Raw genomic sequence first — 288,358 nt, 5'->3', positions numbered from 1 at the left:
TCTCTCCCTAGGGCCCATTAATAGGCCCATACCTGTACCATATAGTCCGTCTAGGCCCATATTCGTTTTGATCAGAACCCATCACCACGTAACATGCTTAGTATAGATTCATGATTCATGATCATACACATCATATATATGCCTGATATGAGAAGTGATTGATCATAGCATATGCCTTTGGGTAGATCGTTTATGGGCTCTCGGATAGGCGGAGGCGCCCCACATGAGCGCTTGGTACGCGCAGGATTGTTGCATGTTTGGTAGGGTGATTCATACACTTGTATTTGTGTGATCATGATCATTGTATGCCCTAGTAACATTAGGGCCATAGCCTCCACAGACACATCGTGGGTGGCTGGGTTGGATACTGAAAATGTTTGGTTCTAGCATACGGGCACCATAGATGTCCCTGGGTAAAAATTTCTAAACCCGATGGTACCAGAGGATGACTCCAGCGTCGAGACCGAGTGGATATATGAGCGCACGAGGGCCGAATACCAGGAGGCCGCGTCTCTCACTGTGTTGTGGTCGGTTGGAAAGGAGTGTGGCCTTACTCGCCCGAGGGTAGAGGGCAATACTAGGCTGAGTTTGACCTGCTCGTGAATGGGTCCGCTATCGACGTGCCGGATAGGTATTGGCAGACTATTGGCCTCACTTGGACTGTGCGGCTAGGAGAGCGACAGTGCCATTTGGAGTGTATTGAGCCCCGGTGATTATCCAGAATGAGAGCTGTACTGATATATGATGAGGTTTGGCATGCTTGAGTTGCATCTCGCATTGCATGGTCGTGTTATGGCCGATAGCATTCATATCTTGCACTGCATAACCTTGGTACGGCTGATTGCATTCATGTGCTCATCACCATGATTCCGCATTACGCTGACCTTGCATTTTGAGCACGCTTATATTACGCACATACTTACACCACCCTCTAAGCTTTCTATAAGCTTATGCACGATTGATGCGTGCAGGTGACGCTAGATCGTGGCTGAGCAGGAGAAGGAGTGTGCAGCCGAGCTTCTGTAGTCTTGCTTCTTTCGTTACCTTGTATTTTCCCTTTCTGTCGCATAGTACAAAAATTTTTTTGATCATAGTGGATTTTGTGGTGGTGTTCTTGTGATTATTGTTTGTGGGTTATGCTTTTGGTTATGCTCATTATGAATCAGACTGATGATTATAAATCCTCCTTGTAGTATCCGAGGATCGGAACCTGGTGAATGGGTGTCGGGAGCCGAGAATGGGGTTCTACGGAGGCTGTCGGCGCCGGATTCGGCGATCGGGAATTTTGTGAGCCCGGTTTTCGAGTTCGGGGCGTGACATCAACTTTCCAACATTCTCCCCATAACGGGGGTCACCTTTAAGGCCAATTTTCCACAGTCGAGAATCCTTTCCAGCAACCTCTCATTAATGAGAATCACTACCAAAATCAACCTCTGGTAACTAGGAATCCCAACCAATTCCAACATCCTTTTCCTAGTAGGAGATCCGGTCAATTTCAAGGGGCAAAACCCCTGTCATATGGTCCCTCTGAAATAAAAGAGCTCCGAAAGCAATTGTGAGAGATGCAGAGGAAGATACAGAAGTAGCAGGGGTGGATCTCCCATCCACTAAGTTCAGGGATCTTTGTCCCTTCCTTGATGTAAAGGTACCTCAAGACTTTGTTGTACCAAAATTCAAAAGATATGATGGTACAGTGTGTCTTATAGACCACTTAAGAGTATTCTGTGCAAAGCTTAATACCATGGCAGCTAATGATGGAGCGTTGATCCATCTATTTTAGAAGTCCTTAAAAGGCGATGCGTTAAATTGGTACATGTCGTTAGACTACAATCTAATTAAAACTCAGGAATAACTTTCACAAACATTCATCAATCGTTTCGTGTACAATCTTAGTGTAATGCCTAGAAGGATGGATCTTGCTATCTTAAGTCATTATCAACATATGTTGCACGGTGGTGGGCCACGACCGCCAGAATGAAAACACCTATCAACGACGAGGAGTAAATCTCCATGATCGTCCACTCGGCAAACCCAAGTATCTCTGGATACCTCTTCTCGTATCCATGTGCCAACTTTACCCAATTCATTCGAGTTGAGGAACAAGTCGAAGCCAGAATAAGGGCTGGGACGATCTCCTCTTGGTGGCCTCATAAGGCCTCCCCAATACAACAGATAGTGGAAGGAATGCCTACAAGATATGAGAAGGCTGACGGAACTATTCCTATCCTCCATCCAATTGAAGAAGATAATCTTGTAGCCTCTACTCAATGTGCACCATTTACCCCTCAATAGGGATAACAACCACAACAAACAAGATGCAATGCAAAATACCCCAATCATGTTCGGTAGATGGGGATTTTCCGAGAACCTAAGCAATTCACACAGTTATCCCAAACTTATAGCGAGATACTAACCACGCTAATCCAAAGGAAACTACTTATCCCTTTACTGTCTAGGCCCCCACCAAACCCTCTACCGCCAAACTATAATGAGAATGAGTATTGTGCAAAACACCAATCTTGAGGCCACACAATGGTCCGTTGTTTCACCTTAAACCGTGCGGTCCAAGATTTAATTGACAGCTAAAGGATTGTGGTTACTTCTCTTATTGTTGCCGCCATCAACTACTGAAATTGTGGTAGAACTGCTAATTGAAGTATGGAATTATGTTCAAATATCCTAAAGGGGGTGAATAGGACTTTTAAAAATTATTTACATGTTAAAACTGACAATGCCTATTTTATATTAATTTATCAATTAAGTTAAGTAAGACAAAGTAACTCTAATGGCTTCCAAGCTAATAGAGGGTCCAATCAATAGGCTATGATAAATATACGTGATGAGTAATTTTCCTATAGATAGTACTCATGTGTGTGTGGGATATGTTATCTATCAATTCTAACATTCATCTAGTTATACAAGCATATAATTGATCATTTAGAAAACAAGCATAATCAAGCAGATGCGCAAATCACAATCCCAAACATAGGCATGCATAGTGGTTCGACTACTTACCTACTCTACTTTTGGCTGATGTAGTCTCTCCTAGAGCGTACCAGATTTCACTATCCAATGGTTTTAAATCAGGTTAACCATGAACCTTCACAACCTACACAAGGTTAACTAAGGAGCCTATATAAGACATCCTTAGGTGCCTACACAAGGGAACTCAATATGCCTACACAAGGCAAAATATCCTACACAAGGACATAGAATGTATTCTCCTATCGGAGGCCTACAAAAGGACTTTGCATGTTTGTTAACTCAAACTCTGAAACCCTATCCTACATGAGGAATGGGGTTCAGACTTAATGGACTCTTTATACTTACAAATAAGTGAGTGAGCCCCTTTTTAGCAAATGCTGAAGTTGATCTTTCTTGTTGATAAAGTGTCTGTAGAGGTTGTTGGATTTAAGGTTTTAGTTTGATCTTCTCTAATGAATGATAAACATGAAAACTTTAGAGAAGACGCCTATGAGCTTAGTATTCAAGGATCCTAGCACAATGATTTACATATAAGTAGTGTTGCTAGAAGATCAATGAATGTTAGAGTTCATAGTTCAATCCAAGCTATTGAATAGATCAATAAATATTTGAGGAATGGATTGAATGATGAACTCCAATGGGAAAGAGAGTTTGAGGATGATGGTATTAACTATATCGATTAGTCTCTCAAAGCTCTCTTCAGTTTAAGCTCAAAAGTCTAAGAAGCAATTTAAGTGTTTATATAGAGTCAAATCCTAACAGTAAAAAAATGGGTAGAAATCTATCGTTGTCGATGCTATTGAGCGGTCTTCGATGAAATCGAAGTTTCCTTCTATGTCCTAGAACCTTTCTTCGATTGCATCAACTCTCTGCACTATGATTTTTAAATAAGTGTAGGACAGATTCTGTCTGATGCCATTGATTATCCTTCGATGCCATCAAAGGGTCTTCGATGTCATCAAGAGATAGCTCGATGCCATGGGGATTTTCCTTTGAAAAATGACACTTGGTTGCTGGACTAAATGAGCCTGATTTCGATGTCATCGATCATTGTTTCGATCCCATTGAAGATGTCATCAATTGTAGATCAGTTTTATCAAAAATAAAATGATTTTCCTATAAGGCTCTCTGGGCAGTTTGTCCCCTATTTTGATGCCATCGATCAAATTTTCGATGCCATCAGAATTTGCATTTCGATGCCATCGAACGTTCATTGTTGCAATTGAAAATATATGATTTACCTAGAAAGCTTGCTAGACAAACTAGTCCTTTTATCGATGCAATCGAATGATCTTCGATGCCATCGATAACTTACTTCAATGCTATTGAATGATCTTCGATGTCATCGATAAACACTTAAAGTATTTCAAGTAGTGGTAGGAAGAGTCCAAGGTCGATGCTATCGAAGTGGGCTCGATGTCATTGAAACTTATGTTTCGATGCCATCGAACATCACTTGATGTAATCAACAATTTCCAACATATATTAAGTTTGTTGCTGAAGTATTTGGCCTTTTTTTTTATGGCATTGAACGATGTAATCGAAGTGGGTTCGATGCCATTAAAACTGTCCTTGATTGCAATTCGATGCAATCGACAAGACATAAAATTTACTTGTATAGTTCATAATTCCTCCCATACTTAAAATATCTTAAACTAAGCTTACCAAGTATTTTTAAAAAACATTTGTGGGTAAGATTAGGTTCTTATGAGTGGGGTCATATACCTCTAGGGTTCGGTTAGGAAAGTGAGGCTTTGTTTACCTATGTGGAGAGCTCAAACTTCTTCAGTTGATAAGTCTTGATCTTTGTGGTCTTCAATTTGGGGCTCACTTGATAGACTGACTCAACACTCACATATATTGACAAATCAGGGCACTTTCAACTACATCCTCCAGAATACCCTACCACCATATCAAGTAGGCCCCAACTCATCGAGCACCCCTGACACTAATATCATCCAGGGGGAATCTCCTTGCCATCTAGTTTAATTCATTCTTGTAATCACTGCCATCCTAACACCAATACTCCCAATTCTGCAAGGGCCACACCCATCCAGTCCAATTTCCGCGCCCTTAAATATGCAATGGCTATCTCTAGCTAGTCTAATCTTCATGCCCCCAAATCTACAAGGGCCACCCCCAATCAGTCTAATCCACGCATCCCCTATCTTGCAAGGGGTCACCACCTGCCTATCCAACCCCTACTACAACCACATGCTCTAAGTAAATTCCCCTTCCCCGATCAATATGCCACATACCCTGACAAAATCAGGGCCCAGCTTCAATCATGTGGTGACTCTTTAGGAAGGATATTTTGCTACTTAAAGGGAATTGCGTAGCTCTACCCAGTCTTCGATCCTTAGAGAGAAGAGTTTAGGATGGGTGGTTCCCGCCTTTAGTAGACAAGACGAGGGAGAGATTGAAGTCGAGATTCTGATTAATCCCCAAACATCAACCATCACTTTTTAGGTCTCCGACATCACATCTTCATTTTATTTCCTCCCTGATCAATCTTAGATCTATAGAGTTGAGGCTATCTCTTTAACTCTTCACTAAAAGGCTAAGAAATATTCAAAGACAATGCGCTGACCATTCTAGATGATCTCGAACAAATCTTCCTGATAAAAGTAGCCAACCATCAAGAGCTAGATATCTTGGTAATAGACGTACAATGCTCCAGTGAAGACATTCCATACCATAGTCTTGATTTTGAGATTGTGAATTACATTCATCTTGCATGTGCCATCGGATCAAACTATGTCTTCCCTCCAGTCGAGCGCCAACTTTTTTATCAGCTCAAATATCAAGAGAATGTAGGCACGGGAAGATTGGGATATCATCCTCTTATGGGTGAGATACTAAAGCACAAATACATCGAAGGAGGGCAAAGTCGGCAAGAGGAGGATGATCCGTTCATCCACACATCAAACATATCCATCAAAGAAGGGATCATCTATCCGGTTGGCAGGCCGGGATCCACCATAGAAATCAAATGAGCGGAATGAGCCTAACCGAGTAGTTTGAAGAGGACTCGGGTAAGGGGCAAGGATTACCCCCATTTAACAGAACCACAGTTTGGGTTTCACCTAAGCTAGAAAAATCTAAAGACTCGTAATGCATTAGGGACGAGTTGAGAGAAATGACATCCAACACCAACTCAAAGTCCAACCTGAATTCATCATGATGTTTGGGCACGACGTTGAGGGCCCGCCTACTGATCTCTCTGGCCCTGTCTCTTGAGAGGAAGGAGTGCAGGGTAGTAGGTGGTTCGCAGCCCCCATGATAGCATAATAAAAGCAAATAGTACTTGGCTCCCTAAGTCGAATCAGGCAATCCCTAGTTCACATATCATCTTGCTTAGGTCCCTTAAAAAACACCAAAAATCAAAAATCAAAAATCAAAAGATCCAAAATCCAAAAACACTAGATAGTTCCAACATACCAAAAAATCTAGATATTTCCAAAATACCAAAAAATATTGATATTTCAAAAATGCCAAAAATCTAGATATTTGCCAAAAATTCAAAAACACCAAAATTTTCTTAAAACACTAGAAAAATTTTTAAAAATCAAAAGTAATAATGTACCAAGTATGTCCGTTAAAACACTTGAGTTTGAAGTCAACTCATATGACTTTTAATCTAGAATTGGACTTTGCACCCATGTGTTTGAACAAAGCCCATGATGGGGAAGATGATGATCCGACTCTCGAACTAGAGTATTTCCTTAAAAACTTTGAAACAAAGGCCAATGTCATTGTAGATGATTTCGAAATTTTGAACTTGGGATCCCTTGAGCTCACTAGAAAAGTATGCATTTAGAGATCCTCGCCTCTTGAATACAAGCAGATGATGACAGAATTCTTGAGGCCAAGGCTATCCAACCTTGCATTCTTCTATGAAGCCTTACCCAGATCCAATGAAGAGACAATCATACACCATCTGTTATGAAGCCCGATGTCAAACCCATAAAGCAGAAGCTGTTAAGATCATATCTGAAGTCCATAATGTAGTAGGCGTCTTGTGCATTGTTCAAGAAGAACTTGCGAGTAAGATGCTACTGATGAACGATGGAGACAGACTATTGCAACATGTTATGAAGTGCTTAAAGTATCTAAAGCTTGCATAATGAATCCATGTGCATGCTTTGAGTCTTTATAACCTAGCAACACCCTAGCCCTTTTTCATTGTGGGGTGTTGACATCATCAATATAGTGAACCTAAAAGCATCTGATGGTCATGAGTGCATTCTCGTGACAGAAAAAAGTGGGTGGCGACAACATCCTACATCATGGGTACGATTGAAAAGAGAAGTCAAAGAAAGTGAGTGGTGGTAAGCTCAATACGACAATTGCATCTCGTAGACATAAAGTGCATTCACACGCTAAGCCACTCACAACTCTATCAAAAGAGGATCGTTAGGACTAAGGCAAGCAGGTCCAAAGAGGAAGGTCGGCAATATGGTAATAATGTGCATTTTATTATTGTACCTACCAGATCCTAGGGGCAAGTCCAAGCTATCCTAGGATGGTTCGTTGATCGTTTATGAAGTTCTTTCGAGAGGTGTCGTTCGTCTCACCAATATGAGGGGAAAGAATCTTTCAGAGCCCATTAATGCCGGAAATGTAAAAATCTATTATGGTTAATCCTACCTGATTAGGTCAACAACTATATTCATAAAGCTAAAACCAAACGACAAGAGGTTAACATCATGAGGTATATTCAACCATCATTCCTTCCCTCCAGTAAGTGTTCTAAAAAACTAAAGGGTTTAAAAAAGAAGAAGAAAAAAGATAAAGAAGAAAAATTGATGAACAAAAGTGCATAATCCAAAAAAGAAGAAGAAAAGAAAAAGAAGAGTCGAACCCATTGGGTGAGAACACAAGTCACCAACCGGTTCCCCCTTAAGATAGTTTAACCCAATGTCAACAACTCTATGATTGTGATTGAAGATAAAGTCACATAACTCATTAGTTGGCCAGTAATGAAGGAATTTAGCCTCATGCTATTACTATACAAAATGAAGAAAAAAAAAAGAAGAAGAAAAGTAACGTGCCCAAGCAAAATGGGCAGGTGAAAACTTCAAAGGGCACCTTGAGTAAAAGTACCATGCACGTGGTGGACTTGACGAAAACTCAAAAGGGTGCCAAGGGTAAGAAGGCACCATTGCTAAGGGGCAGGCAGCAACAAAAACCCTAGATATGGTAAAAATCCGAAAAGGCGCCATGGGCGAAAATGATGAGAAAGCTAGTCATGGTGAAAACCATAAAGGGCTCTATGTGCAATAATGGTTAGAAAAGAAAAAAAAAGGCAGGTATAGAGGAAGCCGGGGCAATAAGAAAAATAAAGAAGCACAAAGAAAAGATAAGTCCTAGATCGAATCCTGTCAAACTCTACCTAAATCTAAGGGGCATTATTCTTGTTTGCGCTACTCTTAGGGAATCGGGATCCTTAGTAAACAACTTAAAATATCAGATTCTATGTGGGCTGAGTCCAATGTTCTGATTCCACCATCCAGGCACAAGTTCAGACACAATCACACATATAGACATGGTGAAAAAAATTTCATTTCATTTTCATTTTTCGTATATAATCTCATCCATTTGAAAAAACAAAGATAAAAAAAGATTTTAAAAAAATAAAAGTAAGCTTTCCCTTTTTGGCCATTCATGTATAAAAGGCAAAGGTATGTATGGTTCACTATAAATAAAACTCCTAAATTCCCTGATCCTCTCTAGGTGGCTTTTTATAAGCAACGATCTCTCGAGTATCCTCATTCAAGAGGTAAATATCTCTCCTGATTCTCTTAACTCCCCGATTTCTTGGTTAATTCTCTCATTTTTGTATCGCTGGTACCAGAGTTCTTCTTAGAAATCACAAACCACGAAGCAAAAAAAAGGTCTAACATTTCTAATGTTATGATGGATTTGATCTTTAAAAAGGACAAGGCCCCCATTGATCCGGACCATTGACACCTTCATCTCGACATCCAGATCCACCAAAGCATCATTCACCTCAAGAATCACCATATCTGGACCATCCAAGGAGATCACACTGTCCATATCACCCATTATAACTATCTCTCCACTGCCAACAAAATCCAAGCCATCCATTGGCATCACCCTCACATCCAAGTTGTGGAAAAGCCATCCAAAGACCCGACCGGCCCACCCATACCAACATCACTCAAAATCATCTCCCCAAATCCCAAAGCCCTCCATCAAGTGGCCCATTGAACATGGACCCACCCAAACCGTCAACCACCCTCCTCCCCAAATCCGTCACCTAATGCTCCTTCAATACTCATCTCCCCTTCATTAATGGTGGTTAGAGCTCTCCCATTAATGATATTCACCTCCCCAAAAGCCTCCACCAAACCCCCATTAATGACCTCATCCAAGAGACCTACGAATGTGCTTTCCTCCCTCCAAGCTCACCACAAGAAGAACTACATGATGTACCATTTCCTTCCCCAAAGGAGAATCCCCAAAGCCCAACATTTGGGGCCTCACTTGAGCTTTCTTCATCATTAGCCATGGAAGAAATGAAAAGGAAGAAGACAAGAGAAGGAAAAGACAAAGCAAAGTGGGAAGAATGATGGAAAAAGAGGGGCAAAAAGAATTTTCGTATGGGGCAGTGACACATCGACGAGACGGAGGAATTTCGACTTCTGGGGAAGAAAACCCCAGTTATTAGAACAAAAGCCAATTAGTAGCAGTAATCTGATTACCACATCCTTTCGAAAAATGTGTCCCCTCTCTCTGCACTTGAAAACGTTGTCAAAAAGTCAATGGACAATCAGATGACGTGGCAAGTGGTAATCCAATTACCACTCTGGCACTAATTTAAGCCAAAATTCGCCACAATCCTCCCTTGACCATTAAAGGATGAAAAAAACTATTTGTGTGAAAAGAAAGATCCGTGTTGTGGTACGATCATCATGGGCTCAGCAAAAGGCCCATTAGCAAAAACTAAACACGAGCAATACAAGCAAATGAAGATTTCATGAAAAATATTTCGGTACATAATATGTCATAAAAAGAAGGGACGAAAGAAAGCAAGATTATCCCTACTATGGTATTTACTCGTCTATATTCTTCGGATACTCTTGGTGGTCTGATGGAAGAGGAATGACCAGCGGGTAATGGGAAAAAAAAGGAGAAGAAAGGTGAGATTTTCATGAGATGGAAAAATCTCACGAGAAATTGGGAATCTATGAAAATTTGGAGTGAAAGTGGGAAAAAGATATTAAAAAAATGAGGAAACGAGAGGAAATTCAAGAAAAAAGGAAAAAAAAAAGAGAGAAAATTCAAGAAAAAAAAGAGAGATTTCAAGGAAAATGGAGAAAAAGTACAAAATATTTCAATAAAAACTCATCTTGATTGCAATCGTTGGATCACAAAACAATAACCGGATCATCTTGAAAAAGCAAAAATATGTATCCCTAGCAGAGCCAATCTTTATCGCAATCATTAGAGTGCGAAATGATGGATTGGATCCTTTTCTAAAAATCACAAAAATATATTTTTCAATAAAATTGATCTTTCTACAATTCCAATAAAAACCAGATCAGTCAGAAAACCCATGGGACCCCCGATGGAGGCAACAGATCCATCTAGACGTATTCCAATATATATATATATATATATATATATATATATATATATATATATATATATATATATATATGCAATAAAAACCCTACGGACCATTGGTCTACACAGGGACCTTTTAAAAAATTTTGAAAAAATCATTCCCAATAAAAATTGGCCTCACTATCCCCAGTGGAGGACCTGACTTATCCAAAAATCCAATAAATTGAAGGCCAAAATAAAAACTAGACGAATACACCCACCCGCAAAATTGGACACATCTCTTTGAAAGCCAAGAAACTTTTCAAAAAACTATTGCAATAAATTCCCCAAGGAAAGTAGCCCCTCATATGGGATAGTTTTCAAAACAAAAATTTCAAAAATAACGCTCGGTATCTGATGCAATAGGAGGTCTTTTATACCTCTTAGTGGCTTCCAGTGCAATAGTAAAATAAGATTCAACCTCTTCCAGTTTTCCCAGGAGTTGTCGGATCCGTATACGATATAAGCATGATTGCCTAAATTTCAATGTCAGGACGATCACTCAATGATGAAGTGCAATGCAAGTGATGGTGAACTCAATCCAACCCTACTTAGAGTAACCATTACAAAACAGTAGGAAAGATCAGTTGTAACCAATGTGTAAGTGCTATAATGTTTAAAGCACACTTTGTTTATCAAATTTCATTTAGTCAAAACATCGTATCAAGTGATCTTCAAGTATGGTTCAAGATTAAGGTTCCAAGTCTAAGATCTAGTAGAAGATTAAGCTCAAGATCAAGTAGAAGATCAACTTCGAAAGACAAGATGAAGTCAAGATCAACTGATGTTCTAGTAGAAGATCAAGCTCCACGGAGAAGTTTAAGTCTCTAATCAAGTTAAAGACAAAGAAGTTCAGTCATTTCAGGTATTATAAACCCTAGAAAGGCCTTAGGTTTGGGTGCTTTCAAAAACTATTTAAAATTGAGTTTTTATGCTTGTGGTTGCTTGTATTTCGACCAGGTTAAGGTTTGGTTTGACAAGCCTAAGTTTTACTTGGCTAGTCCTAGTACAAACCAAAGTGAAACTAAAAATTTATTGCAAATTCAACCCGTCGAGTGGTTTGCTCGACCAGTCGAATGAGGATCTTCGACTGGCCTTAGGTTTCTTGACTTGAAGTCCAGCAACTGAATTAGTTCAGATTTTGGCATCTTTATCCAGTCAAAGACCACCTTCAACCAGTTGAACTGGGCCTTCGACCAATCGAAGATTTGTTAAATCTTATCCTGCTCAAATTTGAAATCCATTGGAACTGAATTCGGTGCTTGGGCCAGTCGAAAAACCAACTTCTTTGCCTATAAATTGAGGTTCTCTCTCAATATGAAATATTAATTTATCATTATCAAAATCCTTCTGCAAGAGAGAGAGAGAGAGAGAGAGAGAGAGAGAGAGAGAGAGAGAGAGGCTCTAGTTATAATCAAGCTATTAAATAGTATTTATAAATTATTTTATAGCTTTTGTTTAATTCTTTTAATCTCAGACTCTGTCATTCTGATTCTAAAAGAAAATGAGTTCTACTCTTCTTTTTCTTAAGATTTAAGAGAATTGACCTAAGTAGCCATTGGTTTAATCTTAATTAAAATCAATAGAACCCTAGACCTTCTCTATCAAACCGAATATTGAACATTCGACATTCAAGAAATGCAGTTCTTCAAATACAGCTTCTTCAACGGTGAAGATAAGTATATATTTAGTTATTTTCTGTATTTGATTTTTCTAAGATAGCCAAAAAATCTCAGTGTTGGTTTTTCTGAGATAGCCAGAAAATCTCAGTGAGGATTTTTGTTTGTGATAGCCTGGTAAAATCACAACTGTATCAGGTTTTAAGGTGACCTTGAGAAAAACTTATTCATAGTGAAAGCCAAGATTACGTGGAGAGTAAGTTTGGGAGTGGAGTACGTGTGACTGTTTTAGAACAGTTGTTGACACACCGAACCACTATAATTCTCTGTATTATGTGGTGAATGTTTTTATCTTTATGTGGTGAATTGCTGTAATTTCATTTCAGTACAAGAAATCAAAAGTTCAAATCCTCCCTATCAGATTTGAGGAAATTCGTATGGAAGAAAATGAGACTTTCATTGACTTTTATATGAAACTAAATGACATAGTAAATTCTATGTAGGGTTTAGAAGAAAGAAGCCCTGGAAGCAAGGTTTGTGCAAAAATAGCGCGATCTCTTCCTGATAGATTCAATTATAAAGTTACTACTACTCAGGATTTAAGGGATATTGATCATATGAAGGTTGAGGAGTTAGTTGGTTCTCTTCAAACATATGAGTTGAATTTTAAGGCTCCTAAAGCTAAGTCTATTGCTCTTAAATATTTTAAATCTATTTTAAAAGAAAATAGTAGTAATTCTGATTTTGAAGAAAATGAAGATGATATGGCAATGTTAGCTAAGAAATTTTATCGAATTTTCAAAAACAATAAAAGAACAGATTTTCAAAAATCAATTGATAAAAGAAAAGGAAAATCTAATTCTTGAAAATTTAAAACAAAGGATAGTTAATGTTTCAACTGTCATGAATATGGGCACTTGACTAATAAATGTCCTAAAAAGGATAAGTCTAAAAGAAAGGGCATGATAACTACTTGGGATGAATCATCTGAGGTTGAAAGTTCTTCTGAGTCTGATGAATCAGAATAAGAAAATGCAAATGCAAATGATGTGAAAGCCCTTATGAGTATAGCCAGAGTCACTTCCTCAGATAGTTGTAATATATCTGACTATGAAAATATGAAGAGTGAACCTGGAAATGAAAATGAAGCAAACATTCAAGATGCCTATAATGCCCTATACAGAGAAAGTTGTAAAATTGCTGTCAAGCTAAAAATTCAAAAAGAGAAATATGCTAAGCTAAATGAAGAACTTGCAAACATATTTTTAGAAAAATCTCATTTTTCAGATTGTCTTGAAAAAACAAAATTAGATTTAAGTTTTAAATCTTCTAAATTGTAAAATCTCAAAACTGAAAATGAGAAACTAAAACTTGAAGTTTCTTCCCTTCTGAGTTATAAGGACACTTGGAAATATGCCCATGGAGACCAAAAGCTTGAAAAATTATTAACTCATCTAGAAAATGTAGTGACAAGTCTGGTCGGGATTATATTAAATGTAGTTCTTTGAAATCCTAGGATTCTGCTCCTATCTTTGTAAGAGGAGAATCCTCGAACTGTAAAGGTAAAACTTTAAGAGATTTCAATCATAATGATTTCAAAAACTCAAAACCCTTTCAAGTTCCTAAAATTAATAATAATGCAATCAGCTATAAATATCAAAGGAATAATAAATCACCCTTAGCTGAAAAAAATTGTGGACTTGCTTAAAGAGCTTTTGAAATCCAAGTCAGATGAAAATGAAGTTTATAAAAAAAAGAGAAATCCCAACTCTCAAATGCAGCAAAAATCAAGAGATACTCCTAAACCTAGAACCGTAATAAAATGGGTTCCAAAGGTTAAGTGTCTTATTGCCTACACATCTTTCAAAGCCATTAGCTACTAAGATGGTACATGGATAGTGGATGTTTAAGACATATGACAGGGGACAAGGCAATATTCACGAATATCAAAGAAGTAAATGGCGGCTCAGTTACTTTCGGAGTGGAAGCAACTGCAAAATAATAGACTAAGGTAATGTACAACTTCCTAACTTACCTTTCTTTGAAAATGTGCTTTATGTTGAAGGATTAAAACATAACCTCTTAAACATATCTCAGATATGTGATAATAAACACAGTGTGAAATTTTCAGATCATGGATGTGAGATTACAAATGAGAAGGGTAGTGTAATATTAAATGGTCGCAGGACCTCTGAAAATTGCTATATAATTGATAACTCTTGCTCATCAAATGATTCATGTTACATGGTCCACACAGACGAGACTGAGCTATGACATAAACATATTGGACATGTTAACTATAGAGATCTGTATAAATTGAGTAAAAGAGATCACTTACGTGGCTTACCCAAGCTGAAAAAGATATAAAAAGTCTGTGGCGCATGACAAGTCTAGTCATTGTTGATAATTACACCAGATATACATGGGTAGCCTTTTTAAGATAGAAATTAGATACTCTCGATGAAGTCAGAAAAATTTTAAAGCGTACACAGACTGAAAAGAGATATCTGTGGTCAAAATTAAAAGTGATGATGACATCGAATTTGAGAATAACAATTTTGAGAAGTACTGTAATGATAATGGTATATCGCATGAATTTTATGCTCCTAAAACACCTCAACAAAATAGAATTGTTGAAAAAAAAAATAAAGTTTTACAAGAAATGGCTAGTGTAATGCTAAACAGCATGAAACAACTAAAAAATTTATGGGCTGAAGCTATTAGTATTGCATGCTATATCATAAATTGTGTTTATATTAGAAAAGCTAAAAATAAAATAGCTTATGAATTATGGTTTAATAAAAAGCCCACTGTTAAAATATTTTTAGACTTTTGGAAGTAAATGTTTTATTTTACGCGACCGAGAAGATTTGAAAAAATTCAAAGTTAAGAGCGATGAGGGAATATTTCTAGGCTATGCCCTAAATAGCCATGCATACTGGGTTCTTAATAAAAGAACTGGGGTGATTTAGGAATCTATAAATGTAGTGATTAATGATCAACAAATCACACCCACTTCTAATCAAGATGATGATGAAGTTAAAGTAATTGATATACCTAACTCTTCATCTAAATTTGTCAATACTGAGACAAGATTAGTCAAAGACCATCCGACTAATCAAATTCTTGTTAACCCTTGTACTGGTGTACAGACAAGAAGACAACTAGAAAATATTTGTAATTATGTCTGCTTTACTTCCCGAATTGAACTGTCAAATGTAAATGAAGCACTTGTTAATAAAAGTTGGATTATATTCATGCAAGAAGAATTAAATCAATTTGTTAGAAATGATGTATGGTACTTGGTTTCTAGACATACCGATGAACATGTAATTGGAACCAAATGGATCTTTAAGAATAAAACTGATGAACTGGGTAATATTATTAGAAATAAGGCTCGACCGGTTGTACAATGGTACACTCAAATAAAAGGTATTGATTATGATGAAACTTTGCACTAGTTATGCGCATTGAATTCATAAGATTATTTATTTTAATTACATGTCATAAAAAGTTTAAAATTTATCAAATAGATGTCAAAAAGGCATTTTTGAATAGTAATTTATATGAGGAAGTATATGTTGAACAACCAAAGAGTTTTGAAGATCCCAAATCTCCTAATCATGTATACCGTATTAAAAAGACACTTTATGGTTTGAAACAAACTCCTAGGGCATGGTACGAAAAATTGACTAAAATTTTACCAAGTCACAACTTTATTATAGGCAGTATTGATAAAACTTTATTCGTCAAGAAATATAACGATCATATACTGATAGTTCAGATTTATGTTGACAATATCATTTATGGATCTACATGCACTAACTTATCTATTGAGTTTGCAGATATGATGAGATCCAAGTTTGAAATGAGTATGGTTGGTGAATTAAACTATTTTTTTAGATTACAAGTTAAAAAATTTGAAGATGGTATATTCATCTCACAAACCAAATACACCATAAACCTTGTAAAAAGGTTTTGGGTTTGAGAATGGTAAGAATTTTGAAACTCTAATGAGTACAACTCTTAAACTCTTAAAGGATGAATCAGGTAAAAGTGTAGATGTTACGACCCAGACTCGGTAACCAAACTCACAAGGAACCCGATGGTCGGTTCTGGCCGCAACAGCCCCCATAGTATCTCATTCTCGGCTCCTGAGGCAGGTTCCGATCCTGGGATCCTACAAGGAGGATTTCCATAACAGTGTAATCATTTCCAATATGAGCATACCCAAGATCACAATAAGTATATCCAAGAATAACAAGGCACACATCATAAAATCCACTGAGAATTTAAACTTTTACAACTTCTAGAAGGTCCAAAAGGACATACATAAAATGATAGGAGAAGGAAAATCAGCGACACTGGGTCCTGAAGTTCAACTCAACTCCACGCTCTGCAGCTACAACGCCTGCCTAGAGTCTCCTACACGCATCAATCGTGCATAAGCTTATGAAAGCTTAGAGGGTGGTGTAAGTGTGTGATAATAGTGCACAGAAGAATATCAGGAGAGATACTGGGAAAGAAACATGCTCAATGAGAATATCATTAGCCTTGCCAATGCTTATCATGAATACGATGCAATGAGTACTGGACGCCATACTAAGGTAATGCGTGAAGGACTTATACGACCAATGCTAATACGATGCAAATAATGCCAGTGCTCATATCCAAACCACATGTCAAGTACATTTCTAATAATAAAGAAATCACCGGGGTCCATTACACTACTGAATGACTATCGCTCTATAGACCCCGCACAGTCAAACGAGCATAAGAGACCTCACTACCCGCCTGTGGATAGCCAATCACCAACAAGGCCTGAAGGCAGCGGACCCATTTACGAGCTGGTCAAACTCAGCCTAGCAATGCCTCCTCACACCAGGCAGGTAAGGCCACACCCCTATCCAACAGACTATACGACAGTGGGAATCGCGGCTTAATGGTGTAAGGCCCTTGTGCGCTCATAGTTTCCATTCGGTCACGGCGTTGGAGCAGATCCTTCGTACCATAAAAGTTTTGAAAATTTCACCCATGGGCATCCTATACACCTGGTAGGCTCAAGTAATATTTTTGGTGCCCAAACATGGCCATCCATGATGTATCTGTGGAGGCTACAGCCCTGATAAAGCAAGGGTGATAATGTTCAGATGTTATGCAATGCCAGATGCATGAATCATACAATCAACCATGCATCAATTCCAAGCATCCAACGTGCTCAAGAGGGAATACTACGTCCCTCATAGAAGGTAACATGCAATGCCCAATGACACAATATGACCACACAAATACAGTGTCAACCAAGCATACAATGATGTACATGGTTATGAGGATGAATTTAATTATACTATAAGGCGATATACAATGTATATTACATTCCTCCTATTTAAGAAGGAACCAAGACTAGGTACTTAGATAAATACTAAGGAGAAGTAAAGTCCTCTAGTGGGGGCCCAATACTTTAAGATAACTCACAAGCTAGGAGAATCATAAAGCCTCAAGGAGGAGACAGGCCTAACAAGGCCCATGGTGGGCCTTCAACCACCCATAAGGGCCTTATGGGCCTACCTTAGGGCCACCAAGGAGGACATCTAACCTCAACTGGGTCTCAAAAGGTGGCCTGCTACGTATGTAAAGAAAGGTCCAAGGTACAATCAATGTATGGCCTAGTGGGCCATACACTAAGTCCAATACATAGGCAACCTGGTGGGCCCTTAAGCAAGATTAGGGCCCAACTATAAGGGTCATGGGTTCACTCATTGTGGTGGGCCTAATGGGTAGCCCATTATCCCAATCATATGAAAATCCTTATTTTTAACACAAGTAAGTTGGGCCTCACATCTCGGCCCAAGCATGGATTTATTATAACGGGCAAACAAGGGCCCAACTACTTGAGCATTTGGCCCATAAGACCCATTGCGATGGCATGGTAAATATAAGACCCAAGAGTTCAACGGGCCTAACAAAAGTTCCAGCCCAACCAAGGCTATAAGGCCCGTACTTAACTAAGAGACTAGCCCAAGAAGAATCTAATTGGGATGGGCCTTTAATCATGCACTAATTAAGTCCAAAAAAAATAATAATAAACTTTAAATGGTAAGATAACTGTCTTAAATCCTCCTCAAATCTAGTGGGCCATATTGCCCCAAAAGAACATCTATAGGCAACAATTATTGGGCTTAATGCCAAATTCCCGCCCACCCAAATTTCTGGGTTGGTTGGAGTCTAACAATAGAAGTATTTCTTAGTATAATTAATCCCTGATGGCCCACACACATCACTGTAGGCCCCACCAGATGAGAGAGGATATGCAACACATATATCAAGTAGGCCAGGAGGCCGTTGAAATGCAGGCCCAGCAGAAGCCTAAGGCAGGGATGTCCCATGTGTTGGCAGCCCTATGGGCCCGGGGTATTTGACCCAAAAATCTACCCAATGGGCCCCAATTGAATATCAAACAAAAGGGAGAATGATCAATCCCCTAAGGATCCCACGTGGATGGGTGGTGGGATATATAACACATCAAGGTGGGCCCACGAAGCAGGCTAGACACCCCGGCCTGGGTGTCCCTGCCTAGCTGGCTACTCCCGGACGCACCACGGCCAACTCAAATGTCCTTTGGGTCTAAAGTTTTTTATGTTGATACGTCCATAGGTGGGACACATCTTCACAAAATTTCATAATTTTTGAACACTTATAAATATTTTAATTAATTTAAATGAAACAGACTGTCCAGAAAATCGGAATGACCTGGACGTCCCAACGTGGTGGGCCAGTCCGGCCCTTGCCACGGTGTGCACAGGGGTCCATTGACCCTAAAATTTGGTATGTGCTTCTTACCATGAGTGGACTACACTTCTACAAAATTTCAGAATTTTTAGACATCTAAAAATTTTTTAATTCATTTAAAGAAATCAATCTGTCCTGAAAATCGGATTGATCTGGACACCATATTATAGTAGGCCGGTCCAGCCACCACCATGGTGTGTACAGACGTCCATTGGCCCCCAAATTTTGTAGGTGGGTCCTACCATGAGTGGTCCACTTTTCTGTAAATTTTTATAATTTTTACACACCAAAAAGTATTTAAATAAATTTCGGAATTCCAACCTGTCCAAGTTGGATTGTTACCGGAATTGTATCTCTCTATGTTTGGGACCACATGGGGTGGGCCTGGACCCACCCAAACCCTTGGAAAATTGGGAAAAAGGTGGCCCTACATCTGGACAACGAGTGGGGTCCACTGGGGTGACCCACTTAGTCCAGAAACTCAGGTAAAAATGTTCATTTCTAACTTGCAGTGTTGCTGAACTGTCCAGAAATTTCTGGACAGTTAGCCCACTTTGGCCCATCACATGGGTCTCATTCATGGGAGAGATGGTGTGGGCCTCATTCCACATCAAAGTGGGGTCCATGCACTATATAATCCCTAAATAAATTTGAGAGAAAAAGGCATGCAACCAGATCCAAACATTTGCTCAAAAGTCATGCTCAAACTGGGCCTAAAATCTGGACAGCAACATATGCTGTCCATATTTCAGCCCATATAAGTTAATCAAAGGGTTTATGGCCCTGATTCAACATGTGGGGTCCACCTTGATGGGTTAAAAAAATTTCAGACCCATGAGCTCACTCAAACCTCCATGAAAAGGCCATTTTCGAGGCCACCCAAACCATGCATGCATGGTGGGCTTGGACATCTAGTCAAAGTGGGCTTGGGCTTCCCATTTAGCTAAGGGTCTGAGATGTTGCTGACCTCTCCTTGATGGGCCACAGATTATCAAAATACACAGGAGAAAAATAGAGAGAAAGGGAGAAGGAAGAAGTAATCGGCCATTGGTGGAAGGTCCCGCCACTAATGGACCTTCCACTCCACAATCCACACTATCCACTATGTATACACTTACATGCAAGCTAATATGCATCAAGATAATTTGCTGGAGGGTAGGGACACCCTCCCTCCATGCATGTAAAGGCCTAGGTGGCCTATGAGATGCAAGAATAAAGGAGAAGGTATCATGGTGGGTCCATGGAGAATGGCTCACCATGGAAGGGAATGAGTAGGATCTAGGCCCATGGCCTTCATCCTAGGAACCATGTAGGACCTCCACCATGGATTGGTGGGTCCTACATGCTTCCATGCATGCAAGGAAAAGAAAGAAAAGAGAAGAAAAAGAGAAGAAGCTAAGGAGAGCAATCACTTGTAGAGATGGTCACAAAAGTCCACCACTAAGATCTAGCCTTGAAGGAGAAGAGGTTTGAAGGTGAGAGATGGATTTCTAGTGGTTGGATTGTGGAGGGAAGAAGGAAGCAATGTGGCTAGAATTTTTAGCAAGGTAGGATGTTTTGGAGGTTCTAGCAATGGGAGAAGAGAAAATGAAAAGAAAAAGAGAGAAGGGAGAGAGATGTAGCATGAGAGTAATGATGAATTTCTATAAAAATGGAGGCATGCTTGCCTTGGCAAGAGGAACTCATGATGAGTTTGGGAGGAGATTCCTATGTGCTAGGGGTCTAGGAGCTAGAGCCTAGGCTAGCTATAGGGGTTAGGTTCTCTAGGTAATGATGTCATTGATTTGCATGGGAATTTGTGCAAACCAAGTGGGTCCCACCAAAAAAATGCAATCAATGGTCCAAAAATGCGCGGCCTACAACTTTTGATGGATATGTCGGATTTACACATGAAACACGACATTGGAACAGCAGCGACGATGCGGTCGCAATGACATAGTTTTTGGGTCGATACAAGTCGGGTCTACGTGACCGAACTCAAGGATGACCGCAAACACTAGCCGAAGGTCACGGGTCACCGAAATTTGACCAGTAGGACCGCGGGACCAAAATGAACGAAATGCATACTCACACACACACACATACACACATGCGAACTCGGGTCGGGTCTCACAGTAGACTCCTGTGTATATCAAGGTATGATTGGTAGTCTCTTATACTTAACTGCTGGTAGACCTGATATTGCTTTTAGTGTTGGAATATTACTAGATATCAATCTAGTATTATGGAATTACATCCAATTGCTATTAAATGAATAATCAGATATGTCCCAATCTCTGTTAACTTAGGACTTTGGTATCTGAATGGTACATCCGTACAAATTGCCAGATATACTGATGCAGACTGGGTAGGAAATATTAACGATAGAAAATCTACCGGTGGTGGATGTTTCTACGTAGGGAATTGTTTAGTTTCGTAGCTCAATAAGAAATAAAATTTTGTATCTCTCTCAACAGCTAAAGCTGAATATATCGCAGCTGGTAATGCTTGCACTTAGTCTATTTGGATAAAAATAATGTTAGTTGATTATGGTATTGCGCAAGATACAATGACACAACTGTGATCATGTAAGGCCCGTCTCCACAGCATGTGATATTGTCCGCTTTGCCGAAGCTCACAGATTTAAAATGCGTTACATCTATTAAGGAAAGAACCCAACTTATAGCCACTACAACTTTAGATGATTCTTTCGATGTGGGATAAAGTTCTACCTTCACTGTGTACACAGTAGCCTGCCAACCACTAGTAGCTCGTCCAGGCCCTTAGGCCCCGCCCACATCAGCGTCCGCCCGGGTGTGCCTGCCCACATGTGACTACAATGACGGGGCGTCACAATATCCCCCACCGAGGGCAGAGCCATCCTCAGTTCGATATCATTTATAAGGCCCGTCCCCACAACATGTGATATTGTCCACTTTGCCGAAGCTCACGGATTTAAAACGCATCACATCTGTTAAGGAAAGAACCAAACTTATAGCCATCACAACTTTAGATGATTCTTCCGATGTGGGACAAAGTTCTGCCTTCACTGTGTGTACAGTAGCCTGCCAACTACTGGTAGCTCGCCCAGGCCCACATCAGCGTCTGCTCACATCAGCGTCCGCCCACGTGTGCTCGCCCACATGTGACCACAGTGACGGGGTGTCACAGATCATTCGAGGGCAATTAATATTTCAAAAAATCCAATCCAACATTTTGGTACAAAACATATCGATATTCGATTCCATTATATTTGAGAATTAGTTGAAGATAAGAGTTTCGTGCTTGAGTACATTCAAACTAAGAAGTAGCTTGTAGACATACTAGCGAAACCGCTTGACAGGAATAGATTTTCTAATTTAAAGCATGATATTGGTTTGTGTATTATTAATTAATCATCTTATTTATGCATTTATTTTTGTTATTTTATGTTTATATTGATCAAATGCATAACTTGGTAATAAAAGTTTTATATATATATATATATATATATATATATATATATATATATATATATATATATATATATATATAAAACAAAAAAATTGATTTTTTGCATCTTCAACTAGTTGTGTACACACTCGACCGGCTGAACCTTCGACCAGTCGAGTGCATACTCAACCGACGGAGGACTATGCGATTTCACTCTAAAAAGGGGAAAACCACTTTTTCATTTCATTTTCCATCATCTTCCTCGACTAGCCGGTGCCTCACTCGACTAACCTAACACCTAATCTTGGTTGTAAGTCTTTATTTTTCAATTTCCTTCAAGTATTGGGTATATCTTTGCTAGTTAATCTCATTTTTGGGTTGTATTTTTTATTTCAAACCCTCTTTGTAGTGGGTTTTGTTTTAAATTTGATCTAGCTTTAATCCATTCATTCTCTTTGATTTCTTTCTTGTGCTTATCATTATGGAGTATTGTTCAAAGAGAACGGGTACACGAAAAAACTGTGGTAGCACATCATCTCGATCGACTCCATCTAGTGTGAGAACCCTTTGGGCCATTGAAGAAGATTCAAAGCACGTCAAAGATTTTCGCACAATAGATATAATCATTGAGAGAACTGTTAATATTGATCACATTGCGCCCTTCGGTCTTATTCCAATTCTGACCGAAATCGGTTGGGAATGCATCCTTGGTTGGGTTAGAACGGCTTACCGTTCCATTGCACAAGGAATGTAAGCTTCCATTTGTGATGTGTCTCTTGAAGAACTCACATTCACGATTAAATTCATAAAAGGGACCTTCATTGTCACTCGCGATATTATTTCGGCATTGACTGAGATTACTGTTGCGGAAGATGCAATTCCAATTGCTAATCTGACTGATAAAATTACTAATACTGAGCGACAAGTGATTACACATAAATTGTGTCACTTTAATGTCGTATGGAAGTCAGGTGATGCCCTCCCAGCTAACTAAATACTTCCTAAATGTCGAGTTCTTCATACGATTTTCAAATCCAATGTCTATCCTAGATCAAGGAATAAATCTGAACTTACTCCCTTTATAACTCGAGTTCTTCATTCTGTCATGTCGGGTATTCAAGTTTGTCTTCCTTCTTTAATATGTTACATCATTATTTAGTTTTATTTAAATCTTGGACATGGATTGATTCTGTTTGCTTGCCTCATGACTTGCATTGCTTTACACAGTAATGTCACCATTCCTTTGTATGAGGCACCGGAATCGGAACTACAATTTAATAATAACAACTTGAATAAGATGAACCTGAAACCTCTTCCTAGACAAACTGAAGAAGAGGAGGAAGCACATGCACCTGAAGACACCACTATGAAAGATATTTTTGCTGAACTGGATGAATCTGATGCTCCAGAAGATCCCGATTATCAAGTTTCTTAGGTAGATGATAGTCTCAAATCTTTGGAGGAGAAGGTCAGTGCATTGCAGGTCTCATAGGACAACTTGGTTCAAACCCAAAAATCTACAATGAAGTACATGAAGAAGTACTTCAATAACATGAGCCGGAGTTTGAATTAGCTTGACCCTTCTATGCCTGCTCTTTCATCATCTGGATCTGATTGAGATCATTTCTCTTTTTATAAAAACTTATGTTTCGATGATGTAAACTTAAATTTACTTGTTTGCTTGGATGATTTCTTAACACTCTCTCTTAACGTCTTTAATATTATTTCCCTAACATTTAAACTTTGATATGCTGCTTTCTATTATCTTCTTGCTACATATGCTTACTTCTTCTTCTATCAAGTTTCATTCCTGAATATTTAATTTCCTATCTATCTTACTTGATAGTTTTCTACTTTTTCATTTGTCAACTTGTGACAAAAATGGGGAGAGTTAGTTATTATTTGAAGAATGCATATTATGTGTATATGGAGAATGATGGCGAATGCATGAATGTTTAATTGGAAGGCTATATATGCTATGGAATGTGTTTTTTTTATTATGAATGATATAGGGAAAGTACTAATTGAGGAGTAGTAGTAAATATTTTTAAATCTTCAACAATCTTCTACAACATGAGTACAAGAGTACAAGGCTTCATTCTGATAATTGAAATATTATGTGTTTTGTCATAAAATTGACAAAGGGGGAGATTGTAAGTACTATAATGTTTAAAGCACACTTTGTTTGTTAAATTTTGTTTAATGAAAATATCTTATCAAGTGATCTTCATGTATGGTTCAAGATCAAAGTTTAAGCCAAGTCCAACATTTAGTAGAAGATCAAGCTCAAGATCAAGTAGAAGATCAAGCTCGAAAGACAAGATGACGTCAAGATCAACTAATGTTCTAATAGAAGACCAAGCTCCATAGAGAAGTTCAAGTCTCTAATCAAGTTAAAGATAAAGAAGTTCAGTCATTTCAAGTTTATAAACCCTAAAAAGACCTTAGGTTTAGGTGCTTTCAAAAAACTATTTAAAATTGAGTTTTTATGTGTGTGATTGCTTGTATTTCGACCGACCTAATGTTTGGTTCGACTAGCCTATGTTTTATTTGGCCAGTCCTAGTACAAACTGAAGTGAAACTAAAAATCTATTGCAAATTCGACCAGTTGAGTGGTTTGCTCGACTAGTAAACGGAGGATCTTCGACCGCCCATAGGTTTCTCGGCTTGAAGTCCAACAACTGAATCAGTTCAGATTTTGGAATCTTCAGCTAGTTGAAGACCATCTTCGACGAGTCAAACTGGGCCTTTGACTGGTCAAAAATTTGTTAAATCTTATCCCGCTCAAATCTGAAATCCGTTGGAATTGAATCCGGTGCTTGGGCCAGTCGAAGAACTAACTTCTTTTCCTATAAATTGAGGTTCTCTCTCAATACGAAATATCAATTTATCATTATCAAAATCCTTCTGCAAGAGAGAGAGAGAGAGAGAGAGAGAGAGAGAGAAGCTTCGGTTATAATCAAGCTATTGAACTGTATTTATAAATTATTTTCTAGCTTTTGTTTAATTCCCTTAATCTCAAACTCTGTCATTCTGATTCTAAAAGAGAGTGAGTTCTACTCTTCTTTTTCTTGAGATTTAAGAGAATTAACCTAAGTAGCCATTGGTTTAATCTTAATTAAAATCAATAGAACCTTGGACCTTTTCTATCGAATTGAACATTGAACATTAGACATTTAAGAAAGGCAGTTCTTTGGCTACAGCTTCTTCTACAGTGAAGATAAGTATACATTTGTTTATTTCTGTATTTGATTTTTTTGAGATAGCCAGAAAATCTCAGTGTTGGTTTTTCTAAGATAGCCAGAAAATCTCAGTTAGGGTTTTTGTTTGTGATAGCCCGGTAAAATCACTACTATATCAGGTTTTAAGGTGACCTTAAGAAAACCTTATTCATAGTGAAAGCTAAGATTACGTGGAAAGTAATTTTGAGAGTGGAGTAGGTGTGGATGTTTTAAAAAAGTTGTTGACACACCGAACCACCATAATTCTTTATCTTGTGTGGTGAAGGTTTTTTATCTTTATGTGGTGAATGGTTGTAATTTCATTTCAATACAAGTGGTGAATGATTGTAATATTTATTTTATTTAGTCTTACAAAATTTGTGATTTTGATTTTAAAAGTATTTGTGAAATAAGGTTGTCCTGCCTAAACTTTTTAGGTGAAGGTTGTCCTACGAATCACTTAAAATCAATGTTTCAATACTTAGGCAATTGAGATCTCTGATTTATATATTATTCAACACTTTATTAGATTATTCGGCATAGTCTTATTCACCCCTCCCCCCCTCTAGGACTTTTTAAACTCTCCTTTTCACAATGTATCGAATTTAGAAGACTGCATGGAAAAAAGGTCACCCGCACATACTTAGTCAGGATGCTTGAAAAGTATGATCGAGTCTAAGTTGGCGTAGTGAGTTTCTCGTAAGGCTGCAGAAAGCACAAGACAACTAACCACTTTGACGATCAAATGGAACAAGTATTCCTAGGGTGATCACATAGAGAAGGAACATCAGAAATCTAGACAGTAGGGGGATCCCCGTAAGGTCGTAAAGTGTTGGGGCACTACTTTTCAATTTACCCTCCGATGTAAAAGGGTTATGATTCGTGGCTCATAATGCCATAAAAAGTGCAAGGATAATTATAACATTGTCCTCAAACCCTCATAATATGTGTAAGTTATCTATGTTCCAAACTGTGAGCTGACAATGATACCATGGCAGGCAACGAGTCTAGAGCATAATCTTTTATGATAAGAGGGGTTGCGTGTCCACTCACTTTGGCATTCGTTTGCATGCAACTTTGGCCAAAAAGGGCCATTTGTAGAGATCCTACCCAGGCTAGAAACTTGATAAAGCATAGATGATCCTTAAGAACAAAACCGAGACCCTAAGCCACACTGAAACCTTAGCCATTTCCAAGCCTAACCCAAACCTTAGCTGAACCCCAACCACTACCTAAGTTGAACCATACCAAAGCCAAAGCCTTAAACCAAAGCCTTAAGACACTCTCCACACACAAACAAGCTAGCTAGCTAAATTACAACAATGAACAGTAAATGGCGGTAATCAGATTATTGTCATCGATAATATGATTACCACCTCCTCTTCAAAAATGTGCCCCAAGCTACAGCTGTTGATTTCCTAAAAGTCAACTATGCTAGGACCTACTTAACCACATAATTCTTACTATTTATCATTTTACCAAGCCCTTTAATCCATAAGAAAGAGTCGTGTGGCATCTCCCTTCCCTCTACCATTCTTAGGCTACCATATCATCATTTACCCTTCATAATCCTTAGAATTGCCAAAAAACCATTGCAATGAGCTATAAATACCCCCTCCTTTCTTCATTTCACCAACTAAGCAACTCTCACCAAGAGGGGAGAGAGGGAGAGAGAGAGAGAGAGAGAGAGAGAGAGAGAGAGAGAGAGTTGATGAGTGAGAGTAAGAGGGAGTGCTTGAGGCTTCAAGCTTCCATCTTCTTCAGCCCCCTCTTTAGCCTCTTCCAACCCTCTCTTAGCCTCTTACACCCACTTAGGTCAACCCATAAAACCATGGTGCACCCAAGCATCCAAGCTATTTCGAGTGCAAGCCAAAAATTGTGCCATCATCACTAGATTCATACTTTGTCAATCGCATCATTACTTCCCTTCTTAACCTCACTGCTCCTCTAGGTTTCCATTGAACATATGCTTTCTGACTTGCCAGAACTCCGGATCCTGTCATATCAAAAACCAATGGCAGACTAGTCCTCTCACATAACATTCTAGCATCATCACTCTTCTTAAATCCCATTTCTAGACATTCTCTGAATGTACGGTGTGGTTTGCCAGAATTTCAGACTCTGCCACATCACAAACCCAAGTATACTTAATCCCATTTTAATACTTTACATCCTATCATTTTATCCCCTAATATCAGTTTATCACACGTAGTAGAAATTGTATACCCGTACGGGCAAAAAGGGTGCTTAACACCTTCCTTTTCTGTAACTGAGGTCCCTTAATCGGAATCTCAAGTCACAGATTAAGAGTCAACTTAAAGCAAGAGAGTCGTTGAATTCTCTGACTTTTACAGATTTTACAAGTTTTATCTGACGACGGGATCTCAAGCTAATTGGCTAGTGGCGACTCCAAGTCTACAATATCATTAATCAAAATCAGCCTATACAGCCTTAAACCAAAGATAAAAGCGTGGATGCCGATTTTTAGCCTTCACACCTTGTTGGTGGAGGGGTTGTTTGTAATGATAGCTTGGCCCTTGCCCGGGCAAGAAGAAAAATAATACCAACCTCGAGAGCCTGGGTTGCTCTTGGCCTACTAGAGATAAAGGAGCTCATTGACGGAGAGCTCGGAGTTTTCGACCTGCTGCCACAAGATGTAACAGCCGAAGACAACCCTTCATACATTAGGATTGAGCTGTCCCAAGGCGACAGTTAAGCGGTGGAGCATCTCTCTCACCACTGGATGAAAAGGTAGTCACAAGTTGCATGAAAAGAAAATGGGGAATAAGGCCACCTCCCCAGTAGGGGGTGGCCTAGGAGCTCTCCTGCCTGTGGAAACCAAATCCCCATCGATCTCGGGATCGCGAACTCTAATCGGAGGGACTGTAAGTCCTCCCTCCTCAACCTAGAGATGAAAATGTTAGCCGAAAGGGCCACATCCCGGGAAGATGGGGAAACTGGCTTCGCCTGAGGCAAAGGGGCCACCCCGGTTCCAGGTGCCATTGTTGTTGATGGTTCCCCCAAAGATGGAGTAAACTGGGAGTCTATGATATCATTCACAGACTCCCCATGGTAGGACTTGTAGTTCTCACCGGAAGACATAGAAAAATGGGGAGAAGACGCGAAGAAAAAGGAAGAAGAAGAGGGATTCAAGAAAGGGCCATGCATACCAGAAGCATAGATCTTCAGCTATTATGGCTGATGGAGAAGGAATGCACAAGACGAAGACTACCAGATAATAAGGTTCAGGCTTCACAGAATCTAGTAGGCAAAGAACAAGAGGGAAAGCCTCTACTTATACAAATTTTGTGGTTGTGCATTTAATGTTGACTAGAGCCACATAAGTTCAAGGAGACACTTCGACTGATATACTCTTCCACATGGCGACACGGGGTTAACACGGGCGAAGCCATGATGACTCGGGCGACAAGTGTTCATTTGTGAGTCATGAAAAGGATAGCTTAAGAAGTCTTAGAAGGGTGGTAAATAGGACTATGCCAAATAATCGAATAAAGTGCTAAATAATAAATAAATCAGATATCTCAATTGCATAAGTATTAAAATGTTGATTTTAAGTTATTCGTAGGACAGCTTTCACCTAAAAAGTTAGGCAGGACAACCTTATTTCACAAATAGTTTTGAAATCAAAATTCCAAACTTTTCAAGAGTAAATAAAATAAATATTACAATAATTCACCACTTGTACTGAAATGAAAATACAACCATTCACCATATAAAAGATAAAGACATTCACCACATAAGACAGAGAATTATAGTGGTTTGGTGTGTTAACAAGTATTCTAAAACAACCACACCTACTCCACTCCCAAAATTACTCTCCAAGTAATCTTGGCTTTCACTATGAATAAGGTTTTCTCAAAGTCACCTTAAAACCTAATACGGTTGTGATTTTATCGTGCTATCACAAACAAAAACCATCATTGAGATTTTCTAGCTATCTTAGAAAAACCAACACTAAGATTTTCTATCTATTTAAAAAAATCAAATAAAGAAATAAATGCATACTTATATTCACCGTAGAAGAAGTTGTAGTCGAAGAACCGCTTTTCTTGAATGTCGAATATTCAATGTTCAGTCCGATAGAAAAGGACTAGGGTTCTATTGTTTTGAATTAAGTTTAAACCAATGGCAATTTAAGCTAATTCTCTTAAATCTCAAAAAGAAAGAGTATAATTCACTCTCTTTTAGAATCAGAATGATAGAGTCCAAGATTAAGGGAATTAAACAAAAAACTATAAAATAATTTATAAATACCATTCAATAGCTTGATTATAATTGGAGCTTCTCTCTCTTGCAGAAGGATTTTGATGATGACAATTGATATTTCGTATTGAGAGAGAATCTCAATTTATAGGCAAAAAAGGTTGAATCTTTGACTGGCCAAGACAGTCTTCAATTAACCCGAGCACCATATTCTGTTCAATGGATATTTCAGATTCGAGCGGGATAAGATTTAACAAACCTTTGACTAGTCGGAGGCCCAGTTCGACTAGTCGAAAGTGGTCTTCGACCAGTCGAAGAGCTCTGTTCAACTAGTCGAAAGTGGTCTTCGACTTGTTGAAGATGCCAAAATCTGAATCGATTTAGTTGTTGAACTTCGAGCTAAAAATCCTAGGGCTGGTCGAAAATTAGCCTTTGACTAGTCGAACGAAAAATTCGACTGGTCGAATTTGCAACAAAATTTCAATTTTAATTCGATTTGAACTAGGACTAGCCGAGAAACTTTAGGCTAGTCGAACCAAACCTTAGGCTGGTCGAATTTCAAGCAACCATAAGTATAAAAACTCAATTTAAATAATTTTTGAAAGCACCTAAACCTAAGGTCTTTCTAGGGTTTATAATACATGAAATGACTGAATTTCTTTGACTTGAACTTGATTAGAGACTTCAACTTTTCTATGGAGCTTGATCTTCTACTAGAACATCAGTTGATCTTGACTTCATCTTGTCTTTCGAGCTTGATCTTCTACTTGAACTTGGACCAAGCTTGAACTTGATGTTGAACCAAACTTGAAGATCACTTCGCAAGTTGTTTTGACTAAACAAAGTTTGACAACTAAAGTGTGCTTTAAACATTATAGCACTTACAGTCTCCCCCTTCATCAATTTCATGACAAAACACATAATATTACAAATATCAGAATAATGAAGCCTTGTACTCTTGTTGTAGAAGATTGAAGAATTCAAAATATTACTACTCCCCCTCAATTAGTACTTCCCCTATATCATTCATGATATGAAACATTCCATAGCATAGCATTCCAATTAAGAATATGCATTCATGCATTCTCCAAGCAACTTCACGCATTCTTCATATAAGAATATGCATTCTGCAAAAAAACAACTAACTCTCCCCCCTTTTGCCATAAGTTGACTATCATGAAAATTAGATAGGAAATGAAACAATCAGCATATGATAAAAGAAGAATTAAGTATATGAAGAAGAAGTATATAGCAAGGAGATAATAGAAATTAGCATATGAAGGTATAAATGTTAGGGAAATAACATTAAAGAGTTTGAGAGAGTCGAAGAAATCATCCAAGCACAAAAGTAAAGATTAATTTTACATCACTTAAACACTAGTTCTATAAAAAGATCAATGATCTCAATCAGATCTAGATGATGAAGAAGCAGGCATAAATGGGTCAAGTTGATTCAAACTCCGACTAATGTGATGGAAGTACTTCTTCATGTACTTCATTGCAGATTTTTGAGTTTGAACCAAGTTATCTTGTGAGACTTGCAATACCTCGACCTTCTCCTCCAAAGATTTGAGACAATCATCTACCTAATAAGGCTGATAATTGGGATCTTTTGGTTCATCAAATTCATCCAGTTCAGTAAAACTATCATCCATAGAAGTGTCTTCAGGTGCATGTTCTTCCTCCTTTTCTTCAATTTGGCCAGGAAGAGGTTTTAGGTTAGTATTATTAAAGGCAGTTCAGATTCTGATGCCTCAGATGATGGAATTGTGACATTACAATGCAAAGCGAGGTGAGTCATAAAATATGCAAAAGGAATTGAACCATGTTTAGGATGTAAACGAAACTAAATAATGATGTAACAAATTAAGGAATGAAGACAAACATTCATGCCTGATACAACTGAATGAAGAACTCAAGTCATGAAGGGGGTAAGTTTGGACTTGTTCCCCAATCTAGGATAAACATTGGATGTAAAAATCCTATGCAGAAGTCGATATTTAGGAAGCATTTAGTTAGCAGGGAGGGCATTACATGACTTCCATTCAGCATTAAAATGATACAATTTACATGTAATCATTTGTCTCTCAGAATTGGTCATTTTATCAGTAAGACTGGCAATAGGAATGTCATCATCTGAAACTATAATTTCAGTCAAAGCTGAAACAATGTAGCGATCAACCGTGAATGTCCCTCTACAAATTTAATCGTGAAAGTGATATTTTCAAGGGACACATCACAAATAGAAGCATACATAACTTGATTAATAGAGCATTAAGTTGTTCCGCCCCAACCAAAAATGTCTGCCCAACCTATATTGGTACGAATTGGAAGAAAACTGAAGGGTGCAATGTGATCAAGATTAACTGTCCTCTCTATAATTATATCCCTTGTGCGGAAATCCCTAACTTGCTCTGAATCTTCTTCGGGGCCCCTTAGGGTTCTCACACTAATTGGAGTCGACCTAGAGGATGAGCTACCGCGGAATTTCCATGTTGTCGTTTTCTTAATACGATACTCCATTTATTGTTTGCAAAAGATACAAATTAAAGAGAGTGAGTGGAATGATGTTAGATCAGATTTTGACCAAAACCCACCTCAAATAAGGTTTCAAAACAAAAATACAACTCAAAAATGAGATTTACTAGCAAAGATATACCCAATACTTGAAGAAAATTGAAAAATAAACACTTATAAGGAGGATTGGGTGATGGATTAGTCAACTGACGCACTAGCTAATCGAGGAAGATGATGAAAAATCTAGTTGAGGAAGATGATGAAAAATGAAAAAGAAAAAGTGTTTTCCCCCTTTTGAAGTGAAATCGCGCGATCTTCAGCCGGTCGAGGATGTACTCGACTGGTTGAAGGTTCGGTCGGTCGAGTGTGTACACTGACTGGTCGATGATACACAAAATCTGATTTTTGATATTTTTTTTTGATTTATTTTTATTACCAAGTTATGCATTTAATCAATATAAATATAAAATAATGAAAAAAATGCATAAACAAGATAATTAATTAATAATACACAAACCAATATCAAGCTTTAAATTGAAAAATCTATTTCTGTTAAGCGGTTTGGTTAGTATATCTGCAAACTGCTTCTCAGTTTGAATGTATTCAAGCACGATACTCTTATCTTCAACTTATTCTCGAATATAATGGTATCAAATATCGATATGTTTTGTATGAGAATGTTGGATTGGATTTTTTAAAATGTTAATTGCGCCCAAATTATTGAAGTATAATGCCATTGTATCTTGTGTAATTCCATAATCAGCTATCATTTTTTTCATCCAAATTAGCTGCGTGTAAGCATTACCAGCTGCAATGTATTCAACTTTAGCTGTCGAGAGAGATACTAAATTTTATTTCTTATTGAGCCAAGAAACTAAACGGTTCCCTACGTAAAAACATCCACCACTAGTAGATTTTCTATCGTTAATATTTTGTGCCTAGTTTACATTAGTATATCTGACAATTTGTACAGATGTATCATGCGGATAGCAAAGTCCTAAGTTAGCAGAACTTGCGACATATCTAATTATCCGTTTAATAATAATTAAATGTGATTCCTTAGGATTAGATTGATATCTAGCACATATTCCAACACTAAAAGCAATATCAGGTCTACTAGCAGTTAAGTATGGAAGACTACCAATCATACTTCAATATTTATGGGAGTCTACACTTTTAACTGATTCATCCTTTGAGAGTTTAAGAGTTGTACTAATTAGAGTATCAAACTTTTTTTTTATTCTCAAACCCAAATCTTTTTACAAGATTCATAGTATATTTGATTTGTGAGATGAATATTCCATCTTTAAGTTGTTTAACTTGTAATCTAAGAAAATAGTTTAGTTCACCAACCATACTCATTTCAACTTGCATTTCATCAGATCTGTAAACTTAATTGATAAGTTAATACATATAGATCCATAAATGATATCGTCAACGTAGATCTGAACTATCAATATATGATCATTATATTTTTTAACGAATAAGATTTTATCAACACTGCCTATAATAAAATTATGACTAAGTAGAAATTTAGTTAGTTTTTCGTACCATATCCTGAGAGCTTGTTTCAAACCATAAAGTGCTTTCTTAAGACGGTATACATGATTAGGAGATTTGGGGTCTTCAAAACCCTTTGGTTGTTCAACATATACTTCCTCATGTAAATCACCATTCAAAATGCACTTTTGACATCCGTTTGATAAATTTTGAACTTTTTATGACATGCAATTGGAATAAATAATCTTATGGATTCATGGCGCGCAACTGATGTAAAAGTTTCATCATAATCAATACCTTTTATTTGAGTGTACCCTTATACAACCAGTCGAGCCTTATTTATGATAATAGTACCTATTTCATCAGTTTTATTCTTAAAGATTCATTTGGTTCCAATTACATGTTTATCGGTAGGTCTATAAACCAAGTACCATATATCATTTCTAACAAATTGATTTAATTCTTCTTGCATGAATATAATCAAACTTTCATCAGCAAGTGCTCCATTTACATTTGCCGGTTCAATTTGGAAAGTGAAGCAGACATAATTACAATATTTTCTAATTTTCTTCTTATCTGTACACCAGTACGAGGGTTAACAAAAATTTGATCAGTCGGATGGTCTTTTACTAATCTTGTCTGAGTATTGACTGATTTAGATAAAGAGTTAGGTATATCAATTACTTGGACTTCATCATCATCTTGAATAGAAGTGGGTGGGATTTGTTGATCATTAATCACTACATTTATAGATTCCTGAATCACCCAAGTTCTTTTTTTAAGAACCCGGTATGCACGACTATTTAAAAGCATAACTTAAAAATATTCCCTCATCGCTCATAGCTTCAGATTTTCCTAAATTTTCTCAGTCATGTAAAATAAAACATTTACTTCAAAAAGTCTAAAAATATTTAACAGTGGGCTTTTTATTAAACATAATTCATAAGCTGTTTTGTTTTTAGCTTTTCTTATGTAAACATGATTTATAATATAGCATGCAGTACTAACAGCTTCAATCCATAATTTTTTTAGTAGATTCATGCTATTTAACATTACACCAACCATTTCGTGTAGAACTTTATTTTTCTTTCAACAATTCCATTTTATTGAGGTGTTTTAGGAGCAGAAAATTCATGCGATATGCCATGATCATTGTAGTACTTCTCAAATTTGCTATTCTCAAATTCGGTGTCATGATCACTTCTAATTTTGACCATAGACATCTCCTTTTCAATCTGTATATGTTTTAAAAAATTTCAAAATTCATTGAGAACATCTGATTTTTCTCATAAAAAGGCTAGACATGTATATCTGGTGTAATCATCAATAATGACTAGAAATACTTCCTTCCACCTCTACTCTCCATTTTAGTTGGTCCTATTAATTCCATGTGGAGTAGTTCCAGAGGTTTGGCCATGGCTAAGGAGTTCACTTTCTTATGACTACTCCTGATCTGTTTGCCAATTTAACATGCGCCATAGACTCTTTCTATCTTTTTCAGCTTAGGTAGGCTAAATAAGTGATCTCTTTTGCTCAATTTATATAGATCTCTAAAGTTAACATATCCAAGACGTTTATGCCATAGCTCAGTCTCGTCTATTTGGACTATGTAACATGAATGGTTTATTGAGCAAGAGTTATCAATTATATAGTAATTTTCAGATGGCTTGCAACCATTTAACATTACACTACCCTTCTCATTCATAATCTCACATCCATGATTAGAAAATCTCACACTGTGTTTATTATCACAGATCTGAGATATGCTTAAGAGGTTATGTTTTAATCCTTCAAAATAAAGAACATTTTCAAAGAGAGGTAGGTTAAGAAGTTGTATATTACCATGGCATATTATTTTGTAGTTGCTTCCATTTTCGAAAGTAATTGAGCTGCCATTTACTTCTTTGATATTTGTGAACATCACCTTGGCACCTGTCATATATCTTGAACATCCACTATTCAGACACCATCTTGAGTCACTACTGGCTTTGAAAGTTGTATGAGCAACAAGACACTTAACCTTTGGAACCCATTACATTATGCTTCTAGGTTTAGGAGTATCTCTTGATTTTCACTGCATTTGGGAGATAGGATTTTTACTTTTTCTATTAACTCCATTTCCATTTGAGTTGGATTTCAGAAGCTTTTTAAACAAGTCCACAATTTTTTTAACTAAGGATGATTTATTATTTCTTTAATATTTATAACTAATAGCATTATTAATAATTTTAGGAACTTGAAAGGGTTTTGAGTTTTTGAAATCATTATGATTGAAATCTCTTAAAGTCTTACCTTTAGAGTTGAAGGATTCTCCTCTTACAAAGATAGGAGCAGAATCCTTATATTTTAAAGAATTACTTTTAATATAACCTAGACCAGACTTGTTACCACATTGTCTCGAGGAGGTTAATAATTTTTCAAGCTTTTGGTCACCACAGGCATATTTCCAAGTGTCCTTCAAACTCGGAAGAGAAGGAACTTAAAGTTTTAGTTTCTCATTTTCAGTTTTTATATTTTGCAATTCAGAAGATTTAAAACTTAAATATAATTTTGTTTTTCAAAATAATCTAAAAAGTGAGATTTTTCTAAAACTGCCTTTTCAAGTTATCTTCTTTTAGTTTAGCATATTTCTCTTTTTGAATTTTCAACTAGACTGTAATTTTACAACTTTCTCTATATAGGGCATTCTAAGCATCTTGAAGATCGTCTTCATTTTCATTTTGAGGGTCACTCCTAGGATTTTCATAGTCAGATATATTACAGCTATCTGAGGAAGTGACTTTGTCTATAGTCATAAGGGCTTTTACATCATTTGTATTTGTATTTTCTTGGTCTAATTCATTAGACTCAAAAGTACTTTCAGAGTTAGATGATTCATCCTAAGTAGTTATCAAGCCCTTTATGTTACACCTATCCTTTTTAAGACATTTATTAGCCAAGTGCTCATATTCATGATAGTTAAAACATTGATTGTCCTTTGTTTTAGATTTCCAAGAATTAGAAATTTCTTTTCTTTTATCAATTGATTTTTGAAAATCTATTCTTTTCTTATTTTAAAAAATTCTATAAAATTTCTTAGCTAACATTGCCATATCATCCTCATTTTCATCATAATCAGAATTAATATTATTTTCTTTTGGAACAGATCTAGAAGATTTAACGGTAATAGACTTAGCTTTAGGAGCTTTAAAATTCAACTCATATGTTTGAAGAGAACCAACTCCTCAACCTTCATAAGATCAGTATCATTTAATTCCTGAATAACAGTAACTTTAGAATTGAACCTATCAGGAAGAGATCGCAATATTTTTGCGCAAACCTTGCTTTCAGGGATTCCATCTCCTAGACCCTACATGGAATTTACTATATCATTTAGTTTCGTATAGAAGTCCATGAAAGTTTCATTTTCTTCCATACAGATTTTCTTAAATCTAGTAGTGAGGATTTGAACTTTTGATTTCTTGACCATAGTAGTTCCTTTATGTGTTATTTTGAAAATATCCCATGCTTGCTTAGTTGTATCGTATGAAATAATTCTTTTGAATTCATCATGTGATAGAGTGAAAGTTATGACATTTAAGGCTTTAGCATTAGTACTGCTTTCACTTTTCTGACCTACAATCCATAAATAGAATGCAGTTTCTCTCATAGTTTTAGTTTCATCCTCGGCTATTACTTCAATCATAGGAGGTTTCCATTTAGTCACAGTGGCTTGCCATACACTTTCATCTAAGGATTTTAGAAAAATCCTCATTCTGGCTTTCCAGTATAAATAATTAGAGCCATCAAAAAGAGGTGGCCTGGTGATAGATAAACTGTCAAAATTTGACATAATAAAGCTCTGGATCTAAACTAAAGGAAGTTAATCCAAAATAAAATAGAGTAACCCACTCTAATACCACTTGAAACAGAGAGCTTAAGAAGTCCTAGAGGGGGGTGAAGAGGACTATGCCAAATAATTGAATAAAGTACTGAATAATAAATAAATCAAATATCTCAATTGCCTAATTATTGAAACGTTGATTTCAAATGATTCGTAGGACAACCTTCACTTAAAAAGTTTAGGCAGGTCAACCTCATTCCACGAATACTCTTGAAATCAAAATTCCAAACTTTTCAAGAGTAAATAAAATAAATATTACAATCATTCACCACTTGTATTGAAATGAAAATACAACCATTCACCATATAAAAGATAAAACATTCACCACATAAGCTAGAGAATTATAGTGGTTCGATGTGTCAACAACTGTTGTAGAATAGTCACACCTACTCCACTCCCAAAATTACCCTCCGCGTAATCTTGACTTTCACTATGAATAAGATTTTATCGGGCTATCACAAATTAAAACCATCACTGAGATTTTTTGATTATCTTAGAAAAACCAATACTGAGATTTTTTGGCTATCTCAGAAAAAATAAATAAAGAAATAAATATATACTTATCTTCACAGTAGAAGAAGCTGTAGCCGAAGAACCGCTTTTCTTGAATGTCGAATGTTCAATGTTTAGTCCAATAGAAAAGGTCCTTGATTCTATTAATTTTAATTAAGTTTAAACCAATGACTAGTTAAGTTAATTCTCTTAAATCTCAAAAAGGAAGAGTAGAATTTACTCTCTTTTAGAATCAGAATGACAGAGTCCGAGATTAAGGGAATTAAACAAAAAGCTATAAAACAATTCATAAATACCATTCATAGCTTGATTATAACTGGGGATTCTCTCTCTCTCTCTCTCTCTCTCTCTCTCTCTCTTGCAGAAGGATTTTAACAATGACAATTGATATTTCGTATTGAGAGAGAACCTTAATTTATAGGTAAAAAGGTTGAATCTTTGACTGGCCTGAGACAGTCTTCGACTAGCCCGAGCACTGGATTCTGTTCAACAGATATTTCAAATTTGAGCAGGATAAGATTTAACAAACCTTCGACTGGTCGAACGCCTAGTTTGACTACTCGAAAGGGGTCTTCGACTGGTCGAAGATGCCAAAATCTGAACCAATTTAGTTACCGGCCTTCGAGTCGAAAATCTTAGGGTTGGTCGAAGATCAGCCTTCAACTAGTCGAACAAAAAATTCGACTGGTCGAATTTGCAACAAAATTTCAGTTTTGCTTTGATTTAAACTAGGACTGGCTGAGAAACTTTAGGGTAGTCGAACCAAACCTTAGGCTGGTCGAATTTCAAGTAACCATAAGTAAAAAAAAACTCAATTTAAATAATTTTTGAAAGCACCTAAACATAAGGTCTTTCTAAGGTTTATAATACTTGAAATGACTGAATTTCTTTGACTTGAACTTGATTAGAGACTTCGACTTCTCTATGGAGTTTGATCTTCTACTAGAACATCAGTTGATCTTAACTTCATCTTGAGCTTGATCTTCTACTAGAACATCAGTTGATCTTGACTTCATCTTGTCTTTTGAGCGTGAACTTGATGTTGAACCAAACTTGAAGATCACTTAACAAGTTATTTTGACTAAACGAAATTTGACAACTAAAGTGTGCTTTAAACATTATAGCACTTACAAGTCACATAGAGGTCAAACGGCGCTTGTGAATTAATAAGCGTCCCCTCACACCATGCAATCACCATCATATATTTTTCAATTTCCATGTCAAGCGCCACCTTTTCGATTCCCGCCCTCATCATTAGATGACAAATTTGAGGAAAAAAGACTGGGCTAATCACTATTAAATTTTCCGCTTTTCTCAACTAGTTTAGGCTCTTCCTTCCCAAGCTCACACACGTCGAGCTCAGAAGTTTTTTTTTTTGGGGGGGGGGGGGCGGGGGGTGTACTATTATGGGTAAAACCAAACTGGTCCACTTTAACAGATATGTAACTAATCATATAAGGGGCATCTTAGTGCTATGCCAACTAAGAATACCTGAACGAACTCCTGACCTACCAAAGCATCAACTGTGAGGTGAGCCTTGGGCTGACCTCGAGAGCCTACATTGAGTTGAACTGTTTGAGGTCAAAGCTTAGTAACATGACTCAGCTCCCACGGTTTTTCTCCACTCCTCAAACCCTAGAAGATGCCTAGGAATGTCCTCGGGATTCCTATTTATAGTTTTGCATCACCTCCTTTCGCACTGACTTGGAAAAATTCGAAAACCGCCTCAAATTTACACAGTTCATGCACAATCTACGTAACCTTAAACTGGTCGATGTCAACCTTCGACTGGTCGAGGATGACGGGAATTTAGAGGATTTTGTCGCTGGAGTTCAAGTCGAGGAATCTTCGACTAGTCGAGCAGGAGCCTTCAACTAGTCAAAGATGGGCTTAGACGAGTCGAAGGATGCAGATTTTTAGGGTTCTTTTTCTTCACTTCAAGTCTTCAATGCTCTTCATTCCTCACTTGATTTTCACGGATCTTTGGCATGTGAATTCTTCATTCTTGGTCTCATAAGATCTATCCTTGGCTTTGGTGATTCTTAAGTGTTAAATCCATATTTTTAACATCCTTTTCAATCTAAGCTATTAAATTCACCTTGCAAGCACAAACATGATTAAAATAGAATATTAAGTATTATCATGTTCATAAAACCAAGTAATAAATGGGGGATAATATGCAATATTTGACCCTCAACACAATCCCCAACCAGCATTTTGCTAATCCCGAGCAAAGTATGTGAAAAATGAACTTTAATGCGCAATGTTCAAACCTTTTTTAGAAAACAATCTTTTGTGTAATCAAGTATGAATGAGTAGATTCAAGATGAGAAAGTGAGATTTTGAAAACCTAGATCCGAATCACATAAGTAATCAATCAAATAAGTTCTTTATCTATTAAGTCAAAGCATAGTTCGCATATCAAGTTTTTCAATGTGCTCAATGGAAATCAACTTACTTCTCATACAAATACTATCTTTTCATAATGTTAGCCATGCTCATCACTTCAAGATTGGTTGAAAACTCAAGTACTGATTCCAAACTTATCCCATTTTCCTTCTTTTTCCAGTTTTTGATTTTATATCGACGGTTATTTGTATTCATTAAGTCTTTTCTCTTTACTTTCAGATTTTTCATTCATTTTCAAACTTTTTCAATCTTTTCACCATACATGACCTTTTTGTCGATCTCCTATTTTTTTAACTAGTCATTTTCTTCTTTTAAGGTAGATAAAATTCTCCAGACTCAATTCTCAATATCTTTCAATGATCATCATACTAAAAATCAGAAGATCTAGTACTATTTATAGAAAGTAAATTGATCGTGTCTTGTAATTTAGATTAACATGCTATTTAAACTTCCTCTTAATTAATAGAGCGCAAGAACTGTAATTGATATATTACTTAGATTATCAAACTCCAACAATTTAAAATTCAATCTTTATCTTATCATCATACTCAAAACATTCTTAAATACACAATTCATCATTTCTAAATAGATAAACATTAAAAAATTTTCAAAAATTTTGTAAATTTTGCTCAAAAATGAGAAAACACTAATTAGTTTACCTAATCTCCCATCCCCAACCTAAAATCTACATTATCCTCAATGTAAAAGAAATAAGCATGATTTGCAAAAGAGACAACATAATTGAAGGAGAAGTGATGGAAAGATAGTACTTGATGAAGGAATTTTGAGGCTTTTTCCAAAGGATCTCGGCGTGAAGGTGGGTTAGCACAAGAATTAAACAATCAAAAAGTAAACTATCCTAAACAAACAGAAAGTAAATTACCTTAAAACAGTTGAAGCAAACTATTCTAGTCCTAAATATGATGAAAGCAATAAACCTAACTATACCTCCGTCAGACTAGGAGGTTAATCCTGGTAAATAAGATCAATCAGAGGTATGAATATATCCTCTGAATCAAATTTCTCAATAAATGGCTTTAACCGATGTCCATTTACTTTAAAAGCATTGTCATTGTTCAGATTCTTTATCTTAATAGCCCCATGAGGATACAGTGAAAGGACCGGTCCAACAAGATCGGAGTTTACCCGAAAAAGATGTAACCGAGAATTATATAAAAAGAATTTTTGACCAACTAAGAATGATTTCCGAAGGATGTTCCTATCATGGAACACTTTCATCATGTCCTTGTAAATTCTCGAGTTCTCGTATGCGTCATTCTGGATCTCCTCGAGTTCATTCAATTGTAATTTGCGTAGCGAGCCATCGTTGTCTAAATTGAAGTTTTGATTTTTAATCGCTTAGTAAGCCATATGTTCTAACTCCACAGGTAAGTGACAAGCTATCCCATAGACAAGTCTAAAGGAAGATATTCCAATAGGGGTTTTAAATGCAGTACGGTAAGCCCATAAAGCGCCGGTCAATTGGATTGACCACTTCTTTCGATCAGGGTTAACCATTTTCTCCAAAATGTATTTAATCTCCCTATTATAAATCTCATCTTGTCCACTTGTTTGTGGGTGGTATGCAATGCTCACCTTGTGAGACATGCCACATTTTTTCATTAAGTTCTCAAATGACCTATTACAAAAATGTACTAATGATGGCTTGAGGCATTCTGAACCGGGAAAGAATGTTTTCTTTTAAGAATTTAATGATTGTTTGACAGTCATTGTTCCGACATGGAATTGCTTCGACCCATTTACTGACATAGTCTACTGCTAGCAGAATGTATAAATTCTCAAAGAATTAGGGGAATGGTCCCATGAAATTGATGCCCCGACAATCGAATGCTTCTATGATAAGAATGAGGTTTAAGGGCATCATATTTCAACGGGACAATGCTCCCAATTTCTGACAATGCTCACAAGCTTCGCAGAACTCATAAGTGTCCCTGAACATAGTAGGCTGGTAAAAGACACACTGTAGAATCTTAGCCATGGTCTTTTTAGTAAAAAAGTGACCACCATAGGCCTGAGAGTGACAGAAAGAGATGATACTTTGGTGTTTATTGTCTAGCACACATCTCCTTAAGATTTGGTCTAGACAATATTTAAACAAATACGAATCATCCCAAAAGAACTTATGAACCTTGACGAATAATTTTTCCTTATCTTACGTAGTCCATTATGTCGGCGTGAAACCTGTGGCAAGATAATTAGCAATATTAGCAAACCAAGGTGACTGGGAGACTTTGAACAATTGTTTGTCAATGAACATGTTATTTATATGTGTCATTTTAAGGAAATCAGAGAGATCAAAGGGGGAAAGATAGTCAACCACTACGTTCTCTACTCCCTTTTTATCTTTTATTTCTAAATCAAATTCTTAGAGTAGGAGGATCTATCTTATCAGGTGAGGCTTAACATCATTCTTAGGAAGAAGATACTTAAGCACCGTATGATCTGTGTAAATGACGATCTTGGATCCGATCAAGTAGAACTTAAATTTGTCCAAAGCGAATACTACGACTAAGAGTTCATTCTCCGTGGTTGAGTAATTCACTTGGGCAGGATTTAGAGTTCAACTTGCATAATGAATAACATAGGGCTTCTTTTCTTTTCTCCGGCCTAAAACTATCCCAAGAGCATAGTCAGACGCCTCACACATAAATTTAAAAGGAAGGCTCCAGTTGGGTGGCAGCATGATAGGTGCAGTGGTTAACATGCCCTTAAGTTTAGTAAAAGCTTCCTGGCATTGCTCAATCCACTCGTATGGTACATCCTTTTGAAGTATATTACATAGAGGACGAGAGAGGTGACTAAAGTCTTTTATGAATCTTTTGTAAAACCCGGTGTGTCCTAGGAAGGATCGTACGTCTCGTATGTTCTTAGGTGGAGGTAGGTTAGAGATAAGATCAATTTTAGATTTATCTACCTTAATTCTCCTAGACAAGATGATGTATCCAAGGACAATTCCCTTATGAACCATGAAGTGGCACTTTTCCCAATTCAGTACCAAGTTCTTTTCCTCACATCGCTTCAGCACATTTTTCAAATTTTCTAAACATTCGCTAAAGGATGGACTAAAGATCGAGAAGTCGTCCATGAAGAACTCTAAATATTGCCCCACCATGTCAGAAAAAATACTCAACATGTATCGTTGAAAAGTGGCAGAGGCATTACATAGCCCTAATGACATCCTTCAGTAAGCAAAGGTGTCGTAAGGACATGTAAATGTGTAAGTGCTATGATGTATTAAACACCCTTTGTTGTCAAATTTTGGTGAGACAAAACAATTTAGAGTGTGACTTGTTAGCATGATGGAAAGTCCACCTTCAAGTGAAGCATGATGGAAAGTTCACCTTAAAGATCATCATCATATGAAGATTTGAAATACAAGACATGAAGATAGCTACTAATGCAAGTCTACTACAAGATCAAGCTTCTAATGCGAATCTACTTCTAGTAGAAGATCTAAAGGTACTAAAGATCTGAGTTCAATGTCCAATGATTAAAGTATAAGTGACCCTAGAAAGACCCGAAGTTTAGGACATTTCTTATGCATATTATCTTCGGGTTATTATACTTTGTTTAGGCTTAAATTTGACTAGTCCTAGCCTATGTTCAACTAGTCCAGACTCTAGTTCAACCAATCCAGGAATTGCTTCGACCAGTCCTAGTTTCAAACTCAAATTTCGAGTTTTTCTGGTAGATCCTCGAGCAGTCGAGCACCTTGCTTGACCAGTCATGGAGATCTGCTCGACCAGTCCTAGGGAGCTTGACTCAAACTCCAGCAACATATTTTTGTATCCTACAACCAATCGAGGGTTGTGCTCGACCAGTTGACCAGGCCACTTGACCAGTCGTAGGTCAGTTTTATCCGATCGCGCCAGAAATTTAAAATTTTGTTGAATCTAAGACTAGTCGAAGGAGGCCTAAGACCAGTCGAATGAACAGTTTTTCAGCCTATAAATAAAGGTCTTTTCTCATTCTAAATCATTCAATTTAGCCATAGAAAGCTCCCACTTTGAGAGAAAGGTCCCCGTCATTATCAAGCTATAGTCCGGTAATTTTAGATCATTTTCACAGCTTATTTATTTTTGTAATTCCTTGATCTCTGAATTGTTAATTTGATTTTTTTAAAGGGAGTTTTCACTCTACCTTTGAGATCTAAGGAATTCAATCAAGTAGCCTAAGGTTTCAGTTAATTTAAGATCTATTTAGAATGTAGAACCTAGAACCCTTGATTATATTTGTTGGACATTGAACATCTAAATCAAGCGAAGCGATTCTACAGGCTACATCAAGCAACGTCTTCAAGAAGAAGATAAGTACTTTTGCTATTTATTTTTTAGTTTTGTTTAAGATTAGCTAGAAAAATCTTTGTATTGGTTTTGACTGAGATCAACCAGAAAATCTCAGTGCGGGGTTTGATTGTGTAAGGCCAATTGAAAACACAACTGTATAGGTTTTAAAGTGAACCTGAGAAAACCTTGTTTCATAGTGAACGCCAATATCACTTGGGCTGTGATTATTGGGAGTGGAGTAGATGTGGTTGTTTGAGAACAGTTAGGGTACACACCGAACCATTATAACTCTTTGTGTTTGTTCACAACCCCAAGTGTAGGGTCGCTATGTAGTAATAATCTCAGTGAGACCGAGGTCGAATCCACAGGGACTAATCTTATGTATTTATTCTGAGAGTAATTAGAATCAAAACTAGGAAAAGATCTAACCTAAATCAGGAAAGTAGGGAGTAATTGTGAGATGATGAATTTAGAAGCTTGAGAATTTAAAGGTGGGAAACTAGGGTTTTCAGGGATCACTTTCCTCACATTCTCAATTTCAGTACTCTTCACAAATGAGTTAGGATCACTTTCCTCACATTGTGTTTCTGGATCGGGTTGAAGCTGATATGAACTAGCCCCTTCCTCCTCATTAAGATGTGACGGATGTTCTTGAATGGTGGGTTCAATCGCCTCTAATGATCTCATAATACTTGCGATTGCTTGTACGATATGTTTGTTAAATTGTTCTTGAGCATATATGTGTTTCTGAATTGACTCCTCTTGGATTATTTCCGATTGAATCCCATAAGTAGGGAATCCAAGGGAGTAGTCATTAAAATCAGTTGGCGGTGCATCTCTCCAATGTTGGGAATGAAGAATTAGATTAGGTTGAGGCTAGGGTGAACTAGCCTTCATTAGCTTTTTGAGATGCGATTCAAGCACTTCTATCGTTCTTCTGATGCCAACAAAATTGTTTGTGTAACCCTGAAGTGACTCCTCTTGGATTGTTTCTGGTTGGATTTCAAAGGTAGATGACCCAAGAGAATTGTCACTATAATCTATTGCTGGTTCATCTTCCCAACATTAATGTTTCCACTGATTATAGTTATACGGGTCATAGGTGGGAGAATCTGATGGTTGTTGATACATGTTATCACCTATAATATAATCTCTCATTATTTTCTTCTTGTCTGATCGGTGATAATAATTCTTACTTCCATAGTTATGATAACCCCAACACTCACGTACTATTTTCATAATCCATGGGGTGTAATTATTCTCCCACATATGATCGCGTAAGGACTTCTTAACCGGTGGAACATTGTATTTCGATTGGTTCTCAATGATGTTTCTAGAAAAATTTTGAGACTGTGTTGTTTTCTAACACAATCATCTGACATCCCTTCCCAATGTCTCTTAGCTATCTCAGTGTACTGATGTTCCCACTCTTGCATAGTGAAACCCTAACTCTGAATCTAATCCTAAAAAGAAAGAATAAAAGAAAAACCCTACAGCAATATGGAACGTAAATAGAGGAGAAGTTAGAAGGAGGTTACCAGATTGGAAGGTTCTATGTTAGGATCCTGCAGAACAAAATAAAACAAGTCAGTTTCTAAAAACAAAAATAGAAAGATGAGTTAGTTTCTTTTATTAAAAAAAAAAAGGAAAGTAAACTAGTTTCTAAAAAGGAAAGTTTCTAAAAAAGTAACCTAGTTTCTAAAATAATTTAGAAAAACCCTAATCTAAACCTAATTCCAAAACTAGCTATTCTCAGAAAAACGAAACCGTTAGTCCCCGGCAACGGCGCCAAAAACTTGTTCACAACCCCAAGTGTAGGGTCGCGATGTAGTAATAATCTCAGTGAGACTGCTATCGAATCCACAGGGACTAATCTTATGTATTTATTCTGAGAGTAATTAGAATCAAAACTAGGAAAAGATCTAACCTAAATCAGGAAAGTAGAGAGTAATTATGAGATGATGAATTTAGAAACTTAAGAATTTAAAGGTGGGAAACTAGGGTTTCCAGGGATCTGCTTGCAGCTATTAAGATGTTTCCATATTCGATTCAAGGCACTCAATTAGAATTAGAGTCCTATCCTATCCAATTGGAAAATATTTAATAAGATAAGATCTGAACTTCCATTGACCTAATTCTCAACGGATGGAAGTTGTGAAGATTAGAAGTGATTCCATCACCTAACCATGCCCAGGAGACTATGGTAGATAACATGATATAGAAATCCAACAACCAACATAGGAGAATTGTGAAGAATAGAAGGGATTCCATCACTCAGCCATGCACAAGGGACGATAGAGAACAACATGATTTCCTATTTTCACAAACTCCAAACAGAAAAAGAAGATACTTCAAGCTATTGCCGATCCATTGTAATTTCAGTCACAACAAACCATTAAACACTAAAAGTATTCCTTAAATATCAAACTAGAATCAAAGGAGTTCAACAATAACATAAAATCAAACAAAAAAAACATTCCAACCACGCTACAAGCTTCACCCCTTAGCCCTAGCTAAGGGATCTAGCCAACCATAGACATGATTGTATTAAAAACCCTAGAAGAAAGCATGAAAAACTAAGGAGAAGAGAAGAAGAACTCCTGGGAAGCGGATCCGCCCTTTTGCTCTGCTCCTCCAAACCCTAGATATCCTAGAAAGACTTAGGAAACCCCTATTTATAGACAAAGTTTTGTAAAATCGCAAAACCGGATTTAATTTATGCAAACTGCATAATGCCTTCGATGTCATCGAAGGGGTTTGAATCTGAAAGTCAGGCCTTTTCTTCTTTCGCGCTGCATAAGTCTCTATGTCATCGAACCATCCTTCGATGCCATCGAACGAAGCTTCGATCCATTGAATGGATCTTCAAGTCATCAAAATTGTGTCTAAAATAGTCCAGCGAGTTGCTTCAATTTCATAAATAAATTCGATGTCATCGAACACCTTCCTTCGAGTCATCAAACTTGTCTTCGATTGATCGAGAAAAGCGCCCAATATGTCCAGTAACCAACTTGATTTTCCCTCATAAATTCGATGTCATCGATCAGTGTTCGATATTATTGAACTGAACCTCGATGTCATCGAACGATTCTCGATGACACAGTCATTGTGATTTCTATGCTTGTTCTTTCGACTTCCTTCCTTCTCCACTTGGTTTTCTTAGATCTTAAGGTCTTGAAATCTTCAATCTTAGTCTCCACAGGTCCATTCTTTGCCTCGGTGACTTTCGATTACTAAATCCATGCTTTTAGCATTCTATTCATTCCAAGCTCTTAAATTCACCTTGAGCCATAATATATTTGTAAAACCAAGAAATAGATGGGGGATAATATGCAATATTTGACCCTCAACAGTGTTTGAGGTGGATAATAATGTATGTGATGGATGTGTGCTGAATGTTTGTAATCCTTTCTTCCATGTACATGCGTGAATGCTTGTAATAGATAGCTTCCATTATTTGTCACTTATTTTTGTTCGTGACCTTGATCCTTACTGAGTTCAAGAAATCAGGTTGTCCTACCATAAACATTTGTTTTTTGTGTAAGGTTGTCCTTTGAACAAAGTTTGAATCAATTTCTCAATACTATTACGATTGAGATCTGCGTTTGATTCAGTTATTTATTATTTTTGTTTAGCATTTTTTTATTTTGACATAGTCCTATTCCTCCACCCCCTCAAGGATTGAGAGCTCACCCTTTTCAAAATGTGGTCTTTTCTTGATCTTTAAGGGCTATCTTGATCTTATTGTAGCTCGAATAACCATCAAGGAAGCAATAGTAAGAGTGACCAGCTAGCCTTTTCAAAATTTGATTGATAAAGGGCAAAGGAAAGTGGTCATTCCTCGTGACGGTATTCAACTTTCTATAGTCAATGCACATTCTCCACCCGGTAGTGATCCTATTTGGCATGAGTTCATTATTGACATTGGCTACGATGGTGATTCCAGACTTCTTGGGAACTACCTGAGTTGGACTCACCCATTGGCTATCGGATATTGGGTATATGATACCTACATCCAATAGCTTAAGAACCTTAGCCTTAACCACTTCTTTCATGCTTGGATTTAGTGTACATTGTGGTTGTTATGAGGTCTTCGCATTATCCTTAAGATGAATGCGGTGAGTACAAATCAAAGGGTTAATTCCCTTGCGGTCCACAATCGACCATCTAAGGGATCCTTTGTGCTCAATGAAAGTAAAGATGAGCATACTTTCCTGTTATTTCTCAAGGTGGGAAGAAATCACCGCCAAGTATGTCTCATATTGACCTAAATAGACATATTTTAAATTAGAGGGCAAAGGTTTTAGGTCAAGCTTCGGTGCCTTGAGGTTAGACAGTAGAGGCACTACATCAGTTTAGGGAAATTCTTCAAATTGTGACCTCTACCGGTTAACTTCAAGTACCGGCATGGTATCCAGCATGGTCCCCATCTCCCTAATCATGTCATTATCAAAATAATGGAAGTGGGCCAGGCACGTCTCTAGAGGGTCAGAGGATAATGTTAAAAGTGCTCTATCTTCCATGAAAGAATCAATCAGGTTAATATCGTGGGAATCATCTTCATCCTCTAACTGTTTGCCTATGTTGAAAAAGATATTCAACTCCAATGTCATATTCTCGAAAGACATACTCATGACTCCATTCCTGCAATTAATGATTGCATTTAAAGTGGCAAGGAATGGGTAACCAAGAATGATGGAAATTTGAGTGCTCATGTCCACGATGGGTTAAGTATCCCAGACGATAAAATCTACCGAGTAATAGAATTTTTCAACCTGGACCAACACATCCTCGATTATCACTCTTGGTACATGAACTGAGTGATCGGTAAGTTATAATGTAGTAGGAGTAGATTTCAATTCACCCAAACCTAGTTGTTCGTAGACTGAGTACGGAATCAGATTTACGCTTGCTCCTAAGTCAAGAAGTGCATGATCAATCTGGTAGTTCACAATTACGCAAGTAATGGTTGGGCTACTGGGATCTTTGTACTTTTGTGGCACATCTTGCTTTAGGATGACACTTACTTTATCAGTTACTTTGCCACCTCTTAGTTGTGCATAGGTCTTTTAGAAATTTGGCATATGAAGGAATTTGTTTAACAACATCTAGTAGAGAAATATTTACCTTCACTTGCTTATGCACCTTTAGAATGTCCTGAGAGTTAGAGAGAGGTTTTGGTGCTATCAACCGTTGGAAAATGAGGCAATCGGCTTGCCTTGAAGTTCCGGTTCTAATTCTTGTTAAGAAGTGATAAGTCTATCATCATTGTCCTCTTCCGAGTTCTTAAGCTTTTCAGCCCTAGTCGGAATAGTTTTGTCAATGATCTTCTCACTCTTAAGAATGGTGATAGATTTAGCTTACTCCATCTGATTCGAAGAGATTGGATCACTTATCTCATATTGCGGTTTGGGATTGGGGAGAGGTTGAGTAGGAAGTATCCCCTTTCCCCTAATTGCTAAGTGCAACTCTATCCTTTGAATAGATGATGCAAGTGTTCCCAATGCTGATCTGATATCCTGGCTGAGTAGCTCTTAGTCTCGAATATGTTTTTGAACTAGATCCTCTTGAGGTTTCCCTTGAATTGGAATTTGATTAGGGAATCCTTGAGGAGTAGTCGTTTGTCCAACTGAAGTTTAGATGATTTCCCCAACTCGGATTGTATGTATTGGAGGTGAGTCCATTGAAAGGTCTTTGGTAATTATTCACGGCATTAGATTGTTCATTCAGTACCTCTTGAAAAGCAGGTATTATTAGACAATTTTCGGTTGTGTGAATATTGCAAGCACAAATACCGCAAACAGTTTCCTTAGCTTTATCCTTCTTGAGTTCCATGGCCTCGAATGTCCTTATGAGATTAGCCACTTTAGCATTGATATCATCATCCTCTTTTAGAAGGTATATTTCGCCCCTCTCCTTTGATTGAGTGGGCCTAGAGGTGGTGCTCAATTTTGGGGAGATGGACCATGATTGTGCGGTGCCCATGATTGTGCGGTTTCAGCGAATTTATCAAAGTAATCCCACACTTCATCAACATTTTTATTCATGAATTCCCCATTGCACATCGTCTCAACGAATTAGCGCATGGAAGATGTCAGTCCGTCATGAAAGAAACTTGTTATGCGCCACGTTTCAAAACTGTGTTGTGGGCATGAACTGATAAGATCCTTGAACTGCTCCCAACATTGGAACAATGTTTCATCTTCCTTTTGGGAGAAGTTCATGATCGATTTCCTGATATTGTTCATCTTATGGTATGGAAAGAATTTTTTATGAACTCCTTCATCATGTCATTTCATGTGCCAATAGATCATGGACGTAATGAGTGCAACCATGTCTTAGCTTTTTCTTTTTAAGGAGAAAGGAAAGAGTTTCAGCCTGACTGTGTCCTCAAACACGTTAGGAAAATATAAAGTGGTTATAATCTCATCAAACTCTTTCAAGTGTAGGTATGGACTTTCAGATTCAAGTCCAAGAAACTTAGGAAGGAGTTGGATCACACCTGGCTTGATATCCATGTTTCCTGTGTTTTTTGGAAAAACCATACAGAAAGGTGTGCTCACCCCCGCCGGTTGTAAATAATCTCGTAGAGTATGAGGCGGAGGTGCTTGATGCACCTCATTCTCATCCTGGACTTCCTCAACCCGAGGTTGAGGTTGTCTTCTCGGTTGATTGACCGGTTGATTGGCAGCCATCACTTCAATTGACTCTGAGGATCTTAGGTGGTGTCTAATCCTGTGATGGATAGATAACCCTTCAACTAATCCTCCTTTACTTAAGAGACGTCGAATGTTGTCACAGACCCACTTAGGCATGAAATACTCTCAGCCCTCAATTTTAGAATCTAACGTAAACCTAAAAAGGAAAGAGGGAATAAGAATTCTGGAAAAAGAAAGGAAAAGAATTAGAAAGAAGTTACCAAAATGGAAGTTCCTAATTTAAGACCCTGTGAAACAAAATAAAAGAAATTAGTTTCTAAAAATAGAAATTCTAAAACTAGAAAGTTCTTAAAAACAGATATAGAAAGATGAGTTATTTTCTATATAAAAAAATAAAAATTTTAGAATTAGAAAGTTTCTAAAAACAGAAAGCAAACCTTAATCTAGAAATAGAAAGAAAGATAAATTAAAAAGAGATTACAAGATTAAAAGTTTCTATATTAGGATCGTACAAAACAGAAAAGTTAAGTTAGTTTTTTTAAAAAAATCTAGAGAAACCCTAATTCTAAAAATAAAAAGTAAATAAATCCTAATCTTAACCTATTTCTAAAACTAATCAATCTCAGAAAAACACAACCGTTAATCCCCGACAACGACTCCAAAAACTTGTTCACAACCCCAAGTGTAGGGTTACGATGTAGTAATAATCTCAGTGAGACCGAGGTCGAATCCACAGGGACTAATCTCGTGTGTATTCTGAAAGTAACTAGAACTGGAACTAGAAGAAGATGTGAATCTAAATATGAATTAATTGAGAGAGTAATTGTGATTAAAGTGATTAAAACTAACAAATTCAAAGGTAGTAACTAGGGTTTCCAAGGATCCACTTCTAACAATCAGGGTAATACTATGCTTGATTTAACGACACAACTGGAATTAGAGTCTTATCTTATCCAGTTGGAAGAAGAGACGGTCAGATCTCTGAACTTCTCATGAATCTAGTCATCAAAGAAGGAGAATTGGGAAGATTGAAAGGGATTCCGTCACCTAACCATGCCCATGGGACAATGGCAAATAACAGGATTTACCAATCCATCAATCTCAAAATAGGAAAGGACGATATTCAAAGTTATCACAGATCTATTGTAATTTCTTACAACAAACCATTAAAAACTGAAAATATTCCTTATAATCAAACTAGAATCAAAGAGAGTTCAACATAAATATGAATCAAAGCAATAAAAACATCACATCATGCTACAAGCTTCACCTCTTAGCCCTAGCTAAGAGGTTTAGCCAACCATAGACATGGTTGAACTAAAATCTTGTAAGAAAAGCATAAAAACAACTAAGAAAAATAAAGAAAAACTCTTGGCGTTAGCTTCTCCACATTTTGGTTCCACTCCTCAATCCCTAGAAGATGCCTAGGAACATCCTAGGCACTCCTATTTATAGTTTTGCATCACCTGCTTTCGCACCGACTTGGAAAAATTCAGAAACTGCCTTAAATTTACGCAGTTCGCGTAAAATCCGCATAACCTTATACTGGTCAAGGACAACCTTCGACTGGTTGAGGGTCTCCTTCAATTGGTCGATGATGACATGAATTTAAAGGATTTTGTCACTAGAGTTCAAGTCGAGGAATCTTCAACTAGTCGAGCAAGAGGCTTCGATTGGTTAAAGATGGGCTTAGAGTAGTCGAAGGATGCAGATTTTTATTGTTCATTTTCTTCACTTCAAGTCTTTAATGCTCTTCATTCCTCACTTGGTTTTCTTTGATCTTTGGCATATGAGTTTTTCATTCTAGGTCTCATAAGATCCATCCTTGGCTTTGGTGATTCTTAAGCATTAAATCCATGCTTTTAGCATCCTTTTCAATCTAAGCTCTTAAATTCACCTTACAACACAAACATGATTAAAATAGAACATTAAGCATTATCATGTTCATAAAATCAAGTAATAAATAGGGGATAATATGCAATATTTGACCCTCAACATATAGTATGTTCTGCACAAGTTCACCTCATAACATCTTTCCTTTATAGTGTAGGATTGCTTGCAACAAGCTAATTTAATGAAATGGCCCATCATTAAAAAACCATACTAATATGACCATCCTAACCATCCATTCTTACCTTTCCCTTTAATAGGAACCATTAACTCTTTCTGACTCTTACTATCAATTTGAATTTACCAATCAAAGGTTTGAAAACCTTGTTTCTGTTGAAGTTTAACCAATGGACCATGGTGTTAGTGGTTTTTTTTTGTGAGTACTTATTCGTCGAATCATCCACTTTGATAGGGTCGGCGAGGTCTCGGCTGTCTCCAGTTGATTGACAACTTGTTAATCAATGTGTCAGTGTGTCAGTAAGTTGGTTGAGCCCTTAAAAGATGAAGACCAAAGATATATGAAGACTTATAGCATTAATGAGTGAAGAAACAGGTGAATTGAGGTGCCTTGGTGACCCTAACCTTAGACCCCTTTAGGTACAAAACAATCTTAGCCTTTAGATGATCTATTCCCTAATAGGTAAACTTTTTATCATGCCCCAAACCCGGAAATTGGATTCACAGAAATCCCGATCACCGAATCCGGTGCCAACAGCCTCCGTAATACCCCATTCTCAGCTCCTAGCGTCCATACACCAGATTTCCAATCCTGGGATCCTACAAGGAGGTTTTTTTTACATTTAACTCGTAATAAGCATAACTACAAGATTACCAGATTCACAAAGGCAACATCAACAACACATATCCACTAATATAATCATTTGAGTTCAATGCTGAAAGGAGAATACATAAATCAAAAATCAAGCTCCAGAAGACGGCACGCTCCAAGCTCAACACTGCTGCAACCTAACATCACCTGCACGTATCTATTGTGCATAAGCTTATAGAAAGCTTAGAGGGTGGTGTAAGTGTGTGCACAAGGTAAGTGTCAAGTATTCAATACAATGTCATCATCATACAATACCGGAAATACTAGTAATCTATAAATCGCACAATATCGAAATAAACAGAAATGTTGACAAGATCATGAATTATTAGATTAAGTAGAAATACTGATAAGAGCAGGAATTATCAGAGTAAATAGAAATACTGACAAGATCGTAAATCATACGATAACAGAGTAAGCGAAAATACGGACAAGTCCATGAGTCAATCAGTATCAAAATACGCAATATAGGACAGTTATGCAAATGAGGAGTCATAAAGAGCCAAATACCATATGTCGAGGATGCGATGCAATATGCAATTCCTAATGAGTACATGAATAGCGTCAGCCGTATCTAGACCATATAAATGCAAAGACACAATAACCCAAAATGTCATATGCCGCGGATGTAATGCAATATTGGGTGTGAATGAAATGACCATGCTGGAGTGTGAAGTCAGGATGATAATACGTAGTATCGTAGGCTATGGGGTCCATCACAAGGGACCTCTATCCAAACCAGTCTCATACCTAAATTTAGATAGTCAGACTCGATGTGGTAAACTCCTGATCTCAACTCAGTCACGCACCCCAACCGAAATCCTGGCCATTGCGAAGGTACACGTAACAACTGGTTGCGCACCACCAGCCTGAGTGTATAGTGAATGAATGAATGAATGAGTATGCAACTCCTAATCAACAAGTCCACATATCAATATGGTTCTTCTCTAGGATCATCACCGGGGTCTAGTACACTCCACACCACCTGCCACCCCATCAAGCGCACAACTGGGTAAGTGGAAGAGACCTCACTATCCGCCTAGCCAGTAGTCTGCCAATACCTATCCGGCTCGTCGATAGCGGACCCATTCCTCGAACTGGTCAAACTCAGCCTAACTATGCCTACTCCCTCGGGCGGGTAAGGTCACACCCCCTCCCAACCGACCATGACACAGTGGGAGACACGGCCTCCTAGTATTCGAAACTCGGGCGCTCATGTATCCACTCGGTCTCTACGTTGGGGCGTAATCTGGTACCAAGAGGGTTTTAGAGATTTTCACCCAGGGCCATCTATGGCAGCCCGATGCTCGAACCAAACATTTTTGGTGTCCCATCTGGTCATCCACGATATGCCTATGGAGGCTACGGCCCTGATGTCGCTAGGGCGTACAGTAATCACAACACATAATGCAAGTTGCATGAGTCATACAATCCAGTCATGCATCAATCCTGCGCATACCGTGCGCTCATGTGGAATAACTCCACCTATCAGGGAGTCTCATAAACCATCTGTACTATGACACATGCAATGGACAATCACATCTCATAACAAACATGCAGATGATATGTATGGACATATATCATGATGCTATGCTGTCACATACTCATAATCGGTATCAATAACCGGCATCGACAATCGACCTCGATAATGTGGATATTTAACCAACATTACCCTAAAGGAATGGCCCACATAGAGCCTAACATATAGTGGACTCATGGCCTCACACATGGGCCAAATATACAACACCATGGGCCTCACTCAAGAACTTAACATATCACGATAGGCCTTTCACATGGGCCTAACATTCATTACAATAGGCTACATCACCTGGCCCTCAAATGCATCATAATGGGCCTCATCATATAGGCCTCACACACATCATATTGGACCTTAAACATGGGCTGAATACACATCATAACGGGCCTTAAATATGGGCTGCATATGCAAAACATGAGCCTAATATACATCACAATGGGCCTCAAATATGGGCCGCATATACATCTCATTGAGTCTCGCCAATCGGCATTAATATCTAGCCTCGACAATCGGGATCAGCCTCGATAATTGACCTCGATAATTGGAATCGAAATTGATAATCGGAATCATCAGAATTGGCCTCGATATCGGAGTCGGCAAATCGGTCACGATAATCGAAATCGATCAATAATCAGAATCGGTAATCAGTCACATCAATCGGAATCAATCGATAATCAGAATAGGCAAATCGATCACGACAATCAGAATCGATCGATAATCAAAATCGGCAAATCGGACATGATAATCGGTCTCAATCGCTAATCGGCAATCGGCAAATCGGTCACGTCAGTTGAAATCGACAATCGGTCATGACAATCGGAATTGATCAATAATCAGCCTCAATGATCGGAATCGGCAATCGGCCACAACAATAGGTGAGATGGGCCTAAAAAGGCCTAAGGGAAGGTCACAATGAGGACATCTAACCATCATTGCCCATCAATGTGGACATCTAACCAACATTGCTCCCAAGGAGTGGCCCACATAAGGAATTCATACACAACGTAACGGCCACTCATACATCACATCGGGCCTCGCCCATGGGCCTCGAATACATCACAATGGGCCACAACCCATGGGCCTTGCATACACAATAGGTGGGTCTTACACATGGGTCTCGTAAGCATTAAATGGGCCACGTATCTGGGTCTCAAATACATCAAATGGGCCACGCGTCATAGGCCTAATACATGTCACAATGGGCCGCATGATAAGGGCCTAATACACATCATAATGGGCCTCGTGTACGTCAAGTCGGGCCTCAACATATAGGCTTTAAATACAAACAGGTGGGCCCCGCACAAGGGCCAAAATACATCATGATGGGCCTCTTGGATGGGCCGCACTAATGAGCCTCATATACATCAAATGGGCCTCATATAAGTCGCATTAGGCCTCATACCGGGCCGCATCATATGACCCTATTGACTGCATATCTGGGCCTGGCTGTTGAGGCCCAGGCCTTAAAATGATCTGGAACCGGTGGACAGTGTGTATACAACACCTACATCATGGTGTGGTCCTCGGATGGCGTAGATAAAACACTTACATCATGGTGGTTTCCACCGTCCTATAGATAGTGAGGGTAAAACCCATACATCAGGGCCCACGTCCTCAGATGGACGATGCGGCTACAATACATACATCCTAGGTGGGCCCCATGCCTATCTGAATGAAGGACGGCTAGGATATACATCACATTCATCAACGGTGGGCTACAGAACTTGCTGACATCAACTGCAATGGTAACAAAAACTGCTGGCTGTCCCGCAGATGGACGGCCCAAAAAAAATACTTACATTAGGATGGGCCCCACCTGTTGCCAGGTGGGTGGTTAGATAAACACATACTGCATGATTGGGCCCAGAGAATTTGCTAATGTCCAAATAGATGGACGGTGTGCAGAGACAACCCATACGTCTAGTGGGGTCCATAGATAAACAGTGCAGATGAAGCACTACATCATAGTGGGGTCCACGTCCCTTTACTGGACAGACTGAGTGGATATAAAACACTTACATCAAGGTGGGTCCCACCCCCACACGTGTCACACGTGTGGGATGGGCACCACGTGTCCAGAAATAAACGGACGGAGTGTATATATATAACACATACACCGAGCTGGCCCCACAGCACCGTCTGAATCCATGGACGGTGCAGATATAATTCAAACATCAAGGTGGGCCCCACCTCATTAGTGACGTCACTGGGTGGGATGGCCCACCGTCCAGATGATGGATGATGTAGATAAGACAAATACATCACGATGGCCCTGCACAGCATCGTCCAAATGGACGGTGCAAAGAATTACATCATGGTGGGCTCCTACTGATGTCACTACCTCAGCATATAGCTGGTGCGTGAGGTATCCCAGCCAATCCACTCCCACCGTCCAAAGATTGGACGGTAGGGATAAACAAACATCAAGGTGGTTTCCCACCGTCCTCAGATGGATGGTGAGATTAGAGCACCCATCAGGTGGGGTCCAGCCCACGTGGCCCACAAATATAGTAAAATGGACAGACGGCTTGAATGCACATATACAGGAGGGTGGCTCTCACCAATTACCGTCCAGCAATGGACGGTGAAATATTCAACGAATACATCTAGCGGCCCCACCTCCACACATGCAACACGTGTGGAGTGGGTCCCACAACGGACGGGCAGTGTCGGTTAAAATCCATACACTGTGGTGCCACGTGGATGGGCCACAACGATTGGAACAAGCTGCCATTTGTATTTCCTCACGTCCAGGGACCCGCTGGACAGCTTGGATATAACTCATATCATGGTGGTCCCATGATTTGGATGGTGTGGATTACCATAAAATTACAGCAGGCCCCACACGTCCTATGTTGTTTTGGACGGTGGGGATAAACACATGCATCAAGGTGGCACCACGTGGGTGGGCCACTAGGAATTGTCGACGTCCACTACAGTTGCTGGTGTGAGATACTCCAGCCAATCCGATTCCCACATCAGGTGGGTCCCACGTGGGGCCCACCACATATATAATATAACCACACATATCAAGGTGGGGTCCATCTCGTGGACGGCATGGATAAAGTGGGCCATACAATCATCATCATCATCAAGAACGAAAAGAGAGAGAGAGAGAGACGTCGGATGGTGGAGGGACCCCGCCACTATGGGCCCCTCTATACAATGCATACATCAAGGTGGGTCCCACCTCATGTGGGCCCTCAAATCACAAAATCAATGGTAGAAAATCATAAAAATCACCTACCTTGGATCTTCTTAGACCTCTTCTTCCATAAACGTATCCTAGAGCTCCGAGGGATACATTTCAACGGTGGAGATGATCATTGGATGGTGGAGATCGGAGGTAGGAAGGTGGACCACACATGGCTTCTCTCATGGAGATTTGGGAGAGTTGGACGTGTGGTATTTTGGTGTTTTGGGTTGCTTGGAAAAGGAGGGAGAAATAAGAGAGAGAGGAGATAGGATGGAGTGATGGATGGGAGAGAGGGATGGGTGTGTAAGGACTTTGTTGACTTCTGAGGAAATTTGTGTAAGAAGGGTATGGGTTATGTAAGGGTTTATTGACTTATGAGGTTGCTTAGGGATGAGTGTGAGGTGATGTCTACTTGACATATACTTGACCCTTAATGGGATTGATTGATTGATTGATTGATTGAGGTGACATGATGTAGAGATTCTCTTAGGTTTTGCAACGCGCAGCGTTTTTCTTAAACTGAACGCGGGCCCACATCTCCTGGCTTAGGTATCGCCTCAGCACGCGAGACGTGGCATCGGAACCGCGGCGACAGTGCGGTCGCTAGGGTACAAGTTTCGGGTCGCACCGACTCTGATATACAGAACATGACTAAGGATCGTGCATAAATGCCGGTAATAGATCGCGGGTCACCGAAATTCGACCGAAAGGATCGCGGAAGCCAACGGAATGGTAAGGTCTAGGATATGAGCCTTACACTTTTGTTTGATCATCCTGTAGCCTTAGGAACCTTTATTTGATTATGGCTAGTTAAGCTTTAGAGGTGAAAAGCTGTTGATAAACAAACCGACCAAATCAGTGGTTTTGATTGGATCTCGATTCTATCGACAGTCCATCGATAGGACTGGATTGAATCGAAGACTCAGCTCAATTCGAATGAAGAAGCGGAAAACAATCTAGCGACTAAACTGCATATATCTGGATTTTCTCGATTGGATCGAATGCCATTTCGATCCTATTGAAGAACCTTCGATCGAATTGAAGGCTCAATCGATTGAATCGACGGTGTTGTTATTTATCTATTTTATAGCCGTTGTAACTCAACTTATTATAAAAGGGCATTCGATCTTTAAGCATTTTGACGAGTTTTTGGATAATTAGAGCTTAGGTGATTCCCCACTCATTATCCCTCTCTTAGACTTTAAACCAAAGAGATTAATGACACCCTTCTTATGATTAATCACTCTAATGAGTATTCCAGCTCCATTATGAAGGTGTTCATATTCTCTTCCATTTTCAAGAAGTTAGATACAAATTTATAGGTAAATCATTGTCTAAATTCTCTATGATACCCTTATAGGTGAATCCCCTTGTTGGAACCAAGTATCCATTAGTCGTAGAAAATTTCACCATCCTCCCATTAACTTGGCATCTCAAAGGAAGATCATTCCAGGTAGCCAATTCAAAAAAGCAGAAGAAAATCGACTTCAAAGATCAGGGGAGCACAATAGAAATAGATTCAAGAAGTTAAGACGCATCTCAAGTAATGTGCATTATTGGAGCTAAATCCGATAAGTAAGATTGTTAATTTAGAGTCCATATACTTTTTCTTTGTGTAGGATTGAATATAGAGTTTGAGAACCAAACTTGAATAAATCCTTATGTAGGTTTCGGACATGAGTATAGTGTGTTAAGTTCTTGTGTAAGCCTCTGACGAGAGTGTACATTTGTTAAGTCATTATGTAGGCCTCTGATGGGAGTATACGTGTGTAAGTCTCCATGGGAGCTTCCGAGGAGAGTATACATTTGTAAATGTTAAAGATGAACGTTTTGGAAACTTTTGAGATAGTGAAATCTGGAACACTTAAAGAGAGTGTGTCCACCGGGAGTAGAGTAGGCAAGTAGTCGAACTGCTATATATTCTTGTGTTTGCAATTGAAATTTGTGCACATTTCTATTCATGCTTATAAGTTTAATTGGTTGAATTATATGAATGCTTAAATATATTATATGCTAGGTATCCAATTAATTGCACATGCACACATAAGATATCTATCTCACACATACATTAATGACTCAACTTATTGCATCATTTGTAATATATGCAATTGGACCCACTTGGTATGAAAGCCTAAGTATTAATTGTTTTTAATTGGCTTAAATTTTTAATTGCTCCTATTTAGCCCCTCAAGAACTTTGTCGTAATTTTAAGCTACATAAGCTTCCGCATAGCGTGTTGTCATGCTAGACAACAAATGCAATTTCACATAAATCATTGTATCAATAAAGTTGAGGATTTTTTTTAATAATAATCTAAAATAATAATTTTAATGGCCACCACCCATATTTTTTTAGCTTGATTTTATTTTACAGCTTTACTAAATTTTCACTCACCTACGTCACCTACTTAAAAATGCGGAAACTACCCATGACAGTTTGTAACCGTTCAATTTTTCCCCAATAATATCCAGCCCACCTTAATGGTGGACAAGAGACAAGATATAAGATCTTATCATTGTGGAGATTGGCCACTTGATTGACGGTTCAAATCCGTCGAAAGTAGCTTTTCATCTGATTTTTGACTCCTCTGCCCTCTTCATTTTAAAGATAATGGAACAGTTTAGATTTCAACAAACAAATGCCCACAAAAACAGAAGGCTAGGATTGTTCCATCACTACAAGAAAAGGAGGCTTTAGCCTCTGTTCAAAACTGTGGCTAAAAATGTTAAAAACTAAGGCTAAAGCCTTTAGCCTCAGTTTTGCCTCAATTATCCAAACCGAGTTGAAACCCCCGTGGCTAAAGGCTTTAACCTCAGTTTTGGCAACCAAGGCTTAAATGACTTTTATAGCCTCGGTTCTTCAAGTGAGGCTAAAAGAACCTTTTTAGCTTCAGTTTTCTCGAAATGAGGCTAAATCAAAATTTTAGCCTCCATTGTTTCCAACCGAGACTAAATCCAAATTTTAGCCTCAATTGCCTCCAACCGAAGCTAAATTTATTTTTAACCTCGGTTCTTAACAACCGAGGCTAAAGCCTTTAGCCACGAGAATTTCAGCCTTGGTTCTCAACAACCGAGGCTAAAGCTAAGCCTCGGTTACAAATTGAGGATAAAAATGTTTAATTTTTTTAAATATTTATTTAAACTACTAAACCATTCATTCAATCCACTCATGAAACAATCAATCATGAAAGCCACAATACCAACAAAACAGTTAATAACAGTCTATTTAAAGTTTTCAAAACAAACTCAATCAAACTATTACACAACATTAGGTTCCACAAATAATACAAAGTCACAATGCAAGATTTGGGTATGACTTTTGCTTGGCTGATGAACAACTACAGCTTGTTCGGTTGTCTGAAAGCATCTGCAAAGAAGAACTTTCCATTAGCAATAATTCATAGTGGAGTCCATCACATCGACAGTTCATTTGGATCTGGATTATCTGTGGGCTGATTTACTAAAATAAGCTACTAAAATGGATGGATGGCATGGATGTGATAAGAGAACATCGCTAGCATGTATACAGAGGATCTCACTTTCGGACGCAGATTTCCTGCGAAAGCCCTTCGCAGGAAATTCCTGCGCTAGGATGGCAAGTGGGGCCACTATGATGTTTTTTGAGAAATTCACGCCGTCTAGCTGTTTTGAGAGATCATTTTATAATATGCCAGGTGAATCAAGTGAAACACACAGATGGTAAACAATGAGGATTCAGCGACCACTGTTGAAACATTTTGGTCACAAAAGCTTTCCATCAGATAAATTTTTGTAGTTTCTACAATCAATCCCAGTGAGAATGACTTACATATAAAAATTAAGTTGGAGCACATTTCTTTTCTTGAATTTCCGTCCCTAGAGATTGCACAAAAAGAAATCAAACAAATAGTCTGCGATGAATTTAAAGGAGCAAATAAAAAAGAAAATCAAATGAAAGAATCTAAAGAAAATAGAGCATGAGATTGGATGATCACTGTTTTGGTATCCCTGTTTTGTTGCTGCCTTTGTTTCCTTTTTGTTTCTTAATAAAATCATTGTCAAAAATAAAAAAATTCATAGTTCGCAGCACAGTTAGTTGGTGTAGGCTCATTTAGTTCGTTTTCTAATTTCCCCAATTTGTAGTTTGAGTTCACCTAATTCGGTAGATTAGAAAATAGTTCAATCTGCTGTTCACATATAGTCCAAGCGCAACAAACATGCACATTAACAGGAGTTTAGGGTCATCCAATCAGCCCGTTAGTTCTCGATATAGAGCATGAAATTGGATGATCTCTACACAATAGAGTGATTAGATTCCATTTACCCTAAGTGAGATATACACCTGAAAGTTGGCTTGAAACCGACTACACCACATAGAGCAGCAGGCATTCTCACAGAACCTAAAGAAAATAGTAAACTTTATTGATGTGAGAGTTCTTGTACTTTCTTGTGATGGTTTAGGAGGCAATTACACATTCACTCAAACTGTCTATGACTCCTCTAAAGGATATAATTCATAAAACTACTTCATTTCACATATCATGAAACTTATCGTGGCCTGCATAACATTGAGGGGTTGTCATCTTTGGTTAGGTGACTTTTATGTTTATATAATTTCTGAATTAATGACTAGTAATGAAACTAACATTTTTTCCTTGAGTATAAAAAACTTTCATGTTGTAGCAAAAGTTACTTGGGATTCAATTTCTCATTCCAAATCTGTCTCATATTGCATGCATTGGCAAAAAAGAAATTTATGATCCTTCCAAATTCTCTGATCTTGTGCAACCACTTGGTACCACCTACAAGAACCATTGCATTGAATATCAAAATGATCAAGCTTTAAAACTCGAAAAACTCGACTCAAAAGTGTGGCCGGTCAATTAAAGATCAAGCTTTTTGACTCTTGAATGAATAACAAAACATGGTAATATTTATGACCTAAAAGTTATAAATATGGTAAATCTAGGCAATTTGTTTTTTGAGTTTTGTTGAGTTGAATTGACTTGACCAAGATTAGTCAACCAAAGATGAACTGATCGAATCGACTAGAGATTTTTCAGGTTTCCAAATAGAGGTACAAAAAGACAATGATTAGTCAACCAAAGATTTTTTTTAAAATGGCTGCTAAAATCAGAGCAAAAAGGAGATCACCTGTAGTTGGATAGGGCATGCAATCTATCTCATCCTTGACAGCAATTGGCCTTTTTGCAGGAACTGAAGGGTGAATCATGAGTAATCCAGAAGTGAGAATACCCACCTTCATGGAAACTATATTAAGGAATTAAAAGTAGAGTGGTCTATTTCACAGGTTGAAACCAAAAGACATTTACAAACCTGGGAACCATGCTGATCACAAATTACCAATATGGGGATAGGGAAACGATCTGTTATAATAATTTCAGCATAATCATGAGGAGCTTGCAATAGTTGAGCAAAGGCCTGTAAAATAATCAATATAAGAGATTTTTTTTTTAAAGGGTAGTACGAGTCCTCTCTCCTGATAATCATTGAAAGCTTAAATTGCAACCTACAGAGTATCAAGATTGATTATGCGCCCTAACTCAACAGGGATCCACCCTTTGAAATTGTTCGATGAGAAGTTTCTGCAGTTTAAAAGAAAATATAGATTGGTAAAAATATAAATATACTAATGAAAGCATGTGCACTTAATAACTGCAAGCCTCTGTACAGAGTTGTCATTGTAAATTAGAATATGTTCACAAATGACTGGCCCATCTCTAATATCTTTTGGTTAAGACTTACAAATATGTTACTCTCTAGCTTCAGGAATTCAGATGGAATGGAACCATTCGATCTTTGCCATGCACAATTCAAACAACTCCAGCTGTCCAAGCTCGGCCGGAATGCTACCAACCAGTTCATTGTTGTTCAATTGACTGTAGAAGGAAACTATCAGAAATAGTTTACACACAAATATCCCCGAAATGGAAATTTTATTTTAAAGTAAGAACCCTCATAGATAGCTTAGCTTGGACATGTTCCCCAATTCAGGTGGAATTGGCCCAGTGAGCTTGTACTGTGTAGGTACCTGGGAAGAATAAACAGCCATGACCAATGATGAAGAAAATCCCTGTTGCATGAATACTGAAGCTATGAAATAAATATCATGAAATCTAACAATTATTGCTGACATTTTTCTGAAAACATAGAAAACAGAAAAAAATAATAATAATAATAAATAAAATAGGGTTTTAGATCGCATGACCAAAAACCAAAAAACCACATTTTCCTTACTGGTATGGAAAGAAAATGCAGCAAAATGAAATGAAACTAAATCTCAGAAAAGAACATCAAAGCATCTGATTTACTAGACAAAATGCTTGTTGAATTTCCACTACTATGAAAATTCACCAGATGGAGCATTGCTTAAAAAAAGGCCAAAACCCTAATTTCCAAACAAATCACATCAGAGTCGAAGAGAGATCTCCGAAAGGGGCCAATCTCAGAAACTCCAAAGCAAATTCCTACAAATCAAACCACAACTCATACACAATACGCAAAAAATAAAACCTTTGGGATTTCTCCCACATCTACCGCATCCAAAACCTAACTCTCCCCGACGAAATCAAAAGCGATTTTCAGAAACTCAGCAATTCCGGCAAAAACACACAAAATGCAAGAGTCTCTCGCTCTCTCACTTTTAGCCTCGGTTCTAGGCAAGTGAGGCTAAAAAGTAGGGCGTGGATCAGGTACTACCCCCTCCTGTTCTGAGCTCGGTACAGGCGGAGGCCCCACGGGCCACTAAGGGGGCGTGTTACTTTTATCCACACCGTCCATCCATTTTTCTATATCATTTTAAAATACTGGATCAAAAATAAGGCAGATGAAAGGCTTAAGCGGACCACACCATAAGAACAAGCGGTGCTAAGGACGCCCACCATTGAAACCTTCTTAGGGTCTACCGTGCCATTTATTTTCCATCCAACCTGTTGATATGGTTATATATACTTCATGAAGTGAAAAAATAAATATCATACTGATCTATAACTTCCGTGGCCCTGAGAATTTTTCAATGTTAGGAATTTAATCCCCACCATGTGATCCATTTAAGACTTGATTCTGTCTTATTTTTTGTCCAGTATTCTAAAATGATATGAAAAAAAATGGATGAACGGCGTGGGTAGAAGTCATACATCACGGTGGCCGCTCGCTAGCCCATGGAGCCTTTGCCTGTCTCGATAAGTAGACTTTTGGCGTCGGTTCTATGCAAATGAGGTAAAATAGTAGACTTTTGGCCTCAGTTCCTATGCAATTGAGGCTAGAAGGTAGACTTTTGGCCTCGGTTCCTATGCAATTGAGGCTAAAAGGTAGACTTTTCGCCTCAGTTCATATGCAACTGAGGCTAAAAGGTAGACTTTTCGCCTCGGTTCCTATGCAACTGAGGCTAAAAGATAGACTTTTCGCCTTGGTTCCTATGCAGCTGAGGCTAAAAGATAGACTTTTCACCTCGGTTCCCATGCAACTAAGACTAAAAGGTAGACTTTTTGCCTCAGTTCCTGTGCAACTGAGGCTAAAAGGTAGACTTTTTGCCTCAGTTCCTGTGCAACTGAGGCTAAAAGGTAGACTTTTAGCCTCAGTTCTTATGCAACTGAGGCTAAAAAGTAGACTTTTCGCCTCGATTGCTAAGGAACTAAGGCTAAAAGTTCATTTTTTGCCTCAGTTCCTATGCAACTGAGGCTAAAAGGTAGACTTTTCGCCTCGGTTCCTATGCAACTGAGGCTAAAAATGAACTTTTAGCCTCAGTTCCTTAGCAACCAAGGGTAAAAAACACATTCAGCCTCCATTTTTTCAACTGAGGCTAAAATATTGTGGCTAGAGGCCTATTTTCTTGTAGTGCATCGACCAGATTATTGGACTGTAACTCAGCCTCGGCTTGTTCCATGAGTGAGTGAGTTTAACTTGAGTCGGATATTAAATTAGGCAGAATCTACGTACCTGCATACGAAGCTTCATACACTGATAGAGTATTATATCTAAGGTCCCTATCATACAAGTTCAACGATTCCTTCTTCCTTTTAGCCTAAAAATCAAATTGACTTAAACTCAAGCGGCCACCCAAAATAATTATAATTCACGTTGTATGGCTGGCCTGCCTAGTCGAGTTTTGAAATACCGTGATTTTGCATAATTCTTTCATATTATGAGGCACATCAGATGAATAGATTGGATGAAATATAAATACTCGGTGAGCCCCAAACCAAACCAATCACGGGTAGTGTATCCCAACTATATCTTGTGGCCTCCTTTATTTCTCTACTCTCTTGATTTTTGAACTCAATGATTAAAAAATAGGCAACATCCCTGGTAGACTGGATACAACATCCCTGGTGGACTGGATAGATATCATGAAAGTTCCACCCCATGGCTTTAGGTCGGTAAAAGGACTGGATAGATATCATGAAAGTTTCACCCCATGGCCCTAGGTCTGTAAATGTAACCTGGTAGGGGCCGAGGCATGCTCGCATGGTTGGACCCGAAGGTTTGCTCTAGTACATTCCAACATATAGCAATAGGATACTTAGAAACTTTTACTTTGAATCTAGGTCATCTTACATGGAATAAACCATTTATATGACAAGCCTCACTGTAAATGATTATGGCTAATCTCCCACGTTTCCAATAGTTGAATGGGGAATCTTGCGGTAGTTACATCACCTACTTCAAAAGAGCGAAAAGATGGTGTAAGGTCGTCACGACTGAGGTTGAATTTGTGCAACTTGCGGAAGATGGTCAAAAATACAAACTCCAAAAGAAATTCATTGGAATGGAGTTTGCAGATTTGTATGATTTATCCAGAAAAGTTTTCAAATATGAGGAGTTCCTCCAAGAAGGATCTAGGCAAAAGTACTCGACAATCAAGACGTATTACCATGACCCTAACTACGAAGCTACGATTGCCAAGGTAGTGGCAAAAAAATCACTCATTTGCTTAGTGTCGGTTAAGGCGGAAACAACTAAACCAACCACGCAAAAGGTTCTGACACCTTTGATATTACTTGGGCCGATGAGATATTCGAGATACTACTAGCAGGGAAGTTTACTAAAGTCCCTAATAATCACAAAATTCCAACGGCCAATGAATTAGAAAAGGTTAAATATTGTAAATGGCATTAAACGCATTCTCACTCCACTAACAAGTGTGTAGTGTTCAGGAACATCGTCCAAGATAACATCGATCACAGACTGTTGATATTCTCAGAAAGAGGTGAAAAAGAAATGCTGATAGATACTAACCCATTTCCGCTTAATCTGGATGTCAACATGACTACGATGTAACTGTAAAAATTGGATCGATCAAGCCAAAGGGTTGCTCTTGGTCCTGGTCATTATCACGATACGCCACGACGATCAAGATCAGAACAATACCAGTCCTACATAGCAGCTGCAAGATCAGCAGAACGGTCGAGAGCAACGTAACGTGGTAGTTGAGTTTCACCACTATGCAACTAATGTGCCAAGATGGCCCAAGACTTGGAAGCTCCACCTTGGCTAGCGTGGCAGGTCGGATATGCAATTCCAAAGATGGCTGACAGGAGAGAGACCTATCGGCCGCGGAAGGTGTTCCCACCCCTTGACTGTCAGCCTCAACAAAAAACTCTGAATCAGAGGATGGCCAAGCCTCCACTTACTCCGAAGGGAGTCTGGAAAAGGGTCATGCATCCAAAATTCACGGCCTCCCCTAAAGTAATGACTTAAACTCGTAAACACCATTAACATCGGCATCAAGCAACCATGAGAAGAGAATTGGCAGAGGCTAAGAATGCATCTCAACTAGGAGTTAGGCAATCACGACCATTCTAGAGAATTCCTCAATCAAAGGAACAACTAACCATAAACACGGTTGAAGTAATTCTGATTCCTGTCATGCACGATCAAGTCACATAAGATGGTACCCAATCTAATAATACCACAGAATTGAGCAATATGGGCAATCATGATGTCTTATCCGATTATCTTATCAATGAGTAGTTTTCAGGGGACAAACTACTGATTGAGGAACTAATGGCGACAACCGAAGCATTGGAAGTATCGTTGCCCATTTTCAAGTAGGTAGAGGCAACTTTAATTGCCAATGAGGCTGCCAAACGTTTTGGTGTAGGTTCTAATGAGCATCACAGATTGAAAACACTTAGGAGCAATGTATGGGTTCAAAAATTATTTTCAGATCATTGCCACCTATGGTGTTCAATTGCAACATGGTACTCTCTTCCATCTACTTTTCAAGTTAAACTATCCTAGCCTAGTCAAATGATGGGCGATGTGGAAGAACTCGGTCCTCATATAGTAATATAACATGCTTCCTTTCCCTCGAGAGATGCGATTGAGGGAGAGCTAAGAACGAGTGAGATACCACAAGTAAATATTGTTAACATGGAGTTAGGGACATCATCCGAAAGAGTAGTCATAGAAAGGCCTACTTATGATATGACTCAACATCTTAAACTATTGCACATTTCCACCCACTTCAAGAGCTGCCTAGTCACCAGAATCCTGGTCGATAATGGAGTTGTTGCTAATATGCTCCCTGCAAGAATGATGTTAAAATTAGGAAAAAACTACGACCAATTTGATCCTGTCTGATGTAACGGTTAGTAACTTCGATGAACATATCATTTATGTTCTGTACTTCAAATTACACAAATAATTTAATGTTTGATTTATTTTCCTATATACCTGGCCACATGTAATGTGCTAGTTAAAAATCAAAATAGGAAGTAATTTCTTTTCCTTTTTTTAAGTATCATACTCTACTAAGAGTTTCCTAATGTGCTTGGATTTTCATTTTGCACACTTAGGGCCTATTTTTGAAGGACACATGGTTGTTATGATGGATCCTACCGTTGGTGGCAAATCCTCACTTTGGCCCCTTGCTAGAAGATACTAGGCATTGGATTTCTTGACCTTCTCTTTATTAAATGTGACTTGTTTGGTTAGTGGATCCGGCAAGACTACAATTTAGGGCTGTTAGTAGGTTTGGTCCTCCAGTACCTATATCCAAGCTAATTAGGTTTGGATCCAATCTGTTTCCGATCAAAGTCATTGGATCGTGACAAATAAGAGTATTTAAATGGTTGGGACCACCCAATGTATGGGTTAGATCTCACACATGCCACTTTGAGATGCTTATGGTGTGTAAATGAGTTCTCTTATGTGTGTGGCTTAAAGAAACCTCAAATTCTTTTGCCAGAATAATCCATATGTGTGTGTGTGTTAAATATATATAATTTTACTATTAAAGCTAACTAGACCCAAGTTGACCTGACTTTGTTTTGTATGTCTTAAATCTTATTAGAAACTGGGCTTGGCGATGCCATTGACAAATTGTTTGATGCTACCTTCGATGACATCGAAGGAAATGTTCAATGCCATTGCTCACAACCCCAAGTGTAGGGTCAAGTGTAGTAATAATCTCGGTGAGACCGAAGTCTAATCCACAAGGAATGGGTGTTGAGGGACAAATATTGCATATTGGACCCCATTTATATCTTAGTTTTATGAATATGATAATGCTTAATGTTCTATTTTACTCATGTTTGTGTTGCAAGGTGAATTTAAGAGCTTAGATTGAAACAATGCTAAAAGTATGATTTGATGCTCAAGAATCACCAAGGTAAGGGATGGATCTTAGGAGACCAAAATTGAAGAATTCACATGCCAAAGATCCAAGGAAATCAAGTGATGAAGGAAGACAATCGAAAAATTGAAGTGAAGAAAAGGAAGCCTGAAAATTGTCATGAAAACAGATTCCGAGGCTAGAAAAGTCTAGTTTTGGAAAACCGCCAGAATGGCCTTAAATATATCAAAGACTTGTAGATAGTATTGAAGGACATATCGAAGACCCTTCGATATATCGAGAAATTCAGGATTTTAGGCCAAACTCGCTGGACAGTTCTGGACCGATCTTCGATATATCGAAGACTGTTCGATAATATCGAAGGACATGTCGAAGACCCTTCGATATATCGAGAAATTCAAGATTTCAAGCCAAACTTGCTAGACAGTTCTAGATCGATCTTCAATATATCGAAGACTGTTCAATAATATCAAAGGACATATCGAAGACACTTAGATAATATCGAAACTGCATAAATTTGAGGTGGTTTCTAGATTTTTCCAAGTCGGTGTGAAAGGAGGTACTGTAAAACTATAAATAGGAGTCTCCAGGTCACTCCTAGGCATCATCTAGGTTTTAAGGAGTGGAGAAAATGCATGGAGAAGCCATCGACAAGAGTTTTTCTTCCTTTTCCTTAGTTGTTTTTATGCTTTTCTTAAGAGATTTTAGTTCAACCATGTTTATGGTTAGCTAAACCTCTTAGATAGGGCTAAGAGGTGAAGCTTGTAGCGTGATGGGATGATTTTTTTTACTTTGATTCATGTTTATGATGAACGTTCTTTGATTCTAGTTTGATTTTAAAAGAGTACTTTCAGTTCTTAATGGTTTATTGTGACTTAAATTATAGTAGATCTACAAGAGCTTTGAGTATCTTCTTTTCCTGATTTTGAGATTGTGGGATTGGTAAATCCTGTTGTTATCCATCGTCTCATGGGCATGGTTTGGTGATGGAATCTCTTCCAACCATCACAACTCTCCTCCATTGAGAATTAGGTCAAGGAAAGTTTAGATTGATCTTAATTGTATATCTTCCAATTGGATAAGATAGGAATCCAATTCCAATTGTGTGACTTGAATCAAGTAAGAGGGTTCCCCGATCTCTATAAGTGGATCCTTGGAAACCCTAGTTACTACTTTTGAATTTGTTAGTTTTAATTACTTTAATTACAATTACTCTCTCAATCACTTCTGAATTAGTTTTACATCTTTTTCTAGTTCTACTTCTAGTTGCTTTCAGAATACTCATGAGATTAATCCCTGTGGATTCGACCTCAATCTTACCAAGATTATTATTATATCGTGACCCTACACTTGGGGTTGTGAACAAGTTTTTGGCACCGTTTCCGGGGACTAACGATTACAGTTTTTTTTTAGATTGACTAGTTTTGGAATTAGGTGAAGATTAGGATTTTTCCACTTTCTATTTTTAGGTTAGGGTTTTTCTGAATTATTTTAGAAACTAACTTAGCTTTCTAATTCTAAGTTTAAAAACTTTCTAATTTCATAATTTTTGTTTTAGAAACTGACTTGTTTTATTTTGTTTTGCAAGATCTTAAATTAGAAACTTCCAATTTGGTAACTTCTTTCTAATTATCTTCCTTTCCTTTTTTTATTTCTTTCTTTTCTTTTTAGGTTTAGGTTAGAATCTGAAATTGAGGGCCGAGAGTGTTTCATGCCCAAGTGAGTCCGTGATAACACTTGATGTCTTTTAAGTAAAGGAGGATTGGTTGAGGGGTTACCCATCCATCATAGGATTAGACACCACTCGAGATCCTCAAAGTTAAGTGAAGTGATGGTTGCCAATCAACCGGTTAATCAACCGGGAAGAAAACCTCAACCTCGGGTTGAGGAAGTCTAAGATGAGAATAAGGTGCATCAAGCACCGCCGCCTTGTACTTTACAAGACTATTTACAATAGGCGAGGGTGAGTACACCTTCATGTATGGTTTTTCAAGAAAATAGGGGACACATGGATATCAAGCCAGGAGTGATCCAACTCCTTCCAAAATTTCATGGGCACAAATCTGAAAATTCGTATCTACACTTGAAAGAGATTGATGAAATCATAGCCACTCACTATTTTCCTAATGTATCTGACAACACGGTTAGGCTGAAACTCTTTCCTTTTTCTTTGAAAGAGAAAGTTAAGATGTAGTTGCATTTACTACGTCCTCGATCTATTAGTAGATGGAATAACATAACAAGGGAGTTCATAAAGAAATTTTTCCCATACCATGAGACGAACACCCTTAGAAAGTCAATCATGAACTTCGCCCAAAAGGAAGATGAAACATTCTTCCAATGTTGGAAACGGTTCAAGGATCTTGTCAGTTCATGCCCACAACATGGTTTTGAAACGTGGTGCATCACGAATTTCTTCTATAATGGACTGACGTCTTCCATGTGCCAATTGGTCGAGATAATGTGTAATAGGGAATTCATGAATAAAAGTGTCGATAATGTGTGGGATTATTTTGACAAGCTTGCTGAAAATACACAATCAGGGGACATCTTCCCAAAATCAAGCACAACATCTAGGCCGACTCAATCCAAGGAAAGGGGCGGTTGTATCTCCTAGAAGAGGATGATGATATTAATGCTAAAGTGGCTAATCTCACCAGAAAACTCGAGGCCATGGAACTAAAGAAGGATAAGGGTAAGGAAATTGTTTGCGGTATTTATGCTTGTAACATTCACACAACTGAAAATTGCCCAACAATATCTATTTTTCAAGAGGTACTGAATGAGCAATCTAATGTCGTGAATACTTACCAAAGACCTTTCAGTGGGCCCACCTCTAATACATACAATCCCAACTGGAGAAATCATCCAAACTTCAATTGGACAAACGGACAAACTGCTACACCTCAAGGATTCCCTAATCAAATTCTAATTCAAGGGAAACCTCAGGAGGATCCGGTTTTAAAGCATCTTTAAAATCAAGATGTTTTCAATCAGGGTATGCTACAAGTCTTTCGAGACCTCACAAAGGCCATAGAAGGACTTGAAACTAAAAGTGCAATTGGGAACAAGGGGAGCCTTCTAGCTCAACATCTTCCCAATTCATAACCACAATATGAAGTTAGCGACCTGAGCCCTTAAAATTAGATGGAGCAAGATAAATCTATCACCACTCTTAAGAATAGGAAGACCATTGACAAAACCATTCTGGTTAGGGCTGAAAAGCCTAAGGACCCAGAAGAGGACAACAATGATAGATTTAGCCATACCCCACACGAATTAGAACCAGAGCCTCAAGGGAAGCCGATTGTTCCATTTCCCCAACGGTTGATTGCACCAAAACTTTTCTCTAACTCTCAGAACATTCTAGAGGTGTTGAAACAAGTGAAGGTCATTATTCCTCTACTTGATGCCGTAAAACAAATACCTTCATATGCCAAATTTCTAAAAGACTTATGTACGACCAAAAGACAGTAAAAGATTCAAAAGAAAATCTTTTTAATTGAAAAGGTGAGTGTCATTCTAAAGCAAGATGTGCCACAAAAATATAAAGATCCCAGTAGCCCAACCATCCCTTGTATAATTGAGAACTACGGAATTGAGCATGCACTTCTTGACTTAGGAGCGAGTGTAAATTGAATTCCTTACTCGGTCTACAAATAACTAGGTTTGGGTGAATTAAAACCCACCATAACCACATTACAACTTGTTAATCGCTCAGTTCATGTACCAAGAGGGATAATTGAGGATGTGTTGGTCCAGGTTGACAAATTCTAGTACCCGATAACTTTATCGTCCTAGATACGCAACTCATCAGTAACATGAACACTTAAATCCCAGTCATTCTTGGTCGCCCATTCCTTGCCACATCAATTGTAATCATTAATTGTAGGAATGAAGTCATAAGATTATCTTTTGTAAATATGACATTGGAGTTGAATATCTTTTTCAACACACGTAAACAGTTAGAGGATAATGACGATTTCCACGACTAACTTGATTGATTCTTTCATAGAAGATAGAGCACTTCTAACATTATCCTCTGACCCTCTAGACACGTGCGTAGCCCACTCCCATGATTTTGATGATGACATGATTGGGAGATGGAGACCATGTTGGATACCGTGCCGGTACTTGAAGTTAATCGATGGAAGCCACAATTCGAAGAATTCCCCCAAACTGATGTAATGTCTCTACCATCTAACCTCAAGGCGCCGAAGCTTGACCTAAAACCTTTGCCCTCTGATTTAAAATATTTATATCTAGGTCAAGATGAGACATACCCGGTGGTGATTTCTTCCCATCTTGAGCAAGAATAGGAGAGTATGCTCATCTTTACTCCTATTGAGCACAAAGGAGCCCTTGGATGGTCGATTGCGGACCTCAAGGGAATTAACCCTTTAATTTATATTCATCACATTCATCTTAAGGATAATGCAAAGACCTCACGACAACCACAACGTAGACTAAATTGAAACATGAAGGAAGTGGTTAGGGCTGATGTTCTTAAGCTATTGGATGTAGGTATCATATAACCAATATCCAATGCCAATGGGTGAGTCCAACTCAGGTGGTTCCCAAGAAGTCTGGAATCACCATTGTAGCCAATGTCAATAATGAACTCGTGCCAACTAGGATCACTATTGGTTAGAGAATGTGCATTGACTATATGAAGTTGAATATCGTCACGAGGAATGACCACTTTCCTTTGCCCTTTATCGATCAAATTTTGGAAAGGCTAACTGGTCACTCTTACTATTGCTTCCCTGACTGTTATTCGGGCTATAATCAAATCGAGATAATCCTTGAAGAGCAGGAAAAGACCACATTTACATATCCTTACGGCAACTTTGCTTACCGAAGGATGTCATTTGGGCTATGTAATGCCCCCGCCACTTTTCAGCGATGCATGTTGCATATTTTTTCTAACATGGTGAGATAATATTTAGAGGTCTTCATAGATGATTCTCAGTCTTTGGTCCATCTATGAGTGAATATTTAAAAAATTTTAAAAATGTGTTGAAGCGATGCAAGGAAAAGAACTTGGTACTAAATTCGGAAAAGTGTCACTTCATGGTTCGTAAGAGGTCCTTAGACACATCATCTCATCAAGGGAAATTGAGGTAGATAAGGTTAAAATTGATCTTATATCTAACCTACTTCCACCCAAGAACATACGAGACGTTCGATCGTTCCTAGGACACGCCGGGTTTTATAGAAGATTCATAAAAAAATTTAGTCACCTCTCTCATCCTCTATGTAATCTACTTCAAAAGGATGCACCATACAAGTGGACTGAGCAATGCCAAGAATCTTTTACTAAGCTCAAGGGCATGTTAACAACTGCACCTATTATGCAGCCACCGACTGGAGCCTTCCTTTTGAACTTATGTGTGAAGCGTCTGACTATGCTCTTGGAGCGGTTTTACACCAGAGAAAAGAAAAGAAGCCCTACGTTATTCATTAAGCAAGTAGAACCCTAAATCATGCCCAAGTGAATTACTCAACTACGGAGAAAGAATTCTTAGCCGTAGTATTCGCTTTGGACAAATTTAGGTCCTACTTGATCGGATCCAAGATCATCATCTACACAGATCATGCAGTGCTTAAGTATCTTCTTTCTAAGAATGATGCTAAGCCACGCTTGATAAGACGGATCCTCCTACTCCAAGAATTTAATTTGGAAATAAAAAAATAAAAAGGCAGTAGAGAACATAGTGGGTGACCATCTTTCCCTTGATCTCTCTGATTTTCTTAAGATGACATATATAAATGACATATTTCCTGACGAACAATTGTTCAAAGTCTCCCATTCACCTTGGTTTGCTGATATTGTTAATTATCTTACCACAGGTTTCATGCCAACACATTGGACTATGCAAGATAAGAAAAAATTCTTTGCCGAGGTTCGTAAGTTCTTCTAAGATGATCCATATCTGTTTAAATATTGCTCAGACCAAATCTTAAGGAGATGTGTGTCAGACAATGAACATCAAAGTGTCATCTCCTTCTGACACTCTCAGTCCTGTAGTGGTCATTTTTCTGCCAAAAAGATCAAGGCCAAGATTCTGCCGTATGGCTTTTACTGGCCCACTATGTTCAAGGATACTCATGAGTTTTGCAAAGCTTATGAGCGTTGTCAAAAGTTGGGAGCATTGTCCCGTCGAAATATGATGCCTCTGAACCCCATTTTAATTATTGAAGAATTTAATTGTTGGGGCATTGATTTCATGGGACCATTCCCCCAATCCTTTGGGAATCTATACATTTTGCTAGTAGTAGATTATCTCACTAAATGGGTCGAAGCAATTTCATGCCGAAATAATGACCATTAAACAGTTATTAAATTCTCAAAAGAAAACATCCTTTTCCAGTTCAGAACGCCTCGAGCCATCATTAGTGATGGGGGCTCACATTTTTATAACAGGCCATTCGCGAACTTAATGAAGAAATATGACATTTCTCACAATGTGAGCACTCCATACCACCCACAAACAAGTGGACAAGGTGAGATTTTCAATAGGGAGATCAAATACATTTTGGAGAAAATGATTAACCTTGATCGAAAGGATTGGTCAATCCGATTGACCGATGCTTTATACGCTTACCGTACTGCATTTAAAACCCCTATTGGAATATCTCCCTTTAGACTTGTATATGGGAACGCTTGCCACTTGCCTGTGAAGTTGGAACATAAAGCCTAATAGGCTATCAAAAATCTGAACTTCAATTTAAACAACGCTGACTCGCTACGCAAACTTCAGTTGAATTAACTTGAAGAAATTCGGAATGATGCGTACGAGAACTCGAGAATTTACAAGCACAGGATGAAGGTATTTCGTGATCAATACATTCTTCAGAAATCATTTACACCAGGTCAGAAAGTCCTCTTATATAATTCTCGGTTACATCGCTTTCCAGGTAAGCACTGATCTCGTTGGACCAGCCCTTTCACTATTACTAATATTTATCCTCATGGGGCTATCGAGATAAAGAATTCAAACAATGGCAATGAATTTAAAGTGAATAAACATCATTTAGAGCCATTTGTTGAAAAATTTAATTCAGAGGACATGTTCATACCTCTAAATGATCCTATTTACCAAGATTGACCTCCTAATCTGACGAAGGCGTAGTTAGGTTGCTGCTTTCCATTTGTTCTAGGATAGTTTACTTTCTGTCGTTCTACGATAGTCTACTTTATGCTGTTTAGGATAGTTTTCTTTCCATTTATTCTAGGATAGTTTGCTTTTTGTTGGTTAAACTCTTGTGCTATCCCACCTTTACGCTATGATCCTTTGGGAAAAAGCCTCAAAATTCCTTCATCAAGTACTATCGTTCCATCACTTCTCCTTCAATTATGTTATCTCTTTTGCAAATCATGCTTATTTCTTTTACATTGAGGACAATGTAGATTTTAGGTTGGGGATGGGAGATTAGGTAAACTAACCAATGTTTTCTCAGTTTTGAGCAAAATTTACAAATTTTTTGAAAAATTTTCGATGTTTATCTGTTTAAAAGCAATGAATTGTGTACTTAAGAGTGCTTTGAGTATGATAAGATAGAGATTGAATTTTAAATTACTAAAGTTTAATCATCTAAGTAATTTATCACCTAAGTACTTACGCTCAATTGATTAAGAGGAAGTTTGAATATCATGTTAAATCACAAAATACATTCAATTTGTCTTCTGTATGATATACTAGAAGTTTTGATTGTTAGTATGTGAATTATTGATAGATGGTGAGAATCAGGTCTGGAGAATTTTATCCACCTTAAAAGAAGAAAAGGACCAGTAAAAAAGAAAAAAGAAAAAAAAAAGGAGATTGATAGAAAGGTCATGTATGGTGAAAAGACTGAAAATTTTTGAAAAAGAATGAAAATTTTAAAAATAAAGAGAAAAGATGAAAAGACAGAATGAATACAAATGACCATCGATATAAAATCAAAAACTAGAAAAAGAAGGAAAATGGGATAAGTTCAGAATCAGTACTTAAGTTTTCAACCAATCTTAAAGTGATGAGCATGGCAAACATTATGAAAAGATAATATTTTCACTGAGCACGTTGAAAAACTTGTTATGCGAACTATGCTCTGACTTAATGGATAAAAGATTTGATTACTTATGTGATTCGTGATTCAGCTGTAGGTTTTTAAAATATCACTTTCTCATCATTAAGTCTACTCATTCATGCTTGATTACACAAAAGATTGTTATCTGAAAAAGGTTTGAACATTGCGCATTAAAGTTCATTTTTCACATACTTTGCTCAAGACTAGTAAAATGCTGGTTGGGGATTATGTTGAGGGTCAAATATTGCATATTAGACCCCATTTTTATCTTGGTTTTATGAATATGATAATGCTTAATGTTCTATTTTACTCGTGTTTGTGTTGCAAGGTGAATTTAAGAGTTTGGATTGAAAAGGGTACTAAAAGCATGGATTTGATACTCAAGAATCACCAAGGCAAGGGATGAATCTTAGGAGACCAAAATTGAAGAATTCACATGCCAAAGATCCAAGTAAACCAAGTGATGAAGGAAGATAATCGAAGAATTGAAGTGAAGAAAAGGAAGCCTGAAAATTGTCCTGAAAACAGATTATGGAGCCAGAAAAGTCTAGTTTTGAAAAACTACCAGAATGGCCTTTAATATATCGAATACCTGTAGATAGTAGCGAAGGTCATATCGAAGACCCTTTGATATATTGAGAAATTCAGGATTTCAGGCCAAACTCGCTGGACAGCTCTGGACCGATCTTCGATATATCGAAGACAGTTCAATAATATCGAAGGACATATCGAAGACCCTTCGATATATCGAAAAATTCAGGATTTCAGGCCAAACTAGCTAGACAATTCTAGACCGATCTTCGATATATCGAAGGACATATCGAAGACACTTAGATATTATTGAAACTGCGTAAATTTGAGGCAGTTTCTAGATTTTTCCAAGTCAGTGCGAAAGGAGGTGCTACAAAATTATAAATAGGAGTCTCCAGGGCACTCCTAGGCATCATCTAGGGTTTAAGGAGTGGAACAAAAGCATGAAGAGGCCATCGCCAAAAGTTTTTTTTTCCTTTTTCTTAGTTGTTTTTATGCTTTTCTTAAAAGATTTTAGTTCAATCATGTCTATGGTTGGCCAAACCTCTTAGCTAGGGCTAAGAGGTGAAGCTTGTAGCATAATGAGATGTTTATTTTACTTTGATTCATGTTTATGATGAACCTTCTTTGATTCTAGTTTGATTTTAAAAGAATACTTTCAGTTCTTAATGATTTATTATGACTTAAATTACAGTAGATTTGCAATAGCTTTGAGTATCTTCTTTTCCTGATTTTGAGATTGTAGGATTGGTAAATCCTGTTGTTATCCATCGTCTCATGGCCATGGTTTGGTGATGGAATCTCTTCCAACCATCACAACTCTCCTCCATTGAGAATTAGGTCAAGGAAAGTTCAGATTGATCTTAATTGTATATCTTCCAATTGGATAGGATAGGACTCCAATTCCAATTGTGTGACTTGAATCAAGTAAGAGGGCTCCCCAATCTCTATAAGTGGATCCTTGGAAACCCTAGTTACTACCTTTGAATTTGTTAGTTTTAATCACAATTACTCTCTCAATCACTTCTGAATTAGTTTTACATCTTTTTCTAGTTCTACTTCTAGTTGCTTTCAGAATACTCACGAGATTAGTCCCTGTGGATTCAACCTCAGTCTTACCGAGATTATTACTACATCGCGACCCTACACTTGGGGTTGTGAACAAGTTTTTGGCACCGTTGCCGGGGACTAACGATTACAGTTTTTTTTTTTAGATTGACTAGTTTTGGAATTAGGTGAAGATTAGGGTTTTTCCACTTTCTATTTTTAGGTTAGGATTTTTAACTTTCTAATTCTAGGTTTAGAAACTTTCTATTTTCTGTTTTTATAAACTTTCTAATTTCATAATTTTTGTTTAAAAACTGACTTATTTTGTTTTGTTCTTCAAGATCTTAAGAACTTCTAATTTGGTAACTTCTTTCTAATTCTCTTCCTTTCCTTTTCTTATTTCCTTATTTCTTTTTTAGGTTTAGGTTAGAATCTGAAATTGAGGTATGAGAGTATTTCATGCCCCAATGGCTCCGTAACAACACTCGACGTCTTTTGAGTGAAGGAGGATTAGTTGAGGGCTTATCCATCCATCATAGGATTAGACACCACTGGAGATCCTCAAAGTTAAGTGAAGTGATGGTTGCCAATCAACTAGGAAAACAACCTCAATCTCGGGTTGACGAAGTCTAGGATAAGAATGAGGTACATCAAGCACCCCCGCCTCGTACTTTACGAGACTATTTAAAACTGACGGGGGTGAGTACACATTCATGCATGATTTTTCAAGAAAATACGGGACACATGGATATCAATCCAGAGGTGATCCAACTCCTTCCAAAATTTCATGGACTTAAATCTAAAAATTCGTATCTACACTTGAAAGAGTTTGATGAAATCATAGCCACTCTATATTTTTCTAATGTATCTGACAACACGGTTAGGCTGAAACTCTTTCCTTTTTCTTTGAAAGAGAAAGTTAAGATGTAGTTGCATTTACTACGTCCTCGATCTATTAGTAGATGGAATAACATAACAAGGGAGTTCATAAAGAAAATTTTCCCATACCATGAGACGAACACCCTTATTTTGACAAGCTTGCTGAAAATACACAATCATGGGATATTTCCCCAAAATCAAGCACAACGTCTAGGCCGACTCAATCCAAGGAAAGGGGTGGAATGTATCTCCTGAAAGAGGACGATGATATCAATGCTAAAGTGGCTAATCTCACCATAAAACTCGAGGCCATATAATTAAAGAAGGATAAGGGTAAGGAAATTGTTTGCAGTATTTGTGCTTGCAACATTCACACAACTGAAAATTGCCCAACAATATCTGTCTTTCAAGAAGTACTGAATGAGCAATCTAATGCTGTGAATACTTACCAAAGACCTTTTAGTGGGCCCACCTCTAATATGTACAATCCCAACTAGAGAAATCATCCAAACTTTAGTTGGAGAAACGAACAAACTACTACACCTCAAGGATTCCCGAATCAAATTCCCATTCAAGGGAAACCTCAGGAGGATCTGGTTTTAAAGCATCTTCAAAATCAAGAGCTTTTCAATCAAGGTATGCTATAAGTCTTTCAAGACCTCACAAAGGCCATACAAGGACTTGAAACTAAAAGTCCAATTGGGAACAAGGGGAGCCTTCCAGCGCAACATCTTCCCAATCCAAAACCACAATATGAAGTTAGCAACCCGAGCTCTTCAAATCAGATGGAGCAAGCTAAATCTATCACCACTCTTAGGAGTGGGAAGACCATTAACAAAACCATTCCGGTTAAGGCTGAAAAGCCTAAGGATCCGGAAGAGGGCAACAATGATAGATCTAGCCATGCCCCACAAGAATTAGAACCGGAGCCTCAAGGGAAGCTAATTGCTCTATTTTCCCAACGGTTGATTGCACCAAAACATCTCGTTAACTCTCAGGATATTCTGGAGGTGTTGAAACAAGTGAAGGTCAATATCCATCTACTTGATGCCGTAAAATAAATAGCTTTATATGCTAAATTTCTAAAAGACTTATGTATGACCAAAAGACGGCAAAATATTCAAAAGAAAATCTTTTTAACTGAAAAAGTGAGTGTGCCACAAAAATATAAAGATCTCGGTAGCCTAGCCATCCCTTGCGTAATTGGGAACTGATGAATTAAGCACGCACTTCTTGACTTGGAGCGAGCGTAAATCCGATTCCTTACGTAATCTACAAACAGCTAGGTTTAGGTGAATTAAAATCCACCCTAACCACATTACAACTTATTAATCACTCAGTTTGTGTACCGAGAGGGATAATTGAGGATGTGTGGTCCATGTTGACAAATTCTACTGCCCGGTAGATTTTATCATCCTGAATACGCAACTCATCAGTAACATGAGTTCTCAAATCTCAGTCATTCTTGGTCGCCCATTCCTTGCCACATCAAATGCAATCATTAATTGTAGGAATGGAGTCATGAGTTTGTCTTTTGTAAATATAACATTGGAGTTGAATATCTTTTTTAACACAGGCAAACAGTTAGAGGATGATGACGATTTTCACGACATTAACTTGATTGATTCTTTCGTGAAAGATAGAGCACTTCTAACGTTATCTTCTGATCCTCTAGAGTCGTGCCTAACCCACTTCCATGATTTTGATGATAACATGATGAGGGAGATGGGGACCATGTTAGATGTCATGCCGGTACTTAAAGTTAACCGGTGGAGGCCACCATTCGAAGAATTACCCCAAACTAATGTAGTGCATCTACCATCTAACCTCAGGGCACCGAAGCTTGACCTAAAACATTTGCTCTCTTATTTGAAATATGTCTATCTAGGTCAAGATGAGACATACCCGGTGGTGATTTCTTTCCACCTTGAGCAAGAACAAGAGAGTATGCTCATATTTACTTCATTAAGCACAAAGGAGCCCTTGGATGATCGATTGTGGACCTCAAGGGAATTGACCCTTTGATTTGTACTCATCACATTCATCTTGAGGATAATGTGAAGACCTCACGATAACCACAACGTAGACTAAACTGAAACATGAAGAAATTGGTTAAGGCTGAGGTTCTTAAGCTATTGGATGTAGGTATCATATACCCAATATCCGATAGCTAATGGGTGAGTCCAACATAGGTAGTTTCCAAGAAGTCTAGAATCACCATTATAGCCAATGTTAATAATGAACTCGTGTCAACTAGGATCACTACTGGTTGGAGAATGTGCATTGACTATAGGAAGTTGAATACCATCACGAGGTTATCCGAATCGGGTGAGCCCTCTTCCTTTGTAATTTTTGCTTTCATAGTGATCATTTGTCACTTTATGCCGTGGTTTTTTCCCGCAAGAGTTTTTTCACATTAAATCATTGTGTACTCTTTGTGTTTGCTTAGTGATTGAATTACTTCTTTTGATTATACTCGGTATGCTTCCGCAGTCCCCTAACAGACTGGACCTGATTTTTATTTAGCCAAACAGTCTCACCCAAACTCAACCTGATTTCTAAATGATTCCAATAAATAAACCCAAGCGATTACAATTGGGTCAGCTCCCCGCAATTGACAACCTGATTGGATTTGGCTTAATTATCAATTTTGGAAGGTCTCCCACTCGCTACTTCGATTTTTGTTAGTGTGCTTTATTCAATTAATATTAAATTTTAACGTTTTTACTCTTTTCCTAAAACTTCTAAATTGTGATTACGCAGGAGAAAGATCAGTTTTGGTGACACAAATTTGATGTGGAGGGTATGGGATTGCCTTAATCTTGATGTAAAGCGAGGGTGAAATAGATTTAGGGCTGGCAATGGGTCAGGTCAACCCACGGGTCAACTAGCCTGACCTGCTTTTGAGGTGGGTTCAAGCCAACTTTAACAGGAAGTTGGTCTGGCTTGGGCTAGAAATGTGACACTTTTAAGTAAATGGATTGGATTGGGTTAATTCTACCCGACCTAAACTGACCCACCAATATAATTATCAATGGATTGGTCCAATGATCCAACACAACCCAACCTAAAATCCTAGACAAAATACAAAAGAAAAGGCAAAATATATTTTTTTAATGCATGTACATATCCGTTGTCTAGGCTAGGTTGTTCACAGCCTTAGTATTGTATTCCTTTCTTAAACCCAAGTTGGGTTTTGGCAGGTTGAGTTTGGCCAATCAAGCTTGACCTAATTATAATTAAATGAGTCAGGTTGGGTTGGGTTGGGCTTAGTGGAATTTTATGTGGGTCAGGCCAGGTTAGAGGGTTGTGGGTTGTGGATTGGGTTTATGTAAGGATTCTTGGCCTGTTCGCTAAAATGGGTCAGGCTTGGGATGACCCCAACCCTCTTCGAACTGGACCCATTGCCACCCCAAGAAAGTTTACAAATTCAAATTGCATACATTCTACATTTTGGAGGAAATGAGAAGGAGCTTAAAAATTGGTTTGCATTAGAAACTTTCCTACAAGTTTACAGCCTTTATTGGGTCCCAAACACCCAATTATGTAAACTCTGCACTTCTACTTTGGTCCTATAATCGAATTAGTGGTTTCCAAGTGGGATCTTTAGTTCTAGTACATACTTTTTGTGCACTTCCCTTTCCTACATTTCTTTCATTTCTTATATATCTTTCAACTTTATACATTGGGAGTAACAATCACCACCAGCATTCCTTCATAGTGCAAGCATTTAGCTGTGTAGAAAACTACTAGAATATAGTGAGCACCTATCCACTCTTGTAATCTATCCACTCTTATAATCGAGAAGGTTTCTCAAAAGTACCACCTAAGCATGTACCAAAGCTCGGTCTATTTAATCCAGGAGGTATATCACTTAGGGAACCTTTTTAAAGTTAGGAACCTTAGTTGTATGTACACACTCATGTACTCTTACTATTTTCCATTTAAAGCAAAATATTCAAAAGAAATTATAATATAAGAAAAATCCAAAATGTATAATATAACAAAAGGTGAAAAAAGAGCATAGGCATCAATCAGAAATAGAGCTAGGCATCGAGTCGAGGTGGACCGAGCTAGGGCTAACTCGACTCGATCCGGTTTTGAAATAGGCCTGACCCAAACTTGATCCAATTCAATACCGATTACAGCATGCCTGACTCCATCCGAGTTTGGTCTAGCCTAGATTGATCCGGACCAAGTCCAATCCAGTTAGAAGTACCGAGTCGGGTCAAGTTGGCACCAAGTCGGATTGAGAGATGAGGGAGGGAGTGGAGATGAGAGAGAGGAGGAGGAGGAGGAGGAGGGTGATGGTGGTGGGTGGTTGGCGGGCTTGGAAGAGGAAGAGGAGAAGGATGAGGGAGGGAGGGAGGGGAGAGGAGGAGGAGGGTGATGGTGGTGGGTGGTTGTCGGGCTTGGAAGAGGAGGATGGGGGAAGGAGAGAGAGAGGTTGGGATTGGGTCGGGGTAGGGTTAAAGAGTCAGGTTGAGTCAGGTTTCAGATCGAGTTGAGTCTAACTAGATCGAGTTACTGGGTAACTCGAACTCGACTCGATTTTAGTTCAGATTGGATGAAGCTTACTTAGTTCGGACTGTCTCACCCATTCGGTTCTGGTCAAGTCGAGTCGGATTGGACCAAGTCGGAGGAGTTGAGTTAGCCGAATTGGGTCGCTCCATACCCACCTTTAATCACAAACCATTGGGCCTAAAAGTGGCCTTCCACCCTACACTAACAAAAATCCACAATCATCATCGCCCACAATCCAAAACCTACTACCTTTGTGATCATCATATGGGTTGCACCTACACAAACTACAAAACGAATGACTGGTGAAGAGATACTGAACAGTCACTCAAATCCTATTTACATGCCTGATGTAAATGCACTGAATCTACGTAATGAAGATTGTTACGAGAGAATTTGAGCCAACCTTGATTGAGGAAAGCTTGGCTCAGAAAGTTGATCGGCCGTGCCGAGGAAGGGGGGATGGCAGAGCAAAATAAGACGACCCGCAGTTCAGAGTTAGCTTCGCTACTTTGACTAAGCCCAAACTATCGGGATCGCGCTTCTAAGTTCTTTTGTAGAGCTTTCACATCAGCCTAGAACCCAGAAGAAGCCATTACACACCCCATCCATTGGCTCCGACCAGATCCTCGTTGGTAAACGGCTCGGCTTGATCCACTTATGAACTCAGACTGTCGTAAGCAAGACTCAGACTATAAGGTTAACCCAGACAAGGATGAAGCCTACAATCACGCTCAAGGATCAACTTCAGTAACGCATGTATGGAGCAACATCCGGCGCACGATCTCTGGGTAATTGCCAACATCAGCGCACGCGCCATTCACTCTTAATGGTAGAGATCATGCCGAGAATGACGGACATGTTCACTTCAGTTGGAATGTATAAATAAGAGACATGTCTACAGGAACAGGTACGCAAAATCTCTCACCCAAAACAACTCTACACTACTTAGACCTAGATTCCTAGCCTGACTTTGACATCGGAGGGTCCCCTGCACTAGTCAAAGTCTCCTTTGTCTTCACTCTATGTAGGCTTAAGGGGCTCGATACGAGAGCTCGAAGCTTGGCGAGGGTGAGCAAGATTTCTGCATCAACATTTTGGCGCCTTCTGTGGAAAATTGAATAAAAATAGCTCTTACTTTACTAAGGAGAGATAGCAAAAGGAATGAAGAAAGTGCATACACCACCTGTTGCAAATCCTGAGCCGTTCAGAGCTCGAAATTTGACATCTAGATTGCAAATAGAGTCTGCGCCAATGGAGCCTACTCAATGGTCTAGAAATCGATGAGGCAAGTACCAAGCATTGCAGAACCAAATAGAAATGTTGGTCAACGAAGTCAGCCAAATGAGGCAGTAGATGAACAGACAACATCCACCTATTGATCAGGAGGTGAACACTCCAACGGTCACAGAACGTCCAGCCCCTTCAGCGTCACGATGCCTCTCGCGAGGCGCATCTTGTTGGATCCCGATACGAGCATGGGAACCATTGAACCGAGCCCCCATGTATGTCTCTGAGACCTTACACTAGCACCAACAAATCTTCGCCACGAACTGGAACGGAGGAGACACAGAAGGACTCCTAAGCCTGATCGTGCTCGGGAAGCAGTGGCCGAGAATAAAGACCCTTAGGAAACTCAGCTCAAAGAACTATGAGGTCAAATCGACGTAATGCACCGGACGTACCAAACATGGACCCCAGCCACCATAAAGGCAATAATGGAAGAAACGGAACCCCCTTTCACGAGAAACATAATGAGTGTAGTGATGCCTCCCAGGTTCCGAATGCCTCCCATTACGCCCTACTCAGGTTCTGGAGATCCTACAGAACACATGGAGTCCTACCGTTCCTGGATGGAGCTTCAGTCAACCTCCGGACCAATTACGTGCAGAGCATTTTCGATAACACTTACTGGAGCAGCATGGGGCTGGTATCGACAACTGAAGCCAAAGTCGATTGACTCGTTTGCCGAGCTCAGTAAAGCATTCCTCACATAGCTTATTGTGGGAAAGCAGCATAGGAAACCCTCTGCACATCTGCTCACTATCAAACAGAAGGATAGGGAGGCGTTGAAGGACAATTCAATGGGGAGGCAATGCAAGTCGACGACTACTCGGATAAGATGGCTTTGGCTATCATAATCTCTGGGCTCAAGGAGGGTAAGTTCCTATTCTCCATAGGGAAAAACCCTCCAACCACATTGGGAGAATTCATGAATCGGGCATAAAAATATTCGAGCGTCAAGGACTCTTCAGTTCTTGGAAGGGGACTCATCATGCAAGAAACTCCTCCGGAGATAAAAAGTGCAAAGATGCCCCATTCCAGCCAAGCACGAACAAGAAGAGGTCAGACAAGGAGGGATCCCTCAACCAAAGGCAAAGTATAAAGTCCAAAAGCCGATTCAACTCATATACACCTCTGAACACATCTCCAGAGCAGATTCTCTTGGAAATTCGGAATAAGGGGTTACTGATGTGGCCGAGTTGCATGAAGACAGATGCGGGCCAATGAGACAAATGTAAATATTATCGCTTTCATCATGATCATGGGCACAATACCAGCGATTGTGTTGACCCAAAAGAAGAGATCGAGACTCTCATTCGCAAGGGACACTTGCGTCAATATATAAAGGAAGAAAAACAAGCTCGACAATATGAACAGCTGAGTAGAGTAGCAGACGACGGCACCAAAATTTGGACTATATGCAGGGGACCGTTCGGAGGTTGGGATTCAAACCGAGCCCGGAAAGCTCATGCTCTGAGTACAAACCCCGAATACTACATTCACTTAGCTGATCAGCCGATCAAGGGACCTCAGATGTCTCCGTGCAGTTTGACGTTTACTAAGGATGACACACACGGAATCCATCATCCTCATGACGACGCCTTGGTAGTCATCATGATAATAGCTAATCGGAAGGTGTACCACATCCTAGTCGACACAGGAAGCTTAATCGACATCTTGTACTCCGAGGCATTCGACAAGATGGGAATTGACAGGTCACGCCTTCGACCCGTTCGTACCCCACTACATGGCTTCACGGGAGACAAAGTCATCTCAGAAGAGGCGATTTCTCTCCCAGTCATGGTAGGCGAGGGACAAAACCAGGTAACCTTGTTAGTGGACTTTCTGGTGGTGAACACCCCATCAACATATAACGTCATCCTTGGATGAGCATCATTTAATTCCATGAGACCAGTGGTATCCACCTACCATCTGATGATGAAGTTTCCCGCTGTTGGAAGGATCGGCTACCTTCGTGAAGATCAAAGGGAGGCTTGACGTTGTTACATTATAGCAGTTAGGAAGGGCTTGGCAAGACAGGCCCTTACAGTCAATGCGTTCGATCCCAAAGAAGACGCGTCAGAGGGGAGCTCCCCTATAGAGGACCTCTTGACCATTCTGCTCAATGATACTGACTCAACTAGAACAGTCCAGCTCGGATCATCGTTGACCACCGGTCAGTGGACATAAATGTTGGAGTTTCTACGCCAGCATAGAGCATTTTTGCATAGTCCCACCAAGATATGCCAGGTAACGCTCCCAAAGTAATGGTTCACATATTAAATGTGGACCTGGATCACAGATCGGTCAAGCAGAAAAGAAGAGCCTTCGAGCTCGAGAAGTATGCTGCAATCGCCGAGGAGGTCACCAAATTGCTCGACGCAAGTTTCATCGAGGAAGTCCATTACCTGGACTGGATTGCGAATGTCGTGCTCGTCAAGAAAGCTAATGGAAAATGGCGGGTTCGTGTTGACTACTCGGACTTGAACATAGCCTGTCCCAAAGATAGCTTCCCCCTCCCCAGGATTGACTAGCTAGTCGACAGCACAGCTGGGCATGAACTCCTTACATTCAAGGATGCATACTCTGGCTACAACCAGATAGTGATGCACCCCCTAGACAAGCAGAAGAAGACGTTTGTCAAGGATAAAGGGCTCCACAATTACCAAGTCATGCCCTTCGGCTTGAAGAACGATGGGGTCATATATCAATGAATGGTAAATAAGATGTTTGCTCAACAAATCGGTCGAACCATGGAGGTCTACATCGATGACATGCTCGTAAAAAGCATTAGAGCAGCCGACCATATATCAGACCTCAAGAAACCTTCTCTATCCTACAGAAGCATCAAATGAGGTTGAACCCAAACAAATGCGCGTTTGGTGTCGGCTCAGGAAAATTCTTTAGTTTTAAAGTCAGTCAAAGGGGTATCGAGGCAAATTCAGATAAGATAAAGGCCATCCTTGACATTAGCTCAGCTCAGACAACGAAGGAGATCCAATGTCTCACCGGAAGAGTAGTTGCGCTCAGCTGGTTTGTCTCTATAGCAATAGACAAGCGCCTCCCTTTTTTCCAGCAACTGAAAGGTAATAAGAAAGTAGAATGGACCTCGGATTGTGAGCAAGCGTTTCAGCAGCTGAAGTAATACCGAGGGTCACCCCTGTTATTGTCTAAGCCAAAGAAAGGGGAACCACTATTCCTCTACTTGGCGATCTCAGCATCGGCCATTAGCTCAGCTCTATTTAAAGAGTTCAAAGGAAAATAGCACCCAATATATTATGTTCGCAAGGCGATGGTCCCAGCGGAAACAAGGTATCCCAGCCTAGAGAGGCTTGCCTTGGCCTTGGTAGTATCAGCTTGACGACTTCGTCCATACTTTCAAGTGCATCTAATAGTCGTCCTCACCGACCAACCCCTTCGTCAGGTGCTCCAGAAACTCAAAGTGTTCGGGCGTTTGACCAAGTGGGTAATTGAACTCAACGAGTTCGATATCGAATATTGTCTGAGGATTGCCATCAAGGACCAAGCAGTAGCTGACTTCATAGTGGAACTCACCGCTCACGATAGTAAAGCTGAAACGTCTAACCGGGGTATACAAGAAGGTCAGACCGGAAACCTCGTAATCTTTCAAACCTCTCTGCCTGATAAGGGCATCAAAACGGCAACAGATGTTATGGAAAAATGGATGTTGTTCATGGATGGCTCTTCAAACTCAAAGTGAGGAGCAGGGATCGTGCTTGTGGCACCAGATTTGACAAATGTCCAGCATGTTATTAGGCTCAGATTCTTAGCCTCGAATAATGAAGCAGAGTACGAGGCTTTACTGGCCGGTCTCAGGTTGGTGTATGCTCTAGGAGTCCGAGCCCTCGACGTCCGAAGCGATTCCCAGCTCATTGTAAATCAAATTTCAAAAGAATATGAGGCTAAGGAATCTAGGATGATAGCCTATCTCAACAAAGCTCGGGAACTCATGGGCGAGTTCCAGATATGCGAGGTTAATCAGATACCAAGGGTCGAGAACTCTTGGGCCGATGCTCTGGTGAGGTTAGCCTCAGCAACTGAAGGGAGCATTCCGAGGGTCGTCCCAGTGGAATTCCTCAACGAGCCATGCATTGATCGCTTCGTCCACGAGGTTGCTTACCCAGTACAAATGACAACGAGTTCTATGGATCCAATAATTGAATACCTCAGGGATGGCAAGACCCCTGAGGATAAGATGGAGGCTCTACGTCTGAGGCTCAGGGTAGCACGATATGCAATCATAGGAGATACATTGTACAAGAAAGGCTTTTCTTTGCCATATATGAGGTGTCTCAGACCAGACGAGGCAAAGTACGTGATCCGAGAGGCCCATGAAGGGATCTGCGAAAACCACTCTGGTAGCCGAGCTCTGGACCAAAAGATTATCCCCCAAGGATACTTCTGGCCAACAATTTGAGAAGACTCAAGAAGTTTTAACTAAAAATGCAACAAATGTCAAAGGTTCGTAGTCATCCATAAGCAACCAATAGAGGAGCTGGCTCCCATGAGTGGGCCATGGCCATTTGCCCAGTGGGGGATTGATATCATCGGACACTGCCTCAGGGTAAAGGACATACTAAGTATGCAATCATGGCCATTGATTACTTTACCAAGTGGGCTGAAGCCGAGCCTATTGCCAGGATCACCGAGCAAAAGCTAACAGACTTCGTCTAAAAGAATATCATCTGCTGGTTCGGCATTCCTCACACAATTGTGTCAAACAACGGAAAGCAGTTCGACAACGATAGGTTCAAGGGTATGTGTCAAGGGCTTGACATCAAGAATGCACACTCTTCACCTCAACATCCTCAATCCAACAGTTAAGTGGAGGCAGTGAACAAGATCATAAAGAATCATCTCAAGACCAAGTTTGAGAGAGCGAAAGGCACCTGGGCCGAGGAAGTTCCGTTTGTACTGTGGACATACCGAACTAAGACTCGGTCGGTAACGGGAGAAACCGCTTTCTCCCTTTCTTATGCCGCCAAGGCAGTTGTCCTCGTTGAAATAGGACTCCCCACCGCTCGGGTGCAGTCTTATCGAGATGGAGACAACACTGACCAATTGATGACGAGCCTCAATACTCGAGGAATTGAGAAATATGGCTGAGTTACGGATTATGGCCCGGCACCAATAGGTCACACTTTTTTACAATTTTCGGGTTAAGACGAGGCGATTCTGGAAAGACGAGGCGATTCTGGAAGGGAGACCTCACCCTTCGTCGGGTATTCCAGAACACTGCGGAACTTGGGATAGGATCCCTAGGACCAAATTAAGAGGGACCCTACCTAGTAGTCAGCTCAGCGGTTCATACCGTCTCGAGGACTTGGAAAGACGTCCGCTGCCACATCCGTGGAATGCCAAGCACCTGAAAATTTACTATTCCTAAGGGAAATGATGTAAGGGTCAGCCCTATTTGTAGTAAATTTACGACTTGAATAAAAAGAGCATTTTTCTACCACGATCTACATATTCTCCATAAAATCCCAAGCACAAATGGAACGGCCCCATGGGCGAGCCAACCACATAAAGAAGTAGTCAACCCGCCACTAGGCATGTTACAAAGGACTGTCTCTCACATGCAGAAATGGAACCCTTTGATGAGCCGACTCTAAAAGAAGAGGTCGGCTCGTCATTCGACACGCATCATAAACAACATGAATCAACAAAAAAATATATAAATCAAAATGATGCCGAAGCGTCATAATATTCAGTATACAAAAAAGAGGGGAATGATATAATGTTCGCAAGAGTTAGTCAGATCAGGATGGAGGAATGTCTGCAGCAGGGCACTGATCAGGCGAAGGAATAACGATACTGGGGGGCTGGTCGGCAGGAGCATCCTCCGTCCTCGGTAGCCAGGGTGTCAAGATTAAGGTCTGGATAGAGTTCCTTAACATCATCTAGACAGGTGTTATTGCTGTAAAAGTATACCCTGTTAATCTCCATGGACCTCTCTGTTGAAGACTTGAATTCCTCAACAGTAGTGGTGGTTGCGGCTGCGGCTGCTATAGCGACTCTCGAAGCAACTGAGGCCTCGAGCTTAGTACATCGCGCAACCAAAGCATCCTCCACGGCTGCCTTCAATTCAGCAGTAGTGTCGATCTTAGCTTGCCCCAGCTTAGCTGCCAGTCACGTGTTGTCATCCTTCACCTATCCGAGAAGGGCCTTCGTTTCTACCAACTCGAGTTCAACCAAGTCCAAGCGGGACTAGAGCCCGTTGACCTCTTCTCAGATCACCAGTGCCCTCATTTGGGCGTCTGCCACCATGGCCTTTAGCTTCTCCTGTTCCTCAGACAAGGCCTTCAAAAGCGTCTCCAACTCGGCCTTCTCCGCCTTCATTCAAGTTATTGTTTGTAGCCTATCCCGAACTGATATGAACATCGGCAGCACTTAAAGTATAAATAAAAGTTAGAAATAATGTGAAACCAAAATGATATCGGATAAAGCTACGAGCCTGCCGTATAGCAGACTAAGGCGAAATCATTGATGAACGATTCATGGCGGTGGGATAGGGTGTTGGTGATTGTCACCTCGGGCACGTGTTTTGCCGCCTAATCGACCAAGAGAGGCATGCGATAGTTAGGCAGATGTTCCTCTGATTCCACATGAGGAACTGGTTCAGCGGCTCCCCCAATGCTACTAGCAGCCGAGGCCTAAGGCTCGGCTTCGGATGCAACATCGCCTCAGGTGAGGGTGTTGGTCTTGCCAACCAGGTAATCAACCTCAGCAGGCATAAGCTCAACTCCCTCGGCCTCCAACATGATTTCCCTCCTGAGCCTAGAGCGGGAGGGACTTATGGCAGCAGTTTCTCTGACCACTTTCATCCCTAGCGGGTGGGATGGGATAGCTGGAGGGGCGTCCTTTGGAATAGAGGCTGGAGGGGCCTCCGGAGTGGAGCCTGGAGGGGCTTTTAGAATGGAAGCCAAAACCACGGTGGGTTTGACCATGGCAGAAAGAGTTTTCTTCTTCTTCGATGTGATCTTCTTGCGCGGTTCAACGCTCATCATCACGCTGAGAGGGGGATGATGCTTTCTCTTCTTCTTGAGTCCTGAAGTCTCGGCCATGCCTGTACAAAATAGTTCAGCACGAGGAAGCATTCACAAGAAATAAACTACATTCAAAACTACATCTCACCTAGAAAAGTGAAAGGCTTGAGCCTGCAGATGCCGGACCGAAGGAGGTTGTCCGAAGTGATTATGATGTGCTAGACGCACAGCTCCTCCTTGAGTACCCTGGCCCTAGCAACTTGGACTCAATGGGAGGAAGAGAGTTCAAGGGGACCTTTTGGGTACCCTACAAAAAGAAACAACAAAGGTCAGAACCAAAGAGAGCATATTAGAATTCGAAAGCAGAACGTATGTCTCAAAGGGATCGACCTGAATTGGAAAACTTAGTGGGTACTCTGACCCACAGGCTGCCGAGCTCGGACGCAGGAGCTTCCCACTCTCCCTAGGCCCAGAACCACTTGTTCTTACAATCTTTGTTTGAAGATGGTAGCCTGGCAACGAGGCCTGAACCGTATTGAGTCCTCATTGAGAAATAATACTAGCATGGCTCAAAGGAGTCATGCTTGGCCTGATACATTGACATGAACTCGTCTGGCGTTAGCTCTAGATTTTCGAGCTGACAACAGATGATGTAGGAGTTGTCAAGGTCCTCCAGGCGTTAGGGACGAGCAGACCGGGTGCCAGCTTTAAATGTGCAGTCATCGCGCGCACAAAAGGGATGAATCGGGAACCGGAGCCTGCATTAAAGGGCATAGATGAAGATTGCAATATCCCCATCAGATGGGTCTCCTGGAGCATCAAGAGGGGCAGGAGCTCGGATTTGGACGGAGTCGGGGATTTGGTAATCCTTTCGAATTTGAGCCATCTGAGACTCAACCACGACCGAGTCTCCAGGGACAATCTCGGTGGAACGACCACCAAAAGGCCAGCTAGGTCTCAAGGTTTTCTCTTCGTCCCTTTAGGGCAAGCCCTGGCCTTCGGACCCACAGTCTTCTTCGCACGAGGTCGGAGGGGCATTGTGTAACGCCCCGTGTTTTCAGCACCCAAGTATACGACCTGTTTCCCAACTACCCAAGTGTTAACTTATAGAGAGCCGAATTCCAACCATATATTTTTTCTTTCATTCATTCAGAGTTAGCAGTTAGCATAGTGTGGACAATCAAACGTCAAAGAAAATTTCATTATCATTCAAATATACAGGAAGCTACCCATAATGACTTATACAAACCAATGCCTCAACATTAACTGTTTTATGAGTTACATACATGAAGAATAACAGAAAATAGGTAAATGTAAGCCGCAAGACTGTACAGCTCCTCTTAGCAAAACAGTCATACATCCCTGGCACTTGTACGCTGCTCCACATTAAGTCCGAACATATATATTATCTAGGCCACCTGTTTTACCTATAAGGTTATATATTTGATAGATGAGTGATCAACTCAGTGTTAATTCCCCTCAAGATTACACACCATCGAATTAGGTAAGCATACTTATGAAAACATACAAGGTATACAAAACAATATATAATGCAGTCTTATTAAATGCATGGATGTATGAGTGCACATCAACTGGGGATGCTCATTCAGTTGGCTTTTGGGTAAAACTCATGCAATATGATCGATTACCAGCGAAAGTACATAGTACATACGTAGTGTCAAACTCACCAATGTGGCTGGTCACCAGCGAAAGTACATAGTACATGCGTAGTGCCAAACTTACCAATGTGGCCAGTCACCAGCGAAAGTACATAGTACATGCATAGTGTCAAACTCACCGAAGGTGGGTCGATAGTCAATGGTCTAGGAGCTAGTGAAACAATATCCCAACTAAATCCTACTGGGCACATGCTACAGCATCTAGAATTAGCCACCCATCATCGCCCGAATGCTATGAATGTATGATTAACCAATCTGTTAATATTCCATTTACAACTAGCCAGCTTAATAAGCTTAAAGGTCACTACGGGGGGTTCATCACTCAGCGTATGCCGACAGCTCAGGCATAAGTCTCATACCACCATCCCCGGCTCATAAGACTATCATCTTAGGATGTTTAATGAAAACCCGTTGATTAGTGGCCAATCATATTTTAGTATATGAGGCTTACCATCGCATGATTGCATAATATAAAACATCGAACCCATATAAGGCAAATATCAAAGCAAAACCACGTAGGGAAAATATCAAAACTAAGCCACATAGGGTCAATATTAAAACCATGCGATAAAAGACCATCCTTAAAAACCACTTAGGCACAGCAACCCCTGGATAGTAGGCCCACATCAAAATTCAATTCAAGCCACCATTCAATAACCCCCAACTCGTAGGTCCATTACAATCACATTCAATTAAGTTACATCCCAAGTATGGGTATACATTTATTAGTGGGGGTTTCCAACTGATGTACCAGTTTTAGTTCCATAAGTAATCCACAAATAATCCACAAGCATGAGATATTATACAAGATAAATACTAAGCATGAAACCTATCAATTTGATTCCAACAATTACACATGTGATTATAAGATGAAGATATCAATTATCAATTAAAATTAAAATAAAATTATACTTAAGCTAACGGGAAAATAGAAAGCTCAAGAGGAAGAAATCATCACCTTATACTTTGAATCGTCAACTGATGTTGTTAGGAAGCGCATGCATCCTTAAAATTGAATCATACCATAGATTGGGAAGTTGTACGTGAGTACAGCTGTATATGAGTCGAGTCGAGCCGAGTATTGCCCTGCTCATGCTCGACTTGCCCTGGTCGAGTCCTGCTCGTACTCGGCTCTACTCGGGTGTCGAGCATGGATTCCCTGCTTGTGCTCTACTCGTCTGAGTACGTGTCAAGTACGAGTAGAAATCGAGTTCGAGTTTTCGAGTCAAGTTCAAGTTTGAGTCCAAATTTGAGCCCATTTCGAGCAGGGTTTTCAAGCAACGAGTTCGAGCTTTGAGCCAAGTTCGAGTTATAAAATGAGATTCATTTGAATTTCAATTCAATTGTCAAATGGAATTCAAAGTTGAACAAAGCAATAAAATATATAAAATGAACATAATTTATTATTTAAAAACTTCAATAATTACATATTTACATTATATTGTTCAAAATGACAATTTATAACTAATAACCTCCATAAGAGAAGTGCCTTCCTGTATTGTCATCCGATCCATCGAAACTGCTATCTATTTGTTCATATACATATTGGTTCACTTCCTCTAAGTCAAAAGGCAAAGAGATATTTTCTTCATACTCTTTTATACTTTGAACTAGATTTTTAAACTTTCTTTAGTAAAGAATTGTATGTAGTACTTAACGCCTTATGAAATTCACCGAGACGGGTCAGAAATTTGAATTTGTTACTCTTTTTTTTTCTTGTTTGTCGTACTCAATCCTTCTTCAACATCGTGTTGTCTTTTACTTGAATATCGCTGACGTTTAGAAACTTCTTCCATATTGCATTTTAAGGCGAGTTGGAATTGTTCTTTCTCTAAAGCTTTTAATCTGGCTTCCTCCTCTGCATCTTTTGTGGATGTTATTCGTGTACTAGATCCAGAAGCAGAAGGTTTGGATGGAGTAGAAGGTTTTCTATTCAAATCTATCAGGGCTTGAAATTGACATTCATCATCTATCTAACTAATAACAAAATGTAAAATGAAAAACCAAATGCATCTTAAAGTGGTAGCATTTAACACTAACAAAGTAACAAGTAAACTGTCATTTATAAAATAAATTAAGAAATATGGAAAACATAACTATTATAGCATGGTACTTGGATAGTAGAGGACAATAATTAACATATTAACAATTTCTATATTAACATATTTCTATATTAACATATATTAACAATATCTATATTAACATATATTAGCTATATTAACATATATTAACAATTTTAACATATATTAGCTATATTAACATATATTAACAATTTTAACAAATATTAGCTATATTAACATATTTCTATATTAACATATTAACATATATTAACAATTTTAACATATATTAGCTAATAGTTATATTAACATATATTAACATATTAACATATATTAGCTAATAGCTATTGTAACGACCTTGGAATTTTTCTGTGCTAATCTTTCCTTAAGTAGTTGTTTTGGGGTAATTAGCGCTTTACTCGATTGTTTGTGAAATTCGCATCAATCACTTTAAATTGCATCTGCATGGCTCTAAACGTGTAGATTAGTGAGCGCTACGTTACTCTGAAATCTGCTAGTTGTTTTGGGAAATTTTTGGAAGATCTGGATCGGACTAAAGTCCGATGGCGATGATCTTACTTGATCTTCACCTCGAAAATCAAGTCGATCCGATGTTCGGTCGAAGCTCGGAATGAAGAGTGTGAGAACGGTTGGAACTTATTAAGCTTTTATTGAAATTTGAGTCGTGTAGCATGCGCGATTCTGACCCAATTTCACCCTCCGATATGCTTGTGGACCTGATCGAGATTCAGTGACCGTTGAATTGAGTGTGGTCCGCTACGGCTGATCTGAAGAGCCGGTCGGTACGAAAACTTAGCCTTACCTAGATCCATGGTCAATGAGCTTAAGTCCGACCTTTCGTGGTTATAGGCCCACCAAGTGCTTTGTTGGATCGAGAAAGGCGTGCTTTGGTTATAACCTAAGTATACCTTGACCGGTTTATTTCCATCATTTTAAGGCCTATATATAGTCCTTAAACCCTAGCTCTCATTTCCATACGAATTTTCTCTAACCCTAGCTTGGAAAGAGAGTGGAAAAGAGAGAGTTAGTGAGAGAGATTGGTCGGTGAATCATCTTGATTCTTCCTTGTTCTTCTTCACCTTTGAACCTTCACTTTGGATCGTTCCTCTGACGATTCTGAGTTCTTTTGGGGTAAGTTAACCTAACCCTAACCTGTGTTAGAGCTTAGATTAGACTTGGTGTTGTTGTATCTCATTTCTATCCTTATTTTAGGGTATTCTAGCGCCGTTGACAAAGACAACTCGTCTAAATCAGCTCGGCGGTTCTTTCTTCGCTTAAGGTGCGGTTTTCAAGGCTTTCAATCCCAGTTAGTGATTTATTCTTGTTATGGATGAGATTTCACATGTCAAATGTTGTGTTTACATACATGCATGTGCTATATTGAGATTTGTGTATTCTAAGTGTATTTATAAAGTACCGTATACGTATAAAATACGCACTTGTGTTTGCCATGATTATTTGTCATGTATGTGTGCTAGATGCATGTATGACAACTCCTTGGTAAAAGGGAATTGCCTAAGTGCATGTATTCCAACATACGTCATGTATGTTGTTCCTTGTATGCTAAGTGTTTGTAGAAATGCATGAATGATCTAAGTGTAACTGATTACACTAATTGTGGGCGTTGAGAAGTGATTCTCAATACTCCTCTTGATGCGCATGTTTTCCTTTATGCAGTTACCTTTCAAGTTATTTAAATTCAAGCATCTCCTATGCTTACATTTATGTTAAGTTGATATTCTTCAGATGAGTGTGTAATTTTACATTCCATATGAATATCTGTCGTAGTGTAGGATGTTTGGGACTATGCCTTAGTCCAGAAAATCGGTAATTGACCCTATGAATCGTGGTTGAGATTGCTTTCGCCACGTAGGACGTATCAGACGAACCCGAGCCGTATTAGAGTTGGCGGCAGTGGTTTGCCGCACTCTATGTCGCTCAACTCAACATGCGCTCGTGCTAGTCGAGTTCGTCAAATAACCCGATTGTCCGATGTATGTTAACCATGTATGGACGCCACTGCTTGAATCTAGGGTACCGAACTTACCGGTGAAATCCTAATAACCATGGTAGATCCGCTGGACATGGTGGTATGGGACACTGTGGTCGAGCTGTCGGCCTACGCTGGGGTGACGAGCCTCCCGTAGTGACCAATGAGCAACTAAACTCGTGAGCCGATTATGGTGGTATGGGATACATTGATTGGTGACGAGCCCTTTGTAGTGACCTCGAGCATACCCGGATACCGCAAGGAGGTGACGAGCCGATCTGTGGTAGTAAAGGCATGAAAGGCGTGCATTGATTGGTGACGAGCCCTCTATAGGATCGTATGAGATGTCTAGGATTGACGACCCTAGTATGGATCACTGTTTGGATGGTGATATGAGGAAGGTATCTTAGCTTCCCAATCCTGTTATGTGAAACGGACTAATAACAACTTGGTAATCATATCCATGCACCGCATTTGCATGTGCTTTGTAGATGTGGCGCACTTTGAGGCGATGTCATGCGTAACGTAAGATGAAGACGCCGAGGGTGTACGCGTGAGGGCACGCATCATATTGCATTCATACTTGCATTAACAAGAGTACTTAGGATTTAATTACTTATCTTGCTTTATCATTACTGTTTGATTGAACGATAACATGTTAACCTAAGTGCCTTATTGTTCCACCGAGTTGATCACTCACTCCCACGTTTCGGGGCGGTGTTTCACACCCACCAGACTCGGTCTTAAATGCAAATGATGATGCGACGCCCGAGGCAGAGCAGGAGTATGATGATGACGAGGTTTCAGACGGGTTCTAGCGAGCTTGTTCATGCGCAGGATCTCTGGGATTATATTTTGGGAACTGAAATGATGTATTTGATACTTAAATTTTGTTAAATAACACTTTCACACGATCCGGCTTGTATATGAAATTCAGGGTTTTACACTTGTACACATTTTACTATAAGTCTTCCGCTTGCTTTATTCACTTATCGTTTGGCCTAATCTATTCCATGTTTTATGCACTAATACAGTCAACATACATTCATCATTAAATATGTTGCATAAGTGATGTTTTGGAACTCGGGAGCTGAGTTATGCTCGACCCCCGAATTTCAGGGCGTTACAGCTATATTAACATATATTAACATATTAACATATTTCTATATTAACAATTTCTGACATATATTAACATATTAACAATTTTTAAATTCTATATTAACATATATTAGCTATATTAACATATATTAACAATTTGTGACATATATTAGCTATATTAATATATGATATTGATATAAATTTCTGATATATATTAACAATTTATATAAAATAATAATAAATCAACACCACACAATATTCTCAAAAAAATAATAAATCAATTTCTGACATACATTAACAATTTATAAAAATAAAAAAATAAAAAATCTAGAAAGGTGGTTTCGAACGGGCGCTGCTTGAAAACGACTGGAGAGCGACTGAGCGAGTAGGGTTTTTTTTTTGCAGGTTATATATACGGGTACACGAGTCGAGTACAAGTCGAGTACACAAGTCGCGTATGAGTCGAGTATCGAGTCGAGTGCTGCCTAGTTCGTACTCTACACGAAATCAAAACGAGTCTTAAAAACCTACTCGTACTCGGCTCAAACTCATGCCGAGTCGAGTCAAGTCGAGTAATTCCGAGTCAAGTAAGTAATCGAGCATACTCTCCTCGTGTACAGTGCTATACGTGAGATCAGGTCTCTACAAAGTGTTTGTGACTAAGATTAGTATAACATAGAGTTTTGATTACTTGTTTTTAGGGTTTTAATGTAACATTAGGATTTTCTTTCTTGGGTTTAGTCTTGAACTTTGATTATATGATTCGATTATGGAATTTGAACTCTATTTTGTGTGGCTATTAATGATATTATTAATGAGAATAATAAATGAATAAAATTAATCAAATAAGTTGGTTACTAATTAATTTTAGGAATGTTAACAATGTCTACTATTATATCAAATTATCTAACTACCCACAAATAATGATACTAATAGTGTCTTATAATAGTAATAACAACAGTAGAAGGAACCTATAGTGATATCATAGAGAATAAGCTCATCGATGTATACGATTAGGATCATAACTTATGGTTTAGGTCACTTAGACTCAGGGTTTTATCCACTAATTTAATTTTAGGCTTTTGGCTTAGAGTTTGAAATCAAATTCCTATAATTTATTTAAAATAATATTATCAGTGGAGTAATGATAGATAATAATTATTGGTTAATACTAACAAGACTAATTTAAAATAAATAATCTACTAATGACAACATAATGCTAATAGTTAATATCAAGTATCTATAATCACTAATACTAGCAAAAAAATTAATCTACTAATGGTTAACCACAACTAGATGGGTTTATAGGGATTTACCCAACCTGTGAACTTGGGCCCAAACTGAGGCTGGGCCTAGTACAGGCCCACCATGCGGTTTTGGCCCAATTTTTTTCCTAGACTTGGCTGATTTCAGCCCATCACATGGCCTAAATTAGTGGTTGCACTCAGCCCCCCTTTTGGACTGATTTCAGCCCAGAACGTGGGCTGGTTTCGGCCGACTTCTTTGGCCCAGGTCAGTAGCTGGGCTCGGCCCAAACCATGAGGAGTTTCCCATTCCCAGGATAAAAGATGTAAGTTCCAACAAGTCTGAAAGGGCTAAGCTTGATAAAGCTGGGTAATGCCTCCAACAATTTATTTGTGCAGTTCATGGATAAACAGGCTCTGTGGCTTATGACCAGAGATGTATTTCTCATAACAATGCTAGCAAGTGACACTGCTTGCGGTGATCTACAAAGAGCCTCAACATTAGAATAAAGCAATTTTCGATCCAAGAAAGGAGAATGGTCTGAAGTTGTTTTTCAATGGAATTAATAGGGGTGAGTAAAAGATGAGGAACAATGTCATATCTCAAGATGAAATGGGGGAAGTGAGAAGACCAGGCCTTACCCAACTCGCTCCCAGACTCGACAGTGAGTCAGTTTTCAAACTGCCAGCCTGACCCGACACACGCACTTGGAGGGCGGCTGCTGTTTGGCCTCCTATTCTCCCCTCACCTTCAACCCCTTTCTCCTCTTCTTCCGTTGCAACGACCAGCAAGTTCAGGACTCGAGCTGGCTGAGCCCAACCGAGTCCATGACTCAGTTGGAGTCAAGCTGGTGCGGGAGTCCTTGCATTTCAACGAGAGTGCAACACCACCCCACACCGAATCTCAAAATCTCTTCCTTCATCTCACTCTCTTCTCCCTTCTTCTCATCCTTTGTCTACTACAGACCTGACAGTGGCAATGGGCCCTGCCTGACTCGGCCTGGACGAGCAGGCCATGGTGGTGCAGTGCAACAGCCGCACCACCCCATCTCTTCTTCTTTCTAGTTCTTCCTATCTCCCTCCTTTCTTCACTCTTCCCCTCCGTAGACGGATGAAATGATCCTGGACTCGGTGCAGTGGCACCAGCAGCACCGTTGAATGAAGAAAACCGTCGGGGAAGACGACAGCCATCAATGGCGTTTTTGAAAATGGAGCTTCTTCCTCCAAGCCGTTTCTTCCAGACGGTCCATATGGACCCTATAAGGCTTGTAGATAAGCTTAATTGAAGCTTTGAGGAGGTTGGGTCGGTGGGTTGGAAGGGAGGAAGAAACGGCTAGGTTTTTGGGTCTTATGCTTTCCCTTTGCAAAGCCTCAATGACAAACGGCTGGGTTTTCTTGATAGAGGAGGGTTGGGATGATAAGGGAGAGGTTTCACACGGATTGCCCTCGTGGCAAGGAGGACAGTTTCCATTTTTGGAAAGTGACGTTTTTGTATTACCTATTTGCACCAAGGATTATTATATCTTTTGTCTTCATCTCCAAATAAACGAGATTTACGGTTCAGATCATCAATATGGGTCCCGCTGGTGGGCCACCATTGAAGCAAACGGACGAACGTACGTTCGTTGGAAAAAAAAATGGAAAAGGAGTTCTTTCCATACGCGGGAGAACACGGGTCATACCCGTTTGACTGAGCTGGGTCGTCCAGCGCACCGCAGGTACTTTAGCACCGGTGTACATTCAAACCAATTTGGGGCACTTGGAGATGTTTTTGGATAATCCACTCCGTCCATGATGTTCCATGGATCAAATAGGACATCTTGACCAAATAAGTGGCAGATCCAATGCTCAGGTGGTCCATACCAACCAAATCAAGATCTTTAGGTATGGGTTACGTCGATCCGACGGTCAGATGGCCCTGAAATTTAACTTCAACGGTTGAAAGGCCCTAATGGGACATTTTTAATGATTTTATCATATATTACTCACCGATACTAATATTAACATAGATTTCATTACTTTTGTATATTACTTATAATTAAAATAGTTAAAATTTCATACACCTATATAAATATAATTTTTAATATTAACATACTACTATATACATATGCTATTGATCACATATTTATTAATATATAATTCTTAATATATAAAATCATTTTATACACATATATATATATATTGAAAATTGTACACTATCATATTTAAAATCATATGTTAAATAATATGCCATTTATTAAAATATCTAATAATTTTTGTATACATATTTATAAAAAATATTTAATACTATGTTAATATTTATAATTCAATTATATTTCATAAAATTATTATTCATCATTATTATTATTACTATTGTTATTAATAATAATAATAATATTATTATTATTATTATAATTCTGATTAAATTGTAGGGCCTACTTCCAGGCATAATTGTCCTCATGGTGGACCAACCGCTATGATTCATGTACATAATCCCTAACTAACTGTAATTGTTAAGTGGGACGCACTGCATGGATATCAAATTGCTAATATTCGACATTCTAATTATTCAACTAGTCTTAACAGTGGGATTGATTCATAACTAGTTATAAGTAACCTTGGGGGTCCTAGGGGTTGCTTAGTTGAAAATCAATGGTCGAGTTAGGGAACAGGTGACCTAACATGCTTTTAGAATGTGGGATATTATTATTACAATATTAGTATTATCATTTATATACACTTCTATTATTTTATTTTCCTCTAACTTGTTGTTGTGGGTTATGCCTATTCATTTATCCACTCAGCACTCATAGAGCTTGGATAAAATAAATAAATAGATAAATTTATTTAGTTTGTAAGCGGGTCACATTTTAAATTAACTGTTAGACTTGGGGACCTAATGGATGGTTTGATCCATCTATCGAAGTGATCGAGATCCTAAAATATAAGTCTCTGGATTATTTTGAAAATCAATTGGGGGGATGGCTTGATATACGAATGAATGTTGTACTAGACAGTTGAGATTGATGACCTGGAGATCACTGGACGTAGATGTGTAAGGAAAGCTACGTGTTTCCACATATGTGTAGTTAAATCGGATTTCTATGGTGACACCCGAGCACTGAAAGTACAAGGCGTTACATATTGCCTCCAATGAACCCTCTGAGCCCTCGTGCCTGGAGTCGGTACTCTCCGGCTCAAAGTCATCCTCAAATGCATGAATCTCACGAACCTTGTCCGATCCGTTCGACATAGGGAGATTAAAGGAAAATGAAAGAAAATAAGAAGGAGAGGAGACTCACAGAGAATCGCTAACTTCGAGAGTCGATTTGCAACGCAAGGCTTTCTAGAAATATGAAAGAGGAGGATTCAAATGAGTGAAGAAACCGTATTTTATAGCTACAGTCGGCCGCCTACAATCATGACAAACAGCTATCTCCGAAGTCGAAGCGCATCAGAGCCGACCTCTGCAATATGCGTGGCAGCCTTCTATTAACCTGAGCTCGAATCCTCCGATCCACGCGCTGCTCGCATTAGATGGAAATTAATGCAAAGACGCCTCTTCACCTTTCGAAGTCCACGTGGCTGCGCCCTGTCCATCCCAACGATTCGGATCCGTAACCGCCACCACATGGTGGCCTATCATAGACACTTTCTCAAAAAGTTGTTGCTGTAGTACGACACCTTGATAGTAAGGAATCATGATTGTGTTGATGCACTCCGATTGTGTCGTCTCATCATTATCTACGGTGTGATGGATCATCTCCCCAAGTATTAACTCCCTAAGTCCGAGATCGAACTCAGATTGTAGGGGCTTCTATTATGGGAGAATTTGAGCTGACCTTGATTGAGGTAAGCTCAGCTTGGAAGGTTGAGCCGTTGTGCCAAGGAAGGGGGGATGACAGAGCAAAACAAGATGACCCGCAGTCCAGAGTTAGCTCTGCTACTTTGACTAAGCCCAGACTATCGGGATCACGCTTCCAAGTTCTTTTGTAAAACTTTCACATCATCTTGGAACTTAGAAGAAGCCATTACACACCCCATCCATTGGCTCCGACCAGATCCTCGTCGGCAAATGGCTCGGCTTGATCCACTTATGGACTCGGATTGTCGTAAGCAAGACTCAAACTATAAGGTCAACTTGGACAAGGATGAAGCCTACAATCACACTCAAGGATCAACTCCAGTAACGCATGTATGGAGCAACATTCGGCGCAAGATCTCCGAGTAACTGCCAACATCAACGCACTTGCCATTCACTCTGAATGGCAGAGATCATGCCGAGAATGACAGACACGTTCACTTCAGTCATAATATATAAATAGGAGACATATCTACAAGAACAGGTACATAAAATCTCTCACCCAAAACACCTCTACGCTACTTAGACCCAAATTCCTAGCCTGACTTTGACATCGGAGGGCCCCCTATTCTAGTCAGGGTCTCCTTTGTCTTCACTCTGTGCAGGCTCATAGGGCTCGGCGTGAGAGCTCAAAACTCGACAAGGGTAAGCCAGATTTCTGCATCAACAAAGATCACCTTATTTCCGCATAACATTCATTTATTGACGAGAGAACTAGTCCAAAAGTCATCCTGTTTCAATTATGGGTGTTTCCATCCCCTTTGTTTCCATTGCTGCACCCAAATTGGATCTCCAATCTGTCTCTCTTTTGAGCTTCATCTTAACACGAGCTAATAAAACCGATGAATTGAGTTGATTTTACATGGATATCAAGGTGGGGACCCACGACTTCATGTCGCAGAAGTTGCAGGAATCCAGGTCTCTCATTTTTCACCTAATACAGTAAGACTATGCAAATCAGTTCATCTGACAACTTATAAGTTTGAAATACAAGCCATGCATCATGTGGATCGTACCTGAGGATCCCCTGATAAAAAAATCAAGGCTAGTACGGCTCATCAGGTGGATGATAATGTTGGAAATAGGTGGACAGATTATAAAAACTTGCCCAAAGTTGGTTTACCTTTTCGTTTATACTGCAAATAGGGCTCACTTGATAACCTGACCAGCCTAGTTTCTATGCAATAGAACTAAAATCGCTATAGCCATCTGAAGATATACTTGTCTGAATTTAGATTCATAGAATCCGCACAAGGTGAGTCATCGGATGAGCTGGTCTGATCTTACACATGTAGGACTCAGTTTTCATGTATGAGGCGAGTTCACTGCTCTGGAAGGCCATGCCTTCCTTGTTCATTTCTTAACCCTGTGATAGAGAGAAATAGAGGTCACAGTTGTCAGTGGAGCAGTGGACCCCACCCACCCATGTTTCCTACCGGGCCGGCTTTGGTGGATCTCCAGACTCACCGAGGTGAGTGGGATCCCTGACAGTGGGCCCATTGTGACGTATGTGTCCTATATCCATGCCATCCATTAGTTTAGAAAAATCATTTTATGACATGATCCAATAAATAAAGCGGATCCAAATCCATAGTACAAGAAACAGTGATAATCAACCATTAAAAACTTTTCATGGGCCACAAAAGTTTTAGATCAAGCTGATATTTGTTTAGTCTCTTCATCCACTATTCCTGTGGTATGGTCCACCTAAGATTTGGATCTAATGGCCTGAAATGGGCTTTTAAAAATGGATGGATGGTGTGAATATAAGGAAAACACATCGCAATGAGCATGGATCCCGAAATCGCACTCATTTCCTATTTCCACAATGAAAGCACATGACTGGTGCATTTGTGCACTTTTCAAACCGGAGGCCAGCTTGGCTACTAGTTCTTATGGAATATGTTTATTAGTTGTTGGCCTTCAATGCGAGCATGTGGGACGCATGAGTGGTTTATGGGCCTGCCAAAACTGATTGCTTCCGATTCTAACCGTGACCACTGACCCTTTACGTTGAGATAAAGCAATGCTCAGTTGTGATTCAACTGTCAGTCTATTTAATCAACTATCGAGTATGTGCATGAGTGGTTTATGGGCCTGCCAAAACTGATTGCTTCTAATTCTAACCGTGACCACTGACCCTTGACGTTGAGATAAAGCAATGCTCAGTTGTGATTCAACTGTTAGTCTATTCAATCAACTATCGAGTATGTGCAGTATCAGACAATTGACAGAGTTGGGGCTCTTCCTTCAATGATCTTCTTTTCACCTTGAAAATCAAGGACTTTAGAATGTGCAACAAATGTTTAATTGTATGAATGAAAAATAGATGGAAGTTGGATGCGGAAGTGAGCGATATTGTATGAATGGAAAATAAATGGAAGATGGCTAGAGAGTGGTAGGGCATTTCGTGGAGCGGCGTGCTAGTGAGCGAGATGAAAATAATATTGAAAATTATAGCTACAATCAACCCAACGTATGAACGTAGGCAGACGATCACTATAGCTAAGGTCTTCCTTTAAATTCGGCACAAGGGTGCAGGTGGAAGGGAATTATAACTGCTGGTTATGAGTATAAGTCGGTCCAACATGATCGCAGGGATGAACTTGAACTGAACTATTGTTAGAGACTAAGCATCACGATTGAAGAGTGGTGGAAATGATAACCTAAACTAAGATAAACAATGTTATGTTGGTTAATTAATTGAGTTTGATTGTGTGTTTATTTGTTTTTTTGTGATCATTTTTCTTCATATTTGCATTTGCTAATATATAGCTTTCCTTAAGAGAAGTGCAAGAATAATCGCTTGTCCATGTGATACCTTCGCGTGTAATTAGTTTAGAAAGATTGGTCACCTCTTCTTGATCATGGTTTGCTTTTATTGAATGTCCAGAACATGTTCCAATGCTAACATGACCTTAACGATTATTTATTCTTATCCAGAGATAGCTTAAGCGCTGAAGATTCTTAAATATAAGTTGTCTTCTATATATTTAGGGCATATCCTAAAGTATCAAATATGTCACGTGGCTCAAATTGTGCCACTAATATGATTTACCATTGATTGCTTGTGTGGGGCCACAATTACAAGTGGACGAAAAGGAGGACATGGATTTCTACGATACCTTGTCGTGAGAAGTTCCCGCACTCAAAGGTTAGGTGGAGCCTACCATGATATTTGTGAGAATTTCACCTAGTTCATCCATTTTTTACATCATATGTTAGGGTATAAGCTAAAAAAATGAGTTAGATCCAAAACTCCATTGAACTATATGAGAGGAAAAAGTGGGTAAGGAGAGGCCTATTGTGAAAATCTACTTGGGTTTGTTGTGATATCTCCATGCCATCCAAACCATTCATAAGGTCATTCTCATTGGGATGAGCCGAAAACACAAAAATATTAGCCCGGTCCAAAACTATGGCCTCACTTCTGTACTACATAGGGAGGATTGAATGCTCCTCATTAAAAGCGTTTTGGGAGCCACAAAAGTTTTAATCAGGCTGATATTTGTGTTTTGCCTTTATCGTGGTCTATATAACCTAATGAACAGGTTGGATGACAAATAAACATTATGGTTGGCCCTATGAAGGTTTCAACATGGTCCACTTAGCCTTTGGATCTAGGGCTGAAAGTCTAGTAGGTTGGTGCTCAACCTTAGCCCAACCTAAGGTTGCTATACCTCAACCCTAACCCAACCCAACCTCAGGTTGGGAATTCTCAACCCATGCAGGATCGGTCGGAGGATACATGCTAATATTTTCGTTACTATATTACTCTATTACATTTTTAGTACGTGTTTTATTTTTTGTACTTATGATTTTATTAATTATATATGTAGTTATTTATCATATAAAATTTCTTTTTTTCTAAACAAATAAGCTAAAATATATGATAACTACTCATTTAAAAGCTGTGTTGTATAGCACACAATTTATTTGGGAGAGAAAAATCCGATGTATCCCGTTAGCTTTGAGTCATCAGAAATGATGTGGAGCAATAAAATCCGATGGCACGGAAATTACCTGTGCCTTCAACATAGATGATCCGCACTCAATTATAATTTATAATTTATATATCGATCTGGTTCAGGTTGGGTCGGACAACTAGACCCCGACCCAAGTTTTATCATGTTGCCGTTTGTACAGCCCCAGCCTGAGACCGAACCCAATACACCCGACCCAAGTTTTATCATGTTGCCGCTTGTACAGCCCCAGCCTGAGACCGAACCCAATACATCCTGCCCAATACGAACTCAATGTCGGTTCGGTCACGAGTTGGTCGGGTTGAACCCGCCCAAACTTTCAGCCATAGATGGATCTGCTTATTTTATTGCTCCAACCCTTCCATGGGAAATCCCACTGAATTGCTATCGGGCAACACCTAATCCGCTCTCCTCGAGCGAGCGCGGGGCGCGTCTTCGCAAGAGGGCAGTTATGTCATTTTCACGTCGATAGGGAAGCTGCAAAGAGTGAAACTATAGTTCTAAACCCTCAAAACTCCGGGGCAGCGCGTTGCCGGAGAGAGATGGAAGGATATGCGCAGGATATGGAAACCACGATATCGTGCGCCATGCGCGCACGCATCAGAGATTTCAATGACCAGGGCCAGTAAGTGCACCGACTTCCCTCATCTCATCTCTCTTCTTCATCTCGCTCTTTTCCTCTCGCATAAAGATCGAAAAACGCCGTAAAAAGATCATATCCTAAAGGGTTTCTTCGTAAATTTCTCTTGCAATTAGGGTTAGGTTTTCATATTCTACAGATCGCGCCTTCATGTTTTCTGTTGTCGTTGCAGTTCATTGACTCTTGCAAAGGTTAGAAGGTCATTAGAAAAGGACATGGGATTGAAGAAATTTACATTGGATGCCCATAAGAGATTCATCAAGCAATGCTTGCATGAGGTAACCCTAAGAATCCCGCAACTCCTTAGTTTATATTACTCTGCTAGAAACTTCGTTTTTTTTTTTTTTTCCTCAAGTTTTCGGACAGGGCTTCTACACGGTTGGGCCCACGTAACAGGCGGCGTGGATGTTTTCACGGCCAACATGTGCGCCCGTGTGCAGATGGGTTTTACTGAACATTTCCAAGCATTGTTGTAGTCAAGTGTTTGTATAAGCTGGGTTTGAGCTACAAGAAAAGAGCTTGATACTCTGGCAGTGTATGAGCGTCCATACACAGATACACAACACTACAGGTAGGCTATGTGTTCCCAATCGAAGATGTTCAAATTGTGGCTCCCACTGTAGATGGGTCATAACCCAAAATTGACACTAGAGAATAATACAACTGTTTGATTGAGGTCTGGCACTCACATTGTTAAAATGAGAGAGTCAACTGTCTAAAATCAACAGAAGAATATCCACTTGCAAGAGGTTTCGGTTGTCTGATCAATCTGAATTTAGGGATATGGCCCATCTCCTTGGGGCCCCTTGATTTGGACGGATTGGATTGTGGCACATGCATACCATGTTTACAGTGACAGCGGGCATGTGCATGAGCTGTCCTACTCTGCCAGCTAGCTCATCAAGTAATTCCTCCATGAATTGGACATGTTTACATGAAAAGAGTTATGGTTGGGTCTTTTAGCTACCTAGTCAGGTGTAGTTATGTCCTTAAATTTTATTTTTATTGTTTGAATGATACTGCAATTTTATTAAAAGCCACCAGCACAACAAGAAACGAAAGAAACAACAGGGCAACATAAAAGAGAAAAAGGAAAAATTACGAGGCACCCTTTTAGGGTCCCAATCTCTGATCTACAGCTGAACCTGATAAACAACCCCATAGATTGAGCCTCTACTATTATCAAGACAACAGATATTTGTTTCACCCCAAATTGCCCAGAGAATAGCAAGCAGAGCAAGCTTCCAAAGTGGCACTTTCCTAGCAGCATGCCAAGAACGGAAGAGGCTTTCTATTGAGCCAGGCATCACCTAGGACATATTGAAACCGGAGAGGACCTGATTCCAGACACTGGAAGTGAAAGATTAGTAGATAAACCACCATTTCCTCATTCCCAAGGCACATAATGCAAAGCGTTCGGAAGAATCAAGGCCTATTTATGCAAATTTTCAACAGTGAGGATGCGATACCTACCCACGAGCCAGGCGAAAGCAACCACTTTCGCAGGAGCACCATGTGACCAAATCGGTCCTGCATGGGGACTGGCAGCCAGGAAGGCAAGTTGCATCAAAAGGCTGAATAATGATTTCACCAAAAGAGCCCAGACTTATCAAACAGCCACACTTTGGAATCAGCTGAACTCAGGGAAGGAGAGAGGCCCTGCAAATGGGAGAGGAGCAGGAGTGATTCATCAAACTCAGACTGACAGATTGTGATGATAAGGAGGAATCCAGATCCCCCCTAATCCTTAGAACTTACTGCATTCAAAATCCAAATATACGTGCAGATTTATTTTTTAAAGAAATTTTAGCGATTGGGGTGCCATGCCATGCTGAGGTGCTTGGCTCAAAATCCCAATCATGTAACATTGAAGTTGGACTTGAAGAGCATCTTGCTTTCGTTAACTGAAAATGATGAGAAAGAGAGAGGAGGAAGCGTCGAGAGAGGAAGAGGAGATGTGAACTCAATGCTATCATCCGTAAAGAAACCGCTACAAGAAATAGGACCAGATTGCAAAGCTAGGTTTCTAGAAGGAAGCTGCTGAATGATTACTATGAAATTTGGGATTTCCGATCACCGACGCTGCAACTTTGGCTGTCTCTAGGGGGGTTTTTTTTTTTGTTTAATTTCTGCCAAATTCGCTTCAAGGAGCTGTAGATGGGAGATCTGTGCTGAAAGTCAGTGTTTGGATCTGCTACGGTTTCAGAATCCTAGTTTTTTCTGGTGAAGATCACTTGGAGGAGTTGCAATTAAGGGATCTGTGTTGGAATTCATCTGGTTTTGGTTTTCGATCTCAACTCCTCGTGCCTTTCAGCTTTGATTTCTGATTTCTCCGGTGAAAGGAGACCGGAGCTCTTGCGGGTGGGAGATCTGGGCTGAAATTCTCTCGGTTTGGTTTTTTAATAGCCGATTCTGTTGGTTTTCTATGTTTCGAGCTTGCTTGGGCTTCAAAACCCCAGAGAGATTTGATTTAAGGTTTCAAAATTCCAGCTCCCAGGAGTTTTGATTTCTGGAATTTGTCTAGGAGAATGATGAAGGAAAGCTGGATCCAGGTTCAAGAAAAAAATCTACATCCCTGATTTTAGGGAACCTAACTCCTGTCGGAGATCAAGGATGGCAAAACAAATTAGAAAGGGAGAGGAAAAAGGCAAACGTAAAGGCAAGGAATCAGGTTACCCCAAAGATGATCTTGAAGAGGGATGTTGGATGGTTGTGCAAAGAAAGAAAAACAATAGGAAAAAAGTATCCAACTCTGTTACCGGTTCATTTCCAACACTAATTACAGAAAACTTCCTTTCAGATTGGGGAGAATCTCATCTGGCTAGAGCAATGTTGTCGAATCGCATATGCGATCATGATTCATGTGCAATCGCATATGCGTCTGCATATTTTTAATTTTTTAATTTTGAATATATATATATATATATATAGAGAGAGAGAGAGAGAGAGAGAGAGAGAGAGAGAGAGAGAGAGAGAGAGAGGGAATTTTTTTTTAAAAATGTAAAAAAATAAAAGAAACTAAGAAGAACTTTTCTAAGTTAATAGATAACTAATTTTACATATTTAAAATACATTTGAGAGAGATAAATCAATTAAACAATGAATTAAACATCAAGTCATCAACATTTAACAATATAGTTAACAAGAAGTAACAACAAAATCAACAAGGTATTTATTTATTATTGTAGAAAATCAATAAGCTATCTTCCTTGAAACTTGAAAGTGCTTGAATCTTGATCTTCTAACTTCCAAGAGAGAGGGACTGTAGGAAAGAGAGAGAGATTAAGATCACTTGGAAGCAGTGTTTTAAATATCGACAATATTAGCTGATATATCTTGTATCCCACCTATGCGATACGAAATGCACAGGTAGTGCCAATATATCCCATTTATTCGACTCGATGAGCATTTCGATTTTTGATCCATTTTTTTGTTGGAAATCATGTTAAATCATTGTCAAATAGTTACAAATCTATGATTCTTCATGTTTTTCCATAAAAAAACATAGATTTGGAGCTTTGATTTCGAGATTTGGGGGAGATAGGGCAAGTTGCGGAAAATTGAGAAAAATTAAAATTTCTCAATTTCTCGCAAATCAGTTGCAATCTTTGTATACAAACACAAAATCAAACATGTATGTAACTTAATTTAGTGATTCTTCTTTTGCTTTTGAATGTAATGCTTGTGTTTCCATATATGTCTTCTTATGTTTATAAATTATATTAATAGACTTTAAATATACTTGCATCAGTTCAGTTGGACAATGCATGTATTAGGACCCATACAAAGGAAACCCCCATCATGTGCACTTTTTTAATTGTAATGTTTTGATTTCTATGTGTGTATTGATGTCTTTTCAAACAATCCTTGAAGTTTCCATGAAAAATTCGGCTAATTTCCCAATTTTCCCCTGTTTCCCAACAACAACGATACATTACGCGATACAACCGAGTTATCCCATGTGATAACGGATATGTATCCGTATCCTAAGGGTGCAATACATTATGCGATAACGATATTTAAAACATTTCTTGGAAGTAGGAATACGAGAGAGAGAGAGAGAGAGAGAGAGAGAGAGAGAGAGAGAGAGAGCACTTATAATTAAGAAATGTGAGAGAAAAAGAGAGTAAGAGAATTTTGGAGTGAGAATATTGCAAATGGAGGAGATTTGGAAGCCTTTTTTTATAGGCAAAATGTTATTGTTATTATTTTTTGCAAAAAAATAAAAATAAAAAATTCAATGTGCCATGGCCAATATGCGATCGCATATGCGATTTGCATATGGATTGCATAAGCGATCGCATATGCGCATATGCGGTCGCATATGACAACACTAGGCTGGAGTATTTGGTCGATATGGCCCATCGAAGGAGATTGTGATTCTGAGGGATAAGAAGATGAAAAAAGCAAGTGGTTTCACTTTTGTAAGAGTGCAATTAGAGGAGGATCTCTAAAGAGCAGTGGATGAGCTTCACAACAGATCCATTCAAGGGATCCAGATGGTGGTCCAAATGGCACATTTCGGGCTTGAGAGAGTCTTTGACGCCATTCAAAAGAGACAGAGAAATTGATGCAAAGGAAGGATCGACGAGGGAGGGGAGGACGCAAAGAGTAAACAACATAGGGCTTGATTCGATATGCGGGAGTGGTAAAAAGTCAAAAGAAGACCGCACAAGAAGATTCGATATCTACAATTCGGCTAGAGAAGAAGATTAGTATTGGGATGGAGATGTGGGCCTCGAAAGAAGTTTAGGGACGAACTATGGTAGTTAGGGTCAATCCGGAGATCCTCAAAGGGACTTGAGACCAACTGTGGTATTCACTCTTTGTTAGAACCAGAGAAGACTCCTCTTTTTTAGAGATCATCGCCTGGTTTGAAGCTTGTTGCAAGCAATTTTGTCAAATCGCATATGCGATCGCATTTATTTTTTTTAGAAAAAAAAAAAAGAAAAAAAGAAAAAAATATTCTAAAAATTAGGGAAAACTTGCCTAAGCGATCGGATAACTTATTTTTATTATAGCTTGAGTGTTTTATTACGTTATATATTTAATTACTTATATTGTATTTACATAAATTTTAACAAAACAATCAACAAGCTAGACTAAAAGAGAATTAATTATTAAAAACTTCAAACATAACTTACAAGTTACAACCTACAACTTAATGTAGTCTTGTAGAGAGATTAGATTAAGAGAGAGAGGAGCAAAAGAGAGAGTGAGAGATTGTAAGCTTTAGAGTGGAGATCAATAAGTGAAAATGTGAGAGATTGCAAGTTATTGAAGGTGTTGTGTTCTTTTATTAGCAGTGGAAAGCAATTAGTATTTATTACGTTTGAGCAAATAGGAATTAGTTTATGCTCCATGGGGATTTCTATGTCGTCGTCATTATCATCATAATCCAAGCTTTACCCCACTTAGTAGGGGTTGGCTACACGAATCCTCTTCCTCTATTCCACTCTATCGAGGACTGTATACTTGGTTACACCATATATGTCAAGTCTTTTCTATAGCTATAGTGATTTCTATGTACTTAGGCTTATAAATAGACATGCAAGGCATTCATATGAAAGTATTTTACGAAGATATTTCAATAAAAGTTTTCTCGGTTGATAACAAGTTGCTTGTTCTCTCTCGAGTATGTGTTGCTCTTCCTGTTGCATTAGTTGCGGGGTTTCTATTGTGTGTCATGTTGTCTATGTAATGGGCTCCATTATCAATCTCGAAAGGAGGTTTTTCAGTGATTTGATCTTTGCAAAAAGTCGAGCAGCTAAATTAAGATATCCTCTTTCGGTTTGGTCGTGTCACATGGAAAGGCCTTTTTGTCTTATGAGCACATGGGATTGCCAATCGTAGCAAGGTGTCAATTTGATTGCCAAGAATTGAGCTAAAACTTTGAAGAAATGCCTAAAACTGTTCTTCTACTCAACAGTTGATGCAGGACAATTAACTACTTGCTCTAAAGCTCGAACTGATAGAACATGGTGAATTTATCCCTTTATCTTATAGCTTAGGCCCCACATTCCATGGGTTAGGACCTCGGCTGAACTTCCCTCATAGGCCCCACTTCACATGGGTACCGCCTCACATGGGCCACCCGCCTCGAGTGTGCCCTTGCATCCCATAGGCCACCCTACTTGAGCCTAGTGTGGAAAATGCCCCTGCATTAATCACCCCCGGCGAGGAGTCTCAAACATGAGACCTGCTCTGATACCACTTTGATGCAAGACAATTAACCACTTGCTCTAAAAGCTCGAACTGATAAAGTATGGCGAATTAATCCCTTTATCTTATAGCCCAGGCCCCACATCCCATAGGTTAGGACCTCGGCCGAACCCCCCTCGTGGGCCCCACTTCACATGGGTACCGCCTCACACGAGCCACCTGCCTTATATAGACCACCCACCTGGAGTGTGCCCTTGCATCCCATCGGCCACCCCACTCGATCCTGGTGTGAAAATGCCCTTGCATTAATAGTGCATGCACAATTTTTTAATCGAAGTTTAGTCCGCACCTAATGTTTTAATGAATAATGTAGAATCTAGTGGTTGTTCATTCTTTGTACTAGAAAAGAGTTTCTTTTTTTCTTTGGTTTGATTATGTTAGCCCTTGTTCAAAGCTGAGCCTCATTAGGATGCTCCAGCTTGAGGGGAAGTATTGAAATGTCGATAGTTGAATAAGGTCCATTAGGCCCAAGTCCATGTAATAAAGCCCATAGGCCCATTCACATTTTTTGCGTTGCTTTTGATAGGGTTTGCTGATTTTTTCTAATAGGGCAGAATTTTGGGTATTTTTAACGTTTCCCTTCCTAATCCTCGGTGGTTCCCTTCTTCTCCTTCGTTTTTTTTTTTTTTTTTTCCTTTCTTTCTTTTCTTTCTTCTTCCTCTTAATTCCATGAGTTTTATTCTTCTAATCTTTCTCAACAAGTGGCTTTTTCCTTCATCCCTTTCCTAATCTTCAGTAGTTCCTTCCTTCCCTAATCTTCTTTTCTTTCTCCTTCCCTTCTTTCCTTTCCCACACAACAATAGCTTCTTATTAACCTTTTCTCTCCACCCTTCATTCTTCAACAAGTGGTGGTTCCTTTCCTTCCCCACACAACTTATTAACCCTTTTCCTTTCACCCTTAATTCTTTTTTTCTTTTTTCTTTTTCATTCTTTATTTATTTATTTATTTACGAGTCATAAGGGATGGCTTGTAGCTAGATTTTTTAGGGTTTTGCATCATGTGTTGATGGAATTGAAGCCTCTTTGATATGCTGTTGAAGCCCTTGCTGCTTTTTCTATTTTCCAATTGAAGATGTTGCTGGAAATTCTTATTCTATTTCTTTTTTAAAGATTTTTTTGAAGGGTTTGTTGTTTTTTGTTGAATGGTTGGAAGTATTGTTGGACTTCCATGTTGGAGGTACTTGACTAATTCTCTTGTTGTGTCATGTGTGCCTGCCTCTTCTCCACTACCTCTTTGACGACTTAACAACTTCTTAGTTTTAGGCTCTTCTTGCCAAGATGTGTGATTTGATCAGTATTTATACCGGGTTGTTGGACCAGATTTGTTTATGTATCGAACAATTAGTTCAGGCTTGTTTGGACTAGGTGATTGTCCAAACATTGCCTCCGACTTATGATTGCACTGGGCTTGTTTACTTTGAGCAGGTGGCTCAGACTTGGTATTTATATTAGATAGTTGGTCCATTCTTATTCGTTCTGACTTATGATTGTTTTGGGTAGTTGGCCCAGCCTTGGTTGAGCTAGTTGATCTAGACCCGTTGTTTATATTGGACAGTTGGTCCATTCTTATTTGTTTTGGACATGTTATACACAAAAGGGTTACGTAACGGCCGTTACGTGACTGTAATGGCCATAATCATTACGCGTTACAGGGTCGAAACAACCGTTATAAAAAAAAATGCCCATAATGGATTGTAACGGCCTCGAAACAGTTTTTTATTTTCCCCAAAAGTAAAAAAAGGCCGTAATGGCCCGTATCGTAATGGTAACGACAATGGCCATTACGGCCACCGTTGCCATTACGGAACACCTTGGTTCCAGATAGTTGTTTGAAATTATGATTGTGTTAGGTAGTTAGCCCAGTTTTGGTTAATCTTGATGGGGGATCTAGACTCGTTTGTTTTGGATGGTTGTTCCAATGGCTCACATCACTGAAGTTGTGGAAGTGCTTGTTTGTCTGAAGGTATTGGTGGTCTCATTGCCTCCACTTCTCATCCGCATGTTTGTCTCTTGTCACAACCGGGCTACTTATTTCCATAATTGTGCTATTTTTTTATTTAATGCTTTTACATTTATTTATTTATTATTTATTTTTTATTATTATTATTAAATTTTTTTTTTTGGGGGGGGCGGGGGGTTCTTAGGTTTGATTATACTAGCCCTTGTTCCAAGCTGGGCCTCATTAGGATGCTCCAACTAGGATGCTCTAGCTTGAGGGGAGTGGGGTTAGAAAAGAATTTCTTTCTTTCTTAGGTTTGATTATACTAGCCGTTGTTCTAAGCCGGGCCTCATAAGGATGCTCCAGCTTGAGGGGGAGTGTTGAACGGTTGATAGTTGAATAAGGCCCGCTGGGCCCAAGTCCATGTAATAAGGCCCATAGGCCCTATTCATGTTTTTGCTATTATAAATAGGAGTAGAGGGCTGGTACTCTGTTAATAGATCCTAAGCATCTCATTTTCTTGGTCTCTCTCTCTCTCTCTCTCTCTCTCTCTCGCTCCCCCCTCCATCTCCTCCCCCCCCCCGTTTCTCTCGTCCTTCTTTCTTCTCCTTCTTCTCATTGTAGCTTCTCATAGGTCCACAAGATTAGCACAATGTAGCCGTTTAACACTATGAAACATTCAGTACTTTGTTCATAGACAATCCTGTAAGTCTGGTACTCTTTTCTTTTTTCACTAACACCATTAAGTTGTTTTACAATTAAAGTCATTTTATATTTGGCATATCATGTATCAAAATTTTGATTTATTTTTTATTTGCTATTGTTGTTGCTTTGTATTTTGCTTTTATTTTTCACTGACATTTTTTACTTGATTGCTTCATTGGAGTCATGTATGTATAATTTTCCTCTTTTTTGTTTTATTATTTGATGAACTGGAAACTTACTATTTGTTTTCTCATTTAAACATATCGGTATCCTAGCAAATACCTCCTCTTTTTGTATCTTATTAGGTTATAAAGAGCTGATTATTTTTCACCTGTTTTAATTGAACATCAGTGCTTCAGTGAACTTGATGATGAGAATCTCTCGAAGAACATGGGGAAGAATTCAGAGCTAGTCGTTCATTCAGAGGAAACTGAAAGGGACAAATCTGAAAAAATTCCAAGTGAAGAGACAATTAAGAAGGCTATTAAAAAGAGAGCTTCTTATTTCAGAGATAATTCTGAGTATGTTTCATCTTTAGATGCCTTTGAAATTATTGTTTCATGTATCAACCTTATGTGTCATTAACTATAACCACTCACCTCCTTTTTCAATAGGATATTAAACTCCTCTAGAATCATGATAGAGAAAAGAATCAGAAATGCCCTTTTGTCATACATCTTTTGTTGCCCCTTTTCGTTTTTCTTTTTAAAATATGCTTTTATGCCCTTTTTTGGCAATTTCATAATTTTAAGTGTAACTATTCTGTAACATTCCAAAATTTCAGGACAATTACTTTGTCAGGAGCTCGTCGACTTTTAGAGGAAGATCTCAAGCTTGAGAAAAATGCTCTTGATGCCTATAAAAGTTTCATAAGCAAGCAGCTTGATGAGGTAAGTGCATATTTTCCAACACTTATATGCTCAATTCTTAATCAAGTGCACAAAATCTAGCTTTCTTGGCACTCATTTTGCCATTCATCAGGTTCTGCAATCTCCTGAGGTTGTTGAATCCATGAATGGGTTTAAGAAAAAAGGTCCAAAGAAAGCCTCCGATAGCAATGTTAGAGGTGGAAGTAGCAAGGGCTCTGGAAGAGTCAGTAGAAGAGACGGCAGTTCAGATTCCTCAGACATAAGTTCCAGTGGTGAGGAGGGTGCTGAGGAACAACGGGTCAAACAAAAAAAGCAAGCTGTGAAAAAAGTAGCAGCGAGGAATATTGAAAGACAGAAGAAGCGCAAAAGATCTACAAAAGAAAGAAAGCCATCTTGCAATGAGAAGAACAATCCAGTGAAGTCAGCAGCAGAGAAAGGCAGCGATACTGACGAAGGTGGAAATTCCTCTGAAGATGGTAAATCTCAATCATCTGCTGAAGAGCCTGTCAAGGTCACACCATACCTTTTTCTGTTTATTTTCTCTCAGGAGCCTCATTCCGAACCTGGACCAAATGGAAGTTCATCATGTAAATCATCTTGTTTAATTGCAGAAGAAAAGAGAAATTTCCACTCAGGTTCATGGAAAACGTGTAGAACACCTAAAGTCAATAATCAAAGCTTGCAGGTTGAGGTACTCCATCCTCCTGCAACATCCTATTTATGATACTGACAGTACTTGATTTTAATGGTGATGGGATTTTAGCTGATTTGTTCGCTATGTATTGAAGTATCCCCCCACCAGTTTACAAGAGGGCCAAGCAGGCTCCTGAGAATAAACGTGAGGCGCATTTTATAAAGGAGTTGGAGGAGATTCTTGGGAAGGAGGGGTTGTCTTCAAATCCTTCTGAAAAAGGTGAACATCGAACAATGAACATCAATTACCATGGAATATTTTAATGATTGAGAACATGCTTTGTTCTGTATTATATTGATAGTTATTTGTGTAGTCATAAACTCACTGAATATTGGTTTGGGCATACCCAATTTGATAATTTTGATTCACAAAAATAGGTGATGTGTGAAAGCATTGTAGTTGATGTAACCACTTAGAAGTGTCAGTGTTTAGACTTCTAATTAAGGTTTTTCCGGATTATCTTTGGTGTGGAAATATCTTCAATGGGATGGTTTTATAACCCTATTTTCATGGCATTTGTTGTCTTAATGCTTTAGTTAAAAGTGCTATAAAATTCATCTCATCAGTTGAAAGGACACATTTCCAAACCCTAGACCTGGGCAAGGGAAACCCCTGTATCATTCAGTTATTTGTCCTTGTCATTGGATGGGGTTGGCCTCACCCCGCATATTCTCTTAATCTATTTTGGATAGTGGCAACCTTTTGACCTCCTCCCTATGCTAATTGTTGTGCCCATGGTTACTTCCGTTTCTTTCCTTTCAAATAAATTCAGTCTAAACTCCCAAAGGTAAGAGTTGTGAAATGGGTGTGTCACGGAACTCCAAGTTTCGTTGTTTTTATTCTACAAAGGGCTGTGAAGGATACAACACATGAGTTATTTGGGGACTCATCGGTTGGATGCTTCCTGCAGACTACTGTTAGGGGTTGTAGAGGTCTCGTGGACAGGGCTGGTAGCAAGCTTCAGTAAATTAGCACCGGGATTTGTTTCTTTCAATAGTTGGCTTAGAGTTCTGTATCCTTATTGGAGAGTAGTTGATTGAGAGTAGGTTACCTTTGGATACATGCCCCTGGTTCCCCTGATGATTTTATCGGAGGAAATACAAACTTTTAGTTTTGTATAATGAAAGAGAAAAAGGTATATCTTTTTTTTTTTTTGGTCATGTCTTTGGCAACTATTGTATTGTTGGGAGATGTTCTAATTCTTGTAGGTGCTTGTAGAATTATTTTTTTTCTTCTTTCCAGTTGATCTTAATCAATGACCACTGCTTGGATGGTCTCCTATAAATGATGGAAGTGCCCCAAAAGAGAAAAGAAGAAGAAGAAGAAGAAAGGTTTCATCTACACAAATTAGGAATTTTCCCCCCTTTCGCCTTCACAGTTTCCTTTCCTCTTGCATACTTGTCTAGAGAGGCATGTTAACCCATTCAATTTCTGTTTTCCCTTGTTTGGTACAATGTGATGTGTTTAGATTGTTGATCTTTTTGCATATTGGGTTTTCTAATTCTATATTATTGAAGATATTTTCTTATTTATCTGTCCTCGATGGAGTGGAATGACAAAGCATAATTCATGTAGTTGACCCCAATTAGTTGGGACCAGTGTTTTAAATGGCGGTAGCGTGATGCGTAGCGCTCAGCCCTCTATAGCGTGTAGCGTAAATATGTAGCGTGTAGCGTAAGCTACACGATATTTCTATTTTTTTAATTTAAAAATAGGACAAATATAATAAATAGTGAAAAAAAAAGGAAAAAAATATAAAAATGCCTAAAAGATGATTCATTTTATCAATTATAAGCATGTTCAAAAAAGTTATTAGTTATCATTTATCAAAAGTCAATCCACATACATAAGCCAAATCAAATAATTATCACATCAACAACTTCCTAAGCAAACCACTTTAATTAATAATGTCTAATTGAAACCACAAGTCACAATTATGAAAAGAAATAAAAATCCCATAGGTTAAAAGTATCAAGTACAATACAAGTGTTACATTCCTCAACATTAGAAACAAAGAAAATGTGAAAAAATAATAAAAAAACTAAAATAGTAAAAAAATACATTGTAGCTTTCGCTATGGACGCTATGCGCTACGTAGCTGTAGTGTACACTACGACCCCTGTAGCGTGCAGTACAGGGGATTTACGCTATTTGGGACGCTACGTAGCGCTACGGCCACGCTACCGCTACGCCACGGGCGCTATTTGAAACACTGGTTGGGACAAGGTTGAAATGACGATGATGATATTCTTATTCATCTCCATATATCTTGTTGTCTGGAATTTTGTCTTTTAGGTGTGCAATGGCTAATTCTTGTCAACCAAATAATCCAACAAATTTGAAGTTCCAGAGGAATTATACAACATTGTTTCCACAGTTCAACAACAGTATCTTACTCGTGTTGTTTTCTCCGGTTTCAAGTAGGAGCAGCTACAAAATCCCCACAGCAGTATATTTTCAGCAGCAAGGCTGGCAGATGGAAAATGTCTTGTTCCTTGAATTATTATTATTATTATTTTGTGACCTGTATTAAGTAGTAATAGAGATTTCACCACTCATTCCTTCAGCCTCAAATAAAGAATATAGAAAAAGAACCAAACATCTCCCAATGTTTTCCTCTCTTTTTTTCCCTGTTTTATTAGAGGTGGTTGGAATTTTATTTTTTTTGGAAAGGTGGCAGTGATTTTATTAAGAAAAGCGCCAAGATAGCACAAACTATTTGCAAGCTAAAAAGGAAAAGAACGATCTTTTAGCCTTTCAATGCTCGAAGCCCATTCAACAACATTACCCACTCCACACGATTGCTCGTATTTCTGAAACACCTCTCATTCCTTTCTTCCCATATCGCCCATAGGACTGCCAATATGCTCAGCCTCCATATAACCCTATTTTGCTTCCTAATTCGCATGCCATGCTAAGCCAAAAGAAGACTACTGACTGACCTTTGGCATAGCTCAGGAAATGTTAAAGCTCCTTAGAAATCCACTCCATACTCGATGCGCAAGCGGACATTGAACAAAAAGATAGCTGACTCGTTCGACATTTGCAATACACATAATGCAAATATTGGAAATCATCATAGCTTGTTTATGAAGATTATTCATGGTCAAGAGCCTTTCCCTCCCAAGCAGCCACCCAAAAGCCGTGAGCTTTACCATGTTTTCTCAGACACGCCACCCCTCCTGTGATGGAGTGCATTTTAGAAGGATCAGACAGAAAAGAGTCCCAATTTCTCCTTATGCCACACCATCCTATCTTGTACCCCAATCACCTGATGGTACAAATAGATGTGATCAAGCAGCCGTGCGAACTCCTTACTCTTCTTCACTCATGAAATTGTGCCTTGGGGGAGATCACACGAATGTATCTCGACAAATGGAGAAGCATCGCATCATCAGAGTATTACAACTCATAGATAATCGGGTCATTCCTGGACATGTAGATTTCAATGATGCTTCACCGACCCAAGCATCCTCCTCCTAAGTGCAAATTTTTTCCCCATTCCCAAGGGCAAAACCAATCTCTAAAAAAAAAAAATTGATTTCACTGAGGCAATCCCTTTCCAAATCACTGAGGCTCTATGTACCTTCAGGACACCCATACTTCTTACTGATAAATCCCCCCCCCCCCCCCCCCATATTTCTGAAACACCTCTCATTCCTTTCTTCCCATATCGCCCATAGGACTGCCAATATGCTCAGCCTCCATATTACCCTATTTTGCTTCCTAATTCGCATGCCATGCTAAGCCAAAAGAAGACTACTGACTGACCTTTGGCATAGCTCAGGAAATGTTAAAGCTCCTTAGAAATCCACTCCATACTCGATGCGCAAGTGGACATTGGACAAAAAGACGGCTGACTGGTTCAACATTTGCAATACACATAAGGCAAATATTGGAAATCATCATAGCTTGTTTATGAAGATTCTTCATGGTCAAGAGCCTTTCCCTCCCAACCAGCCACCCAAAAGCCGTGAGCTTTACCATGTTTTCTCAGACACGCCACCCCTCCTGTGATGGAGTGCATTTTAGAAGGATCGGACAGAAAAGAGTCCCGATTTCTCCTTATGCCACACCATCCTATCTTGTACCCCAATCACCTGATAGTACAAATAGATGTGATCAAGCAGCCGTGCGAACTCCTTACTCTTCTTCACTCATGAAATTGTGCCTTGGGGGAGATCACACGAATGTATCTCAACAAATGGAGAAGCATCGCATCATCAGAGTATTACAACTCATAGATAGCCGGGCCATTCCTGGAAATGTAGATTTCAATGATGCTTCACTGACCCAAGCATCCTCCTCCTAAGTGCAAATTTTTTCCCCATTCCCAAGGGCAAAACCAATCTCTAAAAAAAAATTGATTTCACTGAGGCAATCCCTTTCCAAATCACCAAGGCTCTATATACCTTCAGGACACCCATACTTCTTACTGATAGTTTCTCTCCACAGTGCACCCCCCTCCCATTGTGAACCTCCATGGCACTTACCCAGCAAAGCATTGTTTGTCAAACCTAAATCTCTAATGCTTATTCCTCCCCCTTCGTCCGGTTTGCATATCTGCCCTCAACTCAACGAATGGAACATTATCTTCTCTTCCGAACCCAGCCATAAAAATTCCCACCTCAGTTTGCTCGAAAAGAGACATGAAATATAATGACAAATTTGACAAAGCTGGTTTTATGAGAGTCATTTTGCCTCTAAAAGAAAGGTATCAATTCTTCCACCTAGCTAAGTTTTCTATAGCATCATCCCATAGATATTTAGCCAACTTCCCAATACCAAGAAGCAACCCAAGGGTTGCTTCGTGGTGGAAGGGAAAGAGCCCATCTTGCACCCACCAATACAAAGAGGCAACCCGAGGGTTGCTTTGTGGTGGAGGGAAAGAGCCCGTCTTGCACCCAAAGATGCTGGCCAAATGCTCGATCTCCTCTCTAGACAAGCAAACCCCTAACATCACATTGTTACAAATATTTACCTATAACCTCGACACAACTTTGAAACATCTAATCATCATCCTTAACTTTCCACCATGGACTCCTCATCAAGACAAAAAGGTTGCGGGTCACTAGCAAACTGAAGGTGCGATATCAGTAAATTTGCCCTATCAACAAAAAAGCCATGAAGCAACCCTACCTATTGCCTACTCTCCAACATTCTTCCCAACGCTTCAGTTACCACCACAAAGAGAAGTGGAGAAAGCAGATCACCTTGCTTAATGTCTCTTGAACTCTTAAAGAATCCTATTGGGGAGCCATTAACCAGAATTGAAAACCAGGCTGAAGTATTGCATTCCTTTACCCACCATCTCCATTTTTTCCCACATCCAATACGGCCTAGTATGTATTCCAGAAAGCCCCAATCCATGTGTTCATATGCTTTCTCAATGTCCAGCTTACCAACAACACCTTTCATATCATCCTTATTTCTAGATTCAATACACTCATGAGTTATAAGAGCTCCATCCAATATTTGACGACCTTCAGCAAAAGTTCATTATAACTTAGAAAACCCCAGTACCTGGATGCCAACACTTTAGTCAGCATCTTATATGGGCTATCAATGAGGTTAATTGGCCTATAGTCTCTCAAACTCTCTGCACCAGTTACCTTCCGGATTATAGCTATAAATGATGCGCCAAACTCCTTTGATATCCTCCCCTTCTCAAAGAATTCTTTCATGAAGATTGCCACATGCCCTTTTAATACTTCTAACCCTTGGAAAAAAAGCCAAGGGGAAACCGTCTGGACCAGGAGCTTTATCCCTCCACAAAGCATCCGCAACCTTTTTGGCGGCTTCTAAGAACAACTTCTCAAGCAGCTCTGCTTTTCACCAGAACAGCTGCTGGCATTATTCAACCTTCTTCAGACAACTTTTTGTAAAATTGGACTACCGCACTACACTATCTTTTTCTTGTATCCTCTCACCTCCTCGATCGTAATGCTGAAAATCTTCTTGCATCTAGCCTGGCCACTTGCTAATTTGTGGTTGAAGCTTGTGTTTTTATCACTTTCCTTGAGCCACGGGGCGCATGAGTGTTGCCTCCTCTTGATCTCTTCCTCCCTTAGGCATCTTGAGTAATCCTGCCTTAGCTTCTGGGGAGTAGATTTTTCTTCTTCCAACAGCTCTCTCTTCTGCCATGATATCGAGATCCTGAATCTTGCTAGGATATTTTCATTTTCCATCTCTCATCCCAAACACTTCCCTCCTTCAAGCTAAGATTCTACCTTTCAGATGCTTCAATTTCTGGTTTAATATGAAGCCCACAAACTCCTCCCTCAAAGGACCCCCACCAGTCTTTAATCAAGTCTAAAAAACCTTCCACCCCCAGCCACATTACTTAGAACCTGAAAGGTTTTGGGCCCCAATATTCTTTATCCACCTCTAGGAGAAATTGGGCAATGATAGTAAACAGGCTTCGGTGGCCCAAGCAATCACCCACAACAGAAATTTATGGTGGTTGGAATGTTTGCTTCCACAGAATTTTTAAAAAGAGCCACTGTTAAGCATGGTGTCTTGCAGTTGCATATGAATATAATCTGGGATTCTGGTTATCCCTGACTGAAGAAAAATATCTAGAAGGAAAAAAGGGCGACCTGGTTTTTATGGATCTGGTCTTTCATGTGAGTCCCAAAGCTATTCACTGTAAGTGAAGCTCTGTAGGTATGATTTGTTGCTATTGGAAAGCAGTGGATGTGGGGCATCTGGGTGAGTCCTAGCTGAAGGGGAAATTGGGAAAATGGGGTGCTGACCATCTCGACCATTCAAGGTTTTGTAATTTGTGTACACTTAGGGGGTGTTTGTTTTTCAATTGCATATGTAAATAAGGGTAAATAGCTAATAATGACTTTTGAATGGTGTTTGTTTGAGATAAAAATAACTGCATAATTATGCCTCGAAAATGGCATCAAATGCAAGAAATCAAAGGGGGATTGGGTACTGTTAAAATCTGTGTCCCCCAGAGTGATGTGTGTGTGTGTGTGTGTGTGTGTGTGTGTGTGTGTGATCCATGCTGCCCATCTGTTTTATCATATTTTGGGGCATGAGCCCAAAAATGAGGCAGATTGGAAACTCAAGTGGACCACACCCCAGGAATGAGGAAACAGGGGGTTTAATGATGTTCACCTTTCAAAATTGAAACCTTCCTAGCGCCCACTGGGATGTGTATCTAATCATCCAACTTGTTCATAAGAACACGCTGACATATATAAAGGGTCTACACACATATCAGCTTGATCCCAAATTTCTGTGGCTCCCAAGAAGTTTTCAATGTTAGGTGTTCAATTCCCACCATTTCCTATGGTGTGGTTCACTTGAGCTTCAGATCTGCCTCATTTTTGGGCCCATTCCCTAAAATAAGCTGGTGGAATGGATGGAAGGCATGGATAAGAAAACATACATCATAGTGGGCCCCACAAATGTTACATGTGGAAATTGTACCAATGTAATCTATGAAGTCGGAAGCTTTGCAAACAAGCTCCTTGTCAATGTCAGTGTTGGGACTGCTGCTGTAAAGACATGGGTAAATAATCATTATTCATTTACCATGAATTATACTGGTAAATGAAAATCAAACACCCCCTTAGAACTCTAGCATTGGGATAATACTCTTTACACAGGCATGCTGTCCCACTACCCTTCTTTTATTGTCTTTCTTTTTCCTTTTTCTTTTTTTTTTTTCTGGAAAGAATTTGCCTTTCTTTTTCCTAACCTACCTTTCCTTGTTTTCAAATTTTTGTAATTAAAAAACATTTTTAATTATGTTGCATTATTATTATTATTATTTTGAAGACACAGGATGTCCCCACCTCTTTCGAAGTGAGACTATGCCCTGCGGATACACGCAATCACCCACAACCACATGTATCGGGTAAAGCCAAGGAGGGGAATCAAACCTACACTACCAGTCCCATAACATTGAACCACACACCCAACATTCCATGTTTGGGAACATAGAATTGGTTTCTTCTATTGTAGCTTGTGGTTTTATTCGTCAAGTTCTGCATTTTGTGCTGGATAGGTTTCTTGAATCCAGTGGCACCTGGTAAGTGACTAATAATTCTGGATTATGGAAGTCCATTTTCATGATTTTTGCTATTTCCATGGTAGATACTGCTTGATGGAGACCATATCTGGGAATCTTCAATTGTTAAATGTATATGTTATGAGCAACGTATTTTTTTGGCTTGATATTCCAGTGTTGATTACCAATAATAGTATCATGCTACTAGTCCAGGCAAGCAAATTGGGTTTTCAGAACCGATATTAACTGTTCTTACTTTTAAATGTTTCAGTTGAAAACTTGTTCATCAAACTTCAATGCCATCTGCTTCCAATTTCTTCCATTCTTTTTTGTCCATTTTGTCATATTTTGATGTGGGTCTGGATTCATGATGAAAGTTATGGCATAAGTTTGGCGCTGGCTGCCAACCCAACGCAACCCTCCTTTATGGGCTTAGGACCGGCAATGAGAGCACAAAATTCTCACATGCATGATGTAATAGACTATTACATGGGTTGATTACAATCACATGCTATCTAATAGTCTAGTACACAGGTTGATTACATCAACAAGTGCAACAGAGACCAAGAACTGTGCTGGTTAGGAGTGAGTGGGTACAATTTGAAGGCTATAAAAGGGTAAAGAGAAGGCCTAAAGAATGTGGATGTGGGTGGTAAGAAAATACTTGACCCATGGTCTAACTGAAGGTGTGGCCCTTGATAGATTGGAATGGGGGAACAAGATTCATTTAGCTGACCCCAATTAAATGGGATAGGGTTAGATGATGATCACGATGATGATTTGATGTGGGCCTGGCTCTCAGCATTAAGCATTAGTGAATGAAGCTAGCTTAGATTTATTTATTTTTTCACAGTAATGTGAAATAAGTCTATGCCTTGTGCTTTCCATCTTCAGAAATCAAAGAGGTCAGGAAGCAGAAGGAAAGAGCAAAGCAGGGCATTGACATGAGTAACATTGTATCAAGTTCTCGCCGAAGGTCCACATCCAATTTCATTATTCCTCCCCCAAAGCCCAGGTTAGCAGTTGAAAAAAATGATGGTGGTGGTCGTGATGATGAGGAAGATACTGATGATGAAGAGAGTGAAAGCGAAGGCGCAAGTGAAGGTAACTTTATCGGGTTTGTAAGGTTGCTTTACTATTCGTTTTCATGAGTTAATGTGAAATAAGCCCATGCCTTGTGTTTTCCATCTTCAGAAATCAAACATGTCAAGAAGCAGAAGAAAAGAGCGAAGCTGGGCATTGACATGAGTAACATTGTCTCAAGTTCTCGCCGAAGGTCCACGTCCAATTTCATTATTCCTCCCCCACAGCCCAGCTTGGCAGTTGAAAAAAATGGTGGTGGTGTTGGTGGTGGTGGTGGTGATGATGATGACGAGGAAGATACTGATGATGAAGAGAGTGAAAGCGAAGGTGCGTGTGAAGGTAACTTTATCGGGTCTGTAAGGTTGCTTTATTATTCGTTTTCATGAGTTAATGTGAAATAAGTCCATGCCTTGTGTTTTCCATCTTCAGAAATCAAACATGTCAAGAAGCAGAAGAAAAGAGCGAAGCTGGGCATTGACATGAGTAACATTGTCTCAAGTTCTCGCCGAAGGTCCACATCCAATTTCATTATTCCTCCCCCACAGCCCAGCTTGGCAGTTGAAAAAAATGGTGGTGGTGGTGATGATGATGACGAGGAAGATACTGATGATGAAGAGAGTGAAAGTGAAGGTGCGTGTGAAGGGAACTTTATCGGGTTTGTAAGGTTGCTTTATTATTTGTTTTCATGAGTTATGAAATATTTGTTGGTGCTTTTCTTTATTTTTTTCCTTCTTAAGCTTCCTTTTGTGTTTACCATGTCGAATGAATCTGCTTCCTCGAGTATTCCATGGGTACTTGAGAGTCTCAACTCCAAAGAATTCTCAACAATTGGACTCTCTGATAATATTTTGTAATCACCTGCATCTATAATGATTGTGGTGATGTCTTCACATGGAAAAGTATTCAATTGCAATATAGTGATGTGGCACGTAGATGTTGGTAATTGCCATCCTTGAGCTCTGGAAAGACCACAATATGATAAAAATGGTCATCCTTGGTAAAATTTATTTGCAGATATAAAAAAATAAAAAAATGTCCCATCTTCTGTTTGCTGTGTTGATGGCATACTACCATTCACATTTTTTAAAATTGTTATATGTGTATTTAAGTTTACAACACCCCTTGTTAGTATGAGCTGGTTCGTTCACAATTTTAAATCAAAATCATAGGATTTTGACGATTTTGTCCTTATATTGAAGGCCAACTCATAAACGATCTTTGCAACTTCCCTCATGCATGCTGACCCAAACTCATCAAAACACTTGTTATGTCAGCTTTTGTTTTGGCCCAGCAAGTCCTACATCGATCAAATGAGGATATGTAGCCGCGCTTTCTCAAAATCATTAAGTGTGAAGTTACTGTTGCTTTGAAAGTGGTGCTTCTCAAGATGTGTGCTTTAGCTATGGATCTGATATTTGGGTCTTTTACTATTCATACATTCCGTACTCGTATACCTTTAAAAATCATACTGGAATGTCAATTACATGATAATGAGTTGCTGTTTTGTAAAAACTCCTATTACTAACTATTAGATTTATTTAAAATACATAACAACATATTAAATGACTAGTGGTTTAAAATTTTTTCCAGGACTTATGTTGCATGCAGGAGCTTCTTTGACTTCTGCCCAACAAAGCAACACAAGGGAGTTAGTTGAATTCAATCAAGTTGGGCAGCTGGTTGGGGAAAACGCAGCTTCATTCTCCACGTTTTTAGGGCAACTGACCAGGACACACTGTCCAATTAGGTACGCTGATTGGCGCAGTGTACCTGGTGCAGTTAAGGATAATATATGGTCTATGATTAGGGTGAGCATGGAAATCTTTGAAGCTTACTTTCTAATTTTTACAAAGTCATTCGTGTTGACTGATAATTTATAATTAAAAAAATAGTAAACTTAATTGATTGTCCATAATGAAATAGGGTGTATACGAGATCGATGAGAAGCACAAAGAGAAGGTCCTTCAAAAAGTAAACAAATCCCTGAGGAACTGGAAGTGCGATTTGAGAAAGCATTATGATAAGTTTGATCAAGTTGCCGAGAGAAAAAGAAATTGTCCCATGGGTGTGAAACAAGAAGAGTGGGACAGTTTCGTTGATGTAGAGTCCATGGAACAATCAATCAGTCGTCGTGAAAAGGGTAAGGCTTCCAGAAAAGAGATGAAACGCCCTCACACAACTGGTAGAAGAGGAGCTGCTAGGACGGCAGAGAAAATGGTAATTTGTATCCAACTTTATTTTCTTACAATTCAATTGAAGAACATAGAATCGCATCAGCTGATTTGCTTATACAATTACAGCAAAAGGAAAATCCAGATACTATCATCACCAGAACAGACTTGTATGTGGCCACCCATACTAGATCTGATGGGTCTTACCCAACACGAGAGCTGAGCGTTACAATGGTGAGAACAATTATTCAATTTTTATCAGTTTTTTCATAAGTATAATGAAGGATTTATTAAAACAATTATTCCTTCCATAGGAAAGAATAAAATCAATAATTGCCAATGACCCTGCTAGTACACAGAGGGATTTAGACCACGACCCAGTTGCACAGGTTTTTCATTCATCCTCCTCACTTTACATACAATTTTTCGTTTGTTTTTTGCAAGCAATATACATGCATTGCTAATTCCAAAAAAAATATTGTATAGGTTTGTGGTCGTGATAGCAAGGGACTTGTTAGGGGCCTAGGTGAGGGTGTTTCTAAGACCACCATTATGGCTTCCTCTCCCTACATGGAAGAAGCTCGAACGGAGAGGAGTGCACGTATGTCCCTCGAGTCCAAAATGGAAGCAACAATGACTGATATGCTAAAGAGATTGGACGAGGAAAAGGCATTTCGTATGAGCTTGGAGCAACAGTTGGCTGACATTAGGCAGCAGATTGCTTGTCAAGGTCAACAAGTGCACTGCTCCCCCGACAGAACCGCATCTCAGGTACTTCATTTGGCATGATAAAGTGGCATAATTATTTTTTCTTTAAAGATAAAAATAGCATCATTAGTTACTTCACTAAGACAATAATTTTATTTGTAGGCCTACCATAAATCCGGTGATGCCTCGAGTCTTCAAGATGACTCGACCCCATCTCCACGGACGGTACAGATTTGCCGTTTCCTAGTGGGCGACTGATGAGAGATAATACGGGCATCTAAAGCAGACTGTCATGGTCGTAATAGATGGTATTAAGATTCTCACTATGGAGTTGTTTGGTGATGACAAGACCTTTGAAGATGTGATGCTGGGTGAAATTCCTGTTTGGCCCAGAGTGCTGATGGAAACTTGATTATTATTCAGTGGTTTTGTTTAAATCTTTTTACTTCTAGACTAGGCTCTGGTCTTTTGTATGACTCGTTATTAGGTTTAAGGATTCTTAGATTATTAGGTTGTTATGTTTTTTAATTGCAGGTGGTGCTTCTTTGTTTCATTTAATTTTTAGCATCTTTTCCATTGATTGTGGATTGTTTGTGTATTTCTTAATCAAGTATTTGCATGCCAATAATTTAGACAGGTTTTCAGTGTGATTTGTTTTGAGTTTTCCTATGCTTGTGCATAAAATGTTTTGATTTGAATATTAAAATAACTACATAGTGGCTTGATCTCAATTCCTATAGTGGGTACGTAGTCAGCCGTTGGGAAAGTATTATACTCTATGAGTGCAGCCACAATATATATATATATATATATTTCATTCTTGTAGTATGGATTCTCATTATACGTTGTTTTCTAAAGATTTCCAAAGAAAAAGATATTTATTGGGTCCTTTCGGAAGGTAACATAAGCTTTTTTGTTTTTATTTGTGTTCAATTAGCCAAGTCACTGAAGGACCCAAATTTCGTAGGCATTGAAGTATTAGTAGAATGCTGTCGCTACTCATGGTAGATAACAATTTAGAAAATTATCTAAAATCAGTGTATACTCTCCCATATCTACCACAACTCGCAGGAGATGTAAAAGGAACATACATTGATTGCAGATAATATGAAATTTCCTAAAGCACTACCTATTTGTGATTAGAGATAGCATTCACTGATACTTCGTTGAATACAAAAATTGGTTCCTTTAGTAACTTCATTAATTGAAAAGAACTACGTAGTGTTTTGATCCCAATTCGCCTTTTTGGGTATGTAGGCAACCATTCGTAATGTACTAGATCTATCGATGCAGCCACAGATGTTTTTTTTTTTTCTTTCTTTATTGGACTTTTAAATCTTAGATTGAGTTTAAGTCTCTCTCTCTCTCTCTCTCTCTCTCTCTCTCTCACACACACACACACACACACACACACATACACAGAGAGATTGGTGGCGAAATGTTAAACACGGATGCTACAATGACCATTGTTAGCCTATGTAAGATTCTTGCTGCTTTGTTCTTTTGGGGTCTGAGCAGAGCTTATAGAACTCTTGACTTGGGTTGAATTTCAAGGCTGAGTCGCTTTGCAGACTTAGTTTGAATTCCAAGTCAATCCAATTTTATTTTTTTTGGGTCCTTGGGGCAGAAAATGGTCATGGAATACGATAGGAAATGGAAAACTATGTATTCCAAAAGAAGATTTGTGTGTCTTTTTGGTTTGCAGTGCAGTTTTTCATGGAAGGAAACCTAATTGCAATTCAGAGCACATTCCTGCAACTTCAATGTTAAGGTAATAATAATTTAATCATTTCCTTTTTACTAGACTAACTATTGCAATCCAATTGGATAGTGCTTCCAGATGCATCCATTCGAGTTTATTTGACACCCAAATCAACACATCATCATTGTAAGAGATTTTCAAGTACTAAGCTTTTCTGATACCTCATTGCATGCCCATTTCAGAATAGAGAAATTGGGATTAGAAAGCAAAGGGGGGAAAGTTGTAAATATTGGAACCATTTTGTGTTGCTGGAGCTTTGACCATATTAGCCTCTATAGAGGAATGCCCTTGCACATGTGGACTTCTCATGTGCATAATCGTCAGATTTTCATGAAAAAGAGGACACCCAGTGAGATGGCACGCTTCTCGTTTATGTTGGTCGGATGCTGCTGTACTACTTGGTATATTGTACATGTATACTTATTGAGGTGTCATAGAATGTTTGTATTCACTTTGTGCAAGTAGAAGGCTCATTTATATGATGGGCCCACCGTGGATCTGGCCCATGCATAAAAAATCCTAAAGGAAATCTAGGAGATTTTTAGCACGTGGTCATTGAAATTCACAGAAGTAACTTTCATGTTATTTCGAATTAATACCTTTTAATTAACACTAATTTTTCTCTAATGCTCTCATGCTTGGCAGGTTGCATCCAATCAACAATTGTGGGAATAGCAGTGGATGGAAGAAAAGCTACTTGGAATTTAGGATGAATCTGCAACTGCTAACAATAGTTTACTCGGTGAGTTTTTCAATTTTAATTATCATGCTAAATAATTCTATTTATTTATTTATTAAATATTAAATGAGAAATACTTATAAAAATCAAAATGCTTAAGGTGGTCATTATGCTACCTAGGGGGTCGTTTGGATGCCTGTAAAAGCTTTTAGTTGTAATCGGATTACAAGTAATCAAATTACATGTGTAAAGTGTTTACAGCCTGTCTTGTTTGGCTTTAAGTAGTAATTTGTTTGTAGGTAAACAGTTGCCTGTGTTTAGATGACCTGTAAAATGTTTAGAGCCTGTAATTGGGTATTCACGCACAATAGAGCCTGGAGTGGTAGATCCTTTAAAAATCATCAAATAACATATAAAATCTTCATTTAAAATGCATTATTAGGGTAGGCCCAATTCAAAAATGCCTGTGGCCATTTTACACTAAATCCATCATTTGGTGGGCAACAATAGTGGGCCCACTAATTCAAATATCATAGAATGTTGAGAAACTATTTAATATAAACTATTAACTATGAATCAACATCAAATTAAAGCAACTAATATGTTTAAACGCCTTCAACAATCCAAATATAAAACAAGCTTACCCCACATTGAAAGTGGATCCACGTTTTTTTCTATGACATCTAACCTGTGCACAAGGTTGCCCCACGTTGAAAGTTGGATGCCTTGGACGAAGGGGGGGGAGAGAGAGAGAGAGAGAGAGGTATGTTCTTTTCTTCTTCATTTTTTTTAAAAATCGTTTTGGCACCTTTTATTGACTAGATGTTCTAAGAAGGGGAGGTTGGGAATGCCGAAGCCGCATCTCTCCTCGCATAATTTTTTCAAAAATTATAACCATTGCATGAAATCTCTTTACCTGTAATTTGAAATATGCCCTTTTGCCATGTTTCAGATTACGGAAAAAAGTCGTAATCTAATTACAACCTGCAATCTGTTTACATGCAAATGCACCCATCCAAATGGCCCATGTAATTTGATTACCTGCAATCGGATTACAACTTGCAGATCTTACAAGCATACAAATGCCCCCTTGATGTATTATCAGGTGCACCTCAGTGCTAACCAAGGTGTTCTGTATCCGTTATGATATGCCCATAGAGGCCAATACGTATTAGTAACAGCCATGACCGTTACACGATACAGGGGTGAAACAGGACAATTTTTTAAGACATATTAGCCGTTACAATGGTTGTAAAGGCCGTTGTGGGGCATAACGATCGTTACTCCTATAAAGGTCGGAAAATGACAATTTTATTTTTTTCTATTTAAATTAAAATTTCTCATTTTTTTTTTTTTGCTTTTCTCATTCTAAAAACTCTCCTAGGTCATTTTACAACTGATTTCGACCATTCTTTCTATAGTTTTTAATATTAAAACCGTAGATTGAAGTGATTTGAGCAAATAGAACCTCCAAGGGCCTTTACAAATAAATAAATAAATAAATAAATAATTGAAATAGTATTTATGCATTTTTTCTGATTTCTAGTTCAAGTGCTTCTTGATTGTGATGTGTAAACATTAGAGACTTATAATCATGTTCACAAATTCACTAGACAGCCTGATACAACACTCTCACCGAAGTCATATTCAAAAAAAAAAAAAAAAAAAAACGAATACATATTTGTAATATTTACATTATTCTGGATGTTTTAGATCTTTTTTCAGATATTTTCGGAAAAATCTAATTTTTCAATCGTTTCGGGGCCGTAATAGTGGTTACGGCCGATACCCGTATCAGTAATGGTGGTGACCGTTACGGCTACCATTACCAATACAGAATACCTTGGTGGTAACCAATGTAAGAAGAACAGTAGTTTAAATATGAAAATTAGCGACAGATTGAAACCATCGTTTAATAAGACATAGCCACAACATCTCGAGTGTTGCTAAACGAGTGCTTTTTCTAGGAAGCGTGGCTTTAGCGATGGTTAAGATCTGTCTCCTATTTGTGACGGATGTTAACCGTTGCTATTAAGCGACAATTATCAACAATCAATTACCGGCATGGTAAATCATCGCCAATTTCGATTAGTGGCAATTTTAGACCGTCGTTTTTCTACCCAAGCTCAAATCTCATCGGTGAGCAAGTTGGATTGAAAGTGGAGTAATGTTGTGTACGGATCCAGTGCGCTGGAAGAAGAGGTGCAAACTTTATGGAGTCCACCTTCAATAGCCAGTCTGCTATTAAACGTATGTAATGGAAGGTACCCATGATGGATTGTTGGAGTGGGCATCATGTGCATGCACTTGTACACAATGACCATGGACATCAATTCAATGGGTCATCATATTGATAGGCCCAGGTGATAAGAGAATGGAGTCCATCCAACCATTGGCAAAAAGTAGAAGGCAAAATCAGCTGTGGAAAAATCATTGGGAAGGAAAAACTCACAATCAATCATGTGAACAGGATATTTAGCCACTATGCCTACTAGATCAACCGTTGGGAACACTATATGCATTTCCCATGTGTACAGTATGTTCTGCACAAATTCACCTCATGACATCTTTTCTCTATTAGTGTAGGATTGTTTGTAGCAAGCTAATTAATGAAATGGCCCATCATTAAAAAACCATACTAATATGACCATCCTAAACATCCATTCTTGCCGTTCCCTTTAATAGGAACCATTAAATGTTACTGTCAATTTGAAGGCTACCAATCAAAAAGGTTTGAAAACCTTGTTTCTGTTGAAGCTTAACCAATGAAACACGGGCCGTTGTGTCAATTAATTTTAGGATTCTTTTTCACAATATTATCCAAAATAATTTTAATGGTCAGTGCCCATATTCTTGAGATTATCTTACCACCTTTACTAAAATTTCACTTACCAACATCACCTACTTTAAAATGATGAAACCACCCATGACAGTTTGTAACTGTTCAATTTTTCCCCAACAATATCCGGCCCACCTCACTGGTGGACAAGAGGCGAGATATAAGGATCTTATCATTGCGGAGGTTGGCCGCTTGATTGATGGTTCAAATCCAATGAAAGTAGCTTTCCATCTGATTTTTTACTCAGCCCTACTCATTATGAGGATAATCCAATGGTTCATATTTCAACAAACAAAAGGCTAGGATTGTTCCATTAACCTGATTTTTGGACTGTGACCAAGGTATTCTGTATCAGTAACGGTGGCTGTAACGGTCATGACCGTTACCGATACAGGTATTAGTCATAACGGCTGATATGGGGGTGTAACGACCGCTACGACCCCCTCAACGGTTAAAAAAATTTTGTATGAAAAATTCTGAAATAATATCTAGAAAATCTAGAATAATGATGATATTCCAAATCTGTATTCATTTTTATGTTTGAACGTGTTTATGGTAGCATAATGGTCCACCCTTCGGTAAGAGTATTGTATTGGGTTGTTTAGTGAATTTATGAACATGGTTATGTGTCTCTAATGTTTACACATTACAATCAAGCATTGGAATTAGAAATTGGATAAAAATGCATATATAATACTTTTTTCATTTTTTTTGAAAAAAAAAATGGCTCTCAGAGCTTCTATTCGCCTAAATCACTTCAATCTACTATTTTAATCCTAAAGACTAGTACGAGTGTTTGAAGTCTATTGTAGAATGATGTAAGAAAGTTTTTGGAACAAGAAAAAGTAGAAAAATGGAAAAAAATGGATTTGCATAGAAAAAAGAATTGGTTGTTTTTTAACCATTACGGGGGTAGCGGTCGTCATGCCCCGTAACGGCTGTTACGACCCCTATAACAGCTGAGACGGTCCCAAAAAACCAATTGCCCCATTTCACTCCCATATTGCGTAACGGTCACACTCATTACCTATACATATCGGCCTCTACGTCCGTATCATGATACGGATATGGGGCACCTTGACTGTGACTCAGCAACAGCGTGTTCCATGAGTTGGTTTAACTTGAGTTAGCGATATTGAGTTCGACAGAATCTACGTACCTGAATGCCAAGCGTCATACAGTGATAAAGTATCATATCTAAGTTCCCTATGACCTTACACCCGAACCAATCCACACCATCCATCAAATGCAACGATTCCTTTATCCTTTTATCCCAAAAATCAGATTGACTCAACACTCAGACAGCCACCCAAAATAATTATACCTAAAAATATCTAAATTCGTGTTGTATGACCGGCCTACCTGAGTTTTGAAATACTGTGATTTTGGATAATTCTTTCATACCACGAGGCACATCAGATGAACGGATTGGATGGAATATAAATACGTGGTGAGCCCCAAACCAAACCAATGACAGGTAGTGTATCTCAACTGTTTCCTGTGACCTCCTCAAGTTCTAGACTATCTTGATTTTTGAATTCAATGGTTAAAAAATGAGGCAGCATCCCTGGTGGACTGGATATGGGTCATGAAAGTTCCACCCCATGGCTCTAGGTTTGTAAATGTAACCTGGTAGGTGCCAAGGCATGCTCGCATAGTTGGACCGGAAGGTTTTCTCCAATACATTCCAACAGATTACAATAGGATACCTAGAAACTTTCACTTTGAATCTAGGTCATCTTACAGGGATCTAAATGTTATGGAAAATAATTTTTGTTTATATATATATATATATATAAAATTTGTGAAAAAACTTGGTTTTTCACATTTGGGAATAGTCCCATATTGGATAGGAGAAGCAATCCTCTGAATAAGTAAGGTGTTGAGTACCTTAATATTTCTTTGGTGAGATGGAGCAGTACCGAGGCTCGTTCGCATTCGAACACATGTGCGCACACTGGCTCGATCGTGGTCTCGAACTCAATGCGAGGGCGTGCGCATGTGTCGTAAAGGCCTTAGTGGCGCACTTTGTATGTGCATGTTGTGTTGCTAATGGGTTGCTCCCTTGTAAACCGATATGAGGCTGATGCGATTCGCAGTGCGACAATGACTAAGAGAGATGTGTTTAGTAGCTGGGTTCAGAGTGTTGTGGGTAAGAGGTCTGAGAGAGACATCTCTACCTTATATAGGAGTTAAACTACCCGTTTAAGAGGCTTGGTGTAACTACTCATGTAGTAATTAACCCAACCATGCAGAAACTGTTGCATGTGATTAGCCCAACAGTCATAAACGGCTAGCATGCAACTAGTCTCCCACATGCAAAACAGTCAGAAACTGCCAAATAACGGTTAGTTTCTCACAACAGTCAGAAACGGTCTATTGCAATGATGACCTTGGACTAAAACGTTCAACCACCCTTGCCTATATAAACCGAGCTTGGCTGGTTCATTTAATCACCACAAACCATTCGACTCACTCTCATATGAATTAGTAAGCTCCAAGTGTTCTCTAATCAGGCCAGTAGGTTCAATACGAACCGGCAATCTTAATTATTTTGCGAAGGGGGGAATAACACTTTAAGGACAGCGTGATCACACGTGCTTCAACCTGTCCTTAATATTATATTTTTCAGTTTCCTATTTCATTCTATTTTACAGTAATTATAAATCTCTAATTTGAAATGATCAAATTCTTAACAATCTTAAAGCATTATTTGTAATGGAACTTAAAGGCGTATCCTCCATTAAATTGATGAAACAAGATCTGATTCATCTCGGTCGGTTTGACAGATCCAAATTTACAAGGTGGCCAGATAAGATAAAGTTTTTATTAACATCATTGAAGATTTACTACATCTTAGATCTTAATTTTCAACCACTGCTAGAGGCAACTGACAAGGACACACCCGAACAAGTTAATGCACGTAACAAACGAGTTGAAGATGAACTATTGTGTTGTGGATATATTCGGAACACGCTATCCGACCGTTTGTACAATCTATACACGTAAATTAAGTCTGCAAAAGAAGTTTGGATCACCCTAGAGTTCAAATACAAGGCTGAAGAAGGTACTAACAAGTTCTTAATAGCGAGGTATTTTAATTTTAACATGGTAGAAAATAAACCATTGCTGCCCCAAATCCAAAAATTGCAATTAATTGTAAACAAAATTAAGGCCCTTAAAATTGATCTCCTTTAATTATTCTAAGTCGAGGCTATAATCGCTAAATTTCCCCCGATGTGGAAAGGCTACATGAAGTTCTGGTACATTTACTTTTTGTGTACTTCCCTTTCTTACATTTCTTTCAATTCGTATACATTTTTTAGCTTTGTAAATTGGGAGCAACAATCACCACCAGCTGTGTAGAAACCTATTAGAACATAGTGTGCACCTATCTGCTCTTGCAATTGAGAAGGTATATTATTAGGAACCTTTGCAAGCTAAGAACCCTAGTATGCGCACACTCACACTCGGTATTTTTTCATTTAAAGCAAAAAATCCAAAAGCAATTATAATATAGAAAAAGTGTGTGTGTATATATATATATATATATATATATATATAAATATAATATAATATAATATAACAAAAAGCGAAAATGGCCCTCATTGGCCCCTGAGCTGTCTATGCGCGCAGCTATTTAAACTGGTGACCTCTTTATGGCTGAAATGGCCCACAACATCTAAAAGCTGGAGGAAATGATGTCAAGATTCCTCCAAGGTGGGGTGATGTCCTTCGTCCAAAATGTGCATGACTAGTCACCAAGTGTATCGGTCAATCAACCAGTCGAACCTCCCCAAGTTTTCAATCTCCTCTCCGCCTCCACTCAAAGTGTGCAACCTCTACCGACCCGGAGTCATAAGGGTCTCAATGAAATCAACCACAGGGAGAGAAGAAATCCATTTGGCATCCCAAAGGGCAAAATGTCCTCAATCTAATACCTTAGGGATCAAACAACTCTGAGAATAATTTCATTGCAACTTTGTGCTGTGGAAAATAAGTTGCAGAGGCGACAAAGGGGTGGATCTCCTAACCACCAAATTCCTTTCCAAACTCATGGGTGTAAAAAACTTCGAGGCACCCGAGTTCAAAAGGTACAATGGTAGTGGTTGCTCGACGGGGAGCTTGATGCCTCGGCAAAAGTCATCCTGTTTCAATTGTGAGTGTTTCCATCCCCTCCGTTTCCTGTTCTGTAGCCCACTTGGATCTCGGATCTGCCTCTTTTTTGGCTTTCATCCTAACACGGGCTGACAAAACTGATGAATTGAGTTGATTTTACATGGATATCAAGGTGGGACCCACAGCTTCATGTCGTAGGAGTTGCAGGAAATTAGGTCCTTCATTTTTCACCTAATACAGTAAAACTATGCAAAAGCAGTTCATGTACATGCTGCTATATGTGCCAGCTTATAAGTTTGAATTACAAGCGGTGCATCATGTGGATCGTACCTGAGGATCCCCTGACCAAAAAATCAAGGCTAGTATGGCTCATCAGGTGGATGATAATGTTGGAAATAGGTGGACAGATTATAAAAACTTGCCCAAGATTTTTTTTATCTGTTCATTTATACTGCAAATAGGTCCCACATGATAACCTGACCAGCCTATTTTCTATGCCATAGAACTAAAATTGCTGTAGCCATCTGAAGATAGACTTGGATCCCATGCCTATGTGCCATGAAGGCACATGCGGTGGCATAAAGTTGAGAAGCGTGCCTTATATACTCGTGTGGGTGTAGATGCCCCATCTAAATTCCTACCACCTATATTATTATCATGAGATGGGCCACACCTGTAAAAACAGAGAGAAAAAGAAAAAAGATGTGAACTATAAAGGGTTATTAACCGGTTATACGAAGCCAAAACACGTTTGGCCCACCAAATGATCATATATACTAGTCTGAATTTATATTCATAGAATCCGCACAAGGTGAGTCATTGGATGAGCTGGTCTGATCTTACACATGTAGGACTCAGTTTTCATGTATGAGGCGAGTTCACTGCTCTGGAAGGCCATGCCTTCATTGTTCATTTCTCAAACCCGTGACAGAGAGAAATAGAGGTCTCAGTCGTCAGTGGAGCAGTAGACCCCACCCACCCGTGTTTCCTACCGGGTCCGCTTTGGTGGATCTCCATACTCACCGAGGTGAGTGGGATCCCTGACAGTGGGCCCATGTGACGTATGTGTCCTATATCCACGCCATCCATTGGTTTAGAAAAATCATTTTATGACATGATCCAAGAAATAAAGCAAGTCCAAATCCATAGTACAAGAAACAGTGGTAATGAACTATTAAAAACTTTTCATGGGCGACAAAAGTTTTAGATCAAGCTGATATTTGTTTAGTCTCTTCATCCACTGTTCCTTTGGTATGGTCCACCTAAGATTTGGATCTCGATCATGGCCTGAAATGAGCTTTTAAAAATGGATGGATGGTGTGAATGTAAGGAAAATGCATGGCAAGGAGCGTGGATCCCCGATCAACCGAAATCACACTCATTTCCTATTTCAACAATAAGAGGATGAGACCTGTGCATTTGTGCATTTTTCAAACTAGAGGCCAGTTTGGCTACTAGTTCTTATAGACTATGTTTATTAGTTGTTGGTCTTCAATTCGATCAGGTCGGACGCATGCGTGGTTTCTGGGCCTGCCAAAACTGATTGCTTTCGATTCAAAGTGTGACCACACCCTTGACGTTGAGATAAAGCGATGTTCGGCCGTGAATCAACCGTTAGTCTATTCAAGCATTAGGCAATTGGCAGAGGTTGGGGCTCTTCCTTCAATGAGCTTCTTTTTGCCTTGAAAATCAAGGACTTTAGAATATGCAACAAATGTTTAATTGTATGAACAGGAAATAGATGGAAGATAGATGTGGAAATAAGCGATACTTACCATTTCCAGGGGATCACCAGCCTAGCTAGAGAGCAATAGAGCATTTCGCAGAGCGGCGTGCTTGTGAGCGAGATGAAGGCAATAAATTACAGCTACAGTCAACCCGGCGTATGAACGTAGGCGGACAATCTCTATAGCTAAGGTCTTCTTTCAAATTCAGTACACAAGTGCAGGTGGAAGGGAATTATAACTATTAAGTAGAAGTCGGTCCGACATGATTGCAGGGACTGACTTGAACTAAACTACTGTTAGAGACTAAGCATCCCATGACTGAGTGGTGGAAATGATAACCTAAACTAAGATAAACAATGTTATGCTAGTTAATTGATTGAGTTTGATCATGTGTTTAATTGTTTTTTTTGTGATCCTTTTCTTCATATTTGCATTTGCTATTAATAGCTTTCCTTAAGAGAAGTGCGAGAATAATTGCTTGTCCATGTGATACCTTCGCGTGTAACTAGTTCGGAAAGAGTGATCACCTCTTCTTGATCGTGGTTTGCCTTTATCGAATGTCCAGAGCGTGTTCTAGTACTAACATGACCTTAACGATTACTCATTCTTATCCGGAGATAGCTTAAACACTGAAGCTTCTTAAAGATATGTTTTGTCATCCTAAAGTAACAAATATTTCACATTGCTCAAATTGTGCCATATTTGGTATGAACATTAGTCTCCAAGAATTGCATGTCTATGGCATCCAACCCATTTGGCAGGTGCTCGCACACCATTGATTGCTTGTGTGGGGCCACAATTGCTAGTGGACGGAAAGGACTTCGATTTCTGCCACACCTTGCCATGAGAAGTTCCTGCACTCAAATGTTAGGTGGGGCCTACCATGATATTTGTGAGAATTTCACGTAGTTCATCCATTTTTCCATTCTATGTTAGGATATAAGCCACAAAATGAATTAGATCCAAAACTCCATGGAACTACACGAGAGGAAAAAGTGGGCAAGGAGATGCCTATTGTTGAAATCTTCTTGGGTCCATTGTGATATCTTCATGCCATCCAAACCATTCATAAGGTCATTCTCATTGGGATGAACCGAAAACACAAAAATATTAGGCTGATCCAGAACTTCGACCCCACTTCTGTACTACATAGTGAGGATTGAAGGCTCCTCATTAAAAGCTTTTTGGGAGAGTTTTAATCAGGTTGGTATTTGTGTTTCGCCTTTATCTTGGTCTATATAACCGGATGAACTGGCAGATAAACATGAGAAATTGACTACCGCAAACCCCACATTTTATCCCAGCATCTTTTCTGAACCCTCCCGAACTTACTTTCCAAGGCCAAACCAAATACGTACTGACAGACTAATTGAAGACGAAAATACCCTTGCTTTATGAGATACATTCCTTTCACTCCTTTGTAACCCAAAACCCACACGCACATATGTTATATTTTTCATTTTTCTTAGTAAAATCTCCATTAAACCTCTAGATATTATCATTCTACATCTACCATTTTCCATCTTGCTCAGGGTTACGTGAAATCCTTCAAACTGGTTGCATTTATATACTTCTAATATTCTGGGTTATCTCCTTTTGGGTTTTCTGCAATCTTTTAAAAGGTTCAAAATGTTACCCTTCTTTAACTTGCATTTAACTGGTACTATGGTTGTGGGAGGTACAGATCTTTAAAAAAGCTAGTCAGTTAAAGGTCAAGTTTATAGTTACTTCCCTTTGTTGTATTCAATGACAATTCAACGACAATTCACCGACTACCTGTGCAAATTCCGCTCGTAATTCACTAAGGGTGCTTCGTCAAACTTAACTATTGCACACTCGAAATTGAAGAAGAACTCATGGAAATTGAGACAAGCCTAAGTCGATGACGATTGACCAACTACTCATTCAATTTCATGTGAAGCTCGGTCAATTCCATGTTAGGCTCGGTCAATTTCATGTAAGGCTCATTGAATTTCATTTAAGGCTTGGTCAATTTCATGTTAGGCTTAGTCAATTTTATGTGTTGCTCGTTCAAGTTCATGTGAAACTCGCTCAATTCCATTTGAAGCTCGCTCAATTTCATGTCAGGGCTCACTCAATTTCATGCTAGGCTCACTCATTTTCATGTTAGCTTCATTCAATTTTATTGAAAGCTCGCTCAATTTCATGTTATCCTCGCTCAATTTAATGTTTGCCTCACTCAATTTCCAATTTCATATTTGCCTCGCTCAATTTCATGTTTGCCTCGCTCAATTTTCAGTCTGCCTCGCTCAATTTTATGTGTGCCTCGCTCAATTTCCAGTCTGCCTCGCTCAATTTCATATTTGTCTCGCTCAATTTCCAGTTTGCCTCGCTCAATTTCCATCCTAAATCATACAGACATGTCCCATAAAAAAATATAGGTCGATAAATTAGAGTGGGAATGTTGACCACTTAATAAGGTTTAGATTAGGTCAAACTTACACTTGTAGTCCATGCACTTTAACAGTAGCCTATATACATTTTATACAATAGGAAAATACAAGTGTATTGCATGCATGAAATCCCAGGACGAGATTTCACCTCCTTCGCAGCTGAGCCTGTACACTCTCCAATGGGGAAAAAAAAGTGCATATGATTGCATGTATTCATGTTAGGCTTAGTCAATTTCATGTGTTTCTTGTTCAATTTCATGTGAAGCTTGCTCATTTTCATGTTAGGCTCCCTGAATTTCATGTTTGCCTCGTTGAATTTCATGTTTGCCTCGCTCAACTTCCTTTGATCCTCGCTCAATTTCATGTCTACCTCACTCAATTTCGTGTTTGCCTCTCTCAATTTCCAATTTGCCTCGCTCAATTTCATGTTTGCCTCCAGTTTGCCACGCTCAATTTTCAGTTTGCCTCGCTTAATTTCTTGTTTGCCTCGCTCAGCTTGGCTCGTTGAATTTCCAGTTTCCCATGGCCCAATTTTCATGCTTACCTCGGTCAATTTAACGAGCACCACATGAAATCATTCATATATTTGAAGCTCTAATCCATCTAAGCTCTATTTGTATATTTGAAATTTTAACGCCTTGCTTATTCTTTATTTCATTAAGCTTTACATTATCATCATCTATTATTTCAGTGAGTTCTCGGTCCTCTATTCTTAACCGAGTTATATCTTATGGTATGCTTCTATTATTTAACGATTCATTGATAATATGTCATTGTATTGGTTTTCAGATAATAGCTATGAGAATCATCGTATGCTCTTATGGTGGGGAGTTAGTATGTGAAAACAATCGATACACGTACATGGGTGGAAAATTGAAAACTATTATTGTTGGTGTCGAGACTATATATGAGGAGCTTCTATCTAGAACTTACTGGATTATTAAGAGTAAACCAACAGATTATGATATTAGAATGAAAGTATTGTACCATTGCTCAAACGAATCAATCCCTCCAGCCGAAATCGAAGACGACGAATACGTGAGAGTGTTCTTGGCAGCACAGTTGAATCATTCAGATAAATTCATTACTTTAACGATCGAGACAGTGCAACACATTAATAAGACAATACACATAGATCCTGTGGATGAGGAGCATGGTGTGGAATTTGAATATATGACATCGTCATTACAAGTGGAAGTAAGCAACAATCAACTGCTTGAGCCGCTTCAAACATCAAACTTTGTAACTAGCCAAGTGAGCTAGGTAGGTGACCTTAACCTCAATTATGAATACATGGCACCGCCTTTAGCAACAAGAGCAGATTTGCCTTCATCATCCATCACCAAATCTGTATGAGCAAGCAATATTCCGCTTCTAGACCTTACTGGAACATCAAACTTTATCACTCGTTAAATTACCGTGCCGTTCGAAGATGTTGCATCCACCAATGTAGATCTGTTGGAATATATGGATTCATTGGATGAATCGTTCGATATAACCATTGGGCAAAAGTTTAACGACAAGAGCTAGTGCCAGTATGTTTTGAGCCAATTTGCAATTCGCAATAACTTCCAGTATAGGGTCTTGTACTCATCATCCAAGAGATTCACCATGGTGTGTTTCGAAGATAAATGCGAATGGAGGGTTCATGCATCTTTGGTGAATGATGCCAGGATATTCAAGATACGGAATTATACGTCCAAACACACGTGCGGTATGTCATGGATGAAAAGCGATCATCGGCAAGCAAGCAGTAAGTTAGCCTGTGAGCTAGTTGTTAGCCGCATTGAATAACACTTAAGGTTAAGACTAAGTGATATTATCTTCGCCATGCAAGAGAAATATAATATTCGTATTAATTATAAGAAGGTATGGCGCGCTAAGGTGCTCACAATAAATCGCATGATGTGGTCTTATGAAGACTTTTACAATGAACTCCCATTGTATTTGCATGAGTTGAGGATGGTCAACCCGAGGACGGTGACTACTGTGCTTGTTAACCTAGAGACGAGCAGATTTGAGAGATGTTTTATAACGCTCGGACAATGCATTCAAAGTTTTCAAAATTCTATGCAAAGGGTATTAGCCATCGACAGGACGCACTTAATGATAAATACAAGGGTGTTCTATTCATTGTCACAACCTTAGATGACAACAATCATATTTTTCCAGTTGCTTTTGGCATTGGGTAATCAGAGAACAACAAAAATTGGAATTGGTTCTCCACTATATGTTAAGGGCTCTTCCGGGTCTTGTGATTATATCAGACCAACATAAAGATTTAATGAAAGAAGCTCCTCAAGTCTTCCAACATGCAATCCATGGCTACTGCGCATACCATATATACAGAAACCTGATGGACACATTTAAAGACAAGTTGTTGAGAATCTACTACTGGCGGGCTGTGAAGACTTGCAGGAGGGCTGAGTTCAAAAAGTTAGTGCTTGATATCGAAATGGCTAATCCCCCAGTACATGCATGATTGAGAGAGAGAGATATGGTACGAAAGATGGGTATCTTCGCACTTTCCAGGAAAAAGATTCAACTTGGTCACTACAAACATATCTGAGTGCGTTGATGCTCTCTTCAAAGAAGTACGCGAATACCCCAGACTATATTGATAGAAGTGGTATGATCTAAGATACAAGATATGTTTTACAAGAGAAGAGAATCTGGATCATCATTTGTCGGTCCGTTAACACTACGGTGGAGGAACAGTTAAAGGATCTTATACGGAAGACGCGAGATGTCCGTTGTCATGCAATTTCTCGAGATGAATACTATGTTGTAAGAGATTATAATGATACAGTCAAGCTTAGTGAGCTTTCATGTACATGTCGCGAGTTTGACATGAAGGGGTTCCCTTGTTTGCATGCCCTTTCAACATGTATAAACTATAATCTTCCTCATTACCCATACTGCTCTCCATTCTACTCAACGCAAAATTACCTGACCACGTATAACGAATCCGTGTACCCAGTACGTAACAAGAGCCAATGGGAAATATTGTTTGAATTCAGAGAGTATTGTGTGAGAATTAGACCTCCACGACAAAAAAAGTCAGCTGGAAGACTAAAAAAGATAAGAATTCTTTCACGCGTAGAGGAACGGAAAATAGTAAAGTGGGGGCAATGCAAACAAGCGGGGCATAATCGCCGGAAGTGCAAGTTTCTTATACCCGATGAGTAATATACTTTGTAATTTATTTTGTGTTTGTATGATACATGTTGTAATGTATTTTATGTATTGATGTAATGAAAGGGTGAATGATTTAATTCAAAAATGTCCCGTTTCATGTTAAGCTCACTCAATTTTCTTTGATGCACTAATCCATTTGGTGGTGGATGATGAAACCTATCTTTTTCTTACAAGAAACCTAGCGTTGCACTAAACCATTTTATTCGAGGCTCGTTGAATTTCATGTTAGCCTCGCTCAATTTCCTTTGATGCTCGTTTAATGTCATTTTGTCTCACTCAATTTCCTTTGATGCTCATTGAATTTCATGCTTGCCTCGCTCAATTTTCAGTTTGCCTCACTGAATTTGTCAGTTTGCCTTGCTCAATTTCCAATTTGCCTTGCTGAATTTACAATATGCCTCGCTAAGTTTCCAGTTTGCCTCGCTCAATTTCCCCTTTGCCTTGCTCAATTTTCAGTTTGCCTCGCTCAATTTCCAGTTTACCTCGCTCAATTTCTAGTTTGCCTCGCTCAATTTTCAAAGGTGCGATATGTAACGCCATACCGATATTTCGAACACTGGTAATAACTACCTCAGCCTTGGTTACAAATAAACCATCGTAGTTTCAAAATTCCATTGAAGCTCTTTGTTTTATAAGTTTTCATGAGTTATACAGAAAAAGGGTCCATACAACATTCAGGCGTAGAGGAACGGAAAATAGTAAAGTGAGAAGGTGTGATATGTAACGCAATACCGATATTTCGAACACTGGTAATAACTACCTCAGCCTTGGTTACAAATAAACCATCGTAGTTTCAAATTTCCATTGAACCTCTTCGTTTTATAAGTTTTCATGATTATACAGAAAAAGGGTCCATACAACATTCATGAAGATGTCTCTCTTCCATTTCCTTCGACAAGAATAGAGCACCGACATAGATTTCACAATCAAACCAGAAATCCACCATCAATGATCAAACTAAAAAAAATTGCTTACATATTCAATCTGACATTATCTATAGCATGCTTTGAGAACTAGATACGGAATTAATAGATTAAAGTTGATTTCCTACGCTGTTAAACAGTATAGTATAAAATGGCGTCTCCTTTTTAAAGATAAAGAAAAACAAGCAAATTGAGAAGAGAAGAATGTGGTTAGCTGATACGTGCTATATGGATCTGTATAGCAGTACGTATCAAGTATTTTGCAACAACCTTTGTCCCATTCCACTTAGCCACTTGATATGTGCCCTGGGAAGGAAATTTTTTTATATAAAGGAAACAAAAAAGGAATCCATCAGCAACTCATTACAGAAAGACAAATGATTCTGAAAAGACATCAAATTAATAATTCCTCCATTCTGAATCACTGGCAGAAAATCACACAACGAAAACAACCCAGTTTCACATACCGAAGTGAATATAGCTATCCCTATCATGCAAGAACAATGATATTTGTGGAAGATGTACCTTGCTTATTATTTACTAAATGGTAAAACACATTCTCACAATAAAGAAGCGTGTCGGCCATTGGAGTAATCATGGTACCATACCGGCTGCCAAAGTAACACAGAGACAAGAAAACAAGATATGGTGTGAACATAGCTCTTAGTATTTACCACACAAAATTTGGTATGAACATTAACATGCCATAGTTATGCACTGATTTTGAAATGTTCATGTAACTGATCTTCCAGATTTTAGGGCTTTGAAGCATATCCACAAGAAGAAAAAGGGGTTTCATGTCTGCTCTCCAAGTATTTACCTTGAAAATAAACAGAGAAGCCTTTTGGAAAATCCTATTAACAAATTTTATACAGCACTGATTGAAGGTGCATTTGAGAAGTGCCAACCAATTTGACCAGATAATATCTACTGCCAATAATTATCTAAACAACACACTTCTTGAGTCCAAGAATAATGGTGGCATTTTCAAGCCTTCCACTGATCACACAAATGGCATGCATGATGGATTTGAAACTTGAATTTCTGCTTTCTTGACCCCAACTCCTTTGGTGGAAAGAGAAAAATATGATCACCACGTCAAAGAGATGAATTCCCAGATTTGGTGGTCAGTATCTATGAGCAACCAACCTTCTTAGAAGGAAGCTGCAGGAAATCAACTTCCCTTCTCTCCAAAATATTTTACACTGCAAAGTTGATGTTTTATATAGGGTAGCATGGTCCTTGACCAAATTGAAAACCCAGGTGGCTGGTTTTTGTTTCTACTGTATCCATCCTTAGGAAAACCACCAATTCTAACCACAGAGGAGATGGACGAACAAGAGTTTCTAAAGGATGGTATCATGACCGACACAGTAATTTTTATTTTTATTTTTTAATTTTTTTTAAAACTGTGGTTTGATATACTGAGGCACCCTTCAAAGTAATGGGAAGTTGCTGGGAAAGTGGCTTCCACGACAGGTATGTCATTCTGAGAAACTGCAGCCAAAGCATTCCAAGTTACAACGACATCACTATTTAAGTATTTTCATACTACGACAGCACCGAAAGGACTATTTACTCTAACTAAAAGCTCAATTTTCCATTATAGTTAAAAGTCTACCTTAAAATGCAATATATATTTTTTTGTCACATTTTCTGATCAAGTGAGGTCTATGAATAAAAGGAAAGTGGATTGACAGCAACGTAAATTCACTGTCATTGTGTGATTGGTTGATATTTAGCAGGTCGTGGTTTACCTCCAATCAGCAAGTCTGTCCACAAAACTAAAAATTGTAATGAACTGGACCAGAAGTATACGCCATGCATAACTATTTTTATAGTGCTTGAAACTACTTGTAATGAAGGAAATATGATGCGGGGCATGAAATTCAAATATGATGTGTGAGATTTCAGGCTTAAAATCACGTTAGTTCAGAAATAATTAAACAAATTTCATATCCCACATAAAAGTCCAAGCATTCAATCAAGGAGAATCTTATGTAGATCCAAGCCTACACATGCTAGGGCCAAATCAATCAAAATCATAGACTAAATAAGAATCAAATGAGGATAAATTCATCTACACATGCACAGAAATAATTTCTCCGATCCAAGGGATTCACATGTTGTAATTTGGGAAAACCTAGGGTTAAAAAAAAAGGCATAAAAATTAGGATTTAGGACAATCTAAGGCTAGGGTTAGGGAAATCAGGTAAAAGATGAGTGAAGGAGATGAGAGAGAGCACCTGTGATCGGCTCGCACGAGTGGATAACAAATCAGCTTGACGTATGTGCCTGGATGGTGGCCCACACGTGTGTGGGGCCAACAAATCTGTGATTGGCTAGCTAGGGTCTAGTCGGGCAAGGATGGGCCACTTTCCCTCCAAAATTCAGGCTAAACGGATGATCGGTTTGAACACGGTGCTCCGCCGAAGTTTCAGCCCCCCTATAGGGCCAGATTCTGAAAATCTGCTATAGGGAGAAGAATTGTTGTAATAGATGACTGATTCGAAGTGTAGATGATGGGGTGAGATGAGAAGAAGAGATGGTGGAAGATGAGTAATAGAGACAACGATGGATGGGGGCGAATCGGGATAGATGTGGCTTCGCACCATGGTAGTTAGCCCTTTGATGAAGGAAGGGTTTCGCACCCAATTAAGCTTCACAACTCAGAGAGTAGGAAAATACGAAATTTTTATTAATCTTCAATGAATCAAAAAAACTACAAGGGTTGCCATTTATAAGGAAAATCCTATACCTCTAAACTCGTGCCATATGCGCAACCTCTTACTTGGCGATGAAGTAAACTAAAATAAAAACCAAACAAAGAAATCCAAAGTGTTCATGACGTTCTACATAATAACAATAAGTAAAACCTAAAATATGAAATTAATCCGACTAGTGGGGCTACGATCATGAGATCTCATGATGGGCTTTTCTTGATTGTTGGGCTCACTCTTTTGAATCAAAACTTCGTCTCCTAACTAGGAGGCTCTTCTTGGATGTCGTCATTGATATAGATCAATGGTAGGGTCTTCCTTCTTTTGGCATACGTGCGTGTGCGTGATGTCCCTATCAATTCTCCCTGGCTGCGAAGATTTCGCCACTGGCAAAAAAAAACTCTTGAACCAATTTAGGATGTCAAGATCAAGTCTCTGAAGCTCCTCCTCAGTGAACCACGTGTTGTCTGAAACTGGGAGTGACTTCCATTTAACTAGGTACTTCTGAAACCTACCGTCTGATGTTGAAACTACTAATGGTCTAGGATATCTTCTATTTCCTCTTTGGGTGTGTGAAGGTAAAGTATGGGAGGCAGAGTCTATGAAGAAAGGTCAGGAAGAGTAGGTATGGGAGGTAGAGGTTGAAAAAATGGGTCGGGACGGGTAGGTATGGGACGTAGAGGCTGAAAAAATGGGTCGAGAAGGGTAAACATGGGAGGTAGAGGCTAAAAAAATGGACCGGGAGAGGGCCATGGATCAAGGGATAAATTTGGAGAATCAGGATGGGTGGGTGAAGGGCCAAACAAAGTATCAGTGGTCCCCTGAAAAGTAACTAGATCTTCCACATCGAATGGCTAACTAATTTCCATGAAAGGTGAAAGATCTACCTCATACACATTGAGACCGTTTCGTTTTATAATTTTGAAGGGTCCAGCACTACGCGCGTGTAACTTACAAACAGCCCCCGGAGGATACCACTCGGGCCTGATGTGGATAATCACAGAATCATCAATATTGAATTCTTTGAAACGTTTATGCTAATCTGTAGAAAATTTGTAATGTTCATTACTAGTAGTGATCTTTTACCTGATTTCTTAATGTCATGAATGAATGTAATGTTGTAACACCCCAGATTTTTGCCAACTTAGAGATAGATGTCCTTAGGCACTGGGTCGATCATAACACTTTATTAACTTCTCAAAACTCAATCCTAAAGTTTAAAATCCATTTTTAATCCATTTCCTTCAAAATCTCACCTTTCACCACCTTATTCTTCAACTTTTTCTAAGTACTTTCACATTAGACACAAATCCTAAAGTTTAGATGATGAAGAACAATACTAAAACTAAAATTTACTATAAATAGTAAATAAATAAATAAAATATATTTTTTACCATTAACCTTTTGGAATCTTACGAAATAAATAGGCTGTTTGGATAGATCAGCTTCTCTTACCCCAAAAACATATATTGCATGTCAAATAACTCATTCCAGTTTGCAAAATATATATGTTTCAAATATCGGATAGCGAAACCATCACCAAACAAGACAGCGAGTCCGCAATGGCCTCGCCGCAACCGCGAGGCCTCGCCGTCCTGCGGGCCGCATCGGGCCAGGTGGCCCGTTTCCTGCAGTTTTTTTTGTCCGACTTCGAAAAATCATATCTCCCTCGTTATAACTTCGATTTAGGTGATTCAAAAGTCAAATTGAAGTTTGATAAGTATAGTTTTATATAAAAATAAGTAAAAAAATATAATAAAAATTTTAATGTAGTTAAATATAGGTCGTTGTGACAACTGTCCGAAAATCATTAGTTTGGACAACTGCTGCTTCTAGAATTTTTAGAATTTTTCTACAGCACGAAATCTAATGAAATTTGGTGGAGTTGAAGTAAACTTGATGAAGAACTACTAAAAAAATAATTAAAATAATATACTAACTAAAAGTGCTAGAAAGGGGCGTAGAACTGCCCTAGGACCATATTCTGTCATAATTAAAGCATAATTTATCTAAGTAATAAATTGAATACTCAATAGAATTAGCTTAAACCACTTTAAATACGAACTGTAAGAGTCAAAACGAGTAGAACTGCTAATGCTACGTTATCTAGAAACTTAGGATCAATCTCAAAACCCAGTTGCTCTCAGGAGCACATTGAAACTTCGTATCGGACCTGAACCACGCATAGAAAGTCCGATTACCGCGAAACTATACAGTTATGACCGCCTTACTAGGCTTGACAACCATCTTAGAAATTAAGTCCAGATAGTATCCAGAAACGCACAACTTGAGCCCGGAGCGAAGTGTGTGAGAAATGCGAATACCTTTAGAAAGTGAACCGAAACTTAAGTGAATTAAGTCGTTCGCTTGCAGGCCAAATCTAAGGTTTTAGACCGTTAGACTTTGACCCAACTACACCCTCGGATCAGGAAAAATTTCTAACACAGGTTAGTGAACTTATGGCCCTGATCGAGTAACGGTGACCGTTGAACTGAAACTGATCTTTTGCGGTCGATCTGTAAACTCGATCGGACCGAAAACTTAACTTGACCTAGATCTAATCTCAGAAAGTTTAAGTCCGACCACACGCAGAAAATGGCCATCTTGATCAGCTCCGTTGGACCGAAACGGCCAGTCTTTGACTATAACCTAAGTATACCATGGCCCTGGGGTCATTCCCATCAGTTCTGGGCCTATATAAGGGCCTTAAACCCTCTCTCTCCCTTCACATACGATTTTGCAACCCTAAGAGAGAGAGAAGAGAGCAAATAGAGAAGGAAAGAGAGAAAGTGAGAGAGAGAGTTGGCGGTTGTTCCTAGGATTCAATCCCGCCGCTCCACGTGCTTAACCACCCTTCCCGTGTCGGCATTCTGGCGATTCCGATTCGTTCTTAAGTAAGAAAACTTAACCCTAATCTGTTTTAGGGTTTCCAATAGTGTAAATGGTGGAATAGCTAACCTATTCCCTATTATAGGTTGTTGTGGTGCCGTAGATAAAGACTTAGCTTTTAAACTGAGTTCGAGTCTACTGGCGAAAGGTGCGGACTATAAATATTTGGGTTATGGTTTTCAAGGCTTTCAATGTCAGTTAATGATTTATGACTGACTTGAATGCTGTCATATGCTTAGATACGATGTTCCCGTACTTTACCCATATATATGAACTATGTTGAATATAGTGAAATCCATGTGTTTGTTGATATGCTTGAATGAATATGGAATTATGATTCGTGCTTGCCATGATTATTGATTGTAAATGTGTGATCGTTGTATACGTGGCATCTCCTTTATGAAAGGATTTGTTATAATATGTGTTTTAACTAAGTTATTACATGTATGTGATATGTGTAGTCTAAGTGTTTGATAAAATGCCTGAATGAGGAAATACTTGTTTAAATGCATGTAATGAGGGTATTGAGATAGGATTCTCAATTCTCTTAACTATGGCTATAGTTTCCTTTATGTGACCTATATCGTTGCTACATGCTTTATGGTTGAAATGCCTATGTATGCTAACATGTACCCTATGTGTTTATTGGAATGCCCATGTGAGATCTGTATTTGATTTCAGTTGTCACATGCTGTTTTGGTTTACTATATATGAATGCTATTGTTTGGAATGTGATTGAGGCTACGAGGTAGTCCAGGCAATTGATACTGGTTTACAATAAGTGGTCGTACTACTTAGCCACGACAGACTCGCCCGATAAATCCGAGTCGTACGCTGCTTGTCGACAGTGGTTAGGCCACACGGAGTGCTTACGCATTCCATGTCGATTGGCTCGACGTATGCTCGTACCAGTCGAGCTTATCAAGTAACCCGATTGGCCAATGTAAGTTCACTATGTATGGACGCTACTGCTTGAATCTAAGGTACTAAACTTACCAGTGGAAAGCCCGTTTAACTTTGGAACCTTGATCCGCCAAGACTTATGAGCTGGGCATGGTAGTATGGGACACCGTGGTCAAGCTGTTGACCTACGCTGGGGCGATGAGCCTCCCCGTAGTGTCTAGTGAGCAACCTAAGCTCGTGAGCCGAATACGGTGGTATGGGATACTGTATTCGAGCCGTCGGCCTACGACTAGGTGACGAGCTGTTCGTAGTGACCTCAAGCATACTCTGAGAGTGCGCTGAGGGGACGAGCCTTTCCGTAGAAATTAGAGTATAAACTAGGCTTACATTGAGGCAACGAGCCCTTTGTAGTAACCTAGAATTGCAACATCGTATGAGACTAGCTAGGACTGACGACCCTAGAATGGATTATCGTTTGGAAAATGATATAAGAGAGGTACTTTAGCTTCCCAATCCTGTTGTATGAAAAGGTCTAATAAAAACTTGGTAATCACGCCCATGCATCGCATTGCACGGTGCTTTGGCGTAAAAGTGCACAGAGGAAGGGGTGCATGCCGTGACCATAAGAGGAAGATCGCAGAGGGAGTGCAAGTGAGGGCATGCATCATTAATACATATCATTTTTGCATTAACCAGAGTACTTAGGGATGCTTGATTGCATTGCTTTATCATTACTGCTTGATTGAATTGATAACGTGTTAACCTTTGCCTTATAACTCCACTGAGTTGATCACTCACTCTCACGTTCTGGGATGGTGTTTTAAACACTAACCAAACTCTGTCTTAGATGCGGATTCTAGCGCGACGTATGAGGTCGAGCCAGACTTCTACGACGATGAGGAGGACTTCTCATACATGCAGTTATCAAGCGGGTTTACGTAAGTCGCTCTGATCGACGGGATTACAGGGATATATGATTAGTTGGACATTCACATTTTGTCATTTTGTATTTTTTTGGAACAGATATGTATTTATTCAGCTCAGTAATGCCATCATACTCGGGAGGCTGGGAAACACATCTATGTACTTTATATATCTGTCACAGTCTTCCGCTTGCGAAATTTAACTGTCTCTGGAGTATGATATGCTGTTTGGTATAATCTCACTCATGTTTAAGGCATTAATACAGATAACATTTAATCATCAGTATCTATGTTGCATAACTGATGTGCTGGGACTTGGGAGTTGGGCTCCTGCTCGACCCCCGAATTTCAAGGCGTTACAGATGTGCAAAAGACTCTGCAAGCTTTGACGGCCTATGAAACAGTGACATAGGGACAAGATCAATAGGTTTCTTAGGTTTATAACCAGTAACGACTTCATAAGGACTAAGACCTATGGACCTATCGACAGAACTCTTAAACATAAACTCGGCTGTAGGTATTACGGTGTCCCATGTTCTGGTGTGCTCTATATCCCTCATAGGGGGGGACTCATCTAGTAGATCATCAGGAAAGACATCACGTAACTCATCTACTACCAGAATGGCCTCAGTGGGTAACTCTACAGTAGCCTCTGGTGTACTCTCTCCAGCTACAAGGCCACATATGTTGTACCCCTCAAAAGAGTGGTCCTGATGTCCCTCGTGGGGTGGGCGCACGGGTGCACATCCATAACTAATTCTTTAACCAAGTTCATTCATTGGTCTATCCTTTAGGCCACCTGCCTGAGATTGGACATCTCCGATGGTGGGGTTTGCCCAGCCGATGTTCTGTAGTCGGATAATGGACACATCAAGTTGTTTAAAGCTTTGGTCCATTTCCAAGCACTTACCCAAAGACTCAATCTGCTTGGACAACTTGTTTAGTGACTCTATTAGTTGTTCCATGTTTAGTGTAGGGTGCTAGCCAAAATTCAGCAATATAGTTGTCAAAATATAAGAAAGTTTTTTTTTTTTTAAAGAAACAACCTAGTTTCTAAAAACAAAAAAGGAAAGTTTCTGAAAACAAATTAGGAAAGTTTCTAAAAAAGCAACCTATTTTCTAAAAACGAAAAAAAGGAAAGTTTCTAAAAACAAATTAGGAAAGTTTCTAAAAAAAAAAACAAATTAGGAAAGTTTCTAAAAAAGCAACCTAGTTTTTAAAAAATGAAAAAAGGAAAGTTTCTAAAACCGAATTAGGAAAGTTTCTGAAAAAACAAATTAGGAAAGTTTCTAAAAAAGCAACCTAGTTTCCAAAAAATAAAAAAAATGAAAGTTTCCAAAAATAGATTAGAAAAGTTTCTAAAAAAATTAATTAAGAAAGTTTCTATGAAAAAATAACCTAGTTTCTAAATTATTATTTTTTTTTAAAGAAAGGAAAGTTTCTAAAAAATAGAAAGTAAGTTTCTAAAAAAGAAAAAGGAAAGTAAACTAGTTTCTAAATAGAAAAAGGAAAGGAAATTAATTTCTAAAAATAGATTAAGAAAGTTTTTTAAAAATTTAGTTTCTAAAAACAGAAAAGGAAAGTTTTTAAACCTAAAAATAGAAAGCTAAGTTAATTTCTAAAATAATTCAAATAAGGGGATAACAAAAAATTTCAGCAGCTTATGTCGGGTTTAGGGACCTCTAAATAGTCATATATGATGAAAATTGATGCGTAATGGATATAAACAACTAAACCGTAAACATGTAATGCATTCCCCTATAATAACCCTAAACTTCGATACCAAATTTGATGCAGGACATGAAATCCAAATATGATGTGTGAGATTTTAGGCTTAAAATCACATTAGTTCAGAAACAATTACACAAATTCCATATCCCATACAAAAGTCCAGGCATTCAATCAAGGAGAATCTTATGCGGATCTAGGCCTACACATGCTAGGGCCGGATCAATCAAAATTATAAACCAAACAAGAATCAAAAGAGGGTAAATTCATCCACACACGCACAGAAATAATTTTCCCAATCTAAGGGATTCACATGTTTCAATTTGAGAAAACCCAGGGTTAAAAAAAGGCATAGAAATTAGAATTTAGGACAATCTAGGGTTAGGAAAATCAGGTGAGATAGGAGTGAAGGAGATGAGAGAGAACACCTGTGATCGGCCCGCACGAGTGGACAACAAATCGGCTTGACGCACGAGCGTGGATGGTGGCCTGCACATGTGTGGGGCCCAAGAATCTGGGATTGGCTAGTTAGGGTCTGGTCGGCCAGGGATGAGCCACCTTCCCTCCAAATTTCAGGCCAAACAAATGATCGGTTTGAACATGGTGCTCCGCCGAAGTTTCAGCCTTCCTTCAAAGCCAGATCTGCAAATTTGTTGTATGGAGAAGAATTGCTACAATAGATGACTGATTCGAAGTGTACATGATGGGGTGAGATGAGAAGAAGAGACTGTGGAAGATGGGTAATAAAGACGGCGATGGATGGGGGCGAATCTGGATAGATGTGGCTTCACACCACGGTAGTTAGCCCTTCGATGAAGGGAGAGCTTCACACCCAATTACGCTTCACAACTCAGAGAGTAGGAAAATGTAGAATTTTTATTAATCTTCAATGAATCAAAAGAACTAAAATGGGTACCTATTTATATGAAAAATCATATACCCCTAAACTCACGCCATATACACAACCTCTTACTTGACGATGAAGTAAACTAAAATAAAAATCAAACAAAGAAATTTAAAGCGTTCATAATGTTCTAAATAATAACAATAAGCAAAGCCTAAAATATGAAATCAATCCGACTAGTGGGCTACGATCATGAGATCCCATGATGGGCTTTTCTTGATTGTCGGGCCCACTCTTTTGAATTAAAACTTCATCTCTTAAGTAGGAGGCCCTCCCTACACGTCGTCATCGATTCAGATCGACGGTGGGGTCCTCCTTCTTCTGGCATAGGTGCTTAGAGGGGCTACGTGCGCGTGTGCACGTGATGTCCCCATCAATTATCCCCGGCTATGAAGATTTCGCCACTGGCGAAATAAAACTCCTGAACCACTACAGGTTGTCAGGATCAAGTCTCTGAAGCTCCTCCTCAGTGAGCCACGTGCTGTCTGAAGCTAGGCGTGACTTCCATTTAACCGGGTACTTCTGAAACCCACCGTCCGACTTTAAAACTATCTGATGGTCCAGGATATCCTCTATTTCCTCTCTGAGTATGTGAAGGTTAGGTATGGGAGGCAAAGACTGTGAAGAAAGGTCAGGAAGTGTAGGTATGAGAGGTAGAGGCTGGAAAAATGGGTCGAGACAAGTAGCTATATGACGTAGAGGCTGAGAAAATGGGTCGGGAAAGGTAGGTATGGGAGGTAGAGGCTGGAAAAATGAGTCGGCAGGGGGTCATGGATCAAGGGATAAATTTGAAAAATCAGGATGGGTGAGCGAAGGGTTGGACAATGTATCAGTGGTCCCCTGAAAAGTAACTAGATCCTCCACATCGAATGGGGAACTAATTCCCATGGAAGGTGGAAGATCTACCTCATACACATTGAGACTGTTTCATTTTATAATTTTGAAGGGTCCGGCCCTATGCGCGTGTTCTTACGAACGACCCCTGGAGGATACCACTCGGGCCTGATGCGGACCGTCACAAAGTCCCCAATATTGAATTCTTTGAAATGTTTATGCTGGTCTACAGAAAATTTGTAATGTTCATTACTAGTAGTGATCTTCGGCCTAATTTCTTGATGTCATAAATGAATGTGATGCGCAAAAGACTCTCCATGCTCTGATGGCCTATGGGACAATGACATAGGGACAAGATGAATAGGTTTCTCAGGTTTATAACTAGTAACGACTTCATAAGGACTAAGACCTGTGGACCTATTAACAGAACTCTTAAACGCAAACTCGGTTGTAGGTATTACGATGTCCCATATTCTGGTGTGCTCTATATCCCTCCTAGGGGGAGACTCATCTGGTAGATCATCAAGAAAGACATCATGTAACTCATCCACTATCGGAATGGCCTCAGTGGGTAACTCTACAGTAGCCTCTGGTGTACTCTCTCCAACTACAAGACCACATATGTTGTACCCCTCAAAATAGTGGTCTTGATGTCCCTCGTGGGGTGGGCGCATGGGTGGACATCCATAACTAATTCTTTGACCAATTTCATTCATTGGTCTATCCTCCAGGCCACCTGTCTGAGATTGGACATCTTTTCCGATGGTGGGATTTGCCCTGACGATGTTCTGTAGTCGGATAATGCGCACATCAAGTTGTTTAAAGCATTGGTCCATTTTCAAGCGCTTACCCAAAGACTCAATCTGCTTAGACAACTTGTTTAGTGACTCTAGCAGTTGTTCCATAATTAGTGTAGGGTGCTAGCCAAAATTCAACAATATAGTTGTCAAAATATAAGAAAGTTTTTTTAAAAATTTTTATTTTAAGAAACAACCTAGTTTCTAAAAATGAAAAAGGAAAGTTTCTGAAAATAAATTAGGAAAGTTTCTAAAAACGCAACCTATTTTCTAAAAACAAAAAAAAAAAAAAAAGTTTCTAAAAACAAATTAGGAAAGCTTCTAAAAAAACGAATTAGGAAAGTTTCTAAAAAAAGCAACTTAGTTTCTAAAAAAGGAAAAAAGGAAAGTTTCTAAAAACAAATTAGGAAAATTTCTAAAAATAAATAAATTAGGAAAGTTTCTAAAAAAGCAACCTAGTTTCTAAAAAGCGAAAAGAGGAAAGTTTCTAAAAACAAATTAGGAAAGTTTTTTTAAAAAAAAAACAAATTAGGAAAGTTTTTATGAAAAAAATAACCTAGTTTTTTTTCTTTAAAAAAAGGAAAGTCTCTAAAAAATATAAAGTAAGTTAGCTTCTAAAAAAGAAAAATGAAAGTAAACTAGTTTCTAAAAAGAAAAAGGAAAGGAAATTAGTTTCTAAAAACAAATTAAGAAAGTTTTTTAAAAATTTAGTTTCTAAAAACAGAAAAAGGAAAGTTTCTAAACCTAGAAATAGAAAGCTAAGGCCCCGTTTGTTAAATCTGAAGTCTAAAGCCTGAATCTAAAATCTGAAGCCAGAATCTGAAATTTGAAGCTGAATTTGAAATCTGAAGTCAAAAAACTTGTTTGGTAACTATGGCTAAAGTCTAAAAATTAAGTACTCAATTTGAAACAATCTGTTTGTTAACAAACATCTGAAATGTCTGAAATATGTTAATTTGACACATTTACCCCTATCTATCTCCTGTTTGGAAATGCTTTACATTATAAAGAAATTATTTCGAAGTGTATCAACCACTAAATAAGCATCTTGGTCATCCTTGAGAGATTGGAGCCCAAACTTGACCCATGGGAAGAGCACGAAAAATGAGGAATACCTACCCAATTTCAAAGTAATTGGACGGTGCATTTCGACAAAACAAATATTAGAAGTTGGTTGGGAATTAAATGGTAAATTTGTAAATAGATATGCATGCATGGCACCAAGCGTACGTGGTAAGTGGATTTTGGTTATAATGGTGAGTATTGTCCGCACATCCGCTAAGCGTGTGGCCCACCGAAAACTCAAATCAGCCCCATATCTGAGCATGTGGATTTATATGATACGATCAACATGATGAAAGGAGTGGATCCTCCGAAAAGTACCAAGGGTGGACCCCACCTATTTCGAACAAACCACCTAAGAAACGTCCTTCCACGGTGTTAACACAGATATTAGCATGATTCAAAACTTCAGTGGCCCCACGAATATTTCAATTGTGGACGTTTAGTTATCACATTTTCGACCCACCTGAGCATTGGATATGGTTCATCTTTGGCCTCATGTCCTAAAATGAACTCACAAAACGGATGGACGGTGAGGATTTCTCACAAACATCCCAGTGGCCCCACCTGCGTTCCCAGTGAAGGAACTTCCCGCAAAAGGCTTTCGCAGGAGATCCGCGTCCGAACGGATTGGCTACTCCCACTGCCACCGGCCAATGGCTGCTGGTCGGTGCTCTGTGGGCCCTACCATGATGTATGTGTTTCATCCATGCCATCCATCTATTTTTTCAGATCATTTCATAGTATGGGACAAAAAATTAGATATATCAAAATCTCAAGTGGGCCACATTTCAAGAAACAGTGTTGAATGAGCGTCAACCATTAAAAACCTTTTGGGGGCCATAAAAGTTTTGGATCAAGCTGATCTTCATTTTTTCCCTTCATCTGGGCCTATATAACCTAATAAAAAGATTAGATGTCAAATAAACAGTAAAGTGGGCCATTGTTGAAACCTTTCTAAGGGCCACTATGATGTTTTTTTACAATCCAACCTATTAATTAGGTCATGTAGACGTGGATGAAGTGAAAACACAAATATCAGCTTGATTTGAAACTTCTCCAGCTCTCAAGAAGTTTTTAACGGTGGACGTTCAATCCCCACCTTATGGTCCAATTAATCATTGGACCTGCTTCTTTTATTGGATCACACCTTAAATTATCTGAAAAAGTTGATGGACGGTGTGGATCAAACACATAAATCATGTTGGGGCATAAAGAAGTTTCACAGGTTAAAAGTTGGTTTTGTATTGCGCAAACAATTTAAAAGAAAAAATTTCCGTAGTAACTTGAAAAGGGGTACTTTTGGAAGCAAAAAAAAATTTGTTTAATGAAAAATCACGGAGCACATTCCACGTTCACCATTAAGCCAGACTCCTATCACGGAAAGAATTCAGTGAAAAACCACTTAGCGCTTTCTGTCTTCCGCGTTAACAACATATTAACAAACACCACTAAACACGGAAAATTTTCTCCATTCCGCGTTAAGTGCAAAAATTCAGTGTTAACAAACACGGCCTAAGTTAATTTCTAAAATAATTCAAATAAGGGGATAACAGAAAATTTCAGCAGCTTATGTCAGAGTTTATGGACCTCTAAACAGTCATATATGATGAAAATTGATGCGCAATGGACATGAACAACTAAACCCTAAACATGTAATGCATTCCATTGTAAGAACCCTAAGCTTCGATACCAAATGTAAAAGTCCAAGCATTCAATCAAGGGGAATCTTATGCGGATCCAGGACTATACATGCTAGGGCCGGATCAATCAAAATTATAGACCAAACAAGAATCAAAGGAGGGTAAATTCATCCACACCTCCACATAAATAATTTTTCCAATCCAAGGGATTCACATGTTTCAATTCGAAAAAACCTAGGGTTAAAAAAAAGGCATAGAAATTAAGATTTAGGACAATCTAAGGTTAAGGTTAGGGAAATCAAGTGAGAGATGAGTGAAGGAGATGAGAGAAAGCACCTGTGATCGGCCCGCACGAGTGGACAACAAATCGACTTGACACATGTGAGTGGATGGTGGCCCACATGTGTGTGGGGCCCACAAATCTGGGATTAGACAGCTAGGGTCTGGTTGGCCAGGGATGGGCCACCTTCCCTCCAAATTTCAGGCCAAACGGATGATCAGTTTGAACACGGTGCTCCGCCAAAGTTTCAGCCCTCCTGCAGGGCCAGATTCTGGAAATCTGTTGTAGGGAGAAGAATTACTGCAATAGGTGACTGATTCAAACTGTAGATGATGGGTTGAGATGAGAAGAAGAGATGGTGGAAGATGGGTAATAAAGATGGCAATGGATGGGGGCGAATCGAGATACATGTGGCTTCGCACCACAGTAGTTAGCCCTTCGATGAAGAGAGGGCTTCACACTCAATTAGGCTTCACAACTCAGAGAGTAGGAAAATGTAGAATTTTTATTAATCTTCAATGAATCAAAAGAACTATAAGGGCTGCCTATTTATAAGGAAAATCCTATACCCCTAAACTCGCGCCATGTGTGCAACCTCTTACTTGGCGATGAAGTAAACTAAAATAAAAACCAAACAAAGAAATCCAAAGTTTCCATGATGTTCTAAATAATAACAATAAGTAAAACCTAAAATATGAAATTAATCAGATTAGTGGGGCTACGATCATGAGATCCCATGGTGAGCTTTTCTTGATTGTTGAGCCCACTCTTTTGAATCAAAACTTCGTCTCCTAACTAGGAGGCCCTCCCTGGACATTGTCATCTATCCAGATCGACAGTGGGGTCCTCCTTCTTTTGACATATGTGCGTAGGAGGCGGCGTACGTGCACGTGTGTGCGTGATGTCCCCATCAAAATAAGATCAGATCCCATCACTGAAATGGCCAAGCTTATATGTCCTAGAGGAGGGGGGGGAGGGTGAATAGGACTATGCCAAATTTAAAATAAATACAGCAGAAATAAAGAAAGTGAGATAGCCAAATAAATCAATACACAATGTTGAATGCAATCTCAAAATATTGATTGTTCTAAGGACAACCATGCACCATAAAAATGGCAGGGCAACCTTACTAGAACAATTAGAGAAACTGAAACTCAAACTAATAAAGAGATAGCAAGGAATAAGTTGCAGAAATATAAATCTAAACTATTACAACATTCCCCACTGAGCTTTGAAACAAAATGATTACAATCATTCACATTCACATATACATTCCATAAATGAATAATTAAATATATGAAATATAAATCACATAACCACAAAACACAAGGGATTAATATAGTGGTTCGCCTGTGTGTACACCAACTGTTAATAGACAGCCACACAGCACTACTCCACTCCTAATATCCTCACACAGGGGATATCAGCGTTCACTATCAAATATAGGTTTTCCAAGTTCACCCAAAACCTTCACAATTATGTCTTTCTCTGTGGACTTACACAATTAAAAAAATCCCTCTTCTGAGTTTTCTTGGCTCTCCTCAGATAACCAATACAATGAGATTTTTCTGGCAAATCTCAAAAGAAAACCAAATGAAAGTAAATTACATAAACGTAAAATACCTGACTTTCTCTTTCGTTGTAGCAGTCCAGAGGAACCAAGTTGGAGTAGAGATTTGAATGTCAAAGTTCAATGTCCAATACTCACTTTATAACGGTTCTAGTTTCTAATAGATTTTAAATTAAACTAAATGGGGCGTAACTCTATTTGATTTTAATTACAAGAAGACGGAATACAACAATTCTTCTTTTCAAATAAGATTGGAATATATGAACAAAATCAAATAAGAAAAGCTAAAGAAAGAGAATATTAAATATGCACACTTAGCTTAAAATAGACTTATCTCTCAGAAGGGCGAATTAAAGTAGCTTGAATTTTCTATTTTATTCTGAGATTCGTGCTCTATTTATAGGTGAGCAAATCACATCTTCGACTGGTCTAAAGAACTCTATGATTGGTCGTAGAACCAACCGATATTTAAAAATTCGGGCGCGATAAGATCTGGCGGTTTCACGACTGGTCGTAAGTAGTCTACGACTGGTCGTAGGTCTCCTTCGACTGGTCATAGGTTGCTCACGACTAGTCGAAGCTAGCCAAATTTCAATATGTACTTTGAGTCGTAGGTCTACGACTGGTCGAAGAAACAGTTAACACTGTTCATACGATTAGTCGAACAGACCCTAAGACTAGTCGAAGCCTAATAGAAAATTTCTGAATTTTACAACAAGCTTACGACTGATCTAGGAAATTCTTAGACTGGTCGAAGCAGTGCTAGGACTAGTCGAACAAGGTCCAGGACTAGTCTTAGAATAACCTAAACTCACATATATAAAACATATGAATTATGTATCCAGAATGACCTACTCTAAAGGTCAACCTAAGGTCAGTCATACCTCAATAGTGAAGTAAGGACATTGAAAATAGGAGATGAGTAACCTTTGAAAGTAGTGAAGCTTAAAGTCTTGATGCAATTCAAACTTGAAAGCTTCTTGAGATCTTGACCTGTGAACAGTGCTTGTCAATCAAAGCTGATCTTGAGTAGAGCTTTGTTCTTCACATATGCAAGCTTCATAACAATGTTTTTGGCACGACAAATTTGACAACAAACTATAGCCCCTACAATCTCCCCCTTTGTCAAATTAGTGACAAAACACACTTCTAAGATATGTTACATAACATAGAATATCTGATTAAAGAATCATTCACCGGTTGTTATATCATGCACCAGTTGTTACCAACTGGCATACTAACATGATCCTGCAAACCTATAAATCAATATTCAACATAACATAAGCATAACATACAGTCCACTTCTGCACATAGTCCTGCTGAGTAATATACATCAAAAACACGCAATGCTTCTCCCTCCTCATAACATAATCATTAGACACATCACATCCATATCCATTCTCCCCCTTTTTGTCACAATAGGACAAAGGAAGCACAGAACAGATGGCTGAAGAGCAATAAGTAAAGAGATATATGAATGGAAACAAGATAACATAATCCATAAACTTAGCTAAGTCAAAGATAGTTACAATCTCAAAACCAGTTAAGCTAGTGCAAGAGTAATAAAGTTATAACATACTAGCAAACTGAAAAGAACTAATCTGAACCATATGAAGGAGCAGGGATGGAAGGATCAAGTTGATGCATGCCCTTGTTCAAGCGCCTAAGATATTTGCGCAGATACTTAAATTGTAAATCATAGGCAACAGACATGTTTTCCATCTTAACATTCATATTCTCAACCTTATCTTCTAATGCACGCAGACGTGCATCAAACTCAGAAGGCTCATAATCTGGATCAGTTGTAGAGTCAGATCCAAGTTCGTCAAAAATATCATCCATGTTAATATCATTAGGAGGAAGATCACTAGCTTCTTCCTCATGTTCAGCTTCAGCATTGCCAACACCTATACCTTGAACAGGAAGGAAATCATGCTTTATCTTATTGATATTAGAATTGTTAAATATCAGATGATGGATAGGTGCCTCTCCAACCGGCATATCGACTAGCATATGCGTAACCAACACAGTCATCAAATAACCAAAAGGAATGTCATTGTGACCTGGATGGAGTCGAAACTGAATAATAGAGTGACAAATCAAGGATGGTAGACAAACATGAGTACCGCTAGCAACAACATGAAGAACACGGACCATGAAGGAAGTCAATTCAGATTTATTACCCGATCGAGGATACAAGTTAGACACAAAGATTTTGTGAAGAACTCTGTATTTAGGTAACAAATACTTTGAAGGACGCGCATTCCCTTTATGTGTCCATTGAACATCCAGATTACATAAATCTTTAGTGAGCATACGTTTTTCAGTTGCTGAGGGTTTTTCAGGTAAGTTATGGATAGGAATGCCCTCATCATTTACAGGAATTTCCATAAGAGCTGAAATCAAATGACGATCAACGTCAAATGGTTCTTCTCTTATGGCTATCTTAAAAGATAAATTTTCCAATGAAAAATCACTTATGCATGCGAACATGGACTGGGCAATGGATCAGTATACTGGCTCACTCCAATATAATAAGTTATCCTAACCTACAGCTTGGAGCAAAGGAAGGATATCAAAAGGAGCAACATGATTAGTATCAACAGGATGTTCAACAATAACGTTACGTAATCTGATGTCCCGAACACAAGATGGATCGTCCTCGGGAGCTCGAAGATGACGCTTAGTGATAGGGGCCGATCTGGAGGAAGAAGATGGACCATGGGATGTTGTCTTTCTCCCTCTAGATGCCATTTGCAACAAGGAGTTCAAGGAAATAGAGAGTTGCAAAGGATTGAGAAATGGGTTTTCTCAAATCAGATTTTACCCAAGAAAAACCCCAAATCTCAACAAAATTTGAAATAGATAACTTCAAGAGAAAAATAGAAGAAATCTAGACTCAAATCTACAAGAAAAATGCAAATAGAGCACTAACCTTAAAGATTTTGAAGGAAGGGTTCGACTAGTCGTGCGTCGGCCCGTTGGAAAGTGAAGAGGAAATGAAGAAGATGAAGTATTTTTCCTAATTTGAAGTGATTCACGCGATTCACGACTGGTCGTGGATGTACACGACCGGTCGTAGCACGACTGGTCATGTATACTCATGACTGGTTGATTACTGGCCAAAAAAAAAAATCTGATTTCCAACAATAAATACAAAATTTGAAATCTAATTAAGCAAATATATACAATATGATACAAATATGCATAAATACTCATTTTAAAATGCACATGCCAAGATCAAATTTCATTTTGTTAAACCTGCTTTTATCAAGCGGTTTAGTGAAAATGTCAGCACGTTGATTCTCGGTAGGGATATATTCCAAAGATATAAACTTTTCTTCTACTAATTCTCGAATATAATGAAATCTAATGTCAATGTGCTTAATACGAGAATGCTGAATTAAAATTTTCAAAATATTTATGGCACTGGAATTATCACAAAATAATAACATAGAATCCTGTTTAATTCCATAATCACTTAGCATACGTTTCATCCAAACAAGCTCAGTACACGCATTACTAGCTGTGATATATCTAGCTTCAGCTGTTGAAAGTGATATAGAACTTTGTTTCTTTCTAAACCAAGAAACTAAACAATTTCCAATATAAAAGCAACCACCACTGGTTGATTTTCTATCATCAAGATTACCAGCCCAGTCAGCATCCGAGTACCCAGCTAATTGAACACTAGTCTCATGTGGATACCAGAGACAGAGATTAATAGTACTTGTGACATATCGCATAATCCGCTTGACAGCAGACAAGTGCGAATCTTTAGGATTAGACTGATATCTAGTGCAAATACCAACACTTAGAGCGATATCGGGTCTACTAGCAGTTAAATACAGTAAACTACCAATCATACTCTGATATAATTTCGGATACACATTTTTACCTTTAGATTCTTTTGAGAGTTTCAAGGTTTTACTCATAGGAGTATCAAAGTTCTTACCATTCTCAAATCCAAATCTCTTAATCAATTCAAAGCATATTTAGATTGAGAATGAACATTCCATCAGGTTTTTGCTTAACTTGCAACCCAAGGAAATAATTCAATTCCCCAACCATGCTCATCTCAAACTGAGATTTCATCAAATCTACAAACTCAATAGTCATGTCATTATAAGTAGATCCATAAATGATATCATCAACATAAATCTGTACTATTAAAATATGATCATTATGTTTTTTAATAAATAGTCTTATCAACACATCTCATTTGAAAATTATGGCTTAATAGAAACTTTGTTAGTTTCTCAAACCATGCCCTACGAGCTTGTTTTAAACCGTAAAGTACCTTTTTAAGGCGATACACATGATCAACATTTTTGGGGTCTTCAAAACCCATTGGTTGTTCAACATAAACTTCCTCATGCAGATCACCATTTAAAAATGCACTTTTCACAACCATTTGGTAAATCTTAAACTTTCTAAAACACACAATGAATATAAAGAGTCTAATTGATTCAAGACGTGCTACTGGTGCAAAGGTTTCATCAAAATCAATACCTTCAATTTGAGTGCAACCTTGTACCACTAGCCTAACCTTGTTTCGAATTATATTGCCAAGCTCGTCATACTTATTTTTGAAAATCCATTTGGTTCCAATAATTTCTTTATCATTAGGTCTAGGTACAAGATACCAAACATCATTTCTCACAAATTGGTTAAGTTCTTCTTGTATCGCAACAATCCAGTTTTCATCAGCAAGAGCTTCTTTTACGTTAGATGGTTCTATCTGGGATGTAAAACATACGTAATTATATATATCCTCAAGTTGTCTATGGGTACGAACACCAGTGAGAGGGTTTCCAAGAATCTATGTGGTTGGATGATCTTTAACAGTCCTCAGTTCAGAATCAGTCTGATTAGATGAAGTATCAGATTTATCAATTACTAGAACTTCATCATTATCTGAACTTGAGACTAGTGTGTTTAAGTAATCATCAATGACTACATTGATAGACTCTTGAATCACACCGGTACGTTTGTTCAGAACCCTATAAGCTCGACTGTTTAAAGAGTATCCTAAAAAGATCCCTTCATCACTCTTCGTATCAAACTTTCCCAAATTTTCACGATCTTGTAAAATATAGTACTTGCTGCCAAAAACTCGAAAGTATTTGTCAGTAGGCTTTTTATCGAACCACATTTCATAAGCCATTTTATTATTACCTTTACTAGTGTAAACTCAGTTAATGATATAGCAAGCTGTATTGACTGCTTCAGCCCAAAGATTCTTAGAGAGCTTCATACTATTCAATATGACATTAGCCATTTCTTGAAGCACTCTATTTTTCCTTTCAACTATACCATTTTGTTGTGGAGTTTTGGGCGCTGAGAATTCATGTAATATTCCCTGGTCGCTACAGAACTTCTCAAAACCGCTATTCTCAAATTCAGATCCATGATCACTATGAATCTTACTGACTTGAGAACCTTTTTCAGTTTGAATCCTTTTGAAAATATTTTTCACTTCTTCAAGGGTTTCTGATTTGTCCCTTAAGAAGACAACCCAAGTATATCTGGTAAAATCATCTACTATTAGCAAGATATATCTTTTGCCACCTCGACTTTCCGTCCTGGTAGGTCGTACAAGACTCATATGGAGAAGCACGAGTGATCTTGATGTGGTATTGGAATTCACCTTTTTATGTGAGTTCCTCGTTTGTTTTTCAATCTGGCATTCACCACATGTAAGACCCGTGTCCTAATCCGTACTGTTCCGTTAGCTTCCGCGGTCCTTCCGGTCAAATTCCGGCAACCTTCGCACCGTATTCGGTATTTGCGCACGATCCTAAGTCAGGTCCCGCGCACCGACGTCGGCTCGATCCGAAACTTATGTCTTGGCGATCGCGTCGTCGCCGCGGTTCCAACGCCGTGACTTGCGCACCGAACCGATACCCAGGTAAGAAGATGCCGATCAGCGTTTATTCCGAAGAAACACCGCGCGTTGCGGATTTCGAGGGAATCTCTACACAATTAGTCCCACTAATTAACCATAAATGCAACCATACCTCAAAGTACTTCACCCATTCCCTCTTTTTCCAAAAGTCCACCATCTTTCCACCTCACCATTCCTCTTTTTCTCATTTTCAACCTCAACCATCCCTCTTCTCCACCAATTTCAAACTAAACCATACCCCTCATCACTTCTTTCTTACAACCATCACTCCACCCATCCCTCCACCCATTATTTCTATCTCTCCCTCTCATTCTCTAGCAACTTTTCCAAATTCCATGAGAAACTTCTCACATCCAACACTCTCCCTCTCAACTTCAAGTGTGGCCCACCCTCTCATCTCCAATCTCAACCATTCATCTTTCATCAACCTCCATTAATAGTGAAGGTAAGGAGCTAAGGAGTCTAAGGGAGCAAGGAGAAGGAAGATAAGGTGGGTGATTTTCTATTCTTTAGGGCCCACTTGTTGGTGGGACCCATTTGGATGTATGTGATCTAATCAAGAGGGCCCATAGTGGCGGGGTTCCTCTATCTCACCGTATTTCTCTCTCTCTCTCTCTCTCTCTCTCTCTCTCTCTCTCTCTCTCTCTCTCTCTTTCTTGTGATGGTGTGGATCCCACCAATATGTGTTATATCTACTCGTTCATCTACATCAGACGGCGTGGCCCGTCATATTGTAGGTGATGATCCACACCATCCACTGTTTGGATGGACCCAATACATTCCCTTTTCTATGTATTATATTTCATATAATATATATATATATATATGATATATATAATATATATGTATTGTATATATATAATATAGAATATATATACATAGGTGGGCCACGTCCAAGTGGGACCCACCGCAATGCTTGTATTGAATGCGGATAGTCCAGTGGACGCTGGACTATGTGGAATGGTAAAAAGAGGTGCTAGTTCACGGCTAGCTTTAAAAAAAAAAAAAGGGGGCAGAAGATGTAATAATAAAATAATATTTGTTCTTGGCCACTCATATAGGCCCCACTTTAATGCTTTTATGCAATCCAAGCCGTCCATCCCCTTCCACAGATCATTTTAGGCGTTGAGCATAAAAATGATCTCAATCTGAGCTTATGGTGGGCCGTAGTATAGCGAGTAAGTTTCCTACCATTGAAATACACCCCGGTGTTGCTGTACATCAGAAAACCATTCAATATTGGTGTCAATAGACTTGTATCGAGCCTCAGGGGCCAATGAATGGTATGGATCTTACTGATGTGGGCCCCGTTTGTGGAAAACCACAAAAAAATCCTTTTTTTAAAAAAAAAAAAGAGAAGAAAGAAGAAGCAGCGCACGCTGCTGCTGTCAGAGCGCCACAGGCGCTGCCTGCGCTCGACGACGGACGGACGGTGGGCTGGGGGTCACGGCCCCAGTTGTGGGCCCCACCTTGATGCCTTTCGACCATCCAATCCGTGAATTTGATGGCTCCCCATGGACTGACCGTACATCCCAAAAATCTGCCTCATTCAGAACTCATGTGGGCCATACCATCTAAAATCATGTGAAGACCTGCCTAAATCATATAAAATCGCGTGGTGGGGCCTACCTGAGTTTTGGATGTTGCTGAAACTTGGTTTGTACCGTCATTTAGGTGGGACCCACATAATGGGTGGGCTGGATTGTGAATCACATCTCGGTGGGCCCCAAAAAAAAAATATATATTTAAAAGCAGCAGCGCTGCTGCTGCTGCAGTGACGGGCGGCCAAGAGGCAGGGACCCACGGCTCCATCCGTGGGCCCCACCATGATGTATATTTTGTATCCACACCGCCCATTTGGTGGGCCACTATTTGACATGGACCCCCCCTCAAAAATCAGGCCAATCCAGCGCTCGGGCGGCCCACATCACAAGAAACAGTGTGAATTGAACTCTACCATTGAAACCCCTTTCTGGGTCCACAGAAGTTCCAGATCAAGCTGAAAATTGTTGTTCCCCTCCTCCCTGGCCCGTGTGACCTTATGAATAAGTTGGATTTCAAATGAACATTTCAGTGGGCCTTACCCAAGGTTCAAGTGACCTTATGAATAGGTTGGATTTCAAATAAATATTATGGTGGGCCCTAGGCCCATGGGATGGAGCCATATTGATGTATTTCTGGCCGTTGGGGAGGCCCACCTTGATATATATATAAGGCCCATGAGGTTAGGCCCATTCGACGTATTGGTGGCCCGTTGTCGAGGCCCACTCTGATATATATAAGGGCCATGTTACGAGACCCATTGTGATGTTTTCAAAGGCTCATGGAGTATGACCCATTGCAATGTACATAAGGCCCACTAATGCGGCCCACTTGATTTATATAAGGCCCATATGAGATGGCCCATTTGATGTATCTGAGAACTATGGGTCGAGGCCCAATGAGATGTATATTAGTCCATTGCAATGTGTGATTTCCTATGGTTGTGTAATGGTACTTTATGGCGGGCTATGCCTTGGGAACAATGTTGGTTTGACGTCCACATTGTAAGGACAATGTTGGTTAAATGTCCGCATTGTCACACTCCTTAAGGCCACTGATAGGTCCATACTTATACTCTGCAGGCCGTCTAGGCCCATTTCTGTGATACGCAGAGCCCATCCCTATATGCATGTTTAGTATAGATCCATGGTTCATGATCATTCGCATCATATGTATGCACGTGAGGAGTGACCGATCATAGCATATGCCTTTGGGCAGACTGTTTATGGGCTCCCTGATAGGCGGAGTTGCCCCATATAAGTGCATGGTACATACAGACTGTTGCATGACTGATAATGTGACTCATGCACTTGCATTTGTGTGATTATAGTTACTATATGCCCTAGCGACATCAGGGCCATAGCCTCCACAGATACATCGTGGATGGCAGGGATTGGATACCGAAAATACTGTTTCTAGTATCGCGACGCCATAGATGTCCCTGGGTGAAAATCCCTAAACCCGATGGTACCAGAGGATGACTCCAATGTCGAGACCGAGTGGATATATGAGCGCACGAGGGCCGAATACCAGGAGGCCGCGTCTCCCACTGTGTCGTGGTCGGTTGGAAAGGAGTGTGGCCTTACTCGCCCGAGGGTAGGGGGCAATACTAGGCTGAGTTTGACCAGCTCGCGAATGGGTCCGCTATCGACGTCCCAGATAGGTATTGGCAGACTATTGGTCAGGCGGATAGTGAGGTTTCTTACGCTCATTTGGACTGTGCGGCTAGGAGAGCGACAGTGCCATTTGGAGTGTATTGAACCCCGGTGATTATCCAGAATGAGAACTGTACTGATACATGTTGAGGATTGGCATGCTTGAGTTGCATCTTGCATCGCATGGCCGTGTTATGGCCGATAGCATTCATATCTTGTACCGCATAGCCTTGGTACGGCTGATTGCATTCATGTGCTCATCATCATGATTCCGCATCACTCTGACCTTGCATTTTGAGCACGTCTACATTGCGCACACACTTACACCACCCTCTAAGCTTTCCATAAGCTTATGCACGATTGATGCGTGCAGGTGACGTCAGGACGCAGTCGCAGCCATAGTCTCGTTGTAGTTGGAGCGTGCAGCCGAGCTTCTGGAGTTCTGTTTCTTTTGTTACATTGTATTTTATTTTCTTTCAGTCGCATTGTACTTAAAAAGTTTTTGATCATAGTGGATTTTGTGGTGGTGTTCTTGTGGTTATTGTTTGTGGGTTATGCTTTTGTTATGCTCATTATGAATCAGACTGATGACTTAAAATCCTCCTTGTAGTATCCCAGGATCGGAACCTGGTGAATGGGTGCCGGGATCCGAAAATGGGGTTCTACGGAGGCTGTCGGCGCCGGATTCGGCGATCGGGAATTTTGTGAGCCCGGTTTCTGAGTTCGGGGCGTGACACCACATATTTTATCTAATTTTTGTAGTTTGGGTAAACCTCTTATAAGTTCTCATTTGTTTAATCTATATAGATTTCGGTAGTGTACATGTCCAAGACGTTTGTGCCACAAATCAGTCTCGTCTGTATGGACCATGTAACATGATTGATTAGATGAGCTGGATTCGCTAACAATATAGCAGTTTTCAGATGTTCTACGTCCAGTTAGTATTACTGAACCCTTGTTGTTTAGAATCTTACAGCTTTGATTAGAAAACCGTACACTATGGTTATTATCACAAATTTGAGATATGCTTAGAAGATTATGTTTTAGACCTTCAACATACAAAAGGAAGGTTATAGAGTTGAATCGTACCTTGGCTCATAATCTTGCAGTTGCTTCCATCAACAAAAATAACTGACCCATCAGTCATATCTTTAAAATCGGTGAATAAAGCCTTGTCGCCTGTCATATGCCTGGAGCATCCACTATCTAGGTAACACTTTGAATGGCTTATAGCTTTGAAAGCGGTGTAGGAAACCAAGCAGACAACCTTAGGAATCCATTTCAGAACTGTTTTGGGTTTGAAAATATAGTTGGTCTTCTTCTGTCTGTTGTTATAAGAATGACCTACTGAGTTAGATTTTAAGAGCTCCTTGAGTAAATCAACTATCTTTTCAGCTAGTGAGTTTCTGTTCTGATTTTCAAAGTTGATGTAGCTGTTTTTTGGTTTTTGAAAAGCTTTTGTATTTTTAAGAAAACCTTGACTAGTATTTTTCCCTTTTGAGTTAGAGGACTCTCCTTTCACAAACTTAGGAGGAGTATACTTTTATTTAGGAGGAACATTTTTATCGTAGCCCAACCCAGATCTGTCGCCACATTTTCTAGATTCGGATAAAAGTTTTTCTAACTTTGGATCTCCTTGCGCATACCTCCATGTATCATTTAAACTCAGAAGAGAAGATACTTCATTTTTAAGTTTCTCATTGTCAGATTTCAGATTTTCAATCAGGGAGGTTTTGAATTCTAAATCGCATTTTGATTTTTCAAAACAATCTAAAATTTGAGATTTTTCTAAAATAAGAGATTCAAAACATTCTTTGAGTTTAAAAAACTTTTCTTTTTGAAGTTTAAGTTTGACAGCAATTTTACAACTTTCCTTGTATGGGGCATTGTAAGCGTCTTGAAGATTATCTTCATTTTCATAATCACTATTCAGATTTTCTTTACTAGTTGAATCATCATGATCTGAAAAGGTGAATTTGGCTAGAGTCATAAGGGCTTTAACTTCATTGCCCGACTCGGTTTCAGAATCTTCTGATTCAGAAAAAACTTCAGAATCAGACAATTCATCCCAAGTAGCTAACATACCCTTCTTTTTAGGTTTGTCCTTTTTAGGATACTTGTTTGCTAAATGCCCATATTCTTGGCAGTTGTAACATTGACTATCTTTTAAAGACTTCCAAGTTTTAGATTTAGGTTTTGATCTAATCTTGTCATTTGATTTTTGAAAATCAACCCTCTTCTTACTCTTGAAGATCTTGTAAAACTTTTTCGCTAAAAGAGCCATATCATCTTCAGAATCAGAGTTGTCTTTAGAAGATTTAAGAGCAATAGATTTACTTTTAAGAGCTTGAAAATTTAACTCATAGGTTTGTAAAGAACCAACTAGTTCTTCTACCCTCATATTATCCGTATCACGAAGTTCCTGTATCGCGGTTACCTTAGAGTTGAACCGTTAATTAGCGTAGTATCTTTACACACACTTTACTTTCTGGGATTTTATCGCCAAGACGCCACATTGAGTTTATAATGTCATTTAATTTAGTGTAAAAGTCCATAAACATTTCATTTTCTTCCATATGAATTTCTTCAAATTTGGTTGTGAGGAGTTGGACTTTAGATTTTTTGACAATTGTAGTACCCTCGTGTGTCATTTCTAATATATCCCAGGCTTGCCTTGCAGTATCAGAGGATATGATTCTTTTGAAATCATCTGGTGATAGTGCGCAAGTGATTGCATTTAGTACTTTTCATTGGCACTACTCTCATTTTTCTGAAGGGTGGTCCAAGAGAAATAAGGAGTTACTCTTATTGATTTTGAACCATCGATACTAGTCACTTCAGTGGTAGGTGGATTCCATTCAGTCATTGTGGCTTGCCACACACTTTCATCCATTGATTTGAGGAAGATCCTCATCCTGGCTTTCCAATAAGCATAGTTGGAGCCATCAAAGGGTGGAGGCCTAGTGACTGATAGGCTATCAAAATTTGACATCTTATATAAAGCTTAGATCGTTAGCTCAAGAATTAAATCCAAATAAGAAAGAGAGCTATTAGGCTTTGATACCACTTGAAATGGCCAAGCTTATATGTCCTAGAGGGGAGGGAAGGGAGGGGGGGGTGTGAATAGGACTATGCCAAATTTAAAATAAATACAGCGGAAATAAAGAAAGTGAGATAGCCAAATAAATCAATACACAATGCTGAATGCAATCTCAAAATATTGATTGTTCTAAGGACAACCATGCACCATAAAAATGGCAGGGCAACCTTACTAGAACAATTAGAGAAACTGAAGCTCAAACTAATAAAGAGATAGCAAGGAATAAGTTGCAGAAATATAAATCTAAACTATTACAACATTCCCCACTGAGCTTTGAAATAAAATGATTACAATCATTCACATTCACATATACATCCCACAAATGAATAATTAAAGATATGAAATATAAATCACACAACCACAAAACACAAGGGATTATAGTGGTTCACCTGTGTGTACACCAACTGTTAATAAACAACAACACAGTACTACTCCACTCCTAATATCCTCACACAGGAGATAACAGCGTTTACTATCAAAGATATGTTTTTCAAGTTTATCCAAAACCTTCACAATTGTGTCTTTCTCTGTGGGCTTACACAATTAAAAAAACCCCTCTTCTGAGTTTTCCTGGCTCTCCTCAGATAACCAATACAATGAGATTTTTCTGGCAAATCCAAAAAGAAAACCAAATGAAAGTAAATTACATAAACGTAAAATACCTGACTTTCTCCTTTGTTGTAGTAGCCCAGAAGAACCAAGTCAAAGTAGAGATTTGAATGTCAACGGTCAATGTCCAATACTTACTTTATAATGGTTCTAGTTTCTAATAGATTTTTAATTAAACCAAATGGGGCGTAGCTCTATTTGATTTTGGTTCCAAGAAGATGGAATACAGCAATTCCTTTTTTCAAATAAGATTGGAATATAGGAACAAAATTAAATAAGAAAAGCTAAAGAAAGAGAATATTAAATTTGCACACTTAGCTTAAAATGGAGCATAGACTTATCTCTCAGAAGGCCGAATTAAAGTAGCTTGAATTTTCTATTTTATTCTGAGATTCATGCTCTATTTATAGGTGAGCAAATCACATCTTCGACTGGTCTAAAGAACTCTACGACTGGTCGTAGAACCAACAGATATTTGAAAATTCGGACGCAATAAGATCTGGCAGTTTCACGACTAGTCATAGGTCTTCTTTGACTGGTCATAGATTGCTCACGACTAGTCGAAGCTAGCCAAATTTCAATATTGTACTTTGAGTCGTAGGTCTATGACTGGTCGAAGAAACAGTCGATACTGTTCATACGACTAGTCGAACAGACCCTAAGACTAGTCGAAGCCTAATAGAAATTTTTTGAATTTTACAACAAACTTACGACTGATCTAGGAAATTTTTAGATAGGTTGAAGCAGTGCTATGACTAGTCGAACAAGGTTCAGGACTAGTCTTAGAACAGCCTAAACTCACATATATATATAAAACATATGAATCATGTATCCAGAAGGGCCTACTCTAAAGGTCAACCTAAGGTCAGTCATACCTCAATAATGAAGTAAGGACATTGAAAATAGGAGACGAGTGACCTTTGAAAGTAGTGAAGCTTGAAGTCTTGATGTAAGTTCAAACTTGAAAGCTTCTTGAGATCTTGACTTGTGAACAGTGCTTGTCAATCAAAGCTGATCTTGAGTAGAGCTTTGCTCTTCACATATGCAAGCTTCATAACAGTGTCTTTGGCACCACAAATTTGACAACAAAAAGGGGCTATAAACTATAGCACTTACAATCACCCTGGCGAAGGTGAAGCTCTAAAGCATTAAGCTTGTACTCTGAAATTTCTCATGGATTTGAAACAAACATAGGAGTCTTCCTGGTTTTCTAAAAATGGATGAGATCATACCAGAACTTTCGTTCCTCGAGCTTTCAAGATATTATAGCCTTCGACATTTTCATCATACTGAACATCAACTACAGCCAGTCAGGAGAAGAATGCTAGAGTTGTTCCTCAGTCTTCTTTGTTGTTGTTCTTCAATGTATAAGAAACATATGACCAACCAATGCATGAGCATTATCAAACTGGGCAAATGCTCAAGTTTGCAACTGCTAAAACTGCAGATGAGGTCACTATTGGATTCAGTTGCATGACATGATATTATTAGTAAAATGCAAGTTCAAAAGAATATAAACTTATTTAGAAACTTAAACAACCCCCAATTCAGTTCAACTAAAGATTCAAACACAATATAGAATTTTGAATGATATATCTAAAAAACCCAAAGTACCATAATAAATTCATACATACATACATATATATATATATATATATGAGCACACACACATTTCAGTGGAGGTATCATTCAATAAAGTACCAGCGACCAATCATCAAGAAACACAAAGCACTTATGTAGTTTTAAGCAACTCATAGCATTTTCATTATAACCAAAATGATATTCATACACAGGTTGCCACATCACTTGCACATTGATACAGGAATTACTAGTAGCATAAATAAGAGGAAATTGCGGCCTAATCAAAACAAGTCCTAACTATTACTTCTCAGATAAAGAGAAGCAACTCTAACTCAAACAACATACGAGTAACTGACATTATACTAGACTACTGATCCTTGGAGTTAGGCGAAGAAGGGGGTGCTCCCTCCTTCTGGACACAACACATCATTGCCTTCATAGTGCGATAAAGTTTCTTGTTCCATTTCTCCTAGCTCTTTTGGTTCTCTTCCAACCTAGCCATTCTGGCATCAAGCACATCCAAGCGTTCATGCATGCTCCGAGCTATGAGTGGCTCCTCGCCGACCTCTTCGGCCTCTTCTCTAATCCTCTCTTCGTTTCCTCTCTCTTCCTCGCCCTCTTCATCCTCCTCGTCCTCTTCTTCTTTCTCGTCCCTGAATTCTTCAACGTGGGTTATATGCTATTTGGGGCCTATCAGCATGTGATTTAAGGTGTCGTTGTTGATCACCTTAATCGGCCTGTGTGGGCCATCCGGTTGCCTATACCTGTACTGGTATGCTATCTTGCAAATTAGTCGGCCAAATGGGAGCCCTAGTTTTTCACGGGTAGACAATGCGGCCCTAACAATCTGGGATAGAATAAGGGTGGGGAGGCATATAACCTCCCCCCCGACCCACCTGATAAAGGAACTCCACCGAAAATTGAGAGCACTTATGCGGTTGCTGGTCCTTGGGTACATGTTATACATGCATATGTGGTGGAGTAGGCGGTACTCTAGGGTAATGAATGAGGCCTTGATGCTGCTACTTCTCCTCCACTAGACAAGTTGGCCGCATAGGTGGCAGGCACGCTCATCCCGTTACTGCTTTTCTTTCAGGTTGTCTTTGTTGACGTGTACACTTTCGTGGGGCACGTCGAGTATCCGGCCAATGGCTGCCACGTCAATGTGGGCCACCTGTCTGCTTAGGCCAATATCAAATCCGAGAGGCTCGGTCTTAGGGTCTCGAATCCATGCATAAAACGATCACACTAGGTATTGTTGGTGCGGTACTTCCCTTCAAACATGTGCGCCCAACCATTGTGCAAGAGACGGTCGAGTAGTTCATACTCGCCAAATAGGTTGTTGTCTACAGTCACCTCAAATGCAACCTTCCGTCTGGTAAACCTTCCCATCTCTATGCTGGGAGGCGTGCCTCGGAAGGCGATGCTTGAGGGTCGGAATCCCTCTTTATCCTCATTTCATGGCTTGGCCCCACATGACGGTCGAAGTCCCTCTTCGACCTCCTTTCACAGCTTGGCCCTGCTCGGTTGGGGGCCGCTCGTTTCTTCCCCATAAGGGAAAGGATTAAAGGGATGGAGAGGAAAGAGGTGAGTATTGTAAGGAAGGACATTTCAAGGTTGCAAGCTCTTAAGGAAGATGAATCTTCTTCTTCCTTGCAAGTCAATGAGTTTAGAGGAAGGGTGTATGAGATAGTGATGGGTTTGGGGGGAGGTGGGTTCTTAAAGGGTAGAGTTTTTGTGGTAAATGGGTTTGGGAGGGAAGAGGTGTGAGAAGAAGATGATCTTGAGGAAAGAGAATGAATTAGGAGATGAGAGGATTTGATGAAGGTGGCTTTTTTCTTGTAGGAAATAGGTTTGGAGTGGGAGGTGTTAGGGAAATTAGAATTTGAAAGGGGTTAGGGTTAAAATGGAGTGGAAATGGGGAGTTTTTGGGTTTTAAGAGGTTAAGAGGGGGACAATAATGGGGCCCACATGTGTAGGGGGGCCCCACACACATTGGGCACCGATGGGGTCCCGCCAGACTAGAGGTGGCCCCGCTAGCCGCTGGACTGGCCGGCGAGGTCACGCTGATCTGGAGGTGGCCCCGCCGCCCCTTAGAATAGCTCGATGGGGGCGTGCCGATATGGAGGTGGCCCCGACGCCCTTTAGAAAACGTTGGCGAGGGTGCACCGATCTGGATGTGGCCCCGCTACCCCCTAAAAGACGTCGGCGGGGGCGCGCCGATCTGGAGGTGGCCCCACCGCCAACTTAGGTCCATTTTCTGTGGGGCGATGCATTTTGTAGCGGCCCCATTGCCTTTTAGCCGATTTGGGCTGGCTAGGGATTTGGCCCTAGGGTTTCTGTGTTACTAGGTTTCAGCATTCCCTCCTACGTCAACAAATGTGTTGCTGCAAGTCCACAGCCCACGGGTCTCGCAGTTTGCTAGCCAACCCCAAAGGGTCAATCATTTAGCATTTCATAGGAGGTCATGAACATCACTTAGTCCCAGAAATTTCAGGCATGCATAGCAATAAGTATGGGCATTCAACTCAATCGAAACATAATGACGGCATGCTAGTACATTACCCCAATTCATACTAGGTTTTTGAAATAAATTAGAAACAATTTCATATAACAGAAAATGAATAAACGAATAAATCCGAAAAGGGTTGGATTGATTACCTCTCTACTTCCGGTGGGCCGCTCTCTATGACGGCAAAGTCGTGGGCTCCGATGCGGGCTACGGTAGGAGGGAGTTTTCCTCAAGCCAGCTTCCTCGGGAGCTCTCTTCTTCCACTCTCCCCACTCCCTCTCTTCCTTTCGTATGAGAGTGAGGGAGAGTGATTTTGGGGCTTAAATAGTCTGTAATTTGTGTCTAAATGGGCCTGGGGGTCCCTTTTCTGACATGCATGCCCCTAATGGGCTGAATTCTAGAGCATAGTGTTACTCTATGGGCCCACTGACCCATCTGTGCCATGGGGCAGGTGCCCCATCACCGGATGAGCGATTGGTACGAATTTGGCGGCAATCAGATGTCTTGCTTGAGTGTGGGAACTCTATTTGCGATTGATGGCCATTAATGTTCAAACAGGGCCACAGTTATATGGATATGAGCAGGGAAATATCCCTGGCTCATGGCCCAATTTTGATTGCAATCCAATGGTTGGAAGGTCGTAATTTCACTATGGTGGAGTAGGCGGGGCGGGGCCAAAGCAGTTTTTAATGGCGAGAAATCATATTCCTGCTAATTTGCTTTGGTGTGGTCCATTTGAGCTTTGGATCTGCCTCATGTTTTTGCTACTGCCATTAGCTTAATGAGCATAACAAATGAGCAGTGTGGATAATTCACACAAGTCACAATCGACCCATTACTTAAAGATGACATCTTTTGGGGTAGGTGTGATAAATAAAGGGGCACTATAAATAACTCTCTAAGTTCACCCCCTTTTATTCCAATTCGGATTTGTAACCCTAGACTAGGAAGAAAATGAGAGAAATGAGGGAAAGGAGGAGCAAGTGTGAGGGTATGAATATATTCGAAGAGCTTGCCCCTCTTCCTCTCGTGGTGTCATAACTTCTATGGCACTTCCGCGGCAATTCTACGGCAACGATTAGGATAATGTTGTGAGTCTCGCTTTTACCTGTAGGTTTTGTAATGGACTCTCTCCATTTTTGTACGTTACCGCTTATCATACATTATGCATCAGAAACATCACGGTATCATAGCACATAGACTTTCAAACTTTCAGTTAAAAGCTTTTAAAGGAAATTTATGTCCTGCCAACCTTCCAATGCCACAAAGTAGATCCAAAATTCATGTTAGCCATACCACAAGAAACATTTAGCATCGAATGCCCACCTTTGGAAACTTTGTAGGGCTTCAAAAGTTTTGTATCAGGATGATATTCTTGCTAGGCGTTAATAACCATATGGAGAGTTTGGATGGCATATAACCATCATGGTCAGTCAACTCCAAGAATATTTCAATAGTGCGCATTTTTGTTTTCACTATTTTAATTGGTGTGGCCCACATGAGTATTGGATCTGTCTGATTTTTAGATTGTTGTCTTATTGTAGTCTTACAAAATTCACATACAAAGTAAATTTGTCATGAGCGTATCTATAGGCCCCCACACTACTTTCGACTATAGGAACTTCTTGTGTTGGGGCATAGATAATCCATGTATGCCTTTAATTATGTGAGAGCAGTTCTCAATCCCACTGTTGAGTGTTGGATCTATCTGCCTTTTAGATTGTTGTATATCATGGTCTCGCAACATTCGTGTATAGGGTAGATTTGTCACGAGCATCTCTATAGGCCCTCACATAACTTTCGACTATAGGAACTTCTTGTGTTGAGGCACAATAATCCATGCCTGCCTTTAATTATGCAAGGGCAGTTCTCAATCCCACTGTTGGGTGTTGGAAATTGAGCAAGGCAAGCTGGAAATTGAGCGAGGCAAACTGTAAATTCAAGGAGGCAAACTGGAAATTCAGTGAGGCAAACTGAAAATTGAGCGAGGCAAACTGAAAATTCAGTGAGGCAAACTATAAATCCAGTGAGGCAAACTGTAAATTGAGCAAGGCAAACTGTAAATTGAGCGAGGCAAACTGGAAATTGAGTGAGGCAAACTATAAATTGAGCGAGGTAAACTGGAAATTTAGCGAGACAAACTAGAAATTCAGCGAAGCAAACTAGAAATTCAGTGAAGAAAACTAGAAATTAAGTGAGGCAAACATGAAATTAAGAGAGCCTCAATATCCCCATTTAATCTTTTAAATTTTCATTGAATATAAATTTTCATTATGTATAAATTTTACAGAGAATATCAAAATACTGAATATAATACAACATTTCACAAAAATTCCCTCTCATCTTCCTTCCATGCCTACGACAAATATCATGTATAGGTTACAATCAAACAATCATACGCTATTGACTTCCTCCAAATGGCAGTGAATTTTTGCATATCTTTTCCCACCAAGGTGCGACCGCTGCACAATATATCGATGAATTTCATTAAAAATATACTGCAGTCAACTATTTCTTTGCTTCAGTACCAATTTCTCTTCTTTGGTAGTCCATATCCTCCCTTCAAGTGCAGTCAAGTCTCCCGTGGCATGGAAGAGAATGGGGAGCGCATTGGTCATCATTTTGATCTTTTGCTTATACTTTACGAGTGCATTCGTGTTTAAACTATTAATAATAGTGATCTCTCGTTTTCTTCGATATATGACCATCAGAAACAGATGAGAATTTTTATGGTTCACAAGTACATAAACCTGTCCATGTTTGACAAAATAATATATTAGTAAAGACATGATAGAATACATTATAGCTAGCGTTAATGATTTGTGACAAGTGCATTACCCGTTCATAGCACCGAATGGCCTTGGCTTATGGTTTTTCTCATTGCTTAGCAACTGCATACACAGTGCCCATCTTGCCTTGTAATTTTGCGCGTTCCGACTCAAAGTTCGAGTCCCGATATGTTTTCAAAATCGACATATTTGCTTCAAGACATTGCTATTACAAACATAATTAAATATCAATACAAGTAAGAAAATAAAAAGGAAACAGATTAACGATAATCTGATGTAAACATTTATCGTAAATTAAGTGGGACAAAACTTGCAATCTTCAGGATATGCTATTGAAAGGTTAGACTACCTTTCCTCAAGGAATTCAATGTATTTGTCAATAGCCTAATCCATAGAATAGTATGATTAAGTCATAATCGAATATAAGAGATAAATATACGTAAATCAATATATATGAACTATGAACTAGGAATGCTTACCACGCTATCAACCCACGCATCCTTCACCCTTATGGAATTGAACCAACAAGCCATTGTCATCTCCTTATTTGCTTGATACCAATTCTCTAGTTCTTTCAATTCCTCCGCTGATAGCATCCTAAGTAGATCCATCTGTAGAGGAAATGGTATCGAAGGACTAGGAAAGTTTATTGCTTCCTCGGGTCCGGTCACCACGCTAGAGGTTGTATCAATTGAAGACAGGGACAGGAATGGAGAAACCATATAATAAGATGGCTTTAGTACCCTTATAGATCTCCTTCGATAAACAAGAGGAGAAATGAGTGCTTTATCCAATATAGTAAGTTCGACTATACTATACGATTGCGTCTCTGACTCTCCATTTCCTTGTTCTTCCATATCCTCTACTTCCCCTTTCTTCCTCAACTCCTCATCCTCCTTCTCCCTTAAAAATTGCCCCCTCTGTGTACAAAAATCTTCCTTCTCCTTATTTAACTCCTCCCTCTCCTTCGCTAAATATTCGCTCTCTCAATAACTCATACATCTGCCTTTTTAACTCATTTTTCTCCTTAAAAAACAATTCCTTCTCCATTTTCAATTGCACTCTCTCATTCAGATCTTCTCTCTCTATCTTCAACACTTCTCTTTCAGCAACGCTTCCCTCTCATTGAGCTTCTCTTCCTTCCTTCTCAACTCCTCCTTCTCTTTCCTCAACTCCTCCCTCTCCTTCTTTAACTCTTCCCTCTCCTCCCTAAATTCATCCATCAAAGAACTGGCTTCATAATATCCCCCTTGGTCACTCTCCCTCTACGTCTATTTCTTCATTTTTCTCTGCTTCATCCACCTCCTCATCATCATTCTTGTTATCCTTCTCCTCATCATCATCATTGTCGCCGTCCTCCTCTTCCTCAGCTTCAATGACCTACAAAATGTATCAATGGATATATAAGAGTTGGGATACTTTTATCATGACATTGGGTTTACGGACCAACCAAATTAAACATGTAAAAATAATAATAAACGTTCATAACATCTTACCTGAAACCTATCACGGACCAAGTGAACGGCGTCTGTTTCCCATTCTCTTAGGGTGGGTTCCAAGGACATTATTATTAAAGTTTGCAAAAGAACCCAAACTGATGTTAATATATAGTGTAAATGTCAAATTAAGTGACTGGCTGAGAAATATATATACTTACAGCTTTACTCTAAAAAAATTCATGTATTTGTTGTACCTCCTACCCTTCCAGCCTCGATATTGAATGAAGCATGGAATTTGAGAGGGAACATATGAAATAACACACTCTCAGAGGGCCGGCACTCTCTCTACGGCCCATATCCGTTATAATGAAATTACATGAGGTTAAAAATCCACAATTGACTATAGACTATAATCATGTAGAATAAAGAAAGAGTCCTTACTTGTAGAGGAAAGACATAGCCACATACATTGTAAATAACCGCACTTGATGCCATCACGGCAGCTTCAACCCCTTGTGACATTGTGTAGAAGGCCAAACTACCCCAAGGATAGCTATAAAAGTCTTCTATAAAGTCGACCGGGTCAATATAATATATGTTATACAGGGTTTTGGATTTGGTTCTCCTAAGAAACCACTCTACACACATAAGTAAGCCAAACTTCACGACATCTTCATGCCTATTGGTGTCAACTAATTTTTCAAACACATTCACTAAGTGTTTCTTTAAAACTAGATATTCTTTGAAGTACTTCTCTCTTAATGTATTCCTAATGGGACGATTTTTCTGTATAGTAAGCTCTCGAGTCTTAAGCCCCGTTAAAAGGGCGAAGTCCATCTCCGTTAATTTCAAACGTGTCCCCCGTATCTTAAACATAAGATCACCTTTATATCTCATAAAAAGAAGGTGAAATAAAGCTCTTATAAATCTAAACGATGAAGGGTGTAACAAAAAAGAAAATGGGGATTGCCTAAAAAGATTTAGCCGATTATCGTGCTTCTCCAACCCAACTTGACCATGTCAAGCCACCATTTCAGTGAACACTTAGAGGATGTATCACTCCCCAAACTTGGAAACTGGGCTCACAAAATTTCTGATCGCCGAATCCGGCGCTGACAGCCTCCATAGTACCCCATTCTCGGCTCCCGGCACCAAGACACCATGTTCCGATCCTGAGATTCTATAAGGAGGATTTCAAACATGATTTTGATTCGTAATAAGCATAACCATAAGCATAACCCACGAACAATAACCACAAGAACACCATCACACAATCCACTATAATAAAAAAAACTTTAAGTACAATGCGTATGAAGGGAAATACAAGATAATGATAATAACGAAAACTCTTGAAGCTTTACTGCACGCTCCTACTGCGGCGAAGCTACGGCTGCGTCCTGGCGTTACTTGCACGCATCAATCGTGCATAAGCTCATAGAAAGCTTAGAGGGTGGTGTAAGTGTGTGTGTAATGTGAACGTTCTCAGAATGCAATGTCAGAGTAATACGCAATCATGCTGACGGGTACAAAATGCAATCAGTCGTACCAAAACTATACACCGTAAGATATGAATGTTATTGGCCATGTCAAGACCATGCGATGCGAGATGCAACTCAAGCATGTCAATCCTCATCCAAATCCACATATCAATGTAGCTTATCCCTAGAGCATCAAATATCTGTACAGTTCTCATTCTGGATAATTATTAGGGTTTAATACACTCCAAATGGCACTGCCCCTTTCCCAGGCGGTAAGTCCAAGTGAGTGTAAGAAACTTCACTATCCACCTAGCCAATAGTCTGTCAATACCTATCCAGCATGTCGATAGCGGACCCATTCACGAGCTGGTCAAAGTTAGCCTAGCAATGCCCCCTACGCTCAGGCGGGTAAGGCCACACCCCTTTCCAACCAACCATGACACAGTGGGAGACGCGGCCTCCTGGTATTCGACCCTCGTGCGCTCATGTATCCACTTGGTCTCGACGTTGGAGTCATCCTCTGGTACCATCGGGTTTAGGAATTTTTACCCAGGGACATCTATGATGCCCCGATGTTAGGACTTTTAACCAACATTGCTCCCAAGGAATGAAGCTTATAAGGTCAATCGTGTAATGGGTCCACGGTCTCATACAAGGGCTTAATATACATCATCATGGGCCTTCTTATGAGGCATATACGCATCACATTGGGCCTCACTCATGGGCCAATGTATACAACATCGGGCCGAATCAAATGGGCGAAATCAATTGGGCCGATACAAATGGGCCGAGTCAATGGGCCGAATCAAATGAGCCAAGTCAATTGGGTCGATCAAATGGGCCGAGTCAATGGGCTGAATCAAATGGGCCGAGTCAATTTGGGCCGATCAAATGGGCGAATCAAATGGGTCGGATCAAATGGGCCCCCAAATACATCAAATCAAGCCTCATCAAGTGGGCCCCAAATACATCAAATTGGTCATACCAAATGGGCCCCAAATGCATCTCATCAGGCCTCATCAAGTGGGCCCCAAATACATCAAATCAACCTCATCAAGTGGTCCCCTAATACATTAAATGGGCCATACCAATGGGCCGTACCAACTACATCATTCATCCATTGTTAGATATCATTTTAGAGCATTATTTAAAAATCATATCCAAAGGATCATTTGGACCATACCACAAATAATAGTGGTGATAAAGATTTCCACCGTTAAATTCTAGTGGGCCCCACCATAGGGTTTATATTCCCATCTAGTCTGTTCATAAGGTCACAAAGACCTGGATTTAGAGGAAAAACAAATATCATATTGGTTCAAAACTTCTGTAAACCCAAAAGGGGTTTCAATGGTAGACGTTCAATCCACTGTTTTCTGTAGTGTGGTCCATCTGATAACTGGATCTGTCTTATTTTTAGTCTCAAGCCTTGAGACAGTCTTGCCAAATGGATGGAAGGTTTGGATGAACCAATACATCAGGGTGGGGTCATCGAATGTGGCCCACCTTGAGCGGCTCGCCAAAAGGATGGACGGTAGAGATACAACACATGTATCATGATGGGGATCCACCATCCCTACCAGGGACGATGTGAATGAAACCATACATCACAGTAGGGTCCACAGTACTTGGTGACGTCATTGCATCCCAGGTGGATTCCCACCGTCTAGATGGACTGTAAGCCCCGTATCCTAGACCGTATCGTTCTATAGACTTCCGAGGTCTTCCTGGTCGACTTTCGGTAACCTTCGACACTTAATCGGTATTTGCATGCGACCCTGATTCTCATGCCATCAACCCGAGATTGATTCCTTAACGATCGCGCCGTCACCGCGGTTCCGATGCCGCAACTCGCGCGCCGAGGCAATACCCTGGTCAGGAGATGTAGGCCAGCGTTCGGTGTGAGGAAAACAACGCGCATGTAAATTTTGAGGGAATCTCTACGACTTGTCACATCAATCAATCAACCCATCAATCCCATCATGTCAAGTACATGTCAAGTACACATCACCTTTCACCCTTTCCCAAGCAAGCCCCAAAGTCAAAAAGTTCTTACAAAGCCCATACTTTTCTTACAATATTTGCCACAAAAGTTAAAAAAGGGCTCTTACACCCATCACTCACCACATCAACACATCCATCACCCATCCCTCTCCTTACTTACAACTCTCTCTCATTTCTCAAAGTCATTCCCAAGCAACCAAGAGCCTCACGTCCAAGCATTTTCCAACCTCCATGAGAGGATTTTGTGTGGCCCACTTCCCACCCTCTCATCTCTCATCTCAACCATCCAAACTCCATCTCCTCCGTTGGAATCAAAGTTAAGGAGCAAAGAAAGCCAAGGGAGCAAGAAGATCAAGCGGTGGGTGCTTTGATAGGGTAGTTTTAATGTTTTTAAGATGGGCCAAGTGAGGCCAACCGATCAACGGTTTGGATCTCACTTTGGACCCTAAGATGTGACCGATGGCCCACTTAGATCATCATGATCATTCCATGATGGGACCATTCTCCATGGACCCCATCATGATGTTTACTTTCCTTGCATACTTAGGGTCATTTAGACCGTCTATTTTAGTGGAGAAGGGATCTCCACCGTTGGATTTTGATTTAATGGGCCCATGTGTAATGGGACCCACTTGATGTATGATTGGTTGCAAGGGAGGGCCCATAGTGCCGGGGTCCCTCCATCATGCGTGTCACACTCTCTATCTCTCTCTCTCCCTTTCTATTTCATTTTTTACGTGATCATAACATGGTTGTATGGCCCACTTGGATGGACCCCACCCTGAAACATGTATTCTATCTAAACCATCTACAAGTGGGGCCCACTTTGTGTGTGTTGTATCCACACCATCCTCCATGAGATGGCTCACCTAAGCAGGGCCCACTTCAAATGCATGTGTAAGGCTAAACCGTCCATCGTCCCTGGACGCTGGACAAAAAGGGAAGACACAAATATCAGTTTGTTTCCAAACTTATGAGGCGACCCACTCATATAGGCCCCACCTTGATGAATAGTTCAAATCCAAGCCGCCCATTCCATTCTCCAGATTATTTTAGGCGTTGAACCAAAAATTGGGGCCAATCTGACTTTCAGGCGGGCCATAGCATAGTAAACAGCGTATTTATCGTTGAAATACCCTCCATGTTTCTATACGCCGAAATATGTTCAATATTGGGCTTGTTTTGCTTGTCTTGAGCCATAGAGGGCCATTGGACGGAGTGGATTCTCAAGATGTGGGTCCCACATATGAAATACCATGGGAAATCATAGAAAAAAAATAAAATAAAATAGATGCAGCCGTAGTTGCACTGCTGCTGTCAAAAGGCAGCAGGCGCTGCCTGCTCACCAGCGGACAGGCGGACTAGCGATGGACAGCAACCCATGGCTCTAGCCGTGGGCCCCACCTTGATGTTTATTTGTCATCCAACCCGTTCACGAGGTGGGCCACTCCCAGCAGTGGGCCCCCTCCAAATTTCAACTCCATCCACAACTCAGGTGGCCCACACTGCAGGAAAGAGTGATATTAAATTTCTGCCATTGAAACTGTTTTGTGGGCCACATAAGTTTTGGAGCAAGATGAAATTTGTGTTTTTCCTTTCACTCAGGTCTGTGTGACCTTGTCAACAGGTTGGATGGTGGGAAAACATTATGGTACGGGCCACACTCGTGGAACCCACCATTATTGCATGTGTTGTAACACTGTCCACGGCTGTGGACGGTGGAACCCACCATGATGTATCAGTTTTATTCACACCATCCAGCGGACGGTGGAGCCCACGGTGATGCATGTGTTTTATTCACTCTATCCAATGACAGTGGGACCCACCATGATGCATGTGCTACATCCCATCCACCCAACCATTTTAAAAGCTTATTTTATGGCATGGGCTTAGAGAATGGGCCAGATCCATAGTCCAAGTGGACCCCACCTTGGCATGTTATGAGGCCATTAGTTGTATTTGTGGCCCATGGTTGAGGCCCACTTTGATATATATATGTAAGGCCTATGGGTTGAGGCCCATTTGATGTACATTTGGGGCCCCATTGGTGTGGCCCATTTGATACACATAGACCCATGAGATTAGGCCCTTGTGATGCATTCTAAGGCCCACGGGTTATGGCCCATTGCGATGCACATAAGGCCCATTGGTGCGGCCCATTGATGTAGCCCACTTGATGAACATAAGGCACATTGGTGCGACCCATCGATGTGGCCCACTTGATGAATATAAGGCCCATATGATATGGCCCATTTGATGTATTTAAGGCCTAATGGGATGTACCTAAGGTCCATTACAATATGCAATCCCAACATTGTTTATGTAATAATGTTTATGACAGTCGTGCCTTGGGAACAATGGTGGTTTGACGTCCACATTGCAAGTTTTAATGTTGGTTAAATGCTCACATTGCGACTCTCCCAAAGGCCCATTGATAGGCCTGTACTTGTTGTGTGTAGGCCGTTTAGGCCATCTGCTTTGTAAGGATAATGCATTACTTCATAACATGATTAGTATAGTTCCATGATTCATGATCATACACATCATATGTATACTTGATATGAGAAATGACTGATCATAGCATGTGCCTTCAGACAGATTGTTTAGGGGTTCCTGGATAGGCGGTGTTGCCCTACATGAGCGCATGACACGCGCAGGATTTCTGTATGACTGGATAGTGTGATTCATGCATTCGCATCGTGTGACATGGTTACCGTACGCCTTAGCGACATCAAGGCCGTAGCCTCCACAGGTGTATCGTGGTTGGTAGGATTGAATACCGAAAATCTTGTTCTACATGGGGTACTATAGATATCCCTGGGTGAAAGTCCATAAACCCTTATGGTACCAAGATGTTGCTCCAACGTCCAGACCGAGTGGGTGCATGAGCGCCGAGTGCCGATTACCAGACGGTTGCGCTTTCCACTGTGTCGTGGTCGGTTGGAAGGGGGTGCGGCCTTACCCGCCCGAGAGTAGGGGGCAATGCTAGGCTAAGTCTGACTAGCTCGAGGAATGGGTCCGCTATTGACAAGCCGAGCCCGATATTGGCAGGCGGATAGTGAGGTCTCTTCCACTCACCTTATTGCACGCAATGGGGTGGCAATCTGGTTGGGGTGTACTAGACTCCGGTGATATTCCAGATTTGAGTTGTATTGATATGTGGATTTAGATGAGGATTTATATGCTTGAGTTGCATTTCGCATTACATGGCCTTGGTATGGCCGGCATCATTCATGCTTTGTACCGCATGGGCTTGGTACAGCTAATGGTATTCTTGGCTTTCATCAGCATATTTGGCATTACTCTAATACTGCATAACTACATTACCACCTTGATCACACACTTTCACCACCCTCTAAGCTTTTTATAAGCTTATACACGACCGTTGCGTGCAGGTGACGTTGGATCGCATCAACGCTGAGGCTTGAGCACGTGGTAGATTATTTTGGAGTTTTTATTCATCATCATTGTATTTCCCTTTATGCTCATTATACTTGTAAAGTTTTTTAATTATAGTGGAAATGTGATGGAGTTTTTGGTTGTTGTTTGTGGGTTATGTCTTTGGTTATGCTTATTACGAATCAAACTGAGATGGAAAATCCTCCTCGTAGTATCCCATGATTGAAATCTGGCGAATGGGCGCTGGGAGCCGAGAATGGGGTTCTACGGAGGTTGTCGGTGCCGGATTTGGCGATCGGGAATTTTATGAGCCCGATTTCTGAGTTTGGGGCGTGACATGGACGGTGGGAATGCAACACATACAGTGGGGTCCACAGAGCCTGGTGACGTCAAACAGTAGTTGAACAGCTGTTGTGAGACGTTCCGGCCACCCCAGTAAATATACAGTGGGTCCCATGTGGTGGGCCACCCACTACTGCCCCAATATTAAATAATATTACATTATATATATATATATAATATTATAATATTAAAAAAAATTGCAGCATCCAGCGTCCAGAGAGTCTGGATGCTGGACGGTTGGGTCTCATGGTCACCTTGGTCCACGTGGTGTGGCCCACCCATTCAAGATCATGCTGACTTTTGTGTTTTCCTACATCTGGGCCTATCCAGATGGACGGGCAGCAATCCCGTCCGCTGGACAATTTAGCAAGGTGGGCCCACTGTATGGACGGCATGGATATGATACATACTTCAAGATGGGCCATATAATTAGGAAGAGAGAGAGAGAGAGAGAGAGAGAGAGAGACGTGCGATGAGGGACCCCACCACTATTGGCCCCTCATGATTACAACACATACATCATAATGGGTCCCACCAATAAGTGGGCCCTCAAATACAAATCGACAGTAGATCACCCACCTATCGGCCTCCTTCTTTAACTCCTTGGACTTGTATGCTCCTTGCCTTCTATTTTAATGGAGGTTAATGGAGAATGAATGGTTGAGATGGGTGATGAGAGAGTGGGAAAGTGGGCCACACTTACTTTTTTTTTGGAAAGCTTGGGGAGCTTGGACGTTGGATATTTCTCTTGGGAGTTGGGGAGTGAAGATAGAAATGAGAGGGTGGGAGAGGAGTAATGGATGAAAGGGATGGATGGAATGGGTGTCGTAAGGAATGGGAATGGGAAAGCATGGGTTTGTTTGAATTTTTGGTAAAAGAGGAATGGGTAGGGAGAGAGAGAGAGTTGACTTGTGGAAAAGAATAAGTGGGCATTTGTACTTGAGATAGGGTGAGGTGTCATGGGGTATGGTGGTGTACTTGACTTAATTGATAGGATATGTTGTAGAGATTCTCTTGGAATTTGCAACGCGTGGCATTTTTCTCAAGATGAACGCGGGTCCACATCTTCTGGCCCTGGTATTGGATCGGTGCGCGAGTCGCGGTGTTGGAACCGCGGCAACGGCGCGGTCGCTAGGGTATAAGTTTTGAGTCAAGCCGACTTTGGTATACAGGACTAGGCTTAGGATCGCGCGCAAACGTCGGATATAAGTCGAGGGTTGCCGGAATTCGACCGGGGGGACCGTGGAAGCCTACGGAACGGCACTGTCTAGGGTACGGGTCTTACAGGATGGGTTTGAGAATCCAGCGGAAGAATCGTCACCTACAAACATGAATTGCAAAATATATAAAAATTGAAGTTCAATAGATAGTGAATCATAGTGTTAAAAATCAGACATAATTGAAATCAATCAAGCACTTGATGAATTTGAGCGAGCTTCAGATGAAATTGAATAAGCCTCAAGTGAAATTAAGCGAGGCAACCATGAAATTGAGCGAGGCTAACTTGAAATTGAGCGAGGCTAACATGCAATTTAAAGAGCATCAAAGGAAACTGAGCAAGGCAAATAGGAATCGAGTAAGGCAAACAGGAAATTTAGCTAGGCAAATATGAAATTGAGCGAGGCAAACATGAAATTGAGCGAGGAAAACATGCAATTCAGCGAGGCTAACATGAAATTCAACGAGGTAAACATGCAATTCAACGAGGCAAACATGCAATTCAACGAGCAAAAAAGGAAATTGAGCAAGGCAAAATGGAAATTCAGCGAGACAAACTGTAAATTCAACGAGGCAAACATGAAATTGATCGAGGCAAACTAGAAATTAAGCGAGACAAACTAGAAATTGAGCGAGGCAAAGAGGAATTTGGGTGACGCAAACTGGAAATTCAACGAGGTAAACTGGAAATTAAGCGAGGCAAACTGGAAATTTAGCAAGGCAAACTGGAAATTCAGCTAGGCAAACTAGAAATTGAGCGAGGATCAAAGGAAATTGAGCAAGGCAAACATGCAATGCAATAAGCATCAAAGGAAATTCAGTGAGGCAAACTGAAAATTGAGCGAGGCAAACTGAAAATTTGGTGAGGCAAACTGAAAATTGAGTGAGGCAAACAGGAAATTGAGCGAGGCAAAATGAAAATTGACGGATATGCTTAAGAAGGTCATTCTTTCAGAGAAGTTCAAGTTTTGCTTAACTTCTCTAGGCTTGGCAAAGAAGAAATGAAGAAAGAGTGTACATGAGAAGTGATAATGATGGTGTTGCTATTGAAGATGATTAGAGGTGGTGATAACAATTTGGAGCAACGGAGATGGAGAATTAAAGTTACGGTGGAGATTGTTGATCAAGCGCCTTTAATCTTATGTAGAGAAGGCAATTTTCAGCTCGACGAGAGCCTATCTTGGTTCAATCAAAATTTATCAATTTTGACCATTTGCTTACTGTGATGTTTACATTTTTTTGGTTTGGCCGAAGTTATGTGAGTCAATTTAGTCTGATTCAACTGAAGGTCAAATGGTTTGACTGAACGAAATGTGTAAGTGTAGGTTTTATTTCTAATTTTATACGGGGGTTATAAATAGCCTTGTTAATTTGAGATTATGGTTAAAGGAAAGCAGAGAGAACTTGAGAGCCAAAGGTTTTGAAAGGGTATCTAAGGTTTTCCATATGTAAGTTGTTCTATCTCTTATATATATTTTTTGATTATGGTGGATTGATCGTCGCTTTGTGTCATAGTTTTTTTCGCAAGGGTTTTTCATATAAAATCTTCATGGTTTACTTCAATTTTTTTCTCTATTGCATTATTTGATTTGATTTGAGGTTTCTTCTACACCTAGGAAATCATTGCGCAATAGGTTCCCGGGTGATCCTCTTTGCATTCAAATTGTTGAAATAGGCTTTGTAATGATCCGAAAAATTTCGTGCCAAGACCCGAGAACTACCTCTATTTTCCTTAGAAGTTAATTGTGGGTTAATTAGCGCTAAACTCGATTGCGTGTGAAATTAACATCAATCACTTTAAATTTGATTTGCAGGACTCAAAACTTGTAAAATCGTTAGCACTATGTTACTCTGAAATCTAGGATTCAACGCTAAATCTAGTTGCTCTTGAGAATTTTTAGAAACTTTGGATCGGACCTGGACCCCGCATCGAAAGTCCGATAGCGATGATCTTAGACAGTTATGGTCACCATGTTGGACTTGACCATCACCTCAAAAATCAAGTCCAGATGATATCCTGGGTTGATTTGATTAAGTCCGGAGTGAAGAGTGTGAGAACAATGAGAAATTAAATGTGACTTTATGAAATCTGAGTCGTGTCGCTTGCGCGACGATTTTAAGCAATCTGACCGTTGGATTCTGACCCAATTTCACTCTCAGATAAGGGAAGATGGCCCAGGCATGTCATAGTGCTTGTAGACCTGATCGAGTTTCGGTGACCGTTGAAGTGAGTGTGGTCCGCCACGGGCTGATTTGTAAAGCCGATCGGTATGAAAACTCAGCCTGACCTAGATCCATGGTCAGTGAGCTTAAGTCCCACCGCACGTGGAAAAAGGACCACCGGAAGTGCTCCGTTGGATCGAGAGGGGCCTGATTTGGTTATAACCTAAATATACCTTGGCCCTGGGGTTATTTTCATCAATGTTAGGCTTATATAAAGACCTTAAAACCCTCACTCTCTTTTCCATACGAATTTCCTAATCCTAACTAAGAAAGAGAGAAAAAGAGAGAGAAAGTGAGAGAGAAGTTGGTGAAGCATCTTAAGATTCTTTCCTATTACTCTATATCCTTAAACCATCACTTTTAAATCGTTATTCCGGCGATTCTAAGTTCATCCTTGGGTAAGTTAATCTAACCCTAATCTGTTTAGAGCTTAGAATAGCCTATATGTTGATGTAGCTCATTTCTATTCTTGCCTTAGGTTATCTAGTCGCCGTTGACGAAGACATATCGTCTGAATCAGTTCGGTGTGCTTTTTCTGGTTTAGGGTGTGGACTATATTCATATAAGTTATGGTTTTCAAGGCTTTCAATGTCAGTTAATGGTTTATTCTTGTTGTGGGTGCAATTTCACATGCCAAATGCTATGTTTATTTTGCGTTCCTGATATGAATGTGTTATATTGAGATTTGTGTATTCTATGTATATGTAGGAAGTATCGTATACGTATAAAATATGAACATGTACTTGCCATGATTATTTGTCGTGTACTTGTGCTTATTGTATGTGTGTCAACTCCTTGGCAAAAGAAATTGTCCAAATGCGTGTATTTCAACATGCGTCATGTATGTTGAACTATGTATTCTAAGTGTTTGTAGAAATGTCTGAATGGTCTAAAGTGCAATATATTATCCTAATTGTGGGCGTTGAGAAGCGATTCTCAACTCTCCTATTGGTGTGTATGATTTCCTACATGCAAGTCACATTCGTTGTTGTTTAACTTCAAGTATTACCTATGTTTAAATCCATGTTGAGTTGATATTCTTCAGATGCTCACTTACTGTATGATTTGAATTGTGGTTCCATTACTATTCTAAATTGTATATGCATATCGGTTATAATACAATGTGTTTGGGACTATGGAATAGTCCAGGAAATCGGTAATCGGCCTTGAGTTAGTGGTTAAGGTTGCTTTCGCCACGAAGGACGTGATTTGACGAACCCGAGTCGTATTAGAGTTGTCGGCAGTAGTTTGGCCACACGGAGTGTTTGCGCACTCTATGTCGTTCAACCCAACGTGCATTCATGCTAGTCAAGTTCGTCAAGTAACCCGATTGTCCGATGTATGTTCACCATGTATGGACGCTATTGTTTGAATCTAGGATACCAAACTTACCGTTGAAATCCTGTTAACCGTTGTACCTTGATCCGCTAAGACTCATAAGTCGGCATGGTGGTATGGGACACCATGGTCGAGCTGTCGGCCTACGTTGGGGTGACGAGCCTCCCCGTAGTGACCAGTGAGCAACCAGACTCGTGAGCCGATTATGGTGGTATGTGACACTATATTCGTGCTGTCGGCCTACATTGATTGGTGACGAGCCCTTTGTAGTGACCTCGAGCATACCTGGATACTGCATTAGGGCGACGAGCCTTAAAGTAGTAACGAAGGTATGATAGGCGTGCATTGATTGGTGATGAGCCCTTTGCAGCGACCTAAAACCATATAATCGTATGAGATAGCCTAGGACTGATGACCCTAGAATGGATCACTGTGTGGAAATTGATATGAGGAAGGTACCTTAGCTTCCCAATCCTGCTGTATGAAAAGGACTAATAACAACTTGGAATCATGTTCATGCACCGCATTTGCATGTGCATGGAAGTCGTTGGTACTGCGGAAGGATGTCATGCGTAATGTTAGATGAAGACGCTAAGGGAGTAAGGCGAGGGCATGCATCATTCTACATACATCCTTGCATTAACAAGAGTAATTAGGACATGTTTGATTGTACTGCTTTACCATTACTGCTTGATTGATTTGATAACATGTTAACTTTTGCGGTATTGTTCCATTGAGTTGATTACTCACTCCCACATTCTGGGACGGTGTTTAAACACCAACCAGACTCTGTCTTAGATGCAGATGTTGATGCGACCCCTGAGGCAGAGCAGGAGTTAGAGGATGATGAAGCCGCATTTTCTTTTATGCAGTTCTCAAGCGGGTTCTTGGGAGCCATGTCCTGATGTGCGGGGATTCTGGATTTTCTTTTGGGAATAAATGAATGTCATTTAATACTTGTATTAATTGAATATAAACACTTGTAAGTATGACCTGGCATGTATACGTATTTCAGGGACTTACACATGTACATATATATTTCTCTAAGTCTTCCGCTTGCATCTATCACTTATCCCTAAATTATATTTGCAGTTTGGCTTAATCTATTCCATGTTTTATGTACTCTTACAGACAACATACATCCATCATTAAATATGTTGCATAAGTGATGTTTTGAAACTTGGGAGCTGAGTTATGCTCGACCCATGAATTTCAGGGCGTTACAGGCTTGGGCGACAATAACTTGTATTTTTGCACATTTGAGTCACGACAGTATGTGGAAAACCCCTAATGACTCAGTGTGATCCCAGACTATTCAAAATATACTTGGGTGGGCGCCAATATTATTGCCACCCATGTGGAGTTTGCACTCCAAAATTCTCTATAAAGTTAAATGGTTCTATATGACCTTGGGGCCTTACTGTGTGTTTGAGTTTTGTATTCATTGGCTAGGCTTCCTAAGGGTTCCAAACACTCAATCATATGTTCAGGTTTGAGATTAGTGTACGATTTGCTGAAGAGAGATGCCTACAGCTTTAATACCTAAAAGTAGTGTGTATGTGTGATATTTGATAAAAAGATTGTAACAAGCCCATTAAAATATATAAATTGACAAAAAATGAAAAAATTCCAAGAGCGTAAGATCACAAACGAGTGCCCCGCAGTGTTTTTAACCATCAATTTACATGGAAATGTTTGAAAATTTTGAATCAATCTATTAATATGATTCGAGTGATGTGGCTGAGGACTAAATTGTTTTGGAGTATCATCAGCATGCCACATGTATAATGGTTTAATAGCCTAATGACAATTTTATTATATTTGTGACTCTTCTACCTTTAAAAATGAGCAAAAAAAAAAAGAAGCTTTTGAAAAGGCTGAGATTTCAAACACATTAAAATTGTGCGTTCCATTTACTCTGGAATCCATGCTACCAAACTTCTTTTGGATTCTGAATGCACTCACATACACTCAAATTGGGGTTGCCAATCGCTTATTTGAATTGGCATACATAACACATGTGAGGCAATTGAAGATAGATAGTAACACCTTTAGGCTTAACCTTTGAGAAATTTATTTTCCTTTTCATGGTGAAAAAATGACTTTCAATCAAGGTGGGAAAATAAAATTGTTTACTTTTCAACAAAAAATAGGAAAGGATTGTTGATGGTCTAGGCTAGCCCAATGGGCTTTCAAGCCTAATTCACTTTAGGCTGGGCTTGGGCTGAAGTATCAAGCTCAGGACCAGATTCAAGCTTAAATCTGGAGCTCATTTCTCAAGCAAGCCGAACTTGGATATAGCTGTCTAAAAGCCCATTTGCCCAGCCTAGCCAATTAGCTTTTTCAAAAATTCAAAATGTAAACCCTATTTTCTCTCTCATTCTAAAATAATAAACTTTTATTTTCCTATTTTCTAAAATTTTAAAATATAAACCCTTCTCTTTTTCTTCACCAGTCTCTAATTTACTCCTCTCTCTGCCCTTTAAAATAAAAAATAAAAAAATAAAAATAAAAATAAAAATAAAAAGAGACCATTTTAATGGAAAGAGATGAAATTTCTAAGCACCATGCATCCAGGTTCTTGGATTGAAGCAGAGAGATGAAAGCCCTCCAACTGTCTAATTTCCCCTCCCCCACCCATGCTCCAATCCAAGAACCCAAATCTAGATCAACAACATTGGATATAAATGATGGCCAAGATTATCACGTTTGCAAAGGTGGCTGACAAGCATGATCACAACCACCACTTTATCCTCTTGGCTAAAAAAAGAAACTTATGGTGTTTGTCCTCATAAATGACTCCGCTCCAGAAAACCATCATATCTACAAGATGGTTGTGTCTGTCCATTTGCATAGAGCTCCCTACAAATCCAGGGTCTAACTAGGCTTTGGGCTTGCATGCATGGGCTAATGAATTTTCAGTGGCCAAGTTGGGGTCAACTCACTTTAGCCTCGACCCTACTTTATATGCATGTGTTATATCCTACAAATATAGATATGCCATTTCAATCACATCTATTAGATTGTTTGGTTTCATTCATCTAAGATGCATTTTTTCCATGTGTGGCCCACTTGATTAACAAACAAATTGGGCCTATTGCGACCCCTATTTTAAGTTACAATATGTAGGGGCATGTTCTAGGGGTATTGACCTATTGGCACTACCATAAGCTAACAAAATTACCGGGATGTTGTGGGGCCCATTTGATGTGTGCAACACATCCAACCCTCTCATAGATGTGTGACCTCATGGTGACACTAGTTCTATAAAATCAGTCCAAAACTCAAGTCGGCCACAGCAAATTAAGGAACCAGTTAGAAAGGAACATTCACCCTTGATTTGCATCTGGGCTTCCATGAGTAGTAAAACAGCTTGATAATCGTCCCGACTCTTCATCTAGGCCAGATGAAGTGTTTGAATGTCCTAGGTTACAAATACATGACATATCAGGGGTGGGCATATACTATCGACTTCTATTGGTCCATAGACCAGTTACATTTGGCCTATATTATCAATGGTTTGGATCACTGAAATTGAGCGATGCAAATTGGAAATTGAGCGAGACAAGCTGGAAACTGGAAATTGAGTCGGGCAAACTGGAAATTGAGTGAGGCAAACTGGAAATTGAGCGAGGCAAACATGAAATTCAACGAGGGAAATTGGAAATTCAGCGACGCAGACATGAAATTCAGTGAAGGAAACTAGAAATTCAGCAAGGCAAACTGGAAATTCAGTGATGCAAACATAAAATTCGGCGAAGTAAACTAGAAATTGAGCGAGGTAAACATGAAATTCAGCGAGGCAAGCGTGCAATTCAGCGAGGTAAAAATGCAATTCAATGAGCATCAAAGGAAATTTAGCGAGGCAGATAGGAAATTGAGCGAGGCAAACATGAATTTCAATGAGCCTCAAAAGAAATTAAGCGAGGTGAACATGACATTGAGCGAGGCTAAAATGAAATTGAATGAGCCTAACTTGAAATTGAGCAAGCTTCAAAGAAAATAGAACAAGCCTAACATGAAATTGAATGACCCTAACTTGAAATTGAGTGAGGCTAAGATGAAATTGAGCGAGGCTAACATTATATTGAGTGAGGCTAACATCAAATTGAGCGAGCTTCAAATGAAATCGAACCATCCTAACATAAAATTGAACGAGCCCAGAATGCAATTGAGCAAGGCTAACTTGAAATTAAGCGAGGCTAACTTAAAATTCAACGAGGCTAACATGAAATTTAGCGAGGCTGACATGAAATTGAATGAACTTCAAAAGAAATTGAATGGGCCTAACATGTAATTGAGCGAGCTTTACATGAAATTCAACGAGTACTTCGGTGAAGTTGACTGAGCAGTTCATGAAATTGACTGATCAGTTCATAAAATTTACTAAACATTACATTAAATCAATTTGTGGAAGTTACCGGTCATATTTTTATGATTTTTTTGTCAAATTCATAAATTGCTTGGGCAATTTCACCAATCATGCAACGGCAATTTCACTAACGACTCGAGCATATTGCCGAGAATTAAGTCAAATGGACTAAGAACTCTCTCAAATTGAAAATCAGATTGCTCAATGCACTCTTATCGTATTGAGTTAACTGAGTTGGGCCCGCCTTGAATGTATGTGGACTATCCACGACGTCCATCCGTTTTTCCATCTAATTCAGGGGTTTGAGCACAAAATCATAGCATATCCAAATATCAAGTGGATCATACTACAAGAAACAGTGATTCCACTGTTGAAACCTTACTAGGCCCCACAGTGATGTTTTATTTGTCATCCATCATGTTCATAGGATGATGTAGACATGGATGAACCGAAAACTCAGATACAAGCTTGATCCAACACTTCAATGGTCCACAAAAAATTTACTCCGTATAAGGCAATTTATTAAAATATCCTAGTGGTGCGTGATTTCTTCGATGGACGCACCATTTTCAGAAAATTCAGAAAATGCTGTTGTATGAAGATGAGAGAATAATCCAGAAAATATGGTTTGCAGAAGTGGAGAGGACAGTGCAATCTAAGGCAAGGGTATTTTCATCCAAAGAAAGGGTTTTTGTAGAAGTGGAGAGGATGGTGCGATCCAAGGCAAGGGTATTTTCATCCAAAGGAAGGGGTTTTGCAGAAGTGGAGCGAGGCAAACTGGTTAAAAAGAACGGGTTGAAAAAGCAGAGGCATTTTCATCCCGGAAAGAGACACTAGTTTAGTCTAGGAAAGTAAGTTTGGGAGGGTTCAGAAAAGACGCTGGGTAAAACGTGGGGTTTATTACATTTTCAGTACACGTCTTATTTTTTGTACCTATGATTTTATTAATTATATACATAGTTATTTATCGTAAGAAATTTCATTTCTTTTAAAAAAACAAATAAGCTAAAATATAGGATAACTACTCTTTCAAAAGTCATGTTGTGTAGCACACAATCTATTTGGAAGAGAAAAATCCGACATATCTCGTTAGCTTTGAGTCATCGGAAATGATGTGGACCAATGAAACCCGGTGGCATGGAAATTACCTTTGCCTTCAACATAGACGATCTGCACTGAATTATAATTTATAACTTATATATCGATCTGGTTTGGGTTGGGTCGGGCAACCTGATCCCGGCCTAAGTTTTATCATGTTGGTGTTTGTACAACCCAAGCCTCAAACCCGGGTTGCCCAACCCAAGTTTTATCATGTTGGTGTTTGTACCTATCAAGCCTGATACTGAGCCGGATACCTCCTGCTCAATGTGGTGTCGGTCACAGGTTGGCTAGTTTGAACCCGCCCAAACTTTCAGCCCTAGTTGGATCTGCTTATTTTATTGCTCCAACCCGTCATGGGAAACACCACTGAATCGCTATCGGGCAACACCTAGCCCGCTCCCCTCGAGCGAGCGCGGGGCGCGTGTTCGCAAGAGGGCAGTTAGGTCATTTTCACGTCGATAGGGAAGCTGCAGAGGGTGAAACTAGAGTTCTAAACCCTCAAAGCTCCAGGGCAGTGCGTTGCCGGAGAGAGATGGAAGGATATGCGCAGGATATGGAAACCACGATATCGTGCGCCATGCGCGCACGCATCAGAGATTTCAATGACCAGGGCCAGTAAGTGCACCGACTTCCCTCATCTCATCTCTCTTCTTCATCTCGCCCTTTTCCTGTCGCATAAAGATCGAAAAACGCCGTACAAAGATCATCTCCAAAAGGGTTTCTTCGTAAATTTCTCTTACAATTAGGGTTAGGTTTTCATATTCTACAGATCGCGCCTTCATGTTTTCTGTTGTCGTTGCAGTTCATTGACTCTTGCAAAGGTTAGAAGGTCATTAGAAAAGGACATGGGATTGAAGAAATTTACATTGGATGCCCATAAGAGATTCATCAAGCAATGCTTGCAGGAGGTAACCCTAAGAATCCCGCAACTCCTTAGTTTATATTACTCTGCTAGAAACTTCGTTTTTTTTTTCCCTCAAGTTTTCGGACAGGGCTTCTACACGGTTGGGCCCGCGTAACAGGCGGCGTGGATGTTTTCACGGCCAACATGTGCGCCCGTGTGCAGATGGGTTTTACTGAACATTTCGAAGCATTGTTGTAGCCAGGTGTTTGTATAAGCTGGGTTTGAGCTACAAGAAAAGAGCTTGATACTCTGGCAGTGTATGAGCGTCCATACACAGATACACAACACTACAGGTAGGCTTTGTGTTCCCAATCCAAGATGTTCAAATTGTGGCTCCCACTGTAGATGGGTCATAACCAAAAATTGACACTAGAGAATAATACAACTGTTTGATTGAGGTCTGGCACTCACATTGTTAAAATGAGAGAGTCAACTGTCTAAAATCAACCGAAGAATATCCACTTGCAATAGTTTTCGGTTGTCTGATCAATCTGAATTTAGGGATATGGCCCATCTCCTTGGGGCCCCTTGATTTGGACGGATTGGATTGTGGCACATGCATACCATGTTTACAGTGACAGCGGGCATGTGCATGAGCTGTTCTACTCTGCCAGCTAGCTCATCAAGTAATTCCTCCATGAATTGGACATGTTTACATGAAAAGAGTTATGGGTGGATCTTTTAGCTACTTAGACAGGTGTAGTTATGTCCTTAATTTTTATTTTTTATTTTTGAATGATACTGCAATTTATTAAAAGCCACCAGCGCATCAAGAAACGAAAGAAACAACAGGACAACATAAAAGAGAAAAAGGAAAAATTACGAGGCACCCTTTTAGCATCCCAATCTCTGATCTACAGCTGAACCTGATAAACAATCCCATAGATTGAGCCTCTACTATTATGAAGACAACAGATATTTCTTTCACCCCAAATCGCCTAGAGAATAGCAAGCAAAGCAAACTTCCAAAGTGGCACAAACCTCCTACTATTCCTAGCAGCATGCCAAGAACGGAAGAGGCTTTCTATCGATCCAGCATCACCTAGGACATATTGAAACCAGAGAGGACCTCATTCCAGAAGCTGGAAGTGAATGGATTGTAGATAAACCACCATTTCCTCATTCCCAAGGCACATAATGCAAAGTGTTTGGAAGAACCAAGGCCCATTTATGCAAATTTTCAACAGTGAGGATGCAATACCTACCCACGAGCCAGGCGAAAGCAACCACTGTCGCAGGAGCACCATATGACCAAATCGGTCCTGTATGGGGACTGGCAGCTAGGAAGGCAAGTTGCATCAAAAGGCTGAATAATAATTTCACCGAAAGAGCCCAGACTTATCAAACGGCCACACTTGGGAATCAGCTGAACTCGGGGAAGGAGAGAGGCCCTGCAAATGGGAGAGGAGCAAGAGTGATTCATCAAACTCAGACTGACAGATTGTGATGATAAGGAGGAATCCAGATTCCCCCCTAATCCTTAAAACTTACTGCATTCAAAATCCAAATATACATGCAGATTTATTTTTAAAGAAAATTTTAGCAATCGGGGTGCCCCTGCCATGCTGAGGTGCTTGGCTCAAAATTGCAATCATGTAACATTGAAGTTGGACTTGAAGAGCATCTTGCCTTTGTTAACTGAAAATGATGAGAAAGAGAAAGGAGGAAGCGTGGAGAGAAGAAGAGGAGATGTGAACTCAATGCTATCATGCTTAAAGAAACCGCTACAAGAAATAGGACCAGATTGCAAAGCTAGGTTTCCAGAACGAAGCTGCTGAATGATTGGGATTTTCGATCACCTTCTCTGAAACTTTCGCTGTCTCTAGGGTTTTGATTTTTTTTTTTTTTTTGTTGGTTTCTTTTTGTTTAACTTCTGCCGAATTCGCTTCAAGGAGCTGTAGATGGGAGATCTGTACTGAAAGTCATTGTTTGGATCTGCTAGGGCTTCAGAATCCTAGTTTTTTCCAGTGAAGATCACTTGGAGGAGTTGCAATTAAGGGATCTGTGTTGGAATTCATCTGGTTTTGGTTTTCGATCTCAGCTCCTGGTGCCTTTCAGCTTTGATTTCTGATTTCTCCGGTGAAAGGAGACTGGAGCTCTTGCGGGTGGGAGATCTGGGCTGAAATTATCTCGGTTTGGTTTTTTAATAGCTGATTCTGTTGGTTTTCTATGTTTCAAGCTTGCTTGGCCTTCAAAACCAGAGAGAGATCTTATTTAAAGTTTCAAAATTCCAGCTCCCAGGAGTTTTGATTTCTGGAATTTGTCTGGGAGAATGATGAAGGAAAGCTGGATCCAGGTTCAAGAAAAAATCTACATCCCTGATTTTAGGGAACCTAACTCCTGTAGATCAAGGATGGCAAAACAAATCAGAAAGGGAGAAGAAAAAGGCAAACATAAAGGCGAGGAATCAGGTTACCCCAAAGATGATCTTGAAGAGGGATGTTGGACGGTTGTGCAAAGAAAGAAAAACAACAGGAAAAGAGTATCCAACTTTGTTACCGGTTCATTTCCAACCCTAATTATAGAAAACTTCCTTTCGGATTTGGGAGAATCTCATCTGGCTAGAGCAATGTTGTCGAATCGCATATGCGATCATGATTCATGTGCGATCGCATATGCCTAGGCGCATATGCGAGCACACAATTGCATATGCGGCCGCATATTTTTTATTTTTTATTTATTTTGAGAAGTTTATATATATATATATATATATATATATATATATATATATATATATATATATATATATATATATATATATATATATATATATATATATATATATAGGGAAAAATTGGAAAAATTCAAAAAAAATGTAAAAAAATATAAGAAACTAAGGAGAACTTTTCTAAGTTAATAGATAACTAATTTTATATATTTAAAATACATTTGAGAGAGATAAAATCAATTAAACAATGAATTAAACATCAAGTCATCGACATTTAATAATATAGTTAACAAGAAGTAACAACAAAATCAACAAGTTATTTATTTATTATCGTGGAAAATCAACAAGCTATCTTCCTTGAAACTTGAAAGTGCTTGAATCTTGATCTTCCAACTTCCAAGAGAGAGGGAATGTAGGAGAGAGAGAGATTAAGATCACTTGGAAGCAGTGTTTTAAATATTGACGATATCGGGCGATATATCTTACGATAGATCTTTTACCCCACCTGTGTGATACGAAATGCACAGGTAGTGCCGATATATCCCATTTATTCAACTTGATGAACATTCCGATTTTTGATCCCTTTTTTTTTGTTGGAAATCACGTTAAATCAGTGTCAAACAGTTACAAATCTATGATTCTTCATGTTTTTCCATAAAAAATCATAGTTTTGAAGCTTCAATTTCGAGATGTAGGGGAGATAAGGCAAGTTGCGGAAAATTGAGAAAAATCAAAATTTCTCAATTTCTCGCAAATCAGTTGCAATTTGTATCCAAACACAAAATCAAACATGTATGTAACCTAATTTAGTGATTCTTCTTTTACTTTTGAATGTATTGCTTGTGTTTCCATACATGTCTTCTTATGTTTATAAATTATATGAATAGACTTTAAATATACTTGCATCAGTTCAGTTGGACAATGCATGTATTTGGACCCATGCAAAGGAAACCCTTATCATGTGCACTTTTTTTTTTTTTTTTTTTTAATTGTAATGTTTTGCTTTCTATGCGTGTATTGATGTCTTTTTCAACAATCCTTGAAGTTTCCATGAAAAATTTGGCTAATTTCCCAATGTTCCCTTGTTTCCCAACAACAACGATGCATTACGCAATACAATCGAGTTATCCTATGCGATAATGGATATGTATCCGTATCCCAAGGGTGCAATACATTACTCGATAACAATATTTAAAACATTGCTTGGAAGTAGGAAATACGAGAGAGAGAGAGAGAGAGAGAGAGAGAGAGAGAGAGAGAGAGAGAGAGAGAGAGAGAGATCACTTATAATCAAGAAACGTACGAGAAAAAAAGAGTAAGAGAGTTTTGGAGTGAGAATATTGCAAATTGAGGAGATTTGGAAGCCTTTTTTATAGGCAATTTTTTTTTTTTTTGCTAAAAAAGTATTGAAAAATTCAATGTGCCATGGCCAATATGCATTATGCGGTCGCACATGACAACACTGGGCTGGAGTGTTTGGTCGATATGGCACATCGAAGGAGATTGTGATTTCGAGGGATAAGAAGACGATAAAAGCAAGCGGTTTCGCTTTTGTAAGAGTGCAGTCAAAGGAGGATCTCTAAAGAGCGGTAGATGAGCTTTACGACAAATCCTTTCAAGGGATCTAGATGGTGGTCCAAAAGGCACATTTCGGGCCTAAGAGAGTAGCTGACGCCATTCAAAAGAGACGAAGAGAAATTGATGCAAAGGAAGCATTGATGGGGGAAGGGAGGATGCAAAGAGTAAACAACATAGGCCTTGATTCGATATGCGGGAGTGGTTAAAAGCCAAAAGAAGACCACACAAGAAGATTCGATATCTACAATTCGGCTAGAGAAGAAGATTAGTACCGGGATGGAGATGTGGGCCTAGAAAGAAGTTTAGGGAGGAACTACGGTAGTTAGGGTCAATTCGGAGGTCCTTAGAAGGACTTGAGACCAACTGTGGTATTCACTCTTCGTTAGAACCAGAGAAGATTCCTCTTTTCAAAGATCATTGCTTGGTTTGAAGCTTGTTGCAAGCAATGTTGTCAAATCGCATATGCGGTCAACATATGCTATTCGCATATGCGATCGCATTTTGTTCTGAAAAAAATAAAGGAAAAAAGAACAAAATTGAAAAAATTGAAAAAATTAGGGAAAACTTACATAAGCGATCAATAACTTTTTTTACTCATTTCATTATAGCTTGAGTGTTTTATTATGTTATATATTTGATTACTTATATTGTATTTACATAAATTTTAACAAAACAATCAACAAGCAGCATTAAAAGAGAATTAATTATTAAAAACTTCAAACATAATTTACAAGTTACAACTTACAACTTAATGTAGTCTTGTAGAGAGATTAGATTAAGAGAGAAAGAGGAGCAAAAGAGAGTGAGAGATCGTAAGCTTTAGAGTGGTGATCAATAAGTGAAAATGTGATAATGTGAAAATGTGAGAGATTGCAAGTTATTGAAGGTGCTGTGTTCTTTTATTAGCAGTGGAATGCAATTAGTATTGATTACGTTTGAGCAAATAGGAATTAGTTTATGCTCCATAGGGATTTCTATGTCGCCATAGTTATCATCATAATCCAAGCCTTACCACACTTAGTAGGGGTTGGCTACACGAATCCTGTTCCCCTATTCCACTCTATCGAGGACTGTATACTCGGTTACACAATATAACTCAATTCTTTTCTATAGCTATAGTGATTTCTATGTGCTTAGGCTTATAAATAGACATGCAAGGCATTCATATGAAAATATTTTATGAAGATATTTCAATAAAAGTTTTCTCGGTTGATAACAAGTTGCTTCTGCTCTCTCTCGAGTATGTGTTGCTCTTCCTGTTGAATTGGATGCGGGGTTTCTATTGTGTGTCATGTTATCTATGTAATGGGCTCCATTATCAATCTCGAAAGAAGGTTTTTCATTGATTTGACCTTTGTAAAAAGTCGAGCAGCTAAATTAAGATTTCCTCTTTCGATTTGGCTGTGTCACATGGAAAGGCCTTTCGTCTTATGAGCACATGGGATTGCCATTTGTAGCAAGGTGTCACTTTGATTGCCAAGAGTTGAGCTAAAACTTTGAAGAAATGCCTAAAACTGTTCTTCTACTCAATAGTTGATGCATGACAATTAACCACTTGCTCTAAAAGCTTGAATTGATAAAGCATGGTGAATTAATTCCTTTATCTTATAGCCTAGGCCCCACATCCCATGGGTTAGGACCTCGACCGAACCTCCGTCGTGGGCCCCACTTCACATGGGTACTGCCTTACATGAGCCACCCGCCCCGAGTGTGCCCCTGCATCCCACAGGCCACCCCACTTGAGCCCAGTGTGAAAATGCCCCTGCACTAATCACCCCCGGTGAAGAGTCTCAAACATGAGACCTCCAGCTCTGATACCACTTTGATGCAGGACAATTAACCACTTGCTCTAAAAGCTCGAACTGATAGAGCATGGCGAATTAATCCCTTTATCTTATAACCCATGCCCCATATCCCATTGGTTATGATTTCGGCCTAACCCCCCTCGTGAGCCCCACTTCACATGGGTACTGCCTCACGTGAGCCACCTGCCTCACATAGACCGCCCACCTCGAGTGTGCCCCTGCATCCCACAGGCCACCCCACTCGATCCCGGTGTGAAAATGCCCCTGCATTAATAGTGCATGCACAAATTTTTAATCGAAGTTTAGTTCGCACCTAATGTTTTAGTGAATAATGCAAAATCCAGTGGTTGTTCATTCTTTGTACTAGAAAAGAGTTTCTTTCTTTCTTCGGTTTGATTATGTTAGTCCTTATTCAAAGCTGGGCCTGATTAGGATGCTCCAGCTTGAGGGGAAGTATTGAAATGTTGATAGTTGAATAAGGCCCATTAGGCCCAAGTCCATGTAATAAAGTCCATAGGCCCATTCACGTTTTTTGCATTACTTTCGATAGGGTTTGCTGATTTTTTCTAATAGGGCAGAACATTGGGTATTATTTACATTTCCCTTCCTAATCCTCGGTGGTTCCCTTCTTTTCCTTCGTTTTTTTTTTTTTTTCTTCTTTCTTTTCTTTCTTCTTCCTCTTAATTCCATGAGTTTTATTCTTCTAATCTTTCTCAACAAGTGACGTTTTCCTTCATTCCTTTCCTAATCTTCGGCAGTTCCTTCCTTCCCTAATCTTCTTTTCTTTCTCCTTCCCTTCTTTCCTTCCCTACACAACAATAGTTTCTTATTAACCCTTTTCTCTCCACCCTTCATTCTTCAACAAGTGGTGGTTCCTTTCCTTCCCCACACAACTTATTAACCCTTTTCCTTTCACCCTTAATTCTTTTTTTCATTTATTTTTTTTAAAAAAATTATTATTATTATTATTATTTTTAATTTGAGAGTCATGAGGGGTGGCTTGTAGCTAGATTTTTTAGGGTTTTGCATTATGTGTTGATGGAATTGAAGCCTCTTTGATAAAGGGTTGAAGCCGTTGCTGCTTTTTCTATTTTCCAATTGAACATGTTGCTGGAAATTCTTATTTTATTATTATTATTTTAAAAGATTTTTTTGAAGGGTTTGTTGTTTTTCGTTGAATGGTTGGTGCTATTGCTGGACTTCCATGTTGGAGGTACTTGACTAATTCTCTTGTTGTGTGATGTGTGCCTACCTCTTCTCCACTACCTCTTCGACGACTTAACAACTTCTTCGTTTCAGGCTCTTCTTGTCAAGATGTGTGATTTGATCAGTATTTATACCGGGTAGTTGGAGCAGATTTGTTTATGTATAGGATAATTAGTTTAGGCTTGTTTGGACTTGGGGATTGTCCAAACCTTGCCTCAAACTTGTGATTGCACTAGGCTTGTTTACTCTGAGCAGTTGGCTCAGACTTGTTATTTATATTAGATATTTGGTCCATTCTTATTCGTTCGGAATAGTTGTTCTAACTTATGATTGTGTTGGGTAGTTGGCCCAGCCCTGGTTGAGCTAGTTGATCTAGACCTGTTGTTTATATTGGATAGTTGGTCCATTCTTATTTGTTTTGGACATGTTATACACAAAAGGGTTAGGTAACGGTCGTTACGTGACAGTAACAACCATAATCGTTACGCGTTTCAGGGTCGAAACAACCGTTACAAAAAAATGCCCATAATGGATTGTAATGGCCTCGAAACAGTTTATTTATTTATTTTTTTCAAAAAGTAAAAAAAGGCCGTAATGGCCCGTATCGTAATGGTAATGGCAGTGGCCGTTACGGTTACGGAACACCTTGGTTCCAGATAGTTGTTCGAAATTATGATTGTGTTAAGTAGTTAACCCAGTCTTGGTTAATCTTGATGGTGATCCAGACTCGTTTGTGTTGGATGGTTGTTCCAATCGCTCAAATCACTGAAGTTGCGGAAGTGCTTGTTCGTCTGAAGGTATTGGTGGTCTCATTGCCTCCACTTCTCATCCGCATGTTCGTCTCTTGTCACAACCAGGCTACTTATTTCCATAATTGTGCTGTTTTTTGATTTAATGCTTTTACAATTATTTATTTATTTATTTTTTTTGGGGGTTTAGAAAAGAATTTCTTTCTTTCTTTGGTTTGATTATACCAGCCCTTGTTCCAAGCTGGGCCTCATTAGGATGCTCCAGCTTGAGGGGTAGTGGGGTTAGAAAAGAATTTCTTTCTTTCTTAGGTTTGATTATATTAGCCGTTGTTCCAAGCCGGGCCTCATAAGGATGCTCCAGCTTGAGGGGGAGTGTTGAACGGTTGATAGTTGAATAAGGTCCGCTGGGCCCAAGTCCAAGTCCATGTAATAAGGCCCATAGGTCCTATTCACGTTTTTGCTATTATAAATAAGAGTAGAGGGCTGGTACTCTGTTAATAGATCCTAAGCATCTCATGTTCTTGGTCTCTCTCTGTCTCGCTCTCTCTCTCTCCCTCCCTCTCTCCCCTTGTTTCTCTCTTCCTTCTTTCTTCTCCTTCTTCTCATTGTAGTTTCTCATAGGTCCACAAGATTAGCACAATGTAGCCGTTTAACACTATGAAACACTCATTACTTTGTTCATAAACAATCCTGTAAGTCTGGTACTCTTTTCTTATTTCACTAACACCATTAAGTTGTTTTACAATTAAAGCCATTTTATAGTTGGCATGAATTGATTTATTTTTTATTTGCTATTGTTGTTGCTTTGTATTTTTCTTTTATTTGTCACTGACATTTTTTACTTGATTGCTTCATTGGAGTCATGTATGTATAATTTTCCTCTTTTCTGTTTTATTATTTGATGAACTGGAAACTTACTATTTGTTTTCTCATTTAAACATATTGGCATCCTAGCAAATACCTCCTCTTTTTGCAGATAAGAAATTATCTTATTAGGTTATAAAGAGCTGATTATTTTTCACCTGTTTTAATTGAACATCAGTGCTTCAGTGAACTTGATGATGAGAATCTCTCGAAGAACATGGGGAAGAATTCAGAGCTAGTTGTTCATTTAGAGGAAACTGAAAGGGACAAATCTAAAAAAATTCCAAGTGAAGAGACAATTAAGAAGGCTATTAAAAAGAGAGCTTCTTATTTCAGAGATAATTCTGAGTATGTTTCATCTTTAGATGCCTTTGAAATATTGTTTCATGTATCAACCTTATGTATCATTTACTATAACCACTCACCTCCTTTTTCAATAGGATATTATACTCCTCTAGAATCATGATAGAGAAAAGAATCAGAAATGGCCTTTTGTCATACATCTTTTATTGCTGCTTTTCGTTTTTCTTTTTAAAGCCCTTTTTTGGCAATTTCATAATTTTCAGTATGTAACTATTCTGTAACATTCCAAAATTTCAGGACAATTACTTTGTCAGGAGCTCGTCGACTTTTAGAGGAAGATCTCAAGCTTGAGAAAAATGTTCTTGATGCCTATAAAAGTTTCATAAGCAAGCAGCTTGATGAGGTAAGTGCATATTTTCCAACACTTATGTGCTCAATTCTTAATCAAGTGAACAAAATCTAGCTTTCTTGGCACTCATTTTGCCATTCATCAGGTTCTGCAATCTCCTGAGGTTGTTGAATCCATGAATGGATTTAAGAAAAAAGGTCCAAAGAAAGCCTCCGATAGCAACGTTAGACGTGGAAGTAGCAAGGGCTCTGGAAAAGTCAGTAGAAGAGATGGCAGTTCAGATTCCTCAGATGTAAGTTCCAGTGGTGAGGAGGGTGTTGAGGAACAACTGGTCAAACAAAAAAAGCAAGCTGTGAAAAAGGTAGCAGCAAGGAATATTGAAAGACAGAAAAAGCGCAAAAGATCTACAAAAGAAAGAAAGCCATCTCGCAATGAGAAGAACAATCCAGTGAAGTCAGCAGCAGAGAAAGGCAGCGATACTGACGAAGGTGGAAATTCCTCTGAAGATGGTAAATCTCAATCATCTGCTGAAGAGCCTGTCAAGGTCATACCATTCCTTTTTGTGTTTATTTTCTCTCAGTAGCCTCATTGTGAACCTGGACCAAATGGAAGTTCATCATGTAAATCATCTTGTTTAATTGCAGAAGAAAAGAGAAACTTCCACTCAGGTTTATGGAAAACGTGTAGAACACCTAAAGTCAATAATCAAAGCTTGCAGGTTGAGGTACTCGATCCTCCTGCAACCTCCTATTTATGATACTGACAGTACTTAATTTTAATGGTGATGGGATTTTAGCTGATTTGTTCCCTATGTACTGAAGTATCCCCCCACCAGTTTACAAGAGGGCCAAGCAGGCTCCTGAGAATAAACGTGAGGCACATTTGATAAAGGAGTTGGAGGAGATTCTTAGGAAGGAGGGGTTGTCTTCAAATCCTTCTGAAAAAGGTGAACATCGAACAATGAACATCAATTACCATGGTTTAATATTTTAATGATTGAGAACATCCTTTGTTCTGTATTATATTGATAGTTATTTGTGTAGTCATAAACTCACTAAATATTGGTTTGCGCATACCCAATTTGATTATTTTGATTCACAAAAATAGGTGATGTGTGAAAGCGTTGTAGTTGATGTAACCACTTGGAAGTGTCTGTGTTTAGACTTCTAACAAAAGTTTTTCCGGATTATCTTTGGTGTGGAAATATCTTCAATGGGATGGTTTTATTACCCTATTTTCGCGGCATTTGTTGTCTTGATGCTTTAGTTAAAAGTGCTATAAAATTCATCTCATCAGTTGAAAGGACACATTTCCTAACCCTAGACCTGGGCAAGGGATACCCCTGTATCATTCAGCTATTTGTCCTTGTCATTGGATGGGGTTGGCCTCACCCTGCATATTCTCTTAATCTATTTTGGATAGTGGCAACCTTTTGACCTCCTCCCTACGCTAATTGTTGCGCCCATGGTTACTTCCATTTCTTTCCTTTCAAATAAATGCAGTCTAAACTCCCAAAGGCAAGAGTTGCGAAATGGGTGTGTCACGAAACTCTTAAGTTTCGTTGTTTTTATTCTACAAAGGGCCGTGAAGGATAGAACACGAGTTGTTTGGGGACTCATCAGTTGGATGCTTCCTGCAGACTTACTGTTAGGGATTGTAGAGGTCTTGTGGACGGGGCTGGTAGCAAGCTTCAGTAAATTAGCACCAGGATTTGTTTCTTTCAATAGTTGGCTTAGAGTACTGTATCCTTATTGGAGAGTAGTTGATTGAGAGGAGGTTACCTTTGGATACATGCCCCTGGTTCCCCTGATGATTTTATCAGAGGAAATACAAACTTTTAGTTTTGTATAATGAAAGAGAAAAAGGTAAATTTTTTTTTTTGTCATGTCTTTGGCAACTATTGTATTGTTGGGAGATGTTCTAATTCTTGTAGGTGCTTGTAGAATTATTTTTCTTCTTCTTTCCAGTTGATCTTAATTGATGACCACTGCTTGGATGGTCTCCTATAAATGATGGAAGTGCCCCAAAAGAGAAAAAAAAGAAGAAGAAAGGTTTCATCTACACAAATTAGGAATTTTCCCCCCTTTCGCCTTCACAGTTTCCTTTTCTCTTGTATACTTGTCTAGAGAGGCATGTTAACCGATTCAATTTCTGTTTTCCCTCGTTTGGTACAATGTGATGTATTTAGATTGTTGATCTTTTTGCATATTGGGTTTTCTAATTCTATAATATCGAAGATATTTTCTTATTTATCTGTCCTTGATGGAGTGGAATGACGAAGCATAATTCATGTAGTTGACCCCAATTAGTTGGGAGAAGGCTGAAATGACGATGATGATATTCTCATTCATCTCCATATATCTTGTTGTCTGGAATTTTGTCTTTTAGGCGTGCAATGGCTAATTCTTGTCAACCAAATAATCTAAAAAATTTGAAGTTCCAGAGGAATTATACAACATTGTTTCCACAGTTCAACAACATTATCTTAATCTTGTGTTGTTTTCTCTGGTTTCAAGTAGGAGCAGCTAGAAAATCCCCACAGCGGTATATTTTCAGTAGCAAAGCTGGCAGATGGAAAATATCTTGTTCCTTGAATTATTATTATTACTATTTCGTGACCTGTATTAAGTAGTAATAGAGATTTCACCACTCATTCCTTCGGCCTCAAACAAAGAATATAGAAAAAGAACCAGACATCTCCCAATGTTTTCCTCTTCTTTTTTTCTCTGTTTTATTAGAGGTGGTTGGAATTTTTTTTTTTGGAAAGGTGGCAGTGATTTTATTAAGAAAAGCACCAAGATAGCACAAACTATTTGCAAGCTAAAAAGGAAAAGAACAATCTTTTAGCCTTTCAATGCTCGAAGCCCATTCAACAACATTACCCACTCCACACAATTGCTCGTATTTCTGAAACACCTCTCATTCCTTTCTTCCCATATCGCCCATAGGACTGCCAATATGCTCAGCCTCCATAGTACCCTATTCTGCTTCCTAATTCGCATGCCATGCTAAGCCAGAAGAAGACTACTGACTGACCTTTGACATAGCCCAGGAAATGTTAAAGCTCCTTAGAAATCCACTCCATACTCGATGCGCAAGCGGACATTGAACAAAAAGATGGTTGACTGGTTCAACATTTGCAATACACATAAGGCAAATATTGGAAATCATCATAGCTTGTTTATGAAGATTATTCATGTTCAAAGAGCCTTTCCTTACCAACCAGCCACCCGAAATCCGTGAGCTTTACCACGTTTTCTCAGACACGCCACCCCTCCTGTGATCCAGTAGTGCATTTTAGAAGGATCAGACAGAAAAGAGTCCTGATTTCTCCTTATGCCATCCTATCTTGTACCCCATTCACCTGGTAGTACAAATAGATGTGATCAAGCAGCCATGCGAACTCCTTACTCTTCTTCACTCATGAAATTGTGCCTTGGGGGAGATCACACGAATGTATCTCGACAAATGGAGAAGCATCGCATAATCAGAATATTACAACCCATAGATAGTCGGGCCATTCCTGGAAATGTAGATTGCAATGATGCTTCATTGACCCAAGCATCCTCCTAAGTGCAAATTTTTTCCCCATTCCCAAGGGCAAAACCAATCTCTTAAAAAAAAATCAATTTCACTGAGGCAATCCCTTTCCAAATCACCGAGGCTCTATATACCTTCAGGACACCCATACTTCTTACTGATAGTTTCTCTCCACAGTGCACCCCCCCTCCATTGTGAACCTCCATAGCACGTACCCAGCAAAGCACTGTTCGTCAAACCTAAATCTCTAATGCTTATTCCTCCCTCTTCATCGGGCTTGCATATCTGCCCTCAACTCAACGAATGGAACATTATCTTCTCTTCCGAACCCTGCCATAAAAATTCCCACCTCAGTTTGTTCGAAAAGAGACATGAAATATAATGACAAATTTGACAAAGCTGGTTTTATGAGAGTCATTTTGCCTCTAAAAGAAAGGTATCAATTCTTCCACCTAGCTAACTTTTCTATAGCATCATCCTATAGATATTTAGCCAACTTCCCAATACAAAGAAGCAACCCAAGGGTTGCTTTGTGGTGGAAGGGAAAGAGCCCATCTTGCACCCACCAATACAAAGAGGCAACCCGAGGGTTGCTTTGTGGTGGAAGGGAAAGAGCATGTCTTGCACCCAAAGATGCTGGCTAGATGCTTGATCTCCTCTCTAGACAAGCAAACCCCTAACATCACATTGTTACAAATATTTACCTATAACCCCGTCACAACTTCGAAACATCTAATCATCATCCTTAACTTTTGACCATGGATTCCTCATCAAGACAAACGTTGCGGGTCACTAGCAAACTGAAGGTCCGATATCAGTAAGTTCGCCCTATCAACAAAAAAGCCATGAAGCAACCCAACCTATTGCCTACTCTCCAACATTCTTCCCAACGCTTCAGTTACCACCACATAGAGAAATGGAGAAAGCAGATCACCTTGGTTAATGTCTCTTGAACTCTTAAAGAATCCTATTGGGGAGCCATTAACTAGAATTGAAAACAAGGATGAAGTATTGCATTCCTTTACCCACCATCTCCATTTTTTCCCACATCCAATACGGCCTAGTATGTATTCCAGCAAGCCCCAATCCATGTGTTCATATGCTTTCTCACTGGCCAGCTTACCAAAACACCTTTCATATCGTCCTTAGGACTAGATTCAATACACATGAGTTATAAGAGCTCCACCCAATATTTGATGACCTTCAGCAAAAGCTCATTATAACTTAGAAAACCCCAGTACCTGGATGCCAACACTTTAGTCAGAATCTTATATGGGCTATCAATGAGGTTAATTGGCCTATAGTCTCTCAAACTCTCCCTACCAGTTACCTTCCGGATTATAGCTATAAATGATGCGCCAAACTCCTTTGACATCCACCCCTGCTCAAAGAATTCTTTCATGAAGATCGCCACATGCCCTTTCAATACTTCTAACCCTTGGAAAAAAGCCAGGGGGAAGCTGTCCGGACCGGGAGCTTTATCCCTCTGCAAAGCATCCGCAGCCTTTTTGGCGGCTTCTAAGAACAACTTCTCAAGCAGCTCTGCTTCTTCACCAGAATGGCTGCTAAAGGGGCAAATTCTCTAGTTTTGGCATTATTCAACCTTCTTCAGACAACTTTTTGTAAAATTGGACTACTGCACTACACTATGTTTTTCTTCGATCCTCTCACCTCCTCGATCATAATGCTGAAAATCTTCTTGCATCTAGCCTGGCCACTTGCTAATTTGTGGTTGAAGCTTGTGTTTTTATCACTTTCCTTGAGCCACGTGGCGCATGAGTGTTGCCTCCTCTTGATCTCTTCCTCCCTTAGGCATCTTGAATAATCCTGCTGTAGCTTCTGGGGAGTAGATTTTTCTTCTTCCTACAGCTCTCTCTTCTGCCATGATATCGAGATCCTGAATCTTGCTAGGATATTTTCATTTTCCATTTCTCATCCCAAACACTTCCCTCCTTCAAGCCAAGATTCTACCTTTCAGACACTTCAATTTCTGATTTAATATGAAGCTCACAAATTCCTCTACCTCAAGGGACCCCCACCAGTCTTTAATCAAGTCTAAAAAACCTTCCACCCTCAGCCACATTACTTAGAACCTGAAAGGTTTTGGGCCCCAATTTTCTTTTTCCACCTCTAGGAGAAATTGGGCAATGATAGGAAACAGGCTTCGGTAGCCCACGCTAGCTAACCAACAGAAATTTATGGTCGTTGGAATGTTTGCTTCCGCAGAATTTTTAAAAAGAGCCACTGTTAAGCATGGTGTCTTGCAGTTGCATATGAATATAATCTGGGATTCTGGTTATCCCTGACTGAAGAAAAATATCTAGAAGGAAAAAGGGCGACCTGGTTTTTATGGATCTGGTCTTTCATGTGAGTCCCAAAGCTATTCACTGAAAGTGAAGCTCTGTAGGTATGATTTGTTGCTATTGGAAAGCAGTGGATGTGGGGAATCTGGGTGAGTCCTAGCTGAAGGGGAAATTGGGAAAATGGGGGCCTGACCATCTCAACCATTCAAGGTTTTGTAATTTGCGTACACTTAGGGGGTGTTTGTTTTTCAATTACATATGTAAATAAGGGTAAATAGCTAATAATGACTTTCAAAGGGTGTTTGTTTGAGATAAAAATAACTGCGTAATTATGCCTTGAAAATGGCGTCAAATGCGTGAAATCAAAGGGGGATTAGGTACTGTTAAAATCTGTGGGTCCCACAGTGATGTGTGCATGTGTGATCCACGCTGCCCATCTGTTTTATCATATTTTGGGGCATGAGCCCAAAAATGAGGCAGATTGGAAACTCAAGTGGACCATACCAAAGGAATGAGGAAACAGGGGGTTTAATGATGTTCACCTTTCAAAATTGAAACCTTCCTAGGGTCCACTGGGACGTGTATCTAACCATCCAACTTGTTCATAAGAACACGCTGACATATATAACGGGTCTACACACATATCAGCTTGATCCCAAACTTCTGTGGCTCCCAAGAAGTTTTCAATGTTAGGTGTTCAATTCCCACCATTTCCTATGGTGTGGTTCACTTGAGCTTCAGATTTGCCTCATTTTTGGCCCCATTCCCTAAAATGAGCTGGCGGAATGGTGGACGGCATGGATAAGAAAACATACATCACAGTGGGCCCCACAAATGTTACATGTGGAAATTGTACCAATGTAATCTATGAAGTCGGAAGCTTTGCAAACAAGCTCCTTGTCAATGTCAGTGTTGTGACTGCTGCTGTAAAGACATGGGTAAATAATCATTATTCATTTACCATGAATTATATTGGTAAATGAAAATCAACACCCCCTTAGAACTCTGGCATTGGGATAATACGCTTTACATAGGCATGCTGTCCCACTGCCCTTCTTTTATTGTCTTTCTTTTTCCTCTTTTTTTTTTTTGGGGCTGGAAAGAATTTGCCTTTCTTTTTCCTAACCTACCTTTCCTTGTTTTCAAATTTTTGTAATTAAAAAACATTTTTAATTATGTTGCCTTTTTAAAAAAAAAGAAAAAAAGATAGGGTGTCCCGACCTCTTTTGAAGTGAGACTAATCCCTGCGGATACACGCAATCACCCACAACCACGTGTATCGGGTAAAGCCAAGGAGGGGAATCGAACACACACTACCAATCCCATATCATTGAACCACTCGACTCCTTGCTTCAATCCTGTCAACCTTCCTCCCCTGCCCCCCTGTGTTTGGGAACATAGAATTGGTTTCTTCTATTGTAGCTTGTGGTTTTATTCATCAAATTCTGCATTTTTTGCTGGATAGGTTTCTTGCATCCAGTGGCACCTGATAAGTGACTAATAATTCTGGATTATGGAAGTCCATTTGCATGATTTTTGCTATGTCCATGGTAGATACTGCTTGATGGAGACCATATCTGGGAATCTTCAATTGTTAAATGTATATGTTATGAGCAACGTATTTTTTTGGCTTGATATTCCAGTGTTGATTACCAATAATAGTATCATGCTACTAGTCCAGGCAAGCAAATTGGGTTTTCAGAACAGATATTAACTGTTCTTACTTTTAAAATTTTCAGTTGAAAACTTGTTCATCAAACTTCAATGCCATCTGCTTCCAATTTCTTCCATTCTTTTTTGTCCATTTTGTCATATTTTGATGTGGGTTTGGATTCATGATGAAAGTTATGGCATAAGTTTGGCGCTGGCTGCCAACCTAACGCAACCCTCCTTTATGGGCTTGGTACCGGCAATGAGAGCACACAATTCTCACATGCATGATGTAATAGACTATTACATAGGTTGATTACAATCACGTGCTATCTAATAGTCTAGTACATGGGTTGATTACATCAACGAGTGCAACAGAGACCAAGAACTGTGCTGGTTAGGAGTGAGTGGGTATAATTTGAAGGCTATAAAAGGGTAAAGAGAAGGCCCAAGGAATGTGGATGTAGGTGGTAAGAAAATACTTGACCCATGGTCTAACTGAAGGTGTGGCCCTTGATAGATTGGAATGGGGGAGCAAGATTCATTTAACTGACCCCAATTAAATGGGATAGGCTTAGATGATGATCATGATGATGATTTGATGTGGGCCTGGCTCTCAGCATTAAGCATTAGTAAATGAAGCTAGCTTAGATTTATTTATTTTTTCACTATAATGTGAAATAAGTCCATGCCTTGTGCTTTCCATCTTCAGAAATCAAAGAGGTCAAGAAGCAGAAGGAAAGAGCAAAGCAGGGCATTGACATGAGTAACATTGTATCAAGTTCTCGCCGAAGGTCCACATCCAATTTCATTATTCCTCCCCCAAAGCCCAGGTTAGCAGTTGAAAAAAATGATGGTGGTGATGGTGGTGGTCGTGATGATGAGGAAGTTACTGACGATGAAGAGAGTGAAAGCGAAGGCACGAGTGAAGGTGACTTTATCGGGTTTGTAAGGTTGCTTTATTATTCTTTTTCATGAGTTAATGTGAAATAAGTCCATGCCTTGTGTTTTCCATCTTCAGAAATCAAACATGTCAAGAAGCAGAAGAAAAGAGCAAAGCTGGGCATTGACATGAGTAACATAGTCTCAAGTTCTCGCCGAAGGTCCACATCCAATTTCATTATTCCTCCCCCAAAGCCCAGGTTAGCAGTTGAAATAAATGATGGTGGTGGTGGTGGTGATGAGGAAGATACTGACGATGAAGAGAGTGAAAGTGAAGGCGCGAGTGAAGGTAACTTTATCGGGTTTGTAAGCTTGCTTTATTATTCGTTTTCATGAGTTAATGTGAAATAAGTCCATGCCTTGTGTTTTCTATCTTTAGAAATCAAACATGTCAAGAAGCAGAAGAAAAGAGCAAAGCTGGGCATTGACATGAGTAACATTGTCTCAAGTTCTCGCCGAAGGTCCACATCCAATTTCATCATTCCTCCCCCACAGCCCAGGTTGGCAGTTGAAAAAAATGATGGTGGTGCTGCTGGTGGTGGTGACGAGGAAGATACTGATGATGAAGGGAGTGAAAGTGAAGGCGCGAGTGAAGGTAACTTTATCGGGATTTGTAAGGCTGCTTTATTATTCGTGTCATGAGTTAATGTGAAATAAATACATGCCATGTGTTTTCCATCTTCAGAAATCAAAGATGTCAAGAAGCAGAAGAAAAGAGCAAAGCTGGGCATTGACATGAGTAACATTGTCTCAAGTTCTCGCCGAAGGTCCACATCCAACTTCATTATTCCTCCCCCAAAGCCCAGGTTGGTTGTTGAAAAAAATGGTGGTGTTGGTGGTAGTGGTGGTGATGATGATGACGAGGAAGATACTGATGATGAAGAGAGTGAAAGCGAAGGCGCGTGTGAAGGTAACTTTATTGGGTTTGTAAGGTTGCTTTATTATTTGTTTTCATGAGTTATGAAATATTTGTTGTTCCTTTTCTTTATTTTTTCCCCTTCTTAAGCTTCCTTTTGTGTTTACTATGTCGAATGAATCTGCTTCCTCAAGTATTCCATGGGTACTTGGGAGTCTCAACTCCAAAGAATTCTCAACAAATTGGACTCTGATAATATTTTGTAATCACCTGCATCTATAATGATTGTGGTGATGTCTTCACATGGAAAAGTATTCAATTGCAATATAGTGATGTGACACGTAGATGTTGGTAATTGCCATCCTTGAGCTCTAGAAAGACCACAATATGATAGAAATGGCCATCCTTAGTAAAATTTATTTGCAGATCAAAAAAATAAAAATAAAAATAAAAATGTCCCATCTTCTGTTTGCTATGTTGATGGCATACTACCATTCACATTTTTTAAAAAATTGTTATACGGGTATTCAAGTTTACACCACCCCCTGTTAGTATGAACTGGTTCGTTCACAATTTTAAATCAATATCATAGGATTTTGACATCTGTAAATGCATTAGAGGCATTTTACGCACTCAAGGGTATTTTGGTCACTTGCAGAAAGAAGGATACTCTATATTTGTCGTCTATAATGAATATCTCTGCCTGCATGAATTCATCTTTAAATATTACCATATGGTTTCAGAGCATCCCACACGTTATTGGATTTGATTTGATCTGAACATGGAGCTTATACTTTGTTGGTTTTGCCCTTGGTCATATTGATACCTATTGACGTAAGATCTGTTAACGATTTTGTCCTCATCTTGAAGGCCAACTCATAAACGATCTTTGCAACTTCCCTCATGCATGCTGACCCAAACTCATCAAAACACTCATTATGTCAGCTTTTGTCTTGGGCCAGCGAGTCCTACATCGATCAAATGAGGATATGTAGCCTCGCTTTCTCAAAATCATTGAGTGTGAAGTTACTGTTGCTTTGGCAGTGGTGCTTCTCAAGATGTGTGCTTTAGCTATGGATCTGATATTTGGGTCTTTTATTATTCATACATTCCGTACTCCTCTACCTTTAAAAATCATACTGGCATGTCAATTACATAATAATGAGATGCCGTTTTGTAAAAACTCCTATTGCTAACTATTAGATTTATTTAAAATACATAACAACATATTAAATGACTAGTGGTTTAAAATTTTTTCCAGGACTTATGTTGCATGCAGGAGCTTCTTCGACTTCTGCCCAACAAAGCAACACAAGGGAGTTAGTTGAATTCAATCAAGTTGGGCAGCTGGTTGGAGAAAACGCAGCTTCATTCTCCACATTTTTAGGGCAACTGACCAGGGAACACTGTCCAATTAGGTACGCTGATTGGCGCAGTATACCTGGTGCAGTTAAGGATAAATTATGGTCTATGATTAGGGTGAGCATGGAAATCTTTGAAGCTTACTTTCTAATTTTTACGAAGTAATTCATGTTGACTGATAATTTATAAAAAATAGTAAACTTGATCGATTGTCCATAATGAAATAGGGTGTATACGAGGTCGATGAGAAGCACAAAGAGAAGGTCCTTCAAAAAATGAACCTCTCCCTGAGGAAGTGGAAGTGCCAATTGAGAAAGCATTTTGATAAGTTTGATCAAGTTGCCGAGAGAAAAAGAAATTGTCCCAAAGGTGTGACACAAGAAGAGTGGGACAGTTTTGTTGATGTAGAGTCCACGGAACAGTCAATCAGTCGTCGTGAAAAGGGTAAGGCTTCCAGAAAAGAGATGAAAGGCCCTCACACGACTGGTAGAAGAGGAGCTGCTAGGACGGCAGAGAAAATGGTAATTTGTAACCTGCTTTATTTTCTTACAACTCAATTGAAGAACATAGAATCGCGTCAGCTGATTTTCTTATACAATTACAGCGAAAGGAAAATCCAGATACTATCATCACCAGAACAGACTTGTATATGGCCACCCATACTAGATCCGATGGGTCTTACCCGACACAAAAGCTGAGCGTCACAATGGTGAGAACAATTATTCATTTTTTATCAGTTTTTTCATTTAAGTATAATGAAGGATTTATTAAAACAATTATTCCTTCCATAGGAAAGAATAAAATCGATAATTGCCAATGACCCTGCTAGTAAACAGAGGGATTTAGACCACGACCCAGTTGCACAGGTTTTTCATTCATCCTCCTCACTTTATATACAGTTTTTCGTTTGTTTTTTCTGAGTAATATACATGCATTGCTAATTCCCAAAAAATATTGTATAGGTTTGTGGTCGTGATAGCAAGGGACTTGTTAGGGGCCTAGGTGGGGGTGTTTCTAAGACCACCATTATGGCTTCGACTCCCTTCATGGAAGAAGCTCAAACAGAGAGGAGTGCACGTATGTCCCTTGCATCCAAAACGGAAGCAACAATGACTGAAATGCTAAAGAGATTGGACGAGGAAAAGGCATTTCGTATGAGCTTGGAGCAACAGTTGGCTGACATTAGGCAGCAGATTGCTTGTCAAGGTCAACACGTGCACTGCTGCCCCGAGAGAACCGCATCTCAGGTACTTCATTTGCCATGATAAAGTGGCATAATTATTTTTTCTTTAAAGATAAAAATAGCTTCATTAGTTACTTCACTAAGACAATTTTATTTGTAGGCCTACCATCAATCCGGTGATGCCTCGAGTCTTCAAGACGACTCAACCCCATCTCCACGGACGGTACAGATTTGCCGTTTCCTAGTGGGTGACTGATGAGAGATAATACGGGCATCTAAAGCAGACTGTGTCATGGTCGTAATAGATGGTATTAAGATTCTAACTACGGAGTCGTTTGGTGATGACAAGACCTTTGAAGATGTGATGCTGGGTGAAATTCTTGTTTGGTCCAGAGTGCTGATGGAAACTTGATTATTATTCAGTGGCTTTGTTTAAATCTTTTTACTTCTAGACTAGGCTCTGGTCTTTTGTATGATTCATTATTAGGTTTAAGGATCCTTAGATTATTAAGTTGTTTTGTTTTTTAATTGCAGGTGGTGCTTCTTTGTTTCATTTAATTTTTAGCATCCTTTCCATTGATTGTGGATTGTTTGTGTATTTCTTAATCAAGTATTTGCATGCCAATAATTTAGACAGGTTTTCAGTGTGATTTGTTTTGAGTTTTCTATGCTTATGCATAGAATGTTTTGATTTGAATATTAAAATAACTACGTAGTGGCTTGATCTAAATTCCTATAGTGGGTACTTAGTCAGCCGTTGGGAAAGTATTATACTCTATCAGTGCAGCCACAATATATATATATTTTTTTCATTCTTGTAGTATGGATTCTCATTATATGTTGTTTTCTAAAGATTTCCAATGAAAAAGATATTTATCGGGTCCTTTCGGAAGGTAACATAAGCTTTTTTGTTTTTATTTGCGTTCAATTAGCCAAGTCACTGAAGGACCCAAATTTCGTAGGCATTGAAGTATTAGTAGAATGCTGTCGCTACTCATTGTAGACAACAATTTAGAAATTATCTAAAATCAGTGTATACTCTCCCATATCTACCACAACTCGCAGGAGATGTAAAAGGAATATACATTGATTGCAGATAATTTGCAATTTCCTAAAGCACTACCTATTTGTGATTAGTGATAGCATTCACTGATACTTCGTTGAATACAAAAATTGGTTCCTTTAGTAACTTCGTTAATTGAAAAGAACTAGGTAGTGTTTTGATCCCAATTCGCCTTTTTGGGTATGTAGGCAACCATTCGTAATGTACTAGATCTATTGGTGCAGCCACAGATTTTATTTTATTTTTCCCTTTATTGTTCTTTTAAATCTTAGATTGAGTTTGAGTCTCTCTCTCTCTCTCTCTCTCAGATTGGTGGCGAAATGTTAAACATGGATGCTACAATGACCATTATTAGCCTATGTAAGATTCTTGCTGCTTCGTTCTTTTGGGGTCTGAGCAGAGCTATAGAACTCTGACTTGGGTTGAATTTCAAGGTTGGGTCGCTTTGCAGGCTTAGTTTGAATTCCAAGTCAATCCAAATTTTGTTTTTTTAGGGTCCTTAGGGCAGAAAATGGTCATCGAATACGATAGGAAATGGAAAACTATGTATTCCAAAAGAAGATTTGTGTTTCTTTTTGGTTTGCAGTGCAGTTTTTCATGGAAGGAAACCTAATTGCAATTCAGAGCACATTCCTGCAATTTCAATGTTAAGGTAATAATAATTTAATCATTTCCTTTTTACAGACTAACTATTGCAATCCAATTGGATAGTGCTTCCAGATGCATCCATTCGAGTTTATTTGACACCCAAATCAACACATCATCATTGTAAGAGATTTTCAAGTACTAAGCTTTTCTGATACCTGAATAGAGAAATTCGGATTAGAAAGCAGAGGAGGGAAAGTTGTAAATGTTGGAACCATTTTGTGTGGCTGGAGCTTTGACCATTGGCCTCTATAGAGGAATGCCCTTGCACATGTGGACTTCTCATGTGCATAATCGTCAGATTTTCATGAAAAAGAGGGCACCCAGTGAGATGGCATGCTTCTCATTGATGTTGGTCGGATGCTGCTTAAGTACTTCTACTTGGTATATTGTTCATGTTTACTTATTGAGGTGTCATAGAATTGTTTGTATTCACTTTGTGCAAGTAGATGGCTCATTTATATAATGGGCCCACCATGGATGGCCCATGCATAAAAAATCCTAAAGGAAATCTAGGAGATTTTTAGCACGTGGTCATTGAAATTCACAAAAGTAACTTTCATGTTATTTCGAATTAATACCTTTTAATTAACACTAATTTTTCTCTAATGCTCTCATGCTTGGCAGGTTGCATCCAATCAACAATTGTGGGAATAGCAGTGGATGGAAGAGAAGCTACTTGGAATTTAGGATGAATCTGCAACTGCTAACAATAGTTTACTCGGTGAGTTTTTCAATTTTAATTATCTTGCTAAATAATTCTATTTATTTATTAAATATTAAATGAGAAATACTTGTAAAAATCAAAATGCTTAAGGTGGTCATTATGCTACCTAAGGGGTCGTTTGGATGCCCGTAAAATCTTTTAGTTGTAATCGGATTACGAGTAATCAAATTACATGAGTACAGTGTTTACAGCCTGTCTTGTTTGGCTTTAAGCTGTAATTAGTTTGTTGGTAAACAGTTGCCTGTGTTTAGATGACCTGTATAATGTTTACAGCCTATAATTGGGTATTCATGCACGATAGAGCCTGGACTGGAGTGGTAGATCCTTTAAAAATCATCAAATAACATATAAAATCTTCATTTAAGATGCATTATTAGGATGAGCCCAATTAAAAAATGCCTATGGTCGATTTACACTAAATCATTTGGTGGGCAACAATAGTGGGCCCACTAATTCAAATATCATAGAATGTTGAGAAACTATTGAATATAAACTATCAACTATAAATCAACATCAAATTAATAGCACCTAATATGTTTAAACGCCTTCAACAATCCAAATATAAAACAAGCTCAACCCACATTGAAAGTGGATCCACGTGTTTTTGTATGGCATCTAACCTGTGCACAAGGTTGCCTCTCGTTGAAAGTTGGATGCCTTGGACGAAGGAGAGAGAGAGAGATAGGTATGTTTCTTTTCTTCTTCAATTTTTTAAAATCGTTTTGACACCTTGCATAGACTAGTTGTTGGAAGAAGGGGAGGGTGGGAATGCCGAAGCCACATCTCTCCTCGCATAATTTTTGAAAAAATTATAACCATTGCATGAAATCTCTTTACTTGAAATATGAAATATGCCCTTTTGCCATGTTTCAGATTACGCAAAAAGTTATAATCTAATTACAACCTGCAATTTGTTTACAGGCAAATGCACCCATCCAGTTGGCCCATGTAATTTGATCACCTGTAATCGGATTATAACTTACATATTTTACAGGCATACAAACGCCCCCTTGATGTATTATCAAGTGCACCCCGGTGGTAACTAAAGTGTTCCGTACCCATTACAATACGCTTGTAAAGGCCAATATGTATAGGTAAAGGCCATGACCGTTACACGATACAGGGGTGAAACGGGACAATTGGTTTTTTAAGACCGTATTAGCGGTTACGGTGGTCGTAAAGGTCGTTATGGGGCATAACGACCGTTACTCTCGTAAAGGTCGAAAAACGACAATTTTTTTTCCTATTTAAATCAAAATTTCTCATTTTTTCGCTTTTCTCATTCTTAAAACTCTCCCAGGTCATTTTACAACTGATTTCGACCACTCTTACTATAGTTTTAAATATTAAAACCGTAGATTGAAGTGATTTGAGCGAATAGAACCTCCAACGGCCCTTTTTTTTAAAAAAAATAAAATTGCAGTAGTAGTATTTATGCATTTTTTCTGATTTATAGTTCTAGTGCTTGATTGTGATGTGTAAACATTAGAGATTTATAATCATGTTCGCAAATTCACTAGACAGCCCGATACGACACTCTCACCAAAGTCATGTTCAAAACAAAAAAAATAAATACATATTTGGAATATTTACATTATTCTGGATTTTTTAAGATCTTTTTAAAGAAATTTTCGGACAAATCTAAAATTTCAACCGTTATGGGATCGTAACATCTGTTACGGCCGATACCCGTATTGGTAATGGTGGTGATCGTTACGGCCACCATTACTGATACGGAATACCTTGGTGGTAACCAATGTAAGATACACACCCTGATCCATAGCTCAAGGGGTAGACTGAGTGAAAGATACCTCGTTTCAACATGAGGTCATGGTATCGATTCCCAAGTGGGGGTGGCTAACAGTGAAGTGTGAACTGATAGTGGGGTGTACTAACAAGCTAACGAAAAAGAAAAAAAAAACCAATGTAAGATACGTATAGTTTAAATATTGAAAATTAGCGACAGATTCAAACCATCGTTTAATGAGACATTTCCACAACGTGTCTCAACCGCCACTAAACGAGGGGTTTTTCTAGAAAGTATGGCTTTAACGATGGTTAAGATCCGTCTCCAATTTGTGATGGATGTTAACCGTTGCTATTAAGCGACAATTACCAACAATCAATTAGCGGCATAGTAAATCGTCTCCAATTTCGATTAGTGGCAATTTTAGACTATCGTTTTCTACCCAAGCTCAAATCTCATCGGTGAGCGAGTTGGATTGAAAGTGGAGTAATGTCGTGTACGGATCCGGTGCAGTGGAAGTAGAGGTACAAACTTTATGGAGTCCACCTTCAACAACCAGTTTGCTAGTAAACCAAGGTATTCCGTAATGGTAACGGTCACCACCATTACTGATACGGGTATCGGCTGTAGCAGCCGATACGGGGGCGTAACGACTGTTATGACCACCATAACGGTTGAAAATTTTCTTTTGCCTGAAAAATTCTAAAAAAATATTTAGAAAATCAAGAATAATGTAAATATTCCAAATATGTATTCATTTTTTGTTTTGAACAAGTTTATGATAGTGTAACAGTCCACTCTTTGGTGAGAGTGTTGTATCGGGCTATCTAGTGAATTTGTGAACATGATTATATGTATCTAATGTTTACACATCACAATAAAGCACTAAAACTAGAAATAAGAAAAATTGCATAAATACTACTTTTTCAATTTTTTGAAAAAAAGGCCATCGGAGCTTCTATTCACTCATATCACTTCAATATATGATTTTAATATTAAAAACTATAGTAAGTGTGGTCAAAATCTATTGTAAAATGATCTAGGAGAGTTTTTAGAATGAGAAAAGTTTGTTTTTTTTAAAGAGGGGGGTCGTTATGCCCGTAATGGCCGATACGGTCCCAAAAAATCAACTGCCCTATTTCACCCCTGTATCGTGTAATGGTCATGGCTGTTACCTATACGTATCGGCCTTTATGGGCGTATCGTAACGGATATGGAACACCTTGTATTAAACGTATATAATGGAAGGTACCCACGACGGATTGTAGGAGTGGGCATCATGTTGATGCACTTGTACACAATAACCATGAATATCAATTCAATGGGTCATCATATTGATTGGCGTAGGTGATAAGAGAATGGAGTCCATCCAACCATTTGGAAGGAAAAACTCACACTCAATCATCTGAACAGGATATTTAGCCACTATGCCTACTAGATCAAACGTTGGGAACACCATATGCATTTCCCATGTGCATAGTATGTTCTGCACAAATTCACCTCATGACATCTTTTCCCTATAGTGTAGGATTGCTTGTAGCAAGCTAATTAATGAAATGGATTTAAATAGAAAAAAAAAGTGTCTGTTTTTCAACTGTTACGGGGGTAATTGTCGTTATGCCCGTAATGGCCGATACGGTCCCAAAAAATCAACTACCCCGTTTCACCCATGTATCATGTAACGGTGATGGCCGTTACCTATACGTATCGGCCTTTACGGGCGTATCGTAACAAATATCGAACACCTTGTATTAAACATATGTAATGGAAGGTACCCACGACGGATTGTAGGAGTGGGCATCATGTTGATGCACTTGTACACAATAACCATGAACATCAATTCAATGGGTCATTGTATTGATAGGCCCAAGTGATAAGAGAATGGAGTCCATCCAACCATTGGGAAGGAAAAACTCACAATCAATCATGTGAACAGGATATTTAGCCACTATGCCTACTAGATCAAACGTTGGGAACACCATATGCATTTCCCATGTGCATGGTATGTTCTGCACAAATTCACCTCATGACATCTTTTCTCTATAGTGTAGTATTGCTTGTAGCAAGCTAATTAATTAAATGGCCCATCATTAAAAAACCATACTAATATGACCATTCTAAACATCCATTCTTGCCTTTCCCTTTAATAGGACCCATTAACTCTTACTGTCAATTTGAAGGCTACCAATCAAAAAGGTTTGAAAACCTTGTTTCTGTTGAAGCTTAACCAATGAAACATGGGCCGTTGTGTCAATTAATTCTAGGAATTTTTTTCACAATATCATCCAAAATAATTTTTGAAATACTGTGATTTTGGATAATTCTTTCATACCATGAGGCACATCAGATGAACGGATTGGATGGAATATAAATACATGGTGAGCCCCAAACCAAACCAATGACGGGTAGTGTATCCCAACTGTTTCCTGTGACCTCCTCAAGTTCTAGACTATCTTGATTTTTGAATTCAATGGTTAAAAAATGAGGCAGCATCCCTGGTGGACTGGATATGTGTCATGAAAGTTCCACCCCATGGCTCTAGGTTTGTAAAAGTAACTTGGTAGGTGCCAAGGCATGCTTGCATAGTTGGACCGGAAGGTTTGCTCATATAAATTCCAACTTATTACAATAGGATACTTAGAAACTTTCACTTTGAATCTAGGTCATCTTACAGGGATCTAAATGTTATGGAAAATGATTTTTGTAATATATATACATATATTTTTTGTGAAAAAACTTGGTTTTTCACCGTTGGTAACAGCCCCATATCAAATAGGAGAAGAAACAATCCTCTGAATAAGTAAGGCGTTGAGTACCATAATATTTACTTGGTGAGATGGAGTACTGAGACTTGTTCACATTGGAACACATGCGCTCACACGGGCTTGGTCGTGGTCTCGAACTCAGTGCGTGGGCGTGCGCATGTGAGGCAATGTTGCTATAGAGGCCCTAGTGGCGCACTTCGCATCTGTGCATATTGTCGCGGATGGGTTGCTCCCTCACAAACTGGCACGAGGCAAGTGCGATTTGGAGTGCGACAATGGCTAAGAGAGATGTGTTAAGTGGCTGGGTTCGGAGTGTTGTGGGTAAGTGGTCTGAGAGAGACATCTCTGCGTTATATAGGAGCTAAACTAGCCGTTTAAGAGGCATGGTGTAACTACTCACGTAGTAATTAACCCGACCATGCAGAAACTGCTGCATGTGGTTAGCCCAACAGTCATAAACGGCTAGCATGCAGCTAGTCTCCCACATGCAAAACGGTCAGAAACTGCCAAATAACGGCTAATTTCTCACCAACAGTCAGAAACGGTCTATTGCAATAATGACCCTGGACCAAAACATTCAGCCACCCTTGCCTATATAAACTGAGCTTGGCTGGTTCATTTAATCACCACAAACCATTCGACTCATTCTCTCATATGAACTAGTAAGCTCTAGGTGTCTAATCAAGCTAGTAGGTTCAATACGAACCAGGAGTCTTAATTAGTTTGAGAAGGGGCGAATAATTCTTTAAGGACAACGTGTTCACACATGCTTCAGCCTGTCCTTAATACTATATTTTTTGGTTTCCTATTTCATTCTATTTTACAGTAATTATAAATCTGTAATTTGAAATGATCAAATTCTCAACAATCTTAAAGAGTTATTTGTAATGGAAATTGAAGGCGTATCTTCCATTAAATTGATGAAACAAGATCTGATTCGTCTCGATTGGTTCGATAGATCCAACTTTACAAGGTGGCAAGATAAGATAAAGTTTTTATTGACCTCATTGAAGATTAATTACATCTTAGATCCTAATCTTCAGCCACTGTCGGAGGCAACTGACGAGGACACACTCGAACAAGTTGATGTATGCAACAAACGAGTTGAAGATGAACTGTTGTGTCGTAGACACATTCTGAACGCACTATCTGTACACACAAACTACATCTGCAAAAGAAATTTGAATCACCCTAGAGTTTAAATACAAGGCTGAAGAAGGTACCAACAAGTTCTTAATAGCCAGGTATTTCAACTTTAACTCGGTAGATAATAAACCGTTGCTGCCCCAAATCCAAGAATTGCAGCTGATTGTAAACAAAATTAAGACCCTTAAAATTGATCTCCTTGAATGATTCCAAGTCAGGGCTATAATCGCTAAATTGCCCCCGATGTGGAAAGGCTACATGAAGAAGCTGCTGCACAAGTTTGATAACTACACATTGGAACTGAAAAAGGCAAGCTTAAGAAGTCCTAGAGGGGGGGTGAATAGGACTATGCCAAATATTCGAATAAAGTGCTGAATAAGTAAACAAATCAGACATCTCAATTGTACTAGTATTGAAACGTTGATTCAAATTGATTCGTAGGACAACCTACACCGAAAACAAGTTTAGGTAGGACAACCTTATTTCACGGATGCTGTAAGAATCAGAATTCCAAACTGAGTAAGAGTAAATAAAACTAACTATTACAAACATTCACCACTTTAACATAAAAGAATTACAACCATTCACCAGAAGAATAATAAAAACATTCACCACAACACTAAGAATTACGGTGGTTCGGTGTGTCAACAATTGTTCGCAAACAGCCACACCTACTCCACTCCCAAGATTACTATCCATGTAATCTTGACTTTTCATTATGAACAAGGTTTTCACAGGGTCACGTTAAAACCTGATATAATTGTGATTTTAACAGGCTATCGTAAACAAAGAAACCCCTCACTGAGATTTTCAGGCTATCTCTGACAAAACCTATAATGAGATTTTCAGGCTATCTCATAAAAAACCAAATACAGAAAATGAACGTTTGCTTATCTTCCCCATAGAAGAAGCTATAGCCGAAGAACCGCTTTTCTTGAATGTCGAATATTCAAAGTTCAGTCCGATAGAAAAGGTCCAGGGTTCTATTGATTTTAAGTAGATTTAAACCAATGACTACTTGTATTAATTCCTTTAAATCTCAATAGGAAGAGTATTCACTCCCTTTTTAGAATCAGAATGACAGAGTTTGAGATTAAGGAATTAAACAAAAAGCTATATAAAAGAATTTATAAATATCGCTTAATAGTTGACAACAACTAAGGCTTCTTTCTCTCTTGCAGAAGGATTTTGATAGGCTTTAATTATATTTCGGATTGAGAAAGAACCTCAATTTATAGGCAAAAAAGTTTGTTCATTCGACTGGCCTAAGGCAACCTTCGACTGACCCAAGCACCAGATTCTGTTCCAACGGATATCTGATTTTGAGCGGGATAGGATTTAACAAACCTCCAATTGGTCGAAGGCCCTGCTCGACTAGTCTAACAGTGTCTTCGACTGGTCGAGGACCTCAAAATCCAAATAGATTCAGTTGTTGGACTTCGAGTCGAGGAACGCTTGACTGGTCAAACAATGTCCTTCGATTGGTCGAGACGACCACTCGACTGGTATCAGATGTAACAGAATTTTCTCTTTCACTCGGTTTGAACTAGGACTGGTTGAAGAATCCTTAGACTGGTCGAGCCAAAACTTAGGCTAGTCGAAGCTCAACTAAATACAAGCATAAAAACCAAATTTTAAATATGTTTTGAAAGCACCTAAACCTAAGGTCTTTCTAGGGTTTATACTACCTGTATGAACTGAACTTCATTGTCTTGAAGTAGATTAGAGACTTGAGCTTCTCTAAGGAGCTTGATCTTCTAATAGAACTTTAGTAGATCTTCACTTCACGTTGTCTCTTGAGCTTGATCTTCAACTTGAGTTCGAGCTTAATCTTCAACTTGATCTTGGACTAAGCTTGAACATCGCTAGCTAAGATGTATTGAGTAAACGAAATTTAACAAATAAGGTGTGCTTTAAACATTATAGCACTTACATGAACAAATCCAATAACATTTGAGAATTGAGGAAGAATCTCGTAACCGTGATAAGAAAGCTGAAAATGGGAATTCTCCGTCCAAGGTACAAGTAGTAAAAAAGACCCAAAATAAGAATCTTAAGAAGGACGATTCCCTAAAACCCAATAAAGGGTAATTCAAGAAATCATAGAAGAAGAACGAAGAGTTCAAAGGCCCTCGCCATGTCTATGGAAAAACGGAATATTATGCTCGAGTATGTCGATTTCACAAATCGAAGAAAGAAGCAAGTGCAGTTGAGGATGAAATAGTTGCCATGATCACCGAGATGAAATAGTTGCCATGATCATCGAGTTTAACATGACCCAAGGGAATGTCCCCGGTTGGTGGTATGATACGGTTGCTATAGTTCATGTTTGGTACAACAGGTCAACGTTCAAAACCTGTGAAGATGTGACCAATGATCAAGAAGTCCAAATGGGTAATGAAGTCCAATCGAAGGTTGTGGGCAAAGGAACTATGAAACTAGTGTTTACCCCTAATAAGAAGGTGATCTTAACTAACTAATGTCGGGGCATTTTCACACCAGGCTTGAGTGGGGTAGCCTGTGGGATGCAGGGGCACACTCGGAGTGGGCGGCCCGCGGAATCTATGGATTTGGGGCCCGTGTGACGCGGAACCCATGGATTTGGGGCCCACGAGGGGGGGAAATCCATGGATTTCGGGCCCACGAGGAGGGTTCGGCTGAAAACCTAACCCATGGATTTGGAGCCTTGGCTATGAGATAAAGGGATTAATTCGCCATGCTCTACCAATTCGAGCTTTTAGAGCAAGTGACTAATTGTCCTGCATCAAATTAGTATTAAAGCGGGAGGTCTCGTGTTCGAGACTCTTCACCGGGGGTGATTAATGTAGGGGCATTTTCACACTGAGTTCAAGTGGGGTGTTCTGTGGGATGTAGAGGCACACTCGAGGTGGCCAGCCCGCGAAACCCATGGATTTGGGGCTCATGTGAGGCAGGTGGCTCGTGTGAGACGGAACTCATGGATTTGGGGCCCGGGCTATGAGATAAAGGGATTGATTCGCCATGCTCTATTAGTTTTAGCTTTTAAAGCAAGTGGTTAATTGTCCTGCATCACTAACGCGTTGCACATCCCAGGCATGAGGCGGAATTTAGTTTATGGGAAAACTTGGGTTACAGGTTATGTACGACTTGGGCAAGTGATTCTGTTAGACAATGGGAACTTTGTCGGAAAGGGATATGCTTGTGACGGCGTGATTAAGCTTTCTTTGAATGAAAGTAGCACTTCTGCATATATGGTTGAATCTATAGCATTATGGCATGGTAGATTAGCACATATATGATATAGTACCTTAAAATTCATTGTTAAGAGTGGCCTAATCTCATTCACTAATAATGAGAACGATAAATGTGAAGTGTACATACGGTCCAAAATGATGAAGAAACCATTTCTAAGTGTTGAGAGATCATCTAAAGTATTGGATCTTGTGCATACTAATATTTGTGAGTTGAACGGTATTGTTACTCGTGGAGGTAGAAAATAATTTATAACTTTTATTGATGATTGCTCTATATTCGTGTATGTATACCTATTAAGGAACAAAGATGAAGCACTGAGTATGTTCAAGGTATATAAAGCGGAAGTAGAAAATCAAAATAAGAAAATAAAACTTCTCCACAGTGACAGATGGGGAGAATACTTCTGAAGCGAAATATCCGACTTCTATGAAGAACACAACTTAGTACACCAGTCCACCGCACCATTCACACCACAACAAAACAATGTGGCAAAAAGATAGAACAAGACCTTAGTAGAGATGGTCAACTCAATGCTAATACAAGCAAAGTTGCCACTAAATCTTCGGGGTGAAGCACTGCTTGCACCGTGCCACATCTTAAATCGGATTCCATCTAAGAAAAGCAAAACCTCACCATATGAGGTATGGGAAGATATGAAACCTAATTTAGGATATCTTAAAGTATGGAGGTGTCTTGCGTATTGTAGGACACTTGATCTCAAAAGAACCAAGTTAGTACCCAGAGTTATCAAGTGTGCCTTTGTAAGGTACGCCCAAAATAGCAAAGCTTACAGACTTTTAGACTTAAGAGTCTAACACTATCATAGAATCCAAAAATGTTAAATTCTTTGAGGATTCACTATCCTTGGAGTCAAAGGATAATGAAATCTAAATTCCTAGAAGTGAACCAGTGAGTAGAGCTCCACAAGAGGTTGAAGCTCTAAGAGAACCTCGTAAGAGTCAGAGGGTAAGGGTTGAAAAAAGTCTTGACTCTGAATAGATAGATTCTCAGTGTATCCTTTTTCATCTCGTAAAAGGTGATAGAGAGAATGTTATTAAGAAGATACCTATAATAATGACTATAGAAGATGACCTTAAAACTTTTAGTGAGGCTGTCTTCTAGAGACTAATTTTTGGAAGGAAGTCATCAATGATGAGATGGACTCTATAGTGTCAAATCAAACATGGGAAATGGTGGACTTACCTTCAGGTTTTAAACCCATAGGATGTAAATGAGTATTTAGGAAGAAATATCACACTGATGGGACTATCCAAACTTTTAAAGCTAGATTGGTAGCTAAGGGGTTCGGACAAAAAGAATCGATAGATTATTTTGACACATTCTCCAGTAGCTATAATAACATTCATTAGGATTTTATTTGCCCTAGCATCCATACATCATCTTCACATCTACCAAATAGATGTAAAGACAAATTTCCTAAATGGTGACCTTAATGAGGATGTATACATGGAATACCTTGAAGGAGTTTGTAAACTGATTAAATTTTTTGTATGGAGTAAAACACGCACCCAAACAGTGGCATGAGAAGTTTGATTTCAAAATATTATCTCATAGTTTCATGCATAATGTAGCTGACAAATGCATATATTCTATAGTTAGTGGTAACTGTATAGCTATTATTTGTTTGTATGTTGATGATATGTTAATAATAAGTAATAAAATGGAAGTTGTAACTAGAACAAAGAAGTTTTGTCTTTCATATTCAAAATGAAGGATCTTGGACAAGTGGATACTATCATAGATATCAAAGTTAAGAAACATAGTGGGGGTTATGCGTTGTGTAAGTCTCGTTACATTGAGAAGATATTAAACAAGTTTAATCATCTAAAAATAAAGAGGCAAAAACCTTATTTGATCCAAGTATTAAGCTAAATGAGAATAATGGAAGAACAGTTGCGCAACTTGAATATGCTAGAGTTATAGGCAGTTTAATGTATGCTATGCAATGCACTAAACCAGATGTTGCATATGTTGTGAGTAAACTCAGTAGGTTTACTAGCAACCCTAGTGGGTGCATCTTGTTTGGAAGGATATACCGATGTGAGTTGGATATTGAGTGCAGGGGGCAACAAGTCCACTACAGGGTGGGTCTTCACCCTAGGAGGTGCAACTGTGTCTTAGGGATCTAAGAAACAAACCTGCATAACTCATTTGACTATGGAGTCTGAGTTTATAACCATGTCTGTGAGAGGCTAAGTGACTTATGGATCTTTTATTAAAAATCTCGTTCTGTTGAAGCCTATATCGGTTGTTTCACTACATTGTGATAGTGAGGCCACATTAGGTAGAGTCTACAACGGCACTTATAATGGAAAGTCTAGACATATAAGTCTATGACATGACTATGTGAGACAATTGATTCAGGATGGAATCATTGCAATTTCTCATGTAAAATCATGTAATAATTGTTAGTGCATTGATTTGTGCATTTTGTTTGTCAATCATGTAAGTCCATATGTCATGTAGTCAGTTGAGCCTTTAAGGCTGAAGACCGAAAACACAAGAGGACAAGACTATCAAGGAGCAAAGAACTGGTAAATGAGGTGCATTGGTGACCCTAACCCTTGACCCAAAACAACTCTTGAATTTCTAGATGATCTTGGCTTAATAGTTAAACTTTGTTGATCATACCTTAGCCTTAGGAACCTAATTGGAACATGATAAGTAAGGCGAGAAGAAGTACGAAGCTACTGTGAAAAGGTACGCCCAAAACAACAATTTTTGAGTGCTGCTTAATCCCATCGAGCATACCTCGAGGGGTTTTCAATGGCATCGAAGATTCCCTCGATGGCATCGAGGTCTTCTTCGATGGCATCAGAGACCACTGGATGACATCAAACATGTAACTCAGATATGTCTAGCAAGAAATATATCACATTATTTAATTTTCTCGATGGAATCGCCGAGCCATTATCTAGCCGTTTTTTAACCGTTGAAACTTGAACTTTTTATAAAGGGCATTCGGTTCTTCGACATTTCCATGGGTTTTTTGTGCAATAAAAGCTTAGGATATTCCATGAACATATCCCTCATCCCAAGCTTTAAAACCAATGAGTTCTAAGTCATTTTCCTTGAGATTAACACTCTAATGAGGATTTTGACCTCCACCTTGAATATGTGCTTGGATTCCTTCATTTTCTAGGGATTAGACTCAACCTCTATAGGCATACTATTGTTTAAATCTTCTAGAAGACCCATATGGGTGAATCCCCTAGGAAATACAACTTCCCATTAGTTGTAGTAGATTCAATCAATCTCCTATCACCTTGGTCACCTCAAAGGAGCACTACATGTAAGGTGTTTGATCTTGGAGCTGAAGTCTTGGCAAAGCATCGGTATCATGATCGTGGGAGCAAAGGTGATCTGATTTGAAGCTCGGGAGAGCATCGATCAAGCAACCCAAGATGACACTACAAAAGGAGCCCAATCCAACAAGTTGTCAAGTGTAAGAGTTCCTATAATCTCTTTCCTTGTGTAAGATTGATGGTAAGAGTTTCTGACCCGAACTCGACTAGGTTCTTGTGTAGGACCTTGGCTCATGTGTGGGGCCTAAATCAAGTCCTTGCGTAGGCCACCAGACACGGGTGTGTACGAGTTAGTCTTCGTGGGAGTCTCCAGCGAGAGTAAACGTGGGTCCTTGGATTAAGACCGTGGTTGTTGGTTAGCTTACAGAAAACCAACTAAAGTCTCTTGCGGGAGCCTCAGACTGGAATGTACGTCAGTAGGTTCTTGTGTAGGACTGAGATTTGTGGCGAGTCTATATAAAACCACATAAAGTCTCTTACGGGAGGCCTTCCTTGTGTAAGATTGTAAAGGTTAGAAGTTAACCTGATTTAAAACCTCCAATAGTGAAATCCGGTACACTCATGTGTTGAGTGTGTCCGCTGGGAGTGGAGTAAGGAAACTGAACCACTATACATGCTTGTGTTTGGGAATGTATTTGCATACTTGTTTAATTATGCTTATGTGATTAAATGTTTAATTATATGTATGCATGATTAGATGAATACTAGGAATTGATAGTTACCACATCCTACACACACATGTGCACTTTTAAGTTTATAAACTAGTCGCTTAATTGGCATCTCATTTGTAGTCTATGTGATTGGACCCTCTATTGATTTGGAAGCCTTAGAGCTAATTGTCTTGCTTAGCTTAACTTGCATATCAGCTTAAGTAGACAATTGTGGTTTAAAAGACGAAAATTTTAATTAGTCCCAATCACCGCCCCCCTCAAGGATATAGCTTTCATTCCTTAGCTCCTTCAAGCTTCCGCAAGCATAAACGTGGTAATCCCATTACACTACAACTACATTTTCAATAACTTTGTTGATCATTTTACTAAACCTCTAATGAGAGGTAGTAAGGACAACATGTAGAGAGGTGGGGTTGAAACTGTTCAACCAAAGTTCCACCAACGATAGAAAACCAACCCAAAATTAGAAAATTTCTAAGTTCGGATTCAATGGGTAAAAACAAGTTATTAATATGTGGAAAGTTTCAACACTAAATTATATATAACCTCATCCATAGTAAATAGTGTTGGGTGTTACAGATGGAGGGTCGAGTCTTAAAGCGCTTATTGAAATCCAGTCAAAAGGACAAGTGTCTTAATAGTAAGGGAGACATTAGAAGGATTTCACTTATGTGAACGTAGAGGTGGTGCCACCTCTCATGAGAGTTAGAGTTTCTCTCGGGATCGTTCATGAAATAGGATAAGTACATGTCCATTAAATGTGTTGAGCAAGATTTGTAGGAACTCAAATAACACAAAGTGATTATGTGTGCGGTATCTTCGGCTCTGTCATATAGGAATAATTTGCTCAAAGCTGCAGCTACAAGAAATTCTGATAGAACTTTGAGATACTTACAGTAAGAAAAGATTCAAATCGAAAGATGTCTTTCTTTATGCATATAAGTTGTGTCTAGTCTAGCAGATATCTTCTCTTTAAAAATTATTTTTCAACCAAGTGGGGGGTTGTTATGGAAAATGATTTTTGTTTCAAAAATATATATTTTATATATATATATATATATAATTTGTGAAAAAACTTGGTTTTCACCTTTACAAATAGTCTCATATCGAATAGGAGAAGAAAAAAATCCTCTTAATAAGTAAGGTGTTGAGTACCTTAATATTTACTTGGTGAGACAGAGGAGTACCGAGACTCAAAGCACTGGAACATGCGTGCGCGCACACGAGCTCAGACGTGAGCACGAGCACGGTCTCGGACTCGGTGCGAAGGTGTGGGCATGTGAGGCAGTGTGGTTGCGCTAGTGGCGCACTTTGCACGTGCGCATTGTGTCACAGATGGGTACCTCGTGACCTTACATGAACCGACACGAGGCGGGTGCAAGTCACAATGCGACAATGGCTAAGAGAGATATGTTAGGTGGCTGAGTTTGGAGTGTTGTGGGTAAGAGGTTTGAGAGCGACCTCTTTGCCTTATATATGAGCTAAACTAGCCATTTAAGAGGCCTGGTGTAACTGCTCATGCAGTAATCAAGCAGACCGTGCATAAACTGCTGCATGTGTTTATCCCAACAGTCATAAACAGCTAGCATGCAGCTAGTCTCCTATGGGCAAAACAACCAGAAACTGCCAAATAACGGCTAGTTTCTCACAATAATGACCCTAGAACAAAACGTCCAACCACCCTTGCCTAAATAAACCGAGCTTGGCTGGTTCATTTAATCACCACAAACCATTCAACTCATTCTCTTATATGAACAAGTAAGCTCCAAGTGTTCTCTGATTAAGCCAGCAGGTTCAATACAAACCTGAGCCAACAAGTCCACAAGAACCAGACCAGTGTAGTGGTTTAATCCAACAAGTCCACAAGAACCAGACCAATGTAGTGATCTAATCCAACAAACCCAATCTTCTACTTTCAATCTCTCTTTCCATTTGGAAATTTTCTTTTTGTTTTCATCTGAAAAATAAAAATAAAAATAAAAATTGTATTTACAGAGTTCCATCAGTGATTCCTTTGTGCTTGTTGAACGCAGAACCACACACAGGCTCGTCGTACCCTGGAACTATTTTCCTGGAACCTATCAGCAGTATCAATTATTTTGAGAAGGGGCGAATAACGCTTTAAGGATAGCGTGATCACTTGTGCTTCAGCCTATCATTAATATTATATTTTTCGGTTTCCTATTTCATTTTATTTTACAATAATTATAAATCTGTAACTTGAGATTATCAAATTCTCAACACTAAACCGTTTATATGACAAGAGGTGGAAAGACAACACAGAAAAGCTCCAAGTTTGATTGTTTCAATAATTTGGCTTTTTTCCTTTAACATGAATGGACATTGTAAACTTTGTATTAACTAGTGAGTTGAAATATTCTATCTGATTTTATTATTATTATTATTATTATTTTATTTAATCCCCCATCCAAGGGGAACCCTATCAAATAAACAGTTTGCACCATTTAAAAGCCCCATATCCAACGGCTACAATAATCCTCAGTTGGAATATTGTAGCAATTATGTATTGGGGCAAACCTCCTGATCGGAGTCCTTACAACACCCTAGTCCTTGCAAGTGACAGCATCTGATTTATATCTTCAGAAACACAGGTTTGCTCGCCCCAACTTGTTGAATATGTAAAATCCACTCCACCCATCAGGTTTATCCTTAATTCTAGGACTTGGAACAAAAAAATCAAAGCGATCCACAGCTTGGGTGGACCACACCACAGGGAACAATGGAGATGGGATACTAATCATCAGTTTGTGTTGGGCTACTATGGTGTTTATCTTTCATCAAATCCATTCATCAAGTGTAACTCACTAGGATGAAGTAAAGATACAAAAATCAACCTGATAGAAATATTGGGTGGGGCACACCATGTGAGGTTAATAGGTTTTTGGAGCACTTTTACATTTTTCACATTGGTGTAGTGCATGAGAGTTTTAGCTGGAAGATCTTTTTTTTTTTGTTTTTTTGTTTTTTTTTTTTTTCGGTTTGTTTATAGGATAGAAATAATGGTCCTGATGAACAAAGTGGATTTATATATGTAAAACATGGTGGGCCCACAGAGCTGACACACGTAGCTGTGTAGTACGTGTTGCAGACAATTCCAATCCGCCCAACCGTCTCTCTCTCTCTCTCTCTCTCTCTCTCTCTGCCTGGCCATGCTTGCAGCAATCCCAGCACCATGTTAAATAGGAGGAGATGACAGGGTAGAAAAGGAAAAACTGGAATATGATAGATCCATTTCTCCACAGTACACGTGGCAAGGATATGTATCGATCAGAGCCATTCATCTGGTGGACACTATCATGATGGCTCATGTTTCAGAAATCACTCCTACTAGACAATCCTTTCCATCAAATTTCTCCAATTTCCTTGTTGAGCTTTTGACCATTAATCGCTTTGACGAATGTTTGGACATTAACTTCCTTTCTTCTAACAGCCACTGGGGATATATTGATTTGAGAATAGATAAATACACCTTGAAAGGGGAGGGCATCAACCTACCCCTTAAAAGGATATGTACGTTCCGCCCTCAACATTCTTCATATCACACCTTTTTAAGCCATTCTTTTGCATATTTGTATAATTAGAAAAAAAATACTTGTACTGTGTCATGCTACATGTAACAATACTGAACTGTGCATATTGCTATTTCTAGTAGCTAATTTTGAAAGTGGAACTAGCGGTAACCAAGAGATATTCTTGTTTCTAGTCAGGTAATGTTTAGGAGACAGCCGTTTCAAAAGCACATTGTGATTACGGGGGAACTGTTACAGTAGAGTTGGTAGAAGTGATATATGGAAGAGCCATTTCTTCTGTACACATATGGTAGGGAGAAATATCAATTTGCACTGTCCATCAAACGTGGCCTCTCACAGATGAGTCACCCGTTAAAAGATTTCACTTGTTTATGGATGTTGAAGCATGTGTATATTTGTATCCTTGGATATTCATCTTGTAGTTGTACGTTGAAACTGAAGCTCTTCCTGCTGTTTTGATTCCAGCCGGCCCTCTAAATGGGATGAGAAATGCCTGCGCCCCGACTACAGCAACTTTCTGTAGGCCAAAGCTGTGTGGGACCTACTGCGATGTCCTTGAAAAGTCCACTCTGGGTATCAGTTGTGCAAGGGCAAAAATATGACAGAAAACCAAAAAAAAATGAGGCACATCCAAAACTCAGGCGATCCACAACATGAAACAGTGATGATAGAAATGCCCGCCATCAAAACTGGGTCAACAAATGTTTTGGATCAGACTAATATCCGTGCTTTCATTTCTCATCCCATTGTGAAACTTATGAACAATTTAGATGTCTTCAACCATTCAATCAGCCAGTAAATTGGGTGGCCAAGATTCTATAAAAATAGGTATATTCAACAATGTGAGAGATCTATTTGTTAGATCGTGTCCCACCATATTTCCAACTCTAACAAACAGGATAACAATCATGGAAATATACCCATCTACAGTTGAGTCCATGAATTAGACAGTTTGGATTATTGGTACAAAAGTTACATGTAAGAGGCACAACATGCATCAATGATAGCCGTCCATATCAGGATAACAATCATGGAAATATAGGCAAGCATGCACATACAGTAGACAATCTATTCATCGCTTTTCTTTACCCCTTGCATCCATGTCCCAGTCTTTTAACTATTTTTGTTCTCCACTGTTTGCTTTGAATGCGAATAGTCAGGTGCCTATGATCACCTGATGCATGTGTATTCTGAACTGTTATTCATCATTGCATAGGAAATTATATGGACAAGCTGCTCCGCATGCCTGTGTTGAACATTGGAGCGACCCATCAGGTGAGACGCCGGCCAATAGGAAGGATTTTTGAGATGAGGTTTGATAATCCAAATTGCACTACGGACGAGGATTGCCTATGCCCCGAGCACAAAGTTCATGTGGTCGGAGGCTATGTGGGCCCCACAGAGGTTCTCTTGACAAATCCACTCTGTCCATCAGTTTCTTAGTATCAAAACAGGAGAGGAACCCAAAAAGATCAGGCACATCCAAAACTCAGGTGAGGCACACCACACTAAACAGTGAGAACGGAAACATCCATTGTTGAAACCTTCAATAGAGCAGACCATGATATTTATTTATATCCCATCCAAATACTTAGATAAACTGTAGGGACAAATATAATCCTGCTACACAATTTCTGTGGCCCCCACAATGTTTCCAATGGTGTGCTGTGGTGTGGCCCAACGGAGTTTTAGATCTGCATTCTACACTCATGACATCCGAGTGGGGTATCAGGTGGTACGTACCTTGTGTCCAGCTTTTTAGTTAAGCTGGTAGAGATGCGTTTATGTTTGTGGGTTCGAGTGATCTAGGTTTTGGATACCCGGTCGTCTTACCGTGTAAACCTTACCTCCTCAGGAGGTATCCAAGCTTTTAAAATATAGAACCAAAGAAGAAAAACAAAGAGGGTTAAAAAAAAAAAAAAAACCTTAACCCCCTCAATAGAAATGACCCAGTGTTTTTAGTTAGAGCACTATGGGCTGTAGCACTCCTAGTTGCATAAGGAAACTTGGACCATCAAATCGATGATCCAGACTATCCATTTGTTTCAGCATATATTTCACAGGTCACCATCCAAACATCACAATGATCAGATCATTCTAATAATTCCATCAGTCTATAAAATGGATGGCAGTGATCCTTTATATAAATATAGGCCAATTCAAAATTTTGAGTGAGTGGAAATAATTATTTCCATCTCCGCGATGCACCGGTCTTGGTTCATTTCAAGTCGGCCAAGCACTCGGTCTTCTTCTTCTTCTCTCCCTGGTAGCAAGTTACTATGGTGGGCCCTCTCCCACAATAAATTAATTTAATATCATGTGACCTGATAGGCCACGTATCAGATATTAAACTGACAACAACATATACTACACTTAAATCTAAGTAGCCAAAAGGCCAAGAAAGGCACGAGGCCATGCGATCGGATGTTCATGATTCTGGATCGACTATCTGGCATGTGCTAATGGTCATGGTCTGCAGTAGAAGTTGAAACTGGACATCTAGTCTTACTTTTCTGCAATGTGCCCTTCAAATGGACATTAAAATGTCAACAGTTCGGATTTTATTTTATTTTTTCTAAAGCGTATTGACAAATGGATAGGGTTCTTGAATCTACGGTTCTTTACCCATGGCCTATTAACTGAAGGGGTCTACAAAATGGATGGTCGTGATTCACCGACCACACAAACATAGCATGAAATTGAAGTGACAATGACCCAAGATGGGTTTGTTGCTCAATGAAAGAGAGCTCATCTATGGTACCATTCCCAAGTAATGAAACTAGATTAATTTAAAAGTTGACCGACTAAAACCAAATCTCTGCTATACATAATGAGAGCCGAAGACAGGATCATAAGGGTTGGAAGTTGCTTGAAATTAGTTTTGTGAATGTGTTTGTTTTGCTTACCTGGCCACTCAAAATCCAACATGTGTGGATGTCCACTGGGGATTACATGCTGAGTGGTCCGATGAGTGGAACCTGTTTACACTTGGCATGATGCAGCCCAGATCAGGGATCCAGAAGCCGTCACGTGTCAGCATGCTTGTATGGAGGACAAGTGTCACACTGTCAGATTATCATGGGTTGACTGTCTCCATCTATAAATATAGCTCATAGGGGGCTCTTCTCCGGAGATCCTCGATGGACATTGAGGCCTTGCCCAGCTACGGAGACTAGCCCCTGTAAAAAAAATCATTTACAAATAAGCCACTTGAATTAGGAGAGTTTGGAGACTAGCCCCTGTAAAAAAATCTTTAACAAATAAGCTACTTGAATTAGGAGAGAATTGGGAACGTTTGATCATTCCTTTTAGACGAAAAAACAATACCCTATATTCCCTTTTCCTTTCTCACATCTGAGTTAACTCAAATTACATTCCAACTGTGCACATTCCCAACTTGGTTTCAGCATTGGCTTACGTTTTGCATTTTTTTTTACCCTATTTTACTTTACTACCTACTAGGCTAGTGCTTCATTTTATATTTTGTTCACCAAGTTTTTATTCTTATTTAGCATCATATGTGCCTACCTGGGGTCATTTGACTTTGCGAAGTCAAGATAGGATCCTACTTATTTTGCCCCCTCAGTCCCCTTGAGGGGTTATGTGAAACATAACTAACTATATGAAACATGGGTTTTACAATTTCTGGGAAAATTTCTTTCATATTGGCATGATGTCATCAAGTGAATACAGGCCTTATTTACTTCATACGCTTGTCAATTGGCTCTCTAATGAACACCGTTTCCATACTAACCCACCAACCCATGGACTTCTAGCAAATATTGGTCTCGTTTACTTACCGGCGCCTTCTACTGTGTTGTCATTTCTTGTAGAGTTTTTTCTTCATGTTTGTCTGTCATATTAAGTAGCATAAATATGAAATGAATTTAAAAAAAAAAAAAAAAAATCAGCAAAAAAGGTGATGAAGAAGGAGAAGAATGCGAAAGACCATCACGACCATCACGTCATAATTGGCAAAAAAAAATTGTTTGAGGATTCAACATCCTTTGAAGTTTGTGCCTACCTTTCAAAGCATCATTCTCACTTGAGCACAAGTCTCTCTGTGGATCAAATGAGAATTCCCAGGCCCTTCATCACCTCTCGACTCACCCATGTCTCTAACCGTTCAGCCTACCACCACCCCCTCTTTAGGTGACATGGTAGTCACGCAGAAAGGCTCAAAAGTCTCATAGCTCGCTTCCTCCAAGCAGGAGCCACAGTTGCAATCTCCAATGCACCGATGGAGGCCCCCCCCCCCATATACATTGTTATGGGAAAATCTGAGCCGTACTCAACAGAGGCCGAAGAGCTGAGCAAGGCCTCGGATCGATAATAGTTTGTCCACGCCGACCTTGTCATTACGATCAAGGCTGAGCTTCCAAGTCATATTGTAAAGTTTTAACACCGACCTAGAATCAGTAAAAGGTTATTACATGCCTTGTTTGACCACCGGAACCGGACCCTCAGTAGATGTGACTAAAGCTGACCCGATCGTCGGGTCGGATTGTGAAGGTCGGCTCAGAAAGGGGAGTGCCCAATAGTTACTCTTAGGAATCAACTCCAGTAATGCATGACTGGAATGATATCCGACGCACGATCAACTGCTAACGGCCTACATCAATGCACTCTCCACTCTCGTTCAACGGCAAGGATCATGCCGAGATTGGCGGGCGCGTTCATCTCTAGGAAAATGTATAAATAGGGGATTCATTTGCATAAACAGGTACGTAACATCTTATACCCAAAACCATACATGCACAACTTAGACCCAGATTCCTAGCCTGAGTTTGGCATCAGAGGGTCCCCTGCTCTTGCTAGAGTCTCCTTTGTTCTTCTCTTGTGCAGGCTAATAGGGGTCGGAGCTAGCCTTCAGAGCTCGTCAAGGGTGACCTAGATCCTTACATCAACATTTTGGCACCGTCTGAGGGAAACGTAACAAAGAGTCTTGGTAGCTTTACTAAAGATGGTCAGAGGAAAGAAGAAAGCACTTCCAGTAGTAGCCACAGAACCTGAGCCTACTAAACAACGACGTTCGTCCTCAATACTCCATACTGAATCAGCTCCGACAGGGCCGTCTCAACGGACTCGGAGCCGAGAAGGTAAGTCTCGAGCATTGCAGAATCAAGTGCAGACGTTGGTTAATGAGATAAACCAAATGAAGCAAGAGTAGAGGATGGGGCAACAACCGCCCCTTGATCAGGGAGAGGTTGCCCCAGTGGTAGCGAGGGAACTTGCTCTCATAAGCTCGTGAGCAGAAGCGTCCCAGAACATGTCAGCTTAGGCTCCGAACCCTGCACAAAATGCAACGACTCGAGCACCAACCTATGTATCTGAGACCTCAGTGTTAGCCCCAATCGACCTCTGTCATGAGCTCGAAAGGAGGAGAAGGGGCAAAACACCCGAGGTCGAAGTCCCTCGTGAATCGATTGCTGAGAACAGGGATCCGTGGGAAGTCCAACTTGATGAACTTCGAAAACAAATTAAGACCCTTCAGCGGAACCACCAGGCTCCCACTCCGACCACAGTGGAAGCAATGATGGAGGAAACCGAGCCTCCATTCACCAGCGATATTATAGGCACGGCAATCCTCCAAGGTTCAGAATGCCCCCCATTATTCAATATTCGAGGTCCGGGGATCCAGCAGAGCACATGGAATCTTATCGCTCGTGGATGCAAATCCAGTCGGCCACAGAGGCGATGATGTGCAGAGTGTTCTCTATAACCCTCACGGAGGTTGCGTGGAATTGGTACCGACAACTTAAGCCAAGGTCGATCGGCACATTTGCCGAGCTCAGCAGATCATTCTTGACGCAGTTCATCGTCGAAAAGAAGAGCCGAAAACTGTCCACTCATCTACTCACCCTCAAGAAAAAGAGTGGAGAGTCGCTAAAAGATTACATCTCTCGTTTCAATGAGGAAGCTCTGCAGGTCGACGATTACTCCGACAAAATGGCCTTGTTTGCAATGACCAGCAGGCTTAAAGAGGGGAGGTTCCTCTTCTCGATAGGGAAAAATCCCCGGCTACGCTTGGAGAGCACATAAATCGTGCACAGAAGTACACGAACGCTGAAGAGTTCTTCAACTCGTGAAAGAATAACTAGAGCTCAGAACATTCGTCCAAAGAGAAGAAGTGGAAGGATGAAACACCGTCGTAGACCAATAAAAGGAGATCGGATGACCGTGACTCCCGCGATCAGAGGCCAAGCAAGAAGCCCGAGAGCAAATTCTGCTCGTACACTCCCCTCACCATGTCCCCAGAGCGGACTTGCTAGATATTCAGGACAAGAGACTGTTGCACTGGCCGAGCTGTATAAAGATAGAGGCAGGCCAGTGGGATAAACGCAAGTATTGCCGCTTTTATCGCGATTACGGGCACAACACCAGCGATTGTGTCAACCTAAAAGAGGAAATTGAAACTCACATTCACAAGGGACATCTGTGGTAGTACGTAAAGGAAGAGAAACAACCTCGAAAGGAAGAACCAACAAGTCGAGCAACGGATGAGGCCGTCGAGATCCGAACGATATATGGGGGATCATCAGGAGGTGGGGATTCGAATCAGGCTCGGAAAGCCCATGCTCGGAGTATTGATCCCAAACATTACGTGTATCTTGCCGACAGGCCGAGCAAGGAACCTCGGATGAGCCCTTGTAGTTTGACATTCATAGAAGACGACGGGCGAGGGATTCAACACCCCCATCACGATGCATCGGTGTTCACAATGACCATAGCTAATCGAAAGGTCTACCGAATTTTGGTCGACACTGGGAGCTCGGCCGACATCTTGTATTCCGAAGCATTCAACAGGATGGGGATCGACAGATCACACCTCCGACCCATCCAGGCCCCGTTGCATGGTTTCGCGGGCGATAAAGTGATTTTAGAAGGAGCGATCTCCCTCCCAGTCATAGCTGGAGAACGTCGGAACCAGGTCACCCTATTGGTGCACTTCCTAGTAGTAAACATGCCATCGGCATACAATGTCATCCTCGGACAACCATCCCTTAACTCCATGAGAGTGGTAGTATGTACGTATCACTTAATGATGAAGTTTCTCACGCTGGGGGGAATCAGATACCTTCGAGGAGATCAATGGGAAGCATGACGATGCTACATTGTGGTAGTTAAGAGGGGTACAGTAAAACAGGCCCTTACAATCGACGTGCTGGACCCTAGAGAGGTCACTTCAAAGAGCTCTTCCATAGAGGACCTTGTTGTCCTCCCTCTCGATGACTCAAATCTGACCAAGACAGTTTAGCTCGGATCATCCCTGTCCGACAACCAGCAGACGTTGATGTTTAAATTCTTAAAACAACACAAAGATGTCTTCACCTGGTCTCATCTAGATATGCTAGGTATCGCTCCCGAGGTAATGGTTCACAAGTTAAACATTGATCCGGAACACAGGCCAATCAAGTAAAAGAGAAGAACCTCTGAGCCTGAGAGGTATGCTGCAATAGCCGATGAGGTTACCAAGCTCCTCGGGCTCCTCGGCACTGGATTCATCAAAGAAGTTCACTACCCAGAGTGGATTGCCAACGTAGTGCTCATGAAAAAGGCTAGTGGAAAATTATGGGTTTGTGTAGATTACTCGGACCTAAACAAAGCTTACCCCAAAGATAGTTTCCCTCTACCCAGGATCGACCAATTGGTCGACAGCACGGCTAGACATGAGCTTCTCACATTCATGGATGCGTACTCCAAATACAATTAAATAGCAATGTACCGTCCGGATAAACAGAAGACGACTTTCGTCACGAACAAAGAGCTATACTGTTACCGGGTCATGCCTTTCAACCTAAAAAATGCTGGCGCAACATATCAGAGATTGGTCAACCAAATGTTCGCTCGACAAATCGGCAAAACTATGGAAGTTTATGTCGATGACATGATAGTGAAGAGCGTCAGAGCATCCGACCATGTGTCAGACCTCCGAGAAACCTTTTCAATATTGCGGAGGTACCGTATGAAGCTGAACCAGCCAAGTGCGCTTTTGGCACGGGGTCAGGCAAATTCCTTGGTTTTCAAGTAAGTCAGAGGGGTATCGAAGTAAATCCTGACAAGATCAGAGCTCTCCTCGACATGAGTTCACCTCGGACGATGAAGGAGATCCAATGCCTTACTGGAAGGGTTGCTGCACTCAGTCGATTCATCTTCAGAGCCACTGATAAGTGCCTCCCCTTCTTCTAACAATTAAAAGGTCACAAGAAAGTAGCGTGGACCCCAGATTGCGAGCAAGCCTTTAAACAGTTGAAGCAGTACTTGGGGTCACCCCCACTACTGTCCAAACCTGAGGATGGAGAGCCCTTGCTCCTTTACCTGGCAGTTTCTGCATCAGTCGTCAGCTCGGCTCTTATCAGAGAAGCCGAAGGCAAGCAACATCCTGTTTATTATACCAGCAAGGTGCTGGTTCCAGTAGAGACACGGTATCTGAGCATGGAGAAGCTAGCCTTGAGCTTAGTAGTCTCTGCACGGAGACTACGTCCGTATTTTCAAGCACATTCCATCATTATCATCACAGATTTACCGCTTCAACAAGTGCTCCAAAAACCTAAAGTATTCGGGCGTCTGACCAAGTGGGCTGTTGAACTCGGAGAATTTGACATACAGTATCGACCGAGGACCACAATCAAAGGCCAAGCAGTTGCTAACTTCATAATAGAATTCACTACTCTGAACTGTGGACTCGGAGGAATTGGTTCAGAGGTACCAGTGGACTCTACGATGACCCCTGCAGTTTCTCCAACTCTCTCACCCTCCGAGGACGTCGGGGTAGGGATAAAGACTGATGAGTGGACTCTGTTCATGGACGGGCCATCTAACTCAAAGCGAGGGGAAGCGGGGATCGTCCTGGTCGCACCTGACCCGACAACCGTTCAGTACGCGATCAGGCTCGGGTTCAAGGCATCGAATATTGAGGCAGAGTATGAAGCATTGTTGGCTGGACTGAGATTAGCCGTCAGCTTAGGGATCCAACTCATCAACATTCAATGTGATTCCTAACTCGTAGTGAACCAGGTATCGACAGAGTACGATGCGAAGGAGGCGAGGATGATAACCTACTTAGGTGAAGCGCAGAAAATGATGGGGAAGTTCAAGAAATGCACTATGAGCCAAATACCGAGAACGAAAAACTCCTGGGCCGATGACCTCGCAAAACTAGCCTCAGCAACTAAGGGGAGCATCCCGAAGGTTGTTCATGTGGAATTCCTAGATACATCGAGCATCGATCGAGCTGACCAGGAGACCGTCAATCCAGTACGGACAGCTGCAAGTTAGATAGACCCAATAGTTCGATACCTCACGAGCGGAGAGGTCCCCCAGGACAGGTTGGAGGCTTGACGTCTAAGAGTCAGGGCAGCTCAGTACACGATTATAGGTGATACCTTGTACAAAAACGGATATTCTCAGCCGTACCCCAGATGTCTCTGACCTGATGAAGCAGAATATGTGATCCGAGAGACACATGAAAGAATCTGCGGTAATCACTCCAGCACCTGTGCCTTGGCTCAGAAGATAATCCGTCAGGGGTACTTCTGGCCAACAATCCAAGAAGATTCCAACGGTTTTATTCAAAGATGTGACAAGTGCCAAAGATTTACTACTATCCCAAGGTAGCCAACGGAAGAGCCAATCCCCATGAGTGGACCTTTGCCATTTGCTCAATGGGGGATCGATATCATTGACCCTCTGCCTCAAGGTAAAGGACAGATTAAATATGCGATCGTGGCGGTGGACTATTTCACCAAATGGGTAGAGGCTGAGCCGTTGGCAAAGATTACCGAGCAGAAGATAGCTGATTTCGTCTAGAAAAATATCATCTGCCGGTTCGGCATCCCCCACACTACTGTGTCAGACAATGGGAAACAGTTCGACAACGATAGGTTCAGAGGCATGTGTCAAGGGCTCGGTATTGTCAATGCTTACTTGTCACCTCACCATCCTTAGTAAAATGGCCAAGTGGAAGCAGATAATAAAATCATCAAGCATCATCTTAAAACTAAGCTGGAGAAAGCTAAGGGTAATTGGGTCGACGACCTTCGTTTGTTCTTTGGGCATACAGAATCACGGCTCAGTCATCTACGGGAGAGACTCCGTTCTCCCTCTCATATGGCTCAGAGGCTGTCGTCCCAGTCGAGATAGGGCTTCCCACCGCGCGGGTACAGAACTATCAAGATGGGCAGAATACCGAGCTGGTCGTGTCAAGCCTCGACTTGCTAGAAGAGTTGCGGGACACTGCCAGAGTATGGGTTGCAACTCGGCATCAACAGGTTGCTCGTTTTTACAATGTCAGGGTCAAATTGAGGCAATTCTGACGAGGAGACCTGGTCCTTCGCCGCGTGTTCCAGAATACTATAGAACCCAGGGTGGGATCCCTGGGTCCGAACTAGGAAGGACCGTACCGAGTGGTCGGCTAGGCCAAACCAGGATCTTATCGCCTGGAAGATTTAGAAGGATGACCATCATCACACCCCTGGAATGCCGAGCACCTGAAAATCTACTATCTGTAAAGGGAAAGCAATGTATGGGTCGGAACCACTTGTTATGATAACTTTTAATAAAGAATGACATTCTCTACTTGAAGTTAATCTACAAGATGTTCACCTTGCCATCTAAGCACGCTACAAGGGAAAATTTATAACGTGCAGAAATGAAGTCCTTCGACGAGCCGACCACTTATAGAAGAGGTCAACTCGTCATTCAACAATTCGGCAGGTTCAACAAAAGCAATCCACAATCAACCAATTGAATCATCATTCAAAAGGTAAAGATTAAAATTAAAAGTTGTAAAATCGCCATTGTCTTGACACAAAAAGCTATACGGTAAAAAGAAAAAATATTCATTCCCTCCGCGAAGGAGGATCAGCTGCGGAACTAGGAGGTTGGGCATCGGGAGCCTCTTCGGCCTTCGCGGTGACAGGAGCCTCTTTGGGGTCAATGTTAGGATGAAGACCTCTAATGTCGCTCAAACAAGTGTTGTAAGCAACATTGCAGGCATAGTAGTAGACCCTATCCGGCTCAACAGATCTCTCCGACGACGATTTGAACTCCTCAACGGCCGCAATAGCCTGTGAAGCAGCTAAGGCTTCGAGCTCAGCACGTTGCTTGGCCAGCTCCTCAGTAGCTTCGCATCTCACCACCCCGAGCTAAGCTACTAGGCACGCGTTGTCCTCCTCCACACGCCTAAGGAGAGCCCTCAAGCTCGCCAAATCGGACTCAATCGAGTCCAGGCGAGAATGGAGCCCGTTGACCTCGCCTTGGAGCATCAGCTCCCGCAACCGGCCTTCCCCCATGAGGCCCTTCAGCTTCTCCTGCTCCTCGGTGGAGACCTTTATGAGCCCTTCCAGCTCGGCCTTCTCCTTCTCGATCTGGGTCATCACCTTCAGTCTCTCTCGGATCAAGAGAAACATCGGCAACGCCTAAAAAAGCGAGGAGTTAGAAAATAACAAGCGACAATCAAAGCCGACAGGTCATCTTGAAAGCTCACCGTATAGCAGACCGAGGCGTACTCGTTGACAAACGACTTGGGAAGGTGGGAGAGAGTGTTGATGATTGACACCTCGGTCGCATGCTTGGCCGCTCAGTCGTTCAGCAGCGACATATGATAACCGGGCGAAAACACTTCCGGTCACAAGGGAGGGTCAAATCAGCGGCCCTCCCAATGCCGCTAGCTGCCGAGGTCTAAGGCTAGGCCTCGTGCGCCGCAACAATCCCAATAAGGACATCCATCCTACCAGTCAGGAAATCCACCTCAGTGGTGGTGAGGTTGATATTGACAGGTTCGTCCAAGACGTCGAGGCTAGTGGCGGCAGTCTCTCCGACCACCTCTCTCTCGATCTTGGGTGGATGGGATGCAGAACCTAGAGAAGCCTCGGGGGCTGAGGCGGGGGCAACGATAGTCTCGGACGCAGGAGTAGTCCTCTTTATGTGCCACTCAGAAGCCATTATTACACTAAGAGGGGGACGCGACATCAACGCCCTCTTCCTCTTGGAGCCCGAAGCCTCAGCCATACCTGACCAAAAAGAGATCAACTCAAAAACGCGCCTACAGAGAAGATAACTGTATAAGAGGTCATAATACTCACCCAGAGCAATGGGGAGGGGCTTGAATATACAAGATCCAGACTGAATGAGGCTATTCGGACTGATGATATCGTGCCAGACACGCTATTCTTCCTTGAGTACTCGAGCCCAAGCGATTTAAGCTCAGAGGAAGGGAGGCAGGTAGGGGGGCCCTTTCGGATAAACTGCAAACAGAGGACGGATCAGAATAAAGAACAAGCCAAAATATAAGATACAATACGAATCTTAATGGATTCAACTTAGATTGGAGAATTTGGTGTGTATTCTGACCCGTAAGTCGCTAAGTTCAGAAGCAGATGCCTCCCACTCCCCCGAGGCCCAAAACCACTTGCCCTTCCAATCCTTATTAGAAGAAGGGAGTCTGGTTATCAAGCCCGGGATACATTGGGCCCTTGCCGAGAAGTAGTACCAGCACAGCTCGAGCGAGTCATACTTAGCTTGGTACATAGATAAGAATTCGTCCTACGTCAAGTCCCGATTCTTGAGCTGGAGCCAGAGGATGTATGAGGAGACCAGGATCCGCCAAGCATTAGGAGCCAGCTGACCCGGTGCTAGCTTCAGACGTGCAGTCGTTAGATGCATGAACGGGTTGATAGGAAATTGAAGCCTGCACTGGAGGGCACAGATGAAGATGGCAACATCCCCATCGGCCGGATCTCCTGGTGCGTCGAGGGGAGAAGGAGCTTTGATATGCATTGAGTCGGGGATCTAGTACTTGGTGCGGATCTAAGCCATCTGGGACTCTTCCAGGATCGAGCCCCCGGGGACAACCACCTTAGATCGGCCTCCTAAGGGCCTGGCCTTGGCCCTTCCAGCCGGATCCCAAGGTATCCTCTTTAATCCCGTGGCACGACCTTTGGCCTTTGGGCCCACAACCTTCTTTGCCGGAGGCCGGAGCGGTATCGCTTTAAAGGGACCTTTAGAGTCCCTGCACTCGTAATCTGTGCTCTCCTGCTTGGATCCCTCATCCATTGCTTGGACTATTTAGACTTCATCTGAATCGTTCAATATAATGCTTTAAAAGAAATTTTGAAAGAAGTTTGGGAAGGAGGACTCACAGAAAATCGCTCTTCGGAAGGTGACTCGCATCGCAAGCTCTCCAAGGGAATGAAATGCAGGAGAAGTGAAATGAGAGCGGGAGGCCCCTTTTATAGCCTCAAGCAGTTAGGTGTAATCATTACACAAAGCTGTCCCTGGAGCCGAAGCGATGCGGCGCCGAGGCCTACCATATATGTGGTGACGAACCATTCGTCTGAACTGACATCTTCTGAGTCGAGCGTTGACAAAACTGGAGAGCAATCAATGCGCAGGTGACCCTTCACCTCTCAATGTCCACGCGGCAACACCCCGCTCTACTGAGCGATTCGAATTCGTAACCATCGCCACGTGTTCATCAATCACAAGCTCATATCCAAAAGGCTGCCGCCGCAGTACGACGCATCGAGAGCAAAGATCAATGATTACGGTTGTTTGTCTCAGTCTTGCCGACCTGTCATGATGAAGGGAACGATGGCTCTTTTTCCTAGGCATTTACTCCCAGAGTCCGCGTTCGGACCTAGAGAGTAGGGGGCTTCTGTTATGGAAAAATCTGAGCCGAGCAAGGCCTCGGACGATAATAGTTCGTTTGCGTCGACCTTGTCATTACGATCAAGGCTAAGCTTCCGAGTCATATTGTAAAGCTTTAACACCGACCTGGAATCAGTAAAAGGCTATTACATGCCTTGTCCGACCATTGCAACTGGACCCTTACCAATAGATGTGACTAAAGCCGACCCGATCGTGGGGTCGGATTGTGAAGGTCGGCTTGGAAAGGGGAGCGCCCAATAGTTACTCTTAGGAATCAACTCCAGTAACACATGACTGGAATGATATCCGGCACACGATCTACTACTAACGGCCCACATCAGCGCACTCTCCACTCTCGTTCAAGGGTAAGGATCATGCCGAGATTGGCGGGCACGTTCATCTCTAGGAAAAGGTATAAATAGGGGATTCATTTGCATAAACAGGTACGAAACATCTTACACCCAAAACCATACATGCACAACTTAGACTCAGATTCCTAGCCTGACTTTGGCATCGGAGGGTCCCCTGCTCTAGCCAAGGTCTCTTTTTGTTCTTCTCTTGTGTAGGCTAATAGCGGTCGGAGCTAGCCTTCGAAACTCGTCAAGGGTGACCCAGATCCTTGCATCAACATTCATTCTCCACACTTCTAACCAGTTTCGGTTGGCTCCTCCTAACGGGAGTCGGGCACATTTTCAACATCCTCCGGTCACGAAGGCCTAGATTCTGATCCAATTTTCTCATAACAGGAGCACTTGACAAGTCCTGAAAAATTCCTCTGGTCGGAGCCAGCTCCTAGCCTAAACCCTTTAGCGGAATGCACATTCCACTAAGACACAGTCAAGTCAATTCCAATAACCTCCCCCTAACGGGAGCACTTTTCAATTCAACCTAAACATTTACTTTCCAGTCAACTTCAACATTTACATTTTAGTCAATCTCTACATTCATTTCCCAGTCATATACATCCCAGTAGTCAGTCTCGCCCTATAGTAGGGGTTTCTTTCCAGCCCCCTATCATTCCCATCTAGCAAAATCCTCCCACACGGGGGCATTAGGAGGTCAAAGAAATTGATCATTACGAGGAAGAATCAAACCATACTAGACAAAGGGCATGCCACTCCCCCTTCAACGGAATCCTCAGAAATCACCGGGATCAAAGAATATTTCGAAGAGCAACTCAGAGCTAAGAGATGCAAGTTCCAAAGACAACACGGAGTTGACCTCTCATCCACCAAGTTTAGGTATCTCTGCCCATTCCCTGATGCTAGTACCCCCCCAATTTTGAGATACCCAAATTGAAAATGGATGATGGCACAAGCTGCCCCACCGCCCACCTGAAAGCCTTCTGCAGCAAACTTGACACTAGACATGTGACGACAAGGCTCTGATTCAATTATTCCAAAATTTCTCAAGAGTGACCCGTTGGATTAGTACACATCACTCGACTACCACCAGATAAGAACTTGGGAACAACTTTTGCAAGCTTTTGTAGACTGCTTTACGTACAATCTAAACACGACACCTAGGAGAGCATACCTTGCACTCTTAGATAGAGAATCAATGAATCCTTGTCGGCCTACATCGTACGATGGCAGGCCTTGGTCGCCCAAATGAGAACGCCCATCAACTAAGAAGAACAAATCTCCATGATAGTACATTCAACAAATCTAAATGTCTCAGGCTATCTAATGTCGTACCCATATGCTAACTTCGCACAAATCATTCACATAGGGGAACGGGTTGAAACCGGAATTAGAGTCGGCACAATCGCTCCTTGGCCCTCCGAAGCATCCCCAACATGGAAATCCAAATTCAAAGAGAAAGTAGGAAGGTACAGGACCGAGCAAAAAACATAGCCACCCATCGTCCGTAGTCTGACAACCTCACCACCTCAGCCCAAGGTGCATCATCTGCCCCATTGCAAGGGCAACAACAGCCACAACCCAAATGGAAACCACGGTACCCAAACCAAGGTCGATAGGTTTGGTTCAGCAGATGCGCCTAGGCAGTTCACTCCTCTAGCCTAATCGTATAGCAACATCTTAGCCATGTTAATCCAGAAGCAACTACTGAAACCTCTTGAACCTAGGCCCCCACCAAACTCTTTGCCACTAAATTACAACGAGAGTATTGCGCCTTCCACCAGGGGAGGGGACATACTACACAATGTTGTCTCTCTTTGAAACATGTGAGAAAATTTTGATCAACCAAAAGAAAATCACGATCGCAACCACTGATCTGGCTACCACTACCAAAACCAACATACTTCAGAATCCTTGCCACATCACCAAATGGGCCCCAGCGGATCAAGCGCCTCCACTATCATTGTCATCCAAGGAGACTACTCTCCCCATGTTTTTCAAGCAAACTCGACTCTGAGCAACGACCAAAGAATTTTCCTCTCCCATCTTGTAAGGAATGTCAAACCCCCCACATTGGTGGTACAAGGAAGAGCCTCGGTGCCCAACAACAATATAGTCCCTTATCACAACCAAGCATGGGTCCGGCCCCTTAGTCCTACAAGGGAGGGCCCAGGAACCTGCATAGGATCCCACTTCCATTCAAAATCAGTCCTGAAATCCTCAGCCGTTGGTCCCTCCTAGGAAAGGTCCCAAAGCCACCTCACATCCACGACTAAGTTCAGGGCATGACGCCTCTCATTCTATAAGGAGGATACTCATCCCCATTTCCCATGCCACACAAACTTGTCAGGTTCGGCCAGGTAACCCCCACACAGAAAAGCCCAGTTTCTCAATGTTGGGAAGCACGAAAGGTGAGCCCTGAAGATCTGACGGTCTACACGATGTTTAGAACCTTTACAAAGTAGAAGAATGGTGCTCCAACAGCCCGCCTATCTACTACTGGAGCAGATGGAACTATTCACACCTCTGATCCTACGGTATATAGTGGTCCCGGATTGCGATCTATGGATCAGATCGTCCCAAGGACAAGCTAAGATGGACAATCTCTCGTGCACAATGTTTCTCTCTCCGTATACTCTCAGTATTTTGTATATCTTATTATGCGAGAGAGAGCGCATGCCTTTTATAGGAAAGGAGGGGAGTTTGGATGAGACCATATCATCCTGTCTTATCCCTATCTCCTATCATAAATCAAATTCAATTTTGAATTTGAAATATAATCGAAAAGGAGAAAGGCCGGAAGATGCCTAAACATGTGGGACCCACCCACTAGTGATTGCTCACCAGTGGGCCCCACTGGCCTACGTCCAACATCTCCCACTCAATCACATTGTGGGATAGGCACATAAATTTATCCATTTAACTCGCCTAATAACAATCAAAGATCAAACATCGCGATCAAAAGAATCAGAGGTGTGGGACCAGCTGGATCACCATAATCTTCTCACAGGTGCTTAAGTACTAAGTGACCACCTGACTAGTACTCAATAACCCAAGCTTTGCAATGCCTGTCCTAGTCCGCATGACCACACCGGATGGAGTTAACTCCCGACCTGGAGTACTCGGCCAACATACGCACTTATCCAACTTATCGAGTTATTATGAAAACTTGATTTTTCACAAACTTCGAATAAAACCAATTCAAAGCAATACTTATATATGTGCTTTTTAAGAAAAATAATGTTTGCAAAAGTCTATAAAAAATAACTCGATACTGCCGGCGGATAAGTCTTCAAGTGCGTATTTATAGTTCTAGAAACTTGGTGTAGCTGTCACGGGATCTTCCCCACGCAGATGTGTAATTTGGAATTAATCAAGCTGCTTTCCTAGCGTAACTGAGTCTGGCCAATCAAGGACCTTTCGTCATAGTACACTAAAGTAGCAACACTCAATCTCATCCTCATATACACAAGAGGAGGGTAGCTGAGGACACAAAGAGTCACCTACGGGACTGGCTACTCGCACATTGCAATGATTAGATCGAATCAAAGTAATCTGTAGGTAATAGGTCCCTGCACGTGGCTACAATCCATGTCGTAAAGTAGACAATACTAGGTGAATGTCGGGTCTACAATACGCAGGTCATTCTACATAAGGTACGACTCATCTCATAACCTCATAACCTGGCTTTAATTTTAGGCCATAACATTGATCGCATGTAACGGAATGGTGCGATTATGTTATTCGACTTTATCAGTCTCATTTTTAATCTTTATAAGATTGTAGGCGGATACGACTCACTCATATCCTCATCCTTTATTATTCACAATAAAGGGAAGTTCATACCTCAATGTATAAACATAGCCCCAAATGTACCTCTCTTGTACATTCAAGGTTGGTCAACCCGTGCGAGTGGGTGACCGGCCTGCCGACAAAAAATAGAAATCCTACATGATTTCAAGGTAAATGCTGATGATCTTCATACCTAGTTATATTAGTGTTCAATACTGAATAAAAGGGATATAATATTCATTAATGAAAGATCAAAGGTACTACAAAACAAGTACATCAGTCAAGCTTTCCTCAATCCCATCTGCCTGACGTGAACCTGAAATAGATCTCTAGCTATAGGTTTCGTCATGGGATCAGCCATCATCTCCTTAGTAGGAATGTAGTTGAGGGCGACCTTCTTATCTCTCACTTGATCACGGACGTAATGATACTTGATCTCAATGTGCTTAGATTTCTGGTGGTGTTTAGGGTCCTTTGCCAAGTCAATGGCAGAAGTATTGTCTATCTTCAGCGATATAGGCTGACGAACACTCGGTACAACACCCAGACTCAATAGAAATCTGCGAACCCATACACACTCCTGAACTGCAGCACAACATGCAATGTACTCGGCCTCCATAGATGAAAGAGCTGTGGATGTCTGTTTCTTACTCGACCATGAGATAACTCCTCCTCCGAGTAAGAATACGTATCCTGAAGTAGACTTTCCCTCGTCGGCGTCATTACCCCAAGCAGCATCTGAATATCCTTTTAGCTCGAGGCTTGTGCCTTCATAACACAACAGTAGGTCTTTTGTTCCTCTGAGATAGCGGAATATACGTTTGACGGCTTGCCAATGAGACTGTCCCGGGTTACTCTGATAACGGCTGACTATGCCAACTGCATAGCTAATATCCGGTCTAGTGCAAAGCATAGCATACATTAAGCTCCCTACTGCACTTACATAAGGTACTGAGGACATAGCTAATTTCTCGGCTTCAGTCTGGGGACACGATTTCCTGTCTAGCTTGCTAGCTTTATCCATAGGGGTTTCAACAGTTTGAATTTTCCATCATGAACCGCTCTAAGATCTTTTGTATATAGGTTGCTTGAGACAAGCCTAAAAATTTCTTAGAGCGATCCCTGATGATTTTTACCCCAAGAATAAAGTTGGCTTCACCGAGGTTTTTCATCTCAAAGTTCGAGAATAGCCAATCTTTAGTCAATATTAACAATTGCATGTCATTACCAGCTAACAGGATATCGCCTACATATAGAGATAGTATCAGAAAAGATCTTCCAGACCATTTTATGTATACACAATGATCTTCTTCACTCATCGTAAATCCAAAAGTGGTGATGGCCAAGTGGAACCTCATGTACCACTGTCTTGAAGATTGCTTCAGCCCATAGATAGATTTTAACAACTTGCAGACTTTCTTTGGATGCTTTTTGTCCACATAACCCATGGGCTGTTGCATGTATATCTCTTCATCCAAGTCACCGTTTAAGAATGCGGTCTTTACATCCATATGATATAACTTTAAGTTTAAACTTGCGACAATGGACAAGATTATGCGGATTAAGGAGAACTTTGCAACAGGTGAAAAGGTCTCCTCATAATCAATATTTTTTTGTGTAAAACCTTTAGCAACTAATCGTGCTTTATACTTGTCTACTATACCATCTACCTTTCTTTTAATCTTTAGTACCCATTTATTACCTTTCACTTTACGATTTAAAGATAGATCAACAAGTTCCCAGACTTTATTCTTCTTCATGGAAGCGATCTCTTCGTCCATAGCAATCACCCAATCGACCGAGTTAGAAGATAATAATGCATCCTGATACGAATCATGTTCATCATCATCAACCGCTATGCAAGAGAATGTTAGCCCCTCAATATCAAAGTATCTTCGGGAATCAATCCTCTTTCGCTTCGACATAACGAGGAGTCTGCTGAGATGTCCTCCCACTGTCCTGGTGAACTATAGGAACATCTTCATCTTGAGGAGCAGAACTCCCACTCTCCTGAGATACATCGGGTATTTCAAAAAGTTCTATTGGAACCTTTTGCTTCATTCGGCTTGGGTATCTATCTTCAACAAAGGTCACGTCTCGGGATTCTATCTCAATCCATCGTCCATGGTCCTCATAAACTAGAACGTATCCCTTTGAATGCATAGGGTACCTAATGAACACGCATTCAATGGTTTTACTATCAAGTTTACCTCTATGTTGAGTAGGTAGCAAAACATATGCCAATGATCCCCAAGGGCGTAGGTGGGCTAAAGAAGGAGGCCTCCTAGACCACATCTCATATGGAGTCTTAGGAATGGATTTGGATGGGACTCTATTAAGGACGTAGACGGCTATTAACAGTGCGTCTCCCCAGAATATGGTAGAGAGATTGGCTTGTGCCATCATCGATCTAACCATGTCCAATAGTGTCTTATTCCTTCTCTCTGCAACACCGTTTTGTTGTGGAGTGTAAGCCATTGTGTACTACCGAACAATTTCAACGTTTTCATAATATGATTTAAACGTTTCAGATGTATACTCGCCACCTCTATCAGATCGAAGGGTTTTAATCTTTTTCTCAAGCTGATTTTCCACCTCAGCTTTATATTTAAGAAAACAATCAAAAGCCTCAGATTTGTGTGAGATGAGATACACATATCCATAGCGCGAGTAATCGTCAATGAAAGTGACAAAGTATTGACATCCGTTTCTGGCATGTACATTAAATGGTCCACAGATATCTGAATGGATTATCTCTAGTGTGCCCTTAGACCTAGCCGCTTTGGGAAATGGTTTCTTCGATGTCTTCCCGGACACACAATGTTCACAAAATGGCAAATCAACTTTGGATAAGGAGTCTAACAGACCAGAACGTACTAGTCTTGTCATACGATCCTTTCCGATGTGACCTAACCTCGCGTGCCATTTTTGAGATTCAGATTCTACATTTTTATTCGACATAGCAGATAAAGCAATATGGGCGTTATCACAATCTACATCTAGAATAAATAAATCTGAAATTAAATTTCCCCGTGCAAAGATGAGGTTATTCAGTCTCAAAGAAACTCTAGTCCCAGAAAATCGAATATCAAAACCATCAAATAATAACCTAGAAACAGAAATTAAATTCCGACGCATCCCCGGTGCAAAAAGAGTATCACGAAGGATTATTGTTTGCCATATGCGAGTACGGAGATGGAGAACGCCAATCCCTAGTACGTTTTCAACAGCGTTATTGCCCATGTATAGCTTGCAACTTCCTTTAGCTACAGGCTGGAATTCCTCGAGTCCTCGACGACTCTGTGTCATGTGCTTTGTTGCGCCTGAATTCAAAATCCACTCGTTAGATATAGTATCAACGGAAAGGATTTCACCACAAATGCCTACATACAAAGTATCTTGTGACTGAGAAATTACCGTCTTTTTGTGGGCACACTGCCGAGCATAATGGCCAGAATTTTCACAGACAAAGCAGATTACATTTGTCTTTTTCTGCTTCTTCTTTCCATTCCCCTTCTTGAGATTTGGAGCAGGTGTTGTGGTCTTCTGTTCTTGATTATTCTTCTTCACCTTCTTGCGAGCTTTGAACCGTTTATTATTAGCTTTTCGCTTATGGGTCTCTGCTACAAAGGCCTTGGCCGAACCTGGCTGAATTGCATTCATATCAACCTCGCGTACCAAGTGGCCACAAAAGTCTCTGAACGTAGTGATTGAATCAGTATGGTTCAGAATTCTTTTGATTTGGGCCCAAGATTCAGGCAAGGAACGGTGCATGGCTATAATCTTCTGATTTTCAGTCAATTTGCACCCAACATTCCTAAGGGCACCTATCATTTGCTCCATCTTACGAATATGATCTTTGATGGGACAGCCGATAGGCATCCTGTACTCCTGGAATTCCAATTCCATTGCCCTAACTCTCGCATCTGACTTCTGCGCATAGGCATCTGTCAGTGCTTCCCAGATTCCCTTAGCGGTTTCATGCACTTCATACGTAGGTATGAGTTCTTTGTGCATAGTGCTAAGAAGGACATTACGGGCTGAACGATTTTATTTTCGCCACTTATTATAGCGAGTCATCGCAACCCTATGTTCTTGTAAATTTTCGTTTTCAGCCAGGATGGGTTCCTCTTGAACTACATCAAGTGTGTGAGATATGTCGTCCTCATCCAGAAGGCATCGCACTGCTCGGGACCAGTCTTCGTAGTTGTTGCCGTCGAAATGTTGTCCTTTTAGTTGTTCAGCGATTAACGCTTTGGTGGCCATCTCTACATTGCATGAGTATCACTACTTAGCTATGATCTAAGGTATTGACACTAATCATCAGCATTTCTACGTGTTATATAAAATTTCAAAGTATAAAAGCAGTTAACACATCTTAATGAGATCTGAAAGTCCACATACCCGTATGGGCGTTGTAGAACAATCAAGTTCTCTAATTAAGATGAGATTTAATGCTTTTATAAGAATAAATTTATATAACGTGCAACCTTCCATTACATGGTTGCATGCATCATTTGGTGTAGGAGAATAAACTCCCACTCAGGTTATGCACAACCTTTATTTGTGTATAGGGAGTACCTAAGTACTAAGTTTTTCTATATTTTCCAATGAAAAATAAGGGGGCTTAGATCTAAACACATCAAGCCGAATACTTTCATGCATATTAACATCATCATCAGAAAGGAAAAATTAAGTGCTTAGATATAAAGAGAGTACAATCTTTACCTGTGATCATGACTATTAGTGATGGATCCGATCATTACCGATAATGATCATTGTTGATGATGGATCCTTTCATCAACATTGATCATCATGGTTGATGATTGTTTCGTTCACTAATGAGCAATAGATCAACAGTGAATGGTACCAACACGTGTATGGTACAAACACGTGTACACATGTACAGCATGTATAACACATGTATGGCTAACACATGTATGTATAACACATGTATGTATGGTTAACACATGTATGTATAACACATGTATAGTAGCATGTACAGAATCTAATTAACGTATACAGGTACAACATGTATGGTAGCATGTACAGGATCATGTATGGAAGCATGTATGGTAACATGTATGGTAGCATGTACGTGTGAACTTGATAATTAACATGAATGGTAGCCAACACGTGTACAGCAGCTAATGTACAGTGGCTAAATAACACGTGTATAGCAGCTAATGTACAGTGGCTAAATAACACGTGTACAACATGTACAACACGTGTACAGTAGCTAATGTACAGTGGCTAAATAACACGTGTACAACATGTACAACACGTGTACAGGAGATATACAGGTAGCCAACATGTGTATAGCAGCTATACAGATAGCCAACACGTGTACAAAAGATATACAGGTAGCCAACATGTGTACAGCAGCTATACAGATAGCCAACACGTGTACAGCAGCTATACAGATAGCCAACATGTGTATAACAGACCCACCATGAAACAATCAACACGTGTACAACCAACACGTGTGTAGCAGCCAGACGTGTACATTGCATACGTGTACAGCAACAAACATGGAACCATTAGAATAAAAATGGTGTACAAAACATCCCAGTATTCTTAAAAGGATTGTCATCCATACGGCATAAAACGTCCAGATGTTTTATACATGGTAGATGTGATGAAGGGTGGCATGAGATCTTTTGTTTGTAGTGGTCCACGTGATTTGTGGATCTGCCTCATTTTTAACCCCATATCATTACACGATACATAGAAAATAATGAACGGAGCAGATCCCCAAGAAAGCATCATAAGTGGACCCCACCTATCCAACCCAAATTAAAAAAAAATCCTTTCACGGACAAACAGGAATGGGGGCAGCGTTAATGGGTTTTTATTTCATCTCTATGCTCCATATGTGGGCTGTCCAGTCCATAGACCCATTTAAAATTTGGGCCCGTGGCCTAAAATTATTTTACAAAACTAATGGAGGGTGTGGATTTATTGTCAATTCATCACGGTGGACCCCACTTTGACTTTTAAAATCCAACCGGAAGCTGCTGCATCCTGTAACAGCGCACGCCTATTTCGTCTTCAAGCGAACTTCTACTGAAATTCTCCACCGAAATTCATGGGGCTGAATAGCTGGGGTGTTGTACATTAGCCAATCACGTGTACAATACAACAACTTTATGGATTCTGACTAGTGGGTCCCACCGTTAGTTAATGCCTAAGAATTTTAAGTCTGTGACTTATATCCATAACACACATCCTTAGAATTTATTTATATGACAAGTGATCTGTTGCACATTGTACTCATAATTCTAAGTATGATTTAACTCACATACGTAGAATTGATTTATATTAATAAAAGGCTCTTATTACTGTAATGGATTAGCTAAGAAAACAATCCATTGTGCACATTGTACACACTGATTGATTTGATACTAAAATCATAGACATGAATCTAGTCCCAAAAAAAATCTGAACCGTCCATTTACCTCATATGATTTTAGGGGTTGGGCCATAATTCCATTCCTAAAGGAAAAGACGGGCCACTTACCTTTTTAGATGATAATAATCGGAGATCCGCCGTTAAATATGCTCTGATACCACTGTTGGGAAGCGCGGAAGGTGAGCCCTCAAGATCTGACGGTCTACACGATGTTTGGAACCTTTACAAAGTAGAAGAACGGTGCTCCAACAGCCCGCCTATCTACTACTGGAGCAGATGGAACTATTCACACCTCTGATCCTACGGTATATAGTGGTCCCGGATTGCGATCTATGGATCAGATCGTCCCAAGGACAAGCTAAGATGGACAATCTCTCGTGCACAATGTTTCTCTCTCCGTATACTCTCAGTATTTTGTATATCTTATTATGCGAGAGAGAGTGCATGCCTTTTATAGGAAAGGAGGGGAGTTTGGATGAGACCATATCATCCGGTCTTATCCCTATCTCCTATCATAAATCAAATTCAATTTTGAATTTGAAATATAACCGAAAAGGAAAAAGGCCGGAAGATGCCTAAACATGTGGGACCCACCCACTAGTGATTGCTCACCAGTGGGCCCCACTGGCCTACCTCCAACACTCAACCCCTAGTATTTATGGAGGCAAACCCAACAAATTAGTCGAGGTGGTCAATTCCTATTCATGCAGTTTGTCACCCCTGTCACACCCTGAAAAACGGAGCCCAAGCCCGGGCCCTTGACTCCGCTCTTGAAAAGTGACTTGGGAAAATTTTTGGTAAAATTTTTAATGTACAGTTGATAGTATTTTCCTCAACTATGATATCAATGAGATAAGAGAGCAACTCAAAATCTCTAATTCTATTATGTATCATTTACAATTACATCAAAAACATAAAGTTTCAAATATATAAATATGTTGAAAGATCCAAGAGTATGAAATATTATAGTGCATAATGTAAAGTCCATGCTAAGCTACTCTTGTTGTCTGCCTTGCCCTTAAAAAAAAAAAAAAAAAGAATAAAGCATGAGCTAAAAAGCCCAGTGAGTACATCTCTCATGTGTTCAGTGTTTCAATACTATACTATGCAACTTACCCATATCAGAGTGCACAATGATATCCATACGCAATGCAACATGATGCTGCTAAACAAAATAAAATGCAATGAATGCCAATGCCATCATGTATGTCATGCTTCCAAGGCCCAAATATTCTACACATCTCTTTAAATTTTCAACACATTTCAATACAATTATCATATGAAATCACCGGGGTGAGTACCCAAATCAACCAACCATGGTGTATGACCTCGCATACCCAACCTCGATGGTGGGGGCTCAAATCAACCATGGCCCTTGGGTCAACTCTATTGGGCCCAACAGTAGCAGACCATTTGCAATCTTAACAGGCCAGGCGGTCTGATCTAGACTCATTTTTACAATCTTGACATGCCAGGCTGGTCAAACTTGAACCCATCTTACAATGCTCACATGTTAGGTTGGTTAAGACCTCTTCCCCACTCGACCTCATCAACGGAGCTCAAATCAACCATGGCCATGTATCTGCTTGGCCTAACAGTTAAGCACCTGACGATACCAACAAGGTTAAGAGAATTTCACCCACGGGACTTGGTATATTAATCTCCAATATTAAACAACATTTCTAGTGTTCCTGAACCACATATACAACTGTGGTATCCAAGATGGCATAATCTGCATCCATCTCGATAATGATATGTATGATGAAACATTCATAGTGCATGTCATGCATAATCCATACCCAACAATGCAATGCACAAAATCAAACAAGGCTATTATCCAAGTATGTATCCAATCAACCATGGTTCCAAACATGCATATAAAATATACCCAATCAACCAGGGTTTCCATCCTCCACATGCCAAACAACATAAACAAGTTGTGATATATAAATCATATCACAATAATCACGGCTCCTCAGTCCATGCATAGTCCACATTACAAATACCATACACTCACGAGGCTTAGTATATTAATCCCCAATATAATAGATTCAATAATCATGAAGTCATGTATATGCTCCCCCGTATGACCCATACAAAAGTTCTACCCTCAGCTGACGTTTGCAGTCCATCTAGTTTCGAATGAACCTATGAACAAGTTGTATGATAAATGGACGTAATGGCGGGGTCGACAAAGGGGTCGCAGCCGCTCGACAGTCCAGCGGTGTGGTCCACCGGTCTTTGGATCTGTCTCGCTTTTTTTTTTTTTTAAAGGAACCAGGCTCTAAAGTGAGCCAGCAATATGGTATGGGCGATCGGGTGTAGGACATACACATCAAGGTGAGGTCCACAGTGGGTCCCACACGCTGGTCAAGTGGGTGGCCATAACATTACAGCGTGCCCTATGAAATTTTCAATGGTTGACGTTCAATCACACTGTTTCATGGCGTGGTCTACTTGGGATCTGGATCCACCTCGTTTTTGGGCTTAAAGCCGGTGGGTGGGTCCTACTAACGTGGTGCACCGCCCAAACGCACTAAGAAAATGGATTGGACTCATGAATGAAACATATGCATCCAGGGGCTTTTCTTTTTATTTATTTATTTATTTTAAACTTTAAAATGTACTCTAAATCAGACATAAGCTGACAGTGTAGATATAGGGTACATACATCAAGATGGGGTCCACGGTGGGCACCACACGCTGGACAGGGGACCCTACCTGTTGGACAACGTCCAAAAGTTTGTCCCATCTGAATAGACTAATTGCATAGATAAAATAATTATATCATGGTGGGCCCCACCTAGGAACCCGCTAATATCTTGAAGAATCCTTGATCCTGATCAAGACCACTGCCTGAATGGGATATTTGGTTCGCTCGTGTCTCATCTAAATACGAGGCAACATGGAGGAATTTGGGCATTTATGAATACATCAAACTATCAATCCATATAAGATCCAACCCTTCTTATAGCAACTTTGACATTTTGGAGTTCATCCACCAACACGTTTTTCTTCGGGTGTAGGCATATGAATCCAACGATTTTGGACTTCATGGCCTTGACCCAACTTCTTCCTTTCAATGAAGTTGTCTTCCCTAAAATTAGACGATCATGAATAAAGCTGGCAAGGCTTATTCCCACTTCATGCAAACGTACTGCAAACACAGAAGACTGGTCGATTATTTTGAACATACAGTCTTCCTATTACTCTAGATCTACCGACATTTACTCTTTGCGTGGATGCTCTGTAGGTCACGAATGAGTGCGATCAACTGGCCGATGTGCTCGCATGGGGTTGAAAACTTGCTCCGACACCTTTCGTACTTGGCCACCTTTACAGAGGTATCCTTGAGATTGCCGCCAAAGGTCTATATCTTGCAGGAGGACCATTGTGGCTTCTTCAGATGTGGATTTATGAATACTTTCGTCCTTCCCTTGTACATTATTTTCTTCACTCCGACGATGCTTATTCTTCCTATGGCGAACATGTCATTAATTCTCCCCAATAAACCCGGACATTTTTTGTATATATGGATACTTTATTCTTTTCTTTGGATAGGGGTAAAAAGAGTCGAACGCTCATCCCCTTTCATGATAGAGAATTCGGCCTAGCTTGGTTCACCGACCGATACGAGAGCGAGGATGATCTTGTGGCGTCTCAGAGGCACCTTGCTTGAGAGAGCTATCTAATCTGCAGAGATGTCCCTTATGGCGGCACAGTCGACACTAGTAAGAATGCCAAAGTAGGCATCGAGCAGTACTGTCCAAATCTACTCGCTCGTCAATCCAGACTCATCCAGTGCACCCCATGTCCATTCACTTAGATGACTTGCAATCAACCTCCCTTCACTCAGCCGATCACCGATCGAATCGATCTCTATCATTCCCTCAATTCTACTTTCCAGTCAGCCAGTCGGACTCTCAATCTTACGCACTATCCAAATTAGCCCCAAGTAATGGACACTTTCATCGCTTGGTGGGATGGCTATTATAAAAATATGATCGATAATTTTCCTGAAGCCTTCACTACCCAACTTTCTTCTTCCATAGATCTTTGAGGAAAGAAAAGGGCAGCACTCCCATTGGCCACAACTCCCAACCAAAAAACAAATAAGCCGAAGACCAAATCGGTCACCATCTCTGCCCTGCAAGTTTCGTCGATCGAGATGGCTCCTCAACCGAAGCATTAAAAAGCTAAGGTTAATGTACCTGTCGCTCCCACATCTCAAGCAGCTCGATCAGCTCCATCTGCTCCGAAGAGGATTCTTGACTTATGAATTCCTCTTGGCTCACCTCCTCAGCGTCTTGTTCTAATCTTCAAATGCTTTCACCCATCTTCTCAGCCAATCATAGCTAATTGGCCGCTGCCGACCTCATCTAAAGGACGACGACAATCAGGTACTTCCTCCGTCAAGGCTGTATCTTCATTTGAAAAATACTTTAAAACCAAATATTGGTCACGGCTCTCCGCTGATGATTACTCTAAAGAAATTGTGAAATGTTTGAAACATCACCAGGAAGCTCACTATAATAAATGTTGGAATAAATGGTGGCAGGATAAGGAATATTAAACAATTTTGATCTTCCATTCGATGAAAATACATTATTCCCTATCACCCCAGTCCTCCACCATTCCCACTTCTACATGAGCAATGGTGATGATTATAAAAAATTCCCAAACCGTGGATAGACGATTCGTCACCTAAGTCATCCATTCTAATTTAAGTGGATGTTACTTTCACTTGTCTGCTCTGAGCCTTTTTCCTCATACATTAGCTAACTATGTCTTTCTTTTGTAATTACTCGAGAACTATCGGCTGCACAGAAGCAAGTCATTGTGGTGAACCACTATAATAACGTCAGCCAGCAATTGATGCTCTCGAAATCCCTGATGTGCAAACTATTATTCTGAGGACACGGTTAGCACTGAAGCTCTTCCTTCTCATGCTTCTCCTGAAGCTGCGACTCTTACTACAAAGTTTGAATACATGGTTGACCTTCCCCAAATACCGCCTGCTGCTGTCAACCAAGAAAAAGAAGAAGATGAGCGCCCCTTAAGTGCCACTCCTCAGGACTTAAAAGAGAATCGTCTCCTTAACCTACTCCGTCCTCTATTCGGTAGCTTCCTCCTACCGTTGAAGAACCTCTTCAACTAGATGCAACACCTAAGGAGATTATCCATGATCAGTCAATAGAAGAGACTCCTGTAGTCGATGTCTCTATGGCTAACCCGGTCCCTGCATTAGCGCCAATGGTCGTGGACGATGCCTTGACATCTTCTACATCTACTAAAGACATGCTTCCAGTTGAAGACATCATCTCCTCCCTTGAACGAGCTCCTACCGATGACCTCAATGTGGTCAAGTCTCGACTGAATTTCAAAGCTTTAAAGAAGAACTCCGGATCCTTGTACAAGAAGGATTGTGCAGGACAATGTCGGTCAAGATGATTGATAGGCTTGCCCAACTGATCGATCCATGTAGGGCTTTCTCTTATTCCGACGTGAGTTTCATAGTTAAATTACCGGCCCTCAAGGACTTCTTGGGATTCGTTGAAAAGAAACACGAGCTCTGCACCATCATTAGCCGCTTTGAGACAAAGCATGTAACAATAAAATCCCAGATGACCTCCGTCAAGGATATCACAAGCAAACTCTCGGCTAGCCATACTGAATTGAAAACATTTAGGGTCGAGTTAGAGGAAATGAGCATAAGGATCGTAGCTCTTGAGGCAGAGATGATGACTCTGAAGAGAAGCTATGAGGAGAAGAATGCTAAGTGTGATCAATTAAAAAAAAAAAGACGGTTAAGGATTTGGCAGAGTCCGCTAAGGTCCAGACAACAAATATTAGCTGAAATCATCGAGCGACTGCCAAACATGAAGTTGCTTTACGCGTGGTGAAGGGTCGGTTGGAAGATTTTGAAGCATCGATTCAAAGCTTTTCTTCCTTAAACTTGTAATTCTTATAACCGTGACCACTCATTAATACAATCGGCCATCGAGACTTCTTTCTACTATCAGTCACCTTACCTAGTATTTTCTTTGTTTTCCGCTTTCCATAACTAACTGTTGACCTGACCTCTAAAATCCTAGGAGTCATGCATGATCCCTCAAAATAAAGGCTAGGATGGCTGCACGTCCCTAATTTCTTGGGACACGAAGTGTCTTTCCTGCCATAACTGCCCCAAATGTGGGCTCTCGAATTATCTATTTAAACTATCTTGGATCCCATCCAAACTTACACTAAAATCGTCATAAACTGTCTAATTTCCTACCCTTCCTACCATGGCTTCCAACTCCTCTTCATTCTTCGATCGTGCAAAGAGCTATTGTTGAGTGTGAAATATTGCATATTCCTCCCTATATATTCCTTGGTTTTATAAACATGATAGTGCTTGAGCGATCTATTTTCACTTGTTTTCTCTTACGAGGTGATTTTGAGAGCTTTGGAGAAAATGATGCTTAAAGTAATGAATTAGTGCTTAAGAGATTACCAAAGTGAGGCTTGGAGATTTAGAGGTCAAAAATGAAGAAATTACATGCCAAAGATCTAAGAAAAACCGTAGAAACAATAGATTGTTCGGTTTAATCTTCAGTGCGACCGAGCCCCAATTCAGTGCGACCGAAGGTGTACAAAACAGTCCAATGAAGAAAAGAAGATTTTTGGAGCTAATTTGGTTCAATCGAAGCCAATTCAGTGCGATCGAAGTCAAGTTCGGTGCGACCAAAGGTGAATAGAGAGTTCAAGTGAGAAAAAAAGGTTAACTCGGTTCAACCGAAAGATAATTCGGTCTGACTAAAGTTCAAGGTTCGGTGCAACCGAAGTCGGTCGGCTGCGGCCGAAGCATAAATCAACTGTGTAAATTGAGGCAGTTTCAAAGTCAATTCGAGCAAAGCATATAAATATGGGTCCTTTTAGAGTTTCTAAACACGAATTAGGGTAGGAGTAGAGTAAGGTGTTGAAGAACTTCAAGGAGTCTTCTATCTTCTTCAATCCATCCATTCTAGTTAGTTTTTCATATTTTCTATTAATAGTTTAGTTTCAATCATGTCTTTGGTTGGCTAATCTCTTAGCTAGAGCTAAGAGGTGAAGCTTATAGTTTATTTTGATGTTTATCTTACTTTGATTCAAGTTTATGTTAAACTTCCATTGATTCTTTGTTTGAATGAAGGAATATTTTTAGTTTATTGTGATCAATTGTCGACTCCAATTACTTAAAATGGTTGGGAAGCTTTTGATATCTTCTTACATGTTTTGCAACTGTGTGATCTATAAAGTTCAGTGATTTGCCATTGTCTCCAGGGCATGATATATACTTTTACCTTCATATGATCATTACATTGGTTCTATATGAGGGAACTAATCCAATGAAAAGTTGAAAATCCTATTATGCTTTGACTGCTTTATCATCCAACTGGATAGGATAGGACTCCGATTCCAGTTGTGTTATTATTGAATCTAGTAATGAGATAGCTATAAGTGGACCCTTGGCGCTCTAGTTTTCCATTATTATTGATAGTTTATTCACAATTGATCTTTTAAATTCCGGATTCTAGTATAGCTTAGACTCTAGTTCTAATTCTAGTTTATTTCAGAAAATACACACATAGTAAATCCTTGTAGATTTGACCTCGGTCTCATCGGGTTATTACTACAACGAAGCCCTGCACTTGGGGTTGTGAACTCAAAAGATTTTTGACTGGGGTCTCATCGACTTCTGTCAATCTTTACTACTTTTCGACGTTAATCACTTCATCAGGGAGGCCTCAGAAGCGGTCGAACTAGATACCACATTGGAAGACCTGCAAATGTTGAAACATTTGTATTTCATTGGGAATCGTTATTTCTAACTCATTTAAAAAAAAAAAATTTGACCAGCTCACTGGATATCTTTAACAACAGGCTACAGCCAGGGAAGATTCCTTGGAGGTCAATGAAGCTTATGAGATGACTTGAAATGAACGATTGCAATGGACTTGATGTGAGATTTGTATCTTGAATTAACCTTCCTTAAGCTTGATTTTCGGTGTCAGCCTGCTTTTGAATGGACCAGATTGACGAGTTCCGATCAGTTGCCATGTTTTAGTGCCGTAATGACTGGAGATCTATTCCTTAGCGATCACGCAGACGTTGTAATTCCAATGCCACACGGCGTGCCCCATTTTGACGGCCAGATCAAAAGATGTGTGTCCCATTAGAATCAACGCATGGCATGCATCATACATGTGTGCACACGTGACGTGGGGACCACTTAGTATAAAACTATATGGAATAGTAAAACGTCACTTTTAAATAAAAAAATATCTAATGCATTTATACCTCACCCTTGCCGCGACATGCCTATCCCACGTCTCATCATCTCTATATTTAACGATGACCATGCCGTCCTCGCGTATAAAGCCATCTCCAGTCCATCTGAACGACTGCATGAAAGAAATCGAGAAAAAAAAATGAAATGATCCAGAGAAAGAAAATATATAGTGAACGAGGGATTAAAGGAGATTAGGGAGAAGGAAAGGCGATCTCAACCATTCACATATATCCGATGTCCAAATCAACCGTTGACGTGAGTGCACGGGTCGTTTACCCATTGTCTTGATGTCGGGCCCATCAAATGGACTCCATCTTGACGTATATGTTGATATCTATGTCATTTTTCCATTTTGCTAGAAGGTGGGACCCACCTGTCCATGTTACCCAGCGTGGCCAACATGTGGTCTACCTAGATATGCATATGATTGATATATATATATATATGGATTCCATAATGGTAGAAACTCATTTGATAGCAGAAATTTCATATTTTCTTTGCCCTGTATATTCCTCATTTATTGGGTTTTGATGGATATGTAAAGCTCAGTAGGCCCACCATGAGCTGGCCAACTTTATAGACAGAGTTGATCACTTACTTGGACCCTACTTATGTATTTACAAAAATAAAACCAATACAGGTATTCACTGTGCAGGTAGAGAGACTATTTACGTCAACAACAGATCGAGTGAAGATTTTACTTGTGGGACCCACCTTGAGGTTTGTGTTAAATCCAGACTGTCTATCTATTATGCCAGATCATTTTATGGCTAGGGCCCAAATTTTAGTCAAAGTTTGATTATAAATGGGCCACACTGTAGGGAATAGTGGTGATAGTAATGCTCACCATTGAAACCATCCTAGAGATCTACTAATGCATTTATTGCCATGCTCGTAAAGTCATATTGACACGTACGTGGTTAAAATATAACAAAAAAGGTGGCCCCATTCATAGGACTCATGTCGTACGCGTGACATTCAATCCATCCATCCAATTTGCTAAGCCATTTTAGTCATTGGTTCCAAATATTGGCTTAACTCATATATGAGGTATACTATAGGTAAAAAATGAGATAAGAATGTCTACCATTGAAAACTAACTTTTCTAAAAGAAGATACAAGCTTGACGGTGACATCTCAAATAATAGTTAGTCCACTTGTGAGACCCACCATGATGTATGTGTTTTATCCAAGCTGTACATTCATTTTGTACGGGTCATCTTAGGCCTAAGGCCCAAGGATGAGCTCCCGGGTAGGCCAAACCACAAAGAATAGTTGGGAAATGACGTCTAACCTTTTCTTTTGCACGATATTTTCTTAAGAGGATCGTGGGGCCACCATGGACAGCACTACCGTGTTTAAGTGATATTCACACCATCCATCAGATGTCCTATCTCATTTTAGGCCTTGGTTTCAATAATCGACCTGACTTGGATCTCGAATGGGCCACACTTTAGGAAACGGCTGGGACAAGAATGCGCACCATTGAAAACAAACCTGTATTAAGTACTAAGGCATTTATTGACTTTTCATAAGGTGATACAGGCGATGACTAGTTACATCCCAGGTAATAGGTAGTCCACCCGTGGGGCCCACCCAGTTGCATGTGTACGATCCAAACCGTCCATCCATTTTTCTATACCCTTTTAGGCGTTGGACCCAACATTGGGACAAAACCAAACCTTAGATAGGCCACGGCGTGGAGGTGCAGTTGGGACAAGACATCCACCGTTAAATACTCCCTAGACCTACCCATGATGTTTATTTTCCATCCAATCAGTGCATAAGGTTACGATGACCTGGCTAAAGGTAAACCACCCATATCAGCTTAATTTTCAAGCTTGGTGGGCCCCCACCTTTGAAAATAGTATAGTTGCATGAGCCACCGTTAAAACCTACACGTGTTTTACCCACGCTATCCATCTATTTTTCCATCTTGTTTGAGGTGATTAGTGGGACCCATCCCACATGTGTGAACTCTACGTGGTTTACCTATCTTTCCATCCCAAGAGACAGGCCAGATCGAAGCTTGGATGGGTTGCACCAAAGGCAACAATGGTGGTGATGGAACACTTACCTTTGTAATTTCTGGAGCTGACCTCATCAGCGTCCAAACCTCAGGAGCCAGACTGCCAGGAGCAGTGGTGGACCCCACCATGACCGATGTATCAGATCCACACCATCCCTCCATTTCTCCAGATAATTTTAGGGCTACTGCCTAAAAATGAAGAAAATCCATATCACAAGTGGACCCTAGTACAGAAAACAGTGGGGATAGTGACGTTCACTGTTGAAATCTTTGCAGGACCCACTTTGCTACATGTGTCTCATCCAGCCATTCATCCATTTTGCCCGGTCATTTCTAGGAATGGTCCCGATCACCAGAAGAGGTAGATCCCAATCTTAGGTGGACCACCACCACAAAACAGTAGAGATTAAACGGCTACCATTGGAATCAGTTGGGCCACCATAGTTGCAGCATGTGGGGTCCCAACATAATGCTTATTTACCACCAACATGATAAGGTCACACCGACCTAGGTTAAGGGACGGCACAATATCAGTTGATCCAGAGTACAGTGGATCCCACCACAAGTACCGAGGGAGTGAGGTTAACCACCGTTAGAAACTTCCCTGCTTCAATCCTAACCCAACCCAACCGAACCCAACCTCGGGTTGGGAATTCTCAACCCAAGCCCAACCCAAGTGGGTTCAGTCAGGTTGATCGGGTTGGTCGGCTGGATACATGTTAATATTTTTGTTATTACATTAGTCTATTATATTTCAATACACATTTTATTTTTTGTACCCATGATTTTATTAATTATATATGTAGTTATTTATGGTAAAGAACTTCATTTTTTCTTTAAAAAAACAAGTTAAAATATAGGACTACTCATTTAAAAATCATGTTGTGTAGTATGCAATCTGTTTGAGAGAGAAATCTAGCATATCTTGTTAGTGTTTTTTTTTTTTTTTTTTTACAAACGCACACACACAACCACACACTCACGACGTAGTGGAATTTCACCACCTATGGGTACTCGAACCCTCAACCAGGTGTTGAAACTCCTGGGAGTCTACCACTGGAGTAAGCTTGAGTCATCGGAAATGGTGTGGACCAATAAGACCTAACGGCACTGGAATTTCTTATTGCCTTCAATACAAACGATCCACACTCAATTATCATTTATAACTTATATAACGATCGGGTTCGGGTTGGGTCGGGCAACCTGAGACCTCAACCCAAGCCCAACCCAACATTTATCAGGTTGGTGTTTATATAGCCCAAGCTCGAGACCAAACCCAACACATCCTGCCCGAGCCCAACCCAATGTCGGGTTGAACCTGCCCGACTTTCAGCCCTACACACTATATCAGTTTGATCCAAAGTATAATGAGTCCCACCACAAGTACGGAGGAGTGGGGTTAACCACGGTTAGAAACTTCACTGGTTGACCGTCATGTTGTCCATTTGGCATCAGGACCCACCATAATGTATCTATTTAATCTACACCATTCATCTACTTGGTCTGATCATTTTAGACCATGAACCCACAAATCAGGCCTACCCATAGTTGAGGTGGGTCATGCGATAGGAAACAGTGGTGTCAATGATGCCAACCATTGAAACCTTCTTTGAGGCCACCTTGGTGTTTATTTTCCATCAAACTTGGTGATAAGATCGGAGAGACATAGAAGAAAGGAAATCACGTACATTGGCTTGATTAATCTAGTGGTGGACCCCACTCTAGCAAATGTAAGTGGTGATAATGCCTCTCACTGTTGAGACCTTATTATAGTCCAGTGTGACACATGGGTTTTATATACACCGTCCATCTACTCAACATCCATGGGGCATGCTGCTTTGTGTATGCTTAGCCATACCATCTAGTGGGTGTGGACTACTGTCTGGCCACTTAAATGAATGTATTGAATATTAGCTCATTTTAGAGCTCGAACCCAAAATGAGGTGAAACGGTAGTTTGAGTGGGCCACACCACCAAACTATGGGCTGTTTGACCAGTCACCTTGTCATCCTTGTTTGGGGCCACCATGTTACTTACCTTGATGTCTATATTACATCCTCACCGAACATTCATTTTGCTAGATTATGTTATGTGAAAAGGCCTAAGTGTGGGGCTGATTCTATTCTTAAGAGGACCACGCCGGGATTGGATGACTCCCATTTTCTTCATATTAAGCCGTTCAAGGAGGATTATCACATATATTATGCACCCTACATTATATACATGAATGAGATTATGCGTGTATGTGCCAGGATTAGTAACATGCTAGTATACCTGGCCCTGATAAGGTCGACACTAATATTATGCTTAGTATAAGGCATACCATGCTCATTCATACGTTACACGCATCATCTGTATGCCTGTTATGAATTCCAATTGATCATAGCATACGCCTTTTAGATTGATATACTTAGAGGACTTGTACGAGACAGGGTCGCCCACATGATCATCATATGACTTGATGCATGACTTGAAAGTGTGATTCATGCATAACTCATTATGTGTGGCACGTTACATCTATTCCCTAGCAATACCAGGGAAGTAGTTCCGCAGTTGGGATATGGTTGGCGTAGATGAGTATGGACACCGGAAACTATTGAGGTTACAGGGCATCCCTGGGTGATAGTCTCTAAACCCTGTGTTACTAGTAGGATGCTCCAATGTCTAGACTAAGTGGATTCATAAGTGCACAAGGGCTGGATACTGGTAGGCTGCGTCTCCCACTGTGTCATGGTCGATTGGAAGGGGTTTAACCTTACCCACCCGGGTGAAGAGGGATATATGTTAGGTTGAGTTTGACCAGCTAGTGAAATGGGTTCGTTATTGGCGAGCCGGATGTGTTTTCGTATACCACTGATGAGGCAGATAGTGAGGTCTCTTGCACTCGCTTGGTCTCGCGGGCGATGGGCTGCAACCAGTACTGTTGGAAGTGTACTAGACCCCAGTGATGATCCAATTGTGAACTGTTATGAGATGTGGACTAGACATCAGGATTGGCATGTGACATATAGTATCCATACATTCATGTAGCACTCGAGATTGTAGATGCGTAAATATAATTCAGTGTTATACAATCATGGGCCCGATCCCCAATTTGTATGAGACTATTCGAGATCAGGAGTCTATCATTCTGGAATTACATTACATGTTTGCTATAAGACTAACATGTGTTGTAACCCTCGGTGCGAGTCCCCTACCGGCATACGATACTACGCACTACAACTCGTTCCTTCATCATGCATTTTCATATTGCATATCTGTATATGATAAGTGGCTCGATAGGCCTTTTACTTTGTATAACCTTGGTATGACCGTTAACATTCATGGCTTGGCAGCATAACTCTCCATCATTTCTACATACTCTGATATCGTTATACATGTCATATCTATTGTGCACGCACACACGCACTCTCTAAGCTTCGTAACAAGCTTATACACGTTGTTTACGTGTAGGTTATGCTAGACAGCAGCAGTAGTGAGGCAAGAGCACATGCTTGACCTTTTGGAGTTTTTATATATGTATCGTATTTCCCTTTCCAGTACTGTACTCAATCCTTTTATAATGGATATATGTGATCAGGTTTGGCTAATGGTACATTCATGGTTATGCTTCCCAAAAAAATCACCCTAAAAATCCTCCTTGTGGGATTCTGATTTCGGAACATAGCGTAAGGTAGGAATCGAAATTGGAGTGCCACGGAGGTTGTTAGCATCAGATTCGGTTTACTGCAAATGAGCGCCAGAAATCGAATTTGGGGCATGACACCTGAACCCATCAATTCAATCGTATTATGCTTTGTGTGCTGCAAACACAGTGCACGGGGCCGTTTGAGGAAATTAAGGAGAGGGACCGCTCCTTCTTCAAGGATCTAGCTGTTCCCAAGGATCTCTCCATAATTCACAAATCGTCACTTACAAAGCTCGGTCAAAGGTGAGCCTGATCGGGAAAAGGGAGGCCGAGAACCGAGTCTCCACTCATGGCATCTGCATCAACCAACTCTTACACATTCTTCTTATCATCATCAAGAAGGGAGTTGACTGGAAGTTGAAACGGGAGCAAGCCGAGATCAAGAAGCAACAACTCCTTGAAGAGTTCAAGGGGATAAAAGGCTAAAAATGCTTGAGCGCCCGAACTGCTCGGCTGCTTTGTTTCCCTTTTTTTACTTTCACTTCTGTAATGCGGCTGATAGCCAGCTTGCTCTTAAATAAACTTCCTTTTTATCAATTTTTCTGTTATTTGCATACTTATCGAGATTCATTTTGTGCTATATCATAGAAAGACATTCCTCTTTATTGAATTGTCCTTCTAAGATATCAATCATCTTCCTTGCCACTACGATCAGTCACATCTCAAGATATTTAGAACGATCAACCAATTTGAACTGCTCATTACTATGACATGGGGCTCATCAAACGACTCTTGGCCGATTGGAGCTGTGATGTTATTTGTCTTATTGATATTCCTTATCGACCAGACTTTATCTTTCACAACTCGGCCATCCAACACTTAGTTTTTTTGGTAGTTGTTTGTTGACTGGACTGTAATGAATGTGCATTACTTTCCAATGACACCTCATTTCATATTCCAACCTTTTAAGAATCGAAACGACAACCCAGTCGCTTAACTCAGGTTTCCTAACCATCGTACCCTATCCAATGCTAGCATTTATTACTCTTAGCAATGCTTATAAAAGCATCACTCATCCGGATTCACGTTACATCTCTAGCTTCCATTTCAACAACGAGCCTTAACTTCCATGGCTTCTACCCTATTTTTATCACAATAACTAACCATTCTGAAGGAGATCATCGAGGAGGGGATTGAATACTTTTCTCACTCTCCTCTCCTTCACAATATTTATCCCTTTACTAAGGATGCCACCGAGGCGGCAAAAACTGATGAACATTTATGGGAAATCCTAGAGGTTCTTTCCAACTTGTAGCGCCTTTAGGACATCTAATCCAAGACTATTTTGGAGTTACGGCGGTGTGTCACCCTTCTGGAGGAACAATTAGTCATTCGTGCTGAGCCCAAGATCCTCTCGGCCCATTATGATGCCGCATGGAAGGACTAACTGCATTGGGCTCATCGACATTGCTTTGATAGAGTGATGTTGCAATCGTTGTAGGCCCAACGCAATGACCTCTTTTCCGATCTCTCAAAAGTTGCGCACCTCTACCCAGGGCGGGACTGACTGGATTCTCAAGAGTTCCTGACCTTCATCGAGTCTTGGCTAGAGTTTTATCGGATTCGTGAAGAATCTAGCAGGTCTGAGAAGCTGAAGGCCGAGTGAGAGGTCGTGGCAGTCAACTAACGCCTTGACACGATGATAGACCTACTTTGCGAGACTATGATCGAGTGCCCGTCGTGTAGAAGCAAGCATGCGCAGGCCAAAGAGGCAAAGGAGTCGGTTGCTAGAGAATTCGAAGAGCTCAAGGCAGCCCACCTGTGAAATGGCCAATTGGCTTATTATTTCTTCCCCTTTTTGGTTTTCTTCTTTTTTGGTTTTTTGTAATTAAGCGGCCTCTTAAGTAAGATCCCTTTTCTTGCAATACAAATTTGTTTGCATTTATTCTTTTACTTGTAGTAGGGTACTGTAATTCTTACTTTTTGTACTTATCTAGCATGTTCTTGCACTACTTCCCATAGCAAGGGATACAACGTTTTCACAAATTAGCCGTTGATAAGAGCCTTTGTGACTTTCTGTTTATATCTTTTAAGGTATAGGCTCCACTTGAAGGACCTGGATAACAATATATGGTCCATCCCATGTGGGAGACCATTTCTTGCCAAAAGCACGATCTGTGTACCCAATCAGCAACACGACCTTCCAAACCATATCCCCCTCCCCAAATGACTTTCCTTTTACTCTCTTGTTGTGCGCTCGAGCAATGGTCGACTTGTTAGCAATGATAGAATCAAAGGCTTTCATTCAGGTTTCGTCTAACCTTTCGAACACGGCCAACATTGCCTCTGTAAACTCAGGAGGACTTAACTCGGCCTAATGGGTAATCCTCAAAGATGGCACAATGATTTCCAAGGGTACCATGACATCATGCTCATATGTTAATGCGAACGAACTCATCGTAGTACTGGTATGAGGCGGTATGCCTAGAGCACCTCAGACCATTTCACATGCCATTACTGAGAATTTTTCTCAATCATTTTTCTAAAGATGTTCTTGATTACCTTATTGTTAGCCTCGACCTAACCATTGACTTGTGCATAATACGATGTTGAGTGTAAAAATTTTATCCCAAACTTGTCAGCCATGGCCCCCACCTCCTTTGCTAAAAATGTTGCACCTCGGTCCATAGTGATTGACTTTGGAATCCTGAACTGACGGATAATGCTACTTTCGATGAATTCTATAATTTCTTTGTAGCTGACCACTTTCATAAGCTTTGATTCTACCTATTTAGTAAAATAATCAGTTGCCACGTTGAAAAATGAATTCATATGTATCAAAGGTGGGTAGATCTAACTTATAAGATCGATCGCTCATCCTCGGAAAGGCCAAGGCTTAATGATGGAATGGATTTTAGTTGCGGGCACGTGTTAAATTGGCCCGTTCCTTTGGCAAGCCTCACACCTTTGGCATATTGGATGTAATCGGCCATCATCGTTAGCCAAAAGTACCCATAACACCTAAGTGTAAGCCTCATTTTTCTTCCTACTTGGTGGGTCTCATATATCCCTTTGTGGACTTCACCCATTGTCAGTAGGGCTTCTTTTTTGGACAAACATTGGAGCAACACTCTATCAGCCCCTTTTCGGTATAGTTCACTATTAATTATGACATAATTAGCTGTCGATCTCCTCACATCCCTGCCGACCTTAGTGCATGAGCTCTGGAGGTAACCCATGAGAGGAGCTCTCCAATCCTCTTCTTTCAACTCTACCTGGCGTATCTCTATGACAACTTCGCTTTCGAAGACTGATGGTAGAGAGTCTATAGACCTCTTTTGGATAGTAATCGCCCTTTTGGTCGATCCCCTTAAGACATTAAGCCTCGATGCTAATTGTACCATTTTGTTAGCATCCACGTTGTGATCTCTAGTAATATGCATTAGATCGACTTCCTCAAAACTGTCTATCATCTGAGATGTCAAGGCATAGTATGGTAAAAG

General features: G+C 39.9%; 3 protein-coding genes, 2 long non-coding RNA genes, 1 other non-coding gene and 1 pseudogene across 17 annotated transcripts; 3 read left to right on the top strand and 4 right to left on the bottom strand.

The window, feature by feature from the left end:
- Positions 1 to 64,211: 64,211 nt before the first annotated feature.
- On the bottom strand, positions 64,212 to 65,152 carry LOC131257413 (uncharacterized). Its single transcript, XR_009177375.1, has 5 exons — positions 65,072 to 65,152; positions 64,863 to 64,996; positions 64,631 to 64,702; positions 64,434 to 64,538; positions 64,212 to 64,313 (listed from the first exon to the last, which is right to left on the bottom strand). It is a non-coding gene; the product is annotated as an uncharacterized LOC131257413 (long non-coding RNA).
- A 7,827-nt stretch (positions 65,153 to 72,979) lies between these two features.
- LOC131217879 (small nucleolar RNA R71) lies at positions 72,980 to 73,086 on the bottom strand. Its single transcript, XR_009157465.1, has one exon. It is a non-coding gene; the product is annotated as a small nucleolar RNA R71 (small nucleolar RNA).
- A 37,228-nt stretch (positions 73,087 to 110,314) lies between these two features.
- On the top strand, positions 110,315 to 228,346 carry LOC131258224 (uncharacterized). Of its 6 annotated transcripts, none has more exons than XM_058259374.1 (18): positions 110,315 to 110,575; positions 110,763 to 110,868; positions 119,808 to 119,977; positions 120,241 to 120,346; positions 120,438 to 120,836; positions 120,937 to 121,016; positions 121,114 to 121,238; positions 129,940 to 130,149; positions 224,163 to 224,381; positions 224,472 to 224,681; positions 224,772 to 224,987; positions 225,078 to 225,302; positions 226,510 to 226,727; positions 226,838 to 227,131; positions 227,215 to 227,319; positions 227,402 to 227,476; positions 227,573 to 227,857; positions 227,954 to 228,346. In XM_058259374.1, the coding sequence occupies exons 1-18, from the start codon at positions 110,493 to 110,495 to the stop codon at positions 228,047 to 228,049; spliced, it is 3,222 nt and encodes a 1,073-aa protein (XP_058115357.1). In that variant the 5' UTR covers positions 110,315 to 110,492; the 3' UTR covers positions 228,050 to 228,346. The 6 variants fall into 6 exon arrangements, with proteins under 6 accessions (XP_058115357.1, XP_058115362.1, XP_058115359.1 ...); XM_058259376.1 differs by lacking the exons at positions 110,315 to 110,575; positions 110,763 to 110,868; positions 119,808 to 119,977; ... (3 more) ...; positions 121,114 to 121,238; positions 129,940 to 130,149 and adding exons at positions 205,898 to 206,146; positions 206,334 to 206,439; positions 214,418 to 214,489; ... (3 more) ...; positions 216,602 to 216,675; positions 216,779 to 216,903; XM_058259375.1 differs by lacking the exons at positions 110,315 to 110,575; positions 110,763 to 110,868; positions 119,808 to 119,977; ... (3 more) ...; positions 121,114 to 121,238; positions 129,940 to 130,149 and adding exons at positions 205,899 to 206,146; positions 206,334 to 206,439; positions 214,418 to 214,489; ... (3 more) ...; positions 216,602 to 216,681; positions 216,779 to 216,903.
- On the top strand, positions 134,425 to 135,408 carry LOC131258226 (uncharacterized). The gene is made up of 3 exons (XR_009177992.1): positions 134,425 to 134,485; positions 134,713 to 134,778; positions 134,952 to 135,408. It is a non-coding gene; the product is annotated as an uncharacterized LOC131258226 (long non-coding RNA).
- A 1,321-nt stretch (positions 228,347 to 229,667) lies between the features above and the next one.
- LOC131258225 (uncharacterized) lies at positions 229,668 to 248,895 on the top strand. 7 transcript variants are annotated; one of them, XR_009177991.1, is made up of 3 exons: positions 229,668 to 229,885; positions 230,129 to 230,225; positions 246,842 to 246,933. XR_009177991.1 is itself a non-coding variant. In XM_058259383.1 (3 exons), exons 1-3 carry the CDS (start codon positions 229,707 to 229,709, stop codon positions 247,921 to 247,923), a joined length of 315 nt encoding a protein of 104 aa, XP_058115366.1. In that variant the 5' UTR covers positions 229,668 to 229,706; the 3' UTR covers positions 247,924 to 248,895. The 7 variants fall into 7 exon arrangements, 4 of the variants coding, with proteins under 4 accessions (XP_058115366.1, XP_058115367.1, XP_058115364.1 ...); XR_009177989.1 differs by lacking the exon at positions 246,842 to 246,933 and adding an exon at positions 245,798 to 246,822; XR_009177990.1 differs by lacking the exon at positions 246,842 to 246,933 and adding an exon at positions 245,780 to 246,822.
- Positions 248,896 to 248,945: 50 nt separating this feature from the next.
- Positions 248,946 to 249,076, bottom strand: LOC131218001 (U2 spliceosomal RNA; annotated as a pseudogene).
- An 18,661-nt stretch (positions 249,077 to 267,737) lies between these two features.
- LOC131257412 (uncharacterized) lies at positions 267,738 to 268,844 on the bottom strand. The gene is made up of 2 exons (XM_058258276.1): positions 267,890 to 268,844; positions 267,738 to 267,795 (listed from the first exon to the last, which is right to left on the bottom strand). The coding sequence occupies exons 1-2, from the start codon at positions 268,487 to 268,489 to the stop codon at positions 267,778 to 267,780; spliced, it is 618 nt and encodes a 205-aa protein (XP_058114259.1). The 5' UTR covers positions 268,490 to 268,844; the 3' UTR covers positions 267,738 to 267,777.
- Between the last annotated feature and the right edge of the window lie 19,514 nt (positions 268,845 to 288,358).

The sequence above is a fragment of the Magnolia sinica genome, chromosome 10, assembly GCF_029962835.1.
Source record: "Magnolia sinica isolate HGM2019 chromosome 10, MsV1, whole genome shotgun sequence".
NCBI classification, from domain to species: Eukaryota; Viridiplantae; Streptophyta; class Magnoliopsida; order Magnoliales; family Magnoliaceae; genus Magnolia; species Magnolia sinica.
The sequence above is the reverse complement of the archived record's forward strand: the minus strand, read 5'-3'. Positions and strand labels throughout refer to the sequence as shown.

What these genes read in the sequence shown, in the direction of transcription:
- LOC131258224 (XM_058259374.1), top strand. Translation starts at nt 110,493, where the DNA reads ATGGAAGGATATGCGCAGGATATGGAAACCACGATATCGTGCGCCATG. An exon ending in GATTTCAATGACCAGGGCCA is followed by an intron (nt 110,576 to 110,762) that starts GTAAGTGCACCG and finishes TTGTCGTTGCAG; the next exon opens with TTCATTGACTCTTGCAAAGG. An exon ending in TTCAAATCCTTCTGAAAAAG is followed by an intron (nt 121,239 to 129,939) that starts GTGAACATCGAA and finishes TTCCATCTTCAG; the next exon opens with AAATCAAAGAGGTCAGGAAG.
- LOC131258225 (XM_058259380.1), top strand. Translation starts at nt 229,707, where the DNA reads ATGTTGGAACCATTTTGTGTGGCTGGAGCTTTGACCATTGGCCTCTAT. An exon ending in TGCTTAAGTACTTCTACTTG is followed by an intron (nt 229,886 to 230,128) that starts GTATATTGTTCA and finishes CATGCTTGGCAG; the next exon opens with GTTGCATCCAATCAACAATT. An exon ending in TGCTAACAATAGTTTACTCG is followed by an intron (nt 230,226 to 245,112) that starts GTGAGTTTTTCA and finishes TTGTATTTACAG; the next exon opens with AGTTCCATCAGTGATTCCTT.
- LOC131257412 (XM_058258276.1), bottom strand. Translation starts at nt 268,489, where the DNA reads ATGCACAAAGAACTCATACCTACGTATGAAGTGCATGAAACCGCTAAG.